At 44.9% G+C, this 243,793-nt stretch overlaps 5 protein-coding genes and 1 long non-coding RNA gene across 15 annotated transcripts; 5 read left to right on the top strand and 1 right to left on the bottom strand.

Moving 5' to 3' along the window:
* The first annotated feature begins 406 nt into the window (after positions 1–406).
* CCDC195 (coiled-coil domain containing 195) lies at positions 407–6,192 on the top strand. Its single transcript, XM_076340623.1, has 3 exons — positions 407–671; positions 2,075–2,339; positions 6,060–6,192. Exons 1-3 carry the CDS (start codon positions 407–409, stop codon positions 6,190–6,192), a joined length of 663 nt encoding a protein of 220 aa, XP_076196738.1.
* A 1,199-nt stretch (positions 6,193–7,391) lies between these two features.
* LOC143161735 (guanylate cyclase soluble subunit beta-2-like) lies at positions 7,392–31,108 on the bottom strand. Of its 3 annotated transcripts, XM_076340887.1 has the most exons (18): positions 31,078–31,108; positions 29,936–30,009; positions 29,010–29,104; positions 28,655–28,815; positions 28,159–28,258; positions 26,778–27,001; positions 26,585–26,690; positions 24,827–24,930; positions 22,387–22,603; positions 17,757–18,077; positions 16,844–16,992; positions 14,435–14,581; positions 13,991–14,145; positions 12,248–12,462; positions 12,040–12,162; positions 10,688–11,286; positions 9,788–10,549; positions 7,392–8,881 (listed from the first exon to the last, which is right to left on the bottom strand). In XM_076340887.1, exons 1-16 carry the CDS (start codon positions 31,078–31,080, stop codon positions 11,135–11,137), a joined length of 2,346 nt encoding a protein of 781 aa, XP_076197002.1. In that variant the 5' UTR covers positions 31,081–31,108; the 3' UTR covers positions 7,392–8,881; positions 9,788–10,549; positions 10,688–11,134. The 3 variants fall into 3 exon arrangements, with proteins under 3 accessions (XP_076197002.1, XP_076197001.1, XP_076197003.1); XM_076340886.1 differs by having other exon boundaries at positions 9,788–11,286; XM_076340888.1 differs by having other exon boundaries at positions 9,788–11,286; positions 12,284–12,462.
* LOC143161736 (uncharacterized) lies at positions 30,536–43,856 on the top strand. 3 transcript variants are annotated; one of them, XR_012995591.1, is made up of 4 exons: positions 30,536–30,617; positions 36,179–36,315; positions 37,156–37,405; positions 38,067–43,856. It is a non-coding gene; the product is annotated as an uncharacterized LOC143161736 (long non-coding RNA). The 3 variants fall into 3 exon arrangements; XR_012995590.1 differs by lacking the exon at positions 30,536–30,617 and adding an exon at positions 33,704–33,854 and having other exon boundaries at positions 37,156–37,239; XR_012995589.1 differs by lacking the exon at positions 30,536–30,617 and adding an exon at positions 33,704–33,854.
* Positions 43,857–55,437: 11,581 nt separating this feature from the next.
* CUL3 (cullin 3) lies at positions 55,438–115,368 on the top strand. Its single transcript, XM_076340885.1, has 16 exons — positions 55,438–55,601; positions 75,239–75,436; positions 82,806–82,919; positions 90,014–90,174; positions 91,459–91,573; positions 92,924–93,152; positions 94,767–94,912; positions 97,875–98,051; positions 99,143–99,313; positions 100,793–100,900; positions 104,933–105,057; positions 105,399–105,495; positions 106,554–106,688; positions 111,743–111,929; positions 113,692–113,837; positions 114,554–115,368. The coding sequence occupies exons 1-16, from the start codon at positions 55,536–55,538 to the stop codon at positions 114,683–114,685; spliced, it is 2,307 nt and encodes a 768-aa protein (XP_076197000.1). The 5' UTR covers positions 55,438–55,535; the 3' UTR covers positions 114,686–115,368.
* A 15,116-nt stretch (positions 115,369–130,484) lies between these two features.
* On the top strand, positions 130,485–136,934 carry FAM124B (family with sequence similarity 124 member B). The gene is made up of 3 exons (XM_076340883.1): positions 130,485–130,760; positions 131,187–131,926; positions 134,619–136,934. The coding sequence occupies exons 1-3, from the start codon at positions 130,706–130,708 to the stop codon at positions 135,249–135,251; spliced, it is 1,428 nt and encodes a 475-aa protein (XP_076196998.1). The 5' UTR covers positions 130,485–130,705; the 3' UTR covers positions 135,252–136,934.
* Positions 136,935–215,615: 78,681 nt separating this feature from the next.
* Positions 215,616–240,130, top strand: SERPINE2 (serpin family E member 2). Of its 6 annotated transcripts, none has more exons than XM_076340877.1 (11): positions 215,616–215,665; positions 229,623–229,897; positions 230,609–230,629; positions 231,103–231,222; positions 232,406–232,633; positions 233,717–233,914; positions 236,445–236,643; positions 236,788–236,888; positions 237,906–237,992; positions 238,538–238,621; positions 239,449–240,130. In XM_076340877.1, exons 2-11 carry the CDS (start codon positions 229,642–229,644, stop codon positions 239,484–239,486), a joined length of 1,332 nt encoding a protein of 443 aa, XP_076196992.1. In that variant the 5' UTR covers positions 215,616–215,665; positions 229,623–229,641; the 3' UTR covers positions 239,487–240,130. The 6 variants fall into 6 exon arrangements, with proteins under 6 accessions (XP_076196992.1, XP_076196994.1, XP_076196995.1 ...); XM_076340878.1 differs by lacking the exon at positions 215,616–215,665 and adding an exon at positions 215,996–216,015; XM_076340879.1 differs by lacking the exon at positions 230,609–230,629.
* The last annotated feature ends 3,663 nt before the right edge of the window (positions 240,131–243,793 follow it).

Genomic DNA, 243,793 nt, shown 5'->3' with positions numbered 1-243,793 from the left:
ACGGAGGCGATCGCTGGCCTTTTCGGGTAAACCGAAGGAAATGGGCTCTGTCCTCCTCCGTCCTTTTGGAGAAAACCGAAGCCCGAGGCAAGCGAGGGGGCGGGAGGGTTTTCCGACGATACAGCGATATTGTGTTGACAGTGATTTGTGCAGTGTGTAAGAGGCCAGCTCTGCTCTGAAAAACGAGACCCTGAATGAATAAATCATGGGCCCTCTCTTAGTAACTTGACAACTCAGTCCGGCCCTCCTGGTGACGGGAGCTGGCCCGAGCCCTGCGTGCGGGGAGGGACTCCTATTGTCCAGAGGCTTTTAAGGGCAGGGTTCGCCCGCCGCCAGCTTAGGAGCTCGTCGGCAGGGCCGGCGCTTTGGTGGAGGAGCGGGGAGCCTCGCTGCGCGGCGTGGGACCATGGAGGGAAACGCACACCTCCTCCAGGTCATCCGCAAGATGCGTTCCCAAATCAACAAGCTGGAGAGGGAAAACAGGGCCCTGAGGGGAGAGCTGCAGGTCTGCGGGCAGAGAGCTGTGCCACCGGAGAGAGAGGCAGCAAGAGGAGGTGGGAACGGCGACGTGAGGAGCCTCGCCAATGGCGGGGAAGGACCAGCTGGCTCTCCGGCATCCCTGCATGGAAGCATCGTGGCCAGTCCTGCTCCGGCACCGAAGGAGCAGACAGGTACCAAAGAGCCAGGGCTGTCCATGGCACCCATGTGTGCTGCCCGTGCAGGATCTCCCAGCCCGGCTGTTACGTGTCTGCAGGGAATGGGAGATGAGCCACTAGGTGTCTGTCTAGTTAACTTGATGGAAGTGCTCTGGCCTCCTTCAGTGCCCACACCCAAAACCACCTTAACCGGGTGTCTCACTCTGTCATCTTTTTAGGGGGGGTACCTGCATCCCCCGAGCTGAGCTTAATGGAGTATTTTGCTGCTGCTCAAGCAAAGAGTTCAACTCGAAGAGTTCAGTTTGTCTTTGTTTAAGCAGAATTTGACTTACTGCTTTGAGTTTTTGTGGGCATGGACTTTTCTTGCCCATGCCTGCCCCCCATCTGTTCCAGACAGAAAAGGACCAACAGTTGTAATCGTGCCACAACACCTTAGTAAAAGATGAGAAAAACTCTACAAATCGTAACAAATAGCGATGGGTTGCATACATCACGCCAGGCGTGCAGTTTCTTTTTGCAGATAATGCAGTTAGTTTTGGCTGAGGGAGAGAGGGGCCAATATATAGGAATACACTCTCTTCACAGGTTTATCAGAGGGGAAAAATGGAAATATTCCTCAGTTATAGAAGTCTGGATGGGACTTCTGGAGAGTTTAATGAAGCAGGAATTAGGGCAAAATGTTGTTTGGTGAGAAGCAGTTACCTAGAATTGGATGTGGTTATCGGCAGGGTCAGGCTGTTAGGTATCGTACGTGCTTGAGGCCTGTCGCCTCCTTGTCCGGTGTCTGTCACGTCCAGTCCGCTGGAAAACTGCTTCGCTAACGCGACTTCTTGGCATTAGTACGGGGTGCGTTATGAGTTGCAGCTGCCGTTGCAATCCAGGTGCTCCACAGGTCTGGCGGCCGACCTGTCCTCAGCTCTGAACCAGCCTCCTGGAGAGGTCCGGGCCGTGGAGAAATGCCCCCACAAGTTTCGACAGAGACAAGTCTGTGAAAATGAACGAGATGAGAGGCTGAACAGTACTAGTGGGTTTACGTGAAGCTAGATGAGTGCTGCAATCGAGTAACGCCTACTGCCAAGCCCACTGAGCCCAGTGGTCAGGTTACTAACCTGAGGGCCTCTTAAACTGGGGCTGCTGGTGGCTATGGATGTTGTCCGCTTGGGAGTAGCCGACTGGTCTTTCGGCGAGCGTGAAAGATGTGCGAGGCGCTTTCCAACCTTGTGGCTTTTCCTCTCCAGCTGCCTTCTAGGGGCAAGGGTGGGATCCAAAGGGGCTGTTTGGCCTCCGCTGCCTTTTGGCCTCCCCACGTGCAAAACTTTTTTGAGCCAAAAGAAAGCGATTAAAAACGCATCAAGCATATCTGAATTCTCATTATTATTATTATGGTTCCTAGCTCTGCTTTTGTCTCTGCTACTCAGATACCACCATGACCGTGCGGCGCTACTCCACCGCTTCACCAGCGCCCGCTCCTTCCAGCGCGAGGTCCCACCGGGCCGCCAAGAGGCCTCCTCTGAGCAATGGGCACCCGGGCGCGCCGGGCAGCCCCCAGCCCCCAGCCCCTCCTGCTACAGCACAGCTCACCGGTGGGGAGGAGAAAGGGCTTGAAAAAAGCCCAGCCAGCTGTCTCTCCTACAGTCATTCCAGCAAAATGAAGCTGTTTCAGGAGCACGTCTGTAAGTGCAGGTAGGTTCGGTTTGCCTTGACAGCGTCGCCTGCCTGGGCTGGTTGCAGGTTTCACCTAATAACATATGGGGACGTTGCTTTGGGTTTTAGTTCGTTATCAGCAAAATCTTTGTTCAAATGTAGGTGGGCACTGAGCAGGCGGGAGACCTCTTTTAGGTAAGTTGTCCTGCTCCTCCTTGCAATGCGTGAAGATGGCCAGTGTTAGCGGTTTAAATTTACTGTAGAAAGGAGAGGCTGAGGGGAGAGGGAAGGGTGTTGAAATCTTCTCTCCGTTAAAGCCAGGCAGAGTTTTGCAGATTGACGTGTTGTTCTGACAAGCTGAGTTTGGCAGGGATTTTTAAACTTTGAATGAAAAGCATGGAGATATCAAGGAACTCTGAACTATGCTTCTGAAAGTGTGATTAATATGGCTTATGGATTTACATGTGCTGTATCATATTTCCCCTGTAATTGAAGCATTACAAGTTAATGCTTTCAGCCTTGAGAAAAGTATTCTCAGGACGGTTTCTAAATTAGGTGAAATGGCTGCTGGACAAGCCCCGAGTGTCTCTGCTCATTGATGAGGAGCTTTCCAACACAGGGCAACGATCAAAGGTAGAAGCACCAATAACGAGACTGTGATATACGATAGCCCCGGTCACCTCCTGGTGCTGATATACACACCCTGGGAATCCACATAGATTGCTGGTTTTAGTGCTGATCAAGCCGTGCTCAAAAGAAAAAGAGTCCAAATGGCCTCAAAGCGTGTGCGTTTGAACAGGGAAAAGTCCATGGGTCTGCCCGCCCACGCGTGTCCCGGGCAGGACTCCAGCAGCCTCTGCTCAGGGGCTGCACGGCTGTAGTGGGTTGTGTCGCCTGCGTTGACGTACCCATCCGCATGGCACGTCATGGCAGCTTTTATTCTGTACCACCCTGTCGTGGTTTAACCCCAGCCGGCAACTAAGCCCCACCCAGCCGCTCGCTCACTCCCCTCCGGTGGGACGGGGGAGAGAATCGGAAGGGTAAAAGTGAGAAAACTCGTGGGTTGAGATAAAGATAGTTTAAGAGGTAAAGCAAAAGCCGCGCACAAGCAAAGCAAAACAAGGAATCCATTCACTCCTTCCCACCGGCAGGCAGGTGTTCAGCCATCCCCAGGAAAGCAGGGCTCCGTCACGTGTAACGGTTACTTGGGAAGACAAACGCCATCACTCCGAACGTCCCCCCCTTCCTCCTTCTTCCCCCAGCTTTACATGCTGAGCATGATGTCATATGGTGTGGGATATCCCTTGGGTCAGTCGGGGTCAGCTGTCCCGGCCGTGTCCCCTCCCAGCTTCTTGTGCCCCCCCAGCCTGCTCGCTGGTGGGGTGGGGTGAGAGGCAGAAGAGGCCTCGACTGTGTGTCAGCACTGCTCAGCAGTAACGAAAACATCCCTGTGTTATCAGCACTGTTTCCAGCACAAATCCAAAACACAGCCCCATACCAGCTACCACAACCAGCACACACCCTCACACAGCAACGCGTCCTCAGAGCAGACCAGTGCACAGCCCCTCGCACTCCCCGTGCAAACCCCGTTAGGAGCCCAGCTCCTCGCTGAGAGGCTGGAGGGGACAACAAAGTCAAGTTTTCATAGGCACCTAGATTTTCTTGTAAGGACATTTGAGGGTCAGATGTTTTACAGCATTTAAACACCTAAATTTAGTCCCTGGCAGGGAACTCGTATCGTTCTCAAAAGCACCCTGACCCCGTAACTCTAGATTTCAGCATATATTCACTGGCTTCAGGGAAACTTAAGACTCTCAGAGCACATAAACGCTTCTGAGAGGTTTGCCCTGAAGCCACCTCACGTGGAAAGCGCGTGTGTTAGGAAACACGTGGTCCGTGTGCAGGAGCAGGAACGGCAACGGCAAATGCTGCTGCTTTCTCGTAAGGGGAAAGAGAGTTTTCAAAGCAATCGAAATAGCGACGTGGCTCTGTTACAACTAATGCCTTGGGACCTACAGGTTTCAAAGCACCGGTTACCCAGCGGCCAAAGGAACAGTGCTGATTATTTGATCGTTGTCTTTAGAGCTGCCTTGTCAGCTCTGAACAGCGGTGAGTGTGGCACCGTGACTCATGTCTCCTCAACGTTGGCCGCTTTAGGAGAAGAAACGGCTACGGAAAAAGCTTTTTACCTAACCCCCTCTATAGACTGGGTGATATCCTGAAGCATGAAGCTTTGTGTTCCTTATGTGAAAAACAAACAAAAAAAAGAATATATTTTCTGGTCGTATTGGTGGATGTTTCCCTTATATACACAAAGGTCTAACACAGACAGAAATCTTAGTAAGCTTTTAACTAGTAGGATTATTTGTGGCAATGAGTTCAGCAAGCTAATTAAGCTTAATTTTTTACAGCGATGACATTTTTGCTTCCCAGCATGCTGGGCCGTGACAGGTTTTTCTCTCCTTTGTTTACCGTCATTTTCTCACACTTTGCTCCAAAGCTATAATCCTATATGTGATGCTGAATATTTCTGCTTTAAAATTAACTCTTTAGAGGTAGCACCTTGGATTTATCTAGGGTGCAGTTGCATCAAAGTAATAAAATAACAGCACTGCTAACAAATAACCACCAATTTGCACGTCTATGACATTTTCACTCACATAACCTAAAGCGTTATTTGTACCACGATTCCCACTTCTGGGGGAAAATTTAAAAAAAAAGACAATATTTGAATACGCTAGGCAGGATAAGAGAGGCTGAGAATTGTTTTCAGGGCTATTATAGTAAAATTACAAAAGGTACAAGGCCCGTTTGGTACAAATGTCACTGTTGGGGTGTGCAGGCTTGATGGTAGAATCATAGAATAGAATCATAGAATCACTGAGGTTGGAAAAGACCTCTAAGATCATCGAGTCCAACCGTCGACCCAACACCACCATGCCCACTAAGCCATGTCCCTAAGCGCCTCATCTACTCGTCTTTTAAATACCTCCAGGGATGGGGACTCAACCACTTCCCTGGGCAGCCTCTTCCAATGTTTAACCACTCAAGGTTTCACCTTCCAGTGGGACAGGTCTAATTGGCAGGTCAGAAGGGGCGAGGAAATCGCAGAGGTCCTCCACCCTGCGGGACACCCTCCAGTAACCATCAATAAATGCTTTCACAGTTTCGTGCTTTTCCTTTCTTGTGCTCCTCAAGGGCCTGAGTGAGCTGACAGCAATCGCAGAGGAGAGCCAGAACGAAACCCAAAGCTCTGCAAAACCCAATCCATTTACTTGCCAACCAACCACTTTCGGGACAGATAAAGGAGCACGTTTCTCCCTCTGCTTTCGCAGCCGGTGTAATTTATCAAAAGCACACTCACCGCTTGGAAACCGCTGCTCTCACACCCGCTCGCAGAGCTGGCTACCGATGCATATACACACAAAGCCGCTGAAGGACCCCCCCGGGTCCGTGTGGGTGCATGTGCACCCCAAGGGCTCTGTACACGCACAGCTTTGTACATACGCGTCGGGCGCCGCTGGAGAGATGCGAGGCTCGATGGAAAAAGGCAGATGCTTCCAGCAGACAGGCAGACAACACTATGCGTGGTCCCTTGGGAAGACCGTGTGAACCCCATCCCAGCGGGGCGTGAAATCCTGCCTCCACGCAGCGTGCAAGTGCTGAAAGCTTTTTCCTTTTGCTTGCTGGGGTTTTTCTTTTTCCTTTGCACGTTTTATACATTTGTAATCCTCATAATGCTTTCTCATTTTTCTCCAGGGGTAAAGTAAAGGCTGTTAGTTTCCTCTTACCAATGGATATGTCATCATACGCTGAAAAGCAAGGTTCCCTCAAAAGCCCACAAAATCAGAGCACAAAACAGTTACCCACCATCGCTGAAAAGGATATGTGAGCTGGTGAATTTGTACAGGCCCGTTGATTCTCGAGATAAATTGGCCTTAAATGATAGCTGTGTGTCAGGTTCCTTTCCTGCAAAACACTTTGGCAGGATGCCTGCAGAGAATCACCCAGCCTGTGTTTCGGGTCACTGCCCCGACGTTTAGCATGGAAATGGAAGCCACGACAAAGCCGGCTGGAAGCCCATACACCGTGATGGAGCCACACGGTAGCAAAGGTACCTCCACAAAGTAGCTTCTGCGCAACATGTCTCAAGGATCCCTCACCTTAGGACTGCTGTTAACAGGGTGTTGAAGCTGGTGTTGATGTGTTTGTCACGAAAAGCGGAAACCGTGTCACCGCTTGCGTTTGCCGATTCCCTTGCCAGAAAGGTATTCGATGCAAATGACAAAAAAAGAGCTATTAAAGAGCCTGTGAGGTTTCCTCTGTATGTAAAGCTTCAAAACTTCACGGTACTAATACAGCAAAGTTAAGAAGGCGTTACAGAGTCAGCTAACGTTACTCTGAATTTCCGCAAAGCTTGGCAATGACTGTTTATGTCCATCGGGGTTCACCTCTAAGGGAGCGCAGGGGAGAGTAAGTACTAATCAGTATGAAGATGTGACTATAAATCTGTTTCTGACTTGGTGTGTTCATCCAGCCAGAGACTAAAGGCTGTACACCAAGTCAAAACAGGAAGAATTGTGAATATCAGAATTTTTCAGGAACGGCTTCTCAGCACGGCTCGGCTCAAAAAGCGTTAGCAGAAACTCAGCAAACAGGTGGAAAATAAATGTGAGAAAGAACTACAAACAGCTTGTAAAAAATGAGGAGTGCTTGTTAGTTCCTAGTCATATGAGTAAAGATAGTGTCCCACATGTTTATTTTGATCACAAGTATTTATGGAACCAAAATACTGCACGTTGCTATTTCTTTATGTACAGGCAGCACTGATGACTGAATGTTGTACAGAGAATGCATGAACAGTAGATGTTTGTACCGATAACTTTAAGGCAGATTTTCATCTCATTGTCTACTCAAACTCTTGAGCTTTCAAAAGTGAAAGCAGAGACCTGGTGGAAAAAAATCCCTTCTGGATTTTCCGTTATGTTGTATACTTGTATAAAAATCTGTGCCCCTTCTTTCGTTTTGAAATTCACCATGTTCTGTTTATTCAAGTACATTTTTAATATATTCTCACCAATGAAGTAATAATTTCAATTTCACTGCTATTTTATTGGTGGATTTTGATGTTCAGCTTGGGTCCATACAGAGTTGCATTGTAATGTCAGAAGTAATGAATCGATGACTTCCAGCAAATGAGGTTACAGTTTGGAAAGTTAACTGAACAGCTCATTTTAGAAGGCATTTACAGGGAAGTCCTTTTTAAATGTTTTAAAGAAAGCTTCATTGTCAGAAACTAGACAGTGCATATGTGTTCAGTTAAGTACTTAAATCCAGTTGATTTCACTTAGCAAAGTAACAACAAACGTCTTTGAAAATCTGGCCCCTCGACCTTTAAGGTACACAAGCTTTTGACAATTCATGTTTGAACACCAGATTTAATGGGATTTGGGAATCCATACGCTTTAGACAGCTTTCAAAAGTCTCAACTTTTAAGTTTTCTAAGCCTCAGCTTCCATGAAGCAGCAGTGGGAATTCTCTTCTCCCACCCTTTTTGTGTAGGATAGGTCAGCGACACCGAGACTGCGTATTAGTAAGCATATGACAATGTCAGTTGTAGCGGGCTGCTGATTCTGATGTCACACAAATACATATAACTTTGTGTATGGTCAAGAAATTAAACTCACTGGACGTTTTTTAGAGGTATAATGGTCTTAAACTTTCGTATACTTACAGGGAAAAAGAACTGAAAAGGTGGAAGGGGAAAGAGGGAAAGGAATCAAAGTAGTCATCGACAAATGGCAGTCAGTATATTAATGGAAAGATTTATTTTTTAATATTTTTGCAGTCTTTAGCAGTGCCCACAGATTTAAGAACACATGATGATGCACAGGTACGTTAATTTTTAAAAGCAGTTGTGCGGATTTGACCTAGCTTTGCACCTCCAGGAGAACCAGATTGTAGCAGAGGCCACAGAGAAACCACTAAGCACATCAGTTTTACCACAGTACAGCACAAAGTGACTTACCATGGAGCACTTACTGGCAATTAAAACATTCCAATATTAAACATTCATAGATTACTCCGTGCAAAAAGGGCAGCTATAAGCAAAGCGAGTGTTAAAATTTGGACAGAGAGATGCAGGCAGCTATTACGCCATGGTCCTTTTGTTTCTTCTTCCCAAGAGGATCCATACAAGTTCAGAGGAGCTCTAAAACCTAAAACCACTCTGGAATATATCTGTATTAAACCCTGGAATATATACTAAGCCCTATTCACTGATGGCCAGGCTTGTTGGACGATTTCCAGTTGGAAATTCTTCCTTTCGGAGAGGTGGTCAGTGGTATTCAGCCACGCAGGTACGGGACTGCAAGAGCAGCTGAGACAGCAAGAGGTTCCCCCCTGCATTAGCACCGGCCGCTGAGAGATGTACGCTCCTGTGTCACACTTGTGCTTGGGGCTAAGTGGCTTTGTATCTCCGTAGTGACAGCCGATAAAGACAGAGTCCACCACTGCCATTTGTTAAACGACGTGTTCTCCGTTCCATCAGCACGACTAGTCAAGGGTAGTGAAACGCGTCTCTAGGTTGGAGACAAAAAAGTCTTGTCAGAGTTGATTCTCGACTTAAATCAGTGGGATAGTGCCGATTTAACTGTTACTTCACATTTACATCATAGTAAGCGAGAGAGAAATTGGGTATTATTTTTCTTTAGGAAAGTCTTTTTAAAGCTATGGTCATAATACAGAAGCGCGAAGCCATGAGCACTGGAGCGGTGGGGAGGAGTTACTAAGGATGAAGGTGAAATTTAGACGTTGTGTGTCTGAGGGCAGCACACAGTCAAATGTTTAAAATCTTGATACCCAACTTAACAATAATAATCCTTAGATGCATCTTCAACCTCCAGTAGATCTCGCCCTCGCCAAAATAACGAACAGTGCCTAGACAGCAAAATCCTTATAAATCAATCGATCAATCAATCAATCAATCCTGCCATTCATAAAACTGCACTCTCCCAGAACGGTGCTGCTCAGCCGTACCGTGGAAAGTGCTCATGTTAAAGGGTGCGTCTACATCAGCATTTCAGTCAGAGTCAGGAGGACCCTCCCGAGTGAATTTCCTGGTCAAACCCACTTACCGTACTTTATTTCACATTGTAGAGTGGTCCCAAAGCACACGAACGGGTCTCTTCCGGACGAAACTAAGTCAGAGGATGTGCTTATAAGGTGCTCCAAAAGCTAACAGGTATTCGGTGCGTGGGACCACACTAGCAAGCCCTCCGAAATACCTATGGCGTGGACAACAGCACTGACGGTTTCGCTCTACACGTCCTCCTCTACTGGTCTGCGCTACTTGCTGACGTAGACAGAGCTGTAGAGCACCCAGACAAGGGAGCTACTGTCTCAGAGGTTTAAAAAGAAAATCTAACCAGGTGAAATTTCATCTTGTTATACTACAGAGAGGAGGAGATGCCTTTCATCAGTCTTACCTCTCTGCCTGGTGTTTAAAGACCCTCACTCTTGCCGCAGCCACGGAGGTGGAAATGTGATGCTCCAGACTGTAACAGAGGAGTAACATTATCATCTTCTCCAGTGAGTTCTTGCTCAAAGTTCAAATGGGTCTCATGCTTGCATCCTTAGACAACAAATCCACACCCAAAGGTAATAAATCAGCGTGCGGGGCGCATCTCCTGTCAAAGTCACCCAGTACAAGCACATTCCACCTACTCCAAGCTACGTTTATAGGAGTGAGAGCACAATTTATGATGCGCCAAATTGTCCACAAGCTTTACATCCATTGTATTTTTGCTCCTACATCTTAAATCCCTGACAGCTGAACTTCAATTTTTCTCTGCGATTTCTGATCAGGCGTAATCTAAGAATGTATCAGCATGGAAGTAATTCAGCTGAGGAGCCTCTGACACCAGGTTAAGTGATGTTGATCTTTAACGCTGCTATTTTCAGTGATGTTAACGACATTAATTCCAGCACGGACAGGCTCCATCTGTAGTCCTGAAACTTTTTGTTTAGCTGGGGTGAGAAAATGAGAAATAAACTTGCAACTCGTTTGAAGGTCTCAAATAGTTCATAGGCCTTGAGCAGTCCCTCAGTGTTGTGATGAATTCGATGCTACGTAACCTCACTATGTGCACGTCCTTCTACGATCACCTAAGCACCGCGTGGACAGCTGGTTCAAAGGTCGCAGGTGTTGTTTTTACTGTTGGGTGCCACAGAGTACACGACTTTTTTCTCTTCAGGATGGAGAAACACAGGTTGTATTAGATCTATTCTGCACTTCCACCGCACAATGCCTTTACCCAACAAATGACCCGTTAAGAGATTAAACCGTCATCGCAGTTAAAATGTAGATCAAACTCTGCTGACCTTACCCGGGGAAGTTGTTGGCTGTGCTGAAGTCAAGACAGATGGTCACTTCAGGGAATGTTTCTTTTATGGCAAGTGCTCGTTTGAGTAGGAGTATTTCTAGCTGGATGAGTCACCTCTTTCTCCATTGCTGCGCGAGATACCAAGAAGTGATTTTTACATAGGGATATTCAAAGACGTGGCAGAGGCTGAAAAATACATCTTCAAAGCATCTCGCGGTGGTTTCCTTCTCCACTGGGAATACTATATGGCACACATAGATTGATTAAAAAAAAATATCCTCCATTGTTTTCTTTTTGCTGAAAACTGTGATGAAATGCCTTTTTTCTTTTTTTCTTTTTTTTTTTTTTTTACAAAATCATGTGGTACTTGATATACAAAATCAGTCCCACAACAGCAAAATGCACTAAATCATAATAAAATTGCTCTGTTTAATGTAAAAAGTAAGAAACTTAGAGTAAAGTGCAAAAATTAGAGCGAACGTTCCTAATCTGTGCCTCTTCAGTAGCAGGTATGACTCTTCCCCGGTTTAGAGGACAAGGACCATCATCTGCCTGCTGGTTGCCATGGAGACTCCCATCGCTTTTGGAATCATAAGTTTTGCCTGAAAGGAAACACTCCTTCAGCGTGAGTTTTTAATGACCGTAGAGGTTTCTGTTTGTCAGCACACCATATACTAGATTAACTACCACGTCTAAGCAGGTGGGAGGGAAGGGAGTAAAATATTTTCTAGTAATCAGTGACAACATATTTAGGCTGTATAAAATCCACAAAACACGTAAATAGAATTACAAGACTCGCTGCAGCAGATTAGACTGTCATGGCATCAAATCCGTTCTCTCTCTTTCAGTATCAGCTACTTCAAAGGAGGATGAACTTTGGTCGCAGAACCTGGGCATGGCAATAAATCCTTCTGACTCCTGGAGGAGACTGGCTTGAGGACTGCCAGGCTGCACAGCCAGTGAGGTCTCTCTTTCTCAGGCTTGAGTCGATAAGGGCTTCCCCATAACTACAAATAATGACAGCTTTTCTAGGAAAAGATGCGTACACGAACAGTTGGGGTCTGTCCATGTGAAAAGCTGTCTGACATTTTACCCGCTCGTGTTTGCACTGCCAGAAGGACTCGGGGGTTTGACAGCTATGTCAGCTTCTTTCTCCCTAGTGCGCAGCTAACACCCGGGATTGCTCTGAAGGTGAATTTGTTTGGCCCTAAACAGTGTGCAGAACGGTCAGCTTCAAATTTCTGGCTTGAGTAAAACAATGGTTATTCAGAAGAAGAATATAATGAAGCTGCAAGATTAAGCCTCAGTTACTTCCTAGTTCCGTTGTCTTTGCTAGATGGTAACTAAATAACTACCTGTTAAATCCGCAATTTTCGCTTGATTTCTTCTTTTGAGGCTGTTTTGTGCATCTGTGGGGCCATCAATATACTTCATTGCAACGGCCGGGGTCTGGTCCTTCTCTGGCTGAGTCTGAGTAACTGAAAGAAGAGAAAAGGATATTTAACTGAGTTGTATTAATGTTCATTTGTTCAAGGAGGGAAAGATATGTCGAGTTGATTCTACCTGGCTGATGGCAACTTGGTATTGTTTCAGTCCTACCTTCTTGAAAGGACTGAACAGATTCATGGCCAGAATCTAAGTCTTTCATTGGCCTTCCCATAATCTCATTCTCAGTTGCAGTCTTATTTCTAATGAGGAAGTATGTGTGCATTTTCCCTTTGCCTTTTACTTCTATTTCTCCTCTTCCAGTCATCTCAAAATTCTTGTATTTTAGGCATCTAAAATAGCAGAAGCAAAATGACACATGAAAATTCAAGATTAGCAAAAATGATACTGGTGTTTTAGAAGAGCTATTGTAATCAAAGTAATCAAATCACAACAGTCCAGGAAAAGCGTATTGATCCGTGAACAACTGAGGGTTTGTTTCAACTGTTTATTCAAGCCTGCTGTGCTTTTATAGCTTTACACGTACAGCCTGATCAAAAATCAATGGATCACATAGTCAAATACTTCAGTACGGTGGAGGGTTCTTATTGACCAGTAAATAGAAATTAAGAACTGAGGTAGCCAGTGTCAGTTAGACAGAACTATCTCCAGTCATTTCATCAGAGAAGGCAATCAGGCTCGTCAAGCATGATTTACTCCTGGTAAATCCAGACTGGCTATTCCCAATTGCCTTCTTGATGTGTCCAAAAATGGTTTCCGAAAGGACTTGGTTTTCACTGGGACTGACATGAGGCTGACCAGCCTATAGCTCCCAGCCTGTCCTCCTTGCCATTTTTCAATATAGGTTAACATCTGGCTTTGTACAGTTGCTACGGTGCTGATCTTCATGACCTTCCCAAGATTACAGCAGCGCTGTAATGCCATCACCCAGCTCTCTCATTACCTTTGGAGGCATCCCATCTGCTCCCATACACTCCTACAGACTGAGGTTTCTCAAAAGACCCCTGATCTGATCCTCTTCCCATACTGGTACTTCACCTACTCCTTGAATCCTGACTCTAGGTGCAGGGACCTTGAAGACCTCGTCAGTGAAGACCGAGGCAAGAGAGGCCTTGAGTAACTCAGCCTTTATTCAGGGCACTGTCACTAAATCACCTGCCACAGCAGGTCCACGTTTCCATTTATACTTTTCTGCTCACATAGCAGAAGCTCCTCTTGCTGCCTTTGAACCTTCCTTGCCCATTTCAATGCTAGCTGAGCTCTGGCTTTCCGAGTATCATTCCTATGTGCCCAGACAATGTTTTTGTACTCCTCCTCTGTAGCTTGTCTTCGCTTCAACCTCTTGCATACATATTTGAGGCATACATAAAATTCTTGAAAATGCAGTATTTAATTTTTAGTGGCATGAGTTTTAGGAAAGTAAATTATTCACTGCACAAATAGGATAGTGGGTTATGCAGTTAATCCTTAGTAAGTGCAAATAGAACTGTTACGCCACAAATTGTTGTGCTCAATCAGAGAGATTTTAAAGCTTTTGTTACGCAGGACGTCAAATTAAATGTTCTGTCTTTCTAGCATCTACGTCACTTATCGGTACTTCCAAATAAGCTATCACAATTATTTTTTTCCCATATTTTGCTCTCTAGGATCGAGACTCTCAAATCTCTGTCTCCATATACAAGTGCTTTTGAAATAATCAGAACAAATAAAACTCTTCGTAAGCAGTGATTTTTCTTTATAAGTAAGCTGCATAAATCAGTGACTGAAGACAGCATCATCTACCCTGAAAGCTGCAGCTGCCAAGGCCAGTGGGTTTTAGCACAGCTTTTAAAAGGCAAAGTTTCCATCATAGTTACTCACTGATAGGCACTGGAGCTTAGATGAATTTTACTCGGGACACCGTGACTCTCCATCCGGGAAGCTATATTCACCGTGTCTCCAAACAAGCAATAACGAGGCATCTTTTCTCCAACAACTCCAGCCAAGACAGGACCGGTATGGATCCCAACTCTAATCTTCACAAAGACATAAAAACCACCCCCCCCCCCCAGATGTCACTTGTTATTTAAGATCTTTCTTAATGCTATCCAGCCACCTAAAAGTTCATCCTAACACAACACGGGACACCAGTAAAATATCAAATATCCACAGGGAGAGACTCTTAGTGAAGGTACCCATGTGGACCTTGCCCAAAGTCACAGAGGAGTCAGAAGAAGCTCTTGGATGTCCTCTTGCAATACGTTAACCAGAAGCCCAACCCAAGAAGCAGACAGCCACACATGCATCTTTGCATTAACAACTTACTTGGATAGGATTTCCAGAAACTGGGTTCTGCACTCCTTTAGCTGCTATTATCATCCCCAAGGCAAAGTTAGCAACTCGCTCAGCATGAGTGGGTACAGGCACAGGGACCCCACCTACTACCATATAGGCATCTCCAATTGTCTCCACCTTTAATTGAGAGGGACAAGCACATGAGCATGCCATATATATCTTGCTCAGGTTAATGCTTTGCTCTTTGGGGCTCTTCTCACCTGCACCAACTCCCCTTTTCTTCTAAAAGATGTTTCCAATCACTAAAAAGCTCTAGCACGTGCGAGTTTCCTTGAGACGGGGATCCTTTCCTTGACTCCACACTAAAAATTTCAATGCATTCTGTCCCTGCTTACTTGACCCATTTTAGGTGTCAGCGTGAGAGACCCTAAGGAGTAAGGGATGCTGTGAAAGTGTCAGGCTTTTTGCCTTCCTCTTACCCAGGGCAGACCTATATGCAAAGAGCTGTCCCCGGGCACAGACTCCTGAGCCAGGAGGTTATCCGATAGCTGACTGCTATTAATGAGCTCTAACTCACAATTGGTGTTAAAAGCGTGTTTCTTTTTCAAAAGAGATTTCTTTTTTAAAAAGTCACAATAAAGCAAGGGAGCCTATTCACTGGTGATTATTAATAAGGGCTTCACATGAAATTAAGAAAACTCCAATCTCCAGGATGTCAGAGAATGCAAAGTGTGAACTAAGCAGCTCGGGAGCATCCTTCCTTACAACCAGCTGTTTTCCCACAACACGCTGCAGCCCGTGAGACGAACACTGAAGGGTTCGTTCTCCTTCAGGCACCCAGTCTCCTTGAAGTGCCTGACAAGGCACCTGAGAAATACTCTGGGGTTTGTCCCTGTACCAGAGATTTTGCTGGAAATAGAATAGGCCTGTTTGAAACAGAGAATTCTCAAACCTTTAAAATTCACTGTAAAAGACTGTTACACGGTAAGGAAATTTTCTAAACTCCTCTTATGAGACTTCATTGTTACATTTACCATCAGTAAATAAGAGATCAGTTTAAATTAGATTCACTGGATTTCTTAAAAATGAACACCAATAGGAGAGCGGGAACATAATTTCGTCTTTGGGTTCGTTCATTAACATGATGACTTAAAACTGTTCGGCGCATTAGTCTCGAAAAATGTGTTCCTGTACATGCCTTCTATCAGACAGCCAACCCCATAGTCATGCCAGCAATTTTCTGTAACAAATTAAAAACAACTGTAAAAAGCTACTAATGCAAATAGATACCCTAATTATTTTTCGGCCGTGGTAGGAGATTTAATTTAACAAGATTTATTCATAACTTCAGATGTTTATAAGCTTGGGCCAAGTTTCTTCGATCCATTTCAATATTTCATTTCTTTCTCAATTCCCTGAAATAGTAATCTTGTCCTCCCTCTCTGGACCCTAGCAACTTCCTTCAATATTAATAGGAGTTATATACAGGCATCAAAAGGAGATTATTACAGTGACAGATAATTTACTCATGATGGATGATTTAGATAGAATATGACACTAATTTATCCTGAGAGCTGTTGGCCATATCCTGGATGCTTCAATTATTGAATACAGTTTCCTTGCCAAGGCAGAAATGCTTCTGATTTCCCAGTACAATTTATTGCGGGATGAACTGCATGCCTCGCCTGAGCAAGGAATGAATGAGATTTGGATTTCACCCTTCACTATTTCTGCCTTCCTAAATATTTAATGTGCTGGGGACAGACAGAAACTGAGGACTTGCTCTTCAGCTCCTCAAATCTGGGTAGCTCTGGAGATGTTAATAACGCAATTATTATATGTCAGCCAGGGCTCTGATCCTTCCAGCACGGTTTGGAGACAACACGTACATTACAGTCTAGATCTAATCAATGCTCTTTGGGGTCAGCAGGAGATCTATACCATTGCCTAAGATCTCTCTCCACGAAGCAAAACAAAGCCTAGGTATTATCTGGGTATTGTTTATAATGTTATTTCCCACCAAAGGAGACACTTAATGACATAGTGACCTATTTACAACAGGTTGGAATAAAAGAACTAGGAAAATGATTCAAATTGGTCCATAAACTAGGATATCCTGTCCTGTTGGGTAGACATTTGAGAGAGGAGAGAGAGGTGTATGAAAGAACAGCCGTTCTGGTGTTAGCGTTGTGGAAAGAGGCTCTAGCCCATGATAGAAGTTACATTCCTGTCTGAAAATTTTAAACATATTTAATCACACCTCTGCCTGTTTTTTAATTTCTCTGTGTGGCCACTACAAATGTGCAATATTTTATGGTTTATCAAAAATCATGCTGGGGGGAGAGGATTGAAGTGCATTTAAAAACAAAAAAAACCAAAATATCAACAAGAAAATCTTTTTCCAGACTATTTCTACAGCCTTTATCGATCGGTCCATACCTTGTACACATCATGCACCGTGGTCAGTCTGTCAAATCGCAGGTACATTGAATTTAACATGAGAACTATCTGAATAGGCTCACATCGGGCACAAATGTTGGTAAAGGTCACAACATCGCTGAACAATATAGTGCACTCCTTGAACTCTCCTGTGAGCAGAAAGACCAGCAGTAAGTACTTGTAATGGCTGGGCAATCGCGACATCTGTCTGAGACCTGTTTGCAAAGATTACTTTCTCATCATTCTTTTAGGAATATGACCTATCAGTTGTAACACTCATATACGGGTGCTGATATGAAAGAGAGATGTCGATATAAGAGTGTATCCAATGTAAGAACCATCGCACATCTCAAACGGTCCAGACATTTGAATACATCCATTTGTCCGTCCATATTCAGGATATACTTAGCTCTTTACCTCTAACTTCATGTATGTGCTTACTAAAGGGAATTTAAGCATATTCTTACTTGCTATCCTTAATAACAATGGGAATCATGACGATTCTAGGTTTATAGATAGGATCGAGGAACTAAGAGAATTTTCTAGGAAAGACCAATTTCTTTATTCCTTTCATTTTTGAGCTCTCGTTTCCCTGCACACCCACGTTAAAAACAAAATCTCAGTTTACTGTTGAAACGCTGAATTTTGTTCCCTGAATGGGCAGCTGCTACCACCTTTCACCTCCTAAGGAACAATTTTGGCAAATAGCTTCCAAAGCTTTGTTTGAAAGAATAGTCTAATCTTTATTATCAGCGAGATTAAGGGTCTGTGGTCCTCCTCCTACCTATGAATGTCACCAAGCTGAGAATGTACTCCACGATAGTGGCAATGGGGCTGTGCCAGCACCCCGGTCTCTCTATCACCATCACCTGGTGCATGAATCATGCATCACGAATGCATCCTGTTCATTCACCTGCCTCGACTCGCTTCCCCTCTTTCAGCTGGTTGGCCACGTGCTGAGGAAGCATGGCGTAGAGCAGAGCTTCAGTCTTTTTCTTCTCTTCCTCCAGGTGCTTCGACAGTACCCGCAGTTCTTCCTTCTTCCTCTCCAGCTGGTTAGAGAGCTCCATCTCTGCCAGTCGCTGCTGATTGAGAAGAATCAGATCCCTGGTCACGTCGTGAGGTGCAATGTCTGCAATGTGCATCTGTCGCTCCTCCAGTTCATGCAAGGTGCGAAGCAAAGGTGAGCAGAGATAGAGCATGCACTGCAGGGACTCCATCCAGATCATCTGGCCTGTTTGAAAGAAGCGTCGGTAAGAGTTTTCAGCAGCTTGGACTTTCACGTGATGCTCAGTATTACTGATGTTAATTTTAGGGGATGAGTTCTAAGGACAGTGGCTTTTTGTAGGGTCTGGGTCGTCAAAGGAATTACTCTGTTTCCTGGAATTAGAGGTGAACTTGTTTGGAGGAGGTACACCAGCCACATTAAAAAAATTCAGGACCCAGAAAGCAGTCACTCATTGCAATTGCTAGGCAGAGCCCAGCCATGCTTCAGGTCCCTCCTTTTTACGAGGAACCCCAGTGCTCACAACATCTCTCCCCTCTCCTCTCCCCTCCCCTCCCCTCCCCTCCCCTCCCCTCCCCTCCCCTCCCCTCCCCTCCTCTCCTCTCCTCTCCTCTCCTCTCCTCTCCTCTCCTCTCCTCTCCTCTCCTCTCCTCTCCTCTCCTCTCCTCTCCTCTCCTCTCCGTTCTTGAGCTGTTCCTGAAGCCAGTCAGCGTCATGCACAGGGGAACTGAGACTCACAATGATTAAGTGAAACATTTAAAGTTTAATTTCACAGTGGGTAAAACGTGGCCCCAGGAAAGTCAATGGAGCCTTCCTTCCTGGAAGCTGCAGCTTTCAGTCACTATGATCATCTAAATAAGCAGGGACAAAAATGCCTGAAAGGTAGAAGGGATTTTTGGTGGGGGATTGAGTTTTTGTTTTCTTTGTTGAGATTTGGTTATGGGTTTGATTTTTTTATATTATTATTATTATTATTCTTTATTTGCTTCATAAGTACCCTTGGTTTCTGAACAGCAATCCAGGAATTCCTATTTCTTTCTTTCTCTCTCATCCCACCCCCAGGGCAACTCGATGAGCAGCTTGAAAACTTAACAGGATTGGAACATCAGAGATACCATGTGAATTAACCCTGACAGCATAAGAGGATGTAAAATTGTACCTGTGACTAGTTAAAGTTCCTTGTTTTGGTGACATCACTTTTTTCAAGGTCTCCCTAAACTCTTAATTTTTTCTGAATCTCAGGAATACCAGATTTGACACTCATTATGTAAAGGTGAAAGGAGAGAAGGGAAAATTAGGTCGTATTATATAGTTCAGAGAAGGAAAATTGAGGTCACAGAACACTTAAACCAAATGTCGTTATAGTTAATTATACGAAGCAGAGAATCATTCCATACTCATTCCTCCCAGTAAAAATAAAGCAAATAATAAAATATCATTTTTGCTAAAATAATTTTAACTGGTAAACTCTTACGTAACATTGTGGGGGGGTGGGGGTGGTGAAGACAGAAATCCGAATCTGAAAATGCGACTGCAAAAAATAAAAGCACGGCTAACTAATCTATTTTTATCCACATTTGAAACCCAGCCAGTAGGAAATAACTCCCCTCAAAGGCATAAATTAAGAATGAATCATGCATTCACATTTTAGGAATCGAAATGCGTGGAGGCGCAGGGGAAGCCATTTCTTTCCTCCAGCTGTAGCAATGTTATCAGGCCTTTGCCTCAGCACTTCCCTCGTCCCCTGCCCCTTCCCGCCCCTCGCCCGGCAGACGGGAAGCGCGCGCTGGCAGGAGCGATGCTTGCGGTGTGTTATTGCGGGAACGTTCACCCCGCCTTTTCGTCGCTGTCCGCATGCGCCAAAGATGCAACCCGAGGTCTGTGAACGGGCATTGCCTGCGCTGGGTGGCTGCGCTTAAAATGTTGCTCCACGTGCAAAGCAGCAATTTCTTTGGCAAAGAAAATTCTTAGCGGTGCAAAGGGATTCTGTGTCGGGTGCACAGGCTGACGCGTAGAGCTATGGGGAGGTGAGACACGGACAGTTACTTTTACGCAGCTCAGTGCATCTCCGTGCTGAGCCCGGTGGCTCCACGAGCAGAAGTTGGCTCTGAGGGCTGGCGTCGTGTCCCTTCCACAGGTCCCCAGTGAAGCAGAAGGCCGTAGCTGAGGGCTGGGGAGATTCACAGGGCAACTGGCACTGAATCCTAACCAAAACCAAGAGCGACGATACAACCACGTTGCAGGAATCGCCCGAGTAATGCCTTACATTATATATTTGATTCTAACCTCCGCAAAGAAAAACACACGGGGCAGCGTTACGGGGGAAACTCTCGTACCTTTTCTGGGAAATGGGCGTGACTGGGCACCTCTCCGAGGTGCCTGTACACAACCGTGCACAGCATGGGGAAAAACCAGGAGGAACTAGAGGTCTGCGTGCAGTTTCAGGGCTACCACGTCATTGGGATCGTAGAGGCTTGGTGGGGTAGTTCGCACACCTGGAGTACTGCAAAGGATGAACGCAGACTCTTTAGAAAGGACAGGCAGGCAAGGATGGGGAGCTGCCTTTTATGTGCGAGAGCAAGGGAAATGCGTGGAGCTCTGCCTAGGGCTGCATGATGAGCCAGCTGAGAGCTTCCAGATGAGGATTAGAGGGCAGACCAATGTGGGTGACGTTGTGACGGGTGTCTGCTACAGATGCCCTGCTCAGGAAGAAAAAGTAGATGAGACCTTAAGACAAGAGGCCTCACGGTGGACTTTAGCTACTTTGATATCTGCTGGACAGACAACACAGCAGGGCACAAGCAGTTCAGGAGATATCTGGAGTGCACTGAGGCACTGACACAGGTGAGCTTCCTGACACAAGCGACCGATGACGGGAGGTGTCCTGCTAGACCCGATACTTACAAACAGTGAAGAACTATGGATGTGAAAGCTGGGCGCAGCCTTGGCTGCAATGACTGTGCGATGGTGGAGTGCGAGGGGTGAACAAGCCAAAAAAGTAAGATCGCAACTCCGGACTTTGGGAGACTGGACTTTGTCTCATTCAGGGATCTGCTTGGAAGAATCCCATGGGATACAGTCTTGGAAAGAAGAAGGGTCCAGAAGAGCTGGTTGATTTCCAAGGATCTCCTCTTCTAAGTTCAGGAATGGTCTATCCCGATGTGCAGAAAGTCAAGCAAACATGGCAGGGGCCTGCATGGATGAACAAGGAGCTCCTGACTAAACTCAAATATAAAAAAGAAAGAATACAAGAGGTGAAAGCTGGGTCAAGTCACCCCGGAGGAAGATACAGGGTTGAAAAAGCCAAAACCCACCTGGAGAAGGTATATGAGCAGCAAATGGAAGACTAGTGGAAATGTGGGCCTGCTGCTGAATGGGGCAAGGGATCTGCTGAGAAAGGATATGGAAAAGTCCAAGGCACTCAGTGCCTTCTTTGCTTCAGCCTTTGCTGGTAAGAATCGCCCTTCAGGAATCTCAGGGCCCTGAGACCAGTGGGAAAGTCTGGAGCGATGAAGACCTACCGTCGGCACAGGAAGTTCAGGTTAGTAAACATTTAAACAAATTGGATATACAGAAGTCCACGAGACCCGGTGTGATGCATCCAGGAGTGCTGAGGGAGCTGGTCAGCGTCCTTGCGAGGCCTCTCTCAATCAGTTTTGAAAGACCATGGTGACTGGGGGAGGTTCCTGGGGACTGGAAGAAAGTAAACGTCACTCCTGTTTTCAAGAAGGATGGAGGACCTGGGAAGGCTTGGAGCATCTGTCATATAAGGAGAAGGTAAGAGAGCTGGGGTTGTTCAGCCTAGAGAAGACAAGCCTCAGGGGGGAGCTTATCAATATGTATAAATACCTGATAGGAGGGAGTAAAAAATACTTTTCTCAGTGGTATCAGTGAAAGAACAAGAGACAATGGGCACTAACTGAAAGGCAGGAATTCCATTTAAACGTAAGAAAAAACCTTTTCACTGTAAGGGTGGTTAAACACTGGAATGGGTTACCCAGGGAGGTTGTGGAGTCTCCATCCTTGAACATATTCAAAACCCAGCTAGACATGGTCCTGAGTAACCTGCTCTAGTTGACCCTCCTTTGAGGGGGGGGTGGACTAGACAATCTCCAGAGGTCCCTTCCAAACTCAACTAGAGTTGAGTCAATTCTGCGACTCTGTGAATAACTGAGGCCACAGGTGGTTCAGAAAACAATCTAATCCTCCCTTGGCCTTGTCCCCGTTACTCAGGGAAGATGTGGGTTTTGCAGCGTTAGAAAACCACTATCTTTCCAAGCCTTTCAAATGGGAGAGCAGTTGTTATTTCTGACTGAAAGCCTTCAAAATTTGGTGAGGTAATAGCAGAATTTGTCTACAAGCATCTTAAAGTACCATTTCTCTAAACAGAACCATCTAATCCTCTCCTCACTGCACAAAGACGAGGCCATTTATAGGACTTATGTGAAGCCAGGAGTCCACAGAAAGGCACTGGTTCAACTCCAGCATAATTCCTGATTTATTATGAACACTTATGCTACTGAAAACAGTGAAGTACCTCTCAGCTCTAGCATTGGCCGTTGTTTCCATGACTCTGGCATCATCTCTCTTCTAGTCTGGAAAACAAATTGGCTGTTGATGAATTTCTGAATGCTAGAGATGGTGAAGGGTACTTCTGGGTGAATGATACTGAAATAGTGATCCAAGCAGATGCCCGTGGTCTGAAGGCCAGGTACGATCTTTTGAATGCTCACCCCAGCTTGCTTCACTCGGAGCTTAAAAAGAAAAATATGGACAATGTGTTATAATTCGTATCCTGTTCGGGTTCAGGCCAAGCTATATCTGATCACTGTTTATACATGTACACACACTTAGCCTTGCTATACTACATGGCTTATTTCTGAGCAAAGTTTCTATCTTATTAGCGCATTACCGCAAAGCTCTGAATGAGTGTCCTTCATAGCAAGACAAAGCCCCGGGAAAGGAGTGTTGTTATCCAAATGCTCTTCCCTATCAATTGTTAAAAACAAAACAAAACTATTTGGTATTATCCTTGCTTGCATTTGTGTAGGCCTAACAGCCTTACAGGTAGCTGCAAGAGAAAATTAGAGATACCAGAGCGTGTCCTGCATTCCAAAAAGAGAATAGCTGTGGCACAAAAGGTCTTGGCAAATATTAATTTTCTAACGGATGCCATGGGTTACCTTCTCTTAACCATTGCTGTGTAAAGGTTTAGTCATTCTCTTTTAGCCTAACGACCATATATGAGCTCTTAACTGCTGCAGAAATGTCCACCGTGCCTTCATTGCTTGTCATCAGAGTTACTGAAGCTCTGACCTAGCTACCAATAATGGGTGCAGGACTTGCCCTTTTTCCACACTAGTAATTTTAACAAATTATGCTGACTGGATGTCTTGAAAGGTTTAAAAATCTGAACTTCAGCTAATGTGGACAGTGGCACAAATCAGACTATGTGCTCTGCAATCTCTATCAGTGTGATGCCAAAACACGTTCCCTGAGTGGCTGTATTCAGCTTTCTTCTGCTGTCCCATTCTCAGCTTCTCCTTTCTTTGCTCCTGTCTTAAGCTAATATTCTCTGCACGGAACTGGGAGCAAGAGGAACTGTAGCTTGGTGGGAACCCAGGCTAGTTGGAAACCAGCCACAGAGCAGTCCCTGCGAAGGGAAAGGCAATTCCATTGCTGCAGAGTATGTGTGCACAGGAGAGGAGACTCAGTCCTCCCCTGGAAGATAAAGAGATTTTGGGGTCCAGTTAGAATCACAGAATCATAGAATCATTGAGGTTGGAAAAGACCTCTAAGATCAGCGAGTCCAACCGTCAACCCAACACCACCATGCCCACTAAACCATGTCCCTAAGCGCCTCATCTACTCGTCTTTTAAATACCTCCAGGGATGGTGACTCCACCACTTCCCTGGGCAGCCTGTTCCAATGTTGAACCGCTCTTTCAGTAAAGACATTTTTCCTCATGTCCAATCTAAACCTCCCCTGGTGCAACTTGAGGCCATTTCCTCTCGTCCTATCGCTTGTTACTTGGGAGAAGAGACCGACCCCCACCTCGCTACAACCTCCTTTCAGGGAGTTGTAGAGCGCGACGAGGTCTCCCCTCAGCCTCCTTTTCTCCAGGCTAAACAACCCCAGGTCCCTCAGCCGCTCCTCATCAGACTTGTTCTCCAGACCCCTCACCAGCCTCGTTGCCCTTCTCTGGACACGCTCCAGCACCTCGACGTCCTTCTTGTAGTGAGGGGCCCAAAACTGAACACAGTATTCGAGGTGCGGCCTCACCAGGGCCGAGTACAGGGGCACGATCACTTCCCTACTCCTGCTGGCCACACCATTTCTGACACAGGCCAGGATGCCATTGGCCTTCTTGTCCACCTGGGCACACTGCCGGCTCACGTTCAGCCGGCTGTCAACCAGCACCCCCAGGTCCTACTAGATGGGGTTGCATGCTGCCTGATTCAGTAGGTAGCTGGGTTGTCCCAGCAGAAGCGTGTAGGATTAGACTCGGGAAGCTTGTAGAGCCTCAGTTGCCAGCAAAGCCTTACAAAAGCATTTGGCTAGATTGGTAACCGGGAGCAGAGGGTGACTAGCTATCAGTACAAAGCCAGTTTAAAGGATGGGTCGTGTCTCTGGCACATCCAAGGACAGGAAGGTGGCCAGAAACCTCAGAAAATTCTGTTCTGTGTTTGGTAACAGATAGACTGCTGCAATAAACCTTGCTGGCATATCTGCAGCTGTTTCAGACATGGTAATCTCAATAAATTCAAAGGAGATTCCTATCTGAAACGATCCAGATCCAGTTGTTACGAGTGACTTTTATTGCATGTCTCTGTACGGAGCACTTCTGTAAATGCTACAAATGAGTGTGCACTGTATACAGAGCACAGGCAGCAGTGAAGTGTAGGACAGTCAAAACAGAAGAAAATTACTGTACGGTTTATGCAAACTAAATGCCCTTACCACATGCTTGTCCTACCTCTTTGTCAAAAACCATATGAAAAGGAAGTCCATTGCAAAATGTTTTTGTGTCGATCCAGAGGCTCTTGGGATAAACAGGATCAAATCCTCTCAGGAGCTTACCTGTGGCAAGATAAATGTGTAGTTTTTAATCAGGTTGCACCTTGTAAAAGCAGTCAGCGTTACTTTTTGGCACTCAGTGAGACAGGACCCTATATCATAATGAGTGAAGACAAAGTAAACAGTGTGGGGGTCCAGAAACGCGCATACATCTGTGCTAAATGCTCCACAGTTTAACACACAGCTGATTAGCAACTAGTCTGAGTTGGCTGAGAGTTTAAAACTTAACCACACAAAAAGCACAGAGCACTAGATGCATGAGATTGTGTGGAAACAATAAGAATAGATGAACAACTGTAGATGTTTCTGCTCTATGACTTTGCAGATGTCATAGCAATATAACACAGCTATATCCCACAAAAATGTACGCAGAAATGGATTTAATATACTTTGCCAGCTACTAAGGAACACTTACGGAGCAAAACCCAGCATGATCTGGGTTTCAGTCTCCTATACAAAGAACTCTAGTCTGTAGCACAGAGACCAAATTACTGTTTGGTTTCTATTTTACTTACCCTGAGTTTTTTTCAAAATGGCCACAGATCTACAGAGCAGGCTGTGCTTGCTAGCGAACAGGTATTGTTGTAAAATGAATAAAATGGGTAAAACAGTCAAAAGCGCTTATCTGACTGAAGCACCCAAAGCCTCTGATCTTCGCAGTATGAACTTGGATTCTCCAGTAACCCGCAATAATCAAAAGGATGATTATTTCAAGTGATCTCTGTCCCTCAGAAGGTGGCTATGACAGTCACTCTAGTAAATTCTGCTTGATAACCAATGCTTAAGTCACTTAGAAGGCTGGTGAAAAAGATTACAAATTTAGGACCCAGCTTTGAGATCTCTTAGTGCTTCAGGGGAAGTCAATGTGGGTTTTTCATCTTTCAAAGTCTGGCTCTTGATAACTCTTGCATTAATTGTTAAAGGATTTTTTTATTAAAGTAATAATGCTACTCTAAAATTTTATTTTGAATATATATTAATTTCTTGCTCAATATATCTGCTCTTGTAATGCATGTGGCATTGTACCAGATGAGATCAGGTTCAATTTTTCACTCCTCCCAGAATCCAGACAGCTTGGCGATACCGAGCTGGATTCTCCTCTTGGGGAATCGAAAGATCCTAACCGAAAAAATCCTTCCGTTTTATAAACAGATATAAATAGAGATTATAAACATATAATATATAAAGATATAAACAGAGATTGCTAGATTAGCAGTAGATTTTTGGTAGCGGAGGGTGTAATTTGTCTTTCAGAATTTACTACAGTTGATAACTTTGGAAAGGAGTAGCAGCTACCAAGTTAAAAAACACTCTCTTAAATTCATCATCTTAGACCAAGTGACATGAGAAGGAAGTATCGAATGTGCCACACAGTGACACGTTACAGAAGAATACTTTTCAGAAGAAAACTCTGTTTAAGAGACAAAAGTGACAGGTCATACTCCATTTCGGTATCTGTCATTACTAAGCATGCTTATTATCTGCAATTTTTCTTTGGTTAGCAATGTCTAACTGAAAGAAACTTAACCAGAAACATTTTGAAAAGATGCAGAGGAAATACGAAGGGCAACTTCAAAATGGATGGGTGGGTGGAGGCAGGGAGGCTTACTGACGAGACTCAGAAATGATGGCAAGCTCCCTCTGCGTGCTCTCTCACCTTTTCCTAATGTGATTATTCCTCTTATTGTTTTCCAGTGACTTTTCTTGACAGGACAAACAGAGCTTCCTCTGCCTCTAATTGTATTCTTGGCTTTTTCAAGGTCCTGTTGAAGTAAATCCAAAGGGAAATTCAAGGGTGTTTTTATTTTAATCATATTTTAATAATAGAGTGATAATGAATATTAAAATACCTCTTTATTCAGTTGGTTCTCAATTTGTTTTTCAGAGTCAGCAAGACATTGAGGTGAGGAAGAAAATGCATTTCTTTCCTTGTATGAAAATACAGGGTTTTGAGTGACAAGAAAAACAATATGTTCTTTTTTCCCAGTTCTTTCTTCTTCTTCTTCTGTTTGATCGACTATTTCCATTGAAATCTCAATGTTAAAGAAATCCAGGGCTGCTGCACCGATGATTCCTGAAGGGGAAACAAAAGACAAAGTATTGCCAAGAACAAACCCTTTCCATTCTCCCTTTCAGAGGGCCCACAGTGGAATTTCACTGTTTCAGAAATCACTTTTCCAAAGGACTCTGGAAGAAGAAAGCAACCTACGTCGTTCCCACTACCGCTGCTGTGATAAGAATATGTGCATAGGAGATAAAAGTTACTGTTTCTTTTGTCTTGTCCGATGACAAATGCTTATTTTCACTAGGAGCAGCTCAGCAGGATATCTGAAGAATGTGTCCAAATAGTCATACATAGTACTAATATGAATTCCCATTAACCCAAAAAGTGCAGGGGGTCTAAAGAGATTCTGCTATAACAAATCTATTTCAGTCGTTGCAGAATAGTTTCTTTTGAAAGGAAGGAAATATCTTTCATGAAGATGCACAATCAGTCCTCTCGTTTCTGCTTAGCCCTAATAGCTAAGCGAAATGCTGGACAATGACATGAAACGCTCTGTCTGAAATTCCAAATAGTTCTGTGCTTCAATAGGTATATGAAATGAGTTTTGACAAAGGAGGAAGTTTTGATAAACTCCTAAATTCAGCAGCGTCTATGAGAGAAAGGAATATGATCATCTCTTACAGATTTACCGCTGTTTAACCCTTGCACGAATACAACTGTGGAGATTCCTATAAATGCCGGTAGAAGATTCCGTTTTGAGCAGGGTTCAATAGTAGTTTTAGAGATTCCATGTGCTGCAGGAGTATTTATTACAGGATGGATGGATGTCTTCAAATCAACCATAATTTCTACTTCACTGTAATTTAAGGAGCATGAGTCACTGAGAACTAATCAACAGTTAGACACAATACACACCATGACCTTTAATTTTTCTTCCAGGAAGGGAATTCTATAGGAGTTCTATAGCAGGAATGGACACTTATGGCCTGGGTTGTCGTATCGTAAATCTTGATGGAAGCTACTGGGAGCTAGGAGTGATCGGGCAGTAGGGAAATACCGAGGTCAGATGTCTGGTGACTAAACTCTACCAGCCTTCAACTCCACGGCCAGTCCTCATCTGCAAAAAAGATTCTGAAATCCGAGCAAAGCGTAACTGCAAATATATGAGTACTCTGTATATATATGGCATTACCAGCTGATCTGTACTCTGCATTCTATCCGATTACCTGGCACAATATGGCACAGACCTCTTCTGTCTGAATAGTAATGTAAATGCATTGACCCGTCTTCATTCTTTTCTACTCTAAAAGACGGTGCATTCATCTCCTGAGGAAAAACAAACAAAAACAAAACCTCAGTACCTTTTTCTGATAAAGAATACTGGTGAATTCCACTTGTACAAAAGCATCCCATGTCTTAATAAAATAAGCAGTAATATGAATAAGCTGAAAAACAGAAAATTAAATATGCTCACCTGTGAAGGGAAATCCGCTATGCATTAGAGCCAATGCACTAAATAATATCTAATGTTGAGGACTACTCAGAAAAAAATATTTTAAAAAATTGTCCTAACATTTTGGAGTAATCCGTTTCAGAACGTAGGAGAGCCTGTCAGGGCATCTGTTTCCATTATTCGTTCACACCTATGAGATGCTGTTCCTTCAGCTGCAAACTCCGGCAGAGTCCACCCATACCTGCTCAGTAATTACTACTCGAACTTGCCTGGTAAGAAAGGGACAGGTAGCTGTGCAATGCATCCAGGTTCTCTATGAACTCGTAGAGATTTCCACCCAGTGTCCTCAGCATGTGGTCATAGCCTGAGCGTTTACAGAATTCAAAGAAATACTCTCCAAACTCTCTCAGAACCGTGTCAGCAGGAACACCTGGCAAAATAAAGATACCTTAATGAGTAAGAAAGGCTTGGAAGTTCTTGAAATGCTGTCAGGTGGATGAAGAGTGGATGCAGAGAATTTGCGATGTAGGGAGGGCATTCCAAACAGCACAGGAGACTAAAAGCTGGGCGGCAGTCTCAGGCTTGACCCAGGATGGTTCATTTTTGAGGCACGGTGACACATACCTAATATTTTGCAGGCTCTGTCGACGAGCTGCATTGTGATCTCGTCTTTGTAAACCTCAAAAGTCAAGAAAGAATCCTGGACTCCGGCCTGCAGTCTGCAACAGAGAAGACAATATTCTTGTCTCCGCAGTGCCGTAAATATAACATGCTTGGGTGACCCAACTGGCATTCATTAAGCGCTCTTTGCTGTTAACCCACTCCTTAACCTCCTTCAAGCGTTATATTGGAACACATTACTTCCTCTAATGGTGTAAAAGTGTTGTTTTAACGTGGCTGAACAGTGGTGTCCACCTCTCCATTTCTGCTATTTCACGCTACGGTATTATAGTGTGATTAGAGCATCGTACTGCGGGGGCTAGAGCAAGTGGAGTCTTAGTTTGTCTTCTGGTCCACTGGCCACAACATCAAGCTCTTGGGTCTCCACAGACTTGACCAAAAACTTGCTGATTCTCTATATTGGCTTCAATGGCTATTCTATGTATGTATCTAAGTATCGTTTATATATCTTTATATCTTGGAAAATACCATATAGCTCATAAAGTAAAGACAAAACCAGAGAAGATAATCTATTTAGCTGCTTTTCTGAAATTCCTGGAATTAAACTGACTTCACATCAAGGATGACATCTTTTCAGTGTAATTGCTTTTCGACATTGTCACAGCGAGCCAGCAAGTCTATTGCACAGTTGTCTATAAAACTACATGTCATCCTTAATTATCGGATATAACAAATTAATTGGGACAAATTAGTATCAGAGTATGAAGTGTTACAAGGTAAGAAACTCTTGCTTTTGCCCTGCTAGTTACTTCTAATAATTACTTGAGATACACATCAGCTGCCGTTTACCAGTGAGAAATTGTAATCCTCTGCTGCTAAATTCCTGAGCATTTTCTTCCAATACGCTACATTTATCGGGACCACATTACCTTAATTTTTCCCATGTTTCTTCACCATACTTTTCAATCACCAAAGACTTCAGGCATGTATTTATAAATCCGTACTGCAAAAACAAATATACGAACACGGAAAAGACATACTGATTTTCAGAATGCAGCCCAAACATGCCACGTTTTTTTTGTATTTAAGATTCCACTGCTGATTTGATATTGCAGAAGAATCATAGAATCATAGAATCATAGAATCATTGAGGTTGGAAAAGACCTCTAAGATCATCGAGTCCAACCGTCGACCCAACACCACCATGCCCACTAAACCATGTCCCTAAGCGCCTCATCTACACGTCTTTTAAATACCTCCAGGGATGGGGACTCCACCACTTCCCTGGGCAGCCTGTTCCAATGTTTCACCACTCTTTCAGTAAAGACATTTTTCCTCACGTCCAATCTAAACCTCCCCTGCCGGGAGAGAGAAAGTAACTGTGTCTGTAACTGTGTCTGACAGCCATTGTGTCTTTCAGTAAACAGCATATAGCCTTTACCTCAGCATGTCACAAGCATTCGGCAAAGCAGAGCAAACACATTCAATGCTGTTTTGCAGATACGGACCCAGAGGCACCAGCTCAGGGATCTGCTGTGCCATGCACGCAGCCTAGAGCACGTCGCCTGCGGCGGCTGGAACGGCAGCCATGCGCTGCTGCAGCATCGGGAGGTGAGTTTGGCTTTGGCGTGACTGTTACTGTTCGCGTTAGCACCGACACCCCGGAGATGGGGGGATGTTAAAAGGATAGCCGTAAGTAACGCTATCACAGCAGCAACAGCCTAAGGATGGCGTGGTCCAAGGCCCCCAAGGCAATGCGGGTTGGTCAGCCCGGCACGGCGGGCAGGGGGCTCTCAGCCGGCGGGTCTCTCGGGCCAGGAGTGAAGGGCGGGAGCTGCCTGCCTGTCCCCGACAGGAGCTGGCTGGCTGTCCCCGACAGGAGCCGTCTGTCCCCGACAGGAGCTGTCTGTCTCTCCCGACTCGCCCCCTCTCCCTTCCCGGAGGCAGCGTGGCCACCGCCCGGAGCTGGCGGGGGGGGGTCCGAACTGCCTGCCTGACCCTGCGGGTCCCCGCTGCCCGGCCTCGGGGAGCCCCCCCGCCCGCCCGCCCGCCGCCCCGCCGGGCCGCTCACCATCCTGCCGCCGCCGCCGCCCCTCCGCCGCCGGCCGCGGGCTCCGGCAGCCGCCCCCAGCGCCGCCGCCGGCTCCCGCCGCGCCCGCCCCGCTGCCCGCCCGTGGGGGGGGGGGGGCGGCACGGCCAGGCCCGGCCCCGCTCCGCTGCTCTCGCCCGCGGCTGCCAGCGCGGTGGCAGCCGGTGGCCGCGGGCAGGGAGGCGCCGCCGGAGCACACGGAGCTGCCCAGAAGGGCGCAGTTCAAGGTTTCCTTGGCCCGCCCGCCCGGCCGGCCTGTCCGGTCCGGTTCCCAGCAGAAAACTCGCGTTTTCTGTAGTTGCCGGTGTTGCAGGAATTCCGAGCGACGCCGAAGAGCATCTCGGTGAAACGGTATCACCGACACGATTGCGGGTCGCGGCAGTTTCCCCATCCTGGTTCCCCGCTGCTGGAGCCTGCGGCGCGGCCGGGCGGGACGTGGTGCGGTTAGACCCGGCTGGACACTGCACAGTGCAGGCAGGCCCACCGGGTCCCAACCTCCCGAGGCCTCGCTGGGGCGAGCGGCCAGGAGGGTGACGGGAGAGGAGGGTGTCTGTTTCCAAGGCTTTCTTAAAACTGCTCTTAGCAGGGCAGGAACGGTAATGGTGGAGTCATTAACCACGCTTGCCCAAGGATAGGAGGTTTGTAGGGCGAAGCAGCACCTTCCGTTCGGCTGGTGGGTGCTGGTGAGCCGTGCGTCGCTGCCGTAGGCCTGACAAGAAGCAGGAGATGAAGCCACTTGCACACGACTGCCCATCGTCTGGGCGGTGTTTGCAGCCGCCCAGCCTCTCTGAGAGGCAAGGACAGCAGTGGGGATGTTAGCAGGAATACGGTGATGGGTTTTCGATGCAACGAATTCATGAGCTTTAGTGCCTGGCAGAGTTCTCTTATTTCCTAGGTTTATTTTTGGAAGAGTTATTTGTAGGTCACTTTCGAGAGTGAATCCTGAGAGGACACGCTGGGGAACTGTTTGGGGAAAAACACTCTCCCGCCGGTAAAGACGAGTTTCTGTTCTCTGTCAGCCTAACACGCACACGCAGCCCTGTGGGTGGTGAAAGCCCTGTTTCACCTGTGTTGCTGCTGGTGTTTGGCGCAGGGGTTGTGGGACGCTACAGGGGCCCACGTACTGAGCCAAGCGCTCTGTGCCGGGCTGGCAGGGAGGGTTTTGCTCGTGCTGTGGCGATTCCGAGACGTTGAGCGCATTGCTCTGTCCCCGATCTCTCAAGTCCTCTTCACAGGTGCCATACGTGTTCAGCAGGCACATCCAAACCTGCAGTGTAGCAGCCCTACACTGGGCACGGGTGCTGCTTTTTTAACGATCACAGCCCTCCCGCTGGCCCCATCGCCTCCCCTGTACTCCACCCTTTCCATCCTGCAGACACTAGTGACTCTCGCGAGATCTCACTGATCAATAAACCATGTTTTTTTCTCAAAAGCTGTCTTCTCAGCCAAATGCTGGTGGGAGCCAGGCTCAGGAGAAGAGAAATAATGAAATTCTGGCGCACCCGCTGTATTCCCGCAGCTGCATGTAGAAGGCTAGCTTAGCATAGACATATATGTGCAAACCCCTCCGTATTTCCTGGACAATATCAAATATTTATTTAAACATACTCCTGTTGGAGCTAACCTTAGCCAGCGCGACAGATGACCTGTCTCTTGCCTTGCTGTCCGTACTGCGGTTGGAAAGGGCATCCATGCCCGCTGCCGGCAGCTCTGCAAGAGGCAGTGCCGGACCCGCCGTCCCGCAGCCCCCATCCCCGCAGCCCCCATCCCCGCCGTCCCACCACCCGCCCGGCAGCCCCTAGCAGGGGGCCTCTCCCCGCCGGAGCCGGGGTCCCGCCGCGGCCGCGCAGCCCGCGCCCCGCTCTCACACCACCGTTAGCAGCGGAGCTGCTTTCCATGCAGATGTACGGCTCTCCCCCAAAAGGGTGAAGACACCCTTATTTTAGTTACCTTAAAAATAGCGTGCCAATTGCACAGCCGGGCTCGCTGCTTTATCGCAGCCTGCAAAGTAAAAACAATCAGATTAGGAGTTCATGGCTGTCAGTGCCATCAATACAAATGTAACTCACTATGAGGCTACTGATTTTTTGTGTGTGTGCAAAGTTTACCCACATAAATCTTCTGTTGATACGAATGCAAGCAATTTGACACTAGAAATGACAAATGAGGAAGATAAAGCTAAAGGAAATGGAAGAGGAATAAACACCACATCATCTAATAATTGTATGGGTTTGCTTACTGCCTTCAATTTATAAATTAATTTCTAATTAATAAATAATACTAATTTTCAGGTTTATAAAACCTGAGTCACTGGAGGGATTTGCAAATAAAGTAAGTACTTTCGTTTCTTCTCTTCTAGTACTTTAGTATCTTTTCTTATTGTATGCGTGACGCCTAAATAAGCGATCCATGATTTTTAGTAACAAAGATTAGCAACTATCCAAAAGGTTTGGAGATGCAATTCAGGTAAGCTGTCCAAAATTCAAATTAATACCAGTATACTAAATCTATATTGCACAAGGTAATTCACACTGGAATTGAATTTATCATTATTGCTTTAGCCCTTCTTTGGTTAGTGAATTGATCCTACTATTTTTTTCAGGTCTGTTTGTCGTTATGAGAGAAAATAGGATAAAGAATCTTCAAGTCAGGATTGTTTGTGTGCAGGTCATTGGGCTGCTCGCCCTTCGCAGTCCATGGCCCGTGATGTGCCCTCGGCCACCTCTGTCATCTCTAGCTGGATAAGAGAAGCCTTGCAAGTAAGAGAACGGAAAGCAAGAGAGAAAAATTTATGATACGCTTCTGGTGTGACTCTTCTTAAAATTTCTTTATTCCTTTGGCACAATGTAATCGGCGCTTCCTAGAATTTTGAGATCAGCAGCTATTTCCGTGTATAATCACCAGTCTTTAATCAAAGACAGAACACCCTACGTGTTTCTGTATCTCAGCCCACTCTGTGTAAAATGAAGACAACAATACTCCCCTTCCCAATCTGTTGCTGTGCTCCAGTGACGGTGATTATGGTCTCTCTTGGCGCAGCGTATTCAGGTCTCTCAGTCTATACCGGACCCCGTTGTGGTGGTCTGGCATTGACACAAATTGCCACCCGCTGCAGGGGCAGCGGAGCAGGTGTGTTTGGGTATGTAAAGGAGAGGTTGGAGCAGGTTGTCTTTAGTTTCAGAGGGTTTCTTGCTTCCCAGAACACACAGGGTGGATGGGGATACGTTCAGACAGAACTGTTCTCCTGGTCTCTATCCTGTGAGGCTGCGCCTCGTTGCGAGGGCACAGGATACCTTCAGCTGGTGTGTCTGAAAAGTCCTCCGTGGGCTTCACCTGTGCACAGCCTATCCTTCCTCCCATAACCAGCTCGGTGTCCAGTGCTGAGGATGGGGTCAACTACTGATCGAGTGCATCGGTCCCTTATAAATTGCTAGAAGTGATGCGTCTGGAAGCCAAACAGCAGCCTAAGGACTGTGCTGCTAACCCTGTAAAATTCTGCAGCCTTCCTGGCAGCTCGTGAGCAAGTGCGTCTTATATTTCGTCTGCCTTTGTGGCAAAAGATCCATTAATTCGGAAGGGGGGTGCTGTGGCCTTGCAAAAAAGACACTCATCCATACCTGACAAAAATAGTTATATCAAGAGCCAATTTCCCCTGGGCCTTTGTTGGGCTTGTACCCAGCTAGCACTAAACAGCATCCTTGAGCTCGAGGTAGTTCAGCAAAATAAATGGGCTATCTGCAAAAACTGTATACACCGTTTTTTCCGTTAGATGAGAAGAGAAAACACGCAATTTAGCAATTCATAACTTCTGGTTACAGCCTTGGAGAATGCAGCCATAGACTTTCATAGTCTGTGCATGAAAGCACGTTCTCCTTTTTACTTCTTTTTCTTTCTGTTGTGTGATTATTAGCAACAATGCAAAGCCATATGTTAGTTGCCATGGTGGAGGGGCTGCTCCCATAACCGTCTGAGCAGAGCACATTCTAAACATTGCAGTCTGGAGCCCAAAATACCACGGCAGTAACAGAATCCTTTCTCCAAGTGGCTGCCAGCACTCTCTCCTACTGAAGACCCCTAGGACGCAGTCCCTTTTAGCATACTTCCTTCAAACGCAGCCTCACATCCGTTGTTCAGATATCATGCGTTCACATTTGTCTTGAATTAGCCTGCACAGTGACTTTTTAGTGACTCGAAGAGAAAAAGAATCTGTCCTTCTACCAATGGGGACCAAAAAGGAAGTTTTATATATATGTATTGGTAGGCTTCCAGTACTTCACGCTACCAGCCCGAGGACAGCTGATGTAGAGTCTAGATTAGGAATAAAAATAAACGCAGAAGATGTGCTGGCCTGCATAGTTTGGATGGCTCCAATTTTTGAAATATATATTTTAAAACCCCAACAGTTATATTTGAATTCTTACTAAAGACTCTGGGCAAAATTGAAATGTTGTTAACGTAGACGAAATCGACAGCAGTGACATTGTACTCCTGCAGGCTTTACCCTCAAGAAAGCTTTCAAAACCCAAACTCCTCTGGTTATCTGTTAAGCTGAGCTGGAGATGGGAGGCTGGGTCAATAGTATTTAAATCGGCTTTGCAAAACTGTCGGGAAAAGTTACCGGCTCGTGTCCACAACCTATTCACAACTGCCCTTTGCCACACTGACGGGGAGGGAATGGAAGAAATGAATGATTTGCTCCGAGAGCTGGATGGCCTTTGGCATCGTTCCCTCTCTCCCGGCTTTCCACGCGTGCTGCCGCGGAGTTCCTCTCTCCCTGTGCGTGACCTGCCCTGGCCGCTTCCCTTCCCGGGGCATTCATCTTCTCTGAACCGGAGAGGTCAGGGCTGCATCCGTGAAAATACGTGTCATGCAAAGGAGAAACGGGCCCTGTGGGTACATTTGCTGCGTGAAACTCTCTGGTTGAAGTCTTTGTGCATGCTCCTCTGGGCATTTTCTTTACCTTGCCTCTTGTATCACTACTTACATTCAAGAGCTAGCATCCAATATCTTTGTTTTCTAAATAGAAAATAGCTCATTACTTGTGTTTTTGCCTCTGATTGCTGGTTAATGAAATTTGTTCCAGCTTTAACATCACTGCAACGAGCTACAAAGAATCATTTGTCTCGACTGCCTGGGCCAGGCTCGCTTCTGCTGCAGCTCACAGATGGCACAGTTATCCAGGAGACTGGAAGAATGCAGTCAAGAATAATGCAAAAATGGGTAAAAGCCAAGGCTCATCAATCTTTGGTGCTGTGCTATTACATCTGTATTGTACCCCGAGCCACGTAGCTCGAACGTATTAGCATGTGGAGCTGTTTGGACCGCTTTCTAGCGTCTTGTTCCTTTGGAAAAGTAACTACAAACTTTAAGGTGCTTGTGTCAAATGTTAGACAAGGTTGTGCCTGAGGGGTCTGTGGTATATTTCTCTTCCATCCCACCAGCGTCCCTTCCCCGTGCTTTGGAAAGAGGGCCTTTCAGGTACTATTCATGCCACCTATCATCTGCTATGTAACTCAAAAAACTCCAAGGGCCCAGTTCAAGAGCCCAAAGCAATTTAGCAGCACATCCCCAATAATGTCAAACCAATAACTGGTAAATGCTGGCACTAGCTTTATTTGGCTTTAATATTGTGAGAAATTGCTGCTTTACTTTCGGAAATGATAATCTAGTAATCTTCCATTGTGGCATATTAAATATCTCGGGTTTTGTTCTTAAGAGGTGGACTCAGGTTTCCTGCGGCTGTGGGTCTTAATTAGACCTGTAACTGTTAAATTGCAAATCTTACTGAATATGCCGATGGTTTTACTTTCCTCTTGTCTGAGTTCTGCCCCAGCCTCCATTGCATCCAGCCTTGTTCAAATCAAACAGCTCTTCCTTCTAGTGAGGTTGGCTACCCTTTCCCACCAAACCACCTACCACGGATGCTCTCTTGGTGCTTTAGATGTAACACTCAGCTTCCTTGCTGCTTTTACTCCTCCGAGTCATATTTTGCAATAGTATTAATTATACAGCGTGCTTAGATTTCTCATACCATTATTAACAAATGCATGTTTACTCTAGCTTTCCTCGTTTGAACTGAATCTGTGAGCTGTATCCCACGTGGTATCTTTGACTGAAAAATACTTGGATCCATTCTGTGCAAAGGTGAGGTTTAACATCTTTTTTTGTCGAGAGGGACAAACTGTTCTACTACTTTAGGAGGGGCACAAGCCCAGCACAGTCTCAGTTTTCAGAGGACTACAGTTCCCATGATCCCCAAGAAGAAATGAACCTGAGCTTTGACAGCAACGCACTTTGGGAAAAGGAGGAGGTATACAAAATCTTCCCTTGCTTAAGCAAGAGACGTAAAGTTTGTAAGTAGTTAGGGAGTGCTAAATAGGGAGTAGTAAACTCTCCTGGAAAATCCAGGTGGAAATCTGTGATGGTAATACGAGAGAGATCCAAAGAGCTGAGAGAGGCAGCTAAGGAGCTCTAAGGAAACTCTGTAGATTTGTCAAGTATTAACCAGGAGCTTTTAAATGTCCAAGCAAGGATGGCTAACGAGTTAAAAGAATGTAAATTCTAAGGAAGAAATTTAGATTCTAGTGAAGCAGAAGGAAGACTGAAAGAATGAAGTGCTTGCCTCTGTGCGCAGTGTGTGCCCGTGGGTCTTCAAAGGCACAGTGGGATGAAGGCTCTTATTCCTCCTGCACAGGGAGAAATGCCGTGATCGGGAGTGAGGAAGGCGATAGGTGCCGGTTGGTTGTTAGAGCAGCTTTATTTTTTGTAATGGGCTCTACAAGGGGTAAGGGCTTAACTGGAGAATTGAAGTGACCCGCCTGTCTGTGGTAGGGTGAGTTGGTGGGATAAGAAACTCAGATACAGCCTAGCTGATAGCAAGTAGTAAGAGGTAGTTGAAGGTAGCCTTGTGTTTTCTGCATCTCCACCTACAACTGTAATCTCCTTTTTGATCTCTCCTTTCGAAACTGTAGGTGTCGGTGATGATCTAACCAGCACCTGACTCGCCAGCCATTTGTCCTTGGAGGGCTGGGTAGGGACGAGTGCGGCTGCATCGTGTGATGGGGAGTGGCTGTCACCCTGGCGAATCCCTTCGGAGGATTACCCAAAAGTCTCCATAATTTTCCTTTCAGCCTTGAACCACCCCCTCCATCCAATGAACGATGAACAAACTTGAGAGGCACCGTCTGTTGAGATGATGTGCAGAGCGGAGAAGAGCTAAGCTCTACACTACCAAGGAAACCTGAGGAATGATCCCTCTGATGCACTTTCTGATGTTTATTGTGTATTCTGTCTTCCCTGTGTATCTCCATACAATGAATTTGTATTGTAATGCAGGAAGGTCCTTCCCCCACAAATGAGAACGGTATAGCCAAAACAGCTAGCATTGGATGTTTAAAAAGATTCACCCCAAAGTTTAAATTGTTGGTCTGACTTCTGCTGTGGCTGATTGCACTAATCCTCAGGAACAGACAGTACCTTTCTGTAAACTAGCAATAGTAAAAAAGTCTTACTAGCCCAGGCTAGCTACTGAAAATGCACTGCACCTTTTTGGTCTGTTTATAATGTACCGTGGCTATCCAATAGCTCTTACGGTTTAATTCGGGGACAATAGCAGTCTTTGTTCTGGTTTTGGATTTGTGCTTGATTTTGCACTGATATGGATACTAGATATAATACAACTGAGATTTTGAGGGTTTTAATATTAAATGTGGAGCTACGTATATTTGAGATCTCCAGCAATTCCCCCTGAGATTGATTTTTCCTCTGATAATTTTGCCAAACCCAGTTGTTTTCATCAAAAATGGTTCTATATAGTGTGCCTTTGAGTGAGGCTAGGGAATAATCATCCCCCTCTTATTTTAAGATGAATTATTTTGTTGAAAGGCTATTTTGTTTAGAATAAGAACGTGTATCTGCGCCCCTCTCTAGTTTGCTTGAGCTAGTTCTGCCCCGGCTGGATGAAGCAGTTTAGTTGTAGCTACAAAGAACTTGACAAAGACTGTAAAAGCTGTCCAAGAAGCAGGATAAATAGCTTGAGCTCAGCTCTAGGCCACTAGTAGGATCAGAACTGGCAGTTGGTGTGCACATGTCCCATGCTCCAGTGTAGGTTTGTCATACACTTGGAAACCGTCATTGTCCTCACGATGGACGTAGCAGAAAGCTGCCCAAATCTGGACATGTCATTGGCCTTTTAAAAAATTGTTTGCAACTGCAGCTAACCCCTTACTGCTCTGTGTGTGTGTGTGTGCCAGCTTTGCTCCTTTTATTCCTGAGCAGAACTGCTGCATTCACTGCTCAAAGCAAGGGAAATCCAAGTCCTGGTCTTTCATGGAGGGGGGTACAAGAACTAGGGTGGGACATGGCTGTGGAATTAGTGAAGCGGGATGATTTGTATACGCACATGTAAAACAGGAGCTGTACTGTAATACGAATTACAGCTCAGAGGTGCAATGCTAACTTTGGCTGCATGGAATATTACGGAGACAGCAAACGCACTGTATTTTGTTTGTGTGGCCAGCAAGCACGCTGTAATTTGTTTGTGTGCATGTAACTGTTTCAAAGTGTGCAGGATCACACTGCTGTTGGAGTAGCTTGTCCTCTCTGCTGCACACCCAGCAGTGCCTGCAGCCCCTCAAGGAGCGTGCTGTGGCTTTGCTCGCCTTCTGTGTTGCTGCTTGGCTAGTTTCCTCCTTTCTTTTCTGCCTTCTTTTTCCTACTCTTGACAGGATAGCCTTCTGGGAAAGGGAAAGCTGAGTATTTCTGAAGCACTGCAATGCAAACAAACCAGCTCCAAATCAACCTTGACTGGGAAAATCTGTGCCACACAGCGTAGCCATCACAGCGTGCAGTATGTGCGAGCTGCTAGAAAAGACTGCCAGGCTGGTGAGGAGCCCGAAGGACCAGGCATCCTCACAGTCCTTTGCCAGTAGCAGCGTTTGTGAGAAATAGGTTAAAACTAATTTGTGAATTAGTTTTAAAATGTTGATTTATTTTTGCTTGATGGGCCTGTACACTGTATAAAGCAAACATCACTTACCAGAGTATGCTGTACCACCTCTTCAAAGCCTCGTACAAGTGATGCTTGTAATGCAGGTGAATGGTGGTGTCCACGTTTTCCTAAGGGAAAACAGAAAAGCAGTGCAACGTGCAATGGGGTATAGGGGAGATGATCCAGCATGTAACTCCAGAGCTGCTGGCCATCAGATCTGTACTCTGGACTTTCTTTTGTTAGCTGAAATAAGCAAGTACGAATGTAAAACTGGAGAGATGTGAGTTTCTAACTGAGAAGCAGAACCACCAAGCAGCTAATTGGGAGGAGGCTAGCTCCAACTTGTCCAGCTGTTCTGTCCCAACAGCTTGCCTGATGGTGTAATACATTAAAAACAACAGTAATCCTGCTGTCCAGTAACGTGTATAGGCTAGTTGCTGTAACCTGAACTACAGCTGAAAGCAGAGATGCAGGAGGGAATATCACAGGTAAAGCCAACCCAAATCTATGGCACCAAGTCTTTCAAAGGACTGGCCATTGAGATGACAGACTCTAAGTTACATTGGCTTCCGCTGCTTACCAGACTTCCCTTTGCTGCCCCTAAGCCAACAGCTTCGTTCCTCATTTTGCCCTGTGGCAACATCCAGCTACCAAAAATTGTAGTGCCGTTTTATGTATGGAACTTGCTGGGGCTTCTAGGGCAACACGTCTTCCCTCGCCTCACCTGTAAGTATGGGCATTAAAGAGGAGATATCATTGCCTGCTTCCACACCTAAAGTGAGAGCATTGTTAACTGAGTAAGAAATATTAGACTACCTTTTGAGGCTGTTTTTCTAATATAGGCTAACATCCTCAGCTATATGCCTTGGTTCCCATGCTTTGGGGATAAGAGGTGGGAATAGCAATGGAATATTCTGATGCCAAAACAGCGCCTGGCCCTGAGCAGCAAGGTCGCTGCTGTCACGCAGGCTGCCCAGGCTTTGGGCCCTTCTGACAAGTACTGCTTATGTCATGATTATCCAAAAATCTGTCCCACATTCAGGATTGTTCCTATGATCCCTGCATCTTCTCGTGCATTGTAAATACTTCCTTGCACAATGCTTAAACAAAGGGAAAATGAGGCAGAGCTGTTTGAACAGCCATCCAGCACCACAGCACTTTGTGGTCAAAATAATCCTGAAGAATCTTTCAAATCCATGCATGTCACCAAAATATAATTAAGACGCAGGATTACCCAACAGAGCTCTTGATTCATAGGACTAGGACTGACGAGCACCAGGAAAGTAATAGATTTTATTAGGTAATCTGTTTGTTTGGACGCACAATCCTTCAAGCCAAGTCATTCTCGTAGGCCTGGGAAATCCTTGAATGACAATTTCTGCCATTGCCACAGGTCATTAAAACACAGAGCAAAATCCTCTGCGTTCCACCCATCGCGTAATACCAAGGAGAAAACATTGTGAGTAAAAATCCTGCTCTAATAGTTAAATTCCTGACAACCTAAAGTAGACGTCTTTTTTCCTCATGGCTGCAGAAATGAGACCTTGGATGAAGCTCCTGTCAGCAATGAGTCTGATCAAGCACTGTGTGCATCTGACAGCCAGCTTGGCACCTCCTCGCCACATGCAGCAGCTGGGCTCCAATGGATTTCATGTGCAACTAGGCCTGAAAGGCATATTAATTTTTAATTAAGTGTTTAAGTTTCATGTTTAGAAGGCCTCTTTAAGAGATGTGTCAGTAATACGTATGCTACTGTGAATGAGGAGGTAGGTCTTAAGCCATGTCTTGTTGGTAAGCAAACTAGAACTCTCTACTGAGAATAAAAAATATATATATATACACACGTGTATATATGTGTGTGTGTATATATATAAAAATATATTCTTAAAGAAAGACATCTGGCAGAAGTGACGACTTTGCAACAATGAGAGCCTCCTGCCTTGCTCCGGTTTGCGTTCAGCGCTGTGGCAGTTTCAAAGACCTTGATGGCTGGGGCAGCTGCGCACAGGAAGGGGAAGTCACAGAGGTTAGTGCAAAAAGTTTCAATCAGAAGGGAAAATCCTAAAAATAATGTCATAAGCTAATGCTGACACGCGTGGAAAGAGCTTGGCAGAGGTACGTGAAGGATTGGTTGGTATGGTGTAGATTTCTACGCAGGGAAGGCTGGCTTGGATTTTTTTTTTTGGTGGCGAGTATCTAGGAAAGAGAGGAGAAGTGGAAGAGGAGCCACGAAGGGAGAGACAGAGAGTGTTAATGGTTTGGGCTCTGGGGAGATATGACTAGAAAATCAATTTTCCCTACAGAAGGAATCGTATCTATTTCACGACATGTTTTTTTCAGCTATTTAGCGCTCTTCAGACCATACTGGCTTCCTAGCGAGTTTTTTAGGAGTTTGGCAGAAGGTATGCAGAGCCAGACTTTGATGCTCTTCTCTTCTTTCTGGCTGCTTTCCTACAAATACTAAAAAGCAACTCTGGAATGTCATAGCATTTCTTCTCATAGGCATCTATACATGTTCTCTTGTCAGTAAGCACCGTATGTCACTCTTTAAACAGCCCAGTACTCTATTTACTGGGACCCGAGTGTATGTGGTAACACCACAGCTCCTGTATGTGATGTACCAGCGATACGTTACACAAAACTTCAATAAACAAGTCACTTTTAATCATTTCTCCCCCTTTCAGAAATGCATTTATATATGTGTTCTCTTACCCATGGTGAAGAATTGTTTGGACTATGTTATTAAGGGTAACAGATGTATTTGAATAAGGGCTTTTTTTGGATGTCTGACTGTTCATTGGGATAAGTCCTTGAAGTCAGGGCAGTTCTGAAATGTGAAAGCAGCATTAAATAAAAAATTTAAAAAAAACCAAACAACAAACCCATGCCACTCTTCCTGAGAGAAAATCTACAATGAAATGAATCACCCTTTTAACTAATTGAAAAATTCTTTAGACATGTTTCTGCTATGGCAACTGGGCCAGCATTAGGCTGATTGATGGGGCTTGTGAAATGATCTTTAGGACTTTCCACTCTGATCAAAAATCTTCCCAACTCCTAATAGTCCAGCTGGCCCGGAGACGGAGCGAGGGATGTCTTCCTAGATCCTTGGGATGCATTCAAAAATGCAGCCTTTCTTTTAGCAATGTAAGTGTATATAAGTCTTTGGTACTTTTCCAGCCGCTCACTTAAACTTGACCATGTATCGAGCACTAGGTGTGAAAGAAATATACACGTCTTTGAAAGTTAACAAGAAAAGGATTTTTGTTTGTTTAATTTAGAAGCTGGCATGCTGCCTCATGCTTTTTCTAGTTGCTAATAGCAGGCAACTTCAACCTCCGCCAGGTCCTGAGAACGGCTAGAGGCACTGAGTACACAAGGGGACAGGATTTACACCTTTCCATTTGGCTGACTTCCCCTAATTTGGCAGAAGAAAAATCTTTGGCATTCCTGGTTTTAAGAAATCTGCAAACTAAGCGAGGTTTGCTGAACTGTTGCCTGATGTCTAGGAGTTGCTAAACTGTGATAGCATTTCGACAATGAAATGGCTAAAATAGCATAAGCGTTGCTTGCGTGTGTGTTATTTCTAAAACACCTCGGGACTGTCCTAGAGTTTACTTGCTTTTATTTTCCTGAACAATCCAGTACCAGAGACAAGGTTTGCAGTTAACATTTATCTCACATGTATTTCATTAATGCACACATTTGTTAAATTCTTGCTCTGCTAAGGTGCCAACTTGATTTTAAAAATAAAATAAAATTGGAAATCTTTGAGGAGGAGAATTCTTGAAGGTCTTTAGCTAAGGTGAACCTAAACCCTTGCAAGTTAGTTAAGAGCCTTCTTAAAGGCAGGCGGATTGATGGCAAGGTCACAAAAGGACACTGGCCTTTTTTGGGGGAACTCGGGGTGCCTAGACCAAAGATTATGTTCTAGAAAATGAAAGGAAAAAAAGGAAACCCTGCTCAGTACCTGCGTATACCTGGAAAGCGCTCGGTGCCTGGATCTGGCACTGGACGTGCTCAAAAATGCTCAGGACAGACCTGGCTGCCAGGCTTGCAGGTCAGCCTGCTCTTGGTGGGACCCTCTAGAGCGCAGAGACGGTGGCAGACAAACCGGGGCACTGGCATACCTTGGCCTCTCCCTGCAGGTGGCTGCTGCTGGTGGGTGCGTTTGCTGGTGGGTGCGTTTGCACGGGGCCGTGGGAAGGCGGAGGTGGCCCTGCCTCTGCTAACCTGCTGCTGAGAGACAGGGGAGCTGGACCCCACTGCCCAGGGGGTGCCAGCCCCCCTTGCACCCCACCGGGAGGACTCGGGGCTCCGGGGGGAGAGGGGTGTCAGGAGAGGAAGCCCTGGTGCCTCCCGATGAGTGCTGCCGTCCCGGTACTCCTCCGACAGCCCTCCCGGGAGGGGACTGGCCCTGCTGCTGCACCTCTTGAACTTGGAGGAAATATTTGCCTAGTGACTCAGGGAACAGGGGCTGGAGCCTTAGGGATAAACACTCTTCTTTCACAGACAAACGAATGGGAAGTGTTTCTAATATATGTGTATACATACGGTTGTCCTGCGTATTGGAGACGTCAGAAATATCCCTTACAATGGCCTTTAAAGTACAATTGAAGGAAATGTTAAGTAATATTGATCAAAAAATGATATTGTATCATTTTGAAAATGCCAGAATATTGTGATTGTTTTGTATTTTCACCTCCTTTTTGTTTTTTATACTACAGTCCTGAAACCAATAGAAAGTAATGAAGCATATAACTGAATCCATATTATCGGTCGAAAAAGGTTTCTGATGATAGCACGTGCCTATCCCTAGTTGTTACAACTCCTCAATTAGAAGAAACAGAAAAATAGGAAAGGGAGATTATAGTTAAGCAATTTGCAGGATTTTTTTTATTCCTCCACTACCAGCTAGACACGGCAGGAACCCATTGAACTGAGAAGAAGAAAATTATATTCCAGAAATAATTCTTACTGCCTGTCTTAAATTTACTACTAGTATTCTCTCTCCATACTGAAACAGAAGTGTTTTACAGATGCAGATTTTCTTTACAGTGGTATCAAACTTGCTGTTTGCTCAAATTAAGGAATTTAATTAACGGGTATGTGCAATAAAAAATGATTTTCAAGAGTGCTAGGCGCAATGTAGCTCATTTGAGGAATATTGCTTGCCTTATGCTATACAGGCAGAATCTGCAGACTCTCTAACAGCATTTTAAATCGAAGTAGTGATTTTAGTAATGACATGAATAAAACATGCCCTAGACAGGTAGCTGGAGCCAAATACGCCTTGAGATCTGGCCACAGTTGATTTCAATCCCTAGAAAGAATTTGGGCCAGAAAGAGATGCTAAGAAATGCGATTGCCAACCTGAGTACCACCTGCAAAAGCTGTTACTGTCAAATATCTTCATTTTTTTATCAGCACAGCAGGCTTGTGTAAAGTACATCAGTAACAATGAACTTTTGTTAATGTACTGTTATACATAATGTAATGTTATATTAGGAAGATTTTACCATACGTCTGATAAGCCCATCCTGGGAGAAATGGTGTTGCATATGGATTTTTATTCTAGTGTATGTAGCTCTTCACCCATTATGATCTTGTTTTTTCTGCACTTTGTCTTTTCATGTCTTGAGAAACTGTAGCCATTTCATGGGAGTGGGTCTGTACTACCAAGTATTAACATACCATGCCCTCTCACCAGGACGTTATTTATTTAGGCATTTCCTGAAGGTAAAACTCATTGGCATCAAAAGCTTATCCTCACCTTGCATCCATGACGTGACTGTTCAAAAAGCCAGGGTCAGCACACGTGCGCCTGATTTACCAAGCCCGCTGGACTCCCTGCACGAGAGACATATGCATACACAGGTGATCTCACGCCTGTTCACAGCAGGTTCAAGATATCTAGTATGTGATTGGGGTTTTTTTCTCATTTGCTTTAGGCCTCCTTTCAGACTGAAAGTCCAAGAACCATAATCCCATTCCTGAAAACACACCTTCCTTCCTGCCACACCTTCCCCAAAACCTGCTGTGTCTACATCATTTGCGAGTTTTTTTGTAGAAGACTGTCTATTTTTTTGTGCTTGTCTGGTGCCGGATACGAGTCTTGTTTGTTGGCCCTTAGATAACAGTGTAGTAAAGATAGTAGCAATAATCTTACGGTTTAAAGAGGCATATTGTCTGAATTTATTGTCGTGGTATAAAATCTGTTAAAAGATCACTTTTTGCATTGAACTCAAGGTACCTTGTGAGTTGAGAGCTGTTTAACGGCTGAAGGACAGTTGTGTTTTTCATGGATGTTTCACATTTTTTACGCAGCACTAAAGAGACGGACAGCTGTACTATGCAACCTGCTTAAATACTTGGTGGTCATGTGCCATTACCACTTCGCAAACACCTTTGACTGCTGAAAGTCTTGCTCCCTCTACCTCCAATTTTGCATTTTCACCATAGCCAGGAGTTACCACCGGCACAACTCTGCCAAAAAGGTGTAGCCAGGGGAATAAATGCACGCTATTCTGCTTCAGGCAAGTTCCGCTGGGTTAGTTCAAACAGCTGACAAAGGCAGGCTTGCACTAACCAGCACGCTCTGTCTTGGGCAGATTAGGAAAACAGCAGCACAATTCCAATTTATGGAGCTACGGGAAGAGCCCTCATTTCTGGGAATGCCCATTCCAGATGCCTGGCATCTTTAGCCTGCAGAGCCAGGTCTGGAAGAGGATGTTTACCAGCACCCTCTAAAATAATGACTGTTTTCTGAGGCTACAGTCACGCGGTCATTGTAGAAATGGCTTTGTGGCACTTGGAGATGTCCATTCCCACCCATAAACAGGAAATTACCCTCCTCCTGGTACAGCTCAGATGTCAGAATAAATCATCTGGGCACTCCTCACGTGTTTCGGCACAAAGGCAGCAGGTAGGAGTGATGCGAGTTTACCCACCTGACTTTCTGCTGGAATTTAAACACCGTGGTTTTTTATACAGTCTTCTCCACTATGCAATAGGGCTGACTGTACAGCTGCTGCGGAGCGATGACAAACATCTGGATGTCAGTCACATCTTAAACTGGCACAGCTGCTTCTCCAGTAAATACCTGACCCGAGACAAGATTAGTCACTTTGCTGCCCAAGGCTTTCTATGGCAGTGTAAAGGACCTGGAAAGTATGCAAACTACAGCTGGCTAGAGACTTCTCCTGTGCAGAAGTAACTTCTTAAATGATGCATATATTTCAGGAGGAGGAAATTCCCACCTGGGAAACCTAGAGTTTTTACCTGAATGTGAAAAGGCCACAAACGTACAGGCATTTTAAGTACACAAGGCAACCAATTCTCTGTCGCTTAGCTAACAGGAAACGTCAAAATAGCTGAGGCTTGAAAGTCAGTAACAGCCGCAAATAAAGTAATCTCTGGTGAGTGTAACCGTGAAAACTTTGAAACGTGTTTCTCTCTCAACTTTCAAAGCAACTTCCTCCAGTCCCAAAGAAACTGAATCGGTACTAAGAAACTAGATCTCATAAGAATAAAAATTTGTCAGCCGTCTCAGAGCACACATTCTCCACCAGCGTCGTGTGTGCCACATAAAAGTGGTGGGTGAATGCTACCAAATAGCTGTATTACCCACCCGCATCTGTATACGGTGCCGAGAGCCGCGGATGGTATTACTACTGAAGTGAGTGCCTCAGTAAATCCGGAGCTTCTGTTTTGGAAGAAAGTGGAGTGGTGTTAGCTAGTCCTGGCGAAACTCCCCCCCTTTGGACTCTGACTTGGTATTTAGCAAGTTACTGAGCTTCATTTGACAGGTTGAATAATAAAGGATCTGTCGCATCTGTAGGTAAATAGTTTTAAGCAATAATTACCTTTGGTGTGGCATTGGTTTTGATCTTGCTTCACTTTCCAACCATTTTGTCGAGCTGTCTTTTCCTACTTGATTTAAATGACAGTACTCTCGGGAACCACTTTCCCACGTGGGTGCTTTATACACCAAGATCAGGTCACCCCTAACCTTTTGGTAGGTGTTTGTGTAGTGTGATGGTACTAGCGCAACCTTTTAACTTTCACTTGGGTTTGTGCACAACATTTTCTTCTGTGGTTTGTAACAGAAACTTTTTTTTCCCCCTGAAAATTTGCCTTGAGTGTTTTGAAGTGTCTGGCTCTTTCAGGCCATCTTCTGACATACTATGTACACACTTGTTCCCCTCTAAGAGCAGATTGTTGTGATGCGGTAGGAAAAATTTCTGAACCTGAACCATTTGTCTAACCGCACCATTGCAGCTTTCACTGTTGCAACTGCTGTAGCATGAATTTCTTTTGTGATGTGAGTGTTGCACAAAAGATTTGCTCCGACCAAATCTCCTGTCACACTACTGAAAGCCTGTAAAAACTCTCCACTTGACAGTGAGACAGTGGTCTCACAGCTAGAAAATGGGGCTGTAACATAAGAGTCTGCTTTTTCTCAATGTGATAGCATCCCCTGGTCTAGCAGTAGCAGTGTAGTGAGGACACAGGCATTTATACAGTTACATTGTACTGCTGTAGTCCTTGTTTGACAGAGACCAAGGCAGGGCGTGAAAGAAACCGATGGTACAGTAGTTACAGCAATTGCTGCCGTAAGAGAAGCTGCAGTGCTGGTGAATTACAGGCCATCAGTTTGCTGGTGTATTTTGCAGTCATATCGTGCAAGATGACTGTCAAAGGCATGCATTAGAGATGTGAGTTTGCATTCGAATTGGGACTTGACTTGGTCTGTTAAGGACTTCATTATTATTCCATGTATTATTCCAACAATCTTGAAGTGGGTCAGGTACTGAAAGGGAAGCCAGTGCTGGTTGGACAGCATTAATTTTGGTTATTATGTGCATTGTCTGGTTAGACCTGTTTTTAAAATGTGCCATTACATGATGCGCTCATTACAGCAACCTCATCGTCTCTCCTGCCAATCCTCAGCACGCTGCCTGCAAACAGTCCACTCCAAGTCCACCGGCGCTAGGGGCAGACCTCGTGCAACACGGTGGTGGTGGAGTCTGCTGTTGGGTTGGCTGATGGGACGGAAAGCAATACACAGCGCTCTAAGGGAGAGCGTGGGTTAAGCTGTGCCCATCAGCAAGGGTTTTGTCTGTTAAATCAGGTCAGTAATAGAGAAAATAGGGTTGAGATAGTCCCTCAACATCTCTTTTTCTTCCTGCTTGCAAAAATATTTGAAAGCACTTTAGTCTGTTTTAATTTTGAAACTGTTGAGCTGTTTCGACTGTCATATTTTAGCATTTACTCTATTTGTGGTGGCATTTAAATGCAACAGAAATTAAATTTAAACACAGCCCAGCCATATGTTCTAAGCAACGAGTTTCCATGAGGGAACAAGCAAGTAACTTTATGCTGCCTGTTCTCCTTCTTGCCTTGCCACTCCACAGCCTTTCCCTGCACCCCCAGAACTCTCAGCCACCCCCACTGCCTCCACCACGTCAAAAAAACCCCCAAACCAAACAAACAATAAAACCCAGCTGTGCTCCTTTTTAAAGAAAATAAAGTAGTATTTACATTATTTCTGTAGAAGGAAGAAAGGAGAGAAAAAAAACTCTCTCCAATATTACAGATCTACCTGATATGCTGGTAGCTTTATTATGTTGAATTATACCTCTCCCTGAAGTCCTCTGAAGCAGTGATGGAGGAAGATAAAAACAAGCTTTTTCTTCATCCAGGACATGCAGGAAAGAAAAGAAAAAGTCTCAAAGTGGATAGAAACGATGTGAAACAGTATGCCTTGAAATTGTTCTGTTTCTTTGAAGAGAAATGTAATAGTGCCCTGGTAAATCATGTTTCTGAATATTTATCATGTTTTTACAGGACCCTGTCCCTGTAGCTGTTATAATCTATGAACCTTGTACACAAATCAGTCAGTGATTGTTTCGATTTGCAGGGGAGGGATTAAGGCACTGAAACTATACATTTATCTGGTTGTCCTGAGCATTGTTGTTCTTTCAGTGATTTGGAGTAAGATTCTGCTTTTGGCAGAACTGCTTTTGGCAGAATCCTCAATACGATCTATTAAAAAACACCCTGTGGTTCATTCATTGGATGCTTGTTTTGCCGGGGCATATCTCTGTGTTGTTACAAAAAAGATACATTTTTTCCCTCAGGTTGTAGAAATTGTGATGAAAAGAATGATTTGTTTACTGTACCTCCCAAAATAGTAACATGGGAAAGCGAGGGAACTGTCTCATACATACGGTTACCATGTCACATATCGTTCATGCAAATCTGAAAGCAACCATCACATGCAAAGTGATGCAGGCACTTAATGAAAATAAAATAAAATAAAATAAAAAAAAAAGCCCTTCCCCTGATTCTGGGCTTTAAAGGGAGAGAACTCACCGTTTTTCCCACCGCGATATGCAAATGCTATTTTGTTTCTTCTTTTCTGCAGTAGGACCTTACAGTGAGGTCGAGCCCCGAAATGCTTACCCCTGTGTTTCCAGTCAGGCGTTGAGGTGCTCTGCGGAGCAGGATGCGCTCATTCTGCTCCCTGCTGTGATAGAAATACTTGTTTTTCTTTACGCCTGTGTATTTCAATGGTCAAGTATCACTGATGGTTGCGGGGGTGAGGGAATATGTAAGGAAGACCTGAAAATATGTACGTACGATTTCTCGGAAGTGATGTTTACTTTCAAAAAAAAAAAAAAAAAAATCTTGGTTCCTGGCTTCGGTGGAGCACAATGAAGCCTTACCAAGGAAAAAGTCACCATTTCAAATAAAGAAATCATATTCTCATAGGTATATAGAGAATATTTTTCTGTAAGTTAAAAAAGAGCCACGTTCTGCTTTTAAAGGCCTGATTGTAAAAATGTATATTTAGCTTGATTCTAATGTAATGTACTCTTCACATTCTTCTAAAATTTCTGCTGCCCTTCACATGATTAAGGTAAGTGCTAAATCAGATTATAAAAACAGTGTTTAAATAATTAAAGATTTGTTGCCACCTTCAAGATACACATGTCAAGGAAAAGGGTCATCCTTCTTACGCCGACAGAAAGACGGCAACATGTCATTCAGGTGGAAATACTCTGTATGGATTAGCGGGCACCTGAGCAACTTCCACCATTATTTAGCGATATCATCAATATCTAAAATCAGAGGACTGACAGGACCTCAGAAAAACCCCAGTAAATGACTGTTTTGGATAATGCCGAGCTCTTCTCTGCACAGCGTAAGTTATTCTGGGGGCCTTCCTACCTCTGCATGTCGTTGTGGTTGGTGTAAGACGCGTGTAAGGCTGCTACAACGCACAGATGTGAACTTTCCAACAAGGGCAACCATTCTTCTGCACAGGAACCGTTACCTCCCTGCCGGACTAACAGAAGGTACATAAGATATGCATGTGAGATAGCCGAGATCACCCAGTTAAGCAATAGGGTGGCTAACTCTTCCTACGCTAATCTGTCCTTATCCACCCGCCTGTCTTCCTTCTGGCTCTGACCCACCTAGAATTAACATTATAAGCACTTAATGAACCTCTAAATTAGTTCTTTGCGTAAGCTCAAAGGCTAAGTCTTAGTGACACTTCATTTTGTACATTATGTATGGAAATAGAAAATGTGCACTAAAAAAATAGTAATTGTCTCCCCCTTGGACAGTCACAGAACAGACCTCAGACATGAAGGGAGGAGCTACGGGTGAATTTCTATATAGCAGATATCCCCACTGGGTCATAAATCTGCACAAAAAGAAGGCTCAGACTGCAAATTCAGCTTTTAGTAATAAAGTTAGAACTAGCAACATACTTACGCTAGCGTGTTGTAGCTGTAAGCTCACAGTGTAAAATAAAGCCACTTGACATGAGAATTGAGATCACTTGGTAGGAGAGTAATTTTATTTTTTGTTGAGCGTACTGTGCTGGACTGAAGAGCAGCTACGCGTGAGTCAGCACTTTTCCAACTTTTAGATAAAAATGTGCATTAGTAGCAGCTTAGATGAAGAGAAGGCGAGAGGCTGGTGGTCCAGGGCTGCCACAAGCATAAGGCCAGTATCAGAGGAAGCACAAAAGCAGTGATTAGAGAAGTTAATCTAGAGCAATCTGCAGTAATGGATACAGTAAAAGTTGTTCTTTTTCTTCTTTCTTGAAAGAAGAAATGCCAGTTCCTCAAAAACAGTTTGTGGGGAAAGTTTTGGTTTTTGAAAACAGCACTAAATTTATTGAAAAGTCCTCTTGTAACATTTTCAGAATGAAAACTCTGTGTTTCAGTACAAATTTACTTTTTACTTTAGTTTTGCAAACTGTTTTTACAAGAGTCAAAACTAAGCCTTTCCAAATGACTTGATCTTAACTGTCACGGGATGGAAAAAAAAAAAACATAGTAACCTAAGAGGTTGTCCTCATTTGGCAAAGGAAGTACTTAGGAGGAGAAATAAAATTGAAATTGTATTGAAACAGTGTGGAAGCCATATTCTTCACATGAACAAACAACCACCTTTCCCTTCTCATCTTTGTTTCATCTGCATTTTGACGGTAGTGTAATTTTCAAAAGGACGGGTTCCTGTTGCATAGTCATGTTGCAATCGTTGTTTATTGTGTTGCTGTTATATAACGTCTTCTCTAGGCGTATATACTTAATTCTAATCAGGAGATTAAAAAATATGTCATACATGAACACACATAGTCCCAATGGGAAGTGGTTGTAACAAACCCAAAGAGACAAAAATGGTGAAATTACTCTTACAGAAGGTAAACTAGCTCAGAGAAGGTATGTTGCTTCTGTGCCCTGAGGGCACGTGCTGCATAGAGGCACCTGTAGGAAAACAGTGATGACAGAGGTAAGTGGAGCTGGACGCAAAATGTACATCACAAGATGCCCTGGTATTCAGAGTCCAGTTTAAGAGTCACCTAAAAGAAATTCTCTTCCTGGCTATGCCATGTACTTCCTCTGAGGGATCTTGAGCAAGGCATGTTTTGACCCAGATTTCAATTTCATCCACTAACTTTTCAGTTAGTCCCCTGGCGACTGGGACCTAGATTTTTTATTTTTTCTGGCTGACCAGCCTAACTTTCCGAGGTACTACGCTGCTACTAACTTACAGAACCTGACATTTCCAAAACACTCTTCCCTTTTACAGCAACTGCCCTTTCCTGAATGACCTATATTTAACTCTGGGCTCATAAGCGTTGCCTCAGGTGGCACCCTCATTTCTCAGGCATGCATTGCGACGAAAACACAAAACATAAATAAATAAAAATGCCTTGCATCATGCCATTCTGTGAGCCTCCGCGGAGGCATACGCCTACCGGTGACATGACTCAGAAGGGCAGAATTGACATCCGGGAGACTTCAAAGGGTAAGGAATACCATTTGGTGAATGGAGTTACATCCAGTTGGCGGCCGGTCACGAGCGGTGTTCCCCAGGGCTCAGTACTGGGGCCGGTCTTGTTTAATATCTTTATTGATGATCTGGATGAGGGGATCGAGTGCACCCTCAGTAAGTTTGCAGACGACACCAAGTTGGGTGGGAGTGTTGATCTGCTCGAGGGTAGGAAGGCTCTGCAGAGGGACCTGGACAGGCTGGATCGATGGGCCCAGGCCAACTGTATGAGGTTCAACAAGGCCAAGTGCCGGGTCCTGCACTTCGGCCACAACAACCCCATGCAGCGCTACAGGCTTGGGGAAGAGTGGCTGGAAAGCTGCCTGGCGGAAAAGGACCTGGGGGTGTTGGTCGACAGCCGGCTGAACATGAGCCGGCAGTGTGCCCAGGCGGCCAAGAAGGCCAATGGCATCCTGGCCTGTATCAGAAATAGTGTGGCCAGTAGGAGTAGGGAAGTGATCGTGCCCCTGTACTCAGCCCTGGTGAGGCCGCACCTCGAATACTGTGTTCAGTTTTGGGCCCCTCACTACAAGAAGGACGTTGAGGTGCTGGAGCGTGTCCAGAGAAGGGCAACGAGGCTGGTGAGGGGTCTGGAGAACAAGTCTTATGAGGAGCGGCTGAGGGAACTGGGACTGTTCAGCCTGGAGAAGAGGAGGCTGAGGGGAGACCTCATCGCTCTCTACAACTACCTGAAAGGAGGTTGTAGCGAGGTGGGTGTTGGTCTTTTCTCCGAAGTAACAAGTGATAGGACGAGAGGAAATGGCCTCAAGTTGTGCCAGGGGAGGTTTAGATTGGATGTAAGGAAAAATGTCTTTACTGAAAGAGTGGTGAAACATTGGAAGAGGCTGCCCAGGGAAGTGGTGGAGTCCCCATCCCTGGAGGTATTTAAAAGACGTGTAGATGAGGCGCTTAGGGACATGGTTTAGTGGGCCTGGTGGTGTTGGGTTGACGGTTGGACTCGATGATCTTAGAGGTCTTTTCCAACCTCAATGATTCTATGATTCTATGATTCTATGAATAGGTAAAGGAACGAACCACCTTTCATTTTTTAGCTGGGCATAGCAAGGTTAATACTTGGTTAGCCAAAACACGGGGTAGGTGCTGCCCATCTGGGGACGGGGCTAGGACAACGCCCCATCTTCCACAGCCCGGCGGGGCTGCAACGGCGCTCAAGCCATGCTTAATGCTGTGAGGCCCGTTCACGCTTCCCTGTATGGGTGCCAAAACCCGCACTTTAACCCTAATGAGGCATCTGCCACAAGCCCAAGAAGTGGGATATCGACGGGGCGGGAAACTCTGCCAAAAAAAAAACCCCAAATAAAGCCAGCCCTGCTCCGTGCAACGTGCCCTGCAGGCAGGCCCGCGGCCGACCCCGACCCGCCGCCCCTGACTGGACGTGCAGCCCGCCTGGCTTCGCCCCGCCCCGCCTGCCCGCGGCGTCGCTCTCCGCCAATCAGCGGCGCCCTCTCCTCCCGCGCGCCTTCCCCGCCCTCCCCTCTCCGCCCGCCGCGACGGTGACAGCTCGCAGCCGCCCGGCCGCTCTCGCGAGAGCGGCGGAAGCCTCGCGAGAGCGGCGAGCCTCCCCCCTCCTTCCCCCCCCCCCCCCCTCGCCTCACCCCCCGCAGGCGGCGCTCCGCCCCGCGGCCCTCCCGCCGCCGCTGCCGCCGCCGCCGCCCCCGCCCGCCGCCGCGGCCGGATCTGTCTCTCGCTGGCTGCTGGCTGGGCGGTGGGAAGGGAAGGGAGAGGAAAGGGGGGGCGCTCGGCCCTGCGCACTGAGCGATGTTTGTCCGCCATCGCGGCGGAGGAGGAGGGTGAAGGAAGCGCCGCCGCCGGAGCGAGGGGCCTGCGCCGCCGCCTCGCCCCTCGCCGCCGCCTCCCCCGCCGCTCCCCCCCCCCCCCCTCCCCGCCTCGGGCCCGGCCCGGCTCGGCCCGGCCCTCCCGCCCTCCGCGCAGCCCCGGGGGCCGCAGCCCGGAGTGAAGGTCGCCAGCGGCCTCCCCCGCCCGGCCCCCGGCCCCGCTCCCGGGGTCTGCCGCTTCGCCGCGCGTCCCCCGGCGCACCTCCGGACGGGAGGCGCCGCCGCCGCCGGGCCCGAAGATGTCGAACCTGAGTAAGGGGACGGGCAGCCGGAAGGACACCAAGATGCGGATCCGAGCCTTCCCTGTGAGTACCGGGCCTAGGCCGGGCTGAGCGGCCGCGCCAGGCCCCGGCCTCCGCCTGCCCGCAGGCCCCGCGGCCTCGCCGCCCTGTCAGCCGCGCCGTGTGCCCGGGGCCGCGGGGCGGCGAGCCGGGCCGGCCCCGGGCGGAGGCGGTCTCGGGCCTCGGAGGGGGTGGCGGGTGCGAGCGGTGCGGGGTGAGCTGTCAGCCGGCCGGCGGCCTCGGACATCCCCCCGTGCGAGTTGGGGGGGGCGGGTAACGTGCGGGAGCTGCATCTCGGGGGAGCAGTGCTACCTGCCGCACGGCGAGTGGGAGGTGGAGGAACTGGTCCCCGCGATTATCGCCTCCCTCATCACTCAAGCAAATCAATTATGAAAATCCATGTACGGCATTGGGGGTGTGTGTGTGCTGGTTTCTTTGTTTTCAAGGATAAGGCCTCAAAGAAGGAGTCGAAGGTTATACGTCTACATCAACAAAATTAGTTAACCCCGGAAGGGGGGGTGGGTGGGTGTATTTATTTATGTCTTCTGGAGAGTTTCCTCTTGGTGAATTTATTTCACTCTCCGCTCCGTAAAAGAGGCTGTAAGTCCTATGATTATAAGATTTAGGTGGCACAATGCCAGTTGTTCAGAAGATGTTACTGTAAACATCTAGGCATAGGTAACTTTCATGCATGTTTGGTAGAGCTATGAGCATGCCATCCCTTTGAGTTACAGAGGGGAATGAGCCGGATTATTAATTTATACTGCCATAAAGCTTGCTGTGTTTTGACAGTTGGTTCAATTAAAGCTTACAACAGAATAACAACTACAGTACTATTAATGGCATTGAGGAACGAGAGAAACAGAGAAGCTTCAGTCTGCCGGAGGATGGCCAGGAAGCGTGTATGTGTTCATCGGTGTATACGTTAAAAAGAAGATACTTAGTTGAGTCACTGGCTTTTAAGGTTTAGCGTTAACTTTTTGATGCTACGTCTGACCCCAGTAGGCAGTAGTGTAGAACTAATGTGCCTTGCCTTTATAGAGAAACTGGACATACCTGTTTATCTTATTTCCCTGGCAAGGAATATATCAATATATTTGCTTCATCAAAACTCTTGCTGATGAAATTAGAGAATTATTTATATTCTAGCAGCTGGCTTAATCGTAGCAATCCAATTTGTACTGTTTTCCTTTTACTCTTTCCTCTACTTTTAGTCATTGACAGTTGCATTTAGTGGTAAAAGTCAAAAGAAAAAAATGGGCTATGAAATTACGAATTTTAGCTGATGAAAAGTTTTTGATCTCCAAATTGCATTTATTTCTTCAAACAGCCTTTTTCGAGAATGTCAATTTTGTTAGGACGTGTTGGATTATAGGAATAAAGAAAAAGACTTACTGCAACATGGCCAGGGCTTTACTAACAAGTAGTAGGAAAACCTGTACAAAAGTAAACCATGACAAAACCAATATGTATGTCTTATAACAAACTACACCAAAAATATAGCAGTCTTTTAATTTGATAAACAGATTCACGTATTCCAACCGTGAATATGTAGATATGGGTCAGCCAACAAAGGCAGACTTAACAATGGGATAAACTTTAGTTTGTGTTTTACTTTTTTCACCGCTTTTGTAAATGAGCATATGAAATTAGTTTGTGGGGGGAAGAATGCTCGTACGGAGCCCTGCTCTTACATAAAGTTAAACATTGTCATCAGGTTTTTTCTTCTGAAACTGTTTTTGTTAGCATTGTCTTTCTTTTCAGTGGATTAAAGAATGTCTAAGTTAAAAGATTAAAAAAAAAATTATCTTCACCCTGAAATAATTCAATAAGTAAATAGGCATCAGGGCCTACAGATCTTAAATGTTTGGTGACATCTGTTGACAGCAATTTTCCAGGTGTTCCCTTCAGTAGATTTTTCCTTTCTAAGACATGTTGTGGACAGTCCTGTTGATAAAGCGTTTATAGAAAAGAAGCGTGTACTCGGTTGAGAGATTTGGAGGGGTTTCTCTTTCATAACTGCAGAAGGCAATAGCTGTAGTTCATGTGAAAATCTTAATGCGAATTGTGAGGAGGCCTAAGTGGTTGTATAGCTTTGGTTCTGCGAATAGTGCCAGTGACTGCAGTGGGATTATTCATGTAAATGAGGTTGCATTTGTGTGGGGGATAGAGTCTATATTTAGAAAGTGTACTATTCATACTTCAGCTACTGATCTTCACTCTTTTATCTCCAATTTGGTGGTTCTGCTCTTCAGTTCTGAATTAAGAGTGCTTCCAGAGGTGACTTTGTAGGCTGCTTCGATTTGTCTTCTCATTGATCATCTTTCGTCAGCAGGTCTACCTGTTTTAGATTAGTTTGCTTCTTGCATGGAGGTAGCTATTTACTATTATATTAAACTAGAAGTAGCCAAATTGGAGAGATGAGGTTCCTGGAACATAGCAATGTTATGGTAACTCCCTCCATGTAGGTTCTGTCTCTTTAATATTTTCTATTTTTCATAATGTTTTTTATATTTCTGTTTTGGTATATTTTACAGTAGCTAAAGGAAAGGAGAAATAGCAATTTGCAAAATATTACTACTCCAAAGTTTTCTTTTTCTACCTTACTAGAAATTCAGTAGAAATTGACCAAAACATTTGAAAACCATCAATGTTGTACCTAGAGATCTTAATGTTTTGGAATTAGTTTTATTCTAGATTCCTTCTTTATTATTTCTTGTAATTGGTGGCAGATTATCTGTCATCCCAAGTGTCCGTTAATATTTGCTAGCTCCTGGTATGTCTTCTGATGTGCTTTTTCTTCCCTCAAGGGCGATGACTTTGAGTACAGGGCGTACTGTTTTGCTGAAGTGGGTTGTAATCAAAAGTAGTTGAGGGAAATAGTTTTCTATACATTTAACCAATTTTTCTGTTCGCGATAGAAAAAATGCATTTCTTTTCCTAATTTAAAAACTAACTTATTAAAAAGAAGTTTCTTGTGTTCTCTTGTTGGGCTTGACTTAAAGACAGTGATAATCTTTGCATCAGAAGTAGTCCAGATGAGGATGCATTCTTTTTTGAGACTTCAGACTTGGGCTTTTTTTTTTTTTGAAATCTAGAAAGAATAATAGAAATACATTTTTATAAAAGTTTACTGTATATTCAGTAGAGCGAACTGATGAGGTTAAGCTTGTGCAGTTAAGTAACCTTATGTACCACCGCAGAAGACTTCCATTGTGCTACTTTCAATAACCACTTACGGTACTTCAACACCTTCATAATATATAGCTGTTCTGTATTTGTATAAGGTCTATCCAGATAGCATTCAGAGTAGCGTTAAAGCAAGGATGGAATAGCGTATGAGGGCTTTTGAGTGAGTGTAGGTTCTTTTTTCTTAGGCAATCTTTAAACTTCTTGTTTCAAATTCATACACACTGCAACAAATAGGAATATGTTGCGGTTGGGCACTAAAAATAACAAAATAATGTCTGAAATGTCAAATAATTGTCAGTGATGTAAGTTGGATATAGTGTGTAAGTATTTTGTGTTTTTTTAATTATTTGGAGGAGTGCAGTAGTATTTTTGCTGAATACACAGTATGTGCATTATGCGAAAATGCAGGTTGGATACTCCTACGAAACATGAATTAATTGCACCTGTTTCAGAGAAGTGTTGGGGCTTGTTTTCTTCCCTCCCCTGGTTTAGTTTAAAGTACTCTCAGGGTCTCAAATTGGCTCTCATTGCTTAACTCTCAGTGAGCCCGTTCCTGCTGGCTAAAGGAATACTTTAAAAGCTCTCAAACAAGCTTGCAGCAAATCTAATTTTAAGATGATTTAGTTGATCCTGTGGAAAGTGGTGCCAAAGAATGCTAGATCTGTACTTAAAACTTTTGGAGAGATGTGATGTCTATAATGGAGATCTAGCATGTATAAATTAAGTTTCCTGCAAGTGTATTTGAGCTGTTTTGCTGTGACTGTTTAGCTAGTGGAAAACAGCCTTAAATGTGTTTTGATGGAGAAGTTGTACAAAGTAAAAAAAAATGCACATTTCCTACAGAAATAAACAGTATGTGAGAATTCGGAAAGCATTTTGGGAATTCATTTTCAAAATTCATACAAGTAACGTTAAGCTGTGTGGAATGAACTTTTTTGCAAGAACTCATCCTTCTCTCAATGCAGTATGTCAGTTGTCACCATAAAATCGGTTGGACAGGCCTTTCTGAAAACCAGCATGACCCGATGAAGGTTATTGGGTTTGATCTTTATAGATGGGTTTTGGGTTTTTTTTTGAGTGCTTTTAATCATTTTCATTTCCTGCAGAGCTATCTTTCCTCTCTAGAGCAAGGCTACAAAATAGTGTTTTGCCAGTTCTCAGAACTGTTCCAGTGGATCGGTATTATATGGTTACATCATGAATTCTGAAAAGCATTTAGAGAGATCCTACATATGCACTTGCGATAGAATGAGTCTTTCAAGTGTGTGTATATATATCTATATCTAAAAGCTATATAAGCTTCACTGATTCATTTTATTTGAAATACTTGTGCCCAAGAAAATTCTCATTTCATCTGGTCTTGTGCAAAAAGGCAGACAGCCTTTTGTTTCTTTCAACCCCGTTTATCAATTGATGTTACTTCTTCCTCAAAGAAAGTCCTGTTAACTTAGAAGTAAATGGCTTCAACTCTTCCATGAGAAAGTATTAAGGCTCATATTTTCATTGCCACCGCTCCTTTCTCCTCAGATCTAACAGCCACTTGTTTCAGGCTTTGTGTAGGCAAGAGGCTTTTTTTTTTTTCCTCTCAGGGAATGCTGACTGCTTCTGTGGTTTGTTTTGAATCTTGGGGAATTGATGATGCAAGTTGCGATGAGGTTTGTTAAATTTATGCTTCAACCTATAATGTGTGGACCTATCAATCAAGAAGTTGACATAAATTTTGTCTTACCTGAGAATCTTACAGCAGGTAGACCATAGAAAACACTTTGGACTGCGGTTAAATTTTTAAGTGCTCAGATTATGTAGGCGATATGTGTATTTCTGCTTTGGTTTATAACCCTTAGAGCATGTGTGCTGTATTGGTGAGTAACTGGAGAGGCATGGAGGGTGCGATGAGGATAGACTTGGAGGATGGTTTACTGCAGGCTTTTTCAGCTCTGATTAAAATAATGTAAACCCACTGAGGGCTGCAAGACCACCTAGTTAACGTAATGTTTTACACGGTTGGCTTTGTGAATCTTGATTGCTTTATATTCTCAAACGTATTTATAAGAGCATGTTAGCTATTAACCCATATAGTGTATACAGTAGTAATAAATTAATGTTCACAACTAAAATTTTAGTAGGTTTTAAACCTAGAAATAAAACAGACGAAAACTAAAACACTGTTTATCTTATTCGAAGGAAAAAGGTGTTGTTTTGGTGTAAATTACAGAAAAATACAGAAGTACTTGCTGTTTACTGGACAGTTAATCTTATGAAGGCCTTCCAGTTTTCACAGTTTGGTTTTTTTTTTTTTTTTTTAATGAAATGCTATGAGCAGACTGAATGCCCTAATACTACATTTAGAATTTTTAAGAGATGGTAACACTAATTCCAGGGCAGACTTTGAGTAGTTGTAGGTGGTTTTCTGTTTGTTTGTTTGTAACACACTGTACATAGTATCTTTTAGTTGTGGTCTAACCTAATCTCATTAGAATTCCCGAGTTCTGTAGATGTTCGGGGTTCAGTTGCAATTTTTCTTTGTTTTCCTTGTTAGTTGGGTCTTAAGTTCTGAGCAATCATTGTTCCAGTTGGTTTGAGTTTTAGTAGGTGCCTCTGCATGGCATTGGAAAGAGTACTGCTGTTTATGGATCTTGCCTGTATTTGAAATTTGCTTGATTTCCGTGCAAGAGTATAAAATACCACCACTAGCATTCTGTTAAGATTTTTATACTGGCTGAGTTTTTTCAAGTGGCTTGGTAGGTTTCTCCACCCCCTCATTCTTGTGTTGTACAGTAGTGTGTTATTAAACAGAAATTACTATTTTTCCCTGGTAGCGGTAGGTAAAAGGGCTTTATGAAAGTTGCTATAAAACTGATCAAGTGTTTTTGGTATTCTACATGAAGAGTTATAATAATAGTAAGTAACATGAATATAGAACTTTTTTCTAGAAAAATTGTTACAATTTTTCCAAATGTTTCTTTTTTTAATCTCCTCTGGGCAGGTGTACAGGCATAAGTGGCAACATTTCTCAGAATTTCAAGTATGTATTCTGAAGTCTTTGGCTTTTATCTGTAGGACAGGTGGTCTTAGTGCAGGTGCTTTTAAATTTTCATCACCATGCCTGATCGGCAGTGTCTGATAATCTCTCTGTATGTGGTGAAAACATTTCGTGATAGACTGGGACAGATTTTCTGGAGATAGTTCGATTGAGTCCATTCATAAAATGCACAGTGATTCTGTTACAGTCCAAAATAGGTCTTGACCTTGTGCGTATGATCACTGGATGTTATCTTTGGTTTCTAGTAGCTATACATGTGGAAAAACAACGCTTGAGAAGAAGTGAGCTCGTATTTCTCATTCTGAGCCAGTTTGTGGAAACAAGGAGTCGGAAATACTGTAGTAGAAAACTACAGCATGGCCCAGCATACTTTTTATCACATGATTATTTTATTTTTCTGAAGTTCAGTTAAAGCCAGTAGAATTTTTAAATTGCTAATGGTTCTTTTGTGAAGGTGCAGGTACTGGTATATCAGTAGAAGTAAATACTGTTAGATGACTTAACAAAAGAACTACCATATCGACATTTTTAACATAGGCATTTTAGGGAAGGAAAAAAAGTATGTTTAATACCTGAGTACAGCAAGGAGGACAAAATTGTAATAAACGTTTACATTTGGATGGTGCTTGCTCTGGAGTTGCCTAGATTCTTTAGTTGTGCATAAAATTAGTGTTTGAGGGCTGAAACTGTCTTGCTTGTAGTTTAAATAAGATGTAATAGTTAGCAAAACGTATGCTGATAACTTGCTTTATTTGTTTATGGTTATGGATGAGGTGCATTTGTGGAAATGCCAATTTTTTGTTTAATACTGATGAGAACATAAATTAAGACAGTAATTTAACTTATACGTGGGAATGATATAAAATTGGACTATCTTATATCATCAAAAATTCATAACATTCGTTTCTTATACTACATGTAGTCTGAGAACAGGCTGTGAGTGTCTGTTTCTTACATTTTGTATGTGAAGAATCTTTACTGAAATAAATACTTTTTACTTTCACACTACTTCTGTTTTTAAAGTGTTGGTAGCATCTGAGTAGACCTATTTTTTTATATTATATACGTGGATATAATTTCCGTGTGTAGCTCTGGATTTGTTTTTCTGTTGCACTCGTTTCGGTGTTAGTCTTGTTCTTCCAGGCACTGCTGATTTGTGCATCCGATGATGGTGTATGCACTATATGGTGCAAAAATCCCCCTGAGAAAGGTTATTGTCAGCATGCAGCAGTATTGATTATCTGTAAACGTATAAGTGATTTATTAAGTGTATCTTCCTTCCCTGCCCTGAAGTAAGCTGAGAAGAAAAATTATCCTCTGTTGGCCTCTGTCTACCATAAAATTTTATCTTTTCTTTACTATAAAAGTTCTCGAATTGTTATGCTGTTATCATTATGGAGGAGGAGTTATCATCAAGCCCCAAAAGCCTCTAAAAGCCCTTCTGCCCCCCCCCCCCCTTCATCCCCCTGAAATTGTTCATTGTGTTCCTTGTTTTGAAATGGCTTCAGCAAATGTGTCTACAATCTCTATAAATTGGTGTGTATTTCACAGATTTCCTCTTTAAATAGTGTCGATTTTTGAACGATTGTAAAATATTGAACTACTTGTAGGTTAATTGTAAAAACCCAGAAATAATTCTGGTGGGATTTGCATTGAAGTTGAGTGGGCAAGGAATGGGCCATTTGTGGTTCAGGGCAGCTTTCTGAATCCAGGTCATCGAGGCTGGGAAGTTAATGAACTAATGGATTTTTTCACTTGGAGAGATGATACCCCTGAGGAGACTCGGTGCCTTCCATGGAAGGTATGGATGTGCAGAATAGCATTGCTTTTTCCCCTGGCAGTTCTTAACTGGGATTGAGGCATGCAGCATCTCCATTATGCTTTGAAGTCATTATAATGTTAATATTATACAAGTCATCAATATAAAACACTTGCCAAAAAAACCCATAAACTTGCCTCTTATTAAATTAATGCTATTTACTTCTACCTTGTAGTGTTGCGATGATGGTCTTAAAACTAACAGAAGTGCGATCACATACTGAATCAAAGTTTTAAACTGGTTTGACTTAGGTTTAAAAAAAAATATTTCTGTTGGTTTAGAGTTAGGAGTGATACGAATAGCAGGCTGGGCTGTAATAGTGCTGCTTCTGCGGACAGTGACCCGTCGTCCGTTATGGCAGTTTCAGGACAACCTACTGCACGTTACCTGCAATGTTGCAGTCCCGCACCTGGGTTTTAAAAGGAGATGAAGAGAGTCAGGGACCTAAATCCCATTGAAATTTGAGAGTTCCAGCAATTTTTAATCTTCGCTAGTAAATCTTGTTAGGTTATAGGTAAACAAACAACTTCCCTTCCTGCTCTTAAGTCTTTAGTAAATTGGAAGTAATTCCAGTGGAAGAGGAATGAGCCACCTTCTTTCTTCTGCAGCATAAGAGCCAGCACGCGGCCAACTATCCCAAGTAAGCTGCTTTGAGGAGATCTGCAGTCGAACTTACTTTGTGGTGGTTTTGCTCATAGTCACATAGTCCTCAGATTTTGAAAAGCATGTCTTTGGCTGTTCTAAGATTTATTGCAGTGGAATGCTAAATGACCTGAATGAAGTTTTTAGGATCTGGCCCTCGTTTGTAAATGGGGAAAGGCATGCCTGGTAGTTTATTAAATTTTGTGCCGCTTTTTCCACTGTCTCTCATTTCACCTTTGGCGAGAACCTGTTTGACAGCTACAGACACACCGCTGAGCTCTTGAAGTGCAGAACTACCTGTCTCTCCCCACACCTTCTAGACCTCCAGGATCCTGCTGATAGATGAGAGGGATGATTCACTCCCAGAAATTCAGCTTCTCTTCATTCCATTTCTGCTGTTCTAATTAGGTTCAAATATTTTCTTTTAACACTGACTTTGTGTAGGATAGAAACCTTAAAGCTATTGTATTTCTTTCAGGAGCATATTTCCTGCTGTTACCCAAGCCTTTCAGAATTTTTTTTCCATAACTTTGGTTTGAGGAAACTTGTCTTAGGATTGCTGCTTCTGAAGTGAGTTAAGAGGACTCTGAACTTCTCATTAGTCTTCAAAATACTGATACTCATTTTTATTCTTTTGGGCAGGGGAGAGGAAGAAGGCAGATTTTTGGTGTCAAAGCTTTGTATTTATTCCTCTGTTTCGTTCAGAATGGATTTTTTTTTTTTGAGTTAAGCAATCCTGACCTGATACACTCTTTCTTCCCATGGGTTTTATTTGCACCTGAAGTAATCAATACAATCAATAAGCCAAAAACTTATTTCATGTCTGAAAATGCTTCTGCTACCTTGCAAAGTTAAACATGAAAGATCAGACTTTTTGAAGTGTAAACTTAGATGCAGACTTCATCTCTAACAGTTTCCAAATTAGTAAGAGAAGTTTCAGAAGTATAGACAGTTCTTCCTTACTGTTGTTAAGTTGAAGTGTTCTTAGGAAATAAGTAGTTTCATTATAGGTGTTTTATCATCCTCCATTTTCAGGCACTATAGTAATGAGTGCTGTAGAAATGTCATTGAATGTTTTTAATGTCGCTATTTTGGCTGTATAAGCACTTCCATTCTATAGCAGTGACAACTATCTTTTGAACTAGAACTTCCTATATTTAGCCTCTTACCAATTCAGTTCTTCTAGAAGCTTGAACAAAACCAGTTAATTGTTATCTTTTAAATACTACTCTTTTTTCAAACAAGTTTCATAACCTGATGGCAGGTGGGCAGAAGCTTGCACTGTAGCAGGGAGAGATTTACTCATTTACAGATAATGCCTTTTGGTATTTGAAAAGGCATTTATATTTGTCTGCAGATGCCGGGGGGGAGGGGGGGGGCGTAACTTAAAAACTTGGATTTCTGTCTTTTTAATTAAATACTGTTCTGCTGTCTTCTTTGGGCAAAGCAGGTAATTCTAGAATAAAGTCCCTAGTGTAATTAGTAGCATCTTTGAAAGTTTTTATGTGGAAAAGAAGTTGATTTTGGTCTGTTTTCTTTGTTTTTCCCCAATATCCAACCCTGCTGGAGGACAACATCCTTCAGTCCTTGCTGACTAAAGCATATGTGTATTTCAAGGGGGTTGGCTCTTGTGGAAAATAAATAATAGGACAGACGAGTGTATAAGAGGCAGCGTTAAGCTTTGTATAAGTGATCTTAGATACAGTATTTACTGACTTTGATTATCCTACGTAGTTACTTAACTTACTGACGTAGTTTGTATACAGAACCTTAGACTGGTCTGTGTGAATCCATATATACCAATAAGTGAATGAAAAATGAGAGTGGTGAGCTATCATTCATTTTTCATTGCCCCACTCAGACAAGTAATATTCTGCTTTTATCTGTATTAATGAGAGTTCTGGTTTTATCTGTATTAATGAGTGACTGTTTGAAGGTGCGTTTTATAAGCTGAGCATCATAAATTGCAAATTGAACCCATAAGTTCATTTTTTAGGCAGTATAACATAGTTTGTGGACTACCCTTAATGGACCTGCAGGAGAGGAAAAAGATAGGTCTTGTCCATGGACTTAAACGTGTCGTGCGAGAGTCTGCATCTCTAATAGAAAAATGGAAAGAATTGGCAAATCAGAGATTCTCAATGGTATTAGAGAGTAGTGAATGCACATGGACCTTGTTTTGAATGAAACCGGTGTTGTTACATACTATGCTTCTGCTATTTACTGCTGACTATGTTGTCTTTTACAGTTGGGATATGCTGTGAAGCGGTTTTATGAAAGACTGTTGACCTTAGTCTTTGTGTACATGATGCATTCTTATAGTTGCTCATTAGTAGTTACAAACACTTAGTATGAGTTAGCGTTGGGAAAGTGTGCGAAGGCCTGTAAATGGAAAGTTGTCTACGTTCACAGAATCAGCACTGTGTAATTTTGTGTTTCAGTTTATATTTAGTTGTCTGCCTCTCCAGATTATCTCCATTTTGTTTCATTTCTTTAAAAAATGCAAAATCAAAGTTTCAGATTATCTTTTGCCTTGTGTTTATTCAGTAACTGATGCCAGCTCAAATTCACATAGTTCATAGTCACAGTTAGATGAAACAGGTGTTTGGGAGGAGTTGTTTTTCTCATTTTTTGCCCTTTCCTCCGGGGTATTATGTTCCACAGATTTGCAAGACTGAAGTTGAGGAGGGGCATTTGGGAAAAAAGAAGAAATTGTATTAAATAAAAGTTGAAATCTAGAATAACTGAGGTATGTTGGCAAGTTCAGGATTAGTCTCATTCTTCTGAATTGGTTCCTAAAGTATGAAAAAGAATTGAGTCTCTGATCTTTCTTTAAATTTGTTCAGTCTCCTAAACATGTCAAAACTGTTGCTGCAGTATGACATTTTCTATTAAAGACTTGTTTTAAACTTTTCATATAGAGTGTTAAATTGCTATTGTGTGGTGAAGCTCCTGTCAGGTCTACCTATAATACAGATAAATGTTACCTTTTGAGAGGAGGAGCAAATCTTTTTTCCTGGGTTTTAGGTTTACTAGAAAAGGAAGTTCTTGGAGGATATTACAGTTTGCTGTAAAGCTTATCAAAACCAACCAACCGAACCCCTTCCTCTTCAAGCCCCCACCCCAAAGCAGCACTTATTTTGTGATGAGACCAGCAGTGCTCTGAGACAATGCCTTGGAGGTAGACCAAATCTGTCAATCACTATGCAGGAGGTACGGCTCCATCTTTTAAGGAACAATCACTTTTTAATCTACTTACCTCTTCCACTCCATGCTGGCAGAATAGCTTTTCACTGCTGCAGAATCCATTTAAGGAAAGTGGAGAAGGAAAGGGTTTTGCCTAAAATCCTGCAGCTCTTGGATGTTTCAATTGACAAAGAGGATTCCCTTTCAAATTGCGCGTTCTGCTTGCTTCTGCTGAGTACAGCCTGACAGAGCTGGGAAGGAGAGGTGGATGTTGCGATTCCTGCATTTCTGCTACTGACTGAGTATTGTCATGGAGCCCTGCCTGTTCTACAGAGGCTCAAGCCTTTTTTGGGGTCAGACTAGAGTTGATTTTTTTCTCTTGGCCTTTATGGGATTACTTTCAGCACTGGTTACTCAGCTCATCTTCTGAGCCTGGAATGGAGCACGGTGCAGGCCATGAATATTCCTTGCAGGAGGAATCTGGAGAAGTTGAGTGTAGAGATTGCCCACCCAAACAAGGGTAAGCCTTGAATGTCAAGGGATGAGTGAAGAATAAAACACAGACACTGAAATGGTGTCAATATTTAATGTTGTAAATGGTAACTGGCAGATGCCATAAGCAAACTATAGGCATAGATTCCCCACCACCACACACACCCTCTGAGGGAGTATAATAGTGTAGTAGGCATTTCCTGACACTCCTAGGAGATGTGGATAATACTGGATCGTCATCTCCAGTTGTTGTTATAGGTCACCTAGGAGCAAAAGTCTAGTTATTAGGACCAGTTTTGGTAGCGCATTGCTATGACCTCCCTGTGACTCTTTCAGCAGATGGCCAAAGTGGAGTAGTAGCCCAGGTGCAAGAGAACAGCAGTAGGTCAGGGTGCCCCGTACTTTCTTCATGCTCCTTCTCTTAGCTTCCAGTCATGTTTTTTGGTGTGTAACCGTCGACCTATTCAGATAACACTACTGAGGAATTTTGTGCCTGGCGTTTTTGGTGGTTCAGAGATGAGTTGTTTTTATTTGTGAGTGTGTGTTAGAGTTGTTCACTTCTTGACGTACTGATGTTCCGTGCAATGAGGTGCAGCCAATGTATCCTCTTCCAGATATGCTCATTGCTACACAGTGATGACAACTACAAAATTCAGAGAAGTGAATATTGAGCTCTCCATTTGTCATGAATAGGAGTACATTTTATCTGCTCTGTAGTTGAAGAATATGTAGTTCCATATCTTAATAGGCCATTTTTCAGAGATATTCTTGGAGCAAACACTAGACAATATATCTCTGTCACTGTAATTTCTTGTCTTTTAAATTAACAATATTGGAAGGGTTTATAAAAATTCAAGTAGTGATTAGGTTCTGAGCAGGAAATGTGCTGCTCTTGCCCTTTCCTGGATAACCTCAGCCAAGCTTCATCCAGAATGAAGGATCCAGGCTAAGGATGCCGAGTTATTGTGTAACAGACCATTTAATACCATCTTGATGAATGCCCTGTCTTGAAATGGAAGTGAAGACTGTCAGTTTTGCCAGCCTCCCTTGCCTCTTGGACTGTGGTAGCAGTTTTAGATGGTAGCAGTTTTAGATGGTAGCAGTTTTAGATGGTAGCAGTTTTAGATGGTAGCAGTTTTAGATGGTAGCAGTCAGCCCCTGCTCATTTTGTCTGCTGAGGGATAGGAAATGGGGGAGTGAGAACAGGCTACAATTACTAGGTGCAAATGTTTACTCCCAGAGCTGCTAACTAACTTTAATTGTTGGTATCCACTCACTTCCTTCAAGGTAGAGAGCGTAAACACTTGCATTCTGTAATATCAATCGGTTCTCACTCCAGTGCTCGGGGGTATTAGACCTAAAGGATGTCATGGAAAGGAATGAGGCAGGTGGTGGTTGTGTTTTTTGAAAATTTTGAGAAACATTGCTCTGCAGTAATCATTTCCAAATTGATCTGTTTCACCTGGTAGCGCGTAGAATCATGATAAATACACTGCAGCAAGTCTGTAGAAAAATTGAGTAGTAATGTTTGTGAGTTTTTTAAAATGAAAATGTCCTGCAAGCGCGTTTACAGTCTGTTAAAACTTCTGAGAATTAACAATGGCCTGTTTGGTCTGAGATCTTTGTGAGAACTTTATAGAACTTGTCTAGAAACTTCTGCAAGAAGGATGAGAAGCTGTGTCTAGTCACTAGTCACATTGTGAGTACTAGTTCATGTGCTTCCTGTTTCTGCTGGTTGGTAAACCTCTGTGGATACGCCTACCAAGATTCTGTAGGACATCTATTATCTCTTCCTCACTTCTTTCTTAACCACCTCTTGTTTAAGAAGACTAAGTAACTACTTCCAGTAAAAGTAAGCTGGTGTAAACTGTCAAGAATTCAGTAGGTTCTTAACAGATTACTCCCGTTAACTGCCTTTCCTTACAATTCACAACACTTCGAGCATGGTTATCTAAGTAAGAGGAGCAAGTTCTGTAGTGTTAAGGGCAAAATGACCAACTGACAAGACTATGAAATGAAGTTGCATTTAAAGGAAACAGTGTTGTAAAAGCTAAATTGTGTAGAATGGATATTACACCCCAAAGCATTTATTTCTATGCAAAGTAATCTGGATTTCCAGCAGTAGATCTGTTTGATGTTCTGCGTGAATCTGGGAGTTTTAGTGTTGTTCTTTGACTGTAGTTGGTGTAAGCTAGGGAGCAAATGCCTGGTTCCACTGGTGACCACAAGCATTTTGTTGTTCACCTTTGTTATCCTGCGATGCATTTAAGTTGGAACTGGTACTGGCAGTTTTAATAGGTCACACTTACTCAGGGAGCCCTGGTTTTCTGGCTTCCTCAGTGTGCAGCTGTAATGTGTATCACCGAATCACAGAATGATTGAGGTTGGAAGGCACCTCTGGAGGTCATCTTGTCCAACCCCGCCCCTGCTCAAGCAGGGTCACCTAGAGCCAGTTGCTCGGGACCGTATCCAGATGACTTTCGAGTATCTAAAAGGATGGAGACTCCACAGCCTCTCTGGGCAACCTGTGCCAGTGCTTGGTCACCCTCACAGTAAAAAAAGTTTTCCTGATGTTCAGAGGGAATCTCCGGTGTTTCAGTTTGTGCCCGTTGCCACTGGTCCTGTCACTGGGCACCACTGAAAAGAGCCTGCCTCCCTCTTCTGTACACCCTCCCTTTAGGTATCTTATACATTGATTTGATCCCCCCGAGGCTTCTCTAAGCTAAACAGGCCTGACTCTCTCAGCATTTCCTCATATGAGAGGTGCTCCAGTCAGTTATCTTAGTGGCCCCTCACTGGTCTCTCTCCAGTATGTCCACGTCTGTGTTGTACTGGGGAGCCCAGAGCTGGACACAATACTCCACGTGTCTCACCTGTGCTGAGTAGAGCCCTCAACCTGCTGACAACACTCCTCCAAATGCAGTCCGGGATACCATTAACCTTCTTTGCCTCAAGGGCCCATTGGTCAACTTGATGTCCACCAAGAGCCCCGGGTTCTTTTCTGCCAAGCTGCGTTCCGGCTAGTTGGCCCCAGCATGTACTAATGCAAGGGGTTGTTCCTCCCCAGGGACAGGATGTTACACTTCCCTTTGAACTACGTGACTAGAAGGGAGACGGTAATGTTTTGTGTGAAGTTACATGTTAATGCCAAAACTACTGGAGCTTAGCTGTTTGCCCCTTTTGATTTAAGGGATGCTGATAAAGTTATTCAAAAGAGGCGGTGTCTGTAGTGTTAGCTTCTAGGAGGGAGACACTGAGAAGTATATTCGGGACTGTTACTAGCTTTACCTGCTGGTGTCGTGCTCTTCAGGTGATAATGGCAATCGATTGCTGACTGATTGTTTATTCGGTCTTGGAGTTTTCTGATAGGATAGACAAACATTGTTAAAGAAAGGGCTTGCATGTATCTGATCCTGCACTGTGGCAGTACTGTAGAATAAAGGACCTTTTGAGTCCTTTGCAGACTTTTCTTTTTTTTTTTGGTAAAACGATTGCACTTTCATGTACACTGATATTTTAGTCTCATTTCCTCAAGATGTAATTCTGCTACGCTTTGAGTTCAGATGTTTGTGTTCAAGTTGCATCTTTGAATCATTAGCCTTTGGGCAGCGGTTTGTGGAAGTTTTCCAACTAGCAGCTTCTTATAAACAGCTATCTCTCCTGCCAATAACAGACTTGATCTCCCATTCCCCAAGAAAGGTAATGTTCAGATAAACTGGAGTGCATTAACACACTTCCTCTCTGTGGACATTGGCTTCTTACGGTCTTGGTGAATCTGGGTGTAAACACTACTGAAATTACTGGGATTTTGCTTCTGAAATCTTTTCTGAACCTGTGGTGGTTGGTTGGTTGTTTTTTCCCCAAAGCACCAGCAGAAGCAGTAATCTAGCTTCTGCTAGAATAGAAGAATCTGCAAGAATAGAAGGCACAAGCAAGGCAACTGTATTACAACTGTGGAGTTCACTTTTAAAATATAACCATTAGAAGAAATCTGGGAATGAGCATGGAAAAACATTTGGGCTCTGGTCCTGTATTCATATTTGTGGACGTGGATCACTTACAGGCTTTGTTGTTCATAGGGATCTAGAGAGTTGCATAAATCTTCCCTGTTGGGTCAGACTGGGGGATTAGGATCACAGTTCTCTAATAGTGTTTTTAGAGATACTTTTGTACAGAATTCTGGAAGATGCAAAAACGTTCTAGTAGCATCACAAACTTATTTATTGCTTAGTTGTTTGTTTTGTTTTGTTTTTTTTAATCTGTGTACAAGCCTGACTTAAGGGGGATGAAAAGAGATGAACCTGCAAGTTAAATAATCCAAGGGTAGATTTAGTCATTGCAATTCTTAAATAACTTTGAGGATAATGATACAGGAAGACCTCTTCTGTTCAAAAGCTAAACAACTTTTCAGCAGTGGAAAGGAAATAATAAATTTTTGCTAAAGCTTTACTGCCAGTGACTTACTGTCCGATAGAGTGGAGTTATTTAAAGTATTAGGAGTCTTTCCTTTGTTAGAAAACACTGCTGCAAACATGCTAGCTACGCTAGATGTTTTTTGGAAGACAGTGCTCTTCTAACTTCATATCCTAGAACTTTAGCAAACCTGTTCCCACAAAACCTCACGGATATCAATCTAAAGTCAGTCAGTAGCAGAATAAGAAGCTGCACTGAGAAGTAGTCCTTCATGCTTAATCTTAAAAGGTAATAAGATAATAATACTATTTCAAATATTTCTGTATATTTATCCCATGGAGATGTATACTCCTTAAAATTACCTTTTATGGCTCTTTCTTGTGCTTCCAGAGCAGCTCGTGGTGTGTCAATTAAGTGGCAGAAAGCTCTGTGTTCATGTTTGTATTCAGTGAGTTTGGAGCAAATAATGTTACAATCATTCCTGCATTTTTTTTATAGTGTTTGGATTAAAAGTAGAAGAAAAAAACGGTTCACTTTTAGCTTTTTCTTGAACAGATCCGAATTACTAGATGTACTGCTTATCTCTAACAGACAGAAATGTTTACCGGCTGACCAGCCCAGAAACAGCAATGCTGTAATACCTCTTCAAACTAGCGGCTGGTGATTTCCCTGTTTTATACAGATCATACTTTTTTTTTAAATACAGTGAGCAATTAAATTGCAGTTGAGATAAAAAGGTTGGCACGTTGGCTGGGAGATTTTTGATTAGCAAGGGGAGAAAATGGCATTGGGAAGTGTTGGTTTGGGTCTATGTTTTAAAACAAACCTCGTTTTTTTGAAAGGAAAACTGAAAAGCTTTTACTTGGATTGCTGTCTGCAATTCTAAATGGTTGCCTTCATTATCAGTACTTGTAAAATTGCTTGTTCAGGAAGGCTTTAGAAAATAATTTCCCTGAAGAGGCACCAATGTAGTAAATGCGAATTAAAAAGAAAATAACTGACCTTTCGATATCATACATAGCAGAATAAGCAAAAAGCAGAGGGGGGACGACACATTCCACCATTTCTCTGTTACTTTGAGGTTTTGGTTTTGGGAGATAGGGAGCTAAGAATTTTTGAATGTGTTTGTGATTTTTTTGGTTTTAGACATACAATCACATATCTCAAGTTTTGCGTACATACAGATTAGTAGGCTAGTACATCTGGTATCAGCAGAGTGGAAAAAAAAAAAGCGATAGGATTATTTTTATCATGAAAATCTTTGCATTTAACCAAAACTCCAAAAGACGAGGAGGATGGAGGAGTATGTGTCTTGTTTTGATTTTGTTCAGCAGCCCATTCCCTCCCAAGGCAGTGAATGGCTTACCCTCATTATGAGGTGTACTTTTATTTATAGCGCCTAGAAAACTTGATATTTTGAAATTGCATGTAAAAATGTACTTTTAATGAGAAAAGTTCTGGTAATCGTTGTGTGTGTTTGATTACAAATGCAGGCAAATCTAGTCTTCCATGTGTTTCCTCTATTCACTTAGTGGTTTTGGGTGGAAGGGGAGGGAGAATAGAGGTAGACCAGGGCTGGTCATGATTTTCCTCTATAATGTCATGCCATTAGTCTTTACTCGCTTACTACTTTCAGCTCTTATTTTCAAGGCTGCTTTGACAGTGTTGGTAGACTCAGGGATATTTTCTTTGTCCACAGTAATTCTGGGAATAGTGCCTTTTTTCTTCTTTTCAGCCATTTTCTTTAGATGTAAAATGCTAGATCAGGTCCTTTTTGTATAAACTAAACCAAACTTAACTTTAAACATTGCATTTTAAATTTAGTTCAATTAAAAAGTGTGTGGGTTTTTCAGTTGGGTGATGAAACTTGGCTAAATCACAAACTTGAAGCAATACTGACATCTGATATTTTGTTGCTACACTTACTTGCCATCCCAGATACTGCTTTATCTATAAACCATCATATTTTGAAGGACCTTTGCATTGGTAAAGCACAATTGTAAACTGATTCACACTAAGCACTAGATAGTAGAGGACAAAAGTTGGTTTGCTGTTATATTGAGACTATTTCTTATAAGAGTTTCTCTCTTTCTCTGATTTTTTCTTTATTGCTCTAGTTTTTATTTGGTGTTTTTCCTGAAGTATGTAGTGTCTGAATAACAGATCAGGCAGATGCATGTTCTACTTAGTGCTTGATGCACATCATGTAGCAAGTTATTTAACCGTATTTGTGGAACGGAAATATGTTCAATACAGATGTTAATTTTGGACATTTGTGGGGTTTTTCAACAACACCTGTAAGTATTTAAATTGTAGGCATGTAATTCTTTGGCCACTAGTACATTGCTGTAAATAAAGAATACCTAGTTAGCTCAAGCAGATGACTAAGTAAGTTTGCTAACTCTGTCAGACATTATTATCTTTTATTGTACAAGTTGATTTGGGGTCTAGTTAAGCAGATGAGTGTTGCAGTACGATTTATGAGGTGCCAAGTAGTATGTTAGTATGGGAGGAAAGTTAACTGACTGTCATTGTTAACACTGTGGAGGAAGAGTAGGGAAGAGACCCATGTCCACGACTACCTGCCTTCCCACGTGCACAGGCTCTGGAGTTGGCTTCTGTGGATTTGCAGCTCTGAAGAAGAAAAGTGTTACATTTTTACAAATTTCATAGTTTTCATAACTATTCCTTGAAATCCCTACTAGTTTCACAAATACTGTTTTTCTTTCGACAAAGTTTGAGAAACCTTGTGATAACAGAATCAACAAAATGTGGCAGAAGCAATCACTGCTTCTGGAGTTACAACTTCTAAAGATAACTTTCTGTAGTGAACTTTATTGGTTTAAACAATAATGTATTGTTTTATTTTTACAGATGACTATGGATGAGAAATATGTGAACAGCATTTGGGATCTTCTAAAAAATGCAATCCAAGAGATCCAGCGTAAGAACAATAGTGGTCTGAGTTTTGAGGAGCTGTATAGGAATGCATATACAATGGTGTTGCATAAACATGGCGAAAAACTCTACACTGGACTAAGAGAAGTGGTCACCGAGCATCTAATAAACAAGGTATGTCATTTTTATGAATTAAAATTGTCTTATATGAAAGAATTCCCAATAGTTATTTAAATGACAAAAAATCTAATTTAGTTATGTTGCATCGTATTGACATTGTAGTGCTACCCTCAAAAATGGTAGCTTAGAGCTAACATCAAGCTTAAATGACTTCATACTCCAGATACTGTTTGTTGTTAACTTACTGATGGAGGGCAGGCCATAGGAAGTATTTGAAAGTCTGTAACAGGAAACAACTTTAGCTGAAGCATAACCGTTGAGAGCTGGGAATTTTTTAAAAAAGGTTTGTGGCCTTTTGGTGGCATTTTGTGACTTTCTCAGAACAAAATTTGGTTTGTTTTCCAGTCAGTTTTTTCATCTGTGGAACAAAATAAATACCAGTGTAAGAACCTGTTTGTTATGGGCTAATGAACTAATTCACAAGTTAACGAGAGAGTTGTGCTAGGATTATGCTATTTAAAGAGGCGGTAGGCAATGTATAAAAACATCAGCTCAGCAACAACAAAAGTCCTGAGTAGTCTGCATTCTATCATTTCAGCCTTTTCAAAACCATGTAATTCAGTCAAAATGACATGCAGAAACTTCTTGTTTCTGAAGATGTATCATCTGAGAAAAGGGCTCTTCACATCTCATGTTAAACCATGGAACCACCTCTTCAGTCTTTGTGAGGAATGTTTAGGGTTGATTAATAAGTATGTCATTGAAAAAAACTTAAACCCCACTTTTTATGAGTCCAGGTAATATTTAGTGGTAATGGGATCCTAAGTCTAGGGAAGATGCCTTACTTACCCCTTGCAGTAACATCCATAGCTGCCTATCTTTGAAAAGAGACGCATGTCTGCTTTGATCCCGTATACTGGCTGTGGGTCCTATTACTACAGCGTTTGAAAAGGAAAGTCATACACCATCGTGTGTCTTGGATGATTACTTCTGGCTGAATTACAGAGTGGATGGGAGGGTTTTTTTCTAAATAATGCATAATGCTTGGGGAGCTTTCTGTGCATTCTAACTGGAGTTACTGCTGTGGCAGAGCAGTGTGTTTTTTCTTTTCTAAAATCTTATTTTTCAAAGGTGTGGTCCAGACAAGTATAGTCTAAAACTGCTTTGAATATGGGGCTTTTTTACTGTTTGCACGAGAGGAAACATCCTGTATGAAGTGGCTAAATAACTTATGGCTCTATTCTAGAATTGTAGCACATCTGTGACTCTCAAACACTTCTGTTTTCATAATCTGTGCATTCATAATCTGTAGTATTCATATAAAATGTGGCAAATGGCTGAGCCTTTTTGTGCCTTGTTCTTGTATATGCCTATAGACTGTAAAAGCCTATACTTAATAATAATCATGACACTAAACTTTTATTCTTCCTAGGCTTTAGTTTATCCTGGTTTAATTTGAGGAAAGCTTCTTATCTTTGTTCCTAGCTATTCTGCATATTAAAAATTATCCATATGCAAAATTAATTATGCTGAAGTGCTGATTGTGGCAAACTGACAAAAGAGCAGAAGATCCTGTGAGTATGTACTGTAGCTGCACTGGCTGAGAGGGTTGCACAGATACCAGTGTAGAGAAATGCCTTTCTGACACTTAATGCTATTCTATCTGATGCTTAAAAAAAAAAATAAATCTTCTCCAGTGATCTAGTATTCTGATCTTTAACGTGATTAATCAAATTATATCTATGTGTACGGGTAACATAAAAATAGATGACCAGAAGTTTTTCAAATAAAAAGGCTAACTACTGAGTTTTAGTAGTTAAATGTTGTTAGGTTAAAAAGACTAAATTATTCAGATGTCTGATGATGCCGTCCTATAAATTAAATGATCCCAGGAAAAGATTAAAAAAAAAAACAAAAAAAAAAAAAAAAAGAAAATGTGACATCTGTCAAAAAGTTCTGAACAATAAAGAAAACTTCTGTAGGCTCAAAGCTACTCGTCCTTTTTCATGATTTGCTTAAGGATGTTATGTTGACACAATTATAGATGGAAGTATGGAAAAAATAGTGCATTGTTTACTAAGAATAGGGTCAGTTCTATAATGGCATCTTATGATTGTGCCATTAGTACTTGTTGCACGATAGATAAAAAGTTTTTGTTCAACCTCACACTTTCTGTAACAGAAATTTTAGAGGAATCTTGTATTTTCAGTGTTTCTTTCCAAGAGCAGTTCTCTGTTAAATGTTAAGTAGCTAATTAACAATAAATGCTCTCATCACAAGTCGTTGTGGACTTCTATTCAGAGGATCAATGGTGGATGCTAGAGTTTAGAAGAGGGGGATTTTGCCAACTGAAATGTTGTTCATGAAATCTGTTAACTTTATCAAAATGAAAATGTGCAGAAATGAATAGATTTTAGTAAAGGACTACACTCAGTTCAGGGAGTGCTTCTGAGGAGCCAAACCCAAACTTTGAATTGCTAGAATCCTTGAAACAGAATTGCCATTTGCTGTCCACATCTGCTGGTTATCTTTCCATAAAAAAGTTTCATTCCTGTAGTATTCCAGTCATGCTGGTTAATTAAGAATAGATGAAGAGACTAGGTAGAGGCAATGTATTTGTTCAGATGTTTTTACAAATAGTTTTCAAGCTTGGAAAGCGAAAGTTTTTTCTTTTTGGTGTGGCACAGTTAAGAGCTATATTTATGCTTATTTAATTGCTAGATGAAAGTTGTGCTTACTCAGCGTTTTTATTAGAAAGAAACCAAACACTTTAAAGAAGAAAATTATTTAACCTCTCAACAAGAAAACATAATACCGTGTACTGTCTTTACAGCCTGTTTAATTGTAAATAAAATGATAGGTGCACACATGATCAATACAAGATACAAGCATGCAAGCAAGTTACTATAAAGTATGCTGGGTTTTGAACTTGCAGACCCTAACGTCTTGTAGTTACAAGTCACCAGGTTCTGGCTGCTTGATGAAGACAGTAGTAAGCCAGGTAGCTTACTCTGCATCATTGACAGGAGTCAGCTGTCTTGAACTGCCTTGTTTTTACTACAGGGTAAGGACATGCTAAAACTTGTCTTTGCCTGTGTACTGACATCATTATTAAAATATAGTACATGTAGAATTGAATTTAAAAATACCGTTGAATAAAAAGTACCGAAACCTTTCATCTTAATTCAAGCATTTAATTCTTGTGCATCTGGTATTTCATTGATTTCTCCCTTGTCCTTTGGCAGTCTTGTAGCTTGATGTGGATGTTCTTCCTTCACACTTCTTAAGCCTAGTCTGTTACTTCTTCACACAAATGTTGTAAAAGTGTTTTTAAAAAACAAAGACACAAAGCTTAGTTACAGCTCTCTAAACCATTTGATGATAAGCAACATCACTTGTGTTAGAATAAAAAAATCTTGAAGTTAAAAAGCTTGCAGGATATTTTTAAAGTTCCCTTCATTTTTATGAACACTTCATAGCCTAGTGAAATCTAAACCCATGACATGCAACATACCATATACATTCTGTAAATTGTGTGTTTGTGACAAAGGAATTGATTCATTTGTTGGCCAAGTCCAATACAGTTATGTTGGTTTTTCTGTGCAGTGTACGTCAGATTCAGAGATGTAAAGGACTGTCCTAAACTTAAATGGGCTGAAACGTGCTGGTTTGGGGAGATACTAGAGCATTATTGAAAAGGAAGAGATGCTTGGGATATTCTCACGTCTTGTAAGATTTCTTGGTCGTACCAAACATTTCTGTTACTGTCTGTTGCTGGCATGCCAGAATGCCTTACCACATGGTCGTCTTTGCTGATACAACTGGTGGAGTTCGGTAGTGACAGTGCATGCTATTTCAGAATAATAATAAAGGCAAGCATGCAAGAAAGCCTTCGGTAAGGGGCACGCAGAGCCAGTCATTGTGGCAGTGTTGTTAAGTGCAGAAGGAATTGTATGGGGTGCTGGTGCAGAAGGTATGGGGTGAAGCAAGCATGTCTACTCTGGGGCTTATAAAGGTATGTCTAGGATCCTTGGCAAGCTTTACCATTTGCTATCGTGGTGTCGCAGAGAGAAGGGGGGAGAGAAGATAGGAATCTCCTACAGGGAGTTGGAAATTATTTCCGTAACATCTATGAAATAGGGAGGAATGACATGAGGAGTCGTGTAGGAGACAAATTACTTAGTGAGCATTAGGGTGTACTGTAAGCCTTACTGACAATGTATGAAGTGTTACCTGCCTTTATCTTTCCTTAATGATGTTTTAAGATGATCTTGTGCCAGTCTGCAATTATACGGAGGGCAATTCCTGGTGAGGGAATTGCCAGAAAGTAAACGCAATTCAGAATCATCAATATTCTTCAGTGTTTTTTTTTCCTCTCAGCAAAAGGATAGCAGCTGCAGGGCTGAACAGACATTCCTGGTAAAGTCATAGTTAATCTGTTAACTTAGTTGGAACTCTAAGATTTTAGAATACTATTTATTGGACTACTTGGACTTTAGTAGAAGATGAAGAAACTCCGTAACAGAAGTTCTGAGACCTTGAGGCCTTAGTTCGGAAAGTGCCGTTCTATACTGCTGCTCCCCGCAGAAGGTTCTGGCTGTCCTTACAGTAGTGGAAATTACATAATTGAACTATTCGTGCTGCTGCGTCAGGACAGGCACTGTGAGAGAGAAAACACTAGGCCATAAGTTGCTTTGTGTACACTTAATAGAGAGTTATTTAAAGGTATTGAAAGCTTATGCCAACAAACTTTTTAAGAGACTGGCAGGGGAGGGTGATATAATTCCTTAAGAGCTACATCCAGTATAAAATACAGTTGAGCCTGAAGTTATATGCAAGATTTCATCCTTGCAAATATAGGAAGACCTTATGTAGATTATGAAGCTGCTAATTTATTTTTGAGACTGTATATGGACAGTCCTGTTTAAGCTGGATATGCCTGCCAATTTACTGCATAACTGCAAAGGTTGTCATTGGAATGACTACAAGCTCAGCTAATTTAAAGTAACATTCTGCTGGTAAAAATCTTTGAGGTTGAAATTTTAATAAGGCTTTGGAAGAGCAGCAGCTGTGTCTCTGAAGGGCTTCCTTCTCTATAGAAGAGTGTGGATATCCAGTTTTTTTACTACAAGTCATTTATTCCACCAAAGTGGTTTGACTCTGCGCCTTTGCATGGCTAAGGTGTTTTGTGCATTATAGTAGTTTTCCTGTAATACTGTTGTATTCATGGCCCATACAAGGAATGTGTTCAACACTTATTGACTAGACAGCTGTTGTAAGCGATAATTTGGTTGGCTTCTGTAGCAACTAAAAGCACGGCTTCCCAAACCTGTCTGCAGCTTAAAATAAACCTAGGAGGATGTAACTGAGAAACTTCACAGAGAGACTCTTTGAGTAGTTTTGTTGTACAGCGCCCATTCCTGGATTTAAAACACATTTCCAGAAAGCCAGATGGCATACTGTATGGAGCAGAGGTGGCACAGATCTGAGCGTTCCCATGTCTGCTTGGAAGCAAGTCGTCATTGCTACCTGGTGGCAAGCACCCCTTTTTGCTACCAGTTGATATGTGATTTGGCACTGGCTGGTCTAGTAGGATTATTGTGATAGATGTGTGTAATTATAAAGGCACACTGCCTCTGTTGTTAAAAAACTAAAAAAAAAAAAAATCTTTGATCCTTGAAGAGTTCTGTGATGGCCTCGTACACTTGGGTAAAATTGATCAATCCCTGCCCTGGTTATCTGTGCTTGTAAACTAATCCTGCTTTTAGTTTTGTTTTGGTAAATTTTACTGGTGTGGATGATCTACCAAATAATGTTTCCAGTGTTTTTCCATATTGATTAAAGAAACGAAAGCAACCATGTCATGTTTGTTTCTCTCGTTCTGGGATATTCTGCGTACTTTTTACAAGTACAGCTGGTGAAGTTTTTAATGTGTATTTACATTTTACCTAAATACTACATAGATTGGATGGCAACAGGGCACGCGTTTGGGAGACCAAAAGGTAAATGATGATCCCTGTCAGAAAGAATGAAGCAGCTAAGCAGTGCTGGTTGTGACTTATAACTGCATATTGTGTTTTCCAAAAGCAAGGAGGAGAGGCCTTGCTCAGGTCTAGGGAGTAGGTGTTTGAAGATTTCAGAAAGCTTTGAACAACCTCCGAGCATACCTATGTTACCTAGATTCAATAACAAGGTGAATATTATGGGGATAAGTTTCCACAGCTTCTTGAGAAGAGACCACTGTGTTTGTATGATATGCCATGCTATGTTTCTGGATTGCTCATCTAAGTTTATGGAGTATATATAGTAGTGTGGCAGACACTGATTTTTTTTTTTTATTTTTTTTTTTTTTTGGCTGGTTTTGCCTAATAACTTCATAAAACTTAAATGACAGAATGAAGTCTGTCAGGTGGTTGCATCTGATGTTGGTGCAGCTTGTGGCTGCTTGTCATATGTTTTGTTTTCCTGTTTGAATTCTCTATTCTGAAACTTACACCATCACGCAAGTGTAAATGCAAATCTATAAATGTAAAAATACATTCTGTTCAGTTACAGCAGAGGGCAGAATGTATTCTGCATGTTATGTCAAAAGTCAATTCACACGTTTTGTTAACTGGAATAATTTTTTTACGTTCGCTCAGGTTTCTCTTTTACATGAGTTTAAAGCTTGAGCACTGTAGCGTACGCCTACTGCATGAAAACCAAAATATGAAACTGGATGCTCTTTTTTATTAGTAGGGAGGAGTAGTGTCAAAAAGAAAGCAAGCCTGAAGTTGATGGGACAAATGAATCAACTAGCAAATACGTTCGTAAAAATAATGACTTTCTTTTGTTCTCCGGAGTCTTGTTGGCGATTATGGACTATTAGTATAAGAGTCTGGTCTTTACCAAGTGATTGTTTCCTTTCAGAACTGTTGTTTGCTGTAACTTCATGCTATCTCAGCATGTCTTTCTAAATGTCATCACGGCCAATTTTCCACCTGTACTTGGTCCTGTTGGTAACATTTACCAGTACTACCCAGTATTCTGAAATTACTTGTGATAGTAAACATTAATTTTTTAATGTTTTAATTAACGTTAATTGAAACACCATAGCATAAGAAAGTAAACCTTTGAGGAGTTGTAAAAAAATATTTTTAACATTTGAGATTTCAGGTATTCATTTGAAATTTAATATCCACGTTTATTTTGATGCTCTTGTTTTTAGCCTGATTTTTCTTATTTGTGTGAAGTCTCATTTTTCCACAGAAGTGAAATACAAGGCAGGAATGGTCAGCACCCAGGAAAAGCAAGAACTTGTTCGTCATATTCAAATTCATAGAGGAGCAAGAATTTTTTTTTTTTTGAAGCAAAGCTTGTTAAGATTTAAATGACGCAGCAGAAACTGACTTGGGTTTATGACAATTTTTTTTTCTTGCTTCAGGTGCGAGAAGATGTGTTAAACTCCTTGAATAACAACTTTCTACAAACACTAAACCAAGCATGGAATGATCATCAAACGGCGATGGTGATGATTAGAGACATTCTGATGTATATGGTGGGTATTCCGCTTTTCCACACATTTAACTTGATGTAGTAAATTTGTCTCTTGGCAAATGTAAACAAATGAGCTGGAGGGGTAAAAAGCAAGGCATGCTTATCAGTCTTCTTCCTAAGACTACTGTCTGTCCCTTGTTTTGAATTCCCTGTGTGCATGCAAGATTCTTACGGGTGTGTGACAAATTGTAATTGGGTTCTTCTTTCAGGTTATCTCATTATCACTTGAAAAATGCGTCTGGAAAATGGTTGAGTTTTGCAATTCTTAACAAATAAGCTAGTCGGACCCATTCTGGCAGGTTATAGATGTTACTTGCATGTTTCAGTTCACGTAGTGGTGGTTTCTTACTGTGGAAAGTGTGGTGGTGTAAAGCTGCCTCAAACTTCCAGTGTAGTTGTTCTTTAAGCTTAAGGGCTTGAAGAGGATAACTTTGCTTAGGTACAGTCTGTGTCCTTGAATGTTAAATTCTGATTGAATCCTTTGCCGTTCATACAGAGCTTGGGTACAAGATCAAGCAGTGAACATAGATGAGAATCTGATCTTTGGTTGCATGGTTGTAATTTTAAAAGAAAAGCATTCCTTACCTGATAGCTAAGGGAAAAGGCTTTTTCTGAAGAGAGAGGGCCTTACATTTTTGTGTTTGGGTTGTGTTATGCTTTAGGTAGTTGGTATATGTTTAAATTCCCAGAATGGTGGGCATGCTCTGAGGATGCAGGAGGGTGTATTTTTGCATAGCTTCTAGTCAAAGGCTTTAACTTCTGAAGGAAAAGAAATATGTGAGACGCTATGGGTTTTTTATGTAAAATCATTTTTTTTCCAAAATATCATACTGAAGATAGTACTTTATGCAGTATTAGACAGTGAAGGACAGATGATGGGAATGCCTTTTTTTTGTCACAAAGATGATTAACTGAGATTGTACTCTATCTGCTGAACAACTGGGGTTAAAAGCTTATCTTGTAGCTGTTAAAGATCTCATGCTATGAAATTGAACCTGTTTGTATTAGCTGTGAAGAAATCCTACTTGGTTAATAAGCAACTAAAAGTTAAAGAATTTGGAATAATTATTGTAGCCACATAGCTTAATTTTTTTTTTTTTTTTAATGGATTTACTGGCTTTCATGTTGTGGGTTTTGTGTGGTGGGTTGTTTTTTGTTTTGTTTTTGTTTTTTAAGTTGGGAAAAGACCACGTATCTAAAGATAGAGGGCTGGATAAAATGCCTTCAGTGACACTTAATGATCTGTGTATCTTATCTTGCCAAAAGGAAGATTGAGAGATTGTTTTGAAGATGTACTGTCTTCGCTATGAAAAATCCTGGAATCTATTTGTGAAGGACAAATACAAATCAATTGCTGCTAGCTGCATCTGGGCAAATTTGAGAATAGTTAACCATTAGAATAATCTACCAAAGCTAGTGGTGAATTTTCAGAAATGTTAGAAGATGGAATCCAGAGCTTTCTGGGGGAGTAGCTGTTGTGTTTTAGCTAAACACTATGTATTAGTTCAGTACAGGAGGTACTGGATGCTCCAAGGTACATAGGTGGTCAGAGTGGATAATGCAATGTTATCTGCTGCTCTTAAATTCAATAAATCTTTGATCCCTCAGTGTCAGAGAGAGCTGGTTTATCAGCTGTTCCTGTTTTAGCGTATTGACCAGTATATTGAGGACCAAGAAGTCCCCTCTTTGAGGAAGGGTTACATGCTTCAGTTACCATTTTTGGGGGGAGACGAGAGCTGTTTCTCAAGTATTTTTTGTGCTCAGGAGAGCAATGCCTTGACTTCTGTTTGAAGCTTGCGAGTGCTGTTACAACAGACAGACAGCCTTCTCTTTTTCCACCAAAACTTCAGAAGATCGAGACCTGCAGCATTCCTACAAGTGCAAATTGGACTTCATTGGATTATAGTTTAGATTCAGAACAGAATAATAAACAAATAAATTTGAATACCTCTGAAATATATAGTCTTTCATGTGCTGTTTGACAGTTCCTAATTATTTCAAGTGGGTGTTCAGTTGAGGCTTCCACCTGACTAATTATTTGCCTCCCATAGGCTTTTTTCCTTGTACCAAAATGAGACCCAAAGAAACAGAAAAGACACATGTACAATAAAATATTTTTATAGTATAATAGTAAACATATAATAAATTTTCAAAATGCTTTTATAAACTTCTCAAACTTTAGCAGCACTGCTATCTGTTTGTTAAACATCTATAATGTAACATGTTTTTATGATTATAAATGTAATCTTTATCAGATAGAACTATCTAATGCAAGGAGCTGATACAATGGGCAGACTCCCTCTTTTTCTTTGACTTGGAGGGGCATAAGACAAATTGTCATTAGAAAATATATGCTTTGATTACAAATTAAAGCGTAAGCTATGGTTTAAAGTGGGACTAGTCTCAAAGATTGCCAGTTTCACCTTTGTCACTGGGTTGTCCTGTTGAGTGAAACATAATTCTGTTCGTTGGAAAGAGACTAAGAGCAGGAAACTTACAGTCTTAAGTATGTGTTAATTCAAAAAGCTCGAAAAAGCTGCTAGTACCACAAAATTATAAAGTGGAGGAACATCTGTCAAAGATGAGACCTGACTGCTCTTCAAAGAAACAATTTTCAAGAACTTTATATAATAAGGAGTGATTTGTTCCTCTTTTATGATGTTGAGTCTGAATGAAATGTAGTTTTACAGTGATATGCTTATGTCAGGAGTTGTTTATACCTTTTTATTCAGGCACAGCTAATAAAATATTTTTTTGTGTAAATTATATCTTAAAAAACCCAAACACTGTATAAATTCAGTCACCAGGCATTGTTAATTGATATGCTTGTGTTCCAGCAGGAGAAGTATATGCAATTATAATATATTATAAATAAATAACCCAATCCTTCTCCTCTTATGTTGTAGGCCATCCCAATTACTTACCCATCAGTTTCAGGAAATGTACCTATTGGTACCCAACAAGCCCCAGCCTGATGTCAGTGAAAGTAAAATATTTAACATCCTCTTGAATTCTGATCTTACTCTCTTAAATTCTTGCTTCAGCCTAGTGATTGTACATCTTAAACTAAACTATACCTGTTTTTATGCCATGTTTGTTTTCCAGCTTATTTTTGCCTATTAGCTCCCATATGATCTAAGTCAAAACAAACACCTCTCCAACCCACTTTAATCTCTTTCCTCTGTTTTAATTTTGCCACTTCTAAAATAAAAATTAATTCAATAGGATCTTTTTTAGAAAGGTATATATTTTGTACAGTGGGGTTTGTGCATTGTTATGATACTTAATGACTAGGTTACTTGCTGTTTGAGGTTTATGGCAGGATTTCATTTTATGTGCAGAACCTCTTCCACAAGACACTCTGTAAAGTTTACCTTATAGCTGCATTTTTAAAAAAAGTGTATTACCTTGTCTCTTGTGTCATGGTGCTGTCTTGTAAAAGTCTGCTTGGTTTCAGGTCTGTTGTGTAATGTAGTGCTAGTGTAAGGTTTTGCAACCTGGAATTGCACAATAAAGGCAAATCTAACTTTCTTGAGATATTGCAGTTTCCACAATTGAATTTCAGGTTTACATGGTTCCATTGTATTTTGTAGTATATGTGCACTAGCTCTCCTCCTTTTGTTTTACATGTTTAGGCTACAGTAATCAGTGCCAGAATAGATGTAATACTCTCCGTAAATTCATGGCACTGTCTGCAGCAAGCAGGGAGGCACTGAAGCAGTGAAGTCATGTCCTAAGTAGCGTCTTCACTAAGTCAAGTCATGTATTAAGACATGTTCAAATAGTGAAGTAACGTGCTGCGTTCGGGCATAACTGAAATTCAGTCTCGCTGATGGCTGCAGCTTAGGTAAGCGTACCTACAACAGCTTTCACTTAGCTACTGTATGTAACAGTAGCAGTGGAGGTGCAGTTGTTCAGTCTTCTCTTCAAGCTACGTGAGTGCGAGTACTCTTGGAACGTCTTATGGAAACTGGGCTAAATTGCATTCTGTGGTGTCCCTTCTTCACTACTTGTTAAATTTAAAGCAATTTCAGGTATGCAAGCGCAGCACTCACACCCCTGGCTGCATTATAGGCATATGGGTCGTGCCAGTTAAACACTGTCAGAAATGAACAATTACTCTTGGAATACAGCTGTGTATTTTGCAGAAGGCAGAGCATTTCCTTCTCATCTGTGCGGTGCACAAGGCCAGTGTCTTGATTTAGGCCAGCACTGACAGATCGGCTATGTGAGTTTTGGCCTCGGGGCGTATGACTGTCGTTCATGGCTTATGCACAAGGGAGTAGAGAGAAGTGTTGGTTTTATTTGCAGAACTAGGATCAAAGACACTTGCTATATATATACACAACGGTGTCTGAAGGCTACATCATCCAGGTAGTGCATCCATGCAGAGATGGGCAAAATGTGGCTGGTGATATTTTACAGTAGGTAACTTGCTTTAGTTGAGAACAGAATTATTCTGCAGCGTAAGCAGCATTGTAGTTTGTGAATAATTGTTGGCTGAAACTCCACCCTTGTCTCCTGAGACTTACTCTTACCTTTTAAGCACCTGCTGCTTCTCCCCGTGGGAAGTGATTGCTGTTCAGTAGCATGTAGCCTTGTCAGTCAAACCTGTTCCCAAATGGGGCTTCCTGCCTCCAAGATAATTCTTTTTAGGTTGGGAGAGCTTCCAGTAAACAGTAAAAGTGATCTGTTACCGAGGATGAGCAATTCAGCAGTATCAGAAACATTGATGCTGCTACTCTAATTTGGGTATTGCAGAGTGGTCTGGCTTACCGAAGAGGCATTGCTGTTACATTGAGAAGAGTTTCGAGTGCAGTTACTATTTCATTTCCTAATGGCAGTGTTTAGCACTGCCACAACAGAAACTGTGCAGATGAGTCATGACCATGGCTTTAATCCATTTTGATACCCTGCTGCCTGTGCTTCAGAGGCCTGAATATTCTTTGGAAATAATACATACATTCTTTTCTCCTCAAGTTATACAGTATATTAGACACTACTTTTTAATTTTCTCTTTCATGTCTTTGAACGTGTATTTTAAGCTGGTCTTACTTTAGAATCACATTTACTTATGTTCTTGATGCAAGTGTGTAAATAAGGGAGTGAAATAAATAATCCTGTTTCTAAATAACAGTAAAAAACTAGAGTAATGTATTCCAGAGATCTAGACCACCATGTGTTGCTACACTGACTTCATGAGACCAATTAGTAAACTTCTTGGTTTGAGGCAGCACTGAGCTTGCTTCATGAGCCACAGAGTAGGCATATCTGACCTGTTCCCATCTTGTTTTTTCATTTAAATTAAGTGCTGCCTGTCTGAAGGGAGTGAGTGGGAAATCATTCCTGAATTGTGGAACCCGGTGTTACACTTTCCTCTGGTCATCAAGTGGCAATCTGGCATATAATTAGTATACGAATAATTTTGCCATGTAAATTCAGCCGCTAAAATACTAAAGGGTGTGGTGTCTGTTCCTTCTGATTTCTTGTAATTGTGGAATTTATATAAACTTAAAATTTTGTAATCTTTTTTTCTGTAGTCTGAAGCATGATTTTTTTTTTTTAAATAGTTTTGTTTTCTAGCTGTTTGAGTAATTTTGCAGTTCAATTTTGAGTGTGGTAAAGCACTTAAGGTAATTGATGGAACCAGTGGAAAAGCTAATCTTTATACTGAATTTCAAACATTGACCTTTATCCTTTATAGAGTTTGATTTTTTTTTTTTTTTTAATTTTGTTACAGCTCTGTAAATTCTCAGAAAACATTATCACAATCAGATTTGTGAGTGGGTATAAAACTCTGTAACTCTTTCTAATAATATCACCCTGAAGCTTAAATGGTAGTAAAGCAGTATTTTTAGTAATTACCCAAACCGTTACATTAGAGGAATGGATTATGTCCTGACAGAAATTTAAAAAAATAATCATTGCTCATCTCAGAAGTAGTTTGTAAAAACTCACGATTTTTCTATTCTTAATGTTGTCTTAAATGGTCTGGTTTTACCCAGTACAGCGCTACTGGATGTTAAGTGAATACACTCAATTTCTGTCTGCTAGTGACTTTATTAATAGTCTTTCTTTTCTAGAGAGTTGATAAGTTGGGAGAGAGGAATAGGAAAGGGGAGACAAAATTTTGGAGCATTTCTGCGGGTAGCGGTAAGAAGCTCGGGGTGTCTGCTCAGCAGTGTCTCAGCCACTCTGTGTGGTGGTGGTTGGGCTATACGGACTTGGAATACTGTTCTGAGGATCAGCCTCGATCTGTAAACATAAGTAGTGCAGGGCTCGTGGATAGTTGGGGAGCTTGATCCTTCCTATAGACTGAGACTATGTAAGGAGATAGAATTTAAACCGGTATTGAAACATAAAAATTATTCTTTCTTGTCTCCCCCTTCTTTTCTTTTTTTTTTTTTGGGGGGGGGGGGGTGTGATTTTAATGAAACATAACAAGGTTTCAAGATATTTGCTCAAGCTGAATGAAAGTCAATTTTTTTTGAGGGGGGGGTTGTTCAACAGAAGTCCTTATGTATAATTTTGCAGTACCGATCCATAAATGTTTTGATTGTAACTATTCTCATTTTGGTTTTCCTTTTTCTTCTGTTCATCTAATGATGCTATTTCAGGAAATTTCACTGAATATTGAGGGGCAACTGTCTGCCTAAAAGGAGTGGTAGGAAGATGCATGGGAGATGGGGAAAAATTGATTAATTTTTCTTAAAGAACAAAAAGGGGTGGATGGAAGGGGTTTGAGTAGATAAGTAAAACCTCTTTCAGATTGTGCCATGAATTTTGTCAGTATTTGGAGATTCCCCTGCTCCCAAACTAAAAAGTGGCAAGGCTGTAGATTTGTTCTGGCATGCTTTAGTCATAAATGCTGTGCTTACACTCTTAAGCAAAGTAGACTTTCTATGTAAATAAAGTTTTGGAAAATGGGACTGATTTTGAATTTTGAGGGTATTCATAATTTCTTCTTATGAAGGAAGGAGAGAAGATGAATTTGATTATTTCTGTACAGTGCAAATATGACCAGTCTCTTGCAATTTTGAATAGCATGGGTGTACCGAATTTAAAATTTTATTGCTGTGTATGCCTTTGTTGTAGGACCGTGTGTATGTGCAACAAAATAACGTGGAGAATGTCTACAATTTGGGCTTGATTATTTTTCGAGATCAAGTTGTACGCTATGGCTGTATTAGGGATCACCTGCGGCAAACTCTGCTGGATATGATTGCAAGAGAAAGGAAAGGAGAGGTTGTAGACAGGTAAGATGTTTGTAAGTGACTGTCTTTTGTTGTAAATAAGACCTGTCAATTTTTAAGAGTGAATCAAGAACATACACAAATAAATCATTATTTAAGGCTGCATTTCTGATGACAAGTAAAATTTCTCCATAATCTGGAATAACATACTTCCTTGTACGTTAAGGTTTAGCATAACGGTAAATGGGGAAGCTCGTTAGTTTATTTTTTTAATATTTATCTTGTGTTTTTTATTAAAACTTTTGTTAAATCTCTCCATTACTACCTTGTGCCAGAGCATTTGGTTATAAAGCGGAGTTTTGGCAATTCTCTGCCTCTTGTTACCCTGTATTTTCTCTGTACTGAGAGGTTGTTTAATTTTCTTGTACCTGGGGTTTTTTTATGTATTTTTGAAGTTTTCTTTTTTAATTCTATTTTCCTTCCTCATGTTTTGATCCATCTGTTTCTTGGTAGTTCAGTCGTGTCTCTGAGCTTTTAAATCTGTTCCTCGTGTTCTCCGGCCAGTTTAGTAGATGTGGAGTTTTGTGCCACACGCTGGAGATCCTACAGCTGAAGTAACTTCAAATTTGCAAGTTTTCTTGTGCTTCTCCAGTTTCAGAGCAGCTGTTCGGTGTGGAGATACGTAAACTCCATGCTACTTTGGCTGCAGTTCTGTGATTGAGATTGCCCAACACACCATTTATAAAGAGAAAAATATTCCCTGGCAACAGCTGTGTATTGTCCCCTACTGCCAGAAAGTGGAATTTTTTCCTGGATGCAGTCCTTTTGTTTTCACATTTTATTGATGTGTTTCTATGCCTAACCAAATGCTTAACTTGCTGATACATTTTCATTTTGTGTTGTTTTTAAAAAAGCCCAAACAACCAAACAAAAACCCCCAAACTTTGCACAGCAACTTCCATCTGTGCAATTGTTTTGAATTGCTCAATTCCAACCTACATGTGCAGTTTTCAGTTTTCTTTCAAGTAGTATTTTTTGGTTATTTTCTTGTATGTTGAAATATATTCTTAATAGTTTTCCAAGTTAGTAGAACTTGAGACCTGCTTCCCTATCACTGTATTTAAAATATTGAATAAACATTGTCAGCTCCTTAGTTTAGAACAAACAAACAATCTTGCTGCTGTAATCTTCTTGAAAACCTGTCATGTACCAAACAGATTTAGGATAGACTTTCTATTACTATATTTTATTTAAGTTGATACTATGTTCTGAGTTGTTATTCTGCTGTGTACTCTGTCTTACAAGCATGTCGATTTCTCAAGTTGTTAACAACTTACTTTTTGGCAGAGGCGCAATAAGAAATGCTTGCCAGATGTTAATGATTCTAGGTCTTGAAGGAAGGTCAGTCTATGAAGAAGACTTTGAGGCTCCGTTTTTGGAGATGTCTGCAGAATTTTTTCAGGTACAGCAATGTTGTAATACTGTATTTGGAATGTTGTTGTAACTGCTTGAAATTGCGAGAATTGGTGGTACTTTAAGTAATTGCTACTTATTTGATGACTATGTCCATCTCGTTAAATGAAATAAGAAAAAATTTTACTAACTTGCTGGAAGAAGTAACACAAATTTTACAGAATTACCATAATTTGAATGTAGTTTTGAAATATGGGTGCTGATAGCACGTAAAGTAAGCGTTATGCTAATTTTGTGCCTGCTTTGGGCTATTTCATGCAACTTAGTCTGTCCCTGCGTTGCAGCCACAGTCTTTTTGAAATACCAGTAGCATGAAAGGTTCAAACTGTTTCAGGCTGGGAATGGAGAGGGGAGACTACTTGTCAAACTGCCTTTGAGTAAGCTTTGTTTCCTTCATAGTTTCTACATTCGTGAGTTATATTTTGTAATAAAATGAACTGAGTCAAGGAATTAAGTGTATCCAAGCGGCTATCCAGTTGTTGACTAACCACTGAATAACACATTTTCAATGTTTCCTGAGGGGGTTTGTGAGATAGTTTCAGGAAAAAAGCCAGTTGAACAGTTGTTGAGTGTATTCATGCTCCTCTATTGTTGGAAATTGATAGAAATTGTAAAACATGTTAAAAGATACCTAGATAAGATAATTTGTCTTATGCTGGATCGACTGCCTGTCATATCCTCTGATCTCCAAACTTCTTTGAAAATCAGAAGCATATGTTGCACAACCTTTTAAGTCATTGCGTTCTTTTTTCATTGCTGCTACATAAAATTAAGAAAAATAATTACTTTCATTTAAGTTTTATTTCTTGGCTCTGCCTTAAAAAAAAAACAAACAAAACTAAATGTATATTTCCTCTGAAAGACTATGCTGACCAGTATGGATAAAAACAGTTTGACATGAAATAATGTGCTCAGCATTGTCACTAATGAGAATAATGAGAACTGTTGATCCTCACAACTCATAAATATGCCATAAACTGGTATTTTGAAAGGAATCTTTGCCTCTTCTCTCTCCCCATCCTTCTGTTTTCTTTGGACCTGTGGCTAAAACTCTAGCTGGGAACTGGAAACTAGGTTGGCTTAGGTTGTTTTAATATGAAAAATACCATGTTCGTATTGCATGTGTCCCCTTATGTATATAACACAGTTAGTGTAATAGAACCTTTATTTTGCGTTAAGCATGTATGTAAATCTTGGGGGTATAATGATCTCATTTGCTGGACATGCTGGGTTTGATTTGAACTTGTTTATCAATGCTGATCTGAAATAACCGGTACGTTTCTTTTTTCCCCTTTTAAAAAAAAAAAAAGTCTAAAGTATTAATTTGTCTTAATCACAGATGGAAAGTCAGAAATTTTTAGCTGAAAACAGTGCTTCTGTATATATAAAGAAAGTAGAAGCTAGAATTAATGAAGAAATAGAACGGGTGATGCATTGTCTGGATAAATCAACAGAAGAACCAATTGTGAAAGTTGTTGAGAGGGAGCTTATTTCCAAGCATATGAAAACTATAGTGGAAATGGAAAACTCTGGGCTAGTTCATATGCTGAAAAATGGGAAGACAGAAGGTAAGACTGCATCATATGGGAGACAGAAATGCTTACGATACTGCTTATTGTTTTTAAACATAGGATAAGTGGAGCTTAACGTTTGTGTTCCTGTGTAATTGTAAAAACACTTTGGCGGCTCTGTCTTGCAAACATCTGATAATATTACTTTTAGAGGTCATTTAAAACAGAGCCCGTACATATAACTTGTTTCTATTTAGTACCAGATACGGGTACTTTTTTGGTAAGCCAAGTATCTCTTAAGAAAAGTACAAATCTATTGTGGTGGTCTTTGTTACCTGTTTTCCATGAGCCATTTTATTATTGTCATTCCTCTAGTATGTAGCTGTCAAAATGCATCGAAGTTTTTTGGCCCACAGGCAGTTATTTAAAAAGTGCTAGTGTAAATGACTATTAAATAGAAGTATTGCAGGACCAATTGTTGGGGAGAGGGCTTTGTTGCAGGAAAAAAGTTGGCTGTTTTTTAAAGGATAAGAAGGAGCTTATCGAAGTGGTTGAGAAAGAAGGGCTTGGCTTGATTTGGTTTTCCCTGATAGAGGTTAATGTGGGACAGAATGACTGAATGAAAGTTACTGTGGAAAGAGATAGAACATAAGTTTCTAAAGCAGCATAATGAAGAGAGTGATTGTAGTATCTATATTTAGAAATCGGTGCTCACGCTAAAGCTGTGAGAATGGGGAACACGCTGCTTAGATTAATGGCCTTTGTTCGTAAAAGCAGCTTCACGGTTACTAGGTGATAGAGTGACAAAGTTAGCAAATTTCTTAGCTGTAAGAAAAGAGAATTACTGTATTTAAAGGAAAGTGATGATACTATACTTAACCTTTTTTCTTTCATACCCAGTTAAGATAGCCTTCAGGCTGAGGGTATAATGATATTAAAGGGTATTCATGAGATAGAGGAATTAGTTTAACTTTCATAGGCCTTGGTTTGATTTAGTTAAATACTAGAGAGGAAATACTTGCTGCATTGTGAAGATAAGATTTCACATAAACGTACAAGGATGGATTGCTCTTTTGGAAAGCCGTGTTTAAGCTAAGCCACTTCTCATGATTTTAGATGGATGAAACAAAGTAGTGTAAAATTATATGGCTGACTTTAAGACAAATATGGATTAAACTCCAATTTTTACCAGTTTTTGCTTTTAGTACAGAAACAAGCATCTCGTTAGTGTTGTCCTATTTGCTTTAACCTAGATTTTTCTTACAACTTTTAATACAGTATTTGATTTTTGGGATGGTGATCTTGGAAGCTACGTTCTTAAATGCCACTGGAAAACATAATCTTACTGAAGCTTTAAGAGCACCATCCTTTAGCGCAAGCATCAACTTTTTGCTGGCCTGGGGATCAGCAATAGCAGATTCCATGCTATAGACAACCTGGAATAGTTGAATACAACCTTTGCTTTTAATTTTGTGGCTGCTGTGGTCAGCATGTTGTCAGGGGTAAAGGAAAGGAGATGTCACAAGATTCCAGTGCCTGAGCTGTTAACGGGATGCTTTTTGTGGCTCAAGTGGCTGAACTTTCACTGTCGTCTTTTGCTATGAAATGAATGAGTTACAGAAGTGTATCAGACGGAGGGTGTCCTGCATAATATCTCATTCTTGTTTCCAGACCTTGCTTGCATGTACAAGTTGTTTAGCCGTGTGCCAAATGGTCTGAAGACAATGTGCGAGTGCATGAGCTCATACCTGAGAGAGCAAGGCAAAGCACTAGTTTCTGAAGAGGGAGAAGGAAAGAATCCAGTTGACTACATTCAGGTAGTTAAATATTTTGACTTTCTTTTCTTCCATCTTTCCCACGCTCCCCCGAGTAGCAGTTAACTACATGATTGATAAGGTAAACCTTAATATTGATTCAGAAGGGATTATTATTAATGAGCTACGTTTATAATTTTGTTTAAAATGTACATTTTCTGAATTTTCTGACATGTTTAGAACTCTTCTTTTACCGAAGTTGCTTGGAAAGTACATGCTCGGGTTTTGTGCTTTTGGTAGCTGCTTTTATTAAACAACATATTCAGACTAATTATGTAACTGCTGGGAATTTTTTGGATTATTCTGAACGATATTTGCCTCCAGAGTGAGTTGTACATCTGCTGGCAAATAGCTTTATAGAGTCTCTTTTGTTTAATTTTATGTAATGTTAGCTATCAATGTTTATTGAGACAAAAATCTCATGACAGTATTCCATGGCAAGATTAACTGTGACTGAGAGGTGATATAGATCATAACAAATTACTTCCTTCATTCTCGGTCTCCCTGAGAAACAGAGCACTTCTGCATGTTAGAAGACACAAGTGTTCTTTCTTGTTCTCCATCTCTCACTAAGAAGTGAGAGATTCCATTAATTTATCAGGATCACAAAATATGCTTCAGGGGTGTTTGTCATCTTTTCTCTCCCATTGTTTCTGAAAAGGTGGTTTTAAATTTGCACATAAAATCTTTAGAGTTCATTGAACTTTAAGGAAATGTTTTTATAGCTAGAAGATGTTTTATACTTAACATTGAAATGTGTATTCATTAAACGTTGGGGTTTTTTTTTAATGTGTAGTTGAAGTCCTTGTGTCTGGTCTTTATGAGAAACATGTAATGCTGTATGTCTACTATCATCTCTGCTGTTTTGTTTGAAATCAATAACTTTGCTAGAACTGGTTACTATTATAAGAAGCCATTTGAGTATAAACACATTTTTGATTGGATTATTGATTTTCCGGCAATGCCGAAGCAAACTTCTTACCAAGCTTGGACAAGAATCACCTCTCCCAAGGATTGTTAAAAAGAAGAGAAAATGCCCTTTGAAATTTATTAGGTTTGATGATTAAGGGCTGTTACGCTTTTTGTGGTGGTATGATTTAAAAAAAAAAAAAAAGGGGGGAGGGGAGGCAAGTGATGTGGAAAATAAGTGTCTGGATTACTTTGAAGTAATTTTCACTCCTTTTAAATCCTGATGGACCTAAAGGGATATCATAAAAAAATTAACTGAGAAAGAGTTAAAAACTTAATTATAAAGTTGCTATCGATGTCTCCTGCTACAAAGGCAAATAGCATAACGAAGCTGAAGACGACTTACAGCCATACTGCATGTGCTTTGGCAGAGCTCATCCTCAGCCCGTTAGTATGTACCCCAACCATCTCATGAAGGTGTCCTAGGGAAGGGATTGATATTTGATTGCTGCTAAACCCCCAAACAGGTTTATCCTCCACTTCCATTGACACGATGGAAGAAGAGACAAATGCCTGTGAATTGAGAAACCACCTCACTCTTCTCACCTCAGCCATGTTCATCCGAATCTTTCAAGGACTTAAATAGCAGTAAGACGACAGACAAAGAAGCTACATTTATACCATCAAGAAAAAAACTTCATCATAGTCCAGCACTGCTTCTGCAACATGACATCACCAAACCCTGAGCATAATTGGTGAGATGATTGCAAAAGCATTGCCAGGGGATTAGATTTAAAACTTCTTACAATAATTTGAAGGGATGTTGAAATGCTGTTGTAATTTAAGGTACTAACAGTTTCTCCTGTTTAACACCAGGTTGTTCAGATGGTGTACTCCTGGAGAGGAGGCATAAGTTAACCTTGGTAAACAGAGAGATAGTGGGATTTACTTTGAATTTAAAATTTCTAATACGCATTAATTAGCCTGTCTAAAGACCATTCCTTTAAGTGAGATGGTGAGTTCCTAAGAAACATTACTACTTCCTTGAGTAATTCTTGAATGGCTTCTTTAAGTAACCACATATAAGTAGTTTCTTAAGAAACCTAGGACTTCAGGATCATTTAACCTGAACAGTTTGTGGGCAGTAGTTACACATGATAAATTTAACTCAAATTCCTCCTCTCCCCCTCCCTGAATGCTGTGTTAGTTATGTCTAAACCCTGTGTGTATCACATACACTTAGCAAGGTGCTCAGGTGATTTTAAGATGCTTCCCCCTTCTGCACCCAGTTGTTTTAGCTCTGGGTGAAGATGGTGCAGACCCTAAAAATGATGTCAAGAATCCAATGGTTTAGCTCAGAGAAAGTGGTTCAGTTCAGGCCTGTGAACTTCGCCCTGTGATAACTGGAGAGCTATTTCTTGTTTCTAACTTTCATATGTTCACGGTGACTCTTAAAGATCAGTAAGAAACATGCGACTAAATAATGCAGAACATGTCCCTGGATTGAAATTAAGAGGGGGGAAAAAACCGAACAAGATTAGGCCTGTTGTTGCGGTGTGTTTTCTCCTCAAACTTGCTTAGTAGCTCTAGGGATGCAGTTAGCGGGTGCTTAGCCTCATCTTTCCCATATCCTGTATGTATGATAGTGACTTTTTCTATTTCAAATAACGTTGACAAGGCTTAACGAGTACAAGAAATACGTCCTTTAAATTGTGGATTTAAAAATACGGTAAATCAGCCTGTTTAACAAGGGTGATTAAAAAACTTTCTTAATCTTTGAGTAGCCTGTTGCAGCAAACTGCACCAGTTTTTGGAACCAATATTTTAGCCAGTTTATCTGAAAAATTGCTTCCATAAGAGATTTATGGCAGCTGTAGGTATTTAAAAATGGAAATGAAATTTCAGATACTTTCTAACAATGCCGAACATAGAGAGAGCTTTGCAGAATCTCCGACTGTAGACGTGGTCTTCACTACAACTTCATCTGTTATTACTGTTTTACAGCTTGCAACTTCAAATCAATAAAAATGTTTATACTTCTTTTTTTTTTTAAAAGGGTTTACTGGATTTGAAGAGTAGGTTTGACCGCTTTCTTCAAGAATCTTTCAATAATGATCGACTCTTCAAACAGACTATAGCGGGTGACTTTGAGTACTTCCTCAACCTCAACTCTAGGTCTCCAGAGTACCTCTCATTATTTATTGATGATAAGCTGAAAAAAGGAGTCAAGGGAGTAAGTATAAATTTAAATTAAAAGGTCATTCTCTCTGTTAACTTGGACCAGATTAAACTAAGCTACTTTTTCCAAGAATGATTTTTATATTAAGATAAATGGCAATACTGCCTTAAAAAAAAAAAGTATATGTAACACATCTGAGCTTGTAAAACTTTAGATCTAAACTTACAGAAATATAATGCACAAGGAGTTCTCAAGAAGTTCTGTGGCTTGTCCCCCATCTCTGAAGCAGTATACCTGGATTACTTCTGGCAGATACCCCCTCAAAAAAAAAAAAATTAGCTTGTAGTAGATTCTGCAGCTCCCTTCCTTTGAAACCTGAAATATCAGTTCCTTAAATATCTTTATAGTTTGGCAGTTATTCTTAATATCTAATAATTTCTTTTGAATATTAACTCACTTGGGTAGGGGAAACGGTTTGCTTCTTTTTACTGCTTTTACATAATGGAGGACTATTACCACATCTGTCTCTTCTGGCTTAAGTACAAACGGTTTCCTTCGGTCTTACCTCATAGCTTCTTTCATGAAATTTTTTGAGGTACAGCACCCAGAACTGGACAGGATGGTTCAGCTGAGGCTTCAGTGGCTCTGAAAAAAGCTGAATATTATTGCATGCATCTTATGCTTTGGGAATCAAATAGTAAATTCTATTTATTTATAAAAATAAGTAATCATTTTATTTGTTGTGGCACTAGACAGGCTTTGCAAAATGAGTCTTAACATTTAAAAGCTTTCATTCCAAGCTAACTTTTTATAGTCCTAATACTGGTTTCCCTCTGTGCTTTTTTAAAAACACTTAAAAACGTATCCAGGAACTTTTACTGTATTTACCAGGCATTCTACCTATCCATCGTCTCCCTTCTCCCTCACAATTGCTTTTCCCTCCATTTTAGAGCTATTTCTTTCTCCGCTCTATTGAGTTTGTGCGCTGTTCTTTCGGCTCTATCGTTCACATGTTGGACCAGTTTTGCTGGCTTCTTTATAGGCTACTGTTAGACCATATGCTTGCTGTGAATTACTTCGAGTATTTAGGTTGTATAAGACACTTGTGCCGGAAGGTTAAAACCAGCAAATTATTTCTTTTACAGCTAACAGAGCAAGAAGTAGAAACTATATTGGATAAGGCAATGGTTTTATTTAGGTTTATGCAAGAGAAAGATGTTTTTGAACGCTATTACAAGCAGCACTTGGCAAGAAGACTTCTCACAAACAAGAGTGTTTCAGATGACTCTGAGAAAAATATGATATCTAAATTAAAGGTAAGACAGTATCTGTATACTTCTTACTTCGTTTTTCTTCAGAAATATGGTTTCTTTTGGTTTTACATAAGGGATATATAGATAACATAAGTCTTGATTGCTATTAAATACGGATTTTATTTTAAAGCCCCAACAGAAAATATGAAAGGCTTTTCTGAATAATTTTGTGGAAATAAAAGGAAGGAAATACTGGAAAACAGCTGTGATGAGAGAGCAATCTAGAAAACACACACACACACCCCCACCCCCAATTTGTTAAGACTTTCCAAATAAGAAGACAACTCCTATTGTCTAGTGACTGGATTTAAAGACAAGACTGTTATCCTAGATTTTCTGTTATTCACGGTAGAATTTCTTATTGCATGCATCGTCATTTTTTAGTTGCCTCCATCTGCAGACTGGTGATAATGCTCAATTCCTTTTTGATTAAGTAGTTTGAGATAGATTGGGGAAAAAAAAAAATCTTCATATCAGTGTCTGGAAACATGTTTTCTTTAGTTGGTTCAATTTACTGATTAAATAGGCCAAGAGATGAAGAAGAAAGTAAAGCCTAAGGTGAGCAGTCCTTGAAGCAATTTCTAATGTAGCTTCTTCCTAAGTGGCATGATAAATGGCTAGGGAACTTCCGAACCAGAGTGATTTGATCCTGAAATCAAACTTTACTGATCCTTATTTTTGACCTTCATATTCTGTCAGTGAGAGAAGCCTGTTTGCATCAGATGTCTCCAAATCATCCGTATTAATTCCAAATTATCGGTATTAATTCCTTCCCGATTTCCTCTCCACCTCTTCTAGCCTGGTGATTTAGAAGGCACAGGGCATACATTTGCAAGATCAGTCAGCGGACCTGAACTGCCCTCTTTTCTCATGTCTTTGCACAGTGATTAGGATGCTGAAGCTAACGTGCTTGCCTTTACCACGTATGTCAAAGTATGTGTTAGAAATAGGCACAAAGTCCTGGATGTGCAACTGAAACGCATGTGTTTGTGCACGTGTAGCTATATATGCCTATGTCCCTGATTTCTCAAAAGGTTGAGTAATCTCACTTGGTAATCTGCAGTAAGCCTTTAAAATTATATACTCTAGGACGACAGGGGTTTTTTTCTGATACAAATAAAGATTTTTATTTCCCTTTACAGTATCATGCTACAAAGCAGGTGAAAGTATATGCCTTGGTCTGATAAGCTTTCACAGAATTTTTTTTTTTTTAAGATGAGATAGGAAGCTAAAAAGAAACCAAAAATACAATAAGGGAGTGAAGAGAAGGAAGGCAAGTTTTGATATGTGTAGAGTTAGATCCTTATATGAAATATGAAACTTCTTAAGTTCTGAAGGTAATACAAATGGGAATCCCAGTAACCAAATGTACAGAAATATCATCTTTATGAGATTTATAAACTAACTCTTAGTCTTGCAGTTCACGTATCAGAAGCTCTGTTTTCATAGTGCTGGCACAACAGGTTATTTTGTGTATTTTAGACTGAATGTGGATGTCAGTTCACATCTAAACTGGAAGGAATGTTCAGGGACATGAGCATCTCAAACACGACGATGGATGAGTTCAGGCAACATCTTCAGGCGACCGGGGTAAGAGCGTGGGGGTCTGTGCTTGTCCTTTTACTTCAGTACAAACCCGCAACCTTGATCGAGGCTTGTGGGTTTTAATTTGTTAGTATATGCGTGTGGAAAGAAGGATGTTGTTAGCATCCTCCAATTATATTTCTCTTTACTGTGTTTTCCGTCTTACAAACTTTGTTAGTGTTTCCCGAAATGCAAAAGTCAGCTCGAAGCCTGATCCACAGCTTGAGCAGTGCCAATTTCGTTCCGTAAAATCCTATTTCAGCTTCCATCGCACCCGCCGCCTCCTGGAAGGGCTCTGCAGCGAGCGCCCAGGTGCAGACCCGCCGCCGAGCGGAGCGCGGCTGAGCGGCTCTTCCCGCTGGCGGCCGGCAGGGGGCGGGCGGCGGCCGCCCTCCCGGCCCGCCCGTGCCCCCGCCCGGCAGCGGCCGCCGCCCGGCAGCGGCCGCCGCCCCCCCCCCTCCCCGCCCGGCTTGTGCCCCCGCCCGGCAGGGGCCGCCGCCCCCCTCCCCGCCCGGCTTGTGCCCCCGCCCGGCAGCGGCCGCCGCCCCGCTCCCCGCCCGGCTTGTGCCCCCGCCCGGCCCCCGCCCCCCTCCCGGCCCGCCCGTGCCCCCGCCCGGCAGCGGCCGCCGCCCCGCTCCCCGCCCGGCTTGTGCCCCCGCCCGGCCGCTGCCCCCCTCCCAGCCCGCCCGGCAGCGGCCCCCGCCTCCCTCCCGGCCCGCCCGTGCCCCCGCCCGGCAGCGGCCGCCGCCCCGCTCCCCGCCCAGCTTGTGCCCCCGCCCGGCCCCCGCCCCCCTCCCGGCCCGCCCGTGCCCCCGCCCGGCAGCGGCCGCCGCCCCGCTCCCCGCCCGGCTTGTGCCCCCGCCCGGCCGCTGCCCCCCTCCCAGCCCGCCCGGCAGCGGCCCCCGCCCCCCTCCCGGCCCGCCCGTGCTCCCGCCCGTGCTCCCGCCCGGCAGCGGCCGCCGCCCCGCTCCCCGCCCGGCTTGTGCCCCCGCCCGGCCGCCCTCCCCGCCCAGCAGCGGCCGCCGCCCCCCTCCCGGCCCGTCTGTTCCCGCGCTTTTGGGGCCGCCCGCCTGCCCTCACGCGCGTTTCAGAAACGCCCGGTCACCAGCAGAGTCTTCCCTTTCTCATTCTTTAAAGGACATCTTCATTGCGGCCCGTGTTTTATGCTAACAGCAAGAAAAATATTGCGTACTGCAGGTATTTGACAAACATCTCATCTCACATTTAACTTTCCTGACGCAGTTAATGCCTTTATTAAAAGCAGAAGTACGATTTTATTCAAATTGCCAAATATGGACTTAATTGTTCAATCAAGAAGTGTCACACCTTGTTGTAAAAGGGGACCTCTGGAATATTGCATAATGGAGAGATCGCTTCTATTTTGAGATACCGGTTTACTTGCTCTAAACACTTTTTTCCATACTGATACTCAGTAGCGCTTAATAATACATAATAAACAGCCAAGTAGTTCCCCGTCCGCAGGTAAGTAAGTCTGTATATCAAGCACGTTTGAATCGGTTTCGGAAATCTGACTGCCAGGAATATGTTCATGGGTGTACTCTGCCCGATGTCCCGGGATGTGCAAGGTGATCTGAAATCTTTGCTGCCTTGAAGCGGTCAGCTGAAATCTTCCTCATCAGCATATTGTGAATCATCATGAGTGAAAGAACGGGATGGCCTCAAAGTGGTTTCAGAAAAGATTGTAGAGGCACATGTGGATAGATATAAAGGTGTTTGTGGACAGGCAGCTTTACTACTGCTTTTTTTTCTTTAGATCATGTTTTCCTTCTAGAATGCTTGAAATACTAATTTCAAGAACAATTTGTTTGAGCATTCCCATTTTTAGGTAGCCTGTGGGACTTGTACACGGGGGGGTGTTTTGTGTTAAAGATTCCTGTACTTTACGTGACAGTTTTACATTAAGTGAGTTAATAAATGATGTCTCTATCTTCTTTCTAGCTATGTACAGCAATAAGATGACTAAAATGTTAACGGATGTTCTGCTAGGCCTAATTACAAACTTCATCTTTTCCTTGGCAAGGGACCAGCAGTTCACCTGATGGTTGCCTTTTGGTCAGCCTAATCATGGCCTTTTAATGAAGTTTCTGGAGGACTTATTTATGATGGAAGCGTATATATTTCTATTAGTGTCAATAATATTTGAGAAGAAACACAGGAAGATTTTTGGGTTTCTATGTTACTGTTAACCTACTGATGATACTGTATTTTATATGAAATTGTCTGTTCTACTCCTTCTTAAACAATTTGTGTACCTTGAGTATGTACGGTGCCTCTTAGAGAAGGCAGGCACCTGCTCTTCTCTAAATAATCCTACCTGCAAAGTCTCCTGCTGGATCCTATATCCTGTGATATAGGTAGTGCCAAGGACTGCGTAGATGATGCTTGGTTTGCTATCAGTAAGTGGAAAGCTCAAGACTAGGGAAAGTCCAAGCTAATGGATTATGAGTAATTTCTACAAATGCGAACCTGAAACTTCAGTTGTTTGGAGTTCTGTAAAGATTAGATCACTTCAAGGCGCTTTCCATTAGTTCATACCACTTTTATGCTGTAAAATAGCTTGTAAAATAAAGTGCTTCCAAGACTTTTTCAAGTCACAAACTGTTCAGTGCTCTGTATAATGTGTGATGTGAGGCATTCTAAATTAATGCTGTGTTCTGGTCTGGCTAAGACCAAAAAAATTCAGGAAACTGTTGCCGTCTCGACTAAGATGTTTCAGTTCCAGATAAAGATATTTTCTGTATCTTTCTGTCTGCATTGATGGCCTTTCCCTATGGTTCGGCTGGAGGGAGAAAACTGTTGAAGCTTTGCTTTTTTTTTTTTTTTTTGGTGATTCACAGATTAACTAGTTTCCTGCGTCTAAGTGGCTGTTTGAATTTCTCTTGTGAGCCTCAGGACATTGGTGATATGAAATGAGAAGCATGGCAGTAATGTTGGCTACAGAACAATCTTTATATGGGTCTTTACATACTTTTGCAAATTGTTCCTCTTGACCCTTAATGAAATCCAGTCAAAGGGATTTCTGTATGAGTAGCCTGTCACCGGTCTGTCTAGATTTTTCAGAAGTTTCCTAGGCACAAGTGTGTTGATGCACGCAGGCATTCAACACGCACAATACAAAAACTCTTGCATAGTGCATGGAAATGCTACTCTGCTATTTAATAGTGGAAGTTTCTGAGTTCATGTGACAGTTTTTGACCTTCCAAAATATAATGTGCTCTCTTTCTGTGTAGTAGGTTTATAACAAGTCGGATATAGTATGCTTTGGTTTTTCTTGTCCATAATGTGTGTTCTTTGAAGGTATTGGTTACACCTCCTAGAGCTGAAAGTAGTCAGTTTTAAGTTTAATAATATTCAGCTTGGTTGAGATACCTGGTGAGGATTATGCCTCACTGGTAGCCAGACGTTTATCACCTACTAACAGAACTACTTTATAGATCAGCACTTCAGTTGTAGAATGTTTCCTAACCGGTGCTGAATATTTATGGTAACGGCTGTCTTTAAGGAAAGTGGCTAGGTTGTGTGTGTAAAAGTGAGTAACTGTTTACGTTGCAGTCCAGAGGTAAAGTGCAGGAAAAGCTCCCTATGGTTTAACATTAGACAGTCAGTATTTACTCTCCGCTTCCAGAGAGTAAATTTATAAACAGTCATTTTGAAACTGATATGTTTAGCGACCTGGCTTTACTGTATGTTGTCAAAAACCTGTTTAGAAAGAATTGTTACATGTATTATGAGTTCTGTTTATGATCACAGACATTTCATTCTTGGTTAAGAATTTATTTTGTAAATTCTGTACACTCTTAAATGCCAGAGGGCAATAATGTGGAGGATTTTTGCTGTACCATCTGCTCTGATAGTGATGAATTCATTTGTCTGGCTTTGTAAAAAATAATGTTTATAGATATACGTCCATTTATTTCTTAGTCTGTGAAAATTCTATGCGTTCTACACTGATAGAGAAAAACGGTGAAACGTGATCCTGTTTTAAAATAGCGGATGTTTTCTTCCAATTGTCCTTAGGTCTCATTAGGTGGTGTTGATCTTACAGTGCGGGTCCTCACAACAGGTTACTGGCCTACTCAGTCAGCCACACCAAAGTGCAACATCCCTCCAGCTCCCAGGCATGCTTTTGAAATATTTAGAAGGTATGTATTAAAACAGATTTTTAGGTAGGGGTTTTAAGAAGAAACTTTCTAAACTTAACTTACAGGTATGTTTTACCGTTAGAGTTAAAGACACGCTAGCGTACTGCTGCTCTTCAGTTCATGCGAAAATTAGAGAATGCAATAGTCACATTATGAGGCTCGAGTTTTTGGGAGCTTTTAATTAGCATTCTAATGACAGTTAATGTTTTGAAAAAGCAAAAGTTAGCCATTTCTTAGTGTCTGTAATGGCGATGAAAAGTCTATGTAACTGTTTAAAGCGATTTCCTCTTAGATACAAAATGTGAACTATGTATTAAGTTTTCGATTCAATTATATTACAGATTTTATTTAGCCAAACATAGCGGGCGACAGCTGACACTCCAGCATCATATGGGTTCTGCAGATCTCAATGCCACTTTCTACGGGCCTGTTAAAAAGGTAACGTATCAAGATTATGAAAACATTGTATCTTTTCTTAAAAGTAGGCAAGTTATCGTAATAACTTCAGAATTTTGTAAAATGAAAGCTTACCCATTGATAATGTAAGAATAAGAAAAAGATGCCTTCCATGGCTTTATAGTCTGATTCTTCCTTTGTAGCAGTTTTTGTTTTGACTTTTTTTCCCCTCTAAATCTAATTTGGATGCATCACTCAGCATCATCTCTTTGTTACCTCGTAGAAAAGTAGTAATTTTGATCTTGAAGGGACCTCAATGGTTTGTGCGTTTTGGGGTTTTCTGACTGTGAATCAGTCAAAAGTGAAATGAAACTTGTTTCTCTTTAGAGTAATTCTTGTTAATGTGAAAAAGCGTTGTTACACCAAGTTTAGCCTGCTTTTCATATGCAGAGTGCTAGCAATGTAGAAAACATTTTTTTCAAACGTGAGAATCTTAGAGTTTATGGAAGTACAATGCTTAATGTTTCTGTATCAAGACATTAACTTGATAGTGATTTAGACCAGTTCTAAAATTCTAAGCTAGAGGTAGTAACGGCATGATGTTTGGGAACATGGAAGGCAATGCAAAATGAAAACAACGTTTTTATAACACAAAGTATTAATAATGTGCGTTTGTGAAGATGTTAAAATTGTATTACTGTAGGATAAATATTTTGGCAATTTTAAAGATAAGAGTAAGAAAACTTGGAGGATGATGGGCAAGTAGTGGAACAGGGGCCAGAGAGGTGGTGGAGTCTCCGTCCTTGGAGATGCGCAGTATTTGACTGGACACAGCCCTGAGCATCCTGCTCTGCATGGCCTGGCTTTGGGTGGTGGCTGGACTGTGGGACCTACAGAGGTGCCTCCAACCTCAATCACCCCGTGATTCTAAGGCAGCTACTGGAGAGACATTCTGTTTATGCCACCAGGCGTATGCTATTCTATCACTTGTGTAGGCTGATCTCCTAGATAATTATTTCATCATATAACTTTCATTTTAGTGAGGTCAAGTATTTTGCAGTGGAGAATAATCTAATAGTAATTTTGTAATTTTAAAATAGGAAGATGGCTCAGAGGTTGGCGTAGGAGGCGCCCAAGTAACTGGCTCAAATACACGGAAGCACATATTGCAAGTCTCCACTTTCCAGATGACGATATTAATGCTCTTTAACAACAGAGAAAAATACACATTTGAGGTAAGCGCTGTGGTTTTCTCGCCTGATTTTAAATAACTGTTTTAGGCACTTTCTTGTCCTCTTGAATAGACCTTTGAAGATCAGGTGCCTCTCATTTTATTTGAGTGTGGATCAGGCCAATAAATACAAGAAGCAGATAGTTAGCAATGCGCCTGGGAAGCAATCCTAGGGGAGGAAATTATTTGGGAACAGAAGTTTTCAGAAATGTTGAGGGAGAGTTGTGAGTATGGTTATTCCTAGGCCATACAGCTATAGAAAAGCTGAAGTTGGAATGCAGCAGGTGGCTCCATTTGCTCATTTTATCTTTGAGAAACTGGATTTAGAGGCCAAAGGGTGGAGAAGGCTTTGTATCCTGGCTTCTTAAACACTGAAGTGCTTAAATTGGCAGGCTGGAGTGAGCTGTAGGATAAATCAAAGAACTTTTCATCCGTTCTCTGAGCTGGTGAGCCAGCAGGGACAATGAAGAAGGTCCAGATAGATTCTTAACAAGGAGACTAGAGGGGCGTTGCTGGGAAAGGTTGAAGTGGTCAGCTGATAGACGATGATGAAGGCGGTTTTGGGAGCGGAGGAGGATCCTGTGCTATGAGGTTTGAGCATTGTATTAATGTCAATTAATAGTTTTGTTTTAGATGTTACCTTCTGTTTGTGAGAGCATTGGCAGCCTTGAAGAGCAGTATGGGTGCAGTTTGAAATGGAGTGGATTTCCAGGTTTTCTCATCTACTTTTGACTGTGCTATGCATAGTAATCATTTGCCTTTTTATTTGGATTTTGTTTTCAGCTTGTTTGGCATACTTCTAGCCTGTTAATAAAGAATGCTTCTTTGAAACGGTCTCAGTTGGGATTAAGGAAGGCAGGATTTGACAAGAGGCTCTCAATAAACTACTCATAGTTCAAAAAAAAAGATTATTTTAGAGCACAGAAAGTCCTGTGTGTTGTGAAATCTATTGCAGGAGCATTACAGCTTTGAGTACTTTCTCTGCAGAAAGTACTTGGGGCGGGGGGAAGACAGGGACTTAACAGCTCCTTTTTTCTTGAAGTTGGTGTTGAAATTGAGTTGGTGGCTACCTTATTCCACAAAACTGTAGGCTTTATGAGTAGTAGAGCCTCACCCATATATGAGTAAATAATACTTGGTAGAGCAGTGAAAAAATACATTTTTTAATATGTGCTCTAAAGTTTATTTTACTGAGACCAGATGATGGAGAAATATGTCCGTGTGCTTTTAGGTTGTGTACGTTTTGTTTATTTCTGGTTTGGGAGTTCTTAAACTCTTACTTTGTGTCCCACTGTAACTAAAACATTAAGAAGGCCTATTTGTTTTGTTTGGTTTCTTTGGTGAAGTGTGTGGGAGTTGTCTTTAACACCAGCCAGGAAAGCTTACGAAAACTTAAGAGTAGAATGAATTTTATCTTTGTTCATTGATTATTGAATACCATGATTAATTGCTGAGTGCTGGGCAACTGCTACTTCTCTGTCATACCAAATTAGTGCTTTTACTGCAACATAACATGAGAGATGGCTTGTGGTGAGTGCTTGTGTAAGCATAAAACTGTCTGATATACAAGTGTTTCTGCAGATTCACAGCTGAACAGATTAATTTGAAGTTGCCTTCACAGTTGAACAGACTTTGCTGTTTTGTTTTGCATTCAGTGTGATTATTAATCGCAAGCTTGACAAGATCCTCACGATAATCCCAATAGCCATTAGGCCATGTGATTGAGAGAAAAATGGGATCATGACGATGCAAAAATTATGCGTAAGATGCTACAGAAACTTAGAGGATTATTGCATAGCAAAATTCCTTCACAAAAACGTATGAATTTATTGTATTCCTATACAGCAACTTTTTATTTATATATGGAAAAGAACTGGTGGCCACATGGGTCTAGGTTAATGCTACTTGAATCTAAGAGGAAGGAGCTTCATGCAAGCCTTCAAAGAATGCTGATTTTTTTTCAAAGAATTCCATTTCTTCTAATCAAGTCTCATCTAATACTCAACATATTTTTCCGTTAGTTTACAGTACATCTCAGTATTTTGAAAGGTAAAATGCACAGTTTTTTAATGATGACATCAAAAATAAGGGGAAAATTTTTGGTTCTTTCTTTAGGCTTAACAAACAAGAAACGCAAATATGACTGTAGAAGAAGTAAAATTGTTGAATAATTCCACAAAAATGAGAGATTAGAACTTAAAACTGGCTTACCTGTTTTCTCTTTTGCTGATCTCTGCTTTGGAAGATGTACAAGTTGAAGTCTGTAAATAAAAATCTTTTTTTCTTTTTTGGTCATTTCAACAAAATGACAATGTTTTTCCTTCTAATTTCCTTCTGTACGTTATCCTTCTAATAAACTTCTTTCTCGTGTAGAACTGGACAGAGGCAGTTCCATGCCTAGAATCATCTCTTTTGTAGCCTCCAGATAGAGCTCACCTGGTAATACTTTTAGAACTAAGATTGTGTAATCGGTACTGCTCTTGTGCACGACTCTAGTGTGGGCTTTAAAATAAGACATTTTTGGAGATGGGGGAAAAAAGGTATATGTTTTTCACTGTTACATCAAATAGCTATATAAAAATACGTTTAGAAAAATGATATGCTACAGACTGAAGGAAGAAGAGAGCCCAGGAACATCTGTTATCCCCATTTACATTCATAGCTACACTTTTTTATCCAACTGGAAGATTTTGCCTTCTCCTGAGGCAGCATATTGCAGTGCAATTCTTTGTGGTTCTTATTTAAATGCTAGCTTATAAATTCTGAAACCCAAATGGTTCGCATACGTTAGTGGCTGAATTGGAAAGCTACAGAGTGAAATAAAATCAACGCAGAAATACATAGTGGTTAGTATAAGGATGTTTAGCAGCAAAAAAAGTCAAATTCCATTTTAGCTCTTTGTTTCACTTTCATCAAAAGCAGAATATATATATTTCCTTGTAGAAGTGATTTAGTTTTGAAAGGATTAATTTTAGGTGTTGATCAAAAATCAAAGTTTGGGAGCTACATCATTAATAAGCTGGATTTGGTTTGTAGCCTCAAGGCTTTACATTTACTTAAGTCCTAAAATCTTAAGTGTCACCTTCCTTTGGTTTGTTGAATTTATGCTGATCAATCCATTTCAGTAAGGCTTTTTGTTTGTGACCATGTAAAGGATTATAGTGTTTTTAGGGGTTTTTTTAATAGTACTTTATGCTGGATCTGGAGAAAATGCATGAAGGTGACAATTGTGTTTTAAATAAAGCAACACATGAAGAAATAGTAACTTTCTGTGAGCTGCTTGGGAAGAGGCATTTTGATACTAGCAAACAGTTAAAATACGTGGATACATGTCCCTTACTTGAAATACTAAGAATATTTCTGAATGCGTTATGCTAAGAATACTCTTAAACTTAAGAACGCTTTATTCTTTACCAATCATCCATAAGCAGTAGGTATCAAAAATTCTGAAATTTAAAAATTTTAGACTTACTGATTATTATTATTTTTTAATTTACCTCATTCAAATGAATTTGAACTTGTGTCAAAAACACAATTCACATGATCTCACGTAAAGTCAACACTGTACATGTAAAGTTGGGTCTGAGCCTTGGCATCACGGAGACCTGGTAGTGAGATGTATATGAGGTGCACTGTAATTAATGACAGAGTCCGAGCAGAGGCCAGTACATCCAAATTATTTTTATTGCATGTTGTCAGTGGTGGATGACCGCAGAAGAGTGGCATTTTTTTATGGATTGATTTTAAAAAAACTTGAGTACACTCAAGAAATAACATCATTTAATAGAACTTAGTTGTACTCTGAAATTTGATTTTTCTAGTCACTGTTTAAAGAACTTGTTAAAAGTTCTTTACAGCTCTTTACAGATTTTAGCACTTTGATCACTGGGAGTTGTTACTGCTGCTTTTAGCCTGAAGGTCATCAGTTTGACTTGTGTGCCATGAGCATTAGGAATTTATGGGGACAGTGGAAGAGCTTGATACTGCTCTTGGAACCGAAGGTGGGGAAGCTGGGAAAGTGACAGCTCTTGCGGACAGTTACATGTCTGTGCGGTTTATTTTTTCTATTTGGTGGCTTAATCTTTAGCTGCTAGAGGTCCCTCGAGTCTGAATGGGAATGTGAAATCAGAGATGTCTGCAGTTTCCTCAAACTAGAAAAAGGAAGACAATGGAGATAAGCTAAAATGAACTTCTAATGAAGGGGAGCTCAGTAAACAAGTGAGGTTTGAGGAAGCAGTAGTAGTTGGCCTACTCCTAGAGCATGTTAAGACATCGTTCTGCATCCAGTATAATTTGCTTACTAACTCATGATCACTGGTGGCTTATCTGACATACGGCTCTCAGCTGAACTCCTAAGAATACTGACAGAGGTGCAGCAAGCTGTGTACGTGTTTTTACAAATATTCTTCTTCAAAGTTCATACATTTGCTGCACGATGATGGGGGGTTTTTTGTATTTCACCTGGGGAAGTCCTAGCCAGGGGCATCTGGGCTGTAAATAAATTGTTCCAGGTTATTCAGAAAGCAGGTGTAATTAATCTAGAGTATTTCTATGTTACGGTGAAACTAGACCTTGTTTGCTTCCATTTGTAAAGATCTTATTTTCAACAGTGCTGCTGAATGCAAAAGCATTTATGCAGTTCTTTGTCAGGAATGCTCAGGAACTATCAGGGACGTTTTCCATCACTGAGTTACTTAGAAGGTTTGGTTTCACTCTGTTCAGCAAATGTTGGAGGCAGCGAACGAATCCTTTCAGCCTTCTCAAAAATGACAGTAAAATGAAACAGCTGATTTATTTATTCTTCTATTTGCAGCTCATAGTGACTATTTACTTGACTGAATTCACTGTCTGTGCATTGACCCAGGTGGATCACGTTGCATAGCACATATTGAGACTTTGCTACTGAATGAATTCCAACCTTTCAAGCCTCACAACTGTCATAGTAGTAGTATTTTGCATGCTTGAAGGTGGACACTTCAAGCAATCAGTGCTGCTGTTTGCAAAACATGGTACTTACTTCTGCCATAGCCATAAACTAATTAAGATATTTTTCTTTAGGAAATTCAACAGGAAACTGATATCCCCGAAAGAGAACTGGTTAGAGCCCTACAGTCCCTTGCATGTGGCAAACCGACACAACGTGTTCTTACAAAAGAGCCTAAATCAAAAGAAATAGAAAATGGTCATATATTTACAGTGAATGATCAGTTCACATCTAAACTACACAGAGTCAAGATTCAGACGGGTAAGTAAGCTTTACATTCTGCTGTCTTGCAGGCCCAAAACTGCCTTAAAATGTCAAATTATCTTTTGCAGGATTGATGGCCATGTAAGTAAAAGGAAGAGAGTAATATATATTTTTTGTTGATGATTGGTTGCATCAAAATGAAAATTTAAATACTGAGAAAAGTGTGGAAGTCATAGTTAAGCCTTTTGCTTTACAAAATTTGTAATTATCTCTTAAAAGGAAATGTTGAAAGAGAAAATTCAAATTAAATAGTAAAATTAAAAATATGCTACTGGTTGATTCAGAAGTAAGGAACTGCCTCTAAGTTGCTGTACTGCTGTGAAATTGAGTGATGTTTTTAGCCCATGATACAACAGCCATTTCCAAGTGCCAGGTAGCTATAATGGTTTTGAGCAATGATTTGGGTTTAACAAATAAGAGAAACCAATTGGCACAATACCACTTCATTAGCTCATCAAAGTGCTGGTTTGTGTTACGCGTAAGTAATATTGATACTTTTTGTCTAGAAAGCTCTCTAGAAATAATTTCTGAGTTGTAGCATTGCTGTGGATACACTTCATAGAGCGTTTTGGAAGATTAGTTCTTCGTTTTAGTACATCTAAAAATATGTTATGACTTTGCAGATCTCAGTACATAAAATATACAGCATCATTGGCAGTGTTTTAAGCACGACATTGGCAATTCGCATGCTGTTTGCACATAATGTAACTTGTTGGGCTTCTGTGCAGCACGCTGTGTCCAGGGATGTAAGCGTGTGAAGCCCAGTAATACCTACGTACGTTACACTACAGGTATCCCTCTGCATGAGCGATAGCTAGACTGTCTTCATGCGCATGCAGAGTGCTGTGGTGTCAACACATCTGCCACGTCTGGAGAATTTCTCTGGTGAGCAGGAGCGCAGCAGCCAAATGAGGATGTTGAGAACCCTCTGATCAGGGCCCAAGGCACTTCCCTGGCATAATTAAAGTAAATTCTGTGACAACTGTCCGAGCTTTAGTAGAATTCTGCTTTTTCATTTCCACTCCACAGATGTCTCTGAATGGGGAATATGATTTGGGGTTCAAGGTGGGTTTAGAGCAAATTTGATACTCGTGGTTTTATGTTTGTCTTACACAGAAGACTTCTTACGTGTATCTCTTTCAAACCAATAAATACCTGGGGCTTTTGAGTGAAGAAGGGCAGGGGGGGAAGAGGTATAGCAGTGTGGGAGGCGGGCTTGGTTATAATGATGCTTGGGTGAAAGGGTAAGAAAAGCTAGGTGTAAGGGCAGAAATAAAGCATAAATAGAAGAGGAGAACAGAATACAAAGAGTATAATGGAGTTGGAGAGGATAAATTTGGACTATTTCTTCTGACTGATGAACTTCTAAAGTATTTAACTAGTTTGTGAAGTAAATTTTCAAACCTTTTTCTATTTTAATTAATGGATTATTTGCTATATAAAGGAGAAAAATATTTAATGGGAGCGTGGGGGTTGGTGGTGCCTGTAAGCAGATTTGAGTACTGTTCAAATTTTAACATAGCAATAATTAAATAACAGATTGTTACCTTGTCAGTTGCTATCAAATTATGCCAGAAAGTGTCAATACGTTCTTGTGGCTGCTTTTCATTAAAAAAAAAAACAACCAACCAAGTTTGAGAATGTCAAAACTCAGGAAAATATAACTTGATGTCTAGATGAATAGTGAAGCTAACACTTACACAATGAAATTAATTTTAATTTTGCTAACATACTTTACATTCTCTTTCTTTTCTTTAAGTTGCTGCCAAACAAGGAGAATCTGATCCAGAAAGGAAAGAAACAAGGCAGAAAGTAGATGATGACAGAAAACATGAGATAGAAGCTGCTATAGTTCGGATAATGAAATCTAGGAAGAAGATGCAACACAATGTGCTAGTAGCAGAGGTATACTTGTACACAGTTTTGATACGGGCTTGGGAATTAGTTCTGCTTTTCCTGTTAATTCATGAAAGTTACACAGCTCTCACTAGCATGATTCTGAAAGGCTTTTGAGGGATGTTGTATTTAATCCATCCTTTTTTTTTTTCCTCCCTGTCTATCTGAAGACATCTAAATCCTTACGCTTCAGTTTAGGACGTGCTCACGGGTATACCTAATTTTCCTTCCTCCTTTTAGCGCTATTATGATGTTATCAAATCCCTTGAAATAACAGTTGGCAACAAAACCCACTGTACTTAACATTAATTATTTTCTGCTTTAATCTTGTTACTGACTGTTGGGTCCAGGTTTGAGTGATTTGAGCTCTTAGCAGAGAGCGAAAGAGTCCTGCTGCTCTTAACTCCTAAGTCCTGACAGCTTCAGGAATAGTACGCGTTTTCCACTCTTGAACTCCCTCAGGGCTGTGAAATTAAGAGGATTCTCAGGCCGTGACCGTGCCTCTGTAGAGGGTCAGTACTTTGAACCGTACCCAAAAATGAGCAAGCAACTGATGGGGGGGCGGGGGGAGGGACTGTCAGAAGCTTGCAGACTGCTTCTTATGCTTCATGGTTGTAGCCAGCCCTGTCTAAATATATTTTTCTGATTCTTTTGGTCAGTTAGGATACTTACTGATCTTGCTTGCCCTGTGATCTTACATTATTGTTTTTGATCTTGTGTTTCAGGTAACTCAGCAGCTGAAGGCCCGATTCTTACCAAGTCCAGTTGTTATTAAAAAACGTATTGAAGGACTTATTGAGAGAGAATATTTGGCACGAACACCTGAGGATCGCAAAGTATACACTTACGTAGCATAAAATGCGTTCAGAAAATTTGATTTATTCTTGGACTATACTCTTCGCATGAACTGGGAAGTTCTTTTAAATCATTAATATTAAGATGACCATCTCTTCTATTAAATTACAATACATGTTCTAGACCATTCAGATCGAGCCTTTTACTCCTTTTGAGAGTTTTCAACATCAATTGATTGAGCTTCAGGCTTTTCAACGTTAGCCCTGTAGAGATCATCCTTACAATTCTTCGGGAAAATGTGAATGTGCCGCGTTTGTTTTCAATACTGTATGAAAACAGAAAAATAAAAACAAATTTAGAAAATACAGCTCATTTAAAAAAATAAAATTGTTGGAATTTCATTTCCCCAGATCTTCAGTGTTGATGTAAATGTGTTTCTGTAGTGTTGCTTAGCACTTCGCGCATTGTATAAGTTGGGTTTAAAAGAAACCACAACTGGTAAGGCAGAATTCCCAGTTATATTGCTCTGCTTCAAATGTTTCTTTAACTAGCCATGTTTAATTTAAATATTTGGTAATTTTTTGAAGACCCAAGAAGACAACTTGAGCATGTTTCACTCTTCCAGCTGCACTCACTGTTCCAACAACGTGAATCAGGAACTTCTCGGGGCTCAGAAAAGACCGTAATAATTTTGGCTTTCCCTTCTGTAATTTGAGTTCTTCTAAATTAAACTCTATATTGATTAGGTTTGTTCTGGTTTCTTTATAGGAAAAAGGAAAAGATTTTAGTGTGTATAAACTGTATAATAATTTTTGCTGTTGTACTCACTGCTGATGGTGGATTGTACAGGGCGATGTTTTTATTTCACTAAATGTAGACAAAATAAATTTAAAATAAATGGATTTAGTGTACACAAACAACTAATTCAAGTGTGTTAGAGTACAGGGTTGACAATCTTTTGGAACTAAATACTGTCCCGTGGGGAAGCGTACCGGGATTATATTTTGTTAATAAACATCACAGATGGATCTGTAGCCCCAGGGCTTCCCATCATGAAGTGCGTATTTCAGGAGATTAAAGTGAAGCCAGTGTGCACTATTCGTTTTTAAAAAACGCATTTTAAACATGCAATAAAAATTGTTACTGTAATGAAATTTTTAGTTCTTACCCTGGAACTTTTTTCTTCTTGTCAGAATGCTGCAAAAATAGATTAAAAATTGCAGTTTAGTGGCATCATTTTTCTCGTAGTTAGAAATTGTTTGAAGTGTGCATTGTACTGCAGAGTTTTTATTAAACGGTAATTCTGACATTCCAACGCACACATCACATGGTTTCTCTGCCATAGCTATTTTTCTGTTTTAATTCAAAGCAATATTCTTTTTTCTTGGTTCGCATTGCTTTCATCCATAGATAGTGAAAAATATAGTCGGGATGGGCTTCCCGATATGTAGAGCTGGAGTTGAAACAAAAAGAAGAACTTGGTTGTAGAGCATTAGGATACTGCCAGCGCACTTCTTGATTAGCTGTATTAAATATGTGGCGGTGGTCTGACGTAGCAATGCGACTGGAGAGTATTTTTCATGATGTGTCCCCAATTTCACCCCTCTCCAGCCTGTTAAGATACAAATCTTGGTTATTGTTCAGTAGTAGGATATTTCCTCTAAAGAGAGGGACTGCAATTGGGGTGATACTTTAGCTTGACTGTTGACTTTTTTTAAGCTTTACTTAAGTTTACTGCATGCCCCCAACGCACACAAGATGAGCTTTTAAGTCGTCAGAGGGGAGGTGGCCGGGAGACCTCCCTGCCATTGTTCATCAAGAATTTAGCCCCAAAAGAAAACAGCTAGGCCATCGGCCGTTCCAAAAATGTATTTGCTGACCGTTATTAAAACACCTGTGTGCCTCTGTACAGTATATGCGAAACGTCAATAGAAATGCAGTCGTCGTTTAGCCGTAGAACAATGCTAAGTACACGCTGGGGGAGAGTCTGGGGTTTGGATTGTCTCTGAAGTCGTCAGAAACATCTTCCTCAAAATGTGACTCGCTCTTCCGTGCATCGGTGTGAAGGTTTTCTTTTATGCATCTCTTATTCTTTAATGGCATGAATGTTGTGATAATTGCACGTTAATGCTTTCCCGTGTGCTTTTCAGGGAGAAACGGGTTCACGTCCTTTTTCCCTGGGAAGCTTACAGAGATATTAATGTTGCTATCCATGACAGGAGGACTTTGTCCTTAGCGTTGTGGTTGTACTTTTGCTGTGCATCAGCCGAAGCTTTCTATCTCTGGTGGCTTTTGGAAGTGCTGAGCCTGAACGTTACAGGAATGACTGTATAATTATGTGTTTAAGGGTGGTTTTTTTAGAAGCTATGTGGGCGAGAGTGTCTGTTAAAAGAATGACAGGTGGCGATGGCTATCTTCAGTAACAAATACTGAGAGTATAGCTTCCATTTTAAATTTAATAGAATTTTGAAGACTAATTATTCAGGAAGGGACTCTTTTGCTGAAGTCACCTTTTGGAAATGTGCCCTTTACCGTTGAACAACGCGATCACGATACTGAGGATTTAAAGATGGAGAACGTGAAAACTCTGGTCAGAGAGAACAAGATATCACGAGGACTCTGCTTAAGGTGAGTTTGATGCTCGTGCCTTTACGCTGTTTGTGTACATTAGTGAGATTTCTTTTACAGTCCATAGTGGAATTCTGCTCTGCCTCATCTAATTTCATTTTTGCTTCCTTTTCTTAATTTCCACTTAAAACGTCTTTGTAATTCTGTTAAAATTTCAGCAGTTAGGATTGTAGGTACATGTATGAGTAATTATTAGTACGTTTGGTTTCTTTGCATTAATGTGCGGTTAAGTGCAGTAACGACATAGTAAACATGGAGTTTAATTCTTCAGGACTTTTAAAATTAAAAGTAGGGTTTGAGTTTTATAGCTATTTGAAGATACATACGCATGTACTTTCCGTGTAGACAAGTTTATTTTAAAGGGTCAAGAGTACACTTCATTTACCATCATAACAAATAACCTTATCCTATGTCTCCCTGATGTCGTCCTTGCTCTTTTCAATGTTGGCTACCTTTACAGCTTTGACTTGCTCCGTTTGTCTCCCAGAATTAATCCGTACGGTTGCCCCACTTGCTACGGAACAAACGAATGTTAAGCGTGTCTGCAAAGCAGACTGGGTCTTGGATGCTAAGCTACTCCCGAATGAAATGTCTCTCCTCGCCCCCTTTCCTAAAGACAAACTTTGCCCTGTCAACCCTAAAGCTTTTAATGTAATACTGTCTGTTCTTGTTACCATTGCTCATTGAGGAGTGGCAGCTGGCCGTAAGATTTACTTTTCTGGACCTGTAAAAACAGAAGCGTTGCACTAAATATTCTGGATGACTGAAGTATTTTTATTCACATGTATTGTAATCAAATTGTACAGTACCTGATAGGTGGTGTGCATATATATATATATATATATGGTAATAGAGCCTGTCATGATGCATGGTTTAGGCGACAAGCTTGCACAGAGATGGGGTTCCCAGTTCGTCAAAACTAGCAAAAACTGGAACTCCTTCTGGCCTCTAGTTGTATGTCCAAAACTGGCCAGAACCTTTATAGCTCCGTCGAAAACTCCTTAACCCTGCTTTGTTCATCGCGGTGGTTAGGGGCGAGGTGGGCTCTGATCACGAGCTCCCAGCTCCTCGGAACCCCGTGGATTAGAGCGAGGATTTGGCAGTCTAGAACTAGGCTCTCAGCAGCGTGTAGAGCTGGTACGAGGCACGGTCTTGTTTGTGTCTGTACCAAAGTCTGATTTCTGTTAATATCCATTCTGATATCGTGGATAGCGAATGAAATGACCAATGTGCTCAGTCTGAAGCACGAGTTTAATGGCTCCTCTGTCTTCTGGAATGTGTCATGAAAAGTTTGTAAAATGCCGAACTTTATATATATCCAAGTGAAAGCTGGATAAAAGAACAGGCGAATAATTCACCTGACTTTCTGTCCTTCAGTATGTAGGGAAGTGTTCATAGAGTGTGCCCACGAACTGGATTGAATACTCCGAATCTTTCAGCTGGCTTTATCCATCTTTTAACTCTCTATCATAGAATCACAGAATCATAGAATCATTGAGGTTGGAAAAGACCTCTAAGATCAGCGAGTCCAACCGTCGACCCAACACCACCATGCCCACTAAACCATGTCCCTAAGTGCCTCATCTACACGTCTTTTAAATACCTCCAGGGATGGGGACTCCACCACTTCCCTGGGCAGCCTCTTCCAATGTTTAACCAAACTGGCACGTTTAAATGTTTAACCTATCTGGCATGGCAGAGGTGAAAGTTAATGTAAAAATGTAAAGATGCTGTTTTAAATGGAAATAGTGGCACACCTTTAACGAACAGCTGTGATGATTAGGCGGTGCGCAACAACACCCACATCAGCGCAACCTGGCTTACGTTCTGTGGGTGTGGTGGTCTCCCTGAGAGCAGCAGGTTCCCCCGACGCGCGGCGGTGCGTACGCTCGGTGTAACCTTACTGATGCCACCGGACCTCTCGCTGCGGGAAGGCGCTGCTGTGTTGGCATTAGTATGTGTCCAGTTTATAAAACAGCTTCACTTCAGTCAGGGTCTTGCTCTTTTCTTCATTTCTCCTCCAAAACTGGAACTTTGATGGGGAGTGAGTCCGTGGGAGTGAGTCCGTGGGAGCTAATGCGTTTAATGTCATTGAGATGAACACGGAAGTTTCTGGATAGGAAAAGAAAGAACATTTGAACGTAGAGCGATGACATTTTATTAATTATTCTTTCTCCTGCAGTTCAAAACTTAGCTTTTATTCCAGGTACAACAGACGCTGATGAACCCTCCAGTCTTAATGACTGCTATTCTGTTCCTCCTCTTCGAGCAACGTACCGAATGCCTTATCCCTCCAGTGCTGGCAGGGCACTGATGTTTGATCTGTCAGAAGCCGAAGCTAAAGCGAAGGTGGTGCAGTGTACCGTGCGCGCTCGGGAAAGAAATGTTTAGGCAGCGGCGTGACGGGTGTGCGCGGCGAGGGGCTGTTCCGCTGTTCGCCGCAGCCTGTCGGCGGTTGTGCAGGGAGGAAGGCGCATCTCTGGGGAGGGCCAGGGAGGCGCGTGGAGCAAAACTTCTTCCGCGATTGTGGGTGGGCATTGTCAAACCTTGTGCAAAATGTGGGTTTAGTAACTTGTATTCATCAGGTGTTCAGATGGTAACCAAAAAAGCAGAGCCTGCAGTACATAAACCGCTTCGAACGCCCGAAGTCGTGACACTGGCGCCAGCAACGCAGCCGAGGCTCTGCCAACTGGCCCTTCGTCTTCTCACAGGTCGAGTGAAACGAGTGGGGCCTGCGGCGCGGCCCCGCGGCGAAGCCACACGGGCGCGCCGAGCACCGGAGCGCGGCCCCGGGAGAGGCCGCTCCGGAGCACGCGGGTGGGCTCGGTCCCCCGCTCCCGCGGCGGGGTGAGGGGAAACGGCCAAACGCTCCAGCCGGGCCGGCCTCGGAGCGGGGGGGAGGGGGGGGCGCTGGGGCCCGGCCCCCCCCCCCCCCCCCCCCCCCCCCCCCCCCCCTCCTTCGGCCTGTGGGAGACGGGGGGGAGCCCCCGCCGCCGCCCGGCAGCCGCCGCCGCTGCCCTCGGCCGCCCCGGGGCCCGAGGGGGGGAGCCCTGCCCGGCAGCCGTCACCCGGGCGGGGGCGGTGCGGCAGGGCCTGCAGGCGGGAGGCCGGGTCCCGTCCTCCCCCTCCCCACCCCGGTAACCGGCCGCGGGGGACCGGGGCGCCCGGTGAGCGGGCGGGGGGGTGGGCGGCACTGGCCGCCCGGTGCTCAGGGTGCCAGCCACCTGCTTTCCTCTGCACAGGGCTTGTCAGTAAGCTTTCCTCTTTCCTTCCCCCCCCCCCCCCCCCCTTTCTTTTCCTTGCCTTGACCAAAGCTCTCTTAAGCATCCAGAAACGTCTTCAACAAGCTGCCCCCCCCCCCCCCCCCAAGTTTCCGAGTCGAAACTTCGAGGAATGTGTTTTGGAGCAGCGTGGGTGGGGGCGGGAAAAGCGACTTCTCTTCCCGTTTGGGGTGACCTGTCGAAGGATGAGGCAAACGAGGGCTGAGAGTCACACGCGCGACGTCGGGTGACGCGGCGAAAGAGCGTTGGGTCTGGAAATGGAATCTGAAAGTCGTGAGTTTCCCACCTAGTCACGGGACGTCTTTTTAAGTTGTGATGCCAGATTTTATTTCCTGAAGGTGTTTCTTACAAGCGGGAAAAACTTCAAGGGTCTTCCAAAGGCCACAGAAAGCGCGTGGATTAGTTGGCGGTGATAAATATATTTGTTACGCTTATTATTTATTATCTGCTCATTTATTTTCCCTTCTATCTAGTGTGACCGCCTCTTTGGATGAGCGTTACGGAGCTGGGGTAACCTGTGAGACGCAGCACGTACTGCGAGTCTCGTGCGTCAGGAACTTGGAGTGGGTTTTAAGGAAATGAATAGGAAAATACTAACAAACCCTGTCTAGACCGAAATCCCGGTGTCTTGAGCTCCGTTGTTCCAGCAGTTGGTCTGCAGTTACGTGATATGACAGCACTTGGGCTCACTAGTAATAACCTTCATAGGGAAACATGTATTATGGAAATCAGGGAGGGATTTAGCTCTCCCAAAAGGAATATTTCCTGAGCTCTTGGAAACGCACGGTATCTCCTGTGCATGTTTCATGTTCTTTGAGTGATGTGTTTTAATAATCAACTGCAATTTTGCAGTTCACAGAGGCTCTTAACGCCAAGCGCCGCACTGGGCAGAATCGCGCTGACGGTGCGGTTTTCTTGAACTGCTCGGGTGCCTTTGTGATACTCACTGGGTGGCGTCTGGAAGGTAGGGGCAGCACTAACGCTCCAAACGAAGGTGCTGAGAACAAAGGTATGCGCTGGTTTCTTTAACACCGAGCCTTTCCAAGAGCCCTGTTTCATGCGTCTTCACCGTGGGTGCTTTCCTCCTGCTGACACTGTACAACACTAAAGTCTCGTATGAGCGGTGCTCCAATAACAGCACGTTGACCAGCGCCGTTGCTGTGGTTCGATTTGTGTCTCTCAGCCTTCACTGGGAAAAATGCCTGTTGAAATCTGTAGGAATTCATCCCAAGTCCCAGGCTGCATGATTTAGTGCTGGGTGCTCGGCAAAGAGAGAGCTCTCAGTTGCTTGTTCCCTCGAAGGAATTGCTACTCATTGCACTCTTGGGTGAAGCTGGGAACTGCATTCCTCCAGGGAAAGCAGATTTCACGAAGAAGCGAGTATGAACTCTAGTTCTAGGAAGTCTCGATTCAAATTGAGCCTACTGCTAGTCTTTTCTGAGCTGGAACCCAGGTGAGGGAGTGACGTCTGAAACTGCACTGCTCTGCACTTGTCTGTCGGTTTGGTCTGTGTGTTGTGATACAGAATAATATCAACATGGAATAATATTTTACACTCAATCTGCTCAGGTAATAAAATCAGGAAGTGAAGAGCAACAGAAAAATGAGGTTTTAGCTAGGAATTGGTGAATAATAGACAGAAACGAGTGAAAATACTATTCCAAAGGGTAGGAGGTGTGCCCCGGGTTCTCAAATCACTCTACTTCTGCACTTCCAGCATCTTTAGCTTCTTTGGCATCTTCTGCATTGTAACTGCAGTAACAATTGTGCTCTGAAAATCTAGTGTAGATGTGGTCTTACTACCTGGGGACACTTACGCTTTCTCTCTAGGTGGGCTGTTAGGATCATCTTTGGTCTGGAGGGTTTTTTACCCTCTTGTTTTCAATCTTAGTTATTTATTATTCTCATTAGGTTAGTACCTGGAGCCTCAATTGTATTTACCCGGTATGTGGAAGGACACAGCATTGGTTCTTGCTTTAAGGAGCTTATCATTGTATTTACATCTAACGTGAATTTCTTTATTTTTACAACCTTTGAAATTAAGCCAGGTTTTTCAAGGACAGCCCGGCTGTTTTAGGAAGTGCACTGACAAACTGTGGTTCTGCAGCATAATATTTGTGCCTCATGCCACGCTAAGGCCGTGAGGTTCAGGCAGGTACTTCTGGTCCTTGAGTCTTCTGATACCAAACACAATCTGACCTTTGTTCTCATATAGTTTTTGCTTGCAGAGAAGATCTTGCAAGCGTGATGTGACTGTAACTAACACAGCAATATCTGCCTGGGTCTCCAGACAGCCTGACATAGTCAGCCTGCTCTCAGCGGCTGTTTATCCTAAAGCAAGAAGGCGTATTGCTGTTCAGGAGAGAGGGGCCTGTTTCACCTCCTTGTCCTGGAACTGCTGACCTGCATTAGCTGTGACCGAGATGAGGAAATTTTCTGGAGAGATGATGGTCTGGGAGCTACGCGCTCCCGTTTGCCTGAGGAGAAGCCGGAAGGAAAGGGGGATCCACCAGTAGGTGTAACTTCCATTCGCTGTTTATGAATAGCCTTTAGCGGCCCTGTTCTTGAGAGGAAAAAACCACAATGGGAATGGAAGTCCTGAAGTCCTCAAAGTGAAGCCACGTTAGAGCCTGATAGCGCCTTACTGTGGCTTTTGAGTTCATGTGCAGCTTTCTCTTTGCAAAGTTTGCTAGGGCATGCCCCAAATCCCAGTAGCGCCTGAGTTCCTTCGACCTTGCGAGCCACTTCTGCTAATACTTGTTCGATGTTTGGATATTGCTTCTTTTGAAATTCTGTTAAAGATGAGGCTAATAATCTCCTGCAGCTTGTCTGTCACAGCACTTGTTATCAACTTAATTATGTAAATCTGCAATTCCAACATAATGTGGGATCCAGGCCAAGGCTGGTTTTTTTAATTAGAATTTGGGGTGTATCGTTCTGTATCTCAGGAGGGTTGTCCTCGGGAAAGGGAGTAATTAGAAGCCTTCACACCGCGTAGGTCTGACTTGTTCCTTAAGCTGGAGCTTGGACTCGTTGGCAAGCTCACCATCTCCTGGTGACTTGCTTTTATTAACGCTCGGTAGGGTGCAGTTGCTCTCGGCATCTGCTGCTGGCCTTCCAAGAATTTTGCCTTGAGTTGTCTTCAACCACGCTAAATGTAAGCTGATTAAATAAACACTTCACTGGGCCCTGCAAGTCTTGGTTTTGCCGAGATGTGCCTGTTTTTCTGGAAGGTTTTTAACCGAAGTGTAATTTATATAAAAATTGCTAGGTTAAATCCTTCAGAAATGAGTCCGTGAAGCTAGGCACTTAAATTCACATGTAGGCAAGCTGACTCCCCCCTCGTCCCACACTGACCTGGGTGGGAGTGGGGTTGATGCTGGGGATGTGGGCAGAGGGCTCCCAAAGATGCCATCTCGGGTCGGTGCTAGAGTTTGGCTCTTTGTTTTCTAATACTAATTTCTGATATAACCTCCTATTGGCTCGTTATGTTTAGTGGATCTTGGTTGTGTGTATGGAGTGCTTTGGGTTTGGTTTTTTTGAAGTATTTTAACGAAACTGAAAAATGAGGAAGAATCTATCTGTCTGGAAGTGCCCCATAACGTGCTGAGGACACATAGCCCAGATTTAGATTCATAGAATAGTTTGGGTTGGAAGGGACCTCTAAAGCTCATCTAGTCCAACCCCCCTGCCGTGGGCAGGGACATCTTCAACTAGATCAGGTTGCTCAGAGCCCCGTCCAACCTGACCTTGAAGGTTTCCAGGGATGGGGCATCCACCACCTCTCTGGGCAACCTGGGCCAGTGCTTCACCACCCCCAGCATAAAAAATGTCTCCCTTATATCTAGTCTAAATCTACCCCCCTTCAGTTTAAAGCCATTCCCCCTTGTCCTGTCGCAACAGGCCCTGCTAAAATGTTTGCCGCCACCTTTTTTATAAGCCCCCTTTAAGTTGGTTGGAGCTGAATACAAAAGCTGCCTCAATCAGGTTGTATAAATCCAAATCTCACAAACTGTGTGTTTGTGGCTGCCGTGGGATGTCTGTAGCCAGGCGAGGACATGTTATACTTTTTTACGACATATTTGTTACTAATAGGAAGCTATAAAGGGCAAAGCATATTTTGCAGCTTTTTGGGGCACGCAGTGCGTGCCCATTGCTGCAAGCCAGGGCACGCCGCCGGTAGCAGTCGGTATGGGAACCTGACTGCCGAGGCCTGAACCGTGCGGGAGTTTCTGCAAAGGAACTTGTGCATCTTTGGTTACGTGCGCTTATTTGGAAGGCTTTCTACTTTTCCCTGTGTTCACACTGCTTGGGAAGTGCAGCTCAGGAAGGCAGTCCATCTGAATGACCCTCTGCTGTTCGTGCTTTCTTCGCGATTTCCCTTGCGTGTGGCTGTAGTGGCCATCAGCCGTGTAACTGGAGGGAGGCCAGCGTATGTCAAAGGCACCTATACAACCACACGTGTTTCGGGCGTCCTAGGGCATCAGGAGTGGGAAAGCTGACTCAGGCTTCAGGTACACAGAGGTTCTTTGTTCCTCTCCCTGACCCTTGTCTTGCCGCTGGATCCCGTGCACCCCATAGAGCACAGAAGAGGGGCTGGAGGGAGGGCGGCGTTGCTGCACAGTCGGTGCTATCAGCGGACGGGCTCTTGCCCGACACCGTTACGGACTGCAGCGGCATCCTCTCTCCCCGTTGCCTTTCCCTCTGGTTACGCAGAACGGGAGCTTGTTTGGGGTTGGCAGCTGTGATATCAGCCTGGTTTGTATCACTGCAATAACTCCGGTTTAATATGAGGTTTCCAAGATCCTGCTGAAGTCGGTATGGATTTGGACACTCAATCCCCAGTCCAGGCTCTCTTTTTTGTGAGAGATCATTCAGGTGCCGATGGTAAAAGCTTGATTGCCTCAAAGCTTGTGGCAGTTTTAACATGGGCTTTGGCGGGGTCATGGTTTGGTCCATTGCCAGCGGTCTCCCTCGTCTCTGTGTTTCAGTGCTGCTCTCCCAGCCTTGCACTTGCACCAAAGTCTGCGTTGCTTGAGGATAACTTACTTGCTTTACTTTCATAAATACAGTCACTAAGCGTACAGGGAAAATGTGATTTGATCCTAGCTGTCCCTGTGATGGCACACTGCACTGCCACAAGGATGCCTGTTTCCCCAGCCGCTGCGGCCGAGTGTCAGGAGGAACCTCTCTCATTTTAGTTTGCATTTTATCTCCCGTGAGTCTTGAAACCCTATCTTGCCTGTGCATCTCCTAGCGTAGTGTTTCTCACGGCAGGAGTCTCAAGTCGCTGTGTCCCGTCACTGGGAGGAGTTGCAGCCTGCCGCGCCGATGCTGCTGCCAGGTCGGAGCTGCGACTCCCAGCAGCAGCCGAGGGTCAGCCCTCCTGGTAGCTCTGCGAGGTAAGACAGGCTGCAGCCTGCAGCGAGCTTCCCCCTCCTTCTCCTCTTTCTAACCGTATTTTTTTCTTTTTTTTTCTTCTTTTTTCCCTTCTTTTTTTGTTTTGTGTGTGTATGTGCTTGGATCCTGATTTGCTGTGTGTGGTGGAGCTCTCTGTATTTTCTGTGTCTGCTGCATTCCTACTCTTTGTTAGCTGGTTAAAAAGAGGAAGCAAGAACTATTCGGGAGAGAAGTCTACTTAAATAAATGCAACAGGTTAGATGATTTTTTTTTTTCCCTCTTTTCATCATTGGGGTTTTACTTTCCTCCGAAGTGATGATGAGTTGGAGTCACAAGGTTTGGAGCAAGAGACAAACTCTTTGAAAAGTTTTTTGTATTCAAGTAAGACCTTAATCCTGATTTTCGTCTCAGGGCTGTCTATGCTGTAGATAATTTTCGTCTAGCAGGTTAATTTAGTATTTTTGTCCTTGTTACAGGACGAGCTTGAGATTGGCATAACACAAAAAAAAAAAGTCTTTTAAAAAAGTTAGTAAGCCCAAGACATTGTGTGGATTTAATGAGGCCTGCTCCCGAGATGCCTAGGTAATTCACACCCAGTCTCTCTGAAGTTAATTATGTGCTAGTATACAAAGCCTAAATCCTTCTAAAGTAACTTCCTTACAGATGTTACTATGAACTTATTAAATCCTGTGATGCATCATCAGTCTTGCTGGTGTCAGCTGGAGCGAAGGGCTCCGAGCACGGCGGAGGACTAAGCACATCTTAAGAATTCATCATGAAAAGGAATTTTTAATTATTTTGCCATGCCTTTCCGCCGTAAGATTTTAAACACATAGCAGGTAATATTCTCTGAGGCTTCGCACAATAAAGCGTTTGTTAGTTGTTTGTGTTTGGACTTTATTTTAGGCGGGGCTTACTCTCGTGTGTATATTGGTGGTAGATACAAATATTCGTATTTCAGGTGCTCTTACACAAAGCTGGACTGCCCCAGCAGCCTGCTGTACGTTCTGCTGTGTGGCCAGTCACTATCAGGTGGGAATGGTGCTCTGGTATATTTTTTTGAGTACCATATCAGAATATTTCCCCTCCTCCTCCCCTCAGCAGAGTGACTTTCCACATAAGATTGAACTGCTATTTTTCTAATCTCTTAAGGAAATCTTTCTTGGCGTATTCAGTAGGTCACTATGAATAATGTGCTTTTCCGTTTGGCAGCCAGACTGGAAAGCTGGGGGAAGGGGAAGCAGAGAGGAAGGCAAGGACTCATTGCATTCGGGGATCGGAGTGAAACCAGCACTTCCCTTTTCTTCCAAGATCCAGCAAAAGCCAGCACTTTGCTCTGGTGGCAGTCATCCCTTTCCAACCCGAGAACTTCTTGGTGCCTCTGAGAAAAGCAGTGGATGAGGAGGTCTAAACTCACCAGGCTGCAGCTAGGATGGTCATGGCATCCTAGCTTTACCCCGAGGTTTAGGGGGGCAGTAGGCTGGAGACAAAAGTGAGGGCATGAGAATACCCTTGTCCGAGGTTGGGGAGCCTGGGTTGAACCCTTCCCCGTGGACGTTTTGATGCCAAAGAAAAGTGGAAGAGGAGCAGAGCGCTTCTCTACTGGACAGTGCTTAGCCAGGATGGTGGGGCTGCCCTCCGAAGGAGGGGTTCAGGCAAGGCTGATGTTCAGTTCATCTCATGCTCCTCGTGGTAGGAGTGGTGGGTGCCCCTGACCTGGAGCTGCCGGAGAGCTTACGGGTCCAAGAACCAGGCCTAAAACTGTTCTCCAGGCAGCTCCATCAGATAGAGCTCACAGGTGCCCATCCTGTGATAGAGCCCATCCCACCCCAGCAAGCGCGCCGCTCACCGAGGAAACACGGCGTGGTGGCAGGGTTCAGGATTTGGCCCTTTTTGTGCCTAGGCTCAGTTTCTTGGCTGTTGTAAAACCTGGTGACGCTTGAAATGGATGGCAGCTGCATCAGATCCCAGCTCTGCACAGGAGAGATGCTGGTCACCTTCCGGAGTCTCCGTGGGAGGCGCCTGCCCATCTGGAAACCAGTTTGGCTCCCACTGGCTACAGTAGGAGCTGGAGGGAGATGTGGTGTCTGCATCGTTTCCTAACCCCCACTCCTCCTGGCTCACCAGCCCTTGCTCTGTACAGCTCCTCTGAGAGAGTTCACGTTACTGGTACTTTATCTACATCACTACAGTGCTGCTGCCCCCACGGGATTTTAAACAGCCGGGCTGATGCGATTCGAGTGGGGATGGGGGCCGAGAGCTGCGCGAGCCTGTAGTGATCGATGGGACTGTGCAAGGAAAGCAGCGCCAACCTGCGCTCGCTCCCTCTTGGCGCTCGTGAAGATAAACGGTTTACTGGTGGAGGAGCGACCGGGTCCTCTGCTCCGTGGGAGAAGGGGAAACAGAGGGCAGGTACCGGGGCTGCCGTGTAGGAGCAGCCCAAGGGGGTCATCATCCAGGGAGCGAGCGTAGTGCACGGGGCGAGCGTGCAGGTGGGGTGAGCCTGCTCGTGGGAGGGGAGGCATGGTGGAACGAGCGCTGGCAGGCGAGGGGGTGGCTGGTTCAGGTAGCTCGGCGGTTGCGAAAAATGCACATGCTCTGCATCCCTGAACTCATCACCCAGCCCCTAGCAGTCTGGTAAATCCGTGTACTCAGTCACCTTCTGAATCCCTAAAAACTTGTGATGTCACGTTGCCTTGTGGCCGGCTTAACAACACACTGTGGGGAGAAGTGTTTCCTCGCTTGTTTGGAAATGGGTGTTGCTAGCTGCAGTTTATCCCCCGGCTGCTTTTTTGGAGGGTACTTTAGCCTATGACTGCCCTTTTACCCTCCTGATGCAATTCATAACCTTGTAGATCTATAGCATAGTCTGCCACGGTTCCTTCTCTAGGCCGAAGGTCCTCGTCTGCTTGCGTCTCTCACTGAAGTGGCTTCTTTCATTACTCGTCTCTTCCTCCTCCTGCTTTCTCCCTAAATCTCCGCATCCATTTTATTAAAGGCTGGCTAGAACAGCACATACTACTCAACATACAGATGCGCTGTGGATTTATATGTTGCCGTACAATATTTTCTGTTTCCTTCCCTATTCCTCCCTTAGTAATACCGTTGTTTCGGGCTGCTGCTGGCCACGAAGCTGCCGCTTTCACCCACCGCGGCCCCACCGCTGCGTGTGCAGGGTGAGGATTGCTTTCCCCCGCCACCGTGTTTACGTTCACTCGTATTTACCCGCTTTGACTCTTACGGGTCTCTGCTCGTTTGCCTGACCCTAAGGCGGTACCGCAGGGGTGGTGCCTTGCTTCAGCACGCTGCCGCCGTGGCCGTGCCAGGCGTCTCTGCCGTGCCCAGCACCATTGTCTCCTACCAGAACAGGGACCCTGAAATGCAGCTCGTGCTTCCAGCTACAAACCGAGCCCCGGTGACCTTTCTTAGTTTCAGTGTTTTCCCTTTTTCCTCACGTGCAGGAAGGCAGATGACTGCTTGCCCCTGCCCTGTAGCAAAGAGCTGATGCGTCGTTTCCTTTTCCACGTTTTAGTAAAATTGTGTTGTTCAGAGCTCATCTAGAGCGTTTCAATGTTTTGAGCACTTGCGCTCTTCTCTTCGCTCTCTTCCTGCAATTGTCCGAAGGCTGGATTTTTTTGTCTCCCTCCCAACAGTTGTTGTTACTTACTTGGAAGTGATGTGGGTGGGTTTCTCTATCAGTGCAAATTAATTTTTTCCTCATTTTCTAGTCAGCCTTATTTTTATTGTACGTTGGCGTCAGTGGGGTTTTAAAGCATGAATGCGTATTTCTACCAGTGAGAGTGATCTTCTGCATAAAGGAAACCAAGGCACCGCTACTTGTGCCTTTAGATCTTGGAGACTTTGCTCAGTTGAATGTAGCACTAGGGTCGTATTTAAAAAAAAAAAAATTAGTTCAGAGTTTTAAATAACAGACTCATTAATGCTGGGATTTCTGCACGGTGAACCACTGCTTTGTGTGCTTGGCTGTTTGAGAGGGAAATCGGTATGTCGGCAGGGAGAGATGTGTTGCTCTTCGTTAGATGGAGCCGGATACATCGTTGGGGGCCCCAGTTTTGATTTAAATACTGGCTGTGGTAGGGGCAGTTCTGTGTAGAAAACGGGAGTTGGCTTGACTTGTATGTGTTGCTCCTGGGTTGGCAAAATAAGGAGATGAAGGGACAGTGTGATTTATTGTCTAGACACTAGAAGAGGCCTGGAAAGAGGTGTATTTTCAGCATTCCTATTGTAATCTACACAATAAGCTAAATTAAGTACCAATATGTAAGCCCAAGGAGCAAGGAAAAAGACCTGGAATTTGTCTAAGAGTGCTGATTACATGGGTATCTCAGCATTAAAAAAAGAGGAGGAAAAAGAGGCAAACAAGGCACTGAAAGGGGGAAGCCTCGTACCCAGCTTTTATGGGCTATGTCTAATAACCCGGGGCCTGGTTTCCAGCTAGGCAGTGAGCTACCTGTAGCGTGTAACTAGGAGTCAAGGTTTTTTCCCAAAGCTCCTCTTTCCTGAGGCTGATTCATATCTGCCCTTATTGTTATCTGTTGTGTTCACATGGGTTTTTTTGTCTTTTGTTAGTCTGTTTTCCTTCCTTGTTTTTAAAGAATAGCTTATCTGTATGCCCCAGAAGGGTGTGACTCACAAAGATCACAAGCTTTTTACAACGAGCTAAAGCCCAGCCTGCCGACTACAAGAAAATACGCTGAGGTTTTCAAACGCGAGTGCCGCATTGCCTTTGCAAAAGGTGGTGATCGCACTGAGATGCACGCCGGTGGGACTCGGCCGGATCCAGAGCACGTGTTTCCACCGCTGACAGGCAAGTGTCCTTACAAAGTCATCTCATCTTGGAGCGTTACTGCTTTTGTGCTTCAGTGCTCTTCATCTCTGCTGCCCTGTCCTGTGAAGGACAGGAGCGGTAGGACACAGAGGTGTTTCTGGACACGTCGGTCGCAGGTATGCAGTGACTAGAGCTCAGATCTTGGAGTCGGAAAATGAGCCTTCATCTGAGCTCTGCTGTGATGTGAGTGACCTGGGACCGGTCACATAATGCCTTGTCCCTCTTCACCTGCCTCGTGTACATTAACTGTGCAGACCTGCATATTTCATCAGGCTATTGCAAAGCTTGTAGAAGATTGAACTCATTCTGCCTGAGTCTTACAGTACACCCCTCATGTTACTGAGGCTCCAACAGTAGGAGAAAGAGAGGGAAGGCACCAATTTGTCTATTTTTATTTTCTGTCAGGAACGTTTGCAATGGATGACAGAGCAGACTCTCTGATGACTCTGCATCTTCTCGCCAATTCGGAACGCTCATTGCTTCTGCAGCAAACTCTGGATCGGCTTTTGGAGTGGATCTGCCCAGACGTTCGACTTTTCCTGGTGTCTGAGCGAGTTACTCCATTGAATTACTACGAGAGATATCGTAAGAGAAGCTGCGGCTTTCCTGGAATATCCGTTCTCCTTTTTCTACACGAGGACTTGGGAGAAGAACGGATTTTCCAGGTCCATGAACTCTTCCAGCGTCCGCCCTGGCGCTACCAGTGTGTCCAGATTGCTAACGGGCACAGCCGCCTCTGTGCCCCAGCTCAGCAGGACTTCTATGGCCTGGACGACCAGTTGCCTGTGTGGGGCATCAGGCGGGTGCACTGTGGCCCCGAAATCCTGCGTGTCACCCTCTACTGCAGTTTCGATAACTACGAGGATGCAGTGAGACTCTACGAGATGATCCTACGGAAAGAAGCAACTATGCAGAAAAGTAGCTTCTGTGTCTTTGTGCTGTACGCAACCCAAATTACTGCCGTGCAGCTCTGCTTGAAGCAGCTGCCCATCGGGGTGGCTGCCGAGCCGAAGGAGTCGTCAGCCTTGCAGTTCAAGGTGCAAGAAATCGGGCAGCTGGTGCCTCTCCTGCCTAACCCATGTATTCCTATCAGTAGCACCAGGTGGCAAACGCAAGACTACGAAGGAAATACAATTCTGCTTCAGGTATGTGTCTGTGGTGCTCTGAGAGGAGGTTTGGTTTGGTTTTGTTTTGTTTTGTTTTTTCCCCAAGGAAAGCAGGACTGGTTAAAAATGGAAATTAAGATTTTGCTTGTTTATGTTTTCTATTGAATTTGTGAATGCAGTAATCGGTATCTGCCAGTGCTGTGATGCTGTTGATAAATACAAGCACAGATCCTTGGAATATTTTTATATTGTTAAATTCACATCATTACTGCTCGCCTGAAATTGAAAGTATTAATGCTTTTTTTGAGCAGGCTAGTTTAACATCTTCCCTTCCCTGCCTGAATCAAATGATCGTAGCAGCCTATTCTTTTTCTGGTAAGTCGTTATGTTATAAATGTTTTTGAAAGCAGATTTTTAGCATCCAAACCCAGATGTATTGTAAGTGTAGTGTTGATACAACATCGCCTGCAATAGACTTTGTGAGCCCTTTGTGAGCTGCAGTTGGGCAAAAGTGCCGAAGAAACGTGTCGTAGGAAAACTCTGCGTTTTCTGTTCAAGTCTGCAGTCCAGAGGTTGTGCGAATACAAATAAATAAAACCCAACAAAGACGACTGTGCCGAGATGATACGTGTGAGCAGGAGGGCAGCTTAGCTCAGTGTGCTTTCTTTTCACTGTAGCAGCCCCTCCCACCTCTGATTATTTTTTGTTGTAATTTGGATATTTAAATTTGCCCAGCCTGTGGTTTTTTGTTTTCCTTGCAGAGCTCATTTGTAGCAAATCGGCTTAATTATTCTGTATGGCCTACTTTTATGCTACTCTGAACGCTAATCCTCAGGGCAGCCTTTGCATACTTCTCATTCAGTATCACTCTATAAACTGGTTTGCCACCCACTTGGACTGGACAAGGCCCTGAGCATCTTCACGTAGCTTTGAAGTTGGTCCTGCGTAGTTTGATAAAGCAGTAAATAAACCACATCCTCTCCTTTCCCCCCTCCCCCCCGAAGTTGCTCACTAGTTACTGTTCTATTCCATGTCCTTTCTCTGAGTGTTTACAGGAGATCCCTGCGGCTCAAATTTTACAAGTTTATCCTTAAGACTCAAGTAGGAGTCTTAAGTAGGAGCGTAGGACCATCTCCATGTGCTGTTTCATAAAGACATGAAGCGTGTCTCTAGTCTTGCAGAGGGTTGGCGAGGTGGGTGCCTTGCTCTGGGCTGGTGTCCCCGGGGGTGGCATCTTCTGCAGGAACAAGTGGGACGTGCTTAGCAGGTCCTGGTCCCTTTGGCCTTGCTGGTCTGATGGGTATCTCCTCCCTGGGTAAGCGTTGGTCCATGTGTTGTCCAGCCGTCAGAGGAATGCCACTTCATCTGTAGCTTCCTGGAGGAGTTTCTTTCCAAAAGCAGCTGGTCAGGATTTGCAGACGTGAAGGAGCTCCAGTAGATCTGATGCCTCCTAGAAGGTTTTGGGACAGGCACAGGTGTGTGCAGGTGCTTAGATCACCTGCAGCAAATCTGTCATGTGTGTGCACTAGTCCTGAGAGCCCTCTGAAAGCTGTGCACGAGTTGGGAGAAACTAAATTCAAGTGTAACTTTCTTGTTTCTTTCTCAAAATAGTAAGGTTTGTGACCAGTGATTTCAGTTTTGTAATTTATTAAGAGGCAGATGAGCCAACGGGATTGTTTCACTCAAGCATAGCGTAGCTGCTCAGCCGAGCGCTGGCGGTGACCACAGAAAATCCTGAGACCATCAGCCTGTCTGCAGGGGACCAGACCAAGGCTTCATCCTGCCCAGCAGCTGGCCACAGGCGGCTGCCCTGGGAGGAACAGCAAGAGGACAAGTGCATGTGTTACACCCCACCGATATGCTCCCGAGCTGCCTGTTTTAAACTCAAGGGTCTTCTGAAGCCAGCTGTGGTAACTTGCAGTGACTCTCCTTTCCAAGCGTTTATCTAGTCTCCCCTTGAATCCATGTGAACTTTTTGTGTCCACAAGACACCTTGGCAGGGACCTCCCCAGGTCTACTGCCACCTTCTCTTATTTGAAATTGGATCCACCTGGCTTCATTTGATGGCCTCTGCCTCTTGCGTTGCAAATGGCAGGGAATGGACAATACCTGTCTGTTTCTCCAGGTGGCTCATGGTTTTATAGCCTTTTATCCTCTCCCTCCCAAACGTTTTTTGTTGTTTTGTTTTTTTTTTCTTCCCCCCCCAGGCTTAAGATTCCCAGTATAGGTGGTTGTTCCTTTACTGTACTTGCAGTTGTCCTCGTTGTCCATTTCTGAGCCTTTCCAGCTCCGCGATACTCTGTTGTGCGCTGCGGTTGAGGGACAAACACCATGGTCCAGCTGGGGGACCAGGGCTGCACCGTGCATAACAACATTCTCCGTTCCATTTGGGATAATCTTTAAGATTTCATTTGCTTTCTAGACTGCTGTCAGGCACTGAACTGATGCTAACACGGTGCTGTCTGTCACAGAAATGAGACCCTGGGGTTACAGTCAACTCGCAACCTAGCATTTTGTGTGTGAAGCTGGGATTGTTTTTCTCCGTGTGCATCACATTATCTACGTTGTTTCGTCTGCCATCGCTCAGGCTTGGAAGAGTCCTATGCTGTTCTCTGGGGGCTGACTGACTCACGCTGCAGGTGACTTCAGCACAGCGAGGCTAGGTGAGAGCATCACCTAGTAAAGCTAGAACGATATGTTAATGGGGTTCTCTCCAAATTTTATTCAACAGGTTCAAGACAGCTCAAAGCCCCGTGAAACAAATGTTGGGCTTTCCCATCAGCATAATAATGCAGGCAACGAAAAAATCCTGCAGGACTCTGTCCCAGCCCCTCTCCCTGTAAAGCGGGGTAATCCTGGGCAGAGAAGCCGGGAGGTCAGAGCCACGAAGGGTAGAACAAAATCTGAGCAAAGCGAAGCCCTTACTCCTGAGCAAGCCGGCGGTGACCTCCATAGGCACTTCTGCTCTTCTCACAGTGCTCCAGCAGCCCCGTCGTGGTGGGATGCCACCTCCCTCCGCAGGCAGGCGAGCAGCAAGCTGCAGGCTTCTCTCCAGGAAAGCCGCGTTCGTCGGCAGGCAGCGGAGACCAACGTTGACACCGGGCTCGCCGTGGCGAGTCCTGCGAGTGGCTGCTGCCCGCTGAACCACTTCTCCAGGGACCTGTGGAGCAGCCTCCTCCAGCCACGAGCACCCACGGATGGGGCCGGCAGCGCTTTGCCCTCCCAGGACAGGAGCCAGCTGCTGTTTGCTGCAGCCAAAAGGAACAAAGGAGCAGGGCAAAGAGCTTCGGGCTTCCACTCGCAAACACCACGAGCCAGCCCTGCAAACAGAGCGGAGGACGAGGAGGAGGAATTCTTTATATGACTGAAAACAAACGTGCCAGATGGACTCATCACTTCCAGACGACAGCAGAGCACTTTTGTGGGTATCGTGCCTCCTCGTGCTGTGACCGCTGATGCTCAGCTTACCTCTGTAGCTGTGACAGCATTTCAGTAGCGGGTTCACCAAGGTAGATGCTTACTTGCCGTGGAGCGATGCTAAGGAGGCTGCAGGCAAAGCAGGAAAAATAACGCTGTATTTACAGAAGGTTTTTTTTTTTTAATGCAGAATAGATTGGAGGATTATTGTGCAATGAATAGGAATAAGCCATATGACTCCTAGAGCTGTTCTAAGATGCTAAAAAATAGCCAGTGCCATCTTCAGATGGGGTTAGAAGGTGCAGCTTGCCTAAGCTGCCCAAGCAGCTGGATGCCCCCAGCCATGGGGGCTCATCGTCCCTTGCCGGGACGTATTGGAACAAGGTCACAGTGGCTACGCCGATTTTCCTCTGTGTTCCTTCTTGCTTCCTCTGGTAATTAAAAGCTATCAATGTTGTCAATTTTATGCAAGATGAGAAACACAAGAATGTTCTTTTAAAATATTTTTGAAGAAAACAACTTCTAGAGAGACCTTTTCCCCAAATTAGCACAGTACACGCAAAAAGCAAACACTCGCAGAGAATAGTTTGAGCTATGTTTATGCTCCAGCAAGACCTGCTGTTGCCTATTCATATGACACTTAACAAAATAAACCCAGCAACAGCCCAGGCTTTGTTAGACCAGTCTGCAGTTATCAGCAGGCAATCCTAATTGGGTTTTAATTAACAGAAGACAAGAGAAGTTAAGAGTCTTGGAGGGAACAGCTGAATGTTGGAGAGTAAAAAGGACGGGAGAAATGAGGTAATGTTTCGGCAACAGATGCTGAAATAACTCCCATCTTGATCAGCAGTTTTCTTTTCTCAAGTAGGATTAAGTAAATCTCAAAGGGAAAGAGATGGGAAGGGCATGACGGAGGAATGAAACTATTAAAAGAAAAGCCAAATCTGATCATACTTACCTTCCAAACAGCACAACGAAGAGGTGTTTTCTCCTTGAATATATCTGAATTCTGCTTTACACAAAAGTGTGAATTTGTTTGGAGAGTGCCTTCTCATTGCCTCTTCTTAGTTCGTAACTCAAGTTTGACAGACGATGGCTTCTTGCGGCCCAAGGAGAGGCAGAGGGTGATGGGCAACAGCAGAGCCTTCCCACGAGGGGGTCCTGCACAATTTCACGGGTGTTTAACAGCTGAACACAGGGTGTGTGCCAGCTGAACACAGCCCATGCCGCGCTGCAAGAGCTTCGTTACCCGGGGAAGCCCAAACCCACCCCTCTGCTGCTGGTGAGCTGTGCAGCCCAGCGGGACTAGAGAGCGACGCCATTGCTGGATGTTAGGTCGGGCTTTGGGAAGGCCCAGCGTTTGGGGGGAAGTTTGAAGGCACAGCCGAGTTGGTCGGAAGAGCTGCGGGTGGGAATAGGGCTGTCCCCGCTCCGTGCCTCTGCGCCCTCGCAGCTGGTGTTGCCCTGGAAGTGATGCTCACGTACCCTTCAATTCAGGGACCGAAACCTGCAGAAAGCTGAACAGGACACTTATTTCACTGGACACTTACACCCCCCACCCCCCCCCCCATGTCTTCATAAGCTCTGTAAAAATTTTGGACTTTTTAATAAATCATACTGCGATATTTTACATCTGTGAGGGTGATTATTTAATCTTACCTAGCATGCTAGAAACTTAGCCAGTGCTTTTCAGAGCTGGAGGAAATGTTTGGTCAACTAGGAAAGCAGCAAAGAGGAGAGCTTGCAGGCGGGTTAGCTCTCTGGGTTCGCTGCGGTGTGTGCGAGGGCGGGCTGGGAGGGTTAAGGAGAGAGGAGAGGGATCGGGGTAGGGCAGTGGTCTATAAACACGGGGTTCCAGCCCTGGCAGTGGGCATGGACGGGATAGTCATGAACCCAGGAGTAAAGCCAGAAGTGGGATTCCTGGGAGAAACGGTTTTAAAGAGAGATTTCCTGGCCTTCTCTCTATTCTCTCATGCCAAAGGTATTTAAGTGTGACTATTCAGCATAATCTCCTTTTACCTAAGAGAAAGAGGGTGCTTAAGAGGTAGAAGGTCAGTATCTAGCATGGGGGAAATGCTCCATCATTTAAAACAAAAAAAAGAGAAGCAAATGATGCGTGAGGTCTACCTGCCTGCAACAGATCACGGAAGAGAAGGACTTCAAGTCAAAGGAAGACTGCTCTGAAAATATTGCTTGTAAGAGCGAGTATATAAAATCCATGTATTTTAAGTGTGGGATACACCTAGCATAAATGCTGTATTACGCAGGCAGCTGTTGGGTCAGAGGGCACAGTTTCTCCCTGGATGGATTCAGTAGTGGAAGGTAAAGATTCACATTTTCCGTAGACTGTTCGTATCTCTGCAACCTTTCTTTTACATTTCTTCCTTGCACACTGTGCCATTTCTTTCAGGTTTTTAAAAAAAGGCTAATGAGAGCACAGGTTGACAGGGATCTGCTGAAGCTCTGTGCCCCAAACAACAGGCGAGGAGCTCACAGGTAAGCAGCCAGACCCAGCGGCCTCTTGGGAACAGGCGGACGCGCGAGGTGTGCGGGGTTGGCAAGGCTGGCAGCGGACTGAGCCGGGGGCTTCTCTCTCTCTCCCCCCCAGCTCCCATCCCGCGCGCTGGTCCCAGCAAAGCACGCAGGGGAAAAGAGTCTTGGTGGAAAACTGAAGAAGGGAGTTTTGAAAAGTTATGCTTAGAGGTATGATGGCATTGCAACCCTGAATGAAGGGAAATGAGGTGGGGTTTTGGTTTTTTTAACCATTTGTATGTGTCATGCTTGATATAAATGATTTAGTCTGGTGGAAATGGTTCTGACCTAGCTGTGACCATCAGGGGTAACAGTGCTGTGAATACCGAGCTGCTGATTCCTCTGATGGACACTTTGACGGACAGCAGCCAAGGTGGTCAGCATGGGTTGGCACCCGCTAACCAAGATTTTAGTTTTGAGATGTGCACTTTTTGAGGGTGGTGGGCGTCCTGCATTGTGCCGGACTGTCTGTCAGGCGGTGTCGCACCCGGGAGCAGTAGCACGGCCCTGGACTCCTGCAAGCCATGCTGCTGGGTGACCCCGTTCCCAGGAGGGAACAGAGATGCTGCTGTGGCTGTGCCCACAAGGGATGATGGTGAACAGTCCCAGCCCGAAGGGAAAGGCTTTTCTCCTGGGCCGGTTGCACAGTCTGGGTGACGGAGGGGGGAAATCTGTTCTTGTGGGAGCAGGGTGCGTGCTGAGAGCGGGAGACGCTGGCAGCGGGAGTCGGGCAAAGCAGGGGAGCTTGGTCTGGAGTCGCCTTAACCCAACCTGCAGAGGCGGTTGCTGTTGCTTTTGTTGTTTTAGCCCCTGGCTACAGAAATGGTGTCTTTTGTCTCCTCTGAAGCTAGCACGGTGGTATTTCTGAAGGATGAGTTGCCGGGGAGGAGTTGGGAACACACCCTGATGCCTGGATACGGGCACAAAGGCAGGGGGTGCTCCCCCCGCGCCTGGCACCCTGCCGCGGTGCAGGCAGGCACCCAGGCAACCCCGGCCTTGGCACGCGGCCGCTGGAGTCAGTAGTGACGCCGCAGGCTTGGCCTCTCGTATTAAGGAGAAGTTGGCAAGCTTGATTCTTTCGGAGAAGCAAATGCTGAATGCACCCTTCTTTCCTGAGTTTTGGGCCAAATTCAGCTTTTGTGAATGCCTTGGTAAATCCTGAGGTAGTCCAGCGAGCACAGCCGAGCTTTCCAGATTTACACCGGCGGGTCTGGGGTGGGAGTTTTTCTTCTCTCAGCTCAGGCAGGGTATTTTTCATCCGTGTTGGTGCTGTGCTCTGTGCCGAGGACAGACAAAGCTTCACAGCCGCTCGATGGAGGAAAAAGCGTTGCACGTATCAGAAATCCTGCGTTTGTAACGGGGACACAAACCAAAAATTGTTTCTTTAGCCAAAGACGAGCATGACAACTCCAGCTCCTCCGTGGGCTGCGCCGGGGTGTGCTCCGGACACCTACGCACAGCGCACCCACAGCCCGGGCATCGGCTCTCTGTCGCCGTAAATTGCATGGGAAGGGTGCAGAGCAGCTGACCGATGGGTCCCTCCGTTAAGCTGCACGTGGCTGTAAGCAGTAATGTAAATTTTCCTCTATCGCCTCTCTGCTGTATTGCTTGAGTCCAGTCAGGTGCCCTGTCCCCTCGCCTCTCGGTCTTGTCACGTCCCACCTACGAGAAGGGGAGCGTGACGAAGGTCCGCAAATCCCCTCGGTGTGGATTAAGGTGAGATAACGCTCAAGGTCCGTACACGAACATCAGCTGTAATGGAACGAACGCTCTATAAGCATCAACCCTCTGCGTATCAATACGTCACATAAGCGGCTTTATGAGAAGTTGAGGTAGGCCTTGTGTTACTTAGCAGCATCAAGGGCAAAGAGCGAGGAAGGGGGGGCTGAGAGAGAGAGAAGGAGCTGGGGAGGGGGGGAGAGATCGAGAGATCACCAATCCTGGATCCAGCGTCGGACCTGCCAACGGGGGGGTGTCGGTGTGGAGAGCGCCCCGAGGAGGCTCGTGTGCGCCCCTATTTATTGGCCCCGGTCCGAGGTTTCTAGAGCCTTCTCTCACCCCGGTTTCAGGAGTGCTTGAGAGATCAGTCAGCCAAGGAGAGTGACGGCGGGCCCCTGCCCGTGGCTGGCTTCTGGAGCCTTCTCTTGGGGCATCGCCTGTGCTCACAGCACGCTCACTTGGGCCTCGTCCCTTTACAGGTCTTTTCAGAGCTTGCCAGATCCCCTCCTTTTTTAAATGTTCATTATTATTATTAATAATAATAACAATAATAATTATTATTATTATTCTGTTGTTTGTTGGTTTTCTTCTGTTTCCGCGTAGCCCGGCTGTCGCGGCTGAAGCGGCCGGGCCCCGGGGGCGCGGGGCGGTAGGCCCGGGCTGCGGCCGGCCGGCGGCGGGGGCCCAGCGCCGCCCGTCCCCGGGGAACCAGCTCCGCCTGGTGCCCGCAAGCGGCATCTTTCCTCCCGCGGGTCCCGTGCCCTCGGGAGCTGCCGGCCCTGGGCTCCCCCCCCCCCCCCCCCCCCCCCCCCGACCTCCGGCGGTGTGTTTTTTCCCCACCCGGGAACAGCAGCGGCGGGGGGAGCGCGGGGACCGCGGGCAGGCTGCAGCTGCCGTCCGAGGTCAGGGGCTTCGTTAGCCTTTTAATTTAGTCCCAGCGCTTCTGCCTCCTGCCCCGTATTGCACAGACTTTCATGAAGCCGCCCGGAGGAACGTTTAGTTTAAATGGCTTTCAACTGAAGGGGGGTAGATTCAGACTAGATAGAAGGAAGACATTTTTTACGCTGAGGGTGGTGAAGCACTGGCCCAGGTTGCCCAGAGAGGTGGTGGATGCCCCATCCCTGGAAACATTCCAGGTCAGGCTGGACGGGGCTCTGAGCAACCTGCTCCAGTTGAAGATGTCCCTGCCCATGGCAGGGGGGTTGGACTAGGTGACCTTTAGAGGTCCCTTCCAACCCAAACCATTCTATGATTCTATGATAACCACCCCAAGTCATTATCCCCGCAGCGGTTCCCGGCATCACACCGAGCTGTGCTGTTCATACGGGCCCTGCTGCATCGCCGGGGAGGTGGGCAGCTGCCCGCCGTGGCCGGGGCTCCCCCCGCCAGGCTTTGCCCTTCTGCAGCATCAGGCCTCCAGGCCCAGCCGCGGTCCAGTGCAGCTGAGCTCCTTACGGAGCTTCTTGTAAGCCTCTTCAGCCCCCCCCGCCTTCCAGTAATTGAGGCTTCTAATCCTCACTTTCATTAACATTAAATTAACCTGATATATAAGAAAACAACAGAGGCACTAATAACAAAGCAAGCCAGTTTATCGCTCGTTCATTCATTTTCTCTGCCAGCAAACTAGTTAATTAAGGAGATCTGTCATGTAAGCGACAGGGAACAGGAGAGTCCTTCCTTAACGTGTTTTATTGTTTTGATGGCAGCCTCAGACATCGGTGCCCTGCAATTTCATATGCAGTGGTTACTGTGTATCTGCTGAGTGTACAGAAAAATTGAGATATGTTACTGACATGCTTCTAACGAAGATGTTTTGCTAAAAAATGCTCTGGCAGATCAACTTTTTAGCTGTAATAACAGAAAAAAAAGTAAATCATTAGTTTTAACTGGGGGTAATTTCATTTCAAAGGTTAAAAAAAAATAGACTTCTCCCTTTTCATCAATAGTTGAGCACCAAAGGATCACACTTGGGTTGTCGTGAATTAATCCTGTTCCCCTTGACGGAGGCGATAGGTCGTCGTGCGAGGGAGCGGGGCGGGAAGCGGGACCATTGCTTTGGCGGGGCGGAGCGGGAGGAGATGCAGAGCGCTCCGGGGTAGCGGCTGCGGTTGCTCTGTGCCCGGCGGCTCGCTTGCAAAGTGAATTATGAAGCTCAAAGGCCCTTAGGCTTTGCTTTTCTCTAATAACGAGGAACAGGAAACTTCTGCTGAAACCAAAGTGAAGCCAAGGAGAGGTCTGGGCTGTGAGAGGGAGGCAGAGGGATCGGGGGGGTCCCCGTGGCACCCTCTGCGTGTGGCACATGTCCTTCTCTCTCCCCCCCCGCCACGCCGTGCAGCTTGGCGGTTCACCCCTCTCAGCACAGGAGCAACGAAAGGGTGGTTCAAGATCAGGGGGATTCTCTGTGGCCCCTTTTGCCCTCGGTGCTGCAGGCACTGCTGGGGGGGGAAGAAGGCTACGGGCCCTCGTGCACGCCGGCATCTCCCTGCCCGTCCTTCCTGGCACCTCCTGCAGACAGGCCCGGCTTTGCAGCGGCTGCTTCGGCCTGCGTGGCGGAGGTGGAAGGTCTTGCTGCTGGATTTTGCTAGTGAACCCTGAGTAAACCTCCAAATATGAGTCATGTCGGTCTGACAAGCCGGCTGGCATGGGACACGCGGGAGTGGAGCGGGAGCGTGCACGCGTCAGGGCTGGGGGCTCAGCTTGTGCAGGGCTGCCCAGCCTGCCTGTGTTCCCAACGAGGTTTTGCTTTTGTCCTCTTCTCCAGTAAGTGTTTTCATGCAAGGCTCGCCGGGACCTTTCGTTTGTCCTCAGGGAGGTGTTTTCCCTTCACTCTTGTGGGCCCTGATACAGCAAGTGCAGGAGGCGCATCCCTGCCTTGGGGTGCTGCTCGCTAGCAGGCATCGAGGACGGGGTGGGATGTACAGGAACGACCCGAGTGCCCCATCTGGGCCTCGGTAAGAAACCTGGAGGGAGTATGATGCGTTCCCGTTCAGCAAAGTGCCGATCTGGCTGTGGACTTTCTCCCAGCGCAAGGCTGGTTCATCCCTGCGGTGGCTCAGCGCCACGGAGGTGCTCTGCTGCTTTGTAACCCCTGCGGCCCAACACGCAGTGCAGGGAAAAACTAATGAGAGAGAACAAAATGCCTTTTAACAAACCTGCCTGACCCCTGCAGTATATTCCTCAGGGTGAGAACTCGTAGTCAGGCCCCTCTTCTGCCAAAGGCTTCAGCAGCAAGTGGTGTCCTGGATCTGTCTTCTCGGCATCGGCATCAGGCGTTCCCTATCAGCTTTATTTCCAGGAAGAGCTGCTCGTTTTCAGTGCCGTATCTCAAGCTGAACACCCCAAATCCTTCGTACCTGATTGAAAAGAAGTGTCAGAGGTATTTCCCTGCCCCCAAAACATAGCAGTAGTTATATAGAATAACAAAATACAACAACTGTCACAATAAGCGATTTCTTTCCTGTTCCCGTGTAGTGGGTTTCATTAAGCACATAGGATGCAGCTGATCAACCCAGGATTAAAAATTCAGTTATCATCTCTTTTACAGGAGAAACGGGGATCGCACCCAGGTTTAGGAGGGTGTCTGGAGGGAAAAATCGATGTGCTGGGTAGCAGTCAGTGGGGGTCTGTGGTCCTGGGCACGACCAGGAGGCGGTGATACTTCCACTGAATTTCTCAACCTCCTCCTCCAGCAGACTCCTCCCGACACCACAACTGCATTGCAGTTTGCTGTGCTGCTTTTCTAATGTTTAATTCTCATAATTTGAGAGAGGTTTTGAGAGGCTTCCATCTCCCATGGAGCACTTGCATTAATATTCCAGTTCAGGATCTCAGTTCTGCTGCTGATTACAGGCAAGGACAGATCCAATTCCTATTAGTGTGAATTAATATTCTTTAAAAGTCCCAAAAGCTTTCTTCTCCCCTATCACCCTCCTTCAGGCACTGGCAGCCTGGCTATGCTGGGAGGTGATTAGGTTTGTAAATTCGTTCCTGCAGACGCTCGGTGACACCATTAGTTTTCTCATCTCACTTGTGCAGCTGAAACTGTGACAGCCTTACTTCTTTAATTGGGATCATCTCGAGTCGCATCTCAGCAACTCACTCGAGTTGCAGGCCTGGGTAGGCATGGAGCAGACGGGAGCTGCTGGGGCTTTTAGCTGTCACAGCTGGTAAAAGATTGATCCTCGCTTTCTAAAACTTGAAGATAGGATGAGAGATGCCCTGACAACTGACTGGAGGCGGGAAGATGTCCCTTGCTCTGAAGTAACTCCCCTCCTGTTGGCATAGCTGGGATTCAGCACCTTGGCGTGGAGGAAGAAGAGAAAATCCCTCCTCCTCTTCTTGCCTTAGGTTTGGCTCACTGCCGCTCCCTTGGGAGCGGCAGGAGAGAGGGAGGAGGTGGTGTCCAGGGGCATCCCAGCCCTTGCGCACGTAACTGGCTGTGACGTGCTGGTGGCTGGGATCGTCCCTGGTGGGTGCGGTGATGGGGACAAGTGCAGGTCCCGCATCATCTCTCTGCACTTGGGCAGTTGGGGTGGGAAGAGGCGTAGCTGGAGCTGTGACTCCTTAATGGTGGCTTGCCCTGTGCCTGGGCCACCTTTGTCTCCTCCTTCACGTGGTGGCAGCGAGCGCTCCCGCTGAGCTGGGGGGACCAAAGGTCTCTGCAGAGCTCCACGCAGCCCCGAGTCACCCTCGGTCCCTGCAATGGCAGGGAAATACCCTGCCACCGCTGCAGGCAGCGCCCGTCAGCCAAGCGGCTGCCTTTGCTCTGTTGGCTCCCGGCTCTTGCGCAATGCTGGGCTGCCCTCGCTGCTGCCCAGGAGCGAGCGCTATCACAGCATCATCTCGTCTTGGCCCCAACTTCGTATTCCAGCCTCACCGCTTCTCCTTCCCTGTTCCCTCCCGCGCTGTCCCACAGATGATGCTCGTCGGGTCTCGCAGCTAGGGTGCAGGAGAAGGGTCCAATTGGGACCTGCGGCGTGGGGGCAGGAGGGCGTGCGGGCAGCTCCGTGCCTCTGCTGTGGGCAAAGGGCTGTGCCCTGCCACTGCTGCGATGTTCCCAGGAGGAGGGAATGGGGTGACCTACTTGGGGGGGGGGAGCTCAGCCTTAAATCCCAGTGTTTGTTTGAGCACCAGTAAGGAAAAACCTTGGGGTAAGCAGCAGCCTCTGCAGTGCCCCTTTTGATCTATATGGAAGAATTTTTCTAGGACCTGAGAATTAGCGGCTGGTGGGATGGGTGACTGCAGCTTAGAGTGATACTATATTTATATGAAACAAAATATTAAACTGGAGCCTAATCTCCCCTTGGACCTCATAGTTTATCCGTTCCCATCTGCCGGTGCTGTGCTGCTTGGTCGGAGGCTGCAGACACAGGAGGGCTGTCATCAGCCTCCAGCTGGAGTCCACCACGCACATGGCTTTCACAGGAGTGACTGAATTGGGTGCCCAGGCCATAAATTCTTGTCTGTGATCCTTTCTCCGGCTGGCTGGGAACCCCATCCTACTGCTGGCCTCCCCGAGGGCTGCCCCCGGCTGTCCCCTGCTCTGAGCTGCCCTATACCGCAGCTGAAGCCTCCCCGCGCCGTCTGTCCCCCGAGTCCATCGGCCGCAGGGGGAGTCAAGGCTGCTTTGGGGGAAAGAGGGGCAGTCGTGAGGGCTGGGAGCCAGGAGGCCGCAGAGGACAGCCCCACGGTGCCGGGAGCAGGGCTGCTGGAGCTGGGCTCCTCTGGGGACGCGGCTGCCGGTAAGCTGGGGTGAGCACACCGGCTCTCGTGGGCGCAGCGCGTGTGCTTGCTGGCTCATTGATCCTGCCGGCAGCATGTGTCAGTCCTGGGTCTGGGCACACGGTTGCTGTCATTAAACACGTGCCTGTTCCCGCGGACTGGTCTTTCACCTCGCCGTGGAGGGAAGGCTTTCCTCCTCTGCGTTTATTGTTGCTGAAAACCAGAGCTGGGAGAGCATGTATCAGGGTTAGAGTGGCCGGGACGCAGTAACGGTTATTGCCGGCCCTAGATTTTGGCAATGAGCCTGCCTGGCTCGTTGGACTTCCCTCTTCAGCTAGATACCGCGGCTGAGCAAACGCCGCTGCCAGCAGTGTGCTGTGTGCCGGGCTGTTTCCTCCAGCGGTGCTCCGAGCCAGGGAGCACCAACCCCGGCGGGCCCCGGGGAGCACGGCTGCGCGCTCTGCCCTGCCTCCCTGCCCAGCAAAGCAGCAGCGCGGCGCGTGAGCTATTCGCTCGCTGGTGATGGAGAGAGATACCTGAGCCGTGGTGTTCCCATGATGCTTTTTGAATCTGAAGCTTCACTGGCATATTGGCTGGAGTGGAAGCGTGGTTTGTGTTTTTGCTTTTGCTTTACCAGAATTGGCTTAAAATGCCTCAGGGATTCTCAGTTAAAACAAACAAAGGAGGTTATATTCAAGGAAACTCCCAGGACAACACGAGAGATGTAATTCTGAGTGTGCAGTGAGTACAGAGGGAACATGTTTTGGCCATCCCAGCAGCTGGAAGTTTTGTTTCCAGCCTGGCAGTGGATCTAAGCAAGCGGATCTTGGTTGTGTTCCTCTCCCTCCCTTATTTGTTGGTCGTGTTAGATGGAAGCATCCTCGCAGGGCGACCGCATGTGTTAGGAACAGCACCAAGAGCAGCTTCCTTCAAACGCAACTGTGGGGAAACCAGTAATGGTCGCTGGGATGGGTGTAACTAACTGGGATGAAATAAATGAGTGTTATGAAACCTTGTGCTGTAGATCAAATGCAGCATTTCATGACATTGATATCCCTCTTCCCAGGGGTTTTCTTACCTGTTGGGTACGGCGGTGGTTGTGTTGGCCTACATGGCCTCCTGCCAGTCCAGCCGGTGCTTAAAAATGTAGATGCGCTTTCCAGAAGCAAGTTGAGTTGTTGGAAGATGACTAATCAAATTGGTTGATCGGATGCCGAACGCCGACGCCTGGGCTCCGCTGAGGGTCCTGCTGGGTTCCCACTGGCCTCGGTGAGGGCGGTTTGGCCACCAGCTGGTTTCACCTGTAGGTTCAGTGGCTTCACACTGAGGAGGGCACTGGGCCCCCAGCCCGGCTCCCCAAAACCTACAACCCTGACCTCAGCCAGGCTGTGAGGGTTTCCAGCCTGTCCGCGTGAGCAGGGAGACCAGGGGAAGGTGTGGGATGGGAGCAGAGGTTTCCTGACAATTTCACTGGGGGTTTTCATTTTGATTTAGTTCAGAGCTACTGGGCTTTGTGGAGGGAATAGCTGCTTGCAGAAATGCCTCATGCTGATGTTTACCAGATATTCTTTTTAGATGGGAAAATCATTCTGTGTTACGAGAAATTTTGCAAATGTTAGTTTTTGTTGCAAATCAGAGCGAAACCAGATTTCAAGAGCTTTAGACTTCTCACAAACTTGGGAGTTTTGGCCACCCTTAGCCGCAGCGCTCTGACAGCCTGCCTGAGCTGCTGAGCCACCTCGTTCTGTAGCACGTGGCACAAGGTGTTAAAACGGTTGAGACAAGATACGTGCGGTGGGAAGCCAAGCATCTCCTATTAAGGAAGAGCAAAACTTTTACTTCCTGTAGCTGTTTTGATTCAGCAATTGTCTTAGTGGAGACTTCTTTTTTTCCAGTTTCATTGTTGGACTCTGGTAATAACCACTGTTGTGTTTGCAAGTTTTAAGTGATGACAGGCCAAATGCCTCCCCAGCATTTCATTTCTTCCTGTGTCAGTGTGCTGGCTTTGCCTGCCTTCATCAGCACCAAGGGCTTTCTCTCCCTTGCTCCGCTTGACGTGTAACCGAGCTGTGGACAAGCCCCATCTTGTACCGTGCTGGCACGGGATACGCAGTCCCTGTGCCTCCCCAAATGATCAATGTCTCGAGGCGCCTCTCATTCAAAGAGATTACATTCGGTCTGCAATTTGCTGGCATCAGTAAGGTGGGTACTCGACGTGGGGGTCTTTAATGGCCTTCATGCTCCTTCTGTGCCCTGTGTTGTATTTGGTTCCTGGGTTTAGTTTGGAGAAAAAGAAGTGCTGCCAGGGCGTCGGTGGGAGCAGGAGGTGCGCAGGTGTCGGATGTGCAGCAGACTTGGCAGGCGGGCTCACGCGGAGGGGTCGCCAGGAGCAGGGGTGGTGGTGGGAGGACGTGCCAGGGGCTGAAATTGGCCCCTCTCCATGCACCAGGGCAGGCTGGCCGCGGCATGTGCCAGGAACGGCTCCTTCTCCTCCTCGTTGTCCACATGCGCTGCCGGCACAGCCCGTCCCCGCCAAATCTGGCTGGGGGAGCGCAGCACAAACAAACCCAGCAGCAGCAGCCAGCGCGGCCCAAGAGGCGGCACACATGGTAGCTGGGAGCAGAGAGCTCCCGGCATTTGGGTTTCAGGGTGGGAGCCGCCGAGTCACGGGCTGGCGTCAGCCCGGCGGCCCCCCGCAATACCAGACAGCCCTGCCACGGCCAGGCACGCGGCCGCTTGCACAAGCTGGGTTACTTAAGCTCACGAGTGATGTGGAAAGGCATGTCCCAAAGAAAACCTTGTGCGTTTAGCCGAAAAAAGAAAGGGAGGAGAGGAGGGAAGGAGGACCCGTAAAACACTTTCCTCCAACGTCTCGCAGATTCACAGCCCATGCACCACTTATCTGGCTGCTGGGTTTTATTTTCAGCTGTTTGATTCATGAGAGCGTGTCTCGGAGCGTTTGGAAGTGTGCGGATTACTTCCCGTCCCCCCCCTCCCCGCCCCGGTGACTCACGCCATCCGCGGTGAGCCAGCCAGGTCACCTTTCCGCAGCCTCGCTCCCCGGGGAGGGGAGGAAGGGGTGTTGGGAGCCCCGGGGGCTGCCCGCGCCCTGGAGCCGCTGCAGCACTGTGTGGGGAGGCGCCCGTGCGGTTTGCTGCAGTGGAACAGCATGCAGCTTAGCAAAACCAGAGCGGGATGGGATTTTTCCTGGTTTAATTTGAGCTTTTCTTGATTCTGGTGTCACTGTGAGATTTGAGGGACTCCTGTGTTTTCTGTGTTCTGCTGCGCTTTTATGGCAGGAGCAATGGACAAGCCTCAGACGGTCATCAAAACCTGATTTTGAGTTGTTTGGGAAGGAAACTGTATTGACAGTGAAAATACTTGGGAAGTATTGCAAAGCCAAGGTTGGGTGGAGATCTCCTCCCTCCACACCCACCGCAGAGATCTTGGCCCTCCAAGAGGCGGGTGAAGACGGAAGCGGTGGTCGCCCACGAGCAGCTGACCCGCGGCAGCCGTGGTGCATGGAGCGGGTGGCCTCCTGGATACCTGTTTCTGTTTCTCTCTTGCTCTCCTGGATAGGATTTGTCCGCAAGAAAATCTATCGTGGTTTTGATAGATTTGAGGGTGATTATTTGAGAGCATTTGTTCTATACGATTCTCCTTTGTGTTCCGTCTTGCTTGACCTACACACAGAAATGCACGTTGGCAGCCTCAGCCCATCCATCTATTATCATTAATGCTCCAGCATGTGTTTTTACTTTACGGAGGATTGCATGGTGTTGCTTATGGTAATGGGAAAGGAGATGTTACGGGCACGCAGCAGCCCTTTTTAACATCTACAACATTTTGGCCAATTTTTAAAAGCCCAAGCAGTCACCCGTTGTATGTTCTAAAAGCTATTTGTCTGTAATCTTAAATTGTAATAATAATCTTGCTAATGCAGAGGATGTGTGGGAGAAACAGGCCTCCTTGAAAATTTCCTACGAGGCTTTGCCAAGCCTGAAGTGATTTTTTTTTTTCCTTTTTTTTTCTTTTTTTGTGACTGAAAGCCATTTCTCACAGTGGTGGGTAGCAGTTCCAGCTGCGACATGTCAGAGCCGAGCAGAGGATCCGGCTCTGGAGGCAGTGCGGCTCTGTGCTATATCCTTTTGCGAAGCGTGTAGGAGGCAGCACAGTAATTTCCCCAGAAATGTCGAAAACGGAGCCGTGGATGTGATTGCCCTTAGGTCCGGCAAGGCGTCAGCAGAGCGGTCTCCTCCCCTCCCAGCCCAGCTGTGCCCACCTCCTGCACGTCTGCGGCTCACAGAGCTCAGACTTGGGCTCAGCCTTTCCTCAGAAACCCCTAGTCCATCCAGCATCGAGACTGAAAAGCCGCTCATCTCACTGGGAAGGATGCGACGCACCAGCTTGCTTCAAAGGGGTGGCAGGTTTAAACGCGGTTACCTCTGCGGGACGACGGAGGTCTCAGCTGCATAAATGTCATTTAATGCCTTGAAACCCAGCATGTGCGTGGGTGTGCAGAGAAGGAGCGTGAGAGCTGGCGGGGGTGCAGAGCGCGCCCCGGGGCTCCAGCCGCCCCTGGGACGCTGTGCCGCGGCGCAAAATTGATGAGATTGTCATAGGTGCAGCCGTGCGGTCACGGTCGAGGAGGTGCTCTCGTCCCAGCCCCTCTCCCGGGGTTTCCAGCCTCCCCAGAAAATTACCCTGTAGGGTGTCATTTCTCATGCTTATTCTTAGCCTAATGGTGTGTAGTCGGTTTGGGGTTTGGAAGTTGGATGAAAGTCAATTCATTTGAGTTTAAAAATTCAGTCAATCCGATGTGGTTGGTTGAGTTGTTTTTTCTTTCACCGCGTGCTTCATAGACGTTTTGGTGGTGGGCATCGTGAGCCGTAGGGCCGAAGTGATCTAAACCTCTCCACCGGGTAGGAAAATAGTACTATTCCCATTTTATTCAGAGGGAAATGAAAATAAAGAGATTTTATACAGCTTGCCCAACATCATAGGGAGAGTCCCTTTAATAAAAACCAGATCTCTCATCTCTTAATCTTACACATTAACTGCAACAACATCCTTCTTCCTTAATCCTCCTTTCATACACTTCAAAACTTTGCACTAACAGCTTGTTTTTATTGGGCATGGCCTTGATAAGTGATTTCTTTGAACAATAGCCAATTCACTGGCTATTGTTCAGTGGTAATGAGCTGGCTTAACATAAATTCAACAGTATGCCAAGATTTTACACCTGAATAGGCATCCAGAGGTCTGAACCCTATGTCTGATACTTGAAAAAAACCCAACCCATTATTGTTTGGAAAGGAGGATGAGAACGATTAGGAAGAGGACGAATGCAGATGTACGGCATAAATGCAAACTGCAGTGATCTTAGGTACTCAGAGTGGATCCTCTGTTTTCTTATGCTGTACCATCACTCCCTGTTTCAGTCTTTATAATTCCCCTTTGTCAGAGGGATGGTGAGACGATGACGTTGCCTTTAATCAGGGATGCTGGGGGCTGAAAATGGCTTCGTGGAAGCTGGTCAATGGCAGGCGGAAGGGAAGGAAGTTTTGGCATCTGTAGGAGGACAAGGGGCTTTTGGATGACAGTGAAGAAGTCCTTCTCCTTGCTTGGAGGAATGACGACCTATTTAGCACATCTTTCTTCCATCTAAAAGTAGGAGTTGGGAGGCCAACTGGACTACAGTTAAGGCACTTCTTGGGGAATCTGGGCATTCCCAGACAACAGGGTGTCTCAGAGGGATGTGAATGGCGGGATCAGAAATAGCTCATGAATGTTTTTATCTCCATGCTCCTTATGTGTTTACGTGTGTCAAGGGAACTATTTCTGTCTTTTTCCTGCCTTTGGAGGTGCTTATTACTACAGGCTGCTGGAAGATCCTGGGGAGTGGATGGTCCTACTTTGGCAGGAGCATTGACTGTGCTTGGAAATTAAGTTTTAGCAGCACTTAGCGTTTTCACCCTTCCCCTAGTCAAGAAGCGCTTGTTACAGTTGTGTACTGTACAGTGATTTGGATACTAGGGAGGCAGACCCTAAGATTTCTTTGCTGTGCTCATCTCTTGTGGGTTTACATCAGTCAGCTAATGTATTGTTGATGTTGCCTTTTAGAAGTTATACAACTGCAGGAGGCTTGCCTCCTCCTTCAGGTGCTGTGGTGCTGAGAAAGCCCCACGTCCACCCGTGGGTGCTCTCCTCGGCGTGCAGGCGGGGAGTGCTCGTTCCCAGGCCCCTACCTGCCAGCGGCAGAGAAGAGATGCTGATCCAGCAGCGCTGGGTATTGGGAATATTGGGGCTGCCCCCCGCTCACGTGTTGCCCTGCAGAGCTGTGTTGCGCTGCTGGTTCTGCAAAGCTTTACTGTAACTGATTTTATTTGTTGTTTGCAATAATTTTCTCCTGGGGTCATAGATTAGGCAGGTTTGGTTTGCTCTTTTTTCCGCTTTGGTTTTAATTACTATTTGACCTCCTTGCTGCTGGTTCTCTTCTGCACTTGCTGTATTGTAGTAATTTTGCTCTGGGCTGTATTCTGAGAAAAACTAGGACATACTCAATGCCTTTGGTAGATGTTATGCCTGGAAGGTGGCCCAGTGCTGTAAGAAATGCTCCTGACTGAGTAATAGAAGCCAAGAAATAAAAAGTTAGATAGCGTTCCAGTTAAAACATGGGAGTACCTCATACAATTTCAAAGTGGCTTAGCCTGTGTCATCACAGTACCAAAAGAAAGGTGGGTCCAGAGTACTGCTGTTCCCAGGAGGTCATGGGTTGTAAAAATAATCACTCCAATTAGGAGTTTTCAGTGGTAGCCTTAAAACCACACCTTCTGTCTTGCCCGTGTCCTTTGCTAGTCTAGCTGGCAGACAGGCCATCCCTCCTCTATAGGACCTACGTGCAAAGGACATCGCTGCAGGCTCAGTATTTATCAAGAGACAAGGCATTGCTGGACTCTTTCTACTGGCTGTAGTTTTAGATCTAATGTTCTGCTCTGCTTTCTGTGTCCTTATTTGTTTAAATCTCTTCCATGTGTGTTTCCCAGAGCGATAAGATCTCGGTGGCACGACCTCAGCAACAACAACTGAATTTAGCCCATCATCTTTCAAAAGCCTCTTTCTGTCAGCCACAGCCAAGCGGTTCCTCCTCGCCTGGTGGTGGAGCTCCCTGGGAGAGCTGCCCGCAGCGACGTGCTCCGCGGGGATCGTGCCCAAGCAGCGAAGCTGTAACGGGCCATCCGTGAAGGCAAACAGCTGAGAGCGAGCGATGGAAATGTTACATGAGATACGGTTGAGCCTTTTAAACCCTCATCCGGGTTATGTAGAAGGTCAAATGTTTGTACAAGGTAAACAAATGCCGTTTCTCTTAACCCACGTTCAGAGGGTGTGATGGTCATTACCTCCAAATCAGAGTGACGGGATATGCAGCAACTTACTCCAAAGCTCTTGGTTTGACCCAAGAGCTGGAAATATCCACCTGGAATAACGGGGATCTAGGTGGGTAAAGGCAATGGCGAGAGAACCTTTGGTGGAGATGCCTAGTTTAATTGGGATTTGCTATAGGTGACTTTATTGCCTAAATCAGCCAGGCTCCAGTGTGTTTTTGTCAGTGTGAATTCTCTTGGCAAGGACTGGGTCTTCTGCTGTACGTTTGTGAAGTTCTTCATTTAACAGGGCTCTGACTCGCTCGTGATATTGCTATGTGACGGGTTGAATATTGAAATTTTATTGTCTAGTGCTGAACAGGCATGAACTTGCTATTTTATCATCCCTACTGAATTATTCTTAGAACGTTGTTGAATAAAATACTAACTTGTCAGCACAACTTCATTTTTATTGTATTTGTGCATTGAATCTAACCTGCAGACAATGGTGAACTTCGCACTGTGCTGTGGAAATGCTCCTGTTCTTTGTCTTGTGCTCTTTTAAACAAAGCAATCTGCAAAGTGTTTATCTAGAGGCATAAAAGCCTCCCTATAAATCGATGCACATCCCAACTGTATAAGACTTGCATATTAATTTGCTTATTTTCCATCTGAACAAAGGATCTCAGGAACCCACAAACATGGTCAGAATCATCTTGATCCAATTTGCTACATAGTTTTGCTTGACTGCGCAGACGTTTTCTGTGTGTTTGGCAAAAGAGGGGTCAGACCCTGTATCTGGGCCTACTATTTCTGGCAAAAACCCTGATGTTTTTAATCCTTTTTGAACACGAATCTTCTGAGAGCTTATTTTGATTTATTAACCTGGTTGTTCGAACACAGAGAAACAATCTGGAACTGCGACCTTCATTCGGGAAAGGGCACGCTCAAGTATTTCTGCTCTGAATCCCTCCAAGCTCAGTGCAAGGTGTGTGAAGGGCCCTGATGTGCACAACAAGGCTCTTCAGAGACGCAGGTAAGCCTATGCATCTCCCTCTGCAAGGCTTGGGTATGGTTGGCTCTTGTGTTCTGCGTGGGGTAGAGGGACCTGCACCGTGCAGTTACCCAAACGAGGGCTGATGGAGGGCTCCGGTTGCATCGACAGACCTCTCCGTGGCTGAGGAATCCCAGCCCGGCCAGCGTGGCGGGGGGCTCTCTGCTCTGGAGCAACGTTGGCACGGGCTGAGCTCTCCTGGAGACCGCGGCAGGGCGCTGCGCTGCACGTACGCACTGGCCATTGGCGGGGTTGCTGTCTTATTGAGAACAGCCGGGTTTCGGGGGACGTCACCCCATGCAGTTTCATTAATTAATCCTCTCCCTCTCCAAAGAAGACCTGGAGATCCGCCTCTTCCTACGTGCTTTGGGAACGTGTGGTGACATAGCACCAGTATAGCTCCCATTCCCCATTTGTCCCGTGGCGGTGTTTGAGGGGTCCCCAGCATGGGCGCTATACGGACACGGCACAGAGAGACGGACGCCGTCCCCCAGAGCCTTGCAGTGAAAGTGTATTTCCCCAGTGAGTGGCAGGATGAATAACGCTCTTAACATTTTTCTGCGGAGCTCCGTAGCCTGTGTGACGAGGCAGCAGCCGTCTGGGTCGTTATACCTCCCTTCCTGTTAGTCACAGAGGTACTGACTAATTCACACATTTCTGGCCAACGTTTTTCCAACTTGGCTGCCTCAAAGAAGGCACCTCTGACAAGAGCGGCTGAGTTTCAGAAGGTGCTGGGGAGTCCCTGCTGCCAAGCAGAGTCCAATTTGCAATTGCCGGCCTACGTTTTCTCTATAATTGCAAACTCTGTAAGCATTATCATTGCAATTGGCACCGGGTGGTTTTTTTAATCTCATGGAGCTGATCTGAGTGTGCTGCAAACAGCCCGGACGGACCCAGGAGCAACGAGGCTGCGCGGCGGGACGGTTCCCAGCCCATGGCGGAGCTGTCTCTGCGGTGCTAGTCCGCAGTGCAGCTGCTGCTGACGGAGTAAAGCACGCGGTGGATGTCTGGGGAGGTGTCCGCTGACTGCGATCAGTGCTTCTTCTGCAAGCTGCGTGTTGGAAAAGGAAACCGGTGGAAACAATAACGGGAGCCAATAAACAGCCTTGTATACAGCAAACTCTTAAATTCTCCATTTCGTAAGAAATAGCAATTGTTCAGGGCCAACATCATAAACGCCCATCTCGGAGCGCTGCGCTCCACACTGACGATGACCAGATGTTTAGTCAAATCTGACTAACCTCTGTTTCACAAGTTCAGGCTTTTCCTGTGCTCTGGGCCAAACCCAAAGCTCATGGGTGTGATGGAGGGCCTCCGTGGGACGCGGGGGCTTTGAGATGTTTTCAAAGCTCCGAGGTTGTTTGTATAAATATTGGAAAGCAGTTCCCAAGCTGCTCTCACTGTGTTTCGAGCGCTGTTCACTTCTGGGCTTTGAAAACGCGTCAGATGTAGACATCAGTAACAACCCAGCATTGTGAGTGACACTGGAGTGAAACCTGGGGATGGGGAAAAGAGAGGATTAAAAAAGCTTAGATCACACTACTTGCATTACGTCTTGAATACATTTCTCTTCCTCTCTTCTCCAGAGAAATCTCAGTGGGCATCACGGAGGCAGCTGTGGTTCAGACATTAGCCAATGATTTTATGTGCTGACTTAAGGAAAACTAAATTTTGGGCCTTTGTGCTCTTTCCCAAAGCATATGCTGTAACTATATTTTTGATTTAGGGATGATTTGCTGTGGCTTTTAATTATCAGGCTTGGCTGATCCTGATGTGGCTTTGTTACCTCAAGAAAGCCCCTTTTCGTCACGAAAGCTGTCTCCAAGGGGAGCTCCATGGGCCTGCGGGTGAAGTTCAGAGAGGCAGCAGGTCTCGTGGTCTTTCCTTCTCATTTCTAACTGAGAAGAGTGGAGCCGGTGGGACGGCGGCACGGGGACAATCGCCGCCTTTGGCTCCCAGTGACAACGAGTTACCACACAGGTAAGGGTTTCTGAAAATCCCTTTCCACCCAGCAGTGCTTTGGCTGTGGGAAGTGGCTTTGAAGGAGAAGCCGTACCCAGACTTGGATTCATCTCTGTTACAGTCTGACCTGCCTAACGGCCAGGACCGGGAGATCCTCAGCTGGATTGAGACTGAAAAGGTCTGGGACAAATGTTGCGTTTCGTGCCTCGGTTGCCTCCTAGTCAGCATACAGCAGCGCAGCGCGATTGGCTTGGGCTCAGAGCTTGTCAGGGAAATTTCTCTTTTAATCCATAAATGTAGGGCATCTGTCAGATTTATTCTGTTTTCACTTATCCCGTGGTGCCTACCGTGGCCTCTTTGAAGTGATAATGTGGCTTGGTGTCCCGCTGACAATTGTCCACTGCGCAGGTGCCTCCTGGACACGCACAGTGAAAAACCAGGATATATTTTAGCGCAAAACTCCGATGCAAAAATTTCTCCTATAACTCCCCTAAATCACACACTCATCTCTAAAATCCTCAAATATTCCCACTTCATTCTACCCCCTCTCCTGCCCGCCACATGCGCATCTTTTGCCCTCTATCGTAACAATGCTCAGAAGAGTCAGTGGAAGGCTTGTCTGTAGCCTCTGCAAGGTCTGGGTCTGTCAGCGTACCTGAATTATTCTTCACCCATCTAGGGAGTCCTTAAACTCTTAGATATTGCATATGCGCACCAAACAGCACCTTAAATTACTTCCTTTTCTATTAGGCTCTGGGAGAGACAATTTTGGGGGTGGGATGTACCACCATGTGTTTTCCAGAATTGCAACCTTCATGGCTACAGCTCGTTTCCAACGCAGGAGAGCCACATCCAGGAGCCCGAACTGTGAAGTGATGAGCAGAACCCTCAGCTGCCCCACGTGTTTCTCCCTATAGATGAAGATCAGCACAATGAAGCTGGCTGGTGTCTCCAGGTAAGCTAAGAAAAGGTTGAGCAGGTCAGTAAATAGCCATCTGTTAGAGAAACTTGGGTGGAGATCTTCGTGGTGGAGAATGAATCACGAACATGTGGACTACCCAGCGTTCTTGTCTAAGAAAACAAACAATTGTTGCCAATCTGGACAAACAGTGAGTTTTGGTTTTTTGGTTTTTTTTTTTTTTTTGAGCAGGACTTGTTCTAAGCCAATGATGACAGCATGTCTCATCCCAGGTTATTAGAAGAAATCCTGCATTCAATTCAACTCTCTTAATAGACTGCCTACTCATCTGCTAGGAACAGAAATGATAGTAAATGCTTTGTACCGTTTGTACCATTTTCCCCCAGTATTCCACCTAACAGTACTGGCGCTGGTGGCTTGCACTGGTGCGTCCTGAATCCCAACGGTAGAAGCAATGTGCTGTTGTTGACAGTGATGCTGGCGGGATTTAAAAGGCTGGTTGTTGCTTTCCTGTCAAGCTCTTTCGGGTCCCTTGGTACCACCCTGTCCCCGAAAGGCTAGGTGATGCCTCTTGGACACACAGGGCTGTACCGGGCAGTGGGGACTCAAGGGGACCGGAGCTGTGGCCCCTGCCACCTTCCTCGGCAGCACCCATCCTGTGCACCGAGCCACCACAGGGCGGGGGAAAGCTGACCTCAGCAGCACCAGGGACCACTCTTGTTCTCAGGCAGGGATTCGACGTGGACCAAAACACCCACATTGTGCAATACCAAAGCTCGCAGGCGGCACAAGTGAAAAGTAATCTCCACGTACTTGATCCGTTGATTGATCAGCGTTCCTCTGGGACGGATAAAGCTGTCTCGTCGACCTGGCCCAGCCTCTCGCCTGCCCCTAGCAGAGGGGAATGGAGCCATCGGTATCTGTTTGGTTTCCATGGCTTTTGTAAAACTGCGCTTTGACTTCTGAATTTACCTGTATCTTACGGAGAAGGAGCCCTTTGTGCACCCCTGATGTTAACCACGATAGGATGAGGCATTAGTTTTACTCCTCGCTACTTCCAGGCAAAGTTTCTGTGTGGGGACAGAGGGAAAGCAGGTTTGGGGAGTGCTTTTCCCTCCTCAGCCCCGTGCGCTGGGATGCACACTGCTCCCTCGTCCCTGTTGGAGGGCGATGTATGAGCTGGTGTCACACATAGCTCTCCGTTTCTGTCCATGTGCCTTCCCTAAGAAGGAGGATCTCTGTCTTAGCACTGCCTGTAAAAATTAGGAAACGTTGGTGTTTTATAGCTTGGCAGGCATGGAAGCTGGGGCTTGACCGCTGCGCCGTGAGGGGACAGCATGTCCTCCCTTTCACTGTTTAAAATAGGTTGATTTGAACACTATAACAGCTTAAGGCACTGTGGGTGTTTAAACTTTCAGGATGATTGATCACCTCTCGGAGAGAGGCAGATGGTACCGTGATGAGTTCCAGATCCTTTCAACTGAGCATCTCCAGGGAAAGTTTTATGGACCAGGCTGGGGGGAGGGTGCTTTTAATTTAATTATTTTTTAAAAAACAATGTAGGATTTCAAATTAAATCCTCTTGGCTTATAAACAGCAACTCTAAAAATTGACTCAGTTTAAAATAAACTGCCCGAGCCACTCCAGGATGTGGGCCAGGAGAAAGGGCCTCGGTTCACAGCCTGCCGAAAGCTGTGGGAAGGCTTCGAGTGGGTCGGACTTTGTGCCGTGGTCTCACCCGGGTGCTGCTGTGCGGCCCCTGAAGGGAGCCCAGGTCTCCTCCCAACCACGAGGCCTTGGACGGTGACCACTGCCAGCTCCTGGGCTCTGCCAAAGGCATCTGCATTAATGCCCCTGTTTGGATTACTCTACTTACGGGCTTTTGATCCCTGGAGTAGGAACGAGCTTTCAGACCCACTTAAAATATTCCAGTGGCTGTGCTGACGCTGTTAGCCCAGTAACCCCATAACGGGGCCGATGCTCAATGAGCTATCATTGATCTTCATTAGTGAAAAGCAATGAGCAACTAATGAGCAAAGCTCAGCAGCTTCCCAAACACGTCCCACCCCTCTGCTAGCCTCGGTTGTCTGAGGAGGGGAAGGATTGATTAGAAAAAGTCATTTGCCTCCTTGCTTTCTGGCATAGCTTTCAAGGCTTTTCAGCAAGTGGGCCGTGCTGCGTCAGCCTTCCCTTCATCTGAAGCAGGTTCCCCCCCGCGCATCCCCTGTGGCTCGGAGCAGAAGCGCCTGTCTCCGTGTCGGGGGCTGCGCCTCCACGTTCCCCTTGGTCCCCGCTGTTTGCCGGGGAGGCTGGGAAATCACACGCTGGCTTCAATTCACAAACCGTTAACTGTATGGACGCTGAAGGAGCCGATTAAGTTTTTTGAAGGCGGTTTCTGGGCTTTACGGTGATGTAAAGTTTCTCCGTAAGCCAGTTGGCAGCACCACCTGGGTAAAAGCCCGTGCTGTGTCACTCTTCCTTGAAGTGCACTCCCAGCCTGCCCAAACACCAGCTCTGTGCCTGTTTGGGCTGTCTGGCTTGACTTCTGCAATTAGTTAAAGGTGGTTGTAGGTTTAAAACGTTGCCTGCTTTGGCAGCAACTGCAGCCCCTTCAGGCAAAGATGCCTGTTTATTGTTATAACACCATCTAAGCACAACACAGAAAAGTCCCTGTAGAGAAGAGTATTTCAGTGAAGCGGATTTTTTTCAAAAAGAAGTCTTGGCTGGCCTCCGAAACTTAAATGCCATTGGAAACTAATACTAAGTTTATTTTTTTTCGCCATAAATCACGTCTCAGAGCTTTTGTTATTCTGCTCTCATCCTGTCGTATCTTCCCAGCGCTGATAAAGAGCACTTAGCTGCTGTCCCGGATCCCCAAGGAGTGAGCAGAGCTCCCAGGGGCTGCTGGCGGGTTTCCCGGGGGCCGAGCGAGCCCGTGCTCTGGCCCCCGGGCGTCGTGTGAGATCGGCGGTGCTGCCCGTGAGACTACAGTCAGCCCGCGCCGCGGCAGCAGCCCGGTGTGCGGTGGTGGTTTACCAGTGCTGATGGCTCCACCTCCGCGAGCCCGTTTATTCAGTCGCGGTGCTTCTGCCGCGCAAGCCTGCTTGCAAACCAACTTTGCCAGCATCGTGTTGGGCTGGGAAAAATGCTGGTGAGTAACAAAATGACTTTCCACTAGCTGCCGGTCAGTCTTCGCTGGGGTCCATCAACTGTGTTTTGTGCTTTACCCGAGCATCAGTGGCGTTAGGACAGTCTGCCTGTGCGGTCTTGTTTCTCTTATGCTGGAAAACGGAGGGGAAAAAACCCTAATAATCTCTTTTTCCTGCTGGCCTTGGTTCTCTTTAGCACAGCTGCCGGGCGGCCGGGGCTGCACGTGCGCGGGGCTGGGTGGTAGCACGGCTCTTCTCCCGCGAGGCCACGAGCTATGCGGGCTGCTGAGCTGCCTGTGGCTACCTGGCACGTATAGGAGGTGGAGGAGACAGCATCGCTCCCCGTGCGCCGGGGGCTGGCCTGCCACCCAGCCTGCTCCGGGCACCCAGGGGTGCCTGCCTCTGCTGGGGGGTCTGCTGGGAGCCACCGCATCCCAGACCTTTGGGAACGGCTCCTCTGGGGCTCAATCCTTTTAACACTAAATATCCAGCCACCGGATAAGCCATCTCCAAAAGGAGGAAATCCCATTGTGGGATGGGTTTGCATATGAAATAAAATAAGCAAATGCCCTGAAATCTATTTTGGGCTTATCTTCAGAGGAACCGGCATATCTGGTTCAGCATGAAAATCCCTGCATCCCGCAGTGTGAAGCGAAGGATGGCTGGGAAGCGAGAGCCTGTCTGTCGGGCTGTTTCAACGGTTTGAATGCTTGTGCACTTTCATATGTCAGAGCAAAACCATATATATATACACATATATATATATGAAATATATGGGTTGTTTGGGTTTTTTTCTCTCCAGCACCCATCTTTGAAACCTTCCCCATGCTCCACTGGGGCCGTGCAGAGGAGGAGCCAGCCCGGCGTTACCGTGTGCCTTCGTTTCACACACACTGACGGGAAGATGCTAAATGACAGGAGAATTCGGTCCTCCTCCCGCTTGCGCCTGGGTGGGTGCAGGTGGCAATCCCGCTGCTCGGAGGGAGGAATCACGCTTTGCCGGGCCCCGAAGCGTTTGCTCGTTTCCGATTGCTCTAAGCCAGGTAATTCTGGATCATTGCGATAATGTGGAATAAATATTGAGGTCTTTTTAATTCTCCAGCTCTCTATAGAAGACACTGGTGCATCATTCTGATCCTTTCCTACTATTAACCAGCAGGGTGATCACACGTGAAATGGAAATCTCTCTGTATAGATAATGCCTGACTGTACAGCCTGCGCGCTGCCTGCGGCGTCTATTGAAGATTTTCCAGTGATCTGGCACATGATGAACTGGAACGATTTCTGATTTCACTCCTGAACCCCCTCATCACGCATACATAATTTAGCAAGAATAATGAGCCAGATCATCATGTCTGCTGTGATGCACCAGCTGATGAAGTGGCCTATCATCTCTGCAGCTAATCGCGCATCCTGGTGCGAGCAGTGGTTTGAATGTCTTGGCGTTTACTGAGAGCACTGAAACTTCTGAGTGGATTTATTTCGCTTTTCTCCTTGCATTTGATGTGAACTTTATGCTAATGCATTTCAACTCTCTTGATGTTCCTGTCAATATTCCAACTTTCACATCTTTGCCAGCGAGGAGCAAATCAGTTAGGTTCCTAAAACTTCACAGGAGTGATGGTTTCAAAGCAGTTGCTTGTAAACACATTACTCAAGGAAGACTATTAGCAGAATATTCGTGGTATAGGTTTATCATCCAGAAGGAAAAAATTCATATTAAATACCTCTGTGTGTTTTATCCGCCATACTTTCCCTTTTGGGGCTCTGTAGCTACTATATGAGATTCTAATATTACGTAAAATTCATCTTTTTGAAGAAAGAGATCTAGATGAAATATCTGCCTAAATTCTGAATTGTACTGGGGTTTTTCCTGCTTTGTTAAATGGCAACTATGGTAACGATCTCTTTTGAGGATGAGGTTTTAATAGCAGTGTATATTATACGGATGTTTTCCTAAAGGCATGAAGTGGAATTTACACTTAAATTATCATTTGATTAAAAGTGGGATTATGTGAACTCACAGTAATGATCTTTCAGTGAGGATAATTTCTCTCTCATCTCTCTGAGGGAAAGCTGGGAGGAACCCTCCTGGAATAAGCAGGGTCACAGTGTTATTGTAAACCTCCCATCATTTCGAGAAGAACTTGGGACGGTATTTATTGGAAATACGGTGCTGATGCCTGTAAAGTTACAGTGCATCCATTGCCCTTTATGGTGGGCTGCAAAAATCCCTTTAGACCTCTTTTTGGTAAAGGTGAGTCTGAATATTGTGATTTTTAAAGACTTTTTATAGGGGTTTAAAGAATCTTTAAACCCCTCCGCCAGCGCTCAGCTGGGCAGGAGAGGGGGGTTCCCCTGCAGCCTTCTGCTCGGCAAAGTCCCACCACTCCACTGCTTTCTCTGTGCCGTTTTAGGAACCACGCACGTCTTTTGCCCCTTTGGGCGTGGGGTTTACCAATGCTACCAATTACCAAGAAGAAACAGCTGCTCTGCCTTCTTCGGTCTCTCTGGTTTTAGAGAGAAGTTGTTTTCCTCCCAGCTCTGTTCGGGTGCCATCTTCAGAGCTTCTTCCCTGCCGGAGAAGACCCTGTAGATAAACGCGCCTCTGGCATTTCCCCACTCCGTAGTGTACGGATGCCTTGCGTGCCCCAAGTTACCCAAGCGGGGCTTCACTACTTCTGCTGGGGAATTTTGGGATCCTTTGCCATTGTGCACGCCGTGCCTGAAACTCCATCGGGTATCTCTGTCCCACACGCTGTTAATCGACCACGGGACCATTTTACAGGCGGCTGGGAGGCGAGTACGTTCACAGCTCGCTGGCTCGTGCAAGGGACACAGCTTGTTGCAAACATAGAAGCTTCTCTGGAAAGAGTGTGGCAGGTTATGTCCTTTGAGAATTATGGTTGTGCCATGGGCTTTGTGATAAATTAACTTTGATACAAATATTATTTTATTAAGTCTGATGGGAGAACTAAACAAAATGTTTGTGGGGTAGTTATGTCAGCGTTAAGCTGCTTTCTCGTGTTAATACCCCATAAATAAAAAAACAACAACATATTCTTTGTTCGGAACCATACACAGACTGTTGCACAATATCCTTGCTTACTGCAGATGAGCTTTATTTCCTATGATTTTTGACTTGCCACGGTTGGAGCATGAGCAGCCAGGAGCTGGGTCCAAGCGGAAAGCAGCCCTCCGGGAGAGGGGCGAGCCCGGTGGCTGCAGCGGGGCTGGGACGGCGGCAGGGGTGGCCACGGCGGCCGGGGAGGGGTGCGCTGGCTCTGCTGGTGGTCGCCGCTCTGGGTACGCGGCGGGAGCCGTGCCCTGCCGGAGGAGGAGCAGGTCTCGGCGAAGGTGCTCCCGCACATCCACAGCGGTGGATGGCGTGCAGTGGAAACGACTGGCAAGTGCGGTGTTCCCTGTGTCAAAATTGCAGCTGGTGGCTTAGGCTGGGGGATCAGTGAGAGCTCAGCAGGGAGGGGACGTCTCTCTGCCCTCGCCAGCTGACCGCCAGCCCTTTGCCAGTATTACAGTACTGGTCCGTTGGCATGTCTCGGGGTCCCCGGGATCAGCTGGCAAGAGCTGTGTTCTTCTCCTTGCTGCAGTGGTTGCTCACGCGGGTTTGCTGTTCCAGGCCCTCCCCTTGCTCCACCCTGTGGGACGCAGTCCGGCACCGCAGCCCCCTTCCAGCTGTGAGCACGGCAGCGTCTCTGCTGGCTCACAGGGCTGATCCTGTAACGCCGATGCTCAAAAGGAAGAATTTGACTGCTGACAGCGTTTAGATGCACAAGAGACCTCTAGTCTTCACGAGTCCTGAACAGCAGCAGTCAGCGAAGGGCTGCAAAGTGGGATGCTGGAAAGCAGCTCTCCAGTGGGGCTGTGACGCTGACGTGGACCTCCTTGCCCTGACGCTTCAGGGCCAATGATTTCCAGATTTACGCTGGGGTATCCCCAGAATTAAATCATGTGCACGGAGTTGCTTTTGCAGGCAGGCAGCAGGCTCTGCTCAGAGTAAGTATGTCTGTCTGTAGAGCTCCTTAAGTCTGTTATTCCAATTATTTCCATACTCAGCATAAAAGCACTGAAGTGATGTAAGCACACTCAGGCATTAGAGGCAGCCCTAGGACCTCACGCAGGCTGTGACCTCGGATGCCACTGGCGTTTTTAGCTCATTTCTTCTGCTTCGAGTAAATGCCAGAAGAGTGGAGGGACACGGACAAAGTGCAGGAGGATACCAAAATGAGCTGCCGTCACCCACTTGGTGAAACCTTACACAGGCAGCAGGGCCTTGCTGTGCTTGCAGGATAGTGCAGCCCTTACGAAGGGCTGGGGTCCTCCCTTTGCTCGCTGCCGGGCTGCTTGCCTACAGATTTTGAACGTCCTTCAAGTAAAAGTCGAACAAAGCTGCCCTCCCTGCTCAAAAGCTCCCAATTTGTCTCTGCCAGCAACACGCTGCTGCTAACGGGAGCTGGCGATGCTGAGTACCGGCAGATCTCATGGCAGTGCAGATGGAAAGTCCGACGGGGGAGTGAGCACGTGCTCCGTGCCTCGCTTTCCAGCTCCAAGCTGATGTGGTTCAGCTGCCAGCGCCGGGCAGAAGCCAGAGAGAGCCTGCGGTTCGGGAGAGGCCGAGCCGAGTTTCCACGGGAGGGGTCCAGCAGGCTCTCCTCCAGCTCCTGGCACTGCAGAGGCTCCCCAGCTCTCTGTTCCCTTCCCGGGGTGTTGTTGCTCATGCACTATCTCAACCCCACAGGCCGAAATGCAGTTTACGTGCTCCGTCTATTTTGCTTGTCCCCACCATCCTTCAGCGAGGTCCTGGCGTAAGCAGCAGCAGAAGGCTCCCAGTGTTTCTTCCGTAGGCAGCAGCCGAGAGGGATGGGATGCGCGCCTCCCCCTCGGATGCCACGGGCAGCTGCGAGACAGCCAGTTTCAGAAACTGGCTCTGTCTTTGGGGAGATTTGCGGTGATGGTGGCTCCTTCCAGCTCCACTCGTCCCAGCCGATATCCCTGTGCTGTTCTGCTTTCCTTCTCATCTCCGCATTCCTAATTTCTCCTCCCAACTCCCTGTCTCTCCCCATTTCATCCCCCGTCCCGCAGTCGGGGGCCAGCTGCGGTGGTATGACGGGGTATCTTTCTGCAGAGGCGTAGGACGTGCTCCGATTGAAGCAGGTACTCGCAGAAACACCGAAGGCTGCCGAGACCAACCCCTCCACGATGTCAAAGTGCCGCTCCGCATCCAGACAAACTGCTGTAAGGTTTTAACTGAGTCAAAACGAGGATTTTCTTTTTCCTTCCCCTTCCTGACGGAAACATTTCCACTAAAACCTTCTTGAAAAATTCAGCCTCAGGCAAACCCCTGGCTTGGAAAAAAATCTCAACGTGATTGATTTTCAGTTGTGCGGCTTTACGAGCACCTGAAAAGGAAAGGTGTGGAGGCAGAAGGCACCAGGCAGTTGGTGGCTGCAGCTACCTGCAGCGCCCAGGAGGCCTCAGAGCAGTGAGGAAGCAGCTGGCCGGGGCGCCGGGCCACCGGCCGGAGCGTGCTGCTTGCACGGCGCCGATGGCCGAGGCCGGCAGCGGAGCTTGGCTCCGACTTCATCGGGAATTAGATTAAAATAAAATCCTGGCAAGGTTTCCCTTTCTAATTCTTGCTTTTTGGTGGGCACACACAAATAAGCATTTAGCATATAGCGTGTGGAGCTTTTAGTGCTTTTTGAAGCATTTCTTTAATACCAAGCCTGACTGGAAGTAGGTCAACTGAAAAATGAGTAAATTACACTTGCAAAAATGCATTAGGAGCTGCGGTGTGCATAAATCTAACTGCCATTTAGCGGGGGTCCTAACAAATTAGAAATTAAAGTTTTAGATAGAAAAGTTTTCCAGGCTGCGGTCGGCGAAGCAGCCTCTGCCTCCGGGCTCTTTCCCTGCCCTGATGTTGTTCTTCCACCTCGCCTGGAGAGCTGCGGGAGCAGCGTGCGGGGCAGCTCACGACACGGCTTCGTGTGTCAGATCTCCCGTCTTTTTTTTTCTTTTAAGGTTAGATTATTCCATACAAACTTGTTTCTTGGTGCGCTCTTTATAAAAAGGATTAACGTTGCTACAACTAGCAAAGCTCTGTTGGGGGACGACGAGCGCTAGGCACTCTTCCGAAAATCAAAACCTGCAGCTTGTGTTGATAAGGTATTTGGGCATCACCAGGGTTTTGAAGCTAGAAGCCTTCAAAATCCTTCCAACTTTGGTCACTGAAAAGCCAAACTCATAAACTTGCATCTCTTGCTCTTTTTCTTAATAATGGGGGGGGGGGGGGAGGGGGGAATGCAGGGGCTTGGGGGAAATACAGTTTCAGCAATGAAAATTTAAGTCTTTTATTTATTTATTTATTTTCTTTTTCGAGAAAGAAACCCAAACACCCTGAAAACCCAACCTTTCAAAACTATAGTCTGAGTACGCCCAGCCAGAAATGCTATTTTGAGAAATCTGTTTCTCAAAGGATGTCCTTTAGCCTCTAACAAACATTTTAAATACCAAGTTTCCACGAAGCAGCAAAGCAAAGCAGTTTAACATAAATATATTGGGTGAATTGTGATGACAAGTACTTTGAAAAAGACATTTAAAAAAAAAAAATCAGTGTTTTCTTGTTTCTCAGACTTACAGTTTCTGGGCCAAGCACCTTCAAACTGCAGAAAATCAAGATTTTTTTTCCTTCTCTCCCTCTCCTCCCACCTAATTTGAACGTTGTTCTCTCTTCCCCAGTGCGGTTCTTGTTCCGCTGTCTGCCAGGCATGCCTCCTCCTCCAAGCACGTAGAAAACTTGTGTTGTACTTAAAAATAAATGTTTGTTATGCCCTGGCACCCATGCTCATCCAGCTCTCATTTGAAGGGTAAGACGTACTTGATTTTCTTTAAAAGGTAGCAGAAGGCTACTAGTAGTCAAGAAAATAGCTTTAAAAAGTGCCTGCCTTTAAACACCTTCTGGGTGCTTATTTTACTGACCGCGTGTGCTCTCCGATACTCGGGTGGGGAAGGTGCTCCAGCGTGTGCTGCTGAAATCAGTTCGATAAGCAAGTTTAAAGCGCAGCGTGTAAATGCTCGTCTGTATTGCAGATAGATCGCTAAGCACAGTCACTGGGGAGCCCCGAGTACAGCCAAGGGCAGTTGGGAAGGCAGATTTTTAATTGCTACCTACGTTCATGTTATATTACGTTCACAAGCGGTAACGGTATGAAGCCTGGAAGACGTCTGTTTAACTCTTCGTTGCTGCTAGAGCTTCTTTACGCTTGTACGGTGAGAAAATTCACCCTGGCACCGCAGAAGGCGATGCGAAACCCCCACGTTGCTGCGTTAAGTCCTCTTGTAGAGCAGCACCGTGCTTTGAAATGTTAAGAGGCTTCTTCCTCGTCTGTCTTGGTCTCCTCCTCCCTTTCCCCAGCTGTTCTGCAGTGAGTTTGTCATCCTCCTTCTCGCTGCATCAATTTCTACCGCAGGGCTGCGGGGTGATGCCGCCACTGAATTCTTCTTTCTGATCGAGGGGGAAGTATTTAACTGAGTTTTGCTCATAATATCCTAAAAGAAGAGCAAATATGAAAACCGTGAAAATGCAACCGGGCTCCTGGACATAGCATCCCTATGACCCTGAAGAGCAGGAGCTCTGGAGTCCCGAGTGTTAAATGTACGACAGTCGGCACCGGAGTGAGGAAACTCAATTACAGTTGAAGAGATTAATGTCCTGTCAGCTCACGGGATTGCTGTCCTTTGTAACCGTGACCCACACGAGGCGACGAGGCCTTGTAATAAAGTTCAGCTGCTCACCAACACCCCGATATGTCACCTGTTTTATTCCGCCAGCTGCATTTTTTCAGCGGTGGCTTCTACTTTCCCTGTCTCGGGACCTCGGTCTGAACTTCCAAAACACCTTCTTGTGCCTTCACCTGTAGGGTTTGTCTTTGTTTATTTTATAGCTTTCAGGGAAAACATGCTGGTTTTGCGAGGGAGAGGGGGTATCCTGCACAGTTGCGTTGCTCTAAGCGTCAGTTGTTACCAAGCCTGTATTTTTAATTCTCCACAAAACCATTAAAAAGAAAGCTGTAGTAGTTCTACTCCAGGTTAAATGCTGTCTGAAATGCAGGGAGGGAATTACAGGTGTAGACAGCTAGCAGTTTCATTGTATTTTAAGTAGATTTTCTCCCATTTTTAAATATTTTATTAAATAGTATGCAGATATTTCTACATCTGTTTGTGTTTTCATGCAAAAACACACATTTTGGGGCATTATTGTATATACATCCGAGACAAAGACGGAAGAGGTAAGACTGTGTCAAGATGCAGAAGTACTTCTGCAACACAAGTAGAAGCTGAGGCCTGACAGAGGCTCCATTTCTGAGCAAACTCAGCAAATTTCTCCTGGGACTGGAACAGAGGCGCACGCGGTGATGGGGGACGAGACTAGGGCTGCATGCCAAATCACGCGCGTGCCGCCAGTGGCTCTTCATCCTCGCCGGCATTGGGTTTTTGAATCTTGTTAAAGGAAAGAGCACTGAGCGTTACGAGTGCGTAGGCTCCTAGGAGAAATAAAACCCCTGCCCAGAAGCTTTGCTGAGGCCTGAGCTGCGGGAGGTGGCTTTGGCCAATTTACGGAGAGAGGTAAATGAATGGGAATATTCTCTGCCTCGCAAAGGCTTTGCCACAGGAATCCCTGGTGGGTCTGGAGCAATTTGGCAGCGTACAGAGAGTCTTCAATCCATATACATATACGCGGCAGATGGCTGTGCCTGTGCACTCAACGCGTCTTTCAAAATTGGTGCAAAATCGCTGCTATGTTGTGACTTTAAACTTATGCTTTCCACACCCCCATGTCCTGGAGCGGCGGGTCCCGCCTGCGTAATGGAACAGGATTGTCCCGTGCAAGGTTAAGATAATGGTAAATGAAAAGGCAGTTTTGCTTGAATGCAACAGAATACCTATCTGGAAAGATAAGAGATTCTGCTGCAATCAGTAGAGTTAGGTCTGCGTACCAGTAACGTGTCGGGTGTGGGACAGTGGTTTTCTGTTGTAATTCTGTCTCAAGCTTTTAAAACTGTGACTCTCCGTCGCCTTGGCGGCTGTGGAGCCGCACAGCTCCACTGACTGCCACGGACCTCCGCTGATTCGATGCGTTTGCACGTTGTTTTGCTGAGGAAGGTGAGGGCGAGCACCGCGGGGGCACCGGGAGCGCGGTGATGCTCAGCGAGGACAGCAGCCCTGGCAAGCAGACCTGTCCTCTGCCTCGCTGCCTGGCTCTGCTCTGCGCAGCGTGGGCTGGCCTGAATAGCTTCCTTGGAAAGATTTATTAGCTTCCCTCTAAACAGGGATCAGGGCACGGTGGCGCAGTGCTGATCACAGTTTGGATGAGGATCGGTCTCTCTTTGCCTGATTTTTCTTACAGTCACGACTCAGAGCCCCTTCACCGTTTCGAAGGAGCAGAGACAGGCATGAACCCCGTGGGAGCGCCTTTCTTTTCCTCTGTGTGCAAGTTGCTTGTTATTATTCTTATACATTGTCACTTGTATTATACATAATCAGAAATCAGAGCCAAGCAAAATCAGGATGATAAATACATTACCACAAGCGAAATATATGGAATATTTGTCTTTGCGTTCTCTTAGCCATTTTGCACAAGGTATTTCAACAGAGCAATTTATCCTATTCAGTTACTCGGTATAACTGTATTAGCAGAGGATGAAGTAATGATTGTTAATGATGGGTAAATTACTGTCCAAGCTGGTGAATCCCACATGGTTTTGTTACCTATTAAAATTTATCTGTTGAATATTCCTCCACAGGGGACTAAGAAGAGAACTGGCCCTTCAGATCCAGGTAATAAACCATCTTGTGTCTATTATCAGCAGAGGTTGTGCTCTACTTAAAATCTAACTTATTCCAAATGTCACTTCCAGATGATCCAAAGAGAAGCGCTTACCGATGCCTGAGTTGAGGCGAACAGCAAGGGAAAGGAGAAAGGGCATTACCTGCCTCCATCTCACCGGGAAGTTTTGTCACATTGCCAAAACCCCGACACATTCGAGTTGCCAAACCCGGTTTCTCTTGCCCTCTAAACCAGTTCAGGATGCCGTGCAGCAAAGCGGTCTGAACAGCAGTGTCCTTGAAGGAGCTAGTACGGCTCGCTTATTTTTAATTGAAAATAATGAACCAGATGTTCAGCATATACTGGGAAACTCAAAACGCATCCCTACCGCTGCGGGGCCAGACCCGCGACTGACGGAGTGGGACCACGTGTTGCTGGGACACCTTTCCTCCCCTGGAAGCAGCTCGGTGTCTCCCTCCCCTCCCTGCGTGTTGTCCTCGGGCCCGCTCTAGGGCCGGGTGTTTGTGTTCCAAACCTTTCCGTACCCCATCCCGCGCCGCGTCACCGTCACCGCTGACCCTAATCCCAGCACCGCAGTGACTCAGCCCTTCTGCAGGCCGGCTCCTCCTGCCTCCCGCCCTCTCCGTGCCTGACCTCGCATACACTCAGATGCGCTTCACAGTTGCATTTTGTTTTATACGCGTATTCGGAGTCAGAAAAAGCATAAGCGGAAAAATAGCTGCCGTAACAAGTTACCTGACTTGTCCTTTTCTGTGTAGCTTGGCTGCAGCCCCAGCTCGCTGGAGCGGTGCTCAGCAGTCCCCAAGCCTCCCAAGCTCTGGCATCTGGTCGGTTTTCAGCCCGAGCAGAAGCCAGCCATTTACAGCAAGGAACGGGTGCTTGCGGGAGACGTTTGCATATGGTAATGTGCTCAGCGGCTCTCAGTCTAAGTATTGAAAAATGCAAAACACTCTGGAAAAACTGCCGGCCTTTGGTGCTTAACTCTTTGGCGATCATGTAACAAGCAGCTAATAACCGTAGTAACTTGGTTAAAAGTACGCTTGTTTCCTCTTTTACTGCTTACTTAAGAGAGAAGTTAAATCTGGCTTCCCAGCCTTGTTTAGAAAATCTTTGTAGACTTTTTTTCTTGTCTGCATAAGAGATACTGCTATTTACTTTGTTCTTTTTACTCTATTTCAGATTTAATGTCCTAGAATTTATTGATTTACTATTTGAGTCATTAAAAGGAAACAAATTTTCAGGTCCTAGCACGGATTAATCTGTCAAGACGCTGTTTCGCAGACATGCTTTCAGCGAGACTCGCTGAATTAGCTTGCTGAACCACGTGTTGTATATGAGCATCATTTGCAGTGAGATTTATCTCAGGTGGCAGCATCCCCTGTCTGCCACATGAAAGTTGTCCACAGGCTTGTGTCGCCGAGGAAGGGTGACAGAAAAGCTGAAAAGTGGCCCCAACATCTCCACTGCTAACGTCTGACAACAAGCTAGGCAGTGGCCGGCGGGAGTGGGTTGCCCAGGCTTGAGGCAGCGTTCCCACTGCGTGCCTCGCTGGGCAACGGCAGTGGGGAGACCTGGAGCACAGAACTAAAACACTTGCGAGAATTTCAAGGCACAAATAGCAATAAGAATTTTGGTACATAATTTCTATGCACAAACACATCTATAATAATGTATATTTAAAAAATACATTATAAATTCCAACGTACATACAGGGTGTATGTACCATTAACACCTTAGCCCTAGTCTTCTGTGTGAAAATGCACAAGCCTCTCTGTGAACTTCAGTTGTTCTTTGGTCCTTCCTCTAGCGATCAAGTATATTGTTTAATTTTTTTGGACAGTACCCAGATGACTGACGGGCACCTCATAAATAGAGCTAAATCCGCCCTGGCAGGCTTCATCTCTAATTTTACAATGTGGTTTTCTGTGTCAGACGACTGTATTTTTTCCTAACCGTTTTAACAAAAGCATCCAACGCGATTCAGGCTTATTCTCTTAGCAATCGTACATGTTGTGCATTCAAAATAACCATCTCTGCCGTCTGGAGTGTGCTCCTGAAGCAGCAGGTGAGATGCTTTAATCTGCGATTCTCATTACGAAGCTGGTGCAATCAGTCCACCTGACTTCTGAAGACCTATATGTGCTTTTTTTCCCCCCCCCTCTGTGACTAGGGGTGACTCACTGACCGCAACTTCCCCGAATTGCTCCGGAGAAGCAGCCTGCTTACCTGTGATACTTGCCCCACTTCTGTTTCTCCCGCAGGGTGACTGATGGGCCAGCACCCGCCCAGCTTCACCTAAGCCTGGCTCTAAGGGCAGGCGGAGGTGCGGGCTGCTGTGCCCTCCCCGCGGGATCGTGCTGTGCCAGCCTTGGCATTGAAGAGCTGTTGGAAGCAACTTGTCGAAGAGGTGCTGCCGTTTCGGTCAGTCTCTTGGTGCCCGTAGAGCCAAAGGTTTTGCTGTTGGGTTTTTGGGGGTTTTTTTACTGTCTTTTTACTTTCCTCCCTGTGCATGGTCTCCTTTTGCAAGCTTGGAAAGCAGAAACATTCAGAAACAGCTGGAGCTGCTGGGTGAGAAGAAAACCGTATCAGCGATTGATCTGAATAGGAATAACAGAGAGTTGTTGACGGGAGGTCAAGGCTACAGTACGTCATGCCTAACTAGCCTGTTTACCTTCTATAGTTCTTTCAGAGCGTTTCTTCGCTTTTTTTTTTTTTTAAACGGAAAATCTGGGGGTGGTTCTTTCCTTTCTGCTTGTAATCTCTGGGTTTAGTTAAACCCACAAAAATGCTGAGAGAAATTGCTTAATCCTGCTCAAGTCTGTCATCATCTTTCAGCTCGATATAAGTTTTTGTTAGGTTTTTGAGGAAACTGTCGTTTAAAGCGTTTTTTAGGCCATGACAGAAGATGGTATCTGTATGTGTTACGGAAAGTTTTTTAATAAGTACAACTAACATATTGCAAAACCAATGTTCTGCACATTCAGTTTTTAGGGGTAGGTCGAGGAAATGTCCTAGAGAGTCGGGCTGAGCAGGCTCCACGTGCTGCACCCGAGCTAGCACAGGTTTCACCACACATGACTGCTAAGAGTACAGATCGGTGCGGGTTTTGCTTTCTGCTATGTTACGCTTTGATATATCAAAGATCTCGCTCTCAGTGCAAAGCTCAGCTTCCAGGCTTTATGGCATTGCTGCAGCCTGCTCCAAAGGAGACGCTTACTATGTTCTCCCTTTTTCCTTCACCTTTCTTTGAAAATAAATGTGTTCTGGGTGGTTCCGGGTTTGGCAATTACCTGTCCATGCACTTGGCAGGACGAGATCTGTAGCAGAACAAAATAGATTTATAGATGTATATAGGCCCTGGCTTCCCAGAGGAGTTATTGGTAAGAACCCTTTTTTGGCCAAAATGTCCATCACTCAGCATCCATCACTGATCTCTGGAAGTCATCATCATACCTGTCAAACGTCCAAGTTTTTTCCAGCTTACAAGTTTCCTAAACTGCTGTTGTTTAAATAGCCTTTTAATTAGATCTTTCTCACAAGTCTGTTAATGCATTAAAAGGGCTATCTGTACTATCTCAATAAGAACCATGTCTCCTTCCCTTTGCCTTCCATCCTTCCAAAAGATCTGCTCGTAACTGTGGCAGGTATTTGTGTTCAAGTCATCACCTAATCTAGAAAAATGAGGTCGTCTCGTACATGGCACTTCTGTCCTTAGGGCTGTATTTCAGACTAATAGCTGACACTGACCTGAACTTGCTGCTGAACTCTCTATCTAGCAGCCTGAAAACATCTGGTCTCTTGTGACCAAACTGAAGAAGCAGCAAAACTCGGGTTTTTTGTTTTGGTTTTTTTTATTAACAAGTTTTAGCACAAATTCTCAGAATCTTCTGTATCTTTGATGTTCTGAATATGGTCACGAGCCTTCCTCGGTTAGAGCTAAATACCCATGTGCTTGTATAACAGGTTTCCTGTGCTTTTTCTCAGCTGAAGCTGTAATGATAATAGGGCAACGTGGTGTAGCGTACCAGGCTGGGAAGACACCTCTTGAACGGAAAGCCCACGTCTCTTGGTGCCAGATGCAGTACAGAAGATTGCTTAAGTTGAGCTGGGTGGGAGGTTACCCTCACTATTTCCTGAGAGAAATAATGTGGTTTCAGTAAAAAAGGTAGTGTTTCTTTTTCTAAAAAAAAAAAAAAAAAATCCAACACTTGATTGGGAGGAGCGGGGAATTCAGTTCTCCATCAAGGAAATCGGGAGGAGACATTTCCTCTGGGAAATGTTGATGAAACGCTGATACTTGTCTGCTTTTACAGCGGTGGCTCTGTGCCAGCGTTCTGGCTAAACCACAGTGGCTTAACGCTGTCCTGTGACTATAACTCGCCGTGGGGTAGGTGCTCTGTCAGGAGTTCGTCACACACGTGCAGCAAGGGGCATGGGGCCTCTGAACACAGTTTCGCAGGCGCTCATCTGAGCAGGTTCACGTGGTTGATTCCCCACGAGAAATATTCGAGCCAAGAACGCTCTGAGCTCCCACGCTTCAAGGGAGGTTGCAAAAACGTGACCTTTTGTGTTCCAGTTTAGGACAAAGCCAAATGGAGTTTCAAATGGGAGAAAACAGCGATTCTTGAACTGTCATCCGTGGCCCACCTTAAGGTCTGGTTAAGTCAGGCTTGATAGTACAGCTACACAGTGGCCCTAGAGACATTCAAAGGTTGAGCCAAAATATTTTGGAAGGACTGCAATAGAAATGGCCAGGGCCGATTGTTCTTCTTCTGTCATCAGCTCTGCCTTAAAGAAAGCTCTCTTATTTTAAATGAAGAGTGAATAAATGCATTTGAAAGATACAGCGGTTCTTCCTATTGGCTAAGGACGACAGCGGTAGCTCTGACTTCACCTTGTGCAGAGTGTTTCCACCTTGCAGAGCGTCACAGCAATAAGCTGTATTTAATCAGCATCTGTGTGCACGCCCTCATGGAAATGGTCTTGCCCGGGACTCTCAGCTGGCTGCAGTCCCCGGTCAAGGCTGAAAGCGTCTCCCCTGCATCGTGGGGCTGCACGGTTAGGCAGTAGGGGCGTGGGGGAAGTGAGAAGCAGGCGGTAAACTTGGGTCGGAAGAGTGTAGGAACCAGAACATCACTGGTTTGCTTGGAAAGGTCAAGTACTGGCATCCCACCTTGTTCTCCATGTCACAGGGCTGCTGCCTGGCGGTAGGTAAAGCTGAGCTTTTCTGTCCAATGCTAAAAGAATATTAAATGGCCCATCATTGTTTTCCTTCAGTTCTTGGCTGTTATTCTGTTGGCTATGGGCATTGCAAGGATTCACTGGGGGCTTTGCAACACTGAGGTATTCCAAAATGACTGCAGAAGATGTTCCCTGTGGCTCGGAGGAGCTGCGTAACAGCATAAAGTTGGATTATTTTGCCTTAGTAGGAATCATACACCTGGGTTATAACAGATAAACCAGACTTAGTCCAGTGGGCAAACAGAAGGCTCTCGGCATCACCCCACTCACTCCCCGCTTGGAGGTTTGAATAGAAATGAAGTGCTGAATTGAAATACCATTTTGCACGGCAAATAAACTAAGTTTCTGTACGGAGGATTAACATAAAGCTGAAGCCCTACTGTTTTCTCTTGAAAATTCCTTAGGAAGACCAGTTGCAGCCAGCTCTTAAAACTGACTTCACTGACAGCACCTTATCAAATTATGCAATAGATGAGGAACGTGTGTCCCTTTTGCCTGTTTTATTTTGCCCTACTTTAGCTCCTTTCTTTCACAAAGCCTGTCTTTTGCAGTACGTCTTAGCTTGATGTGAGGGCTCCTTCTCAAATCTACATTGTTTCCACCCTACTTAAGTGTGGAGAGAAAATATTGCTCAACACAGCCTAAAAAAATGAGCATAAGAAAAGACTCATCTGGATAATTTTTGATCAATTGGGGTTTTTTCTTTAATTAACTGACTTAAAGTAGTCCCAACTTGTACAAACTGTTGTGAAAAAATGCAGCCAGCATTCAGTGGGATAGTTGGGAAACACCCGCTACAAGGCTGACGGTGGTGATGGTAAAAGCGTGGCAGAAGCCAACACCAACTTACTATTGGTATTTGCAGAGGGAGTGCTTCTCGCTCCGCCAGGCAGTAAGAATTAGCTCCCCTGCTCCTTCCCGGCGGCGTCTGTCTCACACCAGCTGTAAAGCCAGGATGCTGTGTGGCAAAAGATAAGGCAAAAGGTACTTTTGGGGGCTCTGGTGTCCGAGGCTGAGAAGAAAACACCATGGCAAGATGAATCCACTGAGTCATCTGCCCTGGGAACAGCGTGCGCCGTCACCGGCTTCTGGAAATTGTTATAGCTGTTAATTTCCCAGGACAATCCCTCGGAACAGTTCGTTTGCCCTGACAGGAAGCATTTGCTGTTAATTTAGGCAGGAGATAAATTGATTGTATTTCTAATCAGCAGGGCCAGAGGGATGACTTGGACGACCAGCCCATGGCCCCCGGGGTCTGGGTGCACGGGCAGCGTAGCAGGGCAGGAGATCATCTCGCTGTTTGGGGACAGATGCTGCAGCTTGGCGAGGCCATTGGTACATTAGTCCCCGTGGCACCTTCCCTGCTTCCTGGCAGGCTGCATTTACCTGGTGTTGAGAAATGAGCAGTTCTACCCCATGCACCCCTTCTGACAACCAGATAAAGAACTGAAAGGTAAGGCCGCACCTCGAATACTGTGTTCAGTTTTGGGCCCCTCACTACAAGAAGGACGTTGAGGGGCTGGAGCGTGTCCAGAGAAGGGCAACGAGGCTGGTGAGGGGTCTGGAGAACAAGTCTGATGAGGAGCGGCTGAGGGAACTGGGGTTGTTTAGCCTGGAGAAAAGGAGGCTGAGGGGAGACCTCATCGCTCTCTACAACTACCTGAAAGGAGGTTGTAGCGAGGTGGGGGTCGGTCTCTTCTCCCAAGTAACAAGCGATAGGACAAGAAGAAATGGCCTCAAGTTGTGCCAGGGGAGGTTTAGATTGGACATGAGGAAAAATTTCTTTACTGAAAGAGTGGTTAAACGTTGGAACAGGCTGCCCAGGGAAGTGGTGGAGTCCCCATCCCTGGAGGTATTTAAAAGACGAGTAGATGAGGCACTTAGGGACATGGCTTAGTGGGTGGTGGTGTTGGGTTGACGGTTGGACTCGATGATCTTAGAGGTCTTTTCCAACCTCAATGATTCTATGATTCTATGATTCTATGATTCTATGATTCTATGATTCTATGAAACACGAAGCTGCTGGCATCAGTTTTTGGTGGGCTCCAGCTGCACCTCTGAGGGCAAGTGTCCATCTTTGGGGCCCGAGTAGCTGACTTCAAACTGGGCTCACCCGAAGCTGTGCTCCTGCTAAGAGAGCATGGGTAAACTTCAAGGCTTTGTGCACCAAGGAGGTCTTTAGTAGGAAGGAAATGAAGAGAAAAATAAAACTCAGGCTTTCAGAGCAGATGAAAAATCCCACTGTGATCCAAGAGCCAGGGTTAGCTGTACCCGCACACTGAATAGGAGGAAGGAGGAATCATTTCCTCAGGCCTCCTTTTGTGCCTGTTAGATAATTAATGCCTCTCTAGATCTATACGACTAGTTTAAGCTTGAGCACCTGGAAAGCTCTAGGTTGCATGTAGGCCAAAGAAAACATGTTTTTGCTATTAAAAACACTCTCATTTTATCTCGTCAGCCCTGCTGTTTGCAAAAGTGAATTTGGGCTCTTTTCTCTGTTCTCCTCACATGCAACTATTTAGTTGGCCACAGGTTACGGAAAGTTTCTGGAGAACACCTGAACTCACTGGAGAGAAATGTCCCATTCTGGGGATGGAAGGTGAAAATCTCGTTTAGCTTGTTGCAGCTTGCGTCATCCTCCGGAACGGCAATGACCCTGAGAGAGCACCGACGTACGACTCCGGGCGGCTGCAGATTTCTCTACCAGACCTGGCTGCTGGGGTCATCAGGGCCTGATGCTGGGAGTCCCCAGCGAAGTTTCTGAGCTGACAGTAAGCAAGACAGATGCCGCGGTGGGGAGAGAACCGCTCTGTTACGAGGCGACAGGAAGGAAATCTCAAGCTGCTGCTAATAACACAAGGGCAGAAACGTACTTTTTCCTGATGAACTGAAGTAAGGGTGGGGCCGAGAAGGAGTCTATCCTTTTTTTCCCAGTATTACTTCATAGAGCACTTGTAAAAGATATGCCCCTCCACAGAGTTTGTTCTTGCTTAACTTGAGGAATTTGTCACTTCTTTGTACAAGAGCTCATGGAAAGATGCCCCCGATCCAAGGTGCCACAGGTTAACAGAAGGATGTCCTCTCTGTGTATCCGTCTCTGTAAACCTGTTCTTGCAAGACACCAAGAAGGTGTCTTACCAGCAGGTGAAGGCTCTTGGATGCTGTGCTGCTGTCAGCGCCCAGCTTTGAGTAGTTCTGCACTCGTCATTCACCGAGATGCTGATAATAGAGCCCGGGCGCTACTGGCAGAGTACCCCAGCTAACCTGCTAGCATTTCATGCAAGGTGAATCATTCTCTTTGCTTTTGGGGATTGATTTGGGGTTTTTTTAGGTTTGTTGTTTTGGGGTTTTTTTCAGTGTGTTAATATGCTGTTTAATGAACTGGTGAATTATCAATAGAATAAGGAAATAATAACTTGGTAAATTAACCCTTTCAAACTCAGGTGTCTGAAATGAGATATACACTGTGGCAACTTGATTTCCATAGAATCATAGAATAGTTTGGGTTGGAAGGGACCTCTGAAGGTCATCTAGTCCAACCCCCCTGCCGTGGGCAGGGACATCTTCAACTAGATCAGGTTGCTCAGAGCCCCGTCCAACCTGACCTGGAATGTTTCCAGGGATGGGGCATCCACCACCTCTCTGGGCAACCTGGGCCAGTGCTTCACCACCCTCAGCGTAAAACATTTCTTCCTTCTATCTAGTCTAAATCTACCCCCCTTTAGTTTAAAGCCATTCCCCCTTGTCCTGTCGCAACAGGCCCTGCTAAAAAGTCTGCCGCCACCGTTTTTATAAGCCCCCTTTAAGTACTGATAGGCTGCAATAAGGTCTCCCCAAAGCCTTCTCTTCTCCAGGCTGAACAACCCCAACTCTCTCAGCCTTTCTTCATAGCAGAGGTGTTCCATCCCCCTCATCATTTTCGTGGCCCTCCTCTGGACCCGCTCCAACAGGTCCGTGTCTTTCTTATGCTGAGGGCTCCAGAGCTGGACGCAGTGCTCCAGGGGGGGTCTCACCAGAGCAGAGCAGAGGGGCAGAATCCCCTCCCTCGACCTGCTGGCCATGCTTCTTGGGATGCAGCCCAGGATAGGGTTGGCCTTCTGGGCTGCGAGCGCACATTGCTGGCTCATGTCCAGCTTTTCATCCACCAAATGCCTTGGAATGAATGCCAGCCCCATTATTCATTAGCCTTTCTGTGTGTGACTAGCCCTCGCCATCCAAATCCGAAAGCTGTAGCTCGAGACTAACCTGGAGCGGTGGGGTGAGGCAGGCGGAGGTGGCTGAGCCACCCCAGCAGCCAGGCTGGAGACGGGGAGGAAGAGCCTGCAGGGCACACCATGATCCACGCTGGAAGGGAAAGAAACCTGAAGCCTCTCCACGATGAACGCCATCTCGGGCAGCCTGGGTGCAGAAGCGATGCCGTCCCTCCACAGCGACCCTGGGAGCTGGATGTAGTGGCGAGGGAGGCGAGAGGTTGGAGCAGTAGCTGCTAATGTGCACTGCAAAGGGGCTTGGGCTGTGGAAACAAACTGTTACAATTCGATTTTACCTGGTTTGAAGAAAATATTCCCATTCCATCTACGCTTCTGGTAACAGCTGGGCCATCCGCAGGCTCTGCGGCAGGTTGTGTTTACCAGCATCCTCCCCTCACCTGTCTACTCTCGCCTGTGTTTATGGCAGAAGATGAGAGAGATGTTAAGGAGAGATCCAGCCTTTAAAAGACGTGTGTCTCCAGGTCTTTTACTCCTATGCCTCTGATGGGAATATTTTCTAGGCTTTTCAGGTGTACAGCTGTTGTAGATAGCCCTTGCTACCCTAGCTGTTAATTTAGCGAGCTAAATAGAGCTGCTCACTTCCCTCAGCCCCTGGAAAGCTGGCACGGAGGGCTCTTGGTGCAGCGCTGGGACTGGGAAGAAGCTATCCTTCTTTTGATTGTTGTTTTCTCCTGCAATATTTCAGCTGGGAACAGACTTGACCTGCTATCCTAAACAGAGAGGACCTGTGGTTTTCCTGTGTGGTTGATGAAAAGCAAAATCTGCACGGTATCCCTGGGGGCCGGGGAGGAGCCGCGGTGGCGGTCAGAAGAGGGAAACCCAGATTTCCCCACCTACTCCGAAAACGGAGCTAATTACAGGAAAGGGCAAGGGATGGGTGGGAAGTGTGCCGTGCTGCTGCACCCCAGCAAGCCCCGACGTGCCGGCGTGGGCAAGGCTTCCCGGGCAGGAGCCCAGCGTCACCCTCAGGTCTGCTCCCCAGTGGAGCCCTCGCAGCTCCCTGGTGACCAGCTGGGAGAGGCTCAGGGACCGTCGATTCGGCAGCCTTCCCGTGCTGCTCCCCTGGGACTGCGGGCAGAGCCTGTGTCTCGGGAACGGCTGTAACGCAGATTTATTGCCGGGCTTAGGAGTGCTTGCCATGGCTCGTGCTCCCTGCTGTGCCTGCAAAGAGGAATAGAGAGAGATGGTTCCTGCCCCCCCCAGACAGTGAACCTTTATAATTTCGGGGGCTTTTATGTGATTAATGGAGCTGTTCCTACATTCATTGCTACAAGGTCAAACCATTTGTTTTCATGGGGTATGCTAATATAATTTATTTTTTATTCTTTCTCAGCTAGCCTGTTTTTAAAAAAATTTTTAGAGGTTTGTTTGGGAAAGCGTTGCAGATATACTTCTACGTGACGTATTTGTGCATACCATCACTGATCTGAATTCAGCCCTGCTCTATAGTAACAACTGATAGGTTGTAATGTTTATAAATGTTGCTTTGAGATTTAAATTTGAGACAAGCCTAGGAAATAGATCTTACTACAACACACTGTAACCAAATAGGGTCCCAATAAAGAGAAATAAAGAAAACAAATTTTGTATCTGGGCATTAACATTCTCCCAGATGTTGGGTACCATCTGCCAGGATTTTTTTAGCTCTAAAGTAAGCTGCATTTGTAACACCTATAAACCTGGTGATTTCTTCCCTTCTTCCTCCCCTGCCCACGCTTTTGCAGGGGAAGGATATACACGATAGTAACTCGGGGTGAAAAATTTCTGTTGGTGTTCACGGAGAACAGCGCGGCACGTTCAGGGGAATTTGGCTCCGTAAGCAGGACCGAGATGAGAGCTGCGAGGACTAAAGGTTGGATCCTCTCTAGCAGCGAGCGGGAGAGCCACGGTTCCAGCTTCCCATCGCAGGTGCCATGGGAAGGTGAAGCTGCAGCCGGCGAGGAAGGTGCATCTCCATCGGCATTCCTACCTCTGGGCTACCCCGTCCATCAGCGCTCCCGGGAAGGACTTTTGTAGGTGAGGAGGTTCATGTTTGGGATGCTCCTGGTTTATCCTGGCAACAAGGCTGCTGCTAGCTTTTTTTGATAGTTTTGAGGAGATCCATACAGGTGTTACAGGTATTTATGTGCACTTCACACGAACTATTTACAGATGCTCGAGGTCTCGATTCTGACCTTATTGCTATGTGCTTGTTAAATCAACAGGATATTTAGATTCCCTAGAACTCAAATGTTTAATGGGGGAAAAAAGTTGGTATACTGAAATATTGAAAAGTCTTATCTAGTCTTGTTTTCACTCTGAATCCCAGGGATTCCACACAAAGATGAGATTTATTAGAGGCTTGAATGCTCAGTTGTGTGCATTATTTCCATTGGATTGGGAGCAGATTGAAAACTGGAGAACTGGACATTCACGTGGTCCAAGAAATGAAAGGTACAACTAGCACTGGGTTATTTTTTTTCCCCTCTAAGTTATGCTGACAGCAGCCATAACATTAAGGCTGAAAAGTTTGTTTACTATATAAAGGCCATATTTTCCCTTCTTATCCCAGCTTTTCTTGGCTTGCATTGCTTGGCAGTATCCCCTTAACCACTAACACCCAGAGGCGTGGTATTAAACTGGGACGAAAAATGAACATGCAGAAGAATATTGGAGATTTAAGTGGGTATGGTTCTAAGAAAACCAGTGGAAAATATGTTTACTCCAAGCATCTGTAGCACCTAATTGAAGCAGTGATATTTTCTGTAAGAACACAGGGAATGCTTTTCTGCTTTCTCTTTGGCTTTGAATTTCACTTTGAATCGATGTGACATAATCCATGGAATTATTTTCTCACAGCTGCAATGGAAACTTTCTGCCAATAGACAAGGATGTGTTAATCCGGGTGAAAAAGCTTACATTCAGTCCAGCTTTGTTCCTTTCTGGAGTCTTCGTTAGGAGCTGTTGCTTCCTCCTAATTTATTGAAATCTAGTACACAGTAAACACTATTATTTTTGAACTATTAATATTGCTATAAATTTGAATGGCTAGAAAAGGGTGGCAGATTGTGATCAAAAGGGAGCTGATCTACAGCTGTGTATGAAATCATCGCGGATACTAAATGTGACAGAGAATGAAACACGTATTCATGTGCTCATAAAGGATGATTTAGTGCTCCTGGGCCTGCAGTATTGGCATCACCAAATTAATTTCTGTGACTCTAATTTAGAAGAACATAAAAGATCCCGTATCACCTTTAGGGCACCTGCAAGTGCTGCCGGTCAGTAGTTTGTTGTTTATTCATATTACTTTTTCCAGGCACCTCTATTTTGAAGGCTGAGTTCCCCTCCAGTGGACTTCCCAGGCCCGGCAAGGGCGTGCAGCCCTGCTGGGATGGGGGGCCGGCCACTGACCGCCGGCAGCAGCTCCTGGCCAAGGGAAGGCTCCCAGCACGGAGGTCTTCCCCTGGAAAAGGCAGTGGGGTGCAAGAAGGCCCTTCGTGGGGAGGCTGTCAGAGCGCCGCGCACCGCTCCCTGGGCACGCCTCGCTGATGCTGCGCATGTACCGGCCTTTTAATTAAATGCAGCTAAGCCCTGGGCAGCGGTTTTAACTCATACGGTCCATTATTAGTCTCGTGGTTCTCCAGTGTCGTTCCAAAATAAATAAATAAAAGGCACGTGCGTGTTTGACGGGAACACACGGGCAGGGAATGGCCTGTTCTTTCCTGCATCCCCATCCCACCCTTTTTTGAGGCAAGGGGGTCCCGCAGCAGCCATCTCTTCTAAAAGCTACCGATTTAAGCATCCAAATCTTTTTGACTGTATTAATGTGTATTTATACAGGTCACTTATCTTCCCAGGGACACATCACAAAATGCAGGCAGTAAGTAAGCCCACAATGCATTCACATCCCCCAGGGAGGCACGGCAATCTCAAATGGGTAGGGGACTCCTCCAGCCTCTCCCCTCACTGCAGCCGCACAGCCAGGTGGGCTCATCCCGCTGCTCAGGCGTCCCCCGACACTTCATCTCATCGGCCTTTCACTCCTCTCTCTAACCACCGGAGGAAAGGCCGCTCCTGCCAGAGCTCCCCCAGGCCCCTTGCTGGCAGCCTGGCGCTTCACTTGGACCATGCCCGTAGTCATGGGCCGAGCCTGGCGTCCTGCCCGCTGCACCACCGGTGACTGCCCCAGCCACTTGCCAAAGGAGGGAAGATGAATTCCCACACCTCACTGGTGAATCCAGCCCTCCGTTTCCTTGCCTTTTGCCGCATGTGCTTAAACAGTAGCTGTTTCAGAAGTGAACTTTTTTTTTTCCCCAAAAAAATACAGACTGACATTTTTTGGAGACCTTTGAAGATGTAAATCAAACAAGATAAATTTTAAAGCACTTCTAATCAGCATCACAGCCCTGGTTTGTGCCCCATGGAGGAGCAGAGGAAGCAGACTGGAGCCGAGAGAGTGAGATGGGGTGGGTGACGCACCAAACGGCCTCACCGGCAGGTCACACCCGTGGAGATAAGCCCAAACGGGGAGATTTAATGGGCACTGTAACGTATATGGTCATGACTGTCAAAACAGAGCATGATAGTACCATCAGGGTGGCTGGAAAAAACTAGACTTTCTCATTTAACCAACCGTATCATTTTACAGGCACGTTTTGGAGATTGACAATGAACAGAAGAGGTTATTGATGCAAGTGCTTGAGAGACAGGGACTTCGTCCTGCAAAAGGGTTATCAAAAGCTCCGGCTGAAAACAGCAGGGCAGCGTTCAGGCTGCACGAGCAGGGCCAGCAATGGGCTTTGAGCAGAGGCAGTTTCCTGAATGTATCTGTGGGAAAAATGGTCAGAGTAGAAACGGCCCCGGTCGCCTGCTGGAACCGCTGCCGCAGGCAGTGCTGTGCCAGGCGGTGCCTGGCCTTCACAAGCCTTTGCAGAACAACAGAAATGTAATACCCGCCTCATGGGGACCAGTTTCCAAACTTTTCTCAGTGAACAGTTGAAAGAAAAGCTAATGATGTCCCTTCCCGGACAAAGCTTTGCTGCTCTTCTTTTGGCCGGCTATCGGCCCGAGTGGTGGATGTTGTCTCGGGTGTGGAGCACCGTGCCCACGAGGAGGTGGCTTCACACCAGGCCTTACAGCATTTCACGCAGCAGGGAGTACTTTAGGGATTTGCTTAGTCTGGCAGAGCTGCATGTTGTGATGGGAGGGGGTGGGCTGGCTCCCCTCACTCCCCATCCCTGCCAGTGTCACTCCGAAGCATTTTGTGGCGGGGTAGCTTTCGGCCAGATGAGAGAGGGGTCTGACCTGCTGAGCGGCCATGTGGTTGCCAGATCCGAGGCTGCTCGGGAGGGTGCAGCCCACAGTGGGGATGGGAGTGGGACCTCCTGCTCACCTGAACATCGATTCTCTCACTTCCCATCACGCAGAGCAGGGCTTTATTCCAGGATTAGTCCCCGGGCACAGCATGGCTCCTTAAGGCACTGGGAGCAGGACGGGGCAGAATTCAGCTCCGCAGGGTCTCTGTTGGTGTGCACAAAGAGCAGGCAAGGGGGAAGGGCTGTGGTACCTGACACAAAGCGAAAGCAGAGGTGAAAAGGAGGTTCTTGATTTAAAGAAGGCTGTTCAGACTTTCAGCTTCCCATGCGTTCAAAGCTGAGCTGCGTTCCCTTCTCAGTCTTAAAAGCTCTTCAAGCCCTGCCTGACTGAGCACAGAAAGAGCCCTGATTCTACCACTCTTTTCCATGTCTCAGCCTCATTGGGTTGTTTTTTTTTTTCTCAGCAAGATTAATCAGAGTGCAAACTGATGGGCTCAGAAGGGCAAAGCTCTTCCCCGGCTCCCCTCTACGCCTGCAGTGGAGACCTGTGCCTCCAACCTGTGTAATCGCAGGGCTGGCTGCTGGGAAGCTCCCGTTGGGTGACAGCTCTTCTGGGGGCAGCTGGGCTTTCACAGCTCTGTAGATATCCAAACGCTGACAGGGATTTCTAAAAATGGTTTTGAAAATGTGTTTTTACCATTGCAAGAACCATCAACCTTCGCCGGGACCTCTGGGCTGGGCTGCAAAGGAAGTCCACAACGTTAGGCATTAAAATAGAAAATATTTATGTAAAGAAGTAAAATGTTGTAATTCCTTCTCTTTTCCGTTAAGTGTAAATTAATGGCAGTTCAGCGCTGTGCTGAAACAAGTGGGGTGAGATTGTGGGAGAGCTATTTTTAGGCAAAAATATGCAACACTTTAATTGTCACCTACTCGTTTGCTTTTTAATGTGAACAAGGCTTCAGCAGGCTCCGAAGAGCGTGTGCCTGCTACCCGCACCCGCCCTGCTCTGGAGTGGCCCCAGACAGGGAATTCCAGTGTGTCCACAGGCAGGTTTTTAAACAAATACAAGATCACTGCTCGAGGAGCCAAATACCACCTCCTGTGTCTATGACTGTAGCCTGGCGAAAGAGCTCCACGCTTTCCAATAGTGGTAAGCTAGCAAAGGAAATCTGGGAACCCCCTGCTCTGCTCGTTTCCCACGAGATGTTAATAGGTGCTAATAACCTCACCAGCTTCTGCGGCGAGGATGAGCACGCATAGAAACAGCAATCACGTGCTGTAATGGAAGGTGTTCAAGCTTTGGGTTTTTTCTTCCCTAAATCCATGATTGTTTTTGGAAGGGGAAGGAGGGCTGCTCTGAATTTGAGGGTTTTCCAGAATCTGCCGCAGTGGCCTAATCCTGCTGCCACTGATCTCAGCTGGGGAGGAGTCTGACCGCTGCTGAGGATTTCTGGAAGTTAGGTCCAAACACCTAAGTGATACCCCTGCATGAGAGAGGGGCTGGACACCCCAGCAATGCTGCCGGTGGGCCCTCCAGAGCTATTAGGCCAAATAGCTCCTGAGAGCCACCTCTGGTTCTTCTCCATGTTACTTTGTATTGATATGCAGATTTACCTTGGGTTTTTTGCAATTTACTATCAGGGAAATGGAATAATATTCCTCTCCTTCACCTTTGTATGGAAGTTTAAGCACTGTCCTTAACCATACGCAGAGACCTGCATCCTGGAGCTGTAATTGCACCTGGGACCTTCCCACGCTATAATGCAGAATAACAATAACCCGACACTAACAAGCTCTATGCATTCACTCAGGATCAGACCTGCCGTCCTCCTTCCAAATGAAATTACTGCTGGTCGGCTAGTGCTGTTTTTCCAAGCGTATGCTAAGGCCTGCTATCAATATGAGCAAGTCTTAATTTTGATTCAAGTGTTCTTCTGAAATATCCAACAAAGCCAAAGAAAGACAAAACCAGGACAGTGAAGCAGAGATGAATGCACTTAAACTGAAAAAAAAGACCCAGGGTTCTCTTTAATTTGCAGTTTATCTGCAATTTAAAAGAGTAAACGTAGCCATGCTGAAGATGCATAAACACAGTTTGGAGAGCCATTGAAATCTAGGTCAGGGTTTCAGCTCTGCCTGGGGATCTCATTACGTGAATCAGGGAGACTCTGTGCTGCCGCAGGAGCTAGGTGGAAAATACTTCTGAACAATCAACAAGAAGGTAGGCTTCTGCACAATCAACAGCAGCTCCACTGCAGACATAAGCCATTGCTGAGCTGAAATTGCTAAATTATTACCAGCTCGCTCCATTCAGTAACAGGGAAGGAAGTCTTCCTTTTATTGTCTAGCGGCTTTGGTCTACGATTGTGTGCCAAGCAGGACCTGAAGCATCTGCCAGCAGTAACCAGCTCGCCTTCCAGGTGCTTGGAGGAAAGCATCGAGCTGTCAACCTGATAGTCATCAACAAAATACACTTTTCTGGGGAGGAAAAAAAAATAGCTTGCATTAATCCATGTTCATTTGATTTGCAATCCGAATATTTGACTTTTGCAGAACATTAATCTATTCTGTACTTGAGACCCAGTCTGTGTTTGTATTTTAAGCTAGTCTTCCAAGCAAAACACGTGAAAAGAGAACATTTAAACAGGAAGGGTCCAATATTTTTTTTTCCCTCATAAATTTCTGCAGGTCTTGTTGCTGCTAATTACTGGAGATCTCAGCACAAGAGCTTTTCTTTCTAGCAAACCAGCTTCTCGTGTTTCCTGCCCTTCAGTTAATCAGTTATAATCTCCTGCTCTGTTTGTTTATTTAACTTTTAAAAAGCTAATTGAGTGTTTGTGACATGAGTCGGCCTGAGACTACGAAAGCAAAGTTTGTTTGCGTGTACCCGCAGAGCAGCCGGAGGGTGGGCTACGGCAATGCCCACAGCCTGCCGCTGCATCCTCTAGCTGTTCCTCTCCTGATGCCCGGCGACCACCGACGTGCCCGGAGGGTGGGTTCAGCCCAGCCTGCTTGGCCCGCTCGCTGTGTACTGGCTCCGTACCCCCCGTGCCTGCCCGTGTGCCTTCCAGGAGGCGGTTTTCCCCAGGAGGCGGTTGGTCGGCGGGGCTGGCCGGCAGCCCGGCGCCCGCGCAGGTAGGGTACGGGCAGCTGCCAGGGGCTGATGACTTGCAGCCTTGCTCAACCGAGGCAGAATCCAAACTGGCGAGGGTGGGTTAGGATCAAGCAAGGCAGGGATGCGTGCGGGAGCCACTGTAAGCCTGATCCTCCGATTCTCCTGGAGGGGCTGGAAAAGCAGATTAGAAAATTAAAAAATCGAGGAGCTTTATTGCAACCTCATTTGTCTCTCTTCTCTGTTAATTGAAGGAACATGTTTGTGGTGAGAGTGGTGGTCTTGTGTCCTCTCTTGCTCCGCTGTCCCCACGTCCCCTCCCTGGCGCAGACGTGCCCTTTGGAAAGGCCAGGCACCTATTTCTCGCTGTGAATGCACAGTGCAGGACAGGAGCTGCACCCACAGCTCCTTACTCCCCCGTGCCCCGGAGTCGGACTTCACAAGATGCAAACTAGCGCATATGGGTGTCAGGGCTTCTCTGCAGTTAATATCATTTTCCTTCCTTACATAGTACCCATGTCTTCAACCTGAGTACCAAAGTGGTCTCTCCCCGGCGCGTGTTCCCAATGGCTGTGGCCTCCACGTGCAGCATCTCTGGTGGGGCAGCCCGGCGTGCGTGAGGCTGGGGCTCGTACGAGCCAGTCGGGTCGGGGTGTGACTAATGGTCTATTGGATCCTCTGAGCCAGATTAGGAGATGGCTTTTCTCAAAACCTGTATATAATTGATTGCAAGTGAGGGTTTTTTTGACCATGTGTTTTTTGGCTTGACCATGCAAGAATAACTAAGCCACACTGGTTGTGGGTTTTTTTTTTCTTTTCTCCCTTTAAAATGGGTCCCTAGATCGCATCAGGCTTTGGCCCCCTTATAGCTTTCTGTGGCATCACACGGCTACAGGCTCAAAGGATGTGGCCAGTGGAGAAATCCTCCTGCCTAAGGGGAGTTTCTGAAAGGATGGGTCTGCTCTAAGGCATCTTAGTCATGCTCGTGCATGCGTATTATTGCTACAAAAGAGATTTTTTTTGGGGGGGGGGGGGCATCTATGTGCTCCTGGGATTGTATTTCAGCATCAGAGGAACAGGCTGTAATGCAAAGACTCTTCAGAAGGTCCCACTTGAATTCCCGGTATGACAAAACTACCATTTAACCTCAAGCCATCAAGTACGAGGCGCTCTCTGTTTCTAAAGTGACTTGAGACATTATGCACAGTTATAAAAATGCAAAACGGGGCTGCTGTATTACCTCCCGTAGTTCAGGAGGTTTGGAGGAACTGGTTCATCATTTATTACCAGAAAAGCACTTCCTTAAAGCCGTGGCTGCCGCATCTTCCTTTGCAGCAGGGTCTTTATTTTTGTGCTTACAACACTGCAGTTTATTTCCGTGGCAACAACTATAACGTGATAATCCACATCCATAATCACTTCACTGTTATCAGAAAAGGTAAACCTGTGACGATCATTTTGAAAAAAATCATCTGGGTCCAGCTGAAATAGCAACCTATTAAAAAAAATTTTAAAAATTAAGTTAATTTCTCAGGTATTAAATCATGAGATACTGAGCTGAGCGTATGATTTTTCTCCTCTCACTGCAGAAAAGTTGCCTGCCATACCAGGGGGCAAGCCTGCGTAAGCAGGCTGGAGAGCTGAGGCTGCGGATGAGGGAACACACAAGCACTCTCATCTGTATTTTACTTAAGCTTTGCCAATGTTGTTCTCTGTTTTCCCTTCCTTGAGGATTCCAGTTACTCATGTACTGTTTTCTTTCGTTCTACTAAGTGATGCACAAATTGTTTCTACATTCCAGAGCAGTTTCTGACGTCCCTCTCCTCTCTTTACGTGTGGGTAATGAAGATGCTGCCCCGCTCGTCAGGAAATGAGTCGGCTGCCTGACTCCTGCCTCAGCCAAAGGAGAGAAGCCACATCTAGGTCAGTGGAATCGCTACGGCTTACCACTAGCCCTGAATCGGGATTTGCCCCAGCATCGCCAGTTATTCCGTGTTTTTGAACATGTTCTCTCTCTCACCTGTGTCCAAAATCTCAATGCTGTCCTTCACTGACAAGGTTAGGACATAACGTGGGCTCCGCTGCGTGCAATCATTGAGGAACTAAGGGAAAAATGCCTTTCCCTTGGTTCAAATTCCAAATCAGCCACAGGGTGCCTTTCCTAGTTCTGTCTGCTGCGGGTTTTGCTTGCTTTAAATTTTTTTAGAATATAGTAAAAGTTTTTTATTTTCTTGTGCATACACAGACACACACACACACATGTTTAATTAAATAAATGAGAATCCTGCTTGTATGATGAGACTTGCCTACAGAGGGTGTGTAGGACTCCACAGTTGTCTGGTTTTCAATGCCATGCCTTGATTCGAATGATCCTCTGTTTTGGTGAGTTGATTAAATCTATTTTAGCTGAATACTTAGTAGAAGTCGGGCTACTGGTAATATAAAATGAGCTAAGAAAAATACTGTACGTATGCTTTCCTGAAAATCTTATATTTCTTCCATAAATAGAAGTAAGAAAGCTGGCACTGAGAGAACACAGCAGGCTATCGGAGAGGTCGGTTTGGCTGGTGTAGAAATTGCTCTTCAGATGATATGATTTTCCATGAATTACTGGTTGAGAAGTTAGACTTCTCCGAGAAAGGTGAGAGCCATGTGAGCCATTTGATCCCACGTGTGGTCATGAGAACTTGATCCTAGCTTGAAGCACCTGGGCCAGCAAATATCACTTTTCTTTGTTGTGTGTGATGTGGGCTGAGAGTTAGAATTACGAAACAAACCTCCTCGCCTGCTGCTTTGTCTCGTTACATTTCCATGGGCCAAAAAGAACAAAAAGCCCCACATCCAATAATGCAAGCGTGGGCTGGCCTCGGCCCCGTGTTCCCTTGCCGAAGGGTGGTGAGAGGTCTCTTCCCGGCCCCTGAACGCTCCTAGGACATGTCCTACAGCTCAGCTGGCCTGGCTCTGCCTGCTTTTCGTGTGCGCTCTTCTTGCACGTGGTGCTCACCTACACTGGTACGTGGATTTGGCAAGTAAAGTTTGTGGCTGTATAGAGACGTTCTGCAAACCGCTCATTAACGCATGGTCTTAATTAGAATACAGTTATGAAGAATTGGGCCTGATGTTATTTTTGGCAAGGTTGGATAGGCCAAATTTGATTTTTGCTTTCTTTCAAATGTCCTGCTTTTCCTGTTGCCTGATACTGCAGTCTTTTAACAGCTACTGGAGTCACCATGTGATATGTGCTCCTTGTTGCTGTGTGTGTTTATTTTTTGCTTCACATTCACAGTATTATCAATATTGATTCTCAAGATGGTTCTTGTGCCATTTCTAGAGAGACATGCAAATGGAGCCACTTTCCATTTAATATTAACCAAAACTCCCTGGAACATGATCATCTGCATGGCAACCAGCAGCAGCCCATCAATATGAGCAACCGGCGACTAACGTCAATATTACAAAGTGAAAGAGCCTCCTTTTTACATGATAAATACGCATTGTGAAAATCCCTATCTGATCTGAACGTGGGCTCGGTGGGAAAAGCCATCCTCTCCCTAACAGTAACAGCAGGTCACATTATATTTCAGCTGTGAATAATGGACAGCAGTGATTCACTCTGCAGCTAGTCTCATAAAAGTCCACTCCTTATTCTCTGAGATGAATAGGAGTGATATTTTTATAGACAAGTGTTGTTGTTGGTAAGTCCTTTCTAGGTCAGTTTAAACCAACACATGTAACCCCTCCTGGCTGACTCCCAGCTTCACGCAAACTGGCAGATCCACTGGTCAGTTCAAACACAGGCGCTGGAGCGGTGCTTTGGAGGGGACGTGCTGGACAAGCCACATCGTCAGAGGTGGGAATTGGGTACAAAACTGCACCTAAGCCAAATATCGAAACTCAAGAGTGCTGGCCTCTACTCTTTAAGGGAAAAAGAAGAGTGCCAAGTGCTTGCCAGGGAGGCAGAAGCCTCTTCGTCTGAGCGCTAGCCACAGAGAGGATCTTCACATCTTCTGATGGTCTTCTGCCTAGGGGTAACATCAGTGCAGGCTCCCTGTTTGGGGTTGTGCTTTCCCTCAAGTTAATGGTGCTCTTCTGCTTACAAGAAATCAGCACAGTATTAATTTCGCTGTGTCTTAATTATTCCTTTTCTGTTTTTCTACATATATGGCTGCTTTTATGCTTTAATGCAATATTTTCCATTAAGCAGTCCTATGCAGTACAACAAAAATAAACACTCTTATAACAACATGCATAAGATTAAACTATTAAACTTGCTCAAAGTATACAGTTCATAAATTAAAAGTGCTTATGCTCATACTTTAGTATTGATTGCTGAGTTTATAAAAATAGAAGAACTTGCCCTTAGGAAACAAAAATCATGGTTCCTTAAGCTTTTCTTTGTCAGGAAGCCAAAAAGACAACATTACATGGAAACGTCGCCATTTGTTCATGTCAAATGTAGTTTATTCAATTAGATATTTTATAACTCTACTGAGTTATATGAAGGAGGTTAATATTTTTTATTGTTTTTCTTCATGCTGTGCCTCTAATACACACAAAGATAACTTAGCCTAGTAAAATATACAGTGTAATTTGGTAATGCATTTATTGGATTCCAGTAAAAGACTATGAGAAATTATTCAAGATTTTTGCTTCTTCAACTAAAATTATCTTTTCCCTTTTTATTTTCCCCCAAAAATCTTGCAAGCTTTTTGTTTTCTGGAAATGCTTTAAAGAAGAATTTGCTAGAAAGAGAGTTGCATTTTTTTCCCCCAAGAGTCAGGAGAGAAAGACTTTCTGGAGAAGAAGGTCTTTAGTTACTCATGTTTTCCGAAATTTAATTGTCTATGCTTCTGAAACATATCCGACATCCTACGGAGTGATAAATGCAAGAGGAACCTAAATTTACAGTAACTTGCCTTTTGAAACTGTCTTACGGAGGGTTCAGATCAGTTATGGTTTTATGGGTGTGGTTTTACGGTAGTTTAAATTAGCGAAAAGATACTCGTTTTTCTTGTGGAGTTAGTTTTCTGCCAGATTGGAGTCTGGAGCTCCACTCAGCTCCAGGGGTCAGATAAATGCCACCGTTGACGCAAGGAAGAGAGATGGGAACACGCAGCCAGTGCAAGGGAAAGGAGAGGACCAGAGTGACATCGACTTTAGGTTCACTTAACCAGTGATGGAACTGCAGCCTAAGCAGCTGGATAAAGCTACGGGCACGCTCACGGGTTTTACTGAACTGGGACAACGGTACCATGCCCTGTGCAATGGCCTTTGCCACAGATGTAAAGAAAAAGGAGAAGCAAGGCCGTTTAGCTGACTTTGGGCTAAGAACGGCGTATGTGGTCCATGGTTACTTCCTAAAAGTTCCTGTAAGCACTTTCACTATGTGAATCTACAGGAGGTGACATTTCTCGAAGGGACCAACACCCTCCCTGGAAAAATTGCCGAAGTTCAGAAAAGGTGAAAGTTGAACACTGCCACCCCCTTCCTCTTGTGTAATTGATTAGCTCATCCTCTTAGGCAGCAGAAGTTGCTGTCCCCACAGTGCTAGTTTTAGGGCTTTTTTGAAGTCTCGTATTGTATTAGGAAGTGCTATCATGTTTGAACTCAGTTGAGGACACGAAACCAACTGCAGTTTGGCAAGCCACATAGGCTGGAGCTAATTTTTGTTCTCTGTCAATTTACCTGCCTGTGGTTTTTTGTGTTGCCCAGGATTTAATCACAGCTTGCTCATGAGATGCTAAACAGGTTTGTCTGAAACTGTGCCGGCTGCTGACCGATGGGCAGCAGCAGTGTGTCACCCAGTCTGGTTACTCCTCCCCATGGCTGGGCAGAGCTGCTATGCTGTAACGTGGACAGACCCCGAGCGTAAGGCTTCCCTTTACTGCATCCCTGAGTACATGAAAGGAGCGTTGAAAGGGTCTTTCACAGCGGGTACAGCTCTGGGCTGCCCCGGCTGGTCAGGAGCTAGTGGGGCTGACGTGCGAAACCCCTCCATCCAGCTTCCAGGCTACACAAAGAGAGCAGAAGTGCTAGAGATGACGGTGTGCTGTGGCGCACAGTTTGTGGAGTGGCCTCTGGGAGGGACGCTGCAAACTGTGATGACTAAGAGTGGCCTGGAAGCTAAATCCAGTGTTACTAAGGGTGTGGGTTCGTGAAATGCTTAATCCAATTTAAATGCAAGCTGCTTCCAACAGAGGTGGCCTCTCCGCATCCCACATGCACGTTCCTGCCCTCTCCCTTCTGTCGTCTCTGGGTATTCTCGAGCCGTAGGCTGACTTGGATCACGTTGTTCATCCAGTACAAAGCAGCCGACGTTCTTTGCGTTGTAGGTTCAGTTTGTGTCAGGCCATAACTATGCATATGACAAGCTGACCTAGGAGGCCCCATCTGGTAGGACAGAGGGAGAAATACTACTCTGTTTGGTAGCTTTCAGTTAGACTGGATTGAGTAAAAGGACACTGGACTACAGGGAAACCAATTTGAATAATGCTCGGGGCTGAACTCGTTTCAGCAGCTCAGGAGACTAAAGAACAGAAAACCATTGGAAAGTCCTCTTAGCTGCCTCATGTAGGAACCACACAAAACCTGGAGCCTTGCACCAAGCTCCAGTGAGCAGGACTGCAGACAGAGGAGCCTTCTTTTGGAAACGTCACTCAGAAGAAATCAGCCAGCCAAAGGTGGTTTGATGGGGCTTGCTGATACATTTATACAGGTCAACAGTCTGGAGGCCAGGAGGGATCCCTGGTTTCTAGATAATTGCCCTGTCTCCCATTCACTTTACTACTGTTTGCTCCTGTTTCGGGGCAGGGATGTGGCGGGGTTTGAACAGGGCCGGCGGTTGCACAGCACTCGCACAGCGCTGCAAGGGAACACAACCACGGCATCCTCCTCCCGCTCCACTGGCATCCAAAATAAACACCCTTTCATCGCTACACTTCTTATGCTTTGATTTTAAACACAGCTATTCCATTCCAGATGTAAACACTTCCCAGGATTATCACCTCTGGTTGCTGCAAATGGACGTTTTTCGGGAAACAAGTGGAAGAGCAGCGTACTGCCGGGGTAAGTTCCCAGCTTCCAGCGATCTGTCGCATGGGGGCTTGCCTCCTGAGCACGAGATTGCGTCTCTGAGTTGAGAAGCCTGTGGTGATTATTTCTTCCAGTCTTGTCAGATGAGTGCAGTTGCAGAGCGCTAACAAAAGGTGTTATAGGACTGCTGAGAGGAGCAGTGGCTCAGGGAGGTTTTGGGAGGCGCAGGTGGGAGCTGAAGGTGAGAGATAAGGAGGGAAGAGGAAGGGACACCATTCTGGGAGCGTGAAGAATATTTGGCAGCTGTGGGAAGGAGGGAGAAGACTTCTAGGTTTTATCTGTGGTGCAAAAAAAAAAAAAAAAACCTCAGAGAAATCAGGACATAAAAGTGGGGATAAAGGCAGGAAAAAATACGGGAGCTCTCCTTCCAGCTTCTGCTTCTCTGTCCTGCTCCTTCTGTTCTCTCTATGCTTGGTGTTGGCGTGTTGCCGCTCTGCACTCTCGCCTGCAGTATTGCTGTGAATGCTACCCGTCCTCCTCCTTGCGTGGCTCACAGAGTGGGTGCTGCTGGGGGTGTTTTCTGACACGCACAAGTAAAGGCTTTGCCTGGGTGGGTGCCCACCTCAGGCAGGTGGACCGGGAGCCCCTTGCATTTCCAGAAGCATCATGCCTACCAGCCCAGCACCAGGCACCAAAACCAACATGCATGCGGGATTTGCGAGGCTTGTGTGCGGCAGAAGCGGGGCTTCCCCGTGCCAGGATGTTGTGGGTGAAAGCCAGATGATGAAGAAAGGTTTGGGGGCTCATCCACTGCCCAGATAACGCACCTTCCCATTTAAGCCTGTGGGCTCTACAGCAGCTTCTCTGTCGCAGCTCAGGGATGCACAGCCTGGTCAGCCTGCCTCTGCTTCTGCCTCTGCCTCTGCCTCTGCCTCTGCCCCTGCCTCTGCCCCTGCCCGCAGTGGCACAGCTCCGTCCCGGAGCTGCAAATGAGGCAGTTTCCAGCCTCACAGAGGGACAGGGAGGGGAACAAGTGAACGGCACAGAGCACAAGCCCTGGCAGACCTGCAGAGAGGGCTGCACAGGTATCGAGCAGTTCTGGACTCCAGAACCTGCAAACTTTACAGTCAAAGCCATTATCACATCAAGTGAATACATAAAAATAAATTAATTTAGGTGTCCTGCTTTACACAGAAACGTACTGCATGTACCATCGCTGAAGTCTTTAATGAGTTCCTTCTACAGTAAATTCTGATCTTTTTTATTATTATTTTAAATTCAGCTCAGATCCAGAGATGTCATCCTATTTCCCACTGTCATACAAAGTGCCCGAGGCCGTGATTGAAAAATCTTATGAAAAGACTCATATTCTGTTTCTAATCTGATGCGTTTCTGTCTTTAGAGCATCTGCTAGTTTCTTTTTGCCTGCATGCTTTTTCTGTTTTGATCTAACCTCTTCCTTTCCTCCCCCTGTCGCAGTACCTCTGTCTGCAGTGCCGGTTTCTCCTTCACAAGTAGTTAATGCGAAAAAACTACATTGCCCCATATCTAGGCAGGTCAGCTTCACGCACTCCTGAATCACAGCTTCAGCTGATGTTTATGGTGGCTAACAATGAAAAGATTTTTTACACTGAGGATAATGGTGTATTTTGCACTGTAAGATAAACCTTAGATGTAAAAATCATCATTACTTATTTAATAGGAACATCAAAGAATACCACTGGAGAAGGGAACTTCAAAGTTTCCCAGAATAATAAGATTTCTGCTATTATGTGGGGTATTTTTTTCTCCTGACTCTATAATAATGAGTAATAAAAGTGTAGTTATCAGAAATCTTTGAAAGCATTACTAGACTGAGCTAAAAAAAAAAATAAAAAGGAATTAAGTGTTTCCTTAGAAGCTAGAAATCTAGTAAGCGACAGGACTGCAGGGCTAATGAGAGAAAGAGAAGTCTGACTTGGAGCAGACTGCAGCGCTTCCGAAACCCACTCCCGACCTCAACCAAGATTTTTTTGGGGGAGGAGGAGAAGTACCATTGGGAAAGCTCGTTGCCTAATTTCCTACAGGACTTGCCTTAATTAAATGCATATTTAAATAAGCAGGAGCTCAGTAGTGAAAGTATCCTATAGCATCATTGTGCATTGTGCTCCAGCAGTACAGAAGCACCACTGAGGGCAGCCCTGTCCCCAAGCATTGCATATTCTAGGTAGAGAGTGCCACAGAAAAGACATCCTTTGTGGCTCTCCCATTACAGATTTGTCTGAACTGCCTCTGATGACTGACTGCGAAACAAGGCCCCAGTTGATTAAGGAACCGAGTGGCTTGGCAGAAGAATGGGGTCCTTCAGTTTAAATTCAGGCTAGTTTCCGTTTTCTTAGTCCTTTCCATGGCTCGCAGAGAAATCCCTCACGATTTTTTAACCCTTTGCTCTGCCCGGCTGAGCCCTGGGAAGATGTGGGCTGTGTGAGCTTTCTTTGTCGGCAGCACCTCACTGCTGGACCGACCCTGCGGCCCGCCGGAGCCCCAGTGCGGCAGGAGAAGGCTCGCCAGGCAAGGCTTGTGGGAGAGGTGGGTCCGCTCTCCTGATGGGCAGAAAGGAGGAACCGAGGGGAAAAAGGAGGCATCCAGCAGGTGAAGCGTGTATTTTCCAGCGGGGAGCATTAAGGTCCAGGTGATGCAGTCTGTGGCTGGGAGGGAAGCGCGGTGGTCTCTGTCAGCCCCAAGCCCTTGTGCAGCTTGCTGGCCCCGTCTGTGAGCTGCCCATGTCTGATGAAAGCCGGGGTGGAGAGTCCCGTTGTGTGCGTGACGTTCAGTGAGCAGGCATTTGTATTTGACGTTAATATACTCAGCTATTGCTCCAGCCCAGGCACGGTTGTGGCCACAGGCTTGCCAGGTTTTGACAACAGCTGTGAAAGGTTTCTTCATCCTGAAAGAACAGAGTTAATTTCCTATTCCCACAATAGGTGCATTGTTTGTATGCCGGTGCGTTGGGAAGGAAGAACAGTTTCTAAGTGGGTAGGGCAATGATCAAGGTCTCATTGGACCTGGCTTCTTGTCCCACAGCTGTCAAGGGTCTGCTCGATGGCCTCCAGCAAATCACTTCACCTCCTCACGGTGCAGTTTAGCTATTGTGAAACAGAAATAAAGGTGCTGACCCTTGGTAAAGTTCATACAGTGACTTCCATTAGCAGAGGGTATGGGAGGTTATACCAGTATTATTATTATGGCATGCATAAGGAGAACAATAGACAGAATTGGAACAAAACCAGACAAAGTGGAGGGGGAAAAGGATGGAGCTTAGACTGAAAAAGAATATTTTATAGCAGTGACAGCAGGCAGGAAAAATAGTTAGGTGAGAGCATGTCCTGTTGACTAAGAGTAACCAGCGCTGTCTCTGTGCATTAGGAGACATGGATGACCTTTTGGTGTCCGTGTCTGATGTCCTCACCCAGGCAGATTTCTTGACAATATGTATATTGCAAAGCTCTTCCCAGCCTTTGGTTTCATTGCTCAGCGTTCTCGGGCAGTGCTCCACGGTCCTCTGTAGGCAGCTGCGGCATGCATAGCCCATGGTCCCAGCTCACTGCTGGCTGCTTGTGCTGCTCCAGCTCCCCAGCCTGAGCTCATGAGCCCTGCGAGGGCTTGCGGTGGTGCTCACACAGGCACGTGGCTTCTGGCTGGGTCACAGCATGGCCGTAACTTGCTCGGGCATGCCTGCATAGGGCCTGTCGGGGCTCAGATGGGATCTGGCTTGCCAAATTACAACTTGTTTTAAAACCTGGCTGGTGAAAAGCGGTGACACTTTCAAAGGCAGCTTAAGCTGTGGGCAGTTAGGTGTCCAGGAGCTCCAGCCAGGACATCACCCTGCCAGGGATGGCCAGTGCCATCACCAAGCTCACCGGGGGCTGTATGCAGCACAGGAATGTTTCAGAGTGGCCTGGGCTGGGGAGGGATCACCGAGTTTAGACATTCAGAGGTATTGCACTGATGTGGGCTGTTCAGGAGAGCCGTGCCTCATCTGACGTGGCAGGAGACAATTTACCCTTCCGTAGCTCACCCAGAATTGTTCCCTCTGACACCACTAACCAACGTTTCCCTTCTTGTGGGTAGGGGATGTGTGGTGATCTGCATCCTTGGCCCGAGCAAGATGTACTTTTTTTCCATTTTCCTCACACAAGCAAAAATGGAAAGAAGTTAGTTGAAACAAAACCTTTCACTTTTAGCTGTTTAGAAGGGGGACGGGGGGCAAAGCACTCACAGCACACAGTGGCTGTTGCAGTTGCTCCCCTCACCCATTAGTTTAAAGGCTGGACTATTTACCCAGCACACGGGAGATGTGGTCGTGACTCTCTCCTCCACCTCGCACAGGTCTCGTGGCAGCACCGTCACCACTGCAGCGCTGCTCGAGTCCTCCTGCACTGCTCCCCTAAACCTGAGACGAAGCAGAGTGAGTACTCAGAGATACTGCCCGCGGGGAATGTCGAGCCGGAGGGACAGTGAGTCACACCGTCCCAAAGACACGTTCAGGATTTCACCCCGGTGGAGCCGTGCCGCAGAGACGGACTGAGGAAAGCTTACCCAAAAGTGCCATGGGGCAAACTGAGCCTGAAAGAGGGTGAGGAATGGAGGCAATGAGTTTAGCTGAGCGGCACTAGGAACTAGGGAAATACTCAGAGGAGAGCCTCATGAGATTACTTCTCATGGGACAAAGAACTTCAAGACACGCAAAATAGTTACAGCATTTATGGGTGCGATACCTGGGAGAGAAGGCAAGGGACTGCTCATGGATTTTGGTAACATGTGGTGAATTAAGAAAGAAGGTTGCCTAAACTACAAAAGCAAAGATGATACTCGGTGAGCTGTATATGATTGATCTAAAAATAGTTCTGAAGTTCAGAAACAGTTCTGAACTTGCAGATTTTGACAAGTTGCAGAAGCTATTTTCAGAAGGCAAAAGAATATAATGGTATAACTGAAATGGGAGAATATGGGTGTCCCGAGTTCTTGAATGTTCTTTATGTACTTGCAGATTGCATGAAAAGCACAGTGGGTAGAAAGAGAATATACCTCTTGTCCTAGTAATAAACAAAACAAACTTTTGTTCCTATATAATGTCTGATTCCAGAAATATATGCACTACTATAATAGCACTTTAAAGTAATATCAAATACAAAGGTATATTTTCCTTTTTCCTAAATACCACATTTTTAAAAAAGTCTGTGGTTCAAGTGGTCCAAAGTATATGACTGAAAGCTTTTCAGAGATAATCATCTGTAGGTGTGTTCCACCCCTGGACAGTGATGGATCTGCCACAGAGACTCCTTCCCGCACGGAAAGGGGCTCCTTTTTGTGGGATGTGCAAAACAGCAGGAATGCAAAACTTCAGAAAAATATTGATGTATGTATAGGTGGCAAAGATACTGTCAGTTTAATTTTAAAATCATTACAGGCACTTGTAATGATTCCTAATTGCATGAAGCAAGGCTCTTACGTCCTTTGGCATTAGGGCTGGTGAAGTCAGGACAGAGAACTCAAGTGGGACATTAGTACAGCTCCAACCATGCCAAAGGACAGGAGAGAAGGGCCAGAGTTTCACAGTGTAATTCTCCACCAGAAGGATTTTTACTGGGTCAGGAGGAGTAAAAAGGAGGCTTATCCTCAATACAGTACAGTATTTTGGGGAGAATAATACTAACTATGATAGCATAGAGCTGTCATTATAAGGACAAATTTTTGTGGACCAAATCTAAGGAACAGGGGCTGGACCAAAAAAGCCCTGCAATAACATGGGTGATAAATATAATACCTTCTTGAACCTAGAAAGCAAAATAGAAAGGCTGGAAAGAGTAGTATTCTGTATGAGATTTGTGGTATTTTTGCAGAGAACTGACTAACAAGCACATGATGTGCAGCTTGGAAGAGTGGGGGGAAAGTGCTGGGACAGAAACCTGAGCTTTCGGAGAAATTAATCTCACCGACATTAAAACAACCTCAGTTCACACATTTGTAGGAGAAAGACTCAAGTGCCAGACTTCTAATGAAAAGGTAGCCATGATCAAGCCATGAATAGCAAAGAGGCATGGCAAAGGTTTTAAAAAAAATGGCAACATATTGAGGAAAATCTATACGGAATACGTTGGCTCCAACTGCAATATTGAGACAGCTGTTGAATTGTAGCCTGAAAAAGCGTAAAATATTGAGAACTGGTAACACAAGCTCCAGTTCTGAAATACTTGTGTGACAAGCAGAAGAGAAACTCGTTAGGCAGCTGAAAATGTCACAGAACTAATTGCTTCATTTTGCTAGCTACCTTCTGTTACATGCACATCAAAAAGCACTCTGTAAGATGAGGAATATTCAACTTTTGAGGAGCTGTAGGAGACTGTGGCATCTGAGCCCCTCCACGCTCCAAACTTCTCTCGTCTGGCACCGCAGTAAAGAAATGCCACTATTCCCATTTTACAGACAGGGAGGCAGATCAAAACAAACAAAGTGATTTTCTAAAGTTTGTTGGCAGGTCAGGGACTGAACCCAAGGCCCCGAAGAACTGGCTAAATCTTTAGCCACTGGAATTTTTTTTGCTGAATTGTGAAACGGGTCATTGTTAATAATCCAGAATTGTTACTCTTTTCTCCTTTGACAGATTTAAGGGCTTTCATGTGCCACCTCCTTGTTGGGTTTATAGGGAGCGTGCACTGCATATTTGGTTGAAAGCCAAGTGTGCCTCAGTTCCTCATCTGCTCTTTTTATGTTGCAACTTATCTCCCATCCCACCTCTGCATTGTCTTTTATAAGTGTATCTCTAATCTCAAGCAGCGTTTAGCAAACCGAGATACCAATGTCACAAGGGGTGACTGCAACAGTAGTGCTCCTAATGGTCTCCGCTAGTGCATCTATGGAAAACTTGAGCAGCCCTAGGAACAGATCACTAGGTGTCTGAGATTATTTTCAAGAACCTTCGCTAAGTATTCACCAGGAATAGGGAGACAGCTGTTAACACTCCAGAAATACCAAGTGAAGGTTTGAATGCCAATCCAGAAAAGGAGCTGAAAATATAGTAGATGATTTATCAAGGGCGTATTGGAGAAGTGTGAATAGAGATGGTGCTGTCATGATGTATCTTACAGTGCCCGATATTGGAATGACTGCTTAGAAATTTCCAGTTAGACACGGCAAAATTCATGATAATTGCCAGTGTTGAGGGAGTCTATGTTAAATGGGTACTAAAAGGCAAAATGTGAAGGGCCTGAGGATACGGGAATTTGTTGAGGACTATGGAATTTGGGTGGTTGGGGTTTTGGTTGGGTTTGTTTTTGTGGGTTTTTTTTTAACATTCTGACAGAGATTATTATAAAGAGGTAAGAAGAAAATGGCATTTTATCACCATCCCACTTGCCATCTGTGGCAGTCCTTCCCCTCCCTAGCTCCAGAAATCAAGGGATGGAGAGAGGACAGAGGTCTGGGGAAGGAGTGCCGAGTGCTGCATTGCAGTGTGGGTAGTGGGGACTGAAGGAAGAGCATCTGCTCCTTTTGTTTCCCCCACTTCATCACTGCTGGTTTCAGAGGCAGCTCGGTGGTAGCCAGTCATACAAACGAAGTAACTTAATCCAAATAATAGGCATTGGTAATAAAATATAAAAGGATACTTGGCAAGAGGGTTGTACAAAAGAAGAAATGTTTTAACCCGAGGTGTGATCACACCTGAGGTGTGAGGTGTGAATTGATGAATGCAGTGTGTTTAGGAAAGATGGATGCAAAATCAAAGGAGCTGCTGGCGCTGCTCAAGTGATATGTGAGCTCGGTTTTGTCTACCTTACTTGGAATTAGCTTTTAGCTTCTGCTGCTCTATTATCTGCACTGTTTTGATAGTAACTTAATAAAAGTAGGAGCCAACTGCTCTGAGGGATCCGTGTGTCCAACCTGGGTGTTCAGTCCAAGTCCAGCCTGGTGTCTAGCTGGCCATGTGCGTGCACAGATGCCACTTCTGTGCACACAGTCGCTATGCTAGTGCCAAGAGATGTGGCATGCACAATTTGTACAGGCACATATGCAAACAGATAACTCGAAAATCTAGTCTTGAAAGTATTATGGTTATTACCAGAGATGTAATTCACCTTGAATCTGTTTAATAATAGCATTTTAGAATGAGTCAATCCTAATGATTACAAAAAGAGACCTGCAATAGTTTGTCCTCACATGTTCCGTTCATTTCGAATACAGTGTACGGATATTAAGCTCCAATTCTCTGCCTTTGATCCTCAGGTAACTATTTATTCCTACACAAACTGGACTCTAAATGCTGCTGAACTGGAATTCAGCTGTCCTGCGTTGCTCTGCCAGCGTGAACAAACCATTTCTGAAAGGTGAGGGAGCTCTGTGGTGTTTGGTGGCTGCCTGACACTGGTTCTACACGTGTGTGAAAGGCTGGGGTCAGACTCGCAGTATTTGACTGAAACACTCAGGCTTAGTAAAAACATCTTTGTTTCGCCTCTGAAAGGAAATCATATCCAGTAGGTAGTTCTCTGCTCTTGACGACAGTGAATGCTCAGTACAAATGATGTAACATTAGATTGCTCAACACTTGACATGAAAAAAAGCTTATAAAAATTGGGTATGGGAAGATTTATTGAGATAAACTGTGGCAAGCTACCAGGAATTCTTCTGTGAGAGAAATAACCACCCTAAAAAAGTAGAGCCCAGAGCACCTCTGAGGACTGGGCTGGCCAGAAGTGACAGTGAGAAATGGCTTCTCTGGAAGCAAAGGGAATTTGAAGTGCTCTTAGAAGAAATGGATGGATATGAGAGGACGATGCTTTGAGCTGCCTCAAAGCTACTTTGAGCCTAATTCCTGGCCTTTCTCTTACACGTTACTAAAAACAATGGTTTGATATATGCCATTTATTCAACACAGATGACTGTTCAGCCTGAACAAATACCAATCACAGAGGGCAGGCATAAAGGCACCGGGCGAGATCGCTACCTTTGGACTAGTGTATGAACCAAGCGGGAAGTTCCTAAGAAAAGCTGAAGCTGCTTTATGCAGCTCACTGCCATCTGGATTACCTTCCTGGACCTTCTTGATAACAAGCGAATTGCCAAAAATAGCTTCCTCTGATACCATAAGGCACGAGAACCGATAACATAACGCCACTGCTAATGCGTACGCCTCCTGTTGCTTCACTTGCCTTTTGCCCCTTCCCTCCCGGCACATAATTAGAAGAATCCTCAACAGGGGGATTTAACTGCAGTCATTTTTAAGCTGGGTGGATGTTTTACATGGTCTTCCATGACTTCTGAACGACACAATACACCGAATGAATTACAGATATTGGCTGCTTCACAGCATTGTGACTAGAGCGAGGTACATCCACGTTTTACTACAGAAATACAGCTCTTGGTGTCAACTGTCCAGGAACTAGTGAAGTTAGAAACCCTAATCCATGTATTTATGGTCTTTGAGTAACTAACTCTGGAGATAAGCTGAAACGAGGCAGCACTTCTGCGGTGATCCTTTCTCCTCGAGCACTGACAGCTTTCCTGAGTGCTGTCATCTCAAGGGAAGGCACTGGGGCTACAGCATCAATCATGTCTGAAGTGTTGTCAAGCCTGATGGTGCAGAGCAAGCCCAAGCTGGGGACGCTGCTGCCAGCGTGCTAGCTTTCTGACTTAAAAGCTTATCCACGGGGCCCAAAAACAAAAACAAAGCAGCAAAACCCTAGCTGACAAAAGTGGATGGAGGCAAGCCAGGACTAGAACAGAATAAAAACTGCAAATAAAATACAGATCACCTCAGTCCAGTTAAAAAAAAAAAGGACTCTTGTGTGGCCAGGGGAAGTCTATACAATGATGGGCACAGAGTGGGCTTGGACACTGATTTATGTCCCCTCTTGTGACACTGAAACATGGTGGGGAAAGGCAGAGCTGTCTGCCCAGCACAAAAAAAGAAGTCGTCATGTTTGTTTTCCCTTTAGAAGGAGGTGACATGAGACAACCCCCGGTTCGTGTGTCCTGTCTTGGTTAAGGAGCAGCTTTGATCTCTGGTCTGCTGGGCTATGTGTGTTTGAGGTGAAAAGGTGCTGACCCAAGGAAGACCCTGAGAGAGAGACTTTGGTGCAGAGCTGAGGTTTTCTTAGGCTAGCCCATGAGCCCACCAGCTTTCATGTGGTTTCAAAATGCAGACAGTGGACACAGCTTGGAGATAGAAACATATCCCCAAGCACTGTTATGATAGCTGTGGAAATGGCAGTCGCTGTCTGCAGAGCCGCAGCAAGACAGATCGCTGCGGCAACATCCTCTGTTCAGGAAGGGGCACTCGTGGTGCTCAGGCACCAGCCAGAGGTCCAGACTTGGGCGGGAAATGTGCTCCACCAGAGCTGTTCAGACCCACAAGATGACTTCCGTCTGCTTAATCGCTTCTAGAGGGAGCCATCGGCTGGTGTTAACTGTCTAGCCTCTTAACTTCTGGCACGGTGAAAGGTTCCCAGCCTGGGACAGTCTGAACATCTTCCTTAGCTTTCCTAGTGATGCTAGGATTCATGGACGGATCCATCTGCTGAAGCCTCAGAAAGAGATGGAGCTTGTGCCGGTGCAGCAGGCAAGGGGACTGGCAGAGGCAGGCCTGCGCACGGCAGGGGCTGGCCTCGGTCATCCGGCCAGGGCTTGACCTGGCACTGCCACCAAAAGGGCCAGAAATAAATGAAGTGGATGGGAAGTTGTGGTGGAGGCTAACCACAGGGCAAGAGCATGGGCTGCATCTGTCCGCAACGCCCACGTACCACGGGAATGGCCCTGCTGAGGCCTGGGAAGCGGTTCGGCATCCTGTCTGTCCCCCGCTTCCCTGTATTTTTCCTTGTGGCATCATTCCCCGCGAGCACTGACCTGAGCAGATGTAGCGTATTTAAGCTTTTGACCATTACTTTCACCCTCTTCTTAACCTACAAACTTATATTTTTACTCACTAGCAGCAGTGCAACGCAAAAGGACCCTGTAGACTTGAGGGCGGAGGCACCGCGTGGGGAAGTACGCACCACACTCGCCAGAGGCAAGGCTTCAGTGTCTTCCCTTGGTCGCGCCGTTACCGATGCACAGCCCAAGGTTTCAGCCAAAAAAAATCCCCACTTAGGACACTAGCTGCAGTTGCGTAAGAGTGAATGGAGGGCAAATGTGGTTTTGTTCCTTGGCAGCTGTTTAGTTGCACACGGAGATTTCTAGAGCTTTCTTGGACACCTCTGCGTGAACAAGGACAGAGTTGTTTCTGCCGAAAAGTCTACCTAGCTGTGTGGACTAAAAGGCAATGCCTTTCATGATTAAAGGTGCTCGTTCTGTTATCAGTAGTTGTAAAAATTGTTTCCTGAACCTTACTGTTTCTCCTTTTTCTTTTTTTTTACTAGAGTATCTGTCTCCCATAGTGCTACTAGTTTTTGCCTTTTAATTTAAAAAAAAAGAAAATGTCATATATGCTTTTATATATATTCACCATGTATTGAAAATTATGAAACATTTCCTATAGACTGATAGTGGGTAGTTGACATTTTAGTGCTAATGCACAGTAGCAACTAAATCTAAAGAATTAGATTTGTCCTCATCTTTTTTTTTTGTTACATCCTCTCAGCCAGTCCTCCAAAGCTCTTGTGCCTCAGAAAATTGAGACGTTAATTCACAAATTAGCCTGGTGTTATTAAAAACAAACCCCACCCCTTTCTGAAAGAAAGGGTTTGAACCGCGAACCATTCAGTCTACTTCTGCCTTCAGAAACTGAAACTTCAAAAACTTCAGAAGCTATGACTTAAGAAATTGTTAGCCTGAACTCCAGTTCTGAGAAGGGGACAGGGGGAAGGACCTTTCCCATCATCTCTCAAATTATCATGATATGCCTTAATTTTTAAAGCTTTGAACCAGTTAGTCCTGTCTTTATCGTTGTTGCAGCACAAACTGACTGAAGGGGATGTCTGGACTAAACTATAGGCAAGAGAAGTTAAACCAAATCTCTCCTACCAAGCAGAGAGGACATCAGCCCTGGAAGAAGCTGGCGCTGGAATGCAGAAGGGGGTGGGCAAACCCAAGGCACGGAGGCATCAAACACACCAAACGGAGGTGGTGGGTGGAGAAATAAATTGGGAAAATAGAAAAAGGGATCAAATGTGTTTCCAAAGAATGTTTATCAATATCAATATGGTGACAGCACTTTATATATATAAAAAGGGGGAAAAAAAAAATATATATATATATATAAAACTTCACCTTAACTAGAGCTGAACGTTTAATTGCTAAGCCCTAGAGACCTAGAGGGGTCATGAAAAGCATGACAGAAGTGACAGATGCTGAAGATCATTAGCATGATCAGAGTTTAAGTGCAGGCAGGAAAATAAAGAGACCAGAAGGAAAGTAGGAAATATCTTGCTAAGAAATAACAGGGTTTTCAAAGCAAGACCTGAAGTATGTTAATTAGTTGAAAGGCAAGGAACCTTTAGTTTTAGCCAAAGACTGCCTGATCTGCCATCTTCTACGTCATTTTGGCAAAATGAGCAAAGAAAGATTTCCCGTGAGTATTACTCCAGCTTGCAAACTCAGAAGTTAGCCTTCGTTTTGAGAAAAGGCAAGCTAACTTGAGACGCTGAGGTTTAGCTTCGGTGTCAGGTCTAGCTGACTTGTAATGAGGGAAGTATGTGCCGGTAGAAAGCTGGAAGGCTCGCTTTTTGGGGCTAGCTGTTGTGCTTTGCAAAGGAGAAGCCAGGTTAGGGCAGGGAGGCAGAAGCAAGGTGCGTTTGCATTGTACCTTGGCTGCCTGCTGCTGGCTTTCCTTCCTGCCTGAATGGCAAATGATTACAGGCTGCAGTTGCTAATTATTTCAGGCAGTAGTTTAAACCTTTGGGGAATCAAAGCCGTAGCATTTCTCTTCTGGACTCTTAACTTTGTACTTTAGATATTTACTACTGGCTGAGCAGGCCAATAGCATGCTCTCTTGGACAGGCTTAGCAGCAGCCTGTTTCATCCAAGCAGGTTGAAATCAAAACCCTGAACCTTGTTCGTCTCTACAGGCCTCTGAAAGAGAATAGTCATCTAAATTGATTTAATATTCTTGGGCTGAATATAGAATTTCTCTTTAGACGTTATCCTCACAGGATACAAAGTACTTGTTAGCCCCAGAAGTCACTTAAGTGGGTGGAAAAAAACAACAACCAAAAAAAACCCAAAAGAAAATTCTAAAGTCTTAATCTGTAAATCTCTGGGGACAATATTAGCTTTTTATTGTTTCCCTATCAATAAAATGCAGGAAATAGTCCTAACTGCCCCACCTCTACAACTTCCCATTATTTATCACAAGAAATGTCCCTTCTAGGCTCTTTGGTTTAGTCCTGCAAATAGATTATGCAAACATATCCCAGAATTCAGCGTATGGAACAGAACGGATCCAAACTCTGTTCAACCAAATGCAAGGTGCCTTCATGTGATGCTGCTTCAGAGCGTGAGCCGACCGCTCTCGGAGAAGGCAATGCACTGTATTGTATTGCGACCTGAGGGTACCAAAACACCCAGGTAGTCTCGGAAAAATAGCTAATCAGAAAGCATTCATTGGAGCTGGCAGGAAAGCACATTTTGCAAATGCTTGTTTTATAAATATTTTTAAAATTGAATTTTGTGAATTTTTAGACAAAAGAAGCCCTAAAACAGTGAACAGAAAATTCAAGTTTGAAATTCTTGTATGTTGATTTCATTTTTTTTTTAATATTCCCTACAACCTCTTTTCTTCTTTTTCAGTTTGAAAGAACCAAAGAAACTAAAATCTAAAAAAACCTGTCTCAGGCAGAATGCAGAGCCAAGGCCAGGTTTGCAGAAGAATGTGTCAGCAAGAAAGAAACCTACAGCTAGTAACTGAAACGCCTCGAGTTGTTATCATTAAGTTATCTTGAATAAACTATGTATTGTGTATTTCCTGAAGAGCATGACCAAAAACTCATTGAGACCATAGATCTCCCGGCAGGTTATGGCTAAAAGCCCAACTAATGTTTTATGCCTCTTTTTGGTTCATATCCAAAAGGATTTGTTTGTTTGTTTTTACTCATTCCTTACTCATGAAAAAAAAACCCAGCGAACTTAATGGGGTTTGCAATACAGAATTCATTTTTCATTTGTTAGAGAGCACTTCCTCCAGACTGTAGGGAAATTGTTTCCCAGCATAGAAAAATCTGTACTGATGTGGCTCAGATTTAAAATTTAGTAAAGTGTTTCCTCTACTGGGGACGTTCTGAATTTCTTTAGGGCAGTGAGTCATTCTGGTGGTGGCACCAAACTCAACTTATTTATGTTGAACGGCAAAACAACAACAAGAACTTTCCCAAATTTGAAAATATCACTGAAAAAGAATAAAAGCACAATTGACTTCAGCCATTATGGCTGCGCTAATTTGAATCACATGGGAAAATGCTTTGCTAATGGCTTTCTTCTTTTACTCCTCATTGGCAACAAACCAAACCAAACCCCGTTCTTTGTTCTTTTTCCTTTATGCATTGCTTTTCCATCTGGCTTTAGAAGAAGCTGGTCCCGTGGGTCAGCAATTATGTTGAAATACTAGAGGTCTGGGGTCCTTTCCACAGACTTCCTGAATAGCCATGGACTGACCGCTTTACCTCCACTACTATTCTGTAAAATGGGAATAATTCCACTTTTCCTCACAAGGCTGTTGCTAGAAAATCTATTTATTGCTGCAAGATGCCCAGCTACCACTGGAATACTCAAGGCATATATATTTTGTATTTTTCCTTACAAGTGTGTACTGTGTAGAGTTTAAGCTAATAAGTCCCGATGATGATTCACGATGATACGATGATTCATAAGAGGAACAAATTTGAATAGATTTAAATATGTACATGTAAAAGAAATATGTGTGGCCTCCCAGCACTCTTTGAAATAGAAATGTGAGAATTCCTTTAGGTATAATGCTGGAAGCCTTCACGTCAGACCGTACTGGCAGGTGCCAGGCAGAAGGAGCCAGCCAGGACTGATTTATTTGGCTTTCTGCTGGCAGACCCCAACGGCTGCAGCCCCGCATTGCTCCAAACCGTGAGGCGGGTGGTGGGATGCACTCCACTAACGCCGCCTTCTGCTTTTAAGCCCCTGTGCTTTCTGGACCCATGCTCTTTTTTTTTTTTCGGTCTGCTTTTCTACACCAGCTTCTCTGAGTTCGATTCTCATTTTATTCCCCATTTTATTCTCCTCCTTAGAGTATTATTTAAAACTGAATAGCAAAATGTTATAGGCTGAGCAGACAGGGCACTATATATAGCAAGAGCAGGGCAGTTCCCCACTCTAATCATCTCCTTCTGCTTTTATGTAGATAGTAAATGATGGGCCACAAAGGGAATTGCCATTCATCTCTAGGAAGTGCATGTCAAAGGAGTTTAAGCGCTGCATCCTGCCCACACCAAGGGAAGGTAATTGAGGCTCGACACAGCAGTACTGCGTTTTCCTGGCGCTGAGGAGCTGCAGATGAGATCTTTCGTCCTTCAGCTGAGTGCTGAGAGCCCACGTTTTAGAGCAGCGTATTTAGGATAGCAAATGGTAGCATTCCCAGCCTGGAGTAACAGGCAAATTTCAGCCAAAAAAAAAAAAGTGGCATTGATTCACATCATCCCCCTCTGCTGACCCCGTTGCCGACATACGCCTCTCAGCCTTGGGAAGCAGGCCATGCCTTGGCCGGTGGCTCGGCTCTGCCCCGCCAGGGCTGGGGCCAGCCTCAAGGCTGCCATTTGCTTTGTTTGCGCTTTGGGCTCGTTCCTCTGACTTGCCTCCCCCGAGCCAGCTGACTTGCCCGTGCTTTTTTCCCTCTGCCAAGGCTGCTTTGCTGCCTTCTTTCAGGTCTGGAGCTGTTCTGCTGCCTGCTCTTTTTACAGCTGTCCAAGTGAGCAGAAATAGTTGAACTGACAATACAACTTTGCCAGCTCCGGTCACTTGGGTGCTACAACTTAAACACAGCGCGCAAAAGCTTAAGCAGCAGCTTTGCTGATGGGGCTTAGCCCCAAATCCACACAAATCCAAGGTAATCTGGAAGCAGCTCACTGCTTTCTCTTAATATTAGTGTCAGACGGCTTCAGCTGAGATGGGGGCTGAAGGAGCTGGGAGCTGTGTGCGTGCCTTGTCAGAGAAAGTTTGCGATCTAAAGGTTTTATAATCTGCATATTGAAAACTGTTAGAAAGTTTAGTGCAGTGGTTCTGCTTTTACCTGTGCAGAGCTACGGGACACGGGTTGAGGGCCAGCTCCAAGAAGCGACCGAGGTACTGCAATGCAAAGGAGCAGAGGAGATGCTGAGGACAAGGCTGCCGTCAGTTAAATTTTCTGCCCAGCCTAAGGGTTGTTCATGTATTTTATCCACTGGCTGATTAATGTAAAATAGAAAAGCATTCTGCCTTGCAAGCAGGGAATGGAACTGCAGTCTCCACCCTCCCAAAGGATGACTTAAATATGAAGCTACAGTGCCATGCTCTTCTCTTCCTTCTGCCTGATCAAATGCATTTTTAGTTCTTTAATGCAAAGTAGGAAGGCACCAACGCAAGAGTTGAAGAGCTCTCCCTTGTTCCAGAAAAGCCTCAGCCAGGGTGGCTAGAGACCTCTCCCGGGAACACCAGCAACTCTGCTGCCTTTCATGGATTTACAATCGCACTCCCCATGTTCTGAGTGACCACCTAACTCCTGAGGTACGGGATGAATGGAGCGTTGCCCCCTTCCCAGCTGTGTGCTGGGGCACAGCATCAGGTACCATGGCATGTTGTACCTAGGCGGCCTCAGCAGTGGCCAGAGTCGGGTCACCCGGCGAGCCATGCACCAGCCAGATTGTACAGGACCCGTGGGCAAGAGCAAAAGCACAGGTTTAGTCACCCGAGGCATATGAGCTCTTCACGGTCCACTGCTGGATTTCAACATGCTTTAGGAAGCCACCGTTCAGTCTTATACCCAACTGACCATACAAAATACAGACGAATCTAGTCGTATTCTAAAAAAAAAGTAAAAACTGGACAGGCTGTTTATTCCAGTTGTCTATTCATTACAGGCAAAGCATTTCAGAGTTGCTCCTCCTGAGGTGCCAAGCTACACCTGCTGTGGCGTTTCCATTGCAGGCTTGCTATGACCCAAGTCACCGACACTTTCTAGTTAAATCACTTCAGATGAACACAGTGAAAGCCAATAAATAAACAAGCGAATTGTTGATTGGAAATGTTTCCCTGTTCCTGCCACCAATAAAAGCAGCCAGCAATCTGCTGTGTTTGCAGGGTGAAACAGAGTACAAACTTTTTAATCCTCGATCCAGAGCTCACCTAAAAGATTTAGGGCCAAATATTCCTCTTATTTACACCAGTGTAAATTTAGGGAAATTTCACCTGAGTTAATGTACCACCAGGTGGTGGATTTTGCCTCAGATCTCCTTATTTGTTGGGCTTTTATTTATATTCAGCCACTGTGTGTATACACATATACAAAGCAGTAATTTTTGCCAGCAATGAGAAGAGAGTGGAGTTTGCTATATAAATCAGTATTTCTCAGTCAATATGTTGCAACCCCTGAAGGGGTTATAAAAACCATCTGGGGGCTTGTAAAGCACTGAAAATTTTATAACAATCTAAAGCAAAGAAAATGTCATTTCTTCCACTCTCCATATAACAGCACCATTCTCTTGGCAACCTGTCAACACCGTACATGAAACAATAAATTCTACAGGCTTATCACTTTCACCATAATTTTTTACTTTAGCTTTAAAAAACATGTATGGGAACTGTGAAGTTTCTTTTACTTTTATATAGGATTTCCAATCTGAACTGCTTGAGAAATGGTGCTCTAAAATTTTTGGCCTCAAAAGGCGGTAGTTTTCATTAAGGGCCTCCACCTTAGTCTTCTCCTAAGCAGCTTGTTAAAACTACAGCCTATTTTGTCAAGCTTAGGCTTGTTTGTGTTGGAGCCAGTTTTTCTATTTCACTGCGACTTTCTGCCTGTCAGCTTCCTCTTTAAGCCTAAATCATACAGGGAAACATCAACATTTCCCTCTGTGGGAAGAGATGTTTTGCTTCAAGTGGAAAAAAAAAGGATGAGATTTCCTGTATCCTCATTAGCAACTTAGTGTACGGTTTGAAATCTGCCCTTTCTAAGGTGAGATACCATCTGAAGAACCTCTGTGCTTTTAAGTATAGCCTCACAGCACATGCAACTTGTCAGTGAATTTTGCTTTCATGTACGCATCTTTAATCTCTGTGCATAGGTACTTATCTATGAAATTAATTCCAGTAGCAACCAAGTGTATCCCACATGCACCCACCTAAAGGAATCTACGCCAGATCTTGCAATGCCTCCTGCGGCTGACTTTCTCCAGCAGTTTAAGCCAGTCTCGCTCCTGGCTGCCGTGGGCCTGGCCGCTTTGCTGTTCCAGCGGCTCCAGCATTCATCAAGCCCCTCAGAAGGCTCCTTCAGAGAATAAATTCAGGAAAAAAGCTCAGTGTTGGGTTTTTTCCCTGCCAGGATGAGATGGGTCACAGAAGGGCCTGGCAAGCAGCAGAGCTAGTGGGGCTCCGAGACCCTCAGAGCGGTAGGGGGAAAAGGAGGGGACGGTAGTGCTCCCCTTCTGGCAGCTGTTAGGTTGGGTGGGCCAATCTCATGCAGCTTCACCCCAAACTCCTCTTGACTTCAACTATTTTTGCCTGATGCTTGAATTGCCACAAATGAGTCCTTTGCTGATGCTAAGTACTTAATAGGTGTGATGCCTCACTCTTTCCAAAAAGTGTGACTAGTTAACTGTTTAATGGGCACGAATTTGATCACTTAAACCATTTGCTAACGAGGAGAAACGGTGATTTCTTGCCCGGGTGAGAGATGGTTGCCCACAGCTACTTCAGTTTCTAGCTGTGGGCTACATGGCAACGAGAAAGGGGAGGAACAGCAATTGCCTTCTGGCTGCAACCCTTTAGCTCCCGTTTCACTGGATTAGAACTGTGGTGTCCAAACTGGGTGTAATCAAAACTGAGCCTATTTCACGGTAATTTGTTTGGAACGTAACTTCTCTTATCGCTGTCCTGTATCTACTGAAGACAGACTGCAAAGTTTGCACCTGCAAAGGCTGGATTCGGATCCAAGCTGAGGGCAGTTGAGGGCTCGGCTGTTGGCTTAGGTCTTCAGCCTTTCGGACTAGAGCCAGGATTCTTGCCCCAAGATCTGGATGCAGCTGGCTAGTCATGGTCTGGCTCTTCTGCCTCCTACTCCATAAGCCAGATTGTACCAAAAGGCTCCTAAAACCACTCAATAACATTTTTCCCTGTGGTTTTCATGCTGTTAAGCAGTTGGGCAGGAGATCTGACATGGTCTACATAGCTTTCTGTCTTCATCCATGAGAAAAAATGGATGCTCAAAGGTTGTCCCTGCTAATATGAAAAATCATGCAAAAGGTGGCTTTTGTTGTTGTTGTTCTTATTTTTAATTCATCTCTATTCTCAACTCAGAAATGGACCTGCGTTTGTAGAAATGATGGTATGAAGCATTTTGGGAAGCAGAAAAGAAGACAATTTTTAATTAAAATAGCAAAATCGAGCTAGTTAGTAAATACCCTAAGAAACGTCCACCTCAGCTGGCACTGCCCATGAAGAAACCGTTCCTCGACAGCCCAGCCTGCTGGTGCCAGCACCTTGTCTCAGCCAAATTCCCCTTGCCCTGGTTGAGGCTGAGCTCCTCTCCTCCACGCGCCGCCATGCTGTGCCACCTCCCTCATCTTGCGTGCCAGCGTTTCGGTTTCGCCCAGGCACAGGGGCTCTCCACAGAGAGAGAGAGACCTCGGTGGCCCCCAGGCTCTCCACCTTAAAGACAACAGCGGCCGCCACCGCTGCTGCTCCGGCTTGTGCCAGGAGATGGTTTTTTTTTCATCCAGAAGAGTCCAAACTCCTGAGGGAAGAAATGTGGTTTATTGCATACTTGTCCTGTTTCTTCAAAGCTGGACTGCGCCACGCATGAGAAATTTTTTGGAAAACAGGCGCAGAAAGGATGACTTAACAAGGCAGTGTCGTCCTCTGCCGCACCAACGCACTGCCTGTTTCTCTGAGGCTGTGAGCAGCACTGTTTTGGTATGAATAGTGGAAATTCCCTCTTGTGCTTTGTCAGCTGAGGAGCCTGGGGCCGTCAGTCAGTGTTAAGATTGACGTGTGTTTTCCCAGGATTACACTTCGGTCCTGTCACGCTGCCGTGCCCGTGCGCGTGCCGTTACGCTGGACCGGCAGCTCACCTCCCTCAGATCCCCCCTTGCACGGTTTGTGAAGAGCAAAAACCCAGCGCCAAACGAGGGATCGAGGTCCTAGGCCGCTGGCACACGTTTCCTCGTCCCCACTGCCAGAGGACGCGGGTGCAGCTGTCCCAGCCGTGGGGAGCGTGCAAGAAGGCCGGGGTGGTGCGAGGAGGTGCCCCTTCGGCCGAAATCCTCGAATCTCCCACAACGCCGCTGCCAGGAAGGGGCCTCATGGTGTTGGGGGACGTTGCAGCCTTTGGCCTCGGTAGTCTCTGTCCCCTCACTACCCCCGGCTTTGTCAGTGGTCCTGCCAGGCTGGGCCTTGCCTCCGTGGGCACCGCAACAGCTGCCTCCCCTTCTCCCCACCATGGCTGGTGCCTCTCCCTGCACCCCAGGCAGAGGGGCGAGAGCTGCGGGTGGGGCTCGGGAGGGACCCCGGGGCGGCTGGGGCAGGGGCATGCTGGTGGACAGGCCCGGGGCGAGGGGGACACAGCCGGCCGTGCCCAGCACGACGGGCCCTACGGTGCCACAGGCGCCAGGGGGTACCGCCGCACCGTGGGCCTGTGGCCCGGCACACCGCGGGCAGGCCGGGCTGCTCCCCTCAGGCGGGCTCGGGGCCGGGCCGGCGCTTCCCGCCGCTGCGCTCCCCCCCCCCCCCCGCCTCCCTGCTCCGCAGCGACGGCCGCGGACAGCTCTGCCCCGAGGCGGGCGGCCGCAGGCTCGGCGGAGGGGAGGGCGGGCGGGCAGGCGGGGCGGGGCGGGGCGGGCCGGGCCGCGGGCCCTATAAACGCCGGGCGCCGCCGCGCTCCGGCTGAGCGGCGCGGTGCAGCGGCTGCCGCCGGGGGACGGGGTTGAGAGCTGCCGAGGGGAGGTGAGCGAGGGCCGGCTGAACCCTGCGCCGTGCTGCCGCGGGGGTGGAGGAAGAGGACGGCGATACGGGGCGGGTTGGAGGGCCCGGGGCAGCCGCTCGGCGCCCGGGGGGGGGGGGGGGTCGAGGCGGCGTGCAGGCTCTGCGGGGCGGGGGTGGGGGGACGGACGGACGGACCCAAAGTTTCCCCGTTGACAACCCGGAGGCCGCTGGCCGCAAGTGGTCGATCAGGACGCGTTATCCTGACCGGGTGCCGGCGGGCTCTTCGGCGTGCTTTGCCTGTTGCCTGCTCCCACAAGTTTCCCAGCGCCGGATGCGTGGGCGCTGTGGCGTGAGTGGGTGCTTCTGGCGTGGTGAGTTTCTCTTTCTCTTCTTGGTTTTTTTGAAAGCAAGGAGGGTTGGTTGTTTCCTTCCCTCCCCCAAGAAGTGGGTTTCCAGGCTGGCTCTGCCAGCGCCGGCCCGGCCCCGGGTGGGGAGAACCGGCTCCCCTCTGCCATCGGCTCCGTCCTGTGTCCCCGCCGCCCCGGGAAGCGGCCGGGTGGCCGCTGCATCCCTGGGCCGGCGTGGGAGCCCGCTCCGCTCGCGGGTGCGAGAGGGGTGGCGCTTCCCCGGCATCGGCTTCATCGTAAGAGCTTGAGAACTGGAAGTTGCTCAGTTCATCAGTGTCTCCTGTCCGCTGTGGGGGAGAGCTTGCTTTTTTTTGTAGTTAAAAAAAAAATCATAATTCAGTTAGTAACTGAGATTTTCTTTACACGCCGAGTGACAGAGAAATGGGAGAGAAGTATTTACGGCCATTGCAGTTCAGGGAGGAAAGGGTGTATATATTCTGTTACTGAAACAGGGTTTGGATAGTGCTGGTGGCATCAAATTGTGTGTTGAAGCAGAGAACGGGTTAGCTAAAACTCTTACCTTGGCTCCCTGTTGAATAACGTGGGAGCGTGCTTCATGTACTGAGTTCTGGGAGGATTTGGAAATGCAAAGTACACCTCAGGAGAGGGCCTTTTGTCTCCTGGTTAAAATGGTGTTCAATATCTTGGCTCAGTGTTGTGCAACGCAGGAGGATCTTCACAGAGAAATAAAACCTTTGGAGATACCGTTGTGCTAACAAATCGGTGTTAAAATGTCAGATTTCCCTTAAAACTCGAGAACATCTGCTTATGGATTAGAGGCCTCAGTGTGATTTATGTCTCTCCCCCTTTCCCATGCCTGCATATGATTCTGAAACACGGTTTGGTTTTTGTGGTTTTAATTGCATTCTTGGGCAACTTCCTGAAAGAGAAACCTGGTAGGCTGATTTCTTTTTTTTTTTCACTGCACTGAAAAATGACTACTCCCTTCACTTTCTCTTGTGTGAGTATTTAGTAATGTCTTACCCCCTGCTCCTCACGGGAATTCATTAGAAACCTGGTTTTGTAGGGACTATTCACAAAACGTACGTAGGTGTAAGCAGCTGTACTGTCGTGTAGCTTTGAAAAAAGGGGAGAAGCTGCAGAAATCCACGAGCAGAGTGAAAAGCAGCTGCGTGCCTGCTGAGCGATCAGATGAGTCTTTAAAGCGTGTGAGGTGAAGACCAACGCAAATAAAAAGGCGGAATGATTAAGTAGATCGATTCAAATACATATAAGATGTGCTAGTTTGGAATTTTAGCATTTTATGGGGTGTGTAAACCTGTGAGAATAGCAGCTGTTTGGCCCAGGAGTAAACTTTGAGTAATGAATGCTAGTCCACAGCTTCTTTACAATTATGGACAAGTTGTATGTCAGACAACCTGTCAGCAAATTTTGTCAGTGCTCTTAAGATGCTGAAAAGCTGCTTATCTGGCCATTACCCTTGCATCTGCTACCTAGGTATCAGGATGTTATAAAAACTCCTCTTTGCTTTGAATGGTGCTGTGGCCATCGCTATAGACCGCTGTCTATATATAGCTCTATGTACCTCATGTGGGAAGTGATGTAAACTCATGTCAGTACAAAAAAGAAAACAGCAGAAATCCGCAGTGGTTTTTGTCTCAAGGTGTATACAGAAGTGTTGAAGCTTCTGTTTGGTGTTGTCATTGACAACCAGGAGAATAGCATGTCTTGGTGGCACGCGGAGGCTTTTAGTGTGGGTCTCTATATTGCACAGCCAGAAATGTGTTCCAGTCCTAAAGCTTCTTAACAGCATACTGCTAGGCAGAAAAATGTCAAGCAGTGAGCCCAGTAAGCTGCGCTAGGCATTTTAGACTAGATTGAAGTGTGTGTATAAAAATAACAACCTCACCTTATTGCTAGGAATTAAATGGAGATGCGTATAAACTGCGTACATCTACAGTAAGGGAACAGCTCAGAGGGAGCTCTGGCTAGAGATTTGCATTGCTCTGGTGGTGGCGGGCTCAGTATCTACCTGGCTTACGCAGCTGGTTGTGGCTTTTGATTCTTGCTAGGCAACTGCGGTGCTCAGGCTTGAAAAAGCTGAGGCTCAGCGGAAGGTTTTTCTTGGAAGCTGGAGTTAGGGTTGTCTGGACCGCTTGGATTGCTTAATCACAAGCATGCATGAGAAAGCGCACTTTTGTAATATTAATTAGGGGGAAATCCAGCCTAATCATCAAGATGTTTCCAGTTAGCTGGTCTGTTAACTGGATTCTACTATTCTTTAGGGTCAAAGGTTTTGTACATGGGAAGATAGGGAAAAGATGGATTAATCATCACTAATCTGTAAAGTGTGCTGGCTGGAGTCATCTTTGTGTGCCTCCGGGCATCCTCCCAGTTGCCTGTGACATAACTTACAAATCATATTTTACAGCAAAGTACTAGCCTGTGAGTACCATGTAATTCAGTGCACTTATGTTAACCATAAACAACTTTTGAATAAGCAGAGCGATATAAATAATCGCCTCTTTTTAGCTTTGGAGAGCAGGTGGTGTGGAGTAGCCAATCACCTACATATGAATTTAAAGATGAACAGAGTAACTTAGAGAACTATGAAAATGGGAAGTGTTTTTTTTATTGAAGTAAATAGCTTCTGTGTGTGAAAACATGAGAAAGCTGAACATGTGCAACCATGTATGTGTTCAGGTGTGTCTCTTCTGCGAAGGTTAAAATGATGGGGTGGGAGGAGACCAGAAAGAGATGAAAATAAAGGTGATAGCATTCTACAGCTGTAGCTACACAAATATTTAGGCTGGCATGCTATGGAAAAAAGCTGTCCTGTGTCCTGCTTTTTCCTGTCTCCTCTTTAGTACTAGACTCTAGTTCACTACTCAACTACATGAATACTTCGGCAGGCACAGAGGAGGTCAGTGCTAAAGTTGGAGCCAGTGATCACGGACAGGAAGAAAATGAGGCAATTTTAGCGGCAATGCTAGTATGAGCCATAGTTTCTTGAGTTGTTTGTCATGGCCTTGAAATACACTTAAGTGCTAACTGAAATGCTCTATTTATCCTTTAGCACCTCGTCTTGAGCAGTGTCTGTGGAAACACATGAATTTTGGCAGCTACTGTATCTTTGTCTGTGGTCTGGTGTTCACCTTTAATAGCCAGAAAGATGCTTTTGCTTATATTTCCGGGCTGAAATCAGGAGGTGACTCATGCTGGGATCTGATAAATATGCCACAAAGCGGTTTAAGTATGAAGGCATATTTATCTTGTGGATTGATCTCCCCATGGTGGAAATCTCAGTCTTGCTGACCACACTCAGCAACGTGATGTAAACCATGTGCTTCAGGCAGCCTCCTGTTCTCTTCCTGGGCTTTAGAAACAGTGGTCTGAAGTTCTTTTTTTAGTATGTTGGGACCATGAGAGCAATTATGGAAGGCATCAAGACTGATTACCAGCGAGTTCTGAACTGAAGACCCCTGCTCAAGGCTGTGTGTATGCAGTGGCCTCAGCATGCAGGTAGAAGCTGTTTGAGAAATATTAGTTGTCAACAGACTGTAAGCCGCAGCTGTAAATCACACTGGGGTCTCCAGCAGCAGTACTGAGAAATGTTGGTACATCTTAGCTCTTTTAGTTCAGCTGATGTGCAGATGATACGAATTCATGTTCATCAGCTATTTGATCAAGCTTTTACTTAAATGCTTTTCTTATTGTTTAACAACTTGAACTTTAAGCATCTATTCCTGCAGCAGGGCATGTTGTGGTATTTAGTGATGATCATCACTGCTTCCACGATGGCTGTGTCATCTGGTCTGAACTGCAAGCTTCTGTTGGCCAAAGGTCGTGAGTGGTTTTTGAGGTTTCTTGTTTTAATAGGAGAGGGGCAGTCTTACAGGTTACAGGTACAAAAAACAAGGTGAGAACTGGACGTACCTCTAACTTTTCCTCTTCCATTCTGTTATCTTCTTTACATCCTTAAGCGATCTAAGAAACCCTGTGTAGAAGTTGGCGGATTTATCTGTTAGCTACGTATCTCCATCTTGCTATGTACCTTCCTCTTCCAGAAGGAGTAGTTCACGTAGCTTTCTCAGCAGTGAAGCAAGCTTGAGGCCTCCAGCTGCTCTGGCAGCTCAGCTTAAGAGGCTGCTTTTCCAGCTAATTGCCTACTTCCTCTGCTGAGGTTCGTCATCTGCTTTACAGAAATAGCGACGGACTGTGCGGAGGCTTCTCAGCCAACGCAGCTCACAACTCGGCCTACAAACTTTCAATCTGAACTGAATCAGATGGTTTAATATACCAGGTCATGACCTGCTCTTGCAGGGTTCTTGTGCATAGTTCATACTCAGTTGTCCCTTTTTTCCTATGGAAATTTAGGTCTTGCCTTTCCAGAAACCTGTAGTAAAGCCGGTGGGATAATAGGAGGTGAGGTCAGCTTAATGAAAAGAGCCTGTTTTCTGAAATACAGGTCTTCGAAATAGCTGTTAATTCTCTTATTAACTGGTTAATGTAAGTCTTCTTGCAGATGACTGAGGAGGTGTCTATATAGTTAGGGTTTCCAGCACAATGCTTCACTCCCGCATCCTTAATGGGTGCGATTCCTGCATCCTTACAGCATCTGTGACTTCTGGTGCTTTTGTGGTTGGCTGGTTCTGCTTCTGAAGCTAGGGAGGGGAAAATGATGAATATAAGTAAATGTCTATATGCTGTAAAGAAAAATATAAATATCCCTATCCTTTTTGGGTGACCTTTAAGCTAGTTCTGAAATGGCTGAGAAAAGGCCACTGGAAAACTAGTATCTGATGTTTCTGTGAGCTTAAGTCTGTTTCAGTGATGCTGTCTTAGAGATAGAAAAGCAATGTGTTTTTTTCATCTTAAATATTAATAACTTTAATCCTTGGCTACATTACATTTTAAGAGTTACATTTGATATCTAGCATTTTGGATGAGAACAGGGTTTCTAAATTCACCTGCAAATAGGGAACTGTTGACTATAAATGTTGTACAGTATGATTAATAAATAAAAGGCTAGTCACCTATCACTCTGCAGATCTCCAACCACAAGTAAAGTAAATGGTCAGAACAGTGTTCCTGATATCTCCAGGTATTTTGTCAGATGGTAGTATTTCCTAGATACAAATGCTTTAAGTTTCAGGTCTTGGATATCCATGAGTTTGTGTATGTACAAGTTCTTACAAAAGTTCTTATTATGAACAGAGAATACTGGCGTTGTTCCAGTTTATTTTTTGTGGTGAAATGAGTGTATCGCATAGAACTGTGTAACTTTACAGAACCGCTAACACCGCTATTACCATAGCCTTACCTCTTGTAGGAGGAAGAATAAATAAAAACTTGGTAATATTGGGCATCTCTAACCAAAGCGTGCATAGGCTTTGGTTAGATACCATGTGGCTGATAGGTCCTGCCATCTCTCTTAGCATCCCAGGTGTATAAAAATATTATTGCTACATAGAAAACTCCATTTTCAGTTGTGCTGTAAACCCAGACTGAACCACAGGGTGTGGAATGATGGGAACTGGGCTTTGTAGGGTGTTATTTAATAGGAAATATATGTACTTCTTTTGTAGGGTAAACTAAACCTAAAAGGTGTAGAATCTGAAGGCAAGCAATCATCTATCTTCTACTCTGCAGCAACTCGCATGCCTTGTCAAAGCTCTACTGAAATCTTCACTATTGGTTTGAGGACTTGATTCTGTCTCTAGCCTTTGTTATTTTTTTACAAAGATTTTTTTCTTTGCTTGATGGCTCTCTAGGTCTGAGTATTACAGATATTAGTATCTTAACCCTTCTGAAGAAGGATGTATACTGGCAAGTTCTTGATGTTCAATCTGCTCCAAGCACAGCTCTCCACACCGTCTCAAAGTGGCCATGGAGCCATCTCCACAAGCTATTTCTACTCTCTCAGCCTGGTACGTGCAGGAGATAGGGCATGTGTCACTGGCCAGATTAAAATTTACGTGGGGAGAGAAGGAGCAAGTTTCACTTTGCTCTGCAGGGGTGTAGAGGTGCGAGAGTCCTGGTATCAGATGAGTCCTGCAGCAAGTGGAAATGAGTAAGGGTACTGGGTTTCCCTTTAATATTCTTTAAGGAAGAAAAGAAGGTCAAATACTATAGCAGAAGTGGGGGCTAAGGTGAAGGTGGTGGTGAGGGACCTGAGTTGGTAAGACGCCAGCCGTTGTTAGTCCAGCACCTTGTGGAGTTACTTCATAAATCTGTACTTATGCAGCCCATTACCAAAGGGTTAATATCCTGTACCTTATTAATGGGAGCTTGCAACCCTGTAGGTTTGCCTTTGGTTCTTAATGAGCCTGTACTTGCATAGTGAGCATTGTTAACGTACAGTAAATGTGGGAACTGTGATTCCACGAGGCTTTTCTTCCACAAAAACTTAAGATGGGAGCCTGGGTTATGAACCTGCTGCTGAGTTTTGGGCAAAAGCTTTAATCATTGAACCATCATTCCCTCTACTGGAGTGAATCTGGAGCAAGAGGGTATGGCCTCGCTGCCATGTTGTGAAACACTACTGTGCTGCGTCTCTTTGGGAAACTGGTTCTGCAGCATTAGTCATGATGGGCTGACTGTCCCATGCTGTTTCTTCACTATGTTAAAATAACCACATTGCATAAAGAACTTTAGATCAACAAAACCACTTCTTTAATAAAGGGACACCAGTAAATTGAAAATGTAATTCTCTTTAATCTTCCTGATACTGTAAGACTTGATAATTGATCTTAGAGAGGGCTGTGGAACCTCTGCTTTAAATACAGGAGTAAATAACACATAGAAACTTTAACAATAGTTGTTGAGCCTACCATAATGAGAGCCAGCAGATAAAATTTGAAAATGGTGGTAGAACTGTAAAGTCCCAGAATCATCTCCATAAGCCCCCTGCCCCCCACAGACGGGGGGGGGGGAGAGCTCAAGTTGGCTTTTTTAATTATGTATAAATGAGAGACGGAAGTAAAAGCAAATGATACTTAAATGCTTATCTATGTCCTTGAAACTCTGAATAGTGCTTGTGTAGTTGTAGTACAGTTACAGCTAAGTGGTGAAATCAAAAGCTGTCTCTGGTCAACTTTACAAAGACCAGTTTCACATCACGCAGAGAACTACCGTGAACCACCACCAAACCAGAAGACCAATACCGGTGAGAAAATCGGTCTGGCTTACGAACAGGAGACGCTAGTCATGAGGCTGCAGAAAGTTTTAAATGGAGCTTGTCTGTCTGTTCTTCATGCTAAATGGAAACTCCCAAGAAGTGGTGGTCAGGACTTTTCATAAAGAAGCACTAAACTCTAACTTTCTGCTCGTGTGCGAGCTGTGCTTGGACAGAGAGATAGTTCCTATCTGGGGCCAGCCAGTTTTACAAGCCAGCGCTCTGCTGGGAAATTCCTCCTTGGCAGGGGAGGCTGGTTAGACGCAGCTGAAAGGGAGGCGTTCCAGGTAGAGATGGTCCATCTTGAAACAAATGCAAATGCACTAACAAACTGAGAGAATTGGAAGTAGCAGAGAATGGATTGAGGTTGAGAGAGGAAAGCATCAGAACCAGTACCATGCTCTTTGCGCTTGTGTGCAATGTTGGCTGTAGTGCCTGAAGTCAGACCAATATCTTAACATACAAAATGTTCTTTAAAAAAACTTCCAGCTTATCTCTGTGTATGAGTTATGTTTGTCTCATGTTGACAGTAACTTACTCCTCTTCAGAGCAATGTAAGTACTGAGCTGTTTAAAAGCTAGTAATCATCCTTTCTTAGTAATGCTCTGCATATACTAAACCTTCCAGGTATTGAGTAATAAAAACCTGTTTTGTTGTGTTAGATATTTTTTCATGTGACCTGAGACGTTGATATAACATGGCTTTTATTTTTGTATCTATGGGGATGTCTGTGGGGTTTTTCCTTGCTTCTTTAAAGCAGGAGCACTGGAAAGAGTTGTTAGATGAAAAGGAAGAGCCAATGTTCAGGATGTACCAGAAAACCTGGAGGAAGATGAAACATTTCACAGTTCTGTCGTGTGGAAGAAGCTACTTCAGTACTCGCCTGCATTCAGACCGTGGGTCCTGCTGCTCCGAACCCAAAAGCGTGTTTAGATGTAGCAGAGGCCAAGCAGCATGGTAGGAGAGGACACTGAAGCTGAAGTCTTTGGGGTATAAGAGGCTTAGGCAGAAGGGGAGTTGCAAACACCTGTGAGGGGGAGAGGAGAAGCCTACCAACAGGCTTGAGTGTTTTAATATGCTGCCAAGTGTGTATCATCTGGAAAACAAGACCCAGCATGTGACCTTCCCACTGCAACCAGAGTGGTCTCATTGCTTTGGAGAAACAATTGCTGTGTGCTCAGCCAGCTCCTTAAATGACTGTTAACAAGTTTGGTTGAATATTTATTCAGTCCTGCTGGAGAGAGTTAGTTAAATGCCTGAAGTGAAACTGCTTTCTTTGAGCTCACATGTCAGTTGAAATAAAACTTTTAAATTAGTAGCACAGATGGCACTGACAAGGAAACATCAACATCTCAAACTTGGAGAAGTCCCCGAATGTTTGTCCCAGGCAGAGTTTCTCTGGGTGCACAGACTGCCCAGTGCCTGCTGCGTGGGCTCAGGGGTTCTGAGCTTTTTGGGTTTGATACAGTGAGACCAGCAAGGCTGCAAGACCCTGCTTTTCAGTTTTACTCTGTTTAGCTGCGCTTGCTGCTGTTTTGGTTACAGCTATTCACAGAAGTGAAGTTGGGTGTCTAAATTTCCTTATGCTTGATATGTCTTTAAAGAAACTGCAGAATCCGTCTTGCAGCTGCAAGAATGAGCCTTTTGGGTTATACCTGGTTGCTGTTGAAGTCAGGCTTCAAAATAAACACTTGGACCTGTCTCATACTTAGTGCAGTCAGTACAGATATCTAAAAATCTACGTACAGTTCACTATTTCTTCCTCAATTCACTTCAAAGTATTCTTCAGGCTCTCTGGGTCAGGTCTTTCCTCCAACTTGCATTTTAAACAGGTATTTTTTCAGCTCATGTTTTTGCCTCTGATCTTGAACCAAACTAACTTCTCTTCCTCTCGGGAAGAGTGCAGCAGCTCGGCCTGGCTCTCTGAAACCAAAGTCCTTCCTAAGCTAGTTCTTTCCTGTAGGAGGATCTCCACGCTCAGCACCTTTTTGTGCCTGGGGCTGAAGACCTATCTTCTCCCTGCTCCACCAAATGCCTTTCTAGACCCAGATCAAAGAGCCTGTATTGATATAACTTTGCTTTTGTACCAAGCATTCTGTAAATGCAGGCCGAAAGCATCGTGTCCTCTTTGTTGACATAAATACTTACATAATAACTTCAGCCAAAAACTTAAACGATGCATTACATGGGTGATCTGAATAGCTGAGCCTAGTGAGAGTTGAGTACGCTGCCTCGTATGTGTGAGGGTTAGTGTTTGCAACACCAGCTAGAGGCTGAGGTCATCTGGAGATTGGTAGCCTGAAGACGCTTCATCTGTCATGAAACAACACAAAACTACCAGTGCAGATACGACACGCTGCCGTGTTCCTCTCCTGCCTTCCCCAGAGCTCTGTGCCTGATGGGACTGCTTGTCTGAAAATATGCAGCAGCTTAAACTAGGCTCTGCAGTTAGATATAGGTAGTAACTACTAATTTAGCGTGGTGTACAGGACTTGGTATGGTGCTGTTCAGTGAGGTAGGTGGAGTAACGGAGTTCTCGGTACGCCTGCTGTGGACAAGGCATCCCTCATACAGCTGAATGCATGATGCTGCCATCTGTTCTGTTTAGAAACTTTAGCATTAGGGTTAAGAACTGGGTTTGCATAACAAATCTGGCTTTTGTGTTTTTTATTATTCTCTAGATGCATTTCTTTGGGTCAGTGTCAGTATTTCTGTTGTCTGTTTAGAAGTTTAAGTTGTGGGATGTCCTTCCTGTAAGTTCTCAATCTAAGAAGTGGGCAGCCTACTGTGAAGAGGGATTTTTTTTAGTCCAGCATCTTTCAAAAGCCCACATTTATGTAAATGAATTTGCCTATACACCTTCCTCCTTCTCAGTTAACTTTGTAAAAAATACAAAGGTCATAGGCAAAGAAATGCCTAACTTGTGTTTGGCTTTCTGAAGCATTAGATGCAAATTTAACTATCACTAAGTTTTTAGCTTCAGCATTATGAAAGCTTGTTGAAAGCTTGTTGGTATCCTGTATAGCAGGTCAACTGTTTTCCATCCTACACATCCTACATCATTTTGGATATTTTCTCCTTGCGCTGTACTTAAGCTGTTTCTTTGTTTCAGGATATGCAAATGCACTTGTTACTGAAGTGCAGAGAAGTTGAACATACTGAAATCCATGCCAGAAGCATTAATAACATGAATGCCACTTCTGCTCGAAGATGAAATTAGCTCCTCAGTTAGCTGGTTGAGCTGTGCAATGGGCACGGCAGGGTCAAGAAATGGCTGCTCTGTAACTAATGCTGAAAAGCGGTTTTACTCTTTTTTTTTTTTCCTGTGTTCAGAGCACCGCACAACTTTGTTCCACTTATTGAGTAGGTATCTGCTAGAGATTGTGCTCCAAAATGGAGACCAACCTGCCTTGATGGCATAGCAGGAGGGAGAGGTTAGGCAAGCATGGAGACCTCTGGGGAAACCAGGTGCAGGAGGTAATAGTTTTTCCCTGAAACAAAAAAAGCGAAACCAAAATCCTGCAGCAGTGGCCTTGGGAGCAGAGTTGGGTTGTTTTGACAAGGCTTCACACACGTATCGTGGGGAAAATGCAAGGCTGTTGGTAGCTGTCACCCTGAGTGTGGCAGGGGCTGTCACCAGTGAAGTAGAAAACTTGGGACGTGCAATGTATTGTGATAAAGGCAAAGGAGAGAAATGTTTGACTTCAGTTAGGCTTGTGCAGATGCAGTACATAAATGACAATGAGACATTGTTTTATTTGGTTTCATAGAGGTGTCACTCCTGTCTTTGCCCTCACAATATACTTCTGGGAAGGTAATGTGTCAAGGGTGGATGCACTCAAAATAGCCCAGTCTCTTCTGGTTTGCTGGCTGGATCAGGTGGAGCTGCCTCAATCAAAAGCAGGGTTTTCAAATCACAGCTCAAACTGTGTGCTCTGTGACTGCATTGTCTGTCACTATCCCTGGTCTCCATCACTACATGGGACAGGCTGTATTGCACCAACATGAACTGTTTGCTGGCTTGTAAGTGCATCTACTAATAGTTGTGGAGGGTTTTTTTTTTTGCCAAAGTACTAGGTAAAGGTGAAAGTCTGATTAATATTAGGATTAATAGTTTTTGTTTAAACTGCCCCTTGGGTCTCCGGGTAGGGAGAAGAGATGGTCACCAAACCTCCAAAGAAAACCCTTAAACCCAAAACCTAGCTTCTCTTGGAGCGGCAAGCCACACTTGCCTCCTGCAAGGCAGCATTGCCATTGGTGTAGAGCTGCTGCCTGGGAGAGAGGGAAGCCTTCCCCCTAAGAACAAAACCAGAGATTTCAGGTGGTTTGTGCTAGTATCGAAGAACACTTAAGAATAGTCCTTAACGTTTTTAATTAAAAAAAAAAATACAAGTTCACTTTCCCTGCAGGCTGCTGGTCCTCCCCACGACTGCTTCCTGCTGTAGCCAGTGGTGTGGGATGCAGGACAAATCTAGGAAGTGACTCACGTAACCTGCTTTGGGGGGGTCAGATGGCATTTGGGTTTTCCTCCCGCAGGTCTCAGCTGCAGCCGGCCAAATCCAGTCTAGTTTTCAGACTAAGCTTGAGTAGTGCCAGTTGATGGCTGGTATGGAGCTCCTTTGGAAGTGTACTTCAGTGACTCCCAAAACTGCTTGGGGGATTGGTAGGTTGATGGGAGAGACTTAATTAGTGGGCGGGCTGTTAATCTGCTTTGTAGGACAGCCTTTTCACTTTTTCTTGCATAACTTAAATCAGTCCGACAGATTCCTCTGGTCACAGCTATACTAACAGTTGGGTTGGGGGGAGAAAGATGTCTCAACTCCTGCGTTATTTCACGTTCAGCATTTGGTTTATTCTGTGCTGCAACAGCAAACTTTGACAAAGCCAATTCTGTCCCCTGAAATGGTGTAGAAGAAAGTGGAAATGCTGTATTTGTTACTTTCAAGTGTTTTAGCACAGTTAAAGTACATGCTATTAAAAGATGATTAAATTAATCTGTACAAACACCAGCTGGTTTTCTGGTAATCAAGTGCTCCAGCATAGTTTGAACTTGGCAGCGTAGGTAGGCTGTGCAATGGCAGAGCTCCTTGGTGCAGTACGCCCTTTCGCGTGAGTGGGAAGCGGCTGCGAATAACGCCTCAGCCGAAACGCGCTCCCCGCCTGAATGCGGCGTCTCTGGCCTCCGGCTCGGGGGCTGCTGGAGCCAGAAGAGCAAGTGTGCAGTGCTGAGCAGAGGGCTCAAGGGGAGGAGAGACCTATTTTTGGTTTTTGCATGTGGTATGCAAATGGCATTTTAATCAGTTGTATACCTCCTGCAGCCTGAGTAGCCTTCGGTGAACTGGGGAACTAGTTGACTCCTCAGCGTGTTAGAGAGACTAACACCTAAGTGTGCTCTTGGAGCACCAAAGTCAGCTCAGCGGGGGAACAGGCTCGCTTGTTGGTCTGCAAATGGAAGTCAGGATTCTTGAACTGTGCAACTGAAACGTCTTAAAATAAAAATGTTGTGATTGAACTTCTGAAAGGTGAGCAGAGAACCTAATTTCATGAAATAGGAGATTATTGCATGACTATTCCTCTAAGTACCTGCTTGCCCTAACAAAATAAGGGATTGAATACACTTCCATGAGGAAGCAATACAGCCTAGTAGTTACAGTACCCACTGTTTCAGATTTGGGCTTGGTTCCCTAAGCAGTTGCTGAGAGGTCCTGGACAAACTGTTGCAGGCTGCTTGTGCCTAATGCTTGTTAGGTGTTAGATCTGCAGATGAAGAGTGGCCCATTTGGAATGTGAACTTCCTTCTGTACTCATTAGCCGCTGGATTTTCTTAAATGGGAAAGTACAGGCTAAAATCCAAACTTAACCTTGCATTTTAAAATCTAAGTCTTCCTCTAGATTCCCATCATGGAAAATGCTAGTTATGCAGCTAACTCTTATTCTAGGCAGGTGTAAATTCCCACAACAGAAGGTCTGTTTGCATATGTATACGTGCTTCTGTTTGCTGCAGAAAATGATCTGTAAATTGTACTGTGCATCACATCTTAGTGGGCGAGGACCATACCACAAGGCTGCTTAGCACTAATTTATCCTAAAGGGCAGTTTAAATAGAATGCCAAGACTCCATTTAACTGAAACACAAAACTAACTGAACTTGTGTGTGGCAGGAGGTTGTCTCCCAGCTTGGTGGCTTTTGTCATGTTATATAGTCACTGATACCTAGCTATTTTATGGTTATGTCTGCTTCTGAAAACCCTTAGACCTAAAATACTGGTAGCAGTAAAATGCAGGTGTGAGTCCCATTGCCAGAGCTCTGTGAATGGTGTGTGGAGCATGTGCAAGACTTGCCTGCTCTTTAGGTAAATAAGAATTTAAGTTGAAAGTAAAAATGCTGTACTTGTGAAAGCTGACGTAACTTTCCCCTCCTGTTCTCTTACAGGTATCTCCAACCAGAAATCATGAACTGGCACTTTCCACTTCTCTTTGTACTTGGGACTTTAACATCTGTATGTTCCCAGTTCAGTTTTTATCCTCTGGAGGAACTTAGCTCTGATGTTGGAATCCAGGTCTTCAATCAGATAGTGAAAGCTAAGCCTCAGGACAATGTTGTTGTTTCTCCTCATGGGATTGCATCAGTCCTGGGGGTGTTGCAGCTGGGTGCTGATGGCAAGACAAAGAAGCAGCTGACAACTATGATGAGATACAGTGTAAATGGTCAGTGATTCCTAAGGTGTTTTTCAGTGTGTTTTGTCAGAATCTTCATGCTGTTTTGAGATGGCTTTCAAAGTGTGGTAGATTGCATCATACACCAATTAACTCTGTTTACCAAAGCACAAAATGGACACCCTTGAAGTTAATTGGCAATTTGAGTATGGACATGTACATATACTTGAACTGGCTTATAAGCAGTTTTGTTAATGACTTCAGGGCCCTGGTTAGAACTGCCTTCGTCCTTGCAAAATTGATTTTTTTCCAGAACAGCGTGGATGGCGGTCCAGGGCCAGCGCTATGCAGGAAGGCTGCAGTGCCCCATTTCAGGCTGTACTGAACAGCCCTTAATGTGCCACTCTTTAGATAACCGGGCAAGAGAGTATTTCTCGTCACCACATTGAAAGCAATGCAAACTCTAACCATACAATTGATACTTTCACTTTGATGCTCTTCGGTTTTGTTCATTTGTGTTTCTGCTGTCAGGATCCCTGACTCTGTAGTTCTTGTAGTGCCCTCTTCTTGAAACAGCCATTTCTGCTTGTCTCTGTGCCTGACACTGCATGCATCTGTGTTTATATTCCTCTGCCAACGTCTGCCCCTCGAGAGGGTGTAGGCTGAAGGTTCTTGCTGCTTTACTTTGCATGCTGAGTATTTTTGTGAGTGTTTGCCAGCAAGACTTAACATCTTAGTGCCGGCATTCTGCCTTCCTTCCAGGAATAGAAAACCCTCCAAGAGGTAAGTGCACATTTAAATCTTGAGCAGTATTGTCATATAACATGTTGTTCTGTCTTCATTTGCTTTGCTGTTTTGGTTCTGGGTTTAAAGTACAGCAAAATGACTTGTCAGCTTACAATCTAAATGTTGTAGATGGAAATCTCTTCATGGGATAATCAACTTTAGGAACATTTGAATGCTCAAAATATAAGTACTTGCAAAAATTTTGAAGCATTATGTCAGCTGGCTTTATTTGGCCTGCAGACTTTCTAATCCTAACTGTGAGACACAGAGGTTCTCAAACTCCTTAGAAGGTAGCCAGTACCTTGCTACAGAGACTTGTTATGGGATGCTACCTATCTCTGCACAGATCTCCTCTGCTCTCGTTCATGATTGCCTTACAGACCTTTGGCAACTACGGCAACTGCTTCTTTGGAAAGGTAATAGTTGGAAAGTATTTAATTTATCTTTAGCTGTCTTTTAATGCAATTTAGCAGCTGGAAGCAAAGAGGAGAGCCAGCATCATGAGACCAGCCAGCTCTCCCCGGACCACCAGCAAGTGCTCCGTGGACCACCAGTGGTCCACAGAATACAGTTTGAGAACCTCTGTTATGGTATGTTCTCCAAAAGAATTTGCCCATAATATTGGAGAGTGAACATGTAGAAATTCATACAAACGGGACTGCTAAAGCATTTACGATACATGAAACAGCAAAGCCATCTGAGGCTTTTTCTTACATGCAGCTAAGAGAATAACTCTGAACTAATTTATTCCCTTCATATCTCTTATCTCAAGTTTGTCTACATAAGGAAGCAGTCTGGAAATGTTTCTGCCTAAATTGTGTTGGGAAACAGAGGGAGCCCATTAATAAGTGCTGTAAAAACAGCCGCCCAAGGATCCTGTTCAGTGTAATGGTTGAACATGAAGTTGCTTGCCTGGCAATAGCTTCCCTGTGTAGACAAGCACTCATTCATAAGCCATAACAACGGGGAGAACTGGGTATGGTGAACATAGCAGTTCTTCTGTGCTGCCATATGCCTTCTCTCGTATACAGTGAAGGAGCTAGCAAGCACTCAGTACAAGCTGCTTTCAGGTCCTAAGGATCTTGACTGTAAGCACTGGAACCTACTGCTTTCCCCCTTTCCTTTTTTTAAAGGCACACTCATGCGTTAAGGGATTGATTCCTGCTTGTAGCTGACTTAGGCCAGGACCTAGTCTTTAAGGAAACTAAGACTTGAACCTTATTATAGAAATCTTGACAGCTTCCTTTATTCTCCAGTAAATGGAAAGGAAGGATGGTGAGAAGACAACTTTTGCTTTGCACTCTGAGGTTCAAGACCACCTGCGTAATCCTGCAGACCTGTTGGCTCTGAGTGAGCAGGCTGAGCCCTCGACTTTCTTTGTCACTGTCACAGAACTGACAGGCGACCTGGGCTTATACGATGTGAAATACATTTTTGGAACAGTCTGTCCTGTGGAAGAGTGTGGTTAGTAGCTCCACGCTGAGACTTGAACCTCAATATTATCTCCAGCACTGTCTGCAGCATTCTGAGCAGACGGCTAGAGGGGCAGCAAGCATCACAGTGAAGGTCATGTTTTTGCTGGGAAACAGTAGCATTCTTCAGATGAGAGATCAGAAATGGCTATTTTGGAAGGCCTCTCAGAATGCCTGCTTTGGTCTCCTTTTCTAGTTCAGCACTTAATGTCTGACCTTTCATGTCATTAATAGTTGCATATAAAGTAACTGTTTGTTCACCATCTTATTCTAAATTAAACTTGCTGTTCTTTCCAACTAGGAGTTGGTAAAGCGTTAAAGAAGATAAACAGGCTCATAGTCTCAAAAAAGAATAAAGACATTGTTACAATTGCTAATGCAGTGTTTGCAAAGAGTGGCTTTAAAATGGAAGTGCCTTTTGTTACAAGGAACAAAGAGGTGTTTCAGTGCAGTGTCAAGAGCGTGGACTTTGAGGACCCAAATGCAGCATGTGATTCCATCAACCAGTGGGTGAAAAATGAAACAAGGGGTGAGTATTGGCGAGTGCTTTTTGTGCACGGCAGGGTGGTATCTGAGACCTCTCAGGTTCGGATGGAAATGCTGTGGAAAGGTGGGGAGGTAGAAAAAGCTCTGCCTTGCAGCTGAAAACTGTCTTTAAGCTGGCATTAGTGTGATGTTTTAGAGCTGGTGGGCCAGGAATCTGCAGTCTCACTGCCCCAGCAGATGTGCCCGTCTGGTGGCCTTGAGGGATGTGTATAGTGTGTGTGTCCATCTGCCCATGGGATCGGGGGAGCTTCTACTGTTCTTTGCCTTCATACAACTGGTGAGAAATCCAAGCAGAGTTCTCCTGGAGCCATGCTTTCTCAAATGTGAAAGATGCTTTCAAGCAACTCGGACGTTTGACTCAGTAAATCAGGCTTGTGGAAAGCTGTAGAGCAGTTCAGCTTTTGCTCTTACTGCCCTAAACCCTGGCAAGATATGGCCACGTTCTTAAGAGTCATGTTTAGTGGAGGATTTTTTTAATTAACCCTGCCTTGACAGAACTCCTCATGGTTCAAGCCTCTTGGCATCTAGTTGTCAAGCTTATATATGCTAAAGCCAGAGATCATGTTTTGCAACATATTCATAGTCTAGGTGAACCACATGTTTGGTATCTCTTGGAGTTAAAACCAGTGCCTCCTGGATGTGAGGAGTGTGTTAATGATGTTAGATGGGGTATTTGTGAAATGAGGCCGTCAAATTCTTTCTCTACCACATCACCAGTTTTGCATAGCCATGTTGCAAGCAGTGTGTGAATGGGGACGTGCTTCAGCTGAAACTATTATCACTGTAACGTAGTCTTAGATCTGCTCGCATGCTGGAAAGGGTAAGGCCCTGTTAGTTACAACATCAGTCTATCAATTAGCAAGATAGGTTTGCTTTCTAATTATCCCAAAGGTTTACTTTTTGACAAAGAATACCGTTGCCTTTACGAACCTCAGATGTATTGCCCCATGAGGAGCTGGCACACTCACAGATCAAGAGGCCTACAGTAGTATGTGCTTCAGGTTCTTAATGAACAGTGGATCGGCATTATGACGGCAAATACTCAGACTTTCTTTATTTCTTCTAGGTATGATCGATCAGGTTGTAGCTCCAGATGATATTGATGGCAGTTTGACCAGACTGGTTCTAGTAAATGCTGTGTATTTCAAGGGCTTATGGAAATCACGATTTCGACCTGAAAATACAAAGAAACGTCCATTTTATGGCGCTGATGGGAAGACCTACCAAGTTCCTATGCTGTCCCAATTATCGATCTTCCGCTGCGGTAAGCTCAGTGACTCCCACTACCACCAGCAATGGTTGTAAAATTTGCTCTTTTCCTTCAAACTAAAACAAAGAGTTTGCTGTACACGTGGTGTTCAGTGGTATTGCTTATTGTAGCTGCTGTAGGAGGCTTTGCGTTACAGAAGTATTTCACACTGCTGAGGTATGGATGAGCTTGCTGTGCAAGGTATTTAACAGTTGCTTAAGACTGAATACTCTGTCAAAGTACTTGCCTTATCCTGTTGTCTTTAAAAAAGAAAATCTGAAGTACCCAAGCTGAGAACTTTGCATGTTACTTCAGCTTTGCAGTAAGAAGAAATCTGTATTTTTTTAAGGGGTGAGAGTAAAGGAAAACTACGGACAGCAACAGGACCCTGAGGTTTATCTGGTGATGAGCTGTGTATGGAAGAAAGATTGGAGTAGAATCAATCTATATTTTACTGTATAATAAAGAAATGAGACTTGCACAGTGCCCAGTCTCATGGGAGCCGGAGGAGCACAGGGTTATGTTGGCTGTATCTCTCAAGGTGTGAAACTGCTCTTCAAATTCAAATTGAGTCCCAAGTGAAAAGAAGTTCAGCAGGTTCAGCCAGACTTCCATCAGAGACTCTCAGAGCTGACATAGGCAGCTCGATGGGACTGACAACATACTTCAGAGCTTCAGCATTGCAGTGCTATGGGGATTTTATTGGTCAAAGTAAGATTGAAGCTTTGATAAAAGAATGTCTTCTCTTGCGTCCTTCCAAGAAGAGAGCAGTGCTGCCTGGAACTTGCTTCCATGTGTGCTAAATACAGTCTGAGAAACAGGCTGGAGAATACAGCTTGCTATAAATCCAAAAACCAAGACCCACTGTGCTTTTAAATGCCTAGTTTTACTGTCAGTGGTGCTCAACTAGTATTAGTAGATTTGTGTTGAAGTAAACAGCTGTAACTTTCTGTCCCAAACCCACGTGTTGGAGCAGAGGTAATGTAATACTTTGAGATAACTGCTGAAAGTGTGAGTTGGGGGAGGTGGGGAAGCGTACTGCAGTGTATGCTACTTATCTGTGGGGTTTGAAAGAAGTTCTTAACTTAAGACGGGCTTTAGCAAGAGTATTATCTTAAAGGCTTTTGACTTTTGATTCTGATACTGGTTAACAACTCCATTATGTTGGCCTATGTTTAAGCTAGAAAAGCTATTGAGGCTAGAAAGGAACAGGAGAAATACTGCCGAGTTAAGACTCACTTTAGGTTGGGTATCTCTGGACATCCTAACACAGGGCTTCTATCTTACTTATTGCTTGCAAAGGGATCTTTGAAATTTCTTAAGCATCTTAAATCCCATCAGTTGAAGATGAAATCCCCTCCTGTTTGATATGCCTCAGCAGTAATGATAGTAGCACGTAGCAGAACAGGATAGTAGTACTTTGCTGTTGGACAGTTTACCTTTTGTTACTGTTCTGTAGCTGACTTATGCACCCAGTATTTTGATCTGTAGGCCCTAGTCTGAGAACCACTGTCATAATAAAAGGAAATAATCAAACTGCCAAGCTTGACACAATTCCTGTAAAACAAGTGCAATACTACCAGTTTTCTAGCAACATGAGCTCAGTCAAGGCAGGTTGCATGGCCCTGGCAACAGGATTAAATTTCTAATGAAGATGTCTATTTTCAGCTTAGGCTGACAAGTGCAGGCTTATATGAAGAAAGGGGAAAGAAAATAAGATCTTATTGCTATCCAAAAACTTTCCCAGAAACCTGTCTGTAGTTAAACTGACAAGTTTTCACTTGAAACTCCTATAAAAAGCATTTGCTTCCCAGTCACATGCCAGAAATCCCACAGTAACCAAAGGGAACTCGGAGGAGGAGAGGGTTGCTCAAAGACAGTCTTCCCGGCACTTGCTGTAACTCGGAGGCGTTGCTATCTCACTCCTCCTCATCTAATTGGCCTCCTGCACTGCCGCGAAGTGGCTGCTCTCCACTCCCTTGAGGGACTTAAGACTGCTTCCTAATGAGATACTTCATTTTCTTGCTTAGTAAGGAAATCCAACAGACTACTTCAAACAGGAGCTCTTCCAGTAACTCTTGGAGGAAAAAGGGCTTTGTCTACAAGATCTCTTCAGTTTGGAAAGATAGTCTGCTGCTTTTTCTTGCCTGTTGTTTCTCAGTGCTCAGTTGGTTCTGGTACAGCTGAGATCTGGAGTAGAGATCCAGCTGAGTCACAGACCTGGTGATTTCCAATGTAGCTGGCTTGCTGCTCTGAGCTGATGAGGTTTGTCTGGGAAACAGTGTGCATATCGAACTCAAATGAGTATTTGCTTCATGGTGTGATCCTGCTTGTGCTTTTTGTCAAAGCAGCATCTGTACAGAGCCTGTGCCACTTTTGAAGGGCTGCCTAGCAGGAAGGCAGGCAGTCTGTGACTTTTTAGAGTCAGTTTTAAGATGTGGGCAAAGCTTTTCTAACGGACTCTTACAGCAGTAGGTGTCTAAAGGTAAAATAGAGATTTAAGGCTGTAAGAATCATGGCTCATTAGCTTTGCTTGTTTTTTTAGGCACTACAAGTACTCCAAATGAGCTGTGGTATAATATCATTGAATTGCCGTACCACGGTGAAATGATAAGCATGTTGATTGCTCTGCCTACCGAAAGCACAACGCCGCTCTCTGCTATCATTCCCCACATCAGCACAAAAACAATAGGAAGCTGGATGACAACCATGGTAGCAAAACGAGTGCAGGTTATTTTACCTAAGTAAGTACTAATATAATCCATTTCCCCTTCAGGGAATGTTTTTTGGGGTCATATGTACATCGCCTCCGATATGGGAGAATTAGAGTGCTTAAGGCAACTTTCCTGCACAATACCGATGCATTCTTCTTTCTTTGTTCCAACTAGATTTACAGCAGTAGCAGAAACAGACTTAAAGGACCCTCTGAAAGCACTTGGTATTACAGATATGTTTGACCAGTCAAAGGCAAACTTTGCAAAAATAACAAGTAAGTTATTTTTTTTTTGAATCCGTGGTGGTCCTTATTCATAGTTTCTGGCGCTGAATAAAGCACTGTTTTACCAATGCAGTTGTCTGTTTTGTCTTGGGTAAGTGTTACCATGACATTGGAGCTAAGTTCTATTTTGTAGCCAGCCAAGCATGGCTGCTTGCTTCTATTGAACGCTGCAGTGGCTTTTTTTCCCCCTTGTCTTGCATTACAGCAGTAAATCATGTTGGTCAGCTTCTTAAGATTTGATATTACAACCTGAGGGTCTCAAGCATTGTCTAAAAATCTATGGCAGGACTTCTAACAATACCATACCTTAGACTGTAACAAATACTGCAACTGCAGTATTTAACTTTCCCTCAAGTATGTGTTTAATGACTTTTTCTTGAGCTGTAGGAAAGCTCAAGGACTAAATTCCCAGTTTAAGGGACTGGACCAAACCACAGCTGTAAATACTACTATCTGAAAATGGGGTGTAGACGTTTTTGAACTCATGGCTCTAAAATGTCATCTTACTTCTGTTCTCTGCTTCCATTAAACTCCTGATTGGCTTCTACAGAGACATCTAACAAAAAAGCCTGCCTTGTGCTGGCTTAATTTGAAAACAAATTCCTGTGTTTCATTGAAAGCAAGGTGTCTTGCTAAGTGCTTTTTTCCCCCTGACATCGAGAGAAATGAGTGTAACTCAAACTCAGATAGCATTTTTTAGTCATTTGTTTAATTAAAACTAAAAATGCAAGTGAACACTGCTAACTTAAACCATCAAATAAGAAAACCTAGTAAATGGGGAGGAGGGAGGAGTAAGATAGGTTATTCCCTGTTTTTTGTAATTATTACCTTAGTGACTGTATTCAAAGATATTACCAGTAGTGTCCTTCACTGCAACTTCAGGATTTTAGCGGGATTGTAGCGGCTTTTATTATTCTTAGCCATGCTATTATAGCTGCTAGCTACAAGGTACTTCAGGACTCCTGCAGTTAGTTTTACTGAAAGTGCTGTTCCCCTTGGGTTTTTCAGGAACAGAGGGTCTCCACGTATCTCATGTTCTGCAAAAGACAAAAATTGAAGTTAGCGAAGATGGAACCAAAGCTTCTGCAGCAACAAGTAAGCAACTGTGCTGATAACTGTCAGACTCGGGAAAACTGTATTAGAAGGCTATACTGCTAAGCAAAGGTAGCCCACTTTGAGACCATTGCAGGAATGTGCTCTGACTTCAGATCAGTTGATGAATTTTATGTAACTTCTCAGGAGAATCCCAGCTTGCCAATACTGATCAGACCATTGGTGTACCCGAAGAAATATAAACAGGCTTACTTCTCTAGAAGCGTCTTCTAATGGCTAACGCTTTGGCCACCAATGTAATGTTCCTGGCTATCCAGGTGGCAAAGAGGACTAAGCTACTCCGTCCTTTGGGTGACAGCCCAAGACTTCCTTCCAGCTTTGTGGGTCTTGTGTTGTCTTTTTAGTACGGTTCCTAGAAGAATAACATGCGACCTGTGCGGCTTTAAATGTCCATGTTGGTAGGTTTTAGGCATTTAACTCTGCCTGCGCAAGCTTCTAGTATACACTGGGAAACTTCACTTTGATAGAGTATATAATGTGTTGTGGTACTTGCTTTGTCTAACTTTAAACCTTATCTTTCTTGCAAGCTGCAATTTTAATAGCCAGGTCATCCCCTCCTTGGTTCATAGTAGACAGGCCGTTCGTATTCTTCATCCGGCACAATCCTACAGGTAAGCAGCATTTGTATGAACTTTTTTGCTTAGAAGTTGAACATCAGCTATGCGATCGAGACAAAAGAAGTCTGGAGCTACTGAATAACTATTGCTAAAAAAAAAATCCTGCAAGTATATTTTTATGCCTTTTAATATTAGATTATTTTATTTGGAATACAACTTGGCAGCCAACACTTGTATTTTTTCCTGTTCCAAGTTAACAGAAACAAGCATGGCAGGTTCATGGGTACAAAAGAACAGTCTTTAATACTCATGGTTCCCCTGAGTGGAAAGGAAATAACTCTGTTACTGATAGTGAATTGGTGAATAGGGCCCAGCTTTCTGACGGACAGTAAAATAGCGCTAGGGCAAAGGCTAGAACAGGGGCTTCGGGGATCTAGGGTGTTGCCCCAGCCTGCTGTGAACAGAAGCGAGTGTTCAAACATGGTGATCGTGGTTTCTTTGCAGTATGGGTTGACTCTCCTAGAGCAGAGCTGCCCCAGTTGCTTTGAATAACTTACCTACTTCTTGCAGTGACATGTGGATGATAGATATGCTAGTTAGTAGGGAACATGATGCAGCTGCCAGCACCGGGGGAAGAGTAGGCTCCTGGCAGCAGTCCGCATCCTGAGACTCCACAGAGCATCAACAGAACTGTGTGTCTCTAGAAACAGGAGCTGGCCACCTATCTAAACATACGCATCCCTGGGCTCACAAACTTGAGGGAGGGTAGACAAGACTGTGACGAGGTGGCTCGGCTGCGCTCTGTGGACTTTATGCTTTCATGGAAAATTTTAACTGTATTTACAGACTATGGTAATCCTTGTTTTCGTTTCATCCCTCAGGTACAATCTTGTTTATGGGACAAATAAACAAACCTTGAATGTGGAAAAGACTTTCTTCAAGAAGTAAACACTCATGTGACACACCCCTGTTCTGTTAAATATTTTGTACGCTACTCTTTGACTTCACTCAAGAGCTAGTTTTAACCACTGACTAGGTTTTGAAACAGGAGTCGACGTAGTTCTGGCTTTGTGGGGGAAAATACAGGTTGAAAACTACAGTATCTCTTCAAAATGTCTAAAAGATTCTCTAAACTACTGAATGGTTACCTATGCTAACAAACTTACGAGCTTTTTCTGTATCTACTAAGAATTTTATGTATGGCTTTTGTGAGAGGATTTTAACAAAGAATGATAAATGTTTCTATTAATGTTGGTTTCTTCTTGTGTGTGGAAAAGGTCTAATTTTGTAGATGCCGCCTATCAAGATTACTTTTTGGTTCTTGAGTATCTTGGTACCTGGATATTCTTGGTAGAAATAGATTAAAAGTTCTAGCAATTTTTATTTTATATAGTGCATGTATCACTGAGAGTTTTAAAACTAATGTGGTGTTAGATACACATCGCATTGTCCTGTCTTACTGTAATGTAAACTTGTCATTGCTAGTATACACTTTCTATTGGATTTAAATTTTATATTTGTTTTTGTACAAAGGAAAAAATAAAACTGCATTATGAACAGTCAGTGTTGTGGATCATGGATGTGCTGATGGGTATTTGGGTACAGAGCCCTGCGACGTACTTGTTTGAGACTTCCTTCTGAGGAAGGTGAAAGAAGGGTGGTTTTGTGAGCTTTTTTTTTGTTGTGTGGTTGTTTTTGTGGGTTTTGTTGTGTGGTTGGTTTGGTTTTTGTGGGGTGTTTTTTACTGCCTGCTGCTGACTGCCTTTTCTGCTGAAGTCATTCTGCTGTGGATGAATTATCCACAGGTTCAGTATCTGAAGAGCAAGCTCTTTGTATTTGCTACGCCCAAGTTAGTGCTAAAACTGCCATGTGAGGACATCTCAATGCACCTTCGGGGCCTTTTGTCCTGCTCCCTATGGTGTAGGTTATGCACATATGCATGTCTTCAGCCCCTTGCAGGACTCGCCTGAGTGCAAAACTCTTCAAAAGATAAGCAGTAAATCCCTTTGGCTTGTCACAGATGGCTCTTTGTTTGCAAGCGTGTTGTACTGCTCCTGTGGCAACCGAGGGGTTTGGATGGGGAAGGTCCATCTTTGATATTAGCTGCTTCTCTTAAGGGCACATTTGCAGTGAGAGGGGGTTGGCTGATGGATGGTGGTCTGCGGGGAGAAATTCCTGCAGCGTTTGACAGACTCAGCCCTGGTGTAAGTAGATGACTGCTGCGTGTATCCACAAGCTGGAGGATGAATGAGCGTTGAGCCTCCTTGTCAGGTAAGAATACAAGATGAAGTGAAAACGCTTCCAGCAGAAAATACCTGAATGTCTCATGGATGGCCAGTCCTAACCCAGTACAAAACCCAGGATGAGATCTCATAATATACTGCCACAGATAACGCACAGGTACTAACTTAGTAAAGGGGCGGGGAGTAACAAAACAGCTCTATAGGAAGAATGTCTGGCTCTAACTGCTGGCCTCTCTTTTCCTGCTTGAGCCGATTACTGCAAACATCAAGAAGAATAAATCTGGCTCGCTGTCTTTTATGGGGATGTATTAGCTGCCTACCACCAAATCCTCGTAAGCTGGGAGAGAAGCGCTCCTGCTGCATGTTTTCTTGTGGTGCTGCATGCTGAGGGCTAGGTCTCCCGCGCTCGACTCTAAAAAGGTGAATGGAGAAACTAGCACGATCTAGTTCTCTTGCTGTCTCACTGAAGAGAGAGTGAGCCGTGCAGGCAGGGGGGAAAAAAAACCCGCACCAAACCAAAAAACCTCTAAGCATGTGTCTGATGTAACTAAAGATTCTGGTGCTGAGCAGGAAAGCTCTCCTGGCTAGCCTAGCCAGGCTTGCCTTCAACTCCTTGCATCTCATGGAGGTAAGGAGCAAAAGTAATAACAGAATTGTTACTGAGTTTTGTACAACTACAGTGACACTTGCATTGGTTTGTCTTGCGTCTAGCTTGGCTATGGCTTCTGCAAAAATAGAGAACTGTTGCCTCACAAACTACATAGCTAGGACCTGAGCTGGACTTCAGAAGGCATGATGTGTGTGAGAAGTGACTACTGGGGTGCAAGGTGCTGCCTTAGGGCTCTGGAGCGGTGTGGGATTGTATTTCAGAGTTAACAGTATCGCTATTTTGATATCGAGATAAAATTACCATATGGGAATTAATTTTCCAGTTGCTTCTATTTGATGTTTGTGGTGAGAATTCAAATATTAAGGGGTTGGCGCTCAAACTGAACTCCCATAGGGCACGCACACAGCAGCAGTGTGTGCTCTGTGCAGCAAGCAGGCTTGGAATTAGATTTGGGCAAGAAAAAAAAAATGCAGTGACATAAGTTTTCAGGTTTGCCTTAGCACAGTTTCTCTGCAAAGAGTTGTTGGTCCCTTCTGTTAGTCCTGAAATAATTTGCAAAATAAGATGATTGCTTAGAGCACTGAACAAAGAGTGACTGTGGGTATTTTTCTTTTTTTCCCAACCAGGCCAAAGCTGGACAACGAAGAGCGTGGCTTGGCAAACGTGAATGGGCTTATTCAGCCTGATGGGGTTGGGACTACCTGCCCAAGCTGAGCTCTGGGCAAACTGATGAGGAATGTCACACATAGCAGCTACTTGGGAGCTTCAAGGTTCTGCAGTGCATGGGTGAAATACCTCACCGCTCAGAAAAAAGGTTTTTTTCAGCTCTGCCACTTCTGACGCTCCTAAGCAGTATTTTTTTTTCAGTGCTGGGAAAGAAAAGTTTGACTAAAGCAGGTTTGAAATAAGATGCTGATGGTATTTGCCTATAAACTGGGTAAAGGAGGTCAGGATGAAGAGAAGTTGAAATAAGAGCCTGGGAAGGAGAGGGTTAGGTTAGCTGCTAAAAACTTCCTTTTTAGCAATGCTGTAAAAACACTGTCTGTGCTCTTCAGTCCTGGGAGTTGATTCATATCAAATTTCCAGTCCTGCTTGACAGAGTAACTAGAGTTCAGCGTGATGTTTTAGTGTTAGGCTTGTGCTTACTGTAGTCTTATTAACCCTTACTGTAGCAGTCTGTTAGCTGCTCTTGAAAGGCTTTGGGGAATCTGGCTGCAATCTGCAGAGGTTGTCTGTTAATTTTTTTTTAACCTCTGGCTCCAGGAATATCGAGCCTAAGGTGAATGCTTATGCTGCTTGGGTCTGCTTCGATCGATTCCTCCTTTACTCCCAACTGCTTCACGGTTGAACTTTTTGTCTTCGCTGCACGGAAAAGCCCAGGTGGTTTTGGGTCCCTGAGCCCTGCGTCGCAGGCAGCCCTGCACCCTGCTTGAGGGCAGGAGGAGGGCTGGGGGGGAACAGAGGCAGTGAGACTCAATGTGGAAAGCTCATAACTTAATGATGGATCAGTAACTTCAAGCAGGAGCATAACTCTCTGCAGAATTGCAGCTTGGACGATCTCATTCTCTATCTGCTGTTACTGGCTGCTTTCCCTAGGCATGCCTCAGTTTCTCCATCTTTAAAAGTGGAGGTAACACCTCCTTCGTAAACTTCTGAGGTGGAAAGCCCAGAGAGACTGTTTGCTCTTCAGTAATATGAGACTGAAGCCCTGGGCTGGGAACGATCATGGAAAATGCTTGTGGTTACAATTGCTTTAGCCTAGAGACTAAGTAGGGAGGAAGGGTTTGGTAAAACTCGCCGTATGTTTCCTGAGCCAGATTTGTAATGAAGAAAGTGGTTATTCATGAAGTAATTAACAGGAAAAATAACAGGCTATGAATCTGCTAAACTGTGTCTCAACTTTTGTTTTCATAACTTCAGAGAGCTCTAAAAAGGCTGCTTTTCTTTTACGACTTCCACATTTCATTAACACCTTGTAGTTTTCAAATCTTGTTTGCTGGACAGGGTGGGGAGGGGCCAGATCCTCAGCCCATGTAAAGGGATAACTGCTGTTCATCCCTTGGCATCACACCCAATTCCCTGTCGGCAGCCCTCTTCTGACAGCAGCTTCTCCTTTTAAAAACATGGCTGTGCTGCCTCCAAGCAGCAGAACAGGTTAATAAAGATGAAAAAGAGAAAGAAATTCAAATACCTCTGTGTAAGCAATGTTCTAAAAACTCTCCCTTGTGCTTCAAAGAAAGAGAAAGCCCTTTAGCTTAGCCCCATCAATTTAAACCGTGTGTATTTATTAGTAATGCTGCTACTACCTGTAGTGGTTGAAACCTGTCTAACACTAATAATTTCCATTATTACTGTGGTGCCAGGAGGCTGTGA

The sequence above is a fragment of the Aptenodytes patagonicus genome, chromosome 6 (genome assembly GCF_965638725.1).
Source record: "Aptenodytes patagonicus chromosome 6, bAptPat1.pri.cur, whole genome shotgun sequence".
Lineage (NCBI taxonomy): Eukaryota > Metazoa > Chordata > Aves > Sphenisciformes > Spheniscidae > Aptenodytes > Aptenodytes patagonicus.
This window is presented reverse-complemented; position numbering and strand designations above follow the sequence as displayed.

Coding starts and splice junctions, on each gene's coding strand:
- CCDC195 (XM_076340623.1), top strand. CDS start 407: ATGGAGGGAAACGCACACCTCCTCCAGGTCATCCGCAAGATGCGTTCC. Junction 672..2,074: donor GGCACCGAAGGAGCAGACAG/GTACCAAAGAGC, acceptor TCTGCTACTCAG/ATACCACCATGACCGTGCGG. Junction 2,340..6,059: donor GAGCACGTCTGTAAGTGCAG/GTAGGTTCGGTT, acceptor ATTTTTCTCCAG/GGGTAAAGTAAAGGCTGTTA.
- LOC143161735 (XM_076340886.1), bottom strand. Junction 12,463..13,990: donor CTAAGCTCCAGTGCCTATCA/GTGAGTAACTAT, acceptor CTGCTATTTTAG/ATGCCTAAAATACAAGAATT. Junction 12,163..12,247: donor ACCAAGTTGCCATCAGCCAG/GTAGAATCAACT, acceptor CTCTTCTTTCAG/TTACTCAGACTCAGCCAGAG.
- CUL3 (XM_076340885.1), top strand. CDS start 55,536: ATGTCGAACCTGAGTAAGGGGACGGGCAGCCGGAAGGACACCAAGATG. Junction 99,314..100,792: donor ATATGATATCTAAATTAAAG/GTAAGACAGTAT, acceptor TGTGTATTTTAG/ACTGAATGTGGATGTCAGTT. Junction 105,496..106,553: donor TCTACGGGCCTGTTAAAAAG/GTAACGTATCAA, acceptor ATTTTAAAATAG/GAAGATGGCTCAGAGGTTGG.
- FAM124B (XM_076340883.1), top strand. CDS start 130,706: ATGCACGCCGGTGGGACTCGGCCGGATCCAGAGCACGTGTTTCCACCG. Junction 130,761..131,186: donor CGTGTTTCCACCGCTGACAG/GCAAGTGTCCTT, acceptor ATTTTCTGTCAG/GAACGTTTGCAATGGATGAC. Junction 131,927..134,618: donor GAAATACAATTCTGCTTCAG/GTATGTGTCTGT, acceptor TTTATTCAACAG/GTTCAAGACAGCTCAAAGCC.
- SERPINE2 (XM_076340877.1), top strand. CDS start 229,642: ATGAACTGGCACTTTCCACTTCTCTTTGTACTTGGGACTTTAACATCT. Junction 231,223..232,405: donor GTTTGAGAACCTCTGTTATG/GTATGTTCTCCA, acceptor CTTTCCAACTAG/GAGTTGGTAAAGCGTTAAAG. Junction 236,889..237,905: donor AAACTTTGCAAAAATAACAA/GTAAGTTATTTT, acceptor TGGGTTTTTCAG/GAACAGAGGGTCTCCACGTA.